Here is a 281,691-nt window from a genome sequence, read left to right as displayed (position 1 = left end):
CATAACCTGATAGTTAATTTGTTAATTTATTTTTTCTTAATTATTTAATTCAAAGAGCATTTTGCATCTTACAGTTAGTTTGTTTCCTACTAAACTTCATTCTGTTGTAATTTGAATTGTCTAAGCAGGTACTTTGACTCATAATCCAGTTGATCTTGCAGATATTAACAGGACATCAAAGTAATGCAGAATATGCTCTTGCCATGTGCAATTATGAAGCCCTTGTACTTTCTGGAGGTTGTAGCTAATTTTTAGTGAAGTTTGATTCCTTTAAATATCGCAACCTTGTTCACTTATCCACTTTCATTAAATGTGTTTGCATTTTTCCAACCTTTTCAGTGGTATGATATACTTATCTTTTGTTGCTAAATAATTTACTTTTCCTTTTAAGAATTAGTTGGCACATTTTATTAGATGGCTTAGTGCATTCATCTAAATGTAGCCTTCTTATATTGAACATCATGACACATCTCTATAATATGTTAGTTAATTAACTGAGGTTCACATTTATGTAATGTTTGGGTAGGGCTAAATAACTTTTATGTTGGCATGTAGTTACTGTTTCTACAGCTAGTACTCTTACATGGTAATCCTATTACTTCGGAAGAAAAAGGTTTCCTCTTTTTTTTTTCTTTGAAACGAGAATTTTGTGATAGGGATTTTGAACACGTTGATCTTTCTAATTATGAGACAAGTGCAAATAATATACATTTATATATATTTTATGGCCCCTCTAGAAAATTAAGGTGTACTATAATAAATATTCATTGAGCTTAAATACTTTCATGCAAGGATTTACATCTCAGCCCAAAGCTGGTTTTGGTGATTGGTTGGACCTGACATGGTACCTATATATCATGCGGTATATCGACCTGTAACATTCAGTATTACAGGATAAAGTAAAAAAAATTGAATATCAACCAGTACTATGCTAAATGAACCGGTGCCAATCCTTGGTTGAATTTTATTCCTTTCATCTAGATATAGATATGAACCAAACACATGATCTGGTTTTGAGCATATGAATATTTAAAATGATTTTTAAATTCTTTTGATAACTATGAACTTTGCACATTGAAAAAATAGACGTGAGCACCTGAAATATGGAGTTCAATGTGACACGACTTGGTGAGTTGTATTTATGTCAGGTTCTCAGTGAGTGAGATGACCAATGAGAGTATCCATGCTATGACATATTCAAATTTCCATGTTGAACTACTCTTGGATAATGTATTGTGGTTATGATTTTATCATCTATCTGTTAACAGTGCTGTCGCCAACATTCTTATAGTCAATTAACACTTGGATTGCAGTAGCTAACATCATTGACCTGAGTACTTAAGAGAAGGTTGAAAACGGGACATAATCACTAAATCATGGTTGTTTCTCATGCCTATTCTATAATGACATTGGAGCCTTGTATCGAGAAGATTGACTGGCTTTGAAGTAATTCAAGGTTCTTTTCTAGAGCTTGTGTCATGACAATGAAGTCTTGAATTGAGTTGTTAATATGCTAAAATGCTATGAAACGGGTTATAGTATATCTTGTGGTTGATGTATCAATGGAGAATGTATAAAATGTCTTTTATACATATGTTCAATAAATAATAGATTATGATATATCTTATGATAAGTGTTGATTATTTTTCTTTGACTGACCTGATTGGAGGTGACTTGGTATAATCCTAATTAACTAGGCTGCCTACATTGTAGTATGTCCATCTCCAATTCTCCATATATATATATATATATATATATCTTTTGAGATGTACATCATCAGTGGATATGTTTTATACAGAAATTCATCTGTCAAGGGCATGTAGTAGTTCTTGTATTTTGTTGGGATCCTGTTAGATTCATGGTTTAATATTATAATTTGATGATTAACTCGTAAATTTATTATACTTCTCTGGAATAATAGAGTTTCTCTTTGCTTATGTTGTCTTTCAAGTTAACAGTTGAATTTCTTTGGTGGATGAATTATTAATGATGAAAATTTTAGCTTGGGTGCCTTCCATATTAACACTGACTTTAAACTAGCATTTTTTTCTTTTGTTTGGAGTATTTCTAATTTGCAATATCTATATCCTCTTTTAACTGGTGAGTATGAATATTGGTACGGATACTCGGATAGTTTAGATTGATACTGAATTTTGGAACGATATTTGTGCAACACAGCAAAAATGAACTATAGATATATGATTGGATATAATACAGATATGGAGATTCAAATACAAACTATGTATTGGATTTATGACATATGGATACAAATCAGATGTTTGACAACCATCAAGACTTGAGAAGAAAATTGGATGTGGAGGACATACAGATACAGATCAGATTCTAGGCAGATAACATATGAATTGAGTTTCTAAGAACTAGTTTATTACTAAATATTTTGTATAGGTAAAAGAGATGCACACAACAGTAGGTTTATCACAGAAAAGATCACTTCGGTAGATGGGATTAATTTGTAAATGTCAAATAAAGCTTTAACCGAGGAATCAAATTTCCGTTGAAGGACCAGTATTGGACCATATGAGTTGGTCCTGATCAGTATTTAATTTTTTGTTACATTTTCTTTTATGATAGAGGGCAGTGTGGTCCTGATACAGCTATATGTGCTGGTGGTGTACTGGTTTGAATGGTTAACAAAACTAGTATTTAACATGGAGTTAAATCCTTGGCTTGAATACAGAAACCATAAATGTCACTGTCAAATATGGATTGATCTAAAGTATTGCCTATTCGGATCCAAATTTTATCTGGCTATATGGATCTGGATCCTTATTCCAAAGGTTATCTGAATCTACATCCAGTAAATAAATGTACATCCATATGGAGTTCTAATTTTTGTAGCATCCGATCTGTTTCGACCAATATTGGCGAAGAATCTGAAGTTTCTAACCAACAAAATACACAAATTGTTTCAGGTTATTTCAGCTCATTAGAGAGTTTCCGCTATAACATCATTGCACCATTTGAGGAAAAGCTGATGTTGCAGCAACTTGACCTATGGGTTAATGTAGCTTCCCCAACAGAAGTAGATCCTTTCATTAAGACAGCAAACAAGGTTTGTTTGGGGGAGCATGATTTTGAAGTGATATGGTTCGCATTTTGATGGTGGTCAACTCATGTTCGCATCTATGCACGCTGCTATTCTCATCCTTGGCTGAGCCAAGACTTCTAGTGAAATTTGTTGGTGATCCTGGCATAAGTTCAGCAACCTAGCCTTTGGGCTAATATGGCTTCCTTTAATCAGCAGAAGCTGCGCATGGCTGAGAAAGACACTAGAGTGATATGGTTGCCATTTTAATGGTGATCAATTATGTTCACATTTATGCATGCTACTGTTTTCAACCTTGGCTCAGATAAGACTTCAGTGAAACTAGCTGGTGTGCCTGGCATAAGCTTGTCTTGTTTAGGATCCAAACCTTGTATGCTGGCTTAGATAATGCATGGGTATCAAATTAAGCATGTCAACTATCAGAAAATTGTGGTTTGCAAATATCTTGCATAATATGCTGTCAAATGTTGTAGTTTGATGGAGAAAGAAACCATATGAAATCTAGCAATATTTTTGTTTGGGCCTTGAATGTGTATGTATTAGGTCAATGTGTGGGTGCAATCATGTTATTGCCTTGGAAAGTATTAGTCATGGTCAAATTTGGGTCTTCTACCTATAGTTGTAAGTCATTGTTTCTTTTTCTCTAATAGCAGATCTTATTCCATATTTGAGATCGAAGTTTTATTTTTTTGCAGGGAGGGACAATTTAGTGGTTTTATGGTGCATACGTGATCATGTATCTTCTTTAGCAAATACTACATCTCTTGGGGTGCCCATGGGAAGCCCGAGGCATATGCAATCTGTGAACGCCAGTGAAGATAAGATTTCAGACAGTCCAACTGTTGCACCACGAAGTATATTCCATGGGCATACAGATACTGTTGAAGATGTGCAGTTCTGCCATTTTAGGTAATTGCATGGTTACTAATTTGCTAAAAATAATGTGATTATAATTCCACAATTGTGGTAACTTTTTGTCATTGTTATTCTTAAGTCCACAGGAATTTTGTAGCGTAGGTGATGACTCTTGCCTTATTCTGTGGGATGCTCGTGCTGGGAGAAGTCCTGCCCTCAAGGTTCAAATGTTTTTTCTTGTGATGCATTTTCAACTACCTTACATAAACTTCGTTATTAATTTGGAATTTTCCTTTTTACTTTTATACAATGTGGAAGCCAACTTCTCTTTTAATTAGTGGGAATCAGTTTTTTCAAGAAAGACCATGTATTCTACTAGCAATAGTATGCACAGCTAATTTCTTGCATTTGTACATTAATTGGCTTAATCATCAATGAAGTTAAACATATATGGCTTAAGTGACACTGTGAACTCTGGCAAGGCTTGATATTTTATGGTATAGGAGCATGGCTGTACCATTTTAGCAATACATGGTATTGTGCGTTATCAGTCAGCATGCCCCTGTACTGATTGCCACATGATAGAATAGCCATGTGTCTACAGCTCCAACATGGATCGGCATGTTGCCTATTGATACCTTCTAGCATGGTAGGTTGATCCATACTAATCAGAATGACAATCCTTGGTCTAGAGCATGTCACTTGAGCATTTATGTTTTTAAAAGAATGGTCTAAAGGTTTAGGCTTCACTTTTTAATTTAGGGTTTCAGCTATTGATATATTGGCCACTTTTGCATCACCTTACTGCAACAATATATAAAAAAATTGCTCCAAGTTGCCTGATGAAGGCAAGAGGAGTGTAACAATGCCCGAGGCGAGGAAAGGTAAGTGCATATTACTAGTTTGCTCCTGTTGATACTATTTCTATTTCCCATTGTCCCTTTTTTCTTTTATTGCAACTTTATTGTGTTGGCATGTACATGTCATGTACTGTGCTAGTGTTCAGCATCCAGACAATGCTAGTGGCACCTCAATTCTTGATATTTAGTGCCAACAAATGCATTATTTAGTATTTTCTTGGTGAAAATCTGTTTTTTGAGCATTGAGTATTGGAGAAACTGTATAAACAAGATTGATTATACCATTTTAGCATGCATATATGCACGTACTCTCACATGTGATTGCTGATTTACACAGAACACCTATTCTTCTTTCAGTTTTTGCTGTTGTATGTATTGACTAAAAACTTCTTTTTTTTCATGTACAAGGTACTGAAATCACTGAGCAACATGTCATTCACAGTTGCTGAATAATTCATTTCTCTGTTCTCTGTTTCCTTTTTATATTGTTGTGTAATGCATATGATATGGCATGTTGTCTTTCTGTTGAATTTTTTTATTTTGATGTAAATGTAGTGATTGTAAAGTGGCATGTCAGAATGTCTACAGTTACATTTGATTGAGCTGCCAGCTGTGTCATAAAGGAATTACCACCTTAAGTAGTATGGTTTTGTAGTCTGTTCATGATATTATTCTTATTTATCATATATTTCATAATTTTAATATATTTAGTCTGTAGTCGTGCTATTTGCTGAGTCCTAATTTCGTTTTGCCATTGAACAGGTTGAGAAAGCTCATGATGGTGACATTAATTGTGTTGATTGGAGTCCTCATGATGAAAATTTTCTCTTAACTGGGTACTTTAACAAGCCAAAGGGTTCAACTGGATTCTACTGATATCTTCACCTTTTCAGCTGTGTCCTAAACACAATGAATTTTCTGTGAATGCACTGTTATTGTTGCTTATAAAAGTTAAAAACATGTCAATTTAACTTATTATTTGATACTTGCAGGTCTGCAGACTCTTCTGTTAAAATATTCGACCGGCGCAACCTGACTTCTGGTGGTGCAGGGTCATCTTTACACACTTTTCAACATCATAAAGCCGCTGTTCTTTGTGTGCAGGCATTAATATTTTCCTTTTTTGTGCATCTTTGAACTTAGGAGTTGAAATGTCCACCTCAATGCTATTTAATTTCTTCTCTAGTGGTCTCCAGATAAATCATCAGTTTTTGGAAGTGCTGGAGAGGATAATCTCGTAAACATTTGGGACTATGCAAAGGTATTTAACTGCACTAAGATAGCAAATTTCTTGATATTGACCTTTTTAAGGATTATGATCTTGCTACCTTAGTGGATAATCTTTCATATTTAGAAATATTTTGCCAAATGGATATTTAGCATCACTGTTTTGTACTAGCATGACCGTTAGGCATGGGGCCATCGCTTCTATCTTTTGTCGAGGAGAGTATCTGTACCTGGTTGTCCTGAAGCTCATCGTAAACTTAACAGTTTGTTTAACTGATAACATCATGTCATATCGACCTTCATGAAAAGCCGCCTAAAAACTTATAACCACCAAAGTCAATTAATAGTTTTACATGTTGAGGTCTCGTGAGAAATTGTCCGCTTTGGGTAAGCTCGCACAATTTTGCCCTTTTGAGGTGAGCCCCAAAAGGCACCGCTTAAGGATAGATGGTGACACTAGGGGCTTATAGACCACTGGTTCCCCTACTCATCAACTGATGTGGGACTAAACGTACTAAACTTCCTCTGAATGAAATCTTCCAAGTATAATCAGCCAAATTTAGGAGTCAAGATCGGGGTTCTTATATCCTACGGTAAAACGTGAGAGATCTTGTTGCCCATATGCATATGAAAAGATTAAATCTGGAGTCTTTTTTTTCATTGTGCATTTGGAGGAAAGAAAGATATAAATTAATTGTCTTTTATCTTCTTTTGTTATTTTACTAATATCAGAGTGAACTGCACTAACCTTTTCTTTGGCAAACACTAATACTTTGTGGTTTGAATTTTCAGCCAGTCAGAAACTGCACATGAAAATTTATTGTAGTTGAGATGAAGATACTGAGATGAAAGTCAAATTATTTGTTTCAACCATTGTTCAAATGTCTAGATCTTGCGATCTGGACCCAAGACACCCTAAAATATCTTAATCTTTTCTTAAATCGGAATGAATAATAATTTTATTTAAGTATTACTCGGGCATTTCCGTGGTGCAAAAATTTAAGCCTTTAGTTGCTTGGAATTTCTATGTTACTGCCTCTTCTCAATTCATTATGCTGTTACATCCCAGATCTTTATGGTAATTTGGGGTAACCTTATTAATATCATTTAGCATATATGAACCAGTTAAAAACAATAAAATTGAGATTTTTACTCTATAATTCATCAACAGGAGGTAAACTACCACTGTTATTGATCCATCATGATGTATAGTTAAGTACTTAGTAAAAACAATGTATTGCTATACAATATACGAAGCAACTTAAATAATTGATCCTACATGTACCACAATCCAACTAATAAATTAATTAGTCATAACCCCCGCATATGATCAATCAAGTTAGGTGGCATAGCTTATCCTACAACCCATACCCATGACCTGACATATTTTAGGTTCCAGGTATCTAAAGATGAGCATATACTATATCTCCTAAAATATTATCAACAGTACAGACACTTCAAAAGTGTCAAATTTTGGTGTGCATATTATCCAAATTGAGATTAATGTTTTTTATTCTTATTTGAAATGCACAACATTCCAGGTAACTGTGGATAGACCTATAATACATGGGCACCAAAAATTAACAATTTCAGAAACATCAAATATGTCAAATTTTGATATGCATGTACTCAAAACACATTCATATTGATATTAATGCTTTATATTCTATTTTGAAATGCTTTGGGAATCCATTTTTTGTTGGCTTGATGATCATGTAAAAGGTTAGCGAATTGTATGATTTGGTTTCTAGGCTTTGCTAGTAGTGTAGGTCATGCCCCAGAGTAGATTATCAATTTGGCCTGAAAACTTTGGTTTTTATAATGTTCGTTAGACATGAGATGATGCTTCCTTAGCTTTCATTATCTAGTTTTCAGCTCACTCGTATTCCATAATAATTTCACAGTTTCTGAAATGTTTAAACAGACAATCAATATTATTGTACACTTCACGAGAATTTCAGAGAAATCACTATTTAGCTGATGACATTTGCATGATTGAAGTTTTACATCTTGGTGAAGTTATTCCACTTCTTTTCAGGTTGGCGCAAGTTATGAACATTTTCTGAGGACGCCTACTGCCCCGCCTGGTCTATTCTTTCAACATGCAGGGCACAGGTATGAGTCTGTTGTTTGTCCTGCTGTTGAGCAAATTCTGGTTGTAGCTACTCCCAATTACACAAGGCTTTTGAAATGCCTATGGTTACCATCTAGTCTGTTTTTGGCTGCTGTTGTTTGCTTTGGTCCATTAAACTTTAGGCAATAGTATATAAGGAATCATGTTTCCTTTTTGTTTATGATTGGCTGTTTATTTTTCACGTAAATGGGTCAGATATGGTTACGACCAGGTAAAGCTCCTGCCCCAGTTTGAGTTGGAGTCTGAACTCGTCCTTGACATGCCTGCAAGCTAAACTCCACCCAACCAGAGCTCTGGCCTGGGCTTTTATTTTTCAAAACAAAAATGAAAGAGATCATCCCACACGAAGGCTTGAGAAGGTTTTTAGATTCAGGGTGAGATCACCAGCCATGGTGTCATTGTGTTCCTCTAAGGTTCATGAGTCCTATGGTCAGTATGGGTTGAGAAATTTATTTAGCTAATAGGATCACAATTTTAAATACCCCATCCAATACTGGTTTCAGCAAGCTGTCAGGATAGAGATACCAAGCAGTAGACCAATTTATTCTGTTCACTGTCACTGCAACATACCAAGCAGTAAACCAAAATGGAAGGCATATCAAGTGATATCAAGTAACATGCTTTGGTGCCAATGCTTGGTCAGACTGATAAATAGCAGTCGGTCTGTGCTGGTCTAATAGAACTTTTATTTGGAGAATTATGGTGCCTCGTTTTGTGAAGTTGACTGGGGATAAAGTTTTGGACTTCCATTATAGTTCCTCGTTTCAGGTTTTGTAATAATCTGCAATCAGACTTATAAATATTCAATTTTGACACAACAGGGATAAAGTTGTGGACTTCCATTGGAATGCAACTGAACCATGGACCATAGCCAGCGTTTCCGATGATTGTGCAAGAGTCAATGGAGGTGGGACTTTACAGGTACTTTGAACATTCAACTGACACTACAGATCAGATGAATTAACAAATTGAGTTTGCCTTGACCATGTAGTTGTACCATTTGGGTGACTCTTTTGTCCAGTAGCTCTTGAGTATTGTGACAAATTTGGGTCGTTGGTGGTTAATGCAGGTGTGGCGCATGAGTGATCTGATCCACAGGCATGAGGATGAGGTACTGGCGGAGCTGGAGATGAGGTACAGGCATGAGGATTAAGAACTGAATGAGCAATTGGTGAGCTCATTCCGCAGCTAAATGAGTCATGTGGTTTCGACATTGCACTGGTGATGATCTTTGTCACGTCGTCGCTTGATGCAAAAGAGGTGAAGGCAGTTGCTTTGCGGGTGGCACGAGTAGCCTGATTTAGATCATACCGTCCATCATTTGTATTAGGATTTTGCCACTGGGATTCACTACACGGTAATGACCGACATCCATGGTTTTGACGAGACAGGATATCTAAGAATCGGACCAGTCCGTGAGATCAGAAAAATTGTAATCTAGTCAACATTATGCTGAAAATGTTGAACTAGATCTTTTGATAACTGTAATGGACCAGATCAGATTGCCAATGAACCGTTAGTAACTGACCAACTTCATCCTAATTGGTCCATATTTACCAATATACATGTCTTTTGTTTTTCAATTACTCCTCTCATACTTACTGCCTAAGATTGTTATAGTCTTTCTTTTTGAAAAAGGGGGGAAATAAATAAGAATAAAAGTAGTTGACATGTCATGGGGTTGTCCACGTGACAGCCGTGTCAAAAGTGCTTGCAATGCGAAGTCTAAGCGTATCCCTTCAAATTGTTGATTCAGAAATCATTCGAGTAAGATGTTATGTGGTTTAGTTGTTAACGATTTTGATAGTATATTATAGGATCCTAGTCTTTATCATTTATCTTTTGTAAAAATAATAATAATAATAATTTATTTCAATTATCATGTGATTTGATCTCATAATTTTTGGTTAGAAATAAAGTTATAATTAATAAGAAAAATGGGATAAACTGGCCCCGACATGTTGTATAGTCCCATGGACCTCTCTTCATCAAGCAAGCTCTATGACACGCAGTTGTATAGTCCTTTGACTCCTTTTCAATCACAACCTTATTTCCAGCTGTCATAACACGTGCCGCCTACAACTACTATCTTCCCCGCTTCACAGGACATGTAAAGGGTCGATCTCATCACGGAAGCTTCGCTTTCCCATCATGTCCGCATGCACCATTGCACAAATCTCCAGCTCAATCCATCACATTTTAGTCCGCATCTTACAGCAGTACACGGTTAAAGAAAACGACCAAAGTACAATAACAATAATAATTATCCCAAACATCTTAATCAAGTATCGTCTTGATCTGTTGCCCGTTTCGTGGTAATTATAGTGACACCGGTCGGTGTAATGATGCAGAGTGAGAGAAAGGGCTCGGTCTAAGGGATGGTCCACTTCCAGATCTTGACTCGGAGCTTGACTTTGCAGGCGGCGGTGGGGGAGGACACCGCCGGCGCCGCCTTCCCCTTGGGGACGCCCACGTCGATCCCCTCGCACCGAACCTGGATCCTCATTTTCTTCGTCTTCCAACCTCCCATCTTTACCCCCACCTTGGTGTCCACATCGATCTCCAGCGGCAGCCTCGTCTTCTTTTTCAGATCCGACACGGCCGTCGAGTCCAGCGTCTGGCCGCCGGGGGCCGACAGCGCCGCGGCGAGTAGGGTGGCGTTCTTCGCTTCCTGGATGAAGGCGGGGAAGGACCCGTCGCCGACGTCGACCCCGCCGGAGAAGACGGAGATGGAGGCCGCGTCGTAGAGGTAGACGATCTTGCGGTTGGGGTTGAAGGCGGTGAGGTTGAGTTCGAGGCGGGAGGTGAGCTGGCCGGCGCCGGAGACGTCGAAGGCGGAGAATCGGAGGCCGTCTACCTCGAAGGTTGGGCGGCGGGGGCGGTAGATGACGTAAAAGATGCCGGCGGCAATGGCGGCGAGGAAGACGAAGGCGACGATGATGAGGGAGAGCCAGAGGCAGCAGGAGCAGCAGCAGCCCCGGCGGCGGCGGGGCGGCGGCGGCAGCTTTCGGGGCTGCGGGCGGTAGGCCTGGCGGGTGGCACCGTACGTCTGGCCCTTGGATGGCGGGAAGGAGGGCGGCCTCCCTCCGCCGCCACTGTTGTTGGCGCTGGGAGGTTGCGGGTTAGGCTTCGCGGAAGGGTAGACTCGGTCCGCCATTGCCACCCTCCTCCTCGCTCCGCTCCTAAGGATGTCGAGATATGGTTAAGGTTATAGCGAGGCCAAAGCGAGAACTAATGAAGGAGAAAAGAAGAAACGTGACGGAGGAGGAGAAGAAGAAGAAGAAGAAGAGCAGCAGCAGCAGAAAGCTAGCGCACCGGCCCACCGCATTTGGCATCACACGAGCTCTTTCCTCAAACCATAACAGTCGTCCGATCACGATCACACGGTTTATAACTACCTACCTGTGCTTTACGATCCGTGCTACGTGGTTTGCGTTTAGCTAAGACACTCGTCCGATTACGATCCTACGGCCAGTAGTTGACGAAGCAGAGCCCCAAGATTCGCGCTCCCCATCGACATTATGAACATGGGGTATAGTCGAAGTTATTATTATTCTCATGACGAGAATGAAGCCATAAAAGAAGGAAATGAAGAGGATGGACAATTATTTAGACGAGGAATTGACGGGAATCACAAAGCGAATGATGAGGACATGGACGGTGGTGATCATAGGGTGTTAGAGTTGTGGCTTAACTTGCACAGGTTGCAACCACTAACCATATCTGTCAACCCTAACTCAACATTTTGGTGACGACAAGTATGATCTCTTCTAAAAGCTTAAAATCTGGGATTAAATATTTATTTTTGTTGTTTGGAGAATTAACCATCTCGTCTTAATTATGATTAATTGCATTTTTATGAAATAATTATTAGGTTAAGTAGTATGTAAATAAAATTTCTGAAATTGGTAAAGATTTATAAATAAAAAATATAATTGTGTTTATTCTATGAATTATTGAAGTCCATCAATCCGTCCGAATAAATTTTCTAGCACCCGTCCATTGGAGCAAGAGAGTTCTCATTGTTGTTTTTGATAGTCCTCGGACCATTTTTCATTTTGATTTCTTTAAAATATATAGATAGTTATTTAAGATAAAAGATGTTCCAGTAATTTGATCTGTGTTATTTTCTACTATGTCTCTTTGCATCAGGCTAATTATAGATTAGCTCTCATATCTTTAGCATCTCGATCTCTACATTTAAAAATTTTATATTGAATACCTTATAATTATGAAAGAGACATAGCAATATCATCAGTTTTATCGATAAAAGATATAGCGCATATATAACAATGACAAGAAAATGATAGATAAAAATATATTTTTAATGTCCCAATTATATTTTCTTTTATTATGTCATAATTAAAATTTCATAGTCCACCATTATGGTAGCACTGTCACGTCGCAAGTGCCCACTCTCGACGACAGTAAGGTTGAGCCCTAAGTTCCTCGAGATGTTTCTTATACTGACATACTCTAAGGTTAAGGGGCTGAAGGTAGGGAAGGGGGCGTTCGAGTGTACAGTATGCCTCAACGAGTTTGATGACGCTGAGGAGCTTCGCCTCCTCCCTTGTTGCAACCACATCTTCCACTTGGATTGTATTGATGTCTGGCTTGTCTCTCACGTAACTTGTCTCGTTTACTGTACAAACCTCACTGAGCAAGCCATCAACAACAACCTCAACATGCTTCCTGTAGCCACCGTTACTACAAATGCGATAGGTCTTCAACTCGAAACCGCAGTCCCGCCATAGGATTATGTTACCATCATTGTGGACCCACAACGATGGTGATAAACAAGGAGCGGAAGAAGACAGCCACAAAATTGCTAGGATTAGAAGCCAAAGGCAAGTGGCCTAATCACGATCCTAGCAGCAATCGACGAAGCTCCCACACTCTCATTCAACTAGACATTCCGAGGTTCGATCGACGGAGGACATCAATCGGTATACTCTTCGCTTGTTGCTCTCCCTCATCTTTCTTCTCTAGCACTGTTCTGCATTTGCATCGAAGGGAGGTGAGGCATCTGCATTGACATCGTGTCACTCTGTATCTATGTCAATCGGACATAAGGCCTTTGCCAAATCTCACACCAATGCAAATGTAGAGTAACGCTAATGTGGTTATAGAACTACATAGAGTGACCATCGTTCTCGTCCTCTTCTTCCTCTCCTTTTGCCTCACCTCCTGTAGTCGCTCTCCCTCCTCTTCCTCCTTCCCATATAAGAAGTCACAAAGTCTCTTAATCTCCACTGTTGTCGCAGTCGTCGCCCTCACCTCGATCGTCAATACTCAAATCGACATCGACAAGGTCGATCATCGAATCGTTCTCGTCGATCACCACTACAACAACCACCTATAGCCCCTAATAACATCATCATCCGTCATCATCATAATAGTTGACTAAAAATTTTTAATTAATACATAACAAATGAAAACATAATTAGGACATTAAAATTATATTTTTATCCATTACGTTAGGATAGATAAAGTTAAATATTTTTTATAACTATAGAGATTCAAATATATTTTTTTTAAATCTATGGATTAAGATACTAAAGAGATTAATTATAAAGATAAGATACTAAAAAAATCTAATTATAGAAATAATATATATTTAGTCCCTCTACATCTTTTTAGAAAAATATCCTTTTCTTTCTGCAACGTTTTTTCCATGTCATACATGCAAACATACGGTCCATATCGAGAATGGCCTTCATGTTGGATGATGAAGGAAAAAACGAAAAGGTAGAAGTGCCATTGGGTCATCATCTCCATCTGCTCTTCTTAGGCTTATTATTGTCATTAGAAAAATGTCATATCAACACTTCTACAACCATTTTCTTTTGATTACTTTCTTTCATGCATTATGGTAATTAACGTCATATTTGATCGTTGATTTGACTTAGTAAAACTAATTCCAGACTTGTGTGATGATACTATCACCACCGTAAGAGAGTAGGAATTTTATTTTTTTTGTATCTTATCCCTTGTGCTACTTAATTCGAGCGTGTAAGATATCTATATCTCGTACGTAAAATATTATATTAGAGGATTTATTCGAATAAATTCCTGACGATCAATTTAGTACATATTTATTTGTAAGAATCATAAGTATTCATTTAATATATTGAATAAAATCATTTTATACTGTATATAGACAACAGACTCTTCGATGATTTACATGACATGTCCGATAGGCACTAATAGAATCCTATGTGTTGAATCCCAATTAATAAAAATAGTAATCGTATTAATCAAGAAAATCTCAACAAATGCATGAAAATAAAATAGTAAACATAAAACAAATGAAGCATTGATACTCCCAATATTTCTCATTTAATCTCACAAACTCTCTGAATCTCTTCGTCATTTGATCATTTTCGAGATAAGATGGTACGTCTTTTGTATAAAGATTCATCATAATAAAATTTGATATGACGTATAATTTTATTAGTGATAAAAAATATTTAATCTTATATTAACTAAGGAGTAAGCGAATCAAGAGTTCATAACTTCGTCAAATTATTTTTATTCTCATACGTCCATTTTGAGGCTCTTAAGCTTCGAAAGGATAAAACTATATATATTTAATCTCATATTGATCAAGGAGTAAAGGAATCAAGAGTTCATAAGTTCGTCAAATTATTTTTACTCTCGAAGGTTCATTTTGAGACTCTTAAGTTTTGAAAGGATAAAATCAGTCATACTTAAAACAGATAATCTTTTGTGAGCTTATAAGGTCGTATCGATTGTTGGGTCCAGTCCATATGTAGGCTTGGACAATTGGGCCTATTGAGCCCAAATCAGTAATTAAGAGAGAAAGGGCAAAATTGGGCAGATTGCAGTGTGTGGGTGCGCACAGTGAGATTGCGCCGCAAAATAGAAAGAGAAAGATTAGGTTTCTGAGTTTTCTGCTTGACGATCGGTGGCCAAACGATGTTGATCTACAGAAAGATTATGTTTCTGAGTTTTCGACCCAAATTTTATGTGGAGAATCATTGCAGCAAACTCTACAATCCTAACGGTGTTGATCTACAGTTTACCCTCTCTAAGGTACTTTCCTGTGATATCCACTCTGTGAGACCTAGAATTCTCTTTTGAGGAGATCCATCCTACGTGATGAAGAAAGATTTGGTCTCACTATGTGATTGATTTATTGCTCTATTGTTTATACTGTGCTGATTGATATTAGCATTTTGATATCAAGTTGGTATTTTGATGAGGAACCTATTTTGATACACAAAGAGGGAAAAGAATTATTCCGCATTAACAGGTTTCTTCCCAACACCGATGACAACTAAATATTGACTTATCAATTAGATATCTTAAAAATTAATTTTTTTTTATTTTAATTAAGATAATATATGATACAATATTCCAACAGATCAAACCATACGCTGAAACCACATTGTAGCACAACTGCTACGTTTCCTGGCAAAAGGCATATCAGAAAGACTTCACCACAAAGAAATGGAATAATTGTTTTCGGTTCTCACCTAATTAATATTTTGGGCACAACTTGTCCTGAAGTAATAGAAATATTATGTTAATGGTAGTAAGTTGAGCATGCGTTGGTCCCACACCACCACAAAAATGAGTTTTTTTTTTTTTTTGTGTGGCTCCTGCCAGTATGAGATTCCAAGAGGATCAATATAGATAATATTATTTTTAAATATTTAAAAAATTATTTTTGTGATTTGAATCTTGATCTATTAAGTCGTAAAAGAATAATTTTATCGAAAATCCGCCCATAAGTGAATCTATTATAAATACCATCTCAAAAAGTCATAGCATCTCAGAATTTACAATTCTGGATGCTATTTTCTCCTTAAAACCTAATCAACCTTGTTAATTTTAACAAAGTTTACCGGTTAATTATCAGTTACCTTCTTTAAATTTACATGAGAGATTTTATTTTTCATAAAGTTTCAAAAAGATTCAAAGTTAGGATCTTTCTTTGAAAAAGATTAACTAAATTTACTGTTAATTCGAGCAAAGTTTACTGGTCAATTAGCATAACAATTATCTTCTCTAAATCCATAAGATATTTTACAGTTTTTTAAAAGATCAAAAGAATACAAATTAGGATTTTTCTTTTTTTTTCTTGTGAAGAAGATGAAATAAAAGATGCGACATGTGATTCAACATGAATTCACTACACTCCATCTCTAATCGTAGCTGTCACACCTTCCTCGATCACAACAGCTTCACTGTGCTCTTTATCTCAGTAGCGAGACCAGAGAGATGAAACAGTGGATGGTCTCCTAATGTTTCACTTTAATGGTTATTTTTTCTCTCTCTTCTGGAGCTGCAGTGGTGGAATGAGTGCCTTGATGTGAAGTACAGGCACCAGATAAGACCTCGGCTGCAGCATCAAGAAGAAAGAACAGTAATGTGGTGAGGCAGGCATCCCATGCTGCAAAAGATGTGGGTAGCAGCCATGATTACAGACACGTATGTAGGCTCATGGATAAACAATATATGAACAGTGTATCTATGATCTGGCTGTTCTTCACACATGATTTTTGTTAGTATACTTGCAAAGCAATGTGGTGGAATTCTTTTTCTTTAAAGTAATGTGTAGGTGTAACACATTGGACATAAAGAGATACCCCAAAAATGTAGCAAACTATCACAGTGGATGGCAGAGCAAAATGTTGCCCACACACAAACAATAAACATACAACATTCAGTAAATACAGTGCCATTAATTACAGATGCTAAAAAAGGATGTGCTTCGGAGCTTCATGGTGATAATGTTCCTGACATGCTGCCCAAATAACAAGGGTTTTTGAAATCTGACAGCTCTAAATACATGTTATAGATGCATATTCTGGAGAACTTGTGCCACAAACTGCTTGAGGTGATCTGATGGACCCATTCTTTAGGTTCTTCCAAAGTGATGCAAGTAGCCGAAGCATGCTGTACCATTCTTCATAAGATTCATTTCGCCCCGTCAAAGGCGATGCAAGTAGCCGAGGCATATTGTACCATTCTTCATTCTTCAGAATGTCTTCTTGCTCCTCCTTGGATTCTTGGTTCTTTTTGTTCACAAGTGATTGATGCAAGTAGCCGAAGCAAGTTGCATCAACATTCAAAAGATTCTGGCCACCTCGTCAAAGTGATGCAAGTAGCTGATGTTGATTACTATTCGTCTTCTTTAGATAAATCAACCCAACTCTCTTTTGGCATGATTCCCTACCATGTGCCTGGTAAAACAGGAGAAACCACAAGATGAACTTCATGAAAAGTATAGCTTGAATAGGAAGGATATTAAAACCTGACCTCACAATACGGGAGAAAGATGCTCTACTATCCCAAAGACCATCATCGACACCACCTGTTATGCTCTGCAAGGAATTTAAAGGTTATGGGAAGCAGAATAATAATTCCAAGTGTTGTTAGTGAAATAAGAATAATAATAATGATGACAATAGCGATAGAAATCAAGTTACCAGTTCTCTCTCTTTATCTATCTTTAAAATAGTTGTTGAGGATGGACCTCATAAAGTTGTTCCTTTGTAACATGAGAAACTATGATTCAAATCATACCCTATATAATAAAAGTGACAATCAACTAAGAATTCTGATAATTCCTTACTCTAATTTAAACCCATCTCCCACTATAAAAAAAAGCACCCACTGCAGCATAGTTGCTCCAACCAACTCAAGAAAAATGCTGCTTCATCCACAGTCTTTCTAATTCTCCTCCCTCTTAGTCTTCCCCTTCAACCTTCATCTCCACCTGTTTCCAAACACTCCATCCATCGGCTACCACTCGCTAGTTCAACCGGATAATACTACCATTTGACTATGGTCTCGCTTTTGTACGTCTCTTGTATCATCTCACTCCTGCTGCAGGCTGGCTTGGCTTCAAAGACCAGGCATTTCAAGTGGGAGGTGGGTTACATGTATGCGTCGCCGGACTGCGAGGAGAAGATTCTACTTGGGATCAACGGCCAGTTCCCTGGACCGACCATCCGCGCCAAGGCCGGCGACACCATCCATGTCGAGCTGAAGAACGCCCTTCACACCGAGGGAGTTGTCATCCACTGGCATGGCATCAGACAGGTTAGTAAAACAGTGAAACCCTAGCTAGCTGCATGAAGGAGAAAGAAACATACCTTCATTTCATGCGTTCATGTCCTTGCTATTATGCTTACAAATGTGCATGTCACTGGCTGCAACCAGTATGGAACACCATGGGCTGATGGAACAGCTTCCATCTCACAGTGCGCCATCAATCCTGAAGAGACTTATGTTTACAGATTTCAGGTCGATAAGGTAACTCATCTCCTTATCATTCCTCAGATTAGTCTCTCACGTATCATGCAGCTGCATCTGTATTTACTCTATTTATTTGCCTTCACCAAAAAAAAAAAAGTTTTTTTTTTCTTTCAGAAACAAAAGTTACTTCATTTATTACCAAAAGCGACCATTATTTTTTTTGACTTGATGACCGTGCAAATAGGCAGGAACATATTTCTATCACGGGCATTACGGGATGCAGAGGGCGGCAGGGCTGTACGGGTCTTTGATAGTGGAAGTGGCCGACGGGGAGGAGGAGCCCTTCCACTACGACGGAGAGTTCAACCTATTGTTGAGCGACTGGTATCACCAGAGCATATATGACCAAATGGTGGGACTCTCTTCCAAACCCTTTCGATGGATTGGAGAACCCCAGGTAAGTGATGCATCATTTAGCCTTGAAAATGACTCATCTATTCATCTCCACTATGCTACTGTGATCTCCGATAAGAAACGTAAAGCTAAACCTCAATTGTCGTTCTTCAATTGGCTAGATTAATGATACCATCCTGCCTTAGTGTTTCGTGCGTGGTTCTGGTCTGTCGACCTTTCGACAGGCACCTATTGCTCCACCCAAAACCCATCATCACAGGTACTGTCAGCTTTTTCGGTACTCGTTAGTCCAAGTTATCCTTTGACTACAACAACATTTAAAACTAGAACAATTGAGAACCACATAGCACGAGGAAAAAGCAGTTGCTCTAAAAAAATTGCATAAATTGACACTTAGCAAATATAATCGTCGATTTCAAGAACTGCCTCACCTTTTTAATTAGCACGCGGAGATGGGCATCTGAAGCTGTCCGGAGAAGTAGGCCACCATCTGTCGCAAACGATCATTCAGATTATAAGATCATCAGTGAAAGAACGAACAGAAATTTTGAGTGCCCACCTAATAATGTTCAGCAGTTTAAACACACCTGCCATTGAGTAGTTGGACTCCACTGGGGAGGACGAATGAGTGATGGTTGACTTGGCCTGAGAACCGAGATAGATGGCTTAGCTGCAACGAGGCAATGTACACAGACAGACCAATGGTAAAAGCAACATGTGAGGAAGAGAATGGACCACATGTCATCCAAATTGCACCACCTTTTGAATTATTAAAGCAGCTAAGACAGTGACTCACTGATGGAGAAACACTTAACATTCTTACCTTATAAGTGGTGTCCTGCCACGGATCAAAAAGAACTCTTTAGAACAAAACTGTGAAAGCTTCCAGCACGATAAGTTATGGAATCTTCTGTTGTGTTCCCGCTCATTTGGCTTGTTGTTGGATGCAGTCACTGTTGATCAATGGGAGGGGGCAGTACAACTGCTCGCTGGCCGCACATCTGATGGAGGGATCAAGCACATGCAAGTTAACAAGCAAAGATTGTGCACCAGTTGTGCTCCGTGTGCTTCCAGGCAAGACATATAGGCTGAGAGTTACAAGCACCACCTCGCTGTCATCTCTCAATCTGGCCATTGGCGTAAGTAAACCATCAATACTTTACAAGCTTAAATTTCATTTCTCGATTTGTTATGCTTTCCATCTAGGATACTAATCTCTAAGTAAGAACACCAAGGAACTCTGGTGACAACCTCCCTCTACACCAAGATATGAACTAGGTAGGTTCAACTCTAAGAGCCCACAATAGGCATCTAGAAATGCATTGGTAGAATACATAAGAGCCCTTTATTGAATTCTAAACTATGATAAATGCAAGCACCGACGTGAGAGAAAACCAAACATAAAAGACGACATACCAGACATCATGTAGTTCCAACTGGTTTAAGTTTAATTTGATAGTGATCAGCATGAAAACAGACATATGAACACAATGTTAGAACTTTAATGAAGTGTTCACAAGCCATTTATTCAGTCAATTGTTGCAACTAAACAGCCCAAACATGGAAATTCTTATATTATTTGGATAGTTGACCATCATTTCTTTTAAGCAAGTCATGTCACCCCTGAAAGGAACAAAAGAGAATAATGGATGGCTCCTAAAGTTGCAGAAGAGGATACGAAGATTAGATGCTTGGTAATGGTTCTTCATATGACCATGTGATACAGCCTAAAAACAAAAGAATAGTTTGATGGAAGAAAACTGAAATTCCCTATATATGATCAGCAGACTAAGCTATATATTTAGTAATAAGGTTAAAAGGAATAGTTAATGAAATGCTAACTATACCTTTGGGAAAAACTGATGCTGCACAGGATGCCCTGAATAGCTTACGGTATATAGGTATAGCAACAGCTTAGCAGGAATAAAATCATTGCATGAAAAATGACAGTTTCCAGAACAAGAGCCTTATCCACAAACACTGTTCAGGTAAAAACCAAAGACTATTGCTGAAATATTAAGCAAAAAAATAGTCCATACTGTGGATCTCACATTATTTAGTACCCATACAGACATCAGGACACTGTATTTGCCTGTACTGCAATATGCTCCAGATAATTTTTTCCTCGGTATCCTAAAATTCTACTTCTTCTAACAGTATTTCTATTTATCTATTATCATAAGGAGATAATATATTGTGCGGCAAATAAAAACAATCATGTCCTATGTCATGGTTGCAATTGTCTTGTATGCAGAATCACAAGATGATGGTGGTGGAAGCAGATGGCAACTATGTTGAACCATTCATTGTCGATGATATGGACGTATATTCAGGTGAAAGCTACTCAGTACTCGTCAACACAGACCAGAATCCATCATCAAACTATTGGCTTTCTGTTGGTGTCAGGGGAAGGAAACCCAATACCCAACCTGCTTTAGCTATCATAAATTACCAACCTAATTCCCCATCTAAGTTACCTGAATCTAGTCCTCCAGTTACGCCCGAATGGAATGACTATAACCACAGCAAGTCATTCTCTAGAAAAATCCTAGCCCGACAAGGCACACCAAAGCCCCCATTATATGCTGAACAGAAGATTGCCCTGCTCAACACACAAAACAAAATCAATGGTTATATCAAATGGTCTATCAACAACGTCTCATTAGCTCTTCCTCCCACTCCTTATTTAGGGTCCATGAGATATCATTTGAAGAATGCATTTGATCCTAGCAAGCCACCTGATAACTTCCCCTCAGATTATGATGTGATGAAACCTCCTAAAAATCCTAATTCGACACAAAGTAGTAATGCATATGTGATCCAGTTTAACAGCACAGTTGATGTAATTCTTCAAAATGCAAATGCCCTCGCTGACAATGTCAGCGAAATACATCCATGGCACTTGCATGGGCATGATTTCTGGGTGCTAGGATATGGGGATGAAAGGTTTGAAGAGAAGGATGCGTCGCAGTTTAATCTAAAGAATCCTCCACTCAGAAACACAGTAGTGATCTTTCCTTATGGTTGGACAGCAATAAGGTTTGTAGCAGACAATCCTGGAGTTTGGGCATTTCATTGCCATATAGAACCACATTTACACATGGGCATGGGTGTAATCTTTGCTGAAGGTGTTGACCATGTAAGAAGGATACCAAAAGATGCTATAACTTGTGGGATGACGGCAAAGAAGTTAATGAACAACGGCCTCCCATAGTAGGTCTCCCTGACGATTCATATGTTCCCATTATTTTGAGGTTGAGCAATCAGACTGTGCAATTTAAGAATGTAACTTTCAAGAACAGCAAACAATGTGGGCATCGTTGGGAATCAGATTAGTGGTTTATCTGATACAACTAATGTGCATGTGGAATATGAAGTACTTAAGTTAATCCAAAGGAAATGAACAGGTCCATAAGGTAATGCACAATAAAGGAGTAGCTTCAAAGATATTGATTAACTAGAGATGATAAGATTCCATGAAATGAGATTCAACAGACATAAGAAACAACACAGCGGTGCATAATATTCAGTCAACCTGGATTTGCAAATTTATGTCCTTAGCTAACGCATTAAAATAATGTGTAGCCGTTGATATCTAAATCTGACCATAAGCAGTAGTGCTAAATGTATTATAGTGCATAACATGGAGAGGGCTGAGTAGACATCTACCTGTAAATGGAACACACGCAAGCAATGCAATTGCTTGTCAAACAGAAGTCAATTAGAAAAATCAGAAGCTCGCATTATCTACAGATCAGAAATTCTGATAGATAAAAATTTTAAGTTCAATTTGGAATTGAAGTGCTTCCAACTCTTCATGTATTTTCTGAGAAATCCACCACACATATCTGATCATTGCCTCACCAGTATACTGAATATCTGATTATTGACATAAGCAGCCTCTTCAAGAAAGGTTTTAGGAACCTCATCAAACGAACCATCAAATGCCCGGTGTGTTTCAATTATACCTCCTTGTTGCTTCCACTTCAGCAGCCTATATTTTAAGATTCAACATCATGTCTCTTCTACTATGTCTATGAAACCCCTCTAGATGATGCGCACTCCGAATCAAAGACAGACCAGCCTTAACAAACTCAAATCAGATAATCTTAACTGTTGAACAACATTACTGAGATGTTCTCAACAATGTCTAACAAATAGAACACTAAACAGACTCCAACCAGAGCCTCTTTGCTTGGTATGCATTTGGAACAAGACTCCTAGGTCCTCATAACCATAACTATATTCTTTTGGTTTTCGTCTCTTCTAATGCATTATTTCACGAGTGGCAGCATTGGTGTCTTACACCAACTTCATTTAGGTAACTCGAAGACACAAAGAAAGCATAGCGGAACTCTTGCAAATAATAAATTAGGCTTCCAACCATCATCTTCATTTGGTGTTACTACAGCTTAAAAATTATTGGTTGTGCTTCTAGTGCATATTTTAACATGATCTCATTGGACTTCTCAACCCATGCAATATCCAAAATGTTGACATCTTTGGCAGCCACTTGAAGCTTCACAGCATTATTAACCTTGGTATCTTCGGTAGCTTACTGCAAGTAAGCCCATTGTTGAATTGCATGTCTGAGAGTGATATTTCTTCATTATTACTTTGCTTTATGTATCTTGATAAAAGAATTTAATAATTCTTCTACATTCCAAGCCTGCAACTTAAAACTACTTCTCAGTCCCCGATGTAGTACATAGCAGTTTTATGCAGTTTCATAGCATTCGCTATCTCGTCTCAATATACTAAACACAGCTTTGACAAGTAATTTTAAGAACTATTTGTGATGAAGGTTAATGCATTTGCACTAGAATCAAGTTGAAAAATACATCAAAATCGCTCTGCAATAAAGCAGTTTGATTAAACAGCTTCATATCACACATCTCAAAGATTTGAGAGTGTGTTTCAGAATACAACATCAAGAAATGTTATAAAGAAAGAGTTATCTACAGAATAAACAAGATAATTAGAACTATATACTATCTTTGACAAGGTTATGAAAAACCCATTATGATTAAGATGGCCACTTCGTGAATATCATTATACTGACTTGGAACATTGTCTATAGGCTCACTTCAAACTACAGAAATATCAGTTATTAATTTAATTAAGGTTCTGTTTCGTTTATGTACAACATCTGCTGCTAGGTATGTATGCCTCCTTCATTGTGACCAAAACAAGTTGCGAAAGGGGTGTAACAACAACAAAAACAAGGCCATAATATCTCAATTATTTAGGATCGACTACATGGATTATTTGCCATCATTGAGCTAATCAGTTAAGACCCATATTCATAATATCTGACATAGTTTTACGTTGATTGTCAGTGGCCTAATGCAATCCTTCACCTTTTTCATTTGGGCTTGGGACCGATAACACCAATATCATCAACAATAGTATTTAAGGTTGAACTAGCCAAAAACTGATACAGGTAACCAGTCTAAATTTTGAAGTTTAATCCCCGAACAAATATGAACTTTAGGTATTATATCCATTCCAGGTTGTTGGATGATTAAGAGAGAGATTGAAGAAATACTCCTCGGCCTACATAAGGAATGGAGCACACTGAAACATGCCTTGACAAGGTGAGGAGGCCCAATTGAGAGTCTATTGTCGCTTCAGCTGACAACAGAAAAGATATACAGTTTCCCTTTCTTTCCATTCTTCTTCCAATTTTTGGCCAAGATCATAACATTCTCGAGAAGAAGAGAAGCTTAGCCATAACAAGGCAGAATATGATCAACAATTTATTCCACATTCACAATGTCTGAATAGTGAATACAACAAAAAACATCTAAGATATCTTAAATTTCTTCAGTTAACGTGTATTGGTTGGTTCGAGTGTTCCACACGTTCTATACCAAAGAGGGACCGTTTCACCCTTCAAGGAAATAATTTTTCAAAAAGCAAGCAGATCATGCTTCATGGCATTTCATAAGTTTGCAATCAGGTCTTAAGCCACATCAAATCCGAAAGGGCCGATATTAAACTGTAACACAAGAGGAAGCGTAAATCTACAGACAGATGGAAAGGAAGACAAGAAAGGAAAAGGAGATGGGAGAGAATGGGACACCTCCGAGGATCTGAAACATGCGAGGAAAACAACCGCGTTCCGAGCCCTACTCCTAGGTGCATCGTCGGAACTGAGGAAAGCCGAGGAAGAGGAGATGGCCGCAGCCGCTTCCCGTACTCCGCCGAAACCGTCACCGTCGTTGTCGGAGATCCAGATATGGGAGCCAAATTCCTCTAGTAGGCGGGAGATTTCGACCGGCGATGCAGCCATATCTAGGAATGGGATGGGCGGGAGAAGTGGAGAGAACGACGGACCGTGGTCTTTACGAGCTGTCCGCAGGAAGAGGATAAGGGGGTGATAGTTCCGAGGCTCAACAGACCGCTAGGAAAAGGATCTCGACGTTATCCCGGACGTCAAGCAGAAATCAGGGAAACCAAGTGTCGTTTCACTTGATAACCAACAGTGATGTTATAAGGTCTGACAATACCTCAAAACCATGATGTTTCACCTTTCCATGTTTGAACAAGTTCTTGGATTGTTGATGTTTTGCGATGAACAACATTACCAATAAACAAATAAGGGAAAACAATCAACAGTCTAATAGAAGTCCCAAGCAGACTTGGACAGGGAAGTGTTGCAGCTACCATGACTTCATGGACGATATATTGAGATGCAATCTGAAGCTAATATGCAGAGATTAGTCATTAAAGATGACAAACGAACAAAAAAATGTCCTTATCGAGGCTGCACCATAGTAAATGACGATTAAATTCTAACCATTTCGATCCTGCTTAAAGGAGTACTCTGCATAATAACGTTTCCCAAAAAAGGAACGCAGAAGGAAATCAACATTACTTATGGCTCACTTCTTCGTGTGATGACTCTACAAGCTTAAGAAATACCAAGCACAATTTCCAAACAAAACCACAGCTAACGTAGCCAATTAAAAAGGTAAACCAACCTGAGCTGAGATCATAATAGGATGAGGATAATCATCCTGACTTCTCAAAAGAATATCCTTATTTAAAAGGCAAATTAACTTCAAAAGTGTTTCGACCTGTTTAATAGAGTTACATTCTGAAGGAGAATAAAGATACAAAGAAGAGTGTTCAGAAACATACAGGAATTGGAATACAAACGCCAAGTCCTACCTAGCTACAATTGCCTTAAAAGGCTACTAAGCTCCAAGTATTGTAACCCAAGTGTTGAAAGGAAGCTCTTTATCTTAAACCCAACTAATACCTCGAACAACATTCAGAACTTATCAATTGCAAAATGCTGCCTGATTAAAGCTCTTGTTTGCCACGTCCTGATCAGTCTATTTTCACAGAGGAATATATCTTGTGGACAAACCAGAAACAGGCATAAAAGCCAATTGTGCCCGTCAACACGAAGAATGCATAAGATACAATCAACATGTACCCAAAGTAAAGGATTCCTGAGATCACTTTTGTTATCTCCAACTTCGTGAAGAAGTAAAATGCAGAATATGCAAAGAGGTACAGTGCAGAAGAACCTGCGGTCAAATATGCTCTCCACCACCAGTGATAGTCTTCACTGCATAGCTGGAAGTAGCAAAGCACAATTGTTATTTCAGCACAAGTTATGATGAGAATGATGAAGACTATGAAGAGGAAGCCGAAGATGTAATAGAATTGATTGAGCCATATTGAGGTCAGGATAAAGAAGAGCTCGATGAAAACAGCACCAAATGGTAGTATTCCACCAATAAGTATGGAAAATGCAGGCTGCATGTACCAAGCCTGCTCAGGTATCTGCCTGGGGATCTTGTTTGTCTTTACTGGATCCTCAAGAGCTGGCCTTTTGTAGCCTATGTAACTGCCAACAAAAACCAGGGGCACGGATATGCCAAACCATAGTAACACCAAGGCAAACATGGTCCCAAAGGGAACTGCACCAGATGATTTCTCCCCCCAGATAAGAGCATTCAGAACAAAGAAAATGGCAAAGACAATACCGGGAAACATAAAAGCAGTTTTCAAGGTGATCCTCTTCCATTCAGAACCCTTGAACATTTTGTAGAGGCGAGCCGAAGAATATCCAGCAAATAGACCCATGAAGACCCACAGGAGAACCATAGCAGTCATCAGACCCCCACGGTTGGAAGGGGAGAGGAAACCTAGTAATGCAAATATCATAGTGACCAAGATCATCCCAAAGAACTGGACTCCAGTCCCCACATAAACACAAAGAAGCCCAGAGTTAACTGGCGGTCTAAATGCATCACCATGGACTAACTTCCATCCTGTTTCTTCCTGGGCTTCTTCCTGAGTCTCTAATTGGTTGTAGTTAGCTATATCTCTGTAGAGGGTCCTCAACATAATCATGGCCACCATGCCAGACAGAAATAGAACTATCATTAAGGAGTTGATGATAGAAAACCAATGAATTTGATCATCATTCATGAGAAGGTATGTGTCCCAACGAGATGCCCATTTGATTTCGCTGGGCTGCAATAGACAAATTCAGGTGTAAGAAACACACTTGAAAAGGAAGGTAATTTCAAGAAAGAGGATCCGCACCTGGAACGTGACATCGTATGAGAAGACAACATATGTATCAGCAACTACTTCTTGGGGTGTAGTGCTACCGGGGGCTATTTTAATGTCTGCACTGCATGTAGTAACTTTAGGGTTCTTATCATCCCAGTTACTGTACTCATGCTTCACACTATTTGCAAAAGTGAGAAAGATGTAAATAGGTTATAATTCAAAATGCAGCATAAAATAAAGTCTGAGAAAACAAAAGTTCAGATAATCAGTTCTCAAAAACCAATGACAGTAAAATTCAATAAATTAAGAATGCTGAGATCATCATTCTATTTCAGGTTAAACATTCTAAAATTATTCACACAAGAGTTTGACAAACAGGTAGCTTTTAGAACACTATTTTCAATTGCTTGGGATTAGTCAGAACACGTATGGGTATGATAAAAGTGTGAGTAACATTTAGGTAGAACAGAAAATGTGCATGTAACACAGAAAGATCCTTCAATGGGCATTCTTGATAGAAGACAACCGATTCTGAAATAGGAATTAGCCAAGTATAAATGAATTATCCTTTCGACACTACAACTAAGCATGTTATTATTCTGTTATTCAAATATCCTTCCTCATCCCAGGCCATACAGAAAAATATCACTAGTAATGTCTAATGAATCATTAACATTGGACTACCATTAACCGGAAACAAGAAAAAACCTAGGACTACAAAGTATGAAAATGTGCATCTGTTGTTTTGTATGTTACTCAATTAAAGGATGTCAAACATGGATATCAGCTGCACTAAACCAATAAAAGATAAACAGCAACTTCAGCATGTGATATGCAACTTTTACAATTGCCTACAAAGTTTAGTCCCAGTCTGAGATATCATATTTTCCTGTTACATTGTGAACAGGGACCATCACCACATACCAAGCTAGTGAAACAGAATAATCTATTTGGCATACTGCAAGGAAAAAACTAAGACGATCTCATGGAGTAAATAATTAAATTTCTACACGCATAACTCTTCAGAAATTCATTAATAAAATCACTGTTTTTTTATAATGAGATCTTCCCATTGTCCTTTATTGATGACCATATACATAATAAAGAAGCCTCTGCCTGTTATATTGTACTCAAACTCCTAATTTCTATTGCCTAGCATGAAGTTGAAGGAAATGAAGAAAATAACTCTTTAATTAAAAGAGGCTTTTAGAAAGTAAAGCATAATAAGATAATAAACGTACGCGCATAGACAAGCATTTAAATGGTTCACTTATGCAACTCTGGAAAGGGAAAGCATTAGAAGTACTATAAATTTATTAACAGTTTGCTCATTGTAATACTCCAGCAAGCAGAAATCCTTGGCATCAATGAATGGAGGACCCCAAACATTTGTTATCATTCTAACTGGACCTTCCAGTATAAATCTCATAGAACACCTGCTTGTTAATTACTAGATTAGCTAAAAGGAAGTGGGAAGCAGTAGAAGCTGAATTAATTTGAGAGGCAGATACCACAAGGACTGCATCAACTATACAGTCCTAATAAGTGGTTAGTAGTCTGGGTTTGGTGGTCAAATTATAAACAATTATCATTCATACCACCATAGATGAAAATCAAGAATCTAAACATTCAAAATAGGGAATCTGTATTCACTTTTCTAATATGCATTTTAGGTAGCTGCATTTGTAGCATTCGACAGATAATTCTAGCTTTGAAATAAAATGCCAAAGAGAAGTTATTTTGAAATTATTATTATAATTATGAAAATCCTATTGAGTTAAAGCCAAATAATTATAATAGTCATTAGAAGATAAACAGATTCATTTTTAAAGTTATTTAAACTGTCATATCAATATGAATAGAACCCTTTAATAGTCAGATCTAATTGACATGTCATATATAATTCAATTTCTACATGGTTCAACTTCATAACTTGCCTTCTGTGAAAAGCCATTAGTTATCCTCTATAGCATAACATTAAACTGCAGGTCAAACAAGCTCCAGATAACAACACTCTAAACCATGCAAGTGGGGTTGTTGGGATAAGCTCCAACAAAAGAATATGCTAAAACTAAACAAGACAGCAGTGTAAATTCCACTGCTCACAAGCTCAGGAATAACTTTCTAATTTCCTCTTTATCATACACTGCCAGAATATCGCATGTTTGGGTGGTTCATTGATTTTCTTTATATCTAACTTTATCACATTACAATTCTGCACAGCTTCTGCGGTAGTTGATACCCATTAGAAGTTAACAGAAGACAAATAGTTAAACCATAATAAGCATTAATTGCCAGAGTACACTTAAACTACAAAGTAAGGTCATGTTCCACAAATACCAACTACCAAAGCCAGCTTGAGACTAGATATTCTTAAGAGAATAAAACTGATTCAAATATGAATCTGCATGAAACATCAGTACCTGCTTGGGATCACCTCGAAACCAACAATACGAGCATCCTCAGATTCTGGATCTTTATGATACATGACTTTGAAACTGAGGTGGTTGCTAATGTAATATTTATCATCTTTGCTCTGATCACAAAGACTGCATATTAACTATGCAACAAACAAACTATGGATTTTTGCAGCTTAATGTAACAAGGAACTTACTTTGTACCCAACACGGAAACCATGTTCATAGCTTGGAGCTTGACTTCCACCTCTCCTTTGTCTAGGAACTGCAACGGGAAGATTATCCAGGATCCTGTAGTGTTCACAAGCATCAGGATAAATAAGTCATCAGAGCAGCAAATTTATGTATATTAAAAGCTATGAGAAAGAAGCCTATCAATTGCAACAAGACTATAGTTGCTACATGCAAAGTGACTAAAAGCCTGGAAGTAATGACAACAAGATTGGCACCTCGTATCTAGAGAAATCACGAACTAACAACTTACATGTTCACACGATATTCGTCATCAATCTTCTCCTTGAAGTTCTTGGCAGCTTCTGAGGTAAGTTTTGTTCGACAAACCACTTTGCAACTTTCATCCCTTCTCATTTTAAACTGAGGATTGAATAATGCATACCATATTTTAAAAAAAAAAGGAGCTTCACCGGATCAAAATTTTAGTTTCTTTCCAATTATAATTTTGCCATTGTCAGGCATCAATTTATGAGAATACATGACATTCCAACTATGACTAGTTAAAAAGCATAATTGTTCATCCAAGCAGAAAAGAGCGAGTACTCACTGAATATATAGAATTTTCAATGCGATCACCGCGAAGGACCTCCCCCAAATTTTCAGCACTGTTCATTATATTGGAAGGCTTACAGTAATCCAAGAAATAGTAATCATATGGAAGTTGTGTTTTTGTGGAGGAAAGTTTGTTCACTTTGACTTGAAGTTCATCACCCTGTGCAATAAAAGAAAAGGAGAATCATCAATAGTAACATTTTATCAAGCCTGGTAGCCAGTAAACAGTAAGTTCTTAGCTCACTGTAATACCAAAGTTGAACACAAGAAAGTGACAAGATATTTACTGAATCATATATTTTGTGTACCTGTACTAACTAATATATGATCATTTTGATTAGTAAACCATCACATGTCCAACACTAATTGTTAAGAATCAACATATGACATGGAAACATGCAAATAAATAATTTAGATCAATTAGCATCCAAGTCATCTTCTTACAAAGGGCTTTTCTCATTAAGAGTTTACCACTGTGCAATTTTCCCCTTTCTCTCTTCTCTTCATTAAATAATAAAGGCAGCAAGTCCTTTGTATTTCCAACAATTGTTATATGGTTGTCTCCCCCCTACTGAGAAGGTTTTTTATAGATTAGATTGAAACATACCGGAGTACTACATCAAACTGGAGTCTCAATATAGAAACCAGATTGAAAAACTGCACACTTCCACTGATGAGATGAAGAGGAGTAACCAGCCTCTTACTTAAGTCCAGTTAAAATGCAGTAAAAAAAATCACTTGCATATTCTCATCTAGATATCAATCATACGTTTGCCTAAAGTTTCCTCTTTGGTTCTTACTAGGCAATATAAGTCAACAATCCACTAACCCAAATAAGGAGATACTTGATTACTAATGATGCCTAAATTGACACCTAATTTGACTTCAGATGTGACTTAGCCTAATCTGTCTCGTTCTAAACTAAAATCAAGTATAAAAAAAAAAGAGACTTACAATGTTGAATGCATGAAGTAGAAAATACAACGTACCTAAACAGTAATAAAAGCCCTTATGAAGGCCCAAGTTGACCCAAACTGCCCTAATTCCTCTAAGTCAGAAATGCTTCAATATGAAAAATTTTAGGGCATTTGATGAGACATGCTTCGATATGAAAAATTTTAGCAAGACCTAGTTATAGTTATGAGGCTAACACCTTTTATTTTAATTAGAAAAAGAAATAAATTATCTTAAACCAATGCAATATAAGATCTCCACATTCTGACAACCTTTTGACATAGTCAAACCATCAAATCACAAGCACTAAAGTTTCATGTTACACTCCAAAAATGCAAACTCACAAGAATATATGTCGAGCCCATCGTGTCTCAGGTACTAACAAGCATGAACAAGTTACCCTTCGAAGGCCACGTTTAGAAGGAGAACAGGAACAGAAGGAATATAACACGTTATTCCTAATCGTCTTTGTTGGATGAAACCTCGGGGAAGACGGAGAATATCAAACACAAGCATACAACGAGATCCCGTAATAACCATTATCAAACTTTTAAGTTGAGAAAATTCTAAGGACCAGATGACTCATCCGCAACGCCAACGGGCGATAAAGTTCCACTCCCTGGGTCAATTTCAAGCAGATCGAAGGAGCGAAGCCCAGATCCGAGAAATTTAATACAAGAAACACAATAAAGACACAGATCTCGTGAACACCCACCTAAGGATCTTAAACCCTAACCAGATCGGCAACTGGATCAAAGGTCAAAAGGGAATCACCTTCTGGAAATCGCGGGGAGCGACGCCGGGGAGGTAGAAGGCGCTGGCGGAGGGCAAGATGAGAAGGCATGAGAGGATAAGAGCCACGGCGACCTCGCCGCCGTTCGCCTTCGCCATCGCCAGATAACGAAGAAAGGAATGAGAGAGATCGAGCTGCCCTTCACACGCGATGGAAGAAGAAGAAGAAGATGAAGCCGACGCTGCCCGAAATACCGACGAGATCGAAACGGGTAACGTTGTTTTATTTGCTTAAGTTAATGAACTTTGACTTCGGACGACGCGAACGCTGCTAAAAGACTCAACGTTGCACCCTAGTACGTGATAGGCGGGATGGGGTAAGGACGCTAGCGGGACCCACTAGTTTCTCTCCTGTGTACTGTGCCACTCTCTCCGGTCTATTGGTTACGTGGCAGAGGTGAAGGCGGTGCTCATTGGCTGGGATTACGTTGCATCTCCAGCAAACATTAGGTAGCTGGGCCACACGTTATTGGACAATTAGCTGGGCCCCACGAGTCACGCTTTGCAATTGCAAAGCCGCTTCAATATTATGGCTAATTACATATTAGCTCCGTACGTTTAGCATACTTATAATTTAAAAGATTATATTAATATTTTTTATAATTATGAAAATAAAATATTTAGATCTATTTATTCTAATTATATCGATTTTATCAATAAAAATATAAAAATAAAAAGATAAAAAAATAATTTAAATATTATAATTAGTGATAACGAACATTATTCATAATGACGGATGACGACATCGTTGGAGGTCAATTATTGTGAATGAGGAGAACGATAGCGAGAGGTAATAACCACTCTGCATTTGTGTTGGTGTTTATGTAAATATCGAGTAACCTTTTCATTGCTTTGTATTTGTAAATATCGATATAATTATTGAGCATCAAAAGTATTATTAATGCATATGCCAAGTGTCTCTCTTATCGTTTGACAACTATATTGACACCGAGACAAATGTAGAGTAGTCCTCACTTTTTATCGTTATTCTCCTTATACACAACAGTTATCCGTGGCTCCCAATAATATCATTGTTCGTTACCATCAATTAAAATATTAAAATTATATTTTTTATATTTTATTTTTATATTTGTATTAGTAAAATTAATAACGTTAAGATAAATAAATTTAGATGTTTAACTTTTGTAACTATATGAATGCTAATATAATTTTTAAAAATATAAAAATCAGGAAGATAACTAAAATAATTGTAATTGATCGTTGAAGGTGTCACGATTCATGACTAACGCATCACCAGCATCTCTTTCCTTTTCCTTAATGTTCTCCTTCGTGTTCTTAAGGAGAATAGATTCCAGGGCTTACCATAAATCAAACATGAGAAGCCATACAAACTCTATTTCATTGGTTATCACTTTCTATCAACAAATAATAGAAGCGCAATATCATGAACTTTTGCGTTTATTATCTTACGGTATAAATCGAACTTCCACTTCCATAAAATTTCAGTATTTAACTCCCTAAAAGTGATTTAATTACTTCTATAAATTAATAAAAATGTTCAAATCAAAATTAAATATTTTGTAATTAATTAATTAATCAATCACACAACTCAAGAATATATTTACTATAAAATGTATTTTAATTTAACGATAATTTTTATTGAGAGAATTCTTTTTAGGATTTTGTCAAGAGGTATTTTTTTAAAAAGGATAAGTAGTAAATAAGAGATTGGATTCCAAAAATTTATAATAAACTATCAAAATTTTTATTGGCTAAGCGAGCCAATACATTTGAAAATATATTATATGATGTTTTGAATTCATAATCTTGACAAATGAATTTAGTATGTTATAAAAATATATCGGATGAAATTTTAAATTCTTAATCTTTGGTAAGTAAATATAATACACCAAACTAATGTTTTAGAAGTATATGTTATAAAATATGAGGTTTGGAACTTTCAATCCTTAAATAATGAGATATATATATATATATTTAAATATTTATTTTTTATATGAGTTATTTTTTACTGGGTGTTCAATCTATTATCTCAGTTATATTTTTTTTAATAGACATATATTATTATTTAATAAAAGATACCATAATCGATCCTTGATTTATCTTATAAACCGATCCATAGGATGTAAATTATCTGCTCCAATTGTCTGATAAAAGTATAGTGTTTCTTTGAGAAATATAAAAATAGATAATAATTAAAAAAAAACTTAAAAATATGAATTTATCCAAATATATATATATATTTTTAATAACAACATGAATACATTTTTCACATTACATTTGTTTCTTAGGATTCCTTTTTTAGCTTTGCATAAAATGACCTTTCAGGAGCCAAAGAGCCAATACATTATTGGAGATCACAACGTGATGGATCTGAGGACACGTGAACGGCGGACACTTTGGCACGTATCAATTAACCAGTAAAAGGACAACCTACACTCATACATGTTTGTATATGATTCTTACATGATTTGGAAGCAACTATACTTGTATTTATATTCAAACAAACATTTCTTCTCTCAAAGACCTCATTGTTCCTAAACATTCTAATCATATATCACTTATCTATATTGTTGCACAATTCATATATAAGTATTATGTATGTTATTAATATAATATTTTTTAAAAAAAAGAAAATATGTTTTTAAAAGAATAATTCACAGATATAAATTATATATTGACTCTATAGACACCATGTTGAGATGTAAAACTTTTATTCACCATGGTCTCCATACATCAATAGATTCCTTAAGGTAATCCATTTCTCAGCTCTAAAACATCAGTTACTACAGCATTCAAGATTCTCTGAGTTATATGATCTATCATATGATCATAATTGAAATAAAAAATATATGTATTCCTCCATTTGCATATAGCTTCATCCCCTAAATTTTAATGTGCCAAAATGTACATGTTATCAAGGCAAGTTCAGTCTTATCTTATTGAAAATTGAATAATAGGAATAAAATAATTACTTTTATATGTCAAAACTTAATTTTTGGAATGCACATCTATGAAAAAAATAATGATTATAAAATATTCGTGGAATATCATGTAAAAAATAGTAGAGTTGAATTGATCCTTTCCAAAATTGATAAATTAGTAATAATTTTTATCTCCACAAGCATGCTTTCCATAAATTCCTAAATAAACACTAACATATGTTAACATAGATTAGATGCCCGAGTGACAGCGTTCGCCAAATGGACGGTTTTGATCATCCGATCGCTGGTAAGTGTCTGATCCGACGGCTTACGGGAAGCGATCGGACGGGGCCCTAACTCGCCTCGTAGAAACTATAAATTGCTCGTTTTCTTATCATCATTCTTCAATTATTTGCCTGCCCGCTGGCTCCCGTCGCTTCCTCGCTTCACCCCTCTCGGCGATCCGATCTGAGGTAGGCTTCTCTCCTGGTCGGTCCTCCTGCCGGGATTCCCAGCTACCTCCGATTGGGCGGTAATATTGGGTTTTGGTCGATCGGGTTTGTTGATGGGTCTCTATCGATTCTTTGTTTGGGATCTGAGAACGGCTAATCTTATTTACCTGATTTTTGGGGACGTTGTATTTGGATCGAAGTTTCTCGTTTAAGATATTGTGAGAGGTGAAAGGAGCAAAGATTTGGGTTGATAAGTACGAGATCTGGGTGGTTTTGGCCGGAACATGTAATCTCGATTGGTGGGCCATAGCATTTGAGTTCTGTTGGAAACTTTTTGATTGACTTCGAATTAGATCGCCGCTTTTTTTTGTTTTCTGCTACGGGCTTTTACGCAATACATGCTACTTGATATCCTTGAAATTGGTGAACTTTTGCCGACAATTAAGCCCAGAGTTTGGTTTGATCTGCTTAAAATGTTGTCTTTTTTTTTTTGTTTCGTTTCTGTCAACAATATATCAGCGACTGCTTTAGCCAAAGGTTCCTTTGTAATCGTCTCATTTCTTCACATAAAAGTAGAAACATACTGTGTGAAAATTTCATCCATGGTTGGATTCTGAATAGATGGATATGTTTTCTAAAAGAAGAGCTGTTGCTTCTTACAGTCTGTAGGTTTTGAGCATGGGTGAGGCAAAGAAGAACGTCGACATGGAGGAGGGATCACTGGAGATTGGCATGGGTACATAAAATCTATTCACCTGGCTGTTCTTGATCCGATGAAATATATATGTGATTTCTGTGTGCTTGTGGCACGTCTCTTACAATTTGTCTCAATGAACTTGACTCTTTTTGTTTTTGTTGATTAGCAAGTTATGCTGTCGATGGAATGTGTTTTGAATGTCTGAGTAGAATATCCTGACGTCTTTGTCTAAGCTTGATTTTTCCTAGGAATTTTAAAGAACCTGAAACTGGGAAGAATGTTCATGATCATGCTTGGTCTAGGACATATGATTTAAGTGGTAAAATGCAGTAAGCAGGTTGGGGATCCAAACTTGGTGTGCTTCCAATTTTCATAAATATGTAGAATATGTATTAAAATAAGTACTGAATTGCATTGTGAAAAAAGAAGACAAAGCATTATACAAGTAAAACATCGAAGCACATGCTGCAGGTTTTGGATTAGATGGTTGAAGGTATAGTTGTGCCTTTCTGTCAAGTATGGTTCCCATAGCCACCAACATGATGTGGCTTTCGATGCTAAGGGGTTAAGCCCAGCATGCTTTTGAAGATATAACAACAACAACAAAACCGTAAATCTCAACTATGTTTTTGGAGATAGTGTCAATCATTTTATTCCCTATGTTTAACAATTCTCATCATTTAGTAATTAGTACTGGAATTTGCAATGCATGCAGGTCTGGTACATCCGTACATGGAGATTGCCCATGCTATGCTAGTTAAACTTTGAAGTTGTAACCATTGTTTTTTAAAATGATTTTTCAACATCAAGGAATTGGGGGTTTTTCTTTTTAATTTTTAAGTCAGCAAAGTTGGACTTGTTTCTTTCATGTTGATGAACCCTTGAAGAATCTAAAAGTGAGGGTTCTTACACATGGAAACATCATTCTGGAATGAAAACCTTAAGAATGATGAAGTGTGTGTTCAGTTATCTTCTATTTGCCTCACAAATGTTAAAATTAGGAGTCTTGTGGCATATGAATATCCTTTTTAGTAGTTCATAACTACTTATATGCAGAAGCAGCAAGATGATTATTGTTTTTTTCTTTAAAGAGATCTTTAATTTTACCAGTCAAGCATGGGGAAGAGAAGCAGAAAGTATGATCACTCTGTGGTTTTATGAGCATAAACATAATTTTGTTCCCGCTGTTCCATTAAAATGCCATGTCACTGCAAGTGGAATCATACGATTGGACAATCATTATGGCTGATATAGATGATATGATGGTCCAACTAAGCAAGTTCAGAAACCCAAACGTTATTTTTTGTTAAACCAGGGAAAAGCAAATAGGCAATTACCATAAACGGTTTTTTTTCATTTCTGTCTGAGAAATTATCTTATGTAAATGATGATGATTCTTCGAGCTTATATGCTTTTTTTTTATAATAATCTTTCTATATGGTAGAAGGGCCTATAATGATCTCTTTTTGGTCACAGAGTACCGGACTGTTTCTGGAGTCGCAGGACCGCTTGTTATCTTGGAGAAAGTGAAAGTATCACTCTATCTTTTCTCCTGCTTGAAATTTGAATCTATCCCAATGTCTTATATTGTTGAAAAGTGTGCATCACTTTTTAGTTGTTTGAGTTTCAACTTTTTTTATCATTGTTACCTCCTTTCAGGGTCCCAAGTACCAAGAGATTGTTAATATACGATTAGGAGATGGCACCATCCGACGTGGTCAGGTGCTGGAAGTTGATGGTGAAAAAGCTGTTGTACAGGTGCTGATGCGTTACATTGACTTTTCTGGTTCTAGATGCTTTTTTCTTTTAGAGTTTCTGTGCAGGTCACTTTGGATCATGGTGTGGCTTGTAGCCTGTAATCCCTTTTTGTAGCATTCAGCACTTTTGTTGCTTTTAAAATTTAAAGCTCTTGTATGCTAATATCTTCTGATTCTAGAAAATCAGGAATCAGTTTCTTATACGCAAGATATTACAACAACAACAACAAAGCCGTAATTCATAACTATTTAGGGCTGTCTACATCGATCTTTTGCCACCATTGGTTAAGATCCATATTCATGAGATCTTATATGCAAGACATTCTAGGCTTAATTTGTAGTTTGTTTGGTTTTGGGTTGCAAACATTTGAAGGCATTTCTCTGTCTCTCCAGTTCAGCCTACCTGTCTTTTCTTCTATTTTTTTTCATGTCTTTAGATACATCAATTAGCTGGATCATGTCATAAGCAGTCAAGAGGATGGACCACTTAGACAACTAGTGATGTAAACAGATAAAGCAAGGCAAAAAAGTGTCAGATCTTCAAAGATCAGCCATGAAGAAATTTGCTAAGAATCAGTCAAGAACAACATAATGTATTTGAATATAGATAAATTAGAAATACAGACTAAAACTATTTTCATTGTAGAACTTAAAGCAAATATGTAGCTGAGTTTACTAAAATCCGAGAAGTTGAACTCTTGACCTAGGGAACTTTGTACACATGCTAAAAGAATGACATTATTTTGGTACAAACCTACGACAGAAAAAGTTGAAGGAAACCTGAACCTTGTACATCATGCCAAAGGCCACGGTGAAGTCAAACAAATGAAGAACATCAGGTTTCTTGCTGCAATTCATGAAACGATAGTGAAGAAGCTGATATGAAAAGTAATATTTTCTTCCTATTAGCAACTTTAATTTTAGTAAATTATGTAGAGGAAATTGTATGAATGGGTCCATGAGTTTCATTCCTAGCTCTTTTTAGTCAGTTTATACATGTTAGATTTTGCACTTGCATCCATGCAAGTGAAACTTTATTTAGGCAGGACAGGTTTAAGAAAAGAGAAATTATTTGCTACCAAACATCTTATTTGGTGATGAAATAGGACTGGACAACTTCATGACCACAAGAAGGCTCGAATAGATTTTCTGTGGTAACTCTTTTGCACTCATGTTGACCTGGAAACTTGGAAGAATATCGTAAAATATGAGGAAGCATAAAGATTATGCAACAGTTGCAAGCGAAATATATAAATAATTAGTTAGCATTGGAGGCAGTCTTTTGTAAGGTGTTTGCTATGATGTGGGTGGATGGTAAGGAAGCAGAGGATAAAAATGCAATAAACTTTGATTGCAGATGTTAAGAAACTTAATGCATTTGCTTTATCAAATGTAGATCTTTTTAAGGAATTATAGTGGGGAATGGCCCTCCATCTTGTAAGGCTATTTGTCATGGTATTTAATAAGTGATAAATTTCATGCTTTGTTTTAACTTAAAGCTATTGTTTTACCCATATGACAAGATATTGTCACTTTTAATGTGTCCAAGTGACTCATTCTATTTCGTTTGGTTCAGGATAATGTTACTCTACCAAAGATACCAGAGGATGTTTTGTTTCTGAAAGCTTTCTTATGCCTATCTCTACTTGACCTCCTTTCATGTTGATTAGGTTTTTGAAGGAACTTCAGGAATTGACAACAAATATACCACTGTGCAATTCACTGGCGAGGTGATATATCTTTTGATTTTTCTGTATAATTTACATATATGTGTATTTGTGTATACACACAAACCTTGATATGCTTTATGTCCGTTATGTCATTTTTGACATGTTGTATAAGACTTAGTTCTGAACTAGGTATAATATGGTAGATCGCAAATGATATATTTAGTTAATTATTGTTATTTAACAATGTATCTTATTGTATGATCGAATATTTAAGCCAACATACAACTGTTTTCTACAAGCAAGCAAGGTTACTGTTGTGCAACCAGAGCATGATATTTCCATATCCCTTAATGAGGTGTCACATGGATCCCAAATATTCAGGCACTGACATTTTGTTTCTAATGCATCACACCTTATTTAGCTTTGATAATAAAACACAAGGCATTCTATGCAAGCCTTTTAATACAGTGATGAAGACTACATTTGAGCTAGACTAGTAGTTCATTCAGCTATGTGGTCTTTTAGATGTGAAATGCTATGACTGGTTCTGTCTACTTAACGAATGAGATTTCCAGGAGGATGGGTATGAAATGGTCGACACAATGTAGGATAAATATCATACAATCATTTATAATATATAGGCATCACGGAGTGGCAACACTGAGCAAGCTCCCTGGGGGTTTGTGGGAATACTAAACCTACATGCTTGTGTAGGTGAAACTCTCCTCCACATGATGTGCACTACAAATGACTTGTCCTGCTTGAATTGGTGCTGTCTTTACTTTGGTAGGGCCCACTGTTATGCTTATAACAGGTTACCAAAAAGTGATACGTGGCATGTGCATTGAATTTGCCCATTTATGTTCAGCATTATTCAACATACAATCATGTTTCGTAACTGACAGTTTGAAGAGATGGCATCTTTATTCTACCTGTTAGGAATTATATTCTGTCTTTTCTTGATTCAGGTTCTGAAAACCCCTGTATCTCTTGATATGCTTGGGCGCATTTTCAATGGTTCTGGAAAGCCAATAGATAATGGCCCTCCTATATTGCCTGAGGCCTATTTGGATATATCCGGTGAGTTGGTAATGGGAAGTGGATTATCAATATAAATCTTGGTGGTGTCCTGACTACTTTCCTACAAATAGGAATTAACTCTTTAACTTCTGGCAAATATGTTGCAGGAAGCTCTATCAACCCCAGTGAAAGAACCTATCCAGAAGAAATGATCCAAACTGGAATATCTACCATTGATGTTATGAATTCCATTGCTCGAGGTCAGAAGATTCCCCTCTTTTCTGCTGCTGGTCTCCCTCACAATGAAATAGCGGCTCAGATTTGTCGTCAGGCTGGTCTTGTAAAGCGTCTGGAAAAATCTGACAATCTTCTGGAGGTATTTCCAATCCATTAAACTCATATAGCTAATAATCAAGTAGCAAGTCGTGGTGAGTCAGTTAGCTGTGCAAGTCTTGAGATAACTTTCCTCGGAGCAAGGACAATTGTTTTTGTGGCATGGCCACACACCAGTGCCTCTTTGACACCTTATGTGCTAATTGGTATGTCCCTTGTACCATCTAGTACCAACAAAAATTGGCCCAGCAATAATTCAATATGGTTCAGCATGTCCTGACGTGCTTGATGGTCCTTGATTCAGAGTATGATTATTACATTTCTGATAAGGTTAACAGAATCCAATATTTTTTTCGGTATGGGATATTGAGCTCAAGTAACATTTGTCCACTTAAATTAGCAGAACCTGTACATTTAGTTACTTTGCTGCAATTGACAAAACTGCAAATGCAGAATCAAGCTCTGTTCATGGGCTTGAACTAGTTGGGCAATGGCAATGAAACCACAGTAAGAGGCAATATGTGGATGGGGCTTTGCTTGTATCTTGCATTTAGGGTTCAAGATGCGGAGATTGGTTATTGTGGCACCTGATTTGCGCTTAAGTCCTGCCTATCAGTCTTTAAATGTATCACAAAAATGGATAGATATATCCAATTAGTTGTATTTATTGAATGTTATTGAATGCAAATGTCTTATGCTAGTTGCTTCAACTATATCCTTGGTGCTGGTGTTGGATCAGTAAAACCACGTATATGTTTAATCCTGAACTACCAGTTGTCTATCAATACTACCAGCTGTCTAATTGTATTTCAATTATACTGCTACCCAACTGAAGTGTCACCTTACTCTTATATTGTGGAATTTTCCTTTTAGATGCAAATATAGGTCACCCTCAAGTAATCTGATCAGCTGCAATGACCACGACAACCAACTCAATTGTAGCAATTGTAGAACTCTAATTTTTTTCCATTTCAGAAAATTGACTTGTTTATTTTTAATTATCAGAAGGATGAAGAGGACAACTTTGCTATTGTATTTGCTGCTATGGGAGTAAACATGGAAACTGCACAATTTTTCAAGCGTGATTTTGAAGAAAATGGTTCGATGGAGAGGGTGACTCTTTTCCTAAACTTGGTAAGCTTTTGTCTATTTCTGTAATTGGGAAACTTGTGCTATTCTTATATTTTCCTTTCCTGCAATGTTTAATTGGCGATAAAATGGTCAATAACATTCATTGCATACTAATTGTCTAGGCAAATGACCCTACAATTGAGCGTATTATTACTCCACGAATTGCGCTCACAACAGCAGAATATTTAGCTTATGAATGTGGGAAGCATGTCCTTGTCATCCTAACTGACATGAGCTCCTACGCAGATGCACTTCGTGAGGTACTGATCCTACTTATTTTTGTTAAAATCAACAGCATCCTGTCTTATTAAATGTATTTCTTTATGCCTATATGTCTAATATACACATGAATGACGATGTATATCTGATATTAAATTCAACAGCATCCTTATCCTACTTTTCTTTTTTTGTTAAAACCAACAGCATCCTGTCTTATTAAACCTATTTCTATATGCATATATGTCTAATAGACACATGGATGAGGATGTACATGTAATATTAGCAATATTTTAAATTGTCTGGTGATTTCTTCATGTTACCGAAGCAATTCTGTTAAGTTTTGGTTTTACTTAATATTCATTTCTTGAAAATGTGCTATGGCCTTTAAACTATTAAAATACCTTATATTATTAAATTCTTCTTCTCCAACTATACATTAGCCTTTCAATTTTCATTCAACAAATTGCTGTGGATGTGTATTTTTATTTTGTGTCTTCATGGATTTTTTCTGCTTTTTCCACAAGCTATTTTATTCTATCTTCTATTACTAAATTGATGGACTTAAAGGGTTTCTTTCTATTTCCAATTGTTACCTTTATGCTTTTAGGTTTCAGCAGCTCGGGAGGAGGTGCCAGGTCGACGTGGTTATCCAGGGTATATGTACACTGATTTGGCTACAATATATGAGCGTGCTGGACGTATAGAAGGAAGAAAAGGCTCCATCACACAGATACCAATTTTAACCATGCCAAATGATGGTATTCATTAGATATCATGCTTTGGTGCTGTACTGATCTTTCTTTTCTTTCAATCACAGACTACAATAAGTTTTTCTAGGAACTTTCATGCAAATATTCTAGTACAATAGTTGAGAAATAGTTATATTACCTCTTGCACTTCCATGGTGTTTTTTCATGTCTACCTGATGCATGAGCGATGTGCAGCATATTTAGTGAGAGAAGTTGTACTCTCCTTTTGGTTAACAGGTTCTGTTTCTGTACAGATATTACCCATCCCACTCCTGATCTTACTGGTTATATCACTGAAGGCCAAATTTATATCGATAGGCAACTCCATAATCGTCAGGTATTGTACATTATACGTATATTGCTAGTGCAGAGGACCCAGTTTATTCTGTCAGTGTATTTCCCTGGGATATTCACTGTTGTTCTGCATTTGCGTTTAGGTAATGAAACTAATATTACTTATTTTATGGGTTTGCTGACTAACGTCTTTGCAATGTTGGCAGATATATCCTCCTATCAATGTTCTCCCATCTTTGTCTCGGCTGATGAAAGTTAGCTTCTGTACTTGATGCTTCCTATGTATTGGATATTCTTTTTTTTGGTGTCGATCGTCAAGGTCATCAGATAGCCTCCTCTTATATGTAAATTGATTTCCCTGCAGAGTGCTATTGGTGAAGGCATGACCCGCCGTGATCATGCTGATGTCTCTAACCAGGTATGTGATTAGTGTTGTAGGTATTTCTATTGATCTTTGTGTTTGTACTGGAATGTCCATTCATTTGATTGCTGTCATACTCTAGCTTTATGCCAATTATGCCATTGGAAAGGATGTTCAAGCAATGAAAGCAGTTGTGGGAGAAGAGGCACTCTCATCTGAGGATTTGGTCTCTCTCTACTTTCTCTCTCTTCCACTCTCTTTGTCTGACATGCATCAACTTGTTGCTTATCATGTTGCAATCTTGTGCAGCTCTACCTCGAGTTCCTAGACAAGTTTGAAAGGAAATTTGTTGCCCAAGGGGCCTATGATACTCGTAACATCTTCCAATCGCTTGACCTTGCATGGACTCTCCTCCGCATCTTCCCTCGCGAGCTTCTCCACCGCATACCTGCAAAGACCTTAGATCAGTATTACAGCAGAGATACAACACACTGATTTTATCTGTTCAACTTCAGGATTTCATCTTCTGAGGCACAAATAAGTTGCTGGGTGTACTAAAAGCTCAGAAACTCGGGCTGTTTTTGTCCGAGCGTTTAGACTCTTATTTTTTTTCTTGGCTCCCAATCCTAGAGCATTCTTAATGCCTGCCTGAACAGCTTTTGTAAGTTCTTAAACACCGCCTTAATTATGGTTGTATATCTGTATTTGTCTTAAAACTAAAATTCATACTTTATTGTAACTCTATTCTTGCTGTTTCTCGTCCGGAATAAAGACTGTTATATAGCGATTTTGTCCTACATCCCTGATATGAGCCAGTAGCATTATCTGCCATTTTGTGTTGACTGTTTCCTGCTTTCTCCTTGACATGAACACCAAGCTGGAAGTTGTGTGTGTGTGTAGCGAAAATTCAAGCTGCCAGTTCACCTTTTTTGTCGTTTGGTTTAGGCATTTAGCAGACTTCTTATTGATCTCTTGTGCTCCGCAAATACATTCCGAGTTCTATAACCTGTAGACAAGTACTTGTAAGATTTTATTGGTGGTCATTTCACTGTCCTCTTATCTTTATTTAAGCCTCTTTGAATATCCTGTGCCTGGAACTGAGTTCTCTTCCAATGCAGGACAAAACATTCCCGGGCGCAACCTTCGTGTCATCGTAAGTATCGACAGTCGGAGATTAGACATGCAGAAGTCTGTCATTGGGAACTCCGTAGCTCGTGACGATGAATACAAGAAAATTTCAGTGAGAAGTGCACTGCATTGCCAAAGAGTGGGAGACCATAAAACGCCAACGAGCCGAGTTAACACTGAACTCTTTCTTCAGGGAGACGATGGCTTTCGCAGTTTGCTTCGGCACCAGCGAAGCACGCGACACGTTCGTCAAGATCATCTACCCCGGTGGCCATGTCGAGTACCACAAGAGGTCGGTCTTGGCGTCGGAGATCATGTCGCATAACCCCGGATGTTGGGTTACCCATCCCGACGTCTTCCACCAGCCCTGGGCCGTCGTCGCGCCTGATACCCAACTCTTGCCAGGCCAGAAGTTCTACGTCGTCCCCATAAGCACTGTTCGCAAGCTTCGGCGGCATTTCTTGAGGAGCTCAACTCTCCCCCCTCCTCCTCCTCTTCCTTCCACCATGGCATCATCGGTAGACCCGTCTCTGATGGAAAGATCATGTCTGCACAGGCTCAGAAGTCCGTTTCATTGCCTTACGCATCGAGCCAAGAGTTCGAAGCAAGAACAGGCAGCGACTGAGCTCATGGTTTGCGGCGAAGGCGTTTCAGGTAGATCGAGGGAGCTCGCCAAGGAAGCCGTCAAGGAAAATCCAAGAAGACAGATGTCGCCTAAGAGGAGCCAGGGTAATGCTTCTCCAGGAACACCAACTGGTTACTGGCAACCCAGCCTTGGGAGCATAACCGAGGAGTGATCCTCTTTAGTGCATGGCTTGCAGTAATTGAATGTAGTATTATGCTCAGTGTAGGCTTACGACGACAAGGTTTCGATAACACCGAACAATACTTGAAAGTTCCATTTACATGATTGTTCTCACAGAGATGTAATCAACACAATAAGCACAACAGCCAGGGTAATCGTCCACTCTAACCCAGCATAACTTGGTACATCAGTTCCTTCAGAGAGAGAGAGAGAGAGAGAGGTATACATAATAATGTCATGGTGTATCTTGCATCTCTAATCATCTGATTCACATTAAAGCGAGATGACTGTGGCCTTGCAGCATTCGTTTATGCATGTATGCAGATAGGGTAGAGTTTGTGGGCAGTAAGCTTGCGAGTTTTTGTTAACGAACGGATATACCGTGACTGATGAGTCAGCACGACTAGATTCACGGGTCGATATACAATCAAACTCTTGTGCAAGTTGGAGTTTGCATTGCTACGAGCAGTACTTCCACGTAATATTTACAAGGACTACTTTCTGAATCTATACTATCATGAGATTCCATGACATTTTTGTATACACTACATGGACAATACTAAATCAGTTTGAACTCAACCAGGTTACAACACTATATAAACTAGGCTTAATTTGGATTTACTAGTGTAAGACATGCAGGATAACAAAGATTCTTTTTATACCTTAAACACTGATCTGATATACCAACCAAATTAACTTACTAAAAATTGAGGGAGGGTTTGAAACTTTATTTCATATATTTTTACAATACGGTGTATCAAACTAATTTACAAGTATTTAGAGTTTGAAACCTCATTCGATATATATTTTTGAATATATCAATTAGTTTAGTTGATAATGATCTTAAAAATTTATCTAATATCTTAAGCTCATACCTCATCTTCCATACCTCACCGTCCTCGAACAAGTCATCAGCTGTTCTTCATTTATGCTGCTCAACTTGCAGTGGTCCTTCATTGGACCTTTTCTTTGGGAAAAAAGAGTCATTTAAATATGTCATCGTCATCATGACAGATATCGTGGATTTTCTCTCAAGCTTAGATGTTGATCGTCCTTGACAAGTCTTGGCAGAGTTGTTCGAGGACCTCAGACAAGTACACGATTGGAAAGATTCAAGCCAATGATCTAATTAAAGTGACCCATGATGCAGAATCAACGAAAGAATGGTCCACATTGTTGTAGGGCAAACATCAGATTGTCTAGAATCGACCTTTCAGAGATTGGCCTCAGCATTAATTGCCTGTGTTTCATTGTTTACTTAGTCCTACGTCAACGATGTAGTTTTGGAGTCTACTCTCTACTTATCGTCGTCACTGGAGACGCCAACATAGAAGGTTGCTGTCTCTGAGCTCATGGGTTCACACATGCATCGGGAAGAACAATACAATTCAGAGTATGGGGGGCCACAGAATCCATGTACCAACAAAGACTTCATCACGACTTCGTTTCACAGTCTCATCTCAACTAATGTTTGAGTGAGAGGCATCCCATGGGGACCTTCATATTGTGTGGATCATGTTCTTTAGTGTTCTATCACCAAATAAAAAAAAAGCTGCTTCTGACAGAATAATGGCAAGGCTGCGTGCTGGTATAATTTCTTCCACCGAGTCTCTGAGCCACAATTCCAAGAGGAGAAGATGAACTAGGAAGAAAGAAACATGATCATCTGCAAAAGAATCATGCAGGGTGGCATATCAGGAAGAAGGTCCATAAAATAAAATGTTCTTTTTGACGATTTTATGATGTGTGAAAAGAGGGGATGCTTATTATGTTTATTTTTTTCGGCATCTAAATAATTATTAATATATAAAATATTTTTAAAAAAATAATTTTATGATGCATACAAAAAAGATGCTCATTGAATTCTTTTTTTCTTTACACTCAAATAATTTTTAATATATAAAATAATTTTTTGATGTGTAGAAAGGGGGATGCTCATTGTGTTTATTTCTTTCAACACTCAAATAATTATCAATACATAAAATAATTTTATTTTTATTTTTATGATTTTATGATGTGTAGAAGGAGGGGATGCTCATTGTATTCATTTCTTTTGACACCCAAATAATTATCAATATATAAAATAATTAATTTTTTTCATATGTTTATTGATGTGTGAAAATAATTCTTTTCTTTTTATGATTTTATGATGTGTGGAAAGAGTGATGCTCATTGCATACGTTTCTTCCGACAACCAAATAATTATCAATATATAAAATAATTATTTTTTATGTTTTTATGATGTGTGAAAAAAAAGGAAATGCTCGTTAGGACACCCAAATAATTCTTTCCTTTTCATGATTTTATGATGTGTAGAAAGAGGGGATGGTCATTGTGCTTATTTCTTCCGACACGCAAGTGGTCACTGTCATCTCATATCATTTCATTGCATACATTTTTTCCAACACCCAAATAATTATCAATACATAAAATAATTATATTTTTATGCTTTTACGATGTGTAGAAAAAGAGGATACATTTATTTCTTCCGACACCTAAATAATTATTAATATATAAAATAATTCTTTCCTTTTTATGATTTTATAATGTGTAGAAAGGAAGGATACTTATTGCGCTCATTTCTTTCCACACACAAGTGGGTTATCTCTAGATGGGAAAGCAAAAAAAAATTAAGATGGTCACTGTCATCTCAGAAGTTATTTCATTACATCTTTATTATTTCTTGTCATATATTCTTAGCATCATATATTCAATTTATAAGTTTCTTTTAAGTTGTTAGTATCATTATTTAAGTTTCAGCAAATGAATTTTTTCTGGACATATATAATTTTTTGGATTTTTCATGATATAAGTAAGATAAATTTAAATTTAAAGGACTAAATATATTTCAGAAGGTTAGAAATATTTAGAGGAGTAAATAACAGTATTAGAAATTCAAATATGAGAAAAAATCTTAATGAATTAGAGTTTTATACTCATAAAAAAATAATTCCTTTTCATTTATTGATCATTGATATCTCCTTTTCATTTTGAGGCCTTAGGGTGTTAGAGGAGTAAATAATAGTATCGGAAAGTCTAATATAAAAGGATTTTTAATAAAATAGAGTTTTGTATTCGTAAAAGAAAATTCTTCGAAACTTATGTGATAGAATGTAATCAAAACTTTGTGTTTGGATTAGTTCTGAAAAGAACTATTCCTTATATTTGTAATTTTCATATCATAAAGAACTTTGTGTTGCGGAACCAAATAAATTATACATCACTGTTTTATTTATTTATTGACTATTAATATCTAAGATTTATCTTCTTGATTTTGGATTTCGAGGTCTTGGGTGTTAAGATGATGACTCGGGTAAATTTGGAAAAGGGAATTGCATCCACACGTGCAAGAAGATGCACCACATTTGTTCATCGCATCCTTCCAAGTAAATGGAAGATTGAGTCGTGGATGTTTCGAAGCATTAACTTTTGGCTTTTGCTTTGACGAGGACAAGAATGGATCTCATGGCCACCAATCCGAATGGAAATGGTTACAATATTATAAAAGCAAAAAATAAAATTTTAAATGTGAACATGATATATGACTCTATTTATAGTTTTACTTACTGATAAAGTCACACATGATTATTGAAAATGAATTAAGAATAGTTTTATCTCATTAAGGATTTAAATAGACTGTCCAATCTGTCAATTTTGACTAATTTAGCTTTACCTGTCCAATTAGAAATTTTAACAAAATCAAACTATATATTAAATATAGAATGATTTTCTAGAAAAAAAACTTTTTTTAGTTTTTTCGGAAGACATCTCCACTTTTCTTATTTTCCTAACAGCATCTTCTCTTTTTAAATAATTTTAAAAATATTTTTTTTTTATCATTGCCTCTGTAATTTATACGTTTTCGCTTGTCGCCTCCAATGTCTTTAGCTCATACTCTGCTTGTAAGACTTCGTTACTATCATTGAAGAGGAAGAGAAGAAAGAGTGCGAAAGATTGGGTATGGGAGAAGAGAGTAGAGAGGGACAATAGGGAAGAGCAAGCAACAACAGAAGAGAAAGAGGAGGGGAGAGGACAGGAAAAGATGGGCAATAGAGCCTATGACGATGAAAGCGATAAACTATAAGAAAGATATATTTAAAATTATACGAAGGAGGGGATGCTATTAGAAAAATATAAAAGAAGGGAATACGAAATCCAAAAGAGAATTTTTTTTTTGAAAAATCATCCTTAAATGTATTCATAATGTAATAATTAAATCTTAGATTGGATGATAATTTTGATCACTTTAATTTGGATTCATCTTTGAGATTTAGACTTTAGTTCGTGGAGTTGTTAAATTTTCAAAAACAAGTAATTTTTATGGATAAAAATTAGACAAGTAATTTAATTTCATCCAACCACGCAACTCTTATTAAACTCCCAAACATCCCAAACATTGCACGACTGCAGGACGCCATGAGCACATCATCTCTCTCTCTCTCTCTCTCTCTGCGCTGTCTCCATCTTCACAACCAAAGACTTTGAACGACAAATGACGAATTTTCTTCTCGAGGGATGGCAAAGCCGCGCGAGTTTTTCGACTATTCCTCTCTCTCTCTCTCTCTCTCAACTTATGTATATATACTCGCTCATATCAATACTATGATATTAGATAACAAGGGGAAAGCATTGGACTTGCGCAGTAGGATATGGAAGATGGCAGCCAAATCCCCTAGCTTGAAGCTGCAGGTATCCACGACTCTGCCCCACTCATGGACTCCATCTTCCTCCTCAGCCCGGACGCCCGCAGTCGCTTCCTCCGAACCGCCGGTCGCGTGCTGGGATGCTCGTACATCTGCTTCTGGTCTCATCTTTACCATCCGCCATCCAAGTACATATACCTCTTCATCACCCTTAAATCTCTTCGCTCTGCATCCCTGATTCTTGCTCTCTTCCTTGGGATCTAATTTCCCGGCCTTCATCCAGCTACTTGACCTCCATGGTCGGATGGCACCGTGACGACGACAGCACCCACCCGAGCTCCTCCTCGGGCAGCCCCTCCAGGGGTCTCTTCGACGCCTACCGGAGATCTATCTGTGACATCCAGCACAGGTGTGTGTGCCCCCGCCACCACATCCTTGCTCAGTAATCAACTTCATCTGATCCGGCTGCCTTCTCTGTGCTTCTGAAGTTGTGTTCCTGGGTTAGCCTACAAGAACGGCCTTCCCTACTTCGAGCTGGGAGTTGCAGACCTGATGGACTTGGCCTCGATGCGAGTTCAACGGCAATTCTATCAGGTATAACCAAGCAAGATGGATCTCCTCAACTCGCTCGATCATGCCCATAGCGCTTAATCATGTACATGGTTTCTTTGTGCAGGAGGCTGGCATCAAGGTTGACATTGTTGGGTGTCGTTCTTGCTGGTTTCTTTGATCTTACTGAATCATGTTCTTCACCATAACAACGCACTGCTCTCCCTGTGACAGACTGCGTTTTTCCTGGGATGCCCAAGCGGAGAGATAGAATTGGGGATGACATCGCCCAGCAATGTAATAAGAATCTATATATTATATATACATCATAGTAGCATATACACATTTATCTGTGATCGTAAAATTCGCAATTATATTTTTTGGCGATGACACCTATTATCACGGTTTCTAACCACAAGAAAAGATAACTTGTTGAAGTGTATATCACACCCTCATCTTGACGTCTTTGCTATATATATGACGTGGTTTTCTGCAGACAAACATGCAGATCAATGTCCAAAGAGTGTTCAGCGAGGACTTCATACGGCAGTCACAATTGGGATCAGAAGAGTTCATTCAACAGGCTCAGTTGGGACAGGTGCTCCCGATTCCCGACCAGAGCCGGCCCTCCTCCTCCTCCTCCTCCTCCTCGCTTCGGTCTCGATCGGTGGGGAGTGCCGAGCACTCATCAAGTGGTCGTTCGATCATGCCTGATTCGGCTCTGCCGCGCCACGTCACCATGCAAGCCTACGGTCGATACCGAAACGTCCTGCTTCCTTCAGCTGCCCGGGACGACGCTGAGATTACGAGAGCCATGATTGTTGTCATCTCCTCCACCTCTTCTTCTACCACTCTGATGCCGTTTCAGACATCGGAACCGGCGGCGGGCCGCTCAGTAGGGGCGTTCAAGCCTTACTGTCCAGCTTTGGCGCCTAAATCCAACGCCAATCCAAGCTTGCACGGCCAGAAGATGATTAAGAAGGTCATCATGCTGCTGACGACAATGAACCTGACGAGGTTCGAGGCTCCGATGCAGGACGCACGAACTTCAAGCAACCAGATGCATCATATGATATCAGAGCGCAAGCGCCGTGAGAAGCTCAATGAAAGCTTCGACGCTCTCAGGATGCTGCTTCCCCGAGGCTCTAAGGTACGCTTCTGAGAAGGAAACGAAACGATACCGATCGATCGTACATTGCTCATTTGTTTCCATGCTTTGGATTCAACAGAAGGACAAGGCATCAGTGCTGGACAACACAAGGAACTACCTCAACAGCTTGAGAACGCAGATCTCGGAGCTGGATGAGAGGAACAGGCTACTGGAGGTGCAGCTTCGACATCAGCGCGAGAACGAGGAAGATGGAGATCCGAATGAAGCAGTGCAAATTCGCATAACCGGGTCATCAGAGCTGGAGGAGAGGAACAGGCTACCGGAAGTGCAGCTTCGGCATCAGGGCGAGGAGGAGGAAGACGGAGATCCGAATGAAATAGTGCAAGTTCGCGTAACCTGGTCATCAGAATCGACATCAGAAACCCAACGGATCAACATCGGTGTTACGGTGAGGGTAGAATGTAATGCGATAGATATGATTCTTAATGTGCTCGAACGCCTGAAAAGGATGAGAGGTGCCACTTTGGTGTCAGTGGAGACGAGCACAAGATCGTCACAGACGAATGTTTGCATGAAAGCAAGCCTCACGCTACAGGTTAAGGTACGTACTGTTAGATTATTGTAGGCCAACGTTGACTGCCGGTCAAACATCCTGCAACACATAGATCAATAATAGAGTTAGATTACCAGCGTAGGCTGATGGCCACCAGCTTTTTCTTTACTGCAATATATCCGGCATCATAGGAAGTTTCATGTTTGATCCGGAGACAAGATTTCAGTGGGGTGATGGTGATGTTGATGTCACAGAGTGGTGATTGCGACGAGGAGGCATTCAAGGAAGCTGTGGTCGAAGCGGCGTATTCTGCGTTGGCAGCGTCATCGACCACCGCTCCATGATGCTGTGCTTCGCCGAAGGCTAGCTGGGCCATCAAAGTTGACCAATCTTCTTCCGGAGGGGAGTCTGCGAGAGGAGATGGCGTCGCTTTCGTAAAGTTGGCAATGAATTCTATGCTGAGAGGCTTGGAGAACGATTCTTTGTGTCTGTATGCGTGCCACAAAGATGGAGAGAGAGAGAGAGAGAGAGAGAGAGAGAGAGAGAGAGAGAGAGAGAGAGATGTCGACCACATACGTTGTGGTGGTTGTCTTTTTGATTGACTAAAGAGAACTTTTTGATTACTTTGGCTAGTTTTTTCTTACAGGCCAATCTGAGCATGACAAGCTTCTAAATATAATAGATCAGGATTGACCTTTTATACTAGACAGGGAGGGCCTCTGAGTGATTGATATGAAATTACATATTCGAAGGAAGGAAGCATTTACTTATTTTGACCACTCAATGGTCTTCTTTCCCTCTAATATTTTAAATTCTCTCTCTGGATTAATAAGCTACGACGGATTATAATAAATTTACTCAATCATATAATATAGGAAGTGATTTTGAAGTATGTCATGAAAGCCTCAATGGATTGCAAAAACATGAAAATCTAAACACATTTATAGAGAGAGAGAGAGAGAGATAATCACTTCAATGGATGACTAGTGTTTTCAAATCCAACAAAGACGATAGTTTATTTTGTTAATTGGATCACGGGTGAGGTCAGATGTTCGTCGACGGTGGCGTGAACCATGACATCATAAATAAATAAATTGGAAGTATAAATATATAAAAGGAAGTTTTGTGACATATTTCACAATGATTCAAGAATTTTCTATGATCACAAGAAGGATAACGAGCATTACTCAACAAACGAAGCAGTCGCTACTGTAAGATCACTAACGACCAATAATTGACTAATTTAAGACAACAAATTAAACAGTGAATCAATTGATTATAATTATAAAAAAATAGGACTAATTATAAATTATCTTATTCAGTTATGAAAGTGAAAACGAAACATCTAATTTAATTTATCCTAATATCATAGGTTTTACCGATGAAAGTACAAAAATGATAGATAAAAATATAATTTTAACATTACAGTTATGTTTTTTGTGATGACAAATGACGACATCATCGGGAGTCGTAGGTGACTATTGTGAATGATGAAAAAAACAACGATGAAAGGTGAGATAATGGGAGAGAGAAAAAGATGACGTAGATACTGATGCACTGCATTTGCATCGACATTGCTCGGCAACTACATTGATGCCGACAACGATGCGGGGAAAGGCGTGACACTTTATATTTACATTGGCACTAACAACGATGTGAGAATGAACGTCACTGCTTGATATCTACATCAACGTCAACACATGTAGAGCATCGATATCTACCCCAACGATGTCATTGTTCACTACTACTGAAAATATAATTGGGACGTTAAAACTATCTTCTTTTTTTTTATTTTCATACTTTCGTTGGTAAAACTGATGATGACGTTATGATAAATAAAGCTATATGTTTAACTTTTATAACTATAAGAATTTCAATATAAATTTTTTAAGTCTATGCTAATAGATAATATGTAATTAACCGTGTATAAGAACATATAGGGTTGGGTTGGGATAAAACAAGACTAGATGACTATATGTTCTTACATGTTTCCTTGATTCTCACCAGCCTGGGGATGACTAGATGTTCTTGGGATTCGGATGTTTCCTTGATTCTTTCCAAATGAAAACTTCTACGGTGCTTCACACTAATGGTCACTATCATCCTTCTCTGTGGCTGCCATCGTCACTGTTATTAGTCACAATTCATTTGATGATTCAAAGGAATTGGAACTAAATGAGAACATTGCCAGTACTTGGTTTCAGACTTAACAGTGCAGATTTTTGAAAAATAGATCATGTCTCCTTTTCTGGGGCACAGCAGATTCTGAATCAAGATGTGTCCACTGCCAACTTTTCAGACACCAGCTAATATGTATGGATTGAAAAGAAGAAAGACTTTTAGATTATGTAGCAAGCCTGCAAATTGAGATAGGAGGACAATGAACCAATGGTGACAAGCAGATTAAGACTTGCAGGAGTTCTGATATTCTCATATTCACTTTAGATGATGACTCTTTTGGAGTAGAGAGATGGAATGGTGCTCTACTGAGCATGGTCAGTCAATGGCAAGTCAAAAACATTACATACCCGATTGCTGTGGCAGCATCATAGACATGCATCTTCTGTGACAAATAGTCAATGGCAAATCAGTCTCTTTTGTCAGAAACTTCCAATCATATGAAAATCCTATATGGTTGATGGTGATTCTGGAAAACCTGAAGTTGACAATGGACATAGCAGAAATGATTCAAGGGAACCACTATGTGAAGCCAAAGACAAAGAACTGAGTGCCAACCACCCATACTTTGGCAGCCATCTGTAGAGCTTTCCAAAGCAGATTGTCCATATATAGTCAACAGTTAGCCATGGATAGCATCAGCTAAAATTCAAGGTTCTGCCACTACAACTCTTCCAGGCAAGCCTGACCAGTGTGATCCTTCACCCACTGTGGAGTAAAAGAGTTTCTGAACCCATGCCCAAAGGGAATTTTAGTGACTGCAGCACACTTGCCGTTATTCTTTACCATGGGATCTGGAATTCATCTATGAGTGTCCTCAACTTGGTGGCTACAAGATGATAAGTAGACCAGTCATTGTTTAAATTCTAGTAGCTAAAACCATGCATTTGGACTATCTCCTCATTGTAGCCTGTCCATGGGCCTTCTTATAACACTAAAGATCTATAAGATCTCAAGCTATGTCAATCAGATAGTCTTCTATTACCAGAAACAAGTTTCTTGTACTATTATCATCATCATAGGACAACTGACCCTACTTCAACAAAATGTGATTACTTACAGGCTATCTAGCCAGTATTTTCCCCTACAAAGTGTCCTGAGAAGGATTGTAAATGAGCATCTCCACACTTGCCTGATATCAGCCGATATATTACACAATCCGTAGAAGACTAAATATAAACAGCCCTATAACATGCGCTTTCCTGTGTTCTCAACAGTGGCATAAAATGTTCAGTATGTGAATCATCCAACATGGATTATAAGCTTCTTCACATGTAATCTAAAATAGGTTTAAAAAATCAATTCTACATGTAATGAAAAAATGAGCTATTTCGGTCGTAACCGATAATACCATAAACCCCACTTACTTTTCGTCAATTTCTAACGATGCCAGCAATCACAAGCACCAAAACCTAAATCAGTCTGACTGGCATCATTTGTAAGATATCTCTAGTCTTCTTGCAGTGGGAGAAGCAAGGAGGATTCAATTTCGATATCAAGAAGAAAGTCAGATGATATCTCTAAACATATATAATTTGGGAAAGAGTGCACATCGATGGTCGATAAACCCTTTTCTTAAACAGAAATAGTGTTCCATTATCATAGGCCAATAGTCTATGCTCCCACATCAACATTAAGTGTCTATTTGGGTCTCTATGTCATCAATTCAGTGAAACTCATAGTTAGTATTACAGCATTTTTCACATGTTATCTTTTCTATGACAAAAAGATTAAGAATAGAAATGGACTAATTTAAGAAACATAATCTATCAATCTATCCAGATAATGGAAATAACTAGGGGTGCATATAAGTACATTCAAAACAAACAGAATCCATGGACCAACTCGGTCCAGTTTTGCCTGATCCTTTCCACAATCCTACAAATAATATGAGTTTTACAACTCAGATCCCACCTAATCTTTGAACATTCTCATAGCCAATACTAGAAGTTTTAGAGGACCTTTTATTTTTACAATCTAGTGTAAACATGATTAAACAAATAAGCTAAAATATTGCCCCATTTATTTTTTTAAGGAAATGACTAAATGGAACTTAATTTCTACACTTGTACTCCTATTTCTTCATATACATGTGGCTGTTGGTCATCAGAGATGAAATGATAAGCTCCATAACCCTCTTCTACAATATGGTTTAAGTTCCAATCATTCTAACTGATCAAAGATCTGTAATACAATATATTCATCCATAAAAATTTCATGTCGATCATTGACTGATGACAATTCACCTTTTCTCATCAAACTTTCACAGAATTAATGGCAGCACAAGATAAACTTTAACATATTATACATGCTTGGGGAACTTGTCACTGCAAAATCTATCACCTGAGATAGCAAAGCAGGTTATTCATGATCTGAAGCTTTCTCCTTTGATGACTTTATTAGGACCACGGTTAGGTACACGTAGTAGTTGTCTGCCACTTTCACATCATGACATAAAAGCATGATGGGCCATCGACCCTTATCTTCAATCTAGCATCATACAGTCCTTAAGATTGCCTTTTCCATTGACAGATTGCCTAAGATAAATCTATCAATCACCTCAAATCATTTCTAGGAACTCCCTGGTTCTAGTTTGGAGGACAGCACGAGCTCAAGCACATAAAACAAGAATATGCAAAAACACTTCTCTCTACAACTTGTTTCTGATGTAATTAAGAAGAAATCAGTGGTTCAATTGTAAGTGAGACAGTGAAACAAACAATGAACTATATGCAAAAGTGGCAGGAGAGCATGAACCAATTACTATCGGTAAAGCAGATATTTAATTTTCCAGCCACCTCATTTGATAAAATCAGCAGCGGAGGAATAAAAATGAAAGATTTTGGATTGCGGAATAAGTTTGTCACACACAGGCAAAACAACAAACAAATGGTGTGCAAAACAATTACATCAAACTACTGCAAATCGATGTAGTCACACAACAATAGATAGGTAGAAGTAGGAGGTCAAGATATTAAGCACCCATGCCCAAACCGGTTCTGTCCGGTGTTACTACGAGACGGCCGCGTACCACTTCCCAGGCCCGGCCGCCTCCTCTTCCATCACCAGATCCTCGGTCTTGCGCAGCACGGCATGAATCAGCACCAGCAGCAGGCCGACTAGAAGGGAGATGAGCACGTTGGACGTGACCTTGGTTAACAGGAGCAGCACCAGGGTGACCACGGAGAGCACGATCAGGACCACCCGGTCTCCAATGGTGCGGCCAAAGAAGACGAGCGGCTCGTCGCGGAGGAAGTAGAGGAAGAGCCAGGCGGCGAGGCAGGCGAGAAAGACGATGAGGGAGATGGGGTGCCAGAGGAGACTGCAGAAGACGACGAGCAAGACGATGATCGCGTAGTTCATGGCAAAGTAGGCGGCGTTGGTGCGGATCCGGACGTAGGCCTCGCCGAGGCTGGGCGGGAGGCCCATGGCGTGCACGTTAGCCAGCTGCCGCCAAGGCCGCCGCATGGCGAGCGCGGACCGGCCCCGCTCCTTGGCGCGGGAGATGTAATCGAGGGGAGTGGCGGAGGAGGAGGAGGAGGGGCCGGTGGAGGTGGGGATCGTCCCGTAGGTCGTCATCTCCGGCGATCTCCGGCGGAGGCAACCGAGATCGAAGTCCAAGGTAATACTAATCAAGAGATGTGGCCAATGGAAGGGTGTAGACCTGGCCCGTCGGTGAAGTAATTGATTAATAGCCCGTGTGGGGGAGGGGAACCATAAACAAACAAAAGGGCCGGCAACAGATTTGCTGCCACGAATCAGCCAGGATCCAGACATTCACGGCGAAGGCACGTTCTCCGTTCTTTTGGAAGCCGGATCCTGGAGGGGATCCGACAGCTAATCGATTAGAAAAGAGTGGTAGACCATGAATGGTTTGTTTTATTTATTTAAATTTATTTCGTTTCATTTCTACGCTACTTGTCACCACGACTGATCTATCATCGCCCACGTGATTCACGTGGACCATTCGTTTGCGTGGCCGCTCCTTATCCACCGTCTAAACCATGCAAAGAGGATTCTTATTGAACTATTTGTGCACGTATTTTAAATCTAGGAAGCAATTGCTCCCTGTAGAGATTGTGTGTTACCCTATTTTCCCCATACAGTACCTTATTCTCACGAATTACTTAAATTATTCTCTAAGTATTTTTTACGTGTGTCCTCAAACTATTGATTTAAAATACTATAAAACCCTGATGACATTATTATTTCAAAAAAAAAAAAACTGATATTGGAATACTCTCCACATGATATAAAAGACGCTTCCACATTAAGCTAACACAAATCAAGATGTGGTGACAATGATGTGATGGAGAAACATGGAGGCCATTGCTATCTATCTTCTACCGACTAATTTTCTAAAGGAAAGAGTATGGAGTTCAAGCACAGCACAAGGTTGTACAGAGCTCACTCGAAGGATGACACATCACATGCTAATCCGTTGGTCAAGCCTGCCAGTTGTATATAACCAGAAGGTTATAAATTATGGGACTGAGAGATCAAAGTACTTGCCTGCATATGATAAAGATGTGCTTGCGTGGAGCTAATCATACTGATCCAAAGTCAACCCCATCTGATTGGATTATACATCAAATCGGACAAGCAATACGCACACAAAACCGAATAGATTTTTATTTACTCCAAGTTATCTACCATCAGTAAGAGTCAATCAGAACAGAACCAACATTAAGATGCCACTTTGTGGTGCAGCTCAGGTAAAAAATATTAACCTGATGATGATGTTAGCTGAAAATAAACATACTGCATAATCATATTTTATGACTAGTGAAAACTGATGAGCATTGATGTGGAAAGAATCCAGAGACCAAACCTGATCAGAGTTCACGTAAGATTGCATGAGACAATTGCTAAGCTGATTTCACAACTAAATTGATTAATAGGCCATCAATTAGATCAATTTGAATGGAATTAACAGAGAATATAACCGACGGATAGCAGAAAAATGGAGCGGCAGATGTAGATGTATAATGTTGAATCAAGATTTCCCGAAATTAATTACCAGTCTGACTTAATTTTGTGAACCGGATGATTGTCTCCTACAGCAGCGCAGGTGCTCATGGAGGCCTATTTGCTGAAAAGAAACAGGAATGGGGCAAAAAGCTTCATTTGTTGCTTTCATGTCATTTAAACATCAAAACTAGACCTGGAAAACGCTACCATTATTATCTGAACAAAGAAGTCGTCTTCAGAATCATATTAATAAAAGCAAGATAACAGTACATATACAATAATGAATCTTTGGTCATTGTAATAGTATACATCTTTTTAAGCATCAATAGTTACTTTCAACAAAGAGGAAGAGGCCTGTCCAAATCTGTCAAGTTTCTATTGAAAAGATTTATAATTGAATCTGCTGTTGCTTTAGCGCTCGACTTCATAAAGCCACCTGAAACAACATTGAATTAGCAATAAGCAAGTCGCTGAACAGCCCAAAGTACAAGAAACCGTATCAGATGCACCTGATGTAAGCATAACAAGTGGTATATTTCTTTCCCTGGCAAATCTGAAGACTCTCATCTCTAGTTGACACTCCATCAGGACAAACCTGCATTAGCACAAAACAAACTCTACTTCAGTAACTTCCTTTAAATGTTTTTGACTCCTTTCCTTCCCCCACCCTTTTCATTGTATATATTAATGCTTTCTGGTCCTCTTTTCTCATTCCTTGAGTATTTCTATAATTCCTTCTTCTCCTCTATACTCGTGAACTTTAATCTCCCACAGAAATGGTGCAACTCATCAGCAGTTCTAAAGCATATCTTTCTACAATCTGGATCATTTTTTACATGCTTGGAGTAAAAAGGGAAACGAAAGGGAAACTGTAAATTCCTGATCAACAAGCAAAAATACAATCCATAAAGTACCTTCAGTCTGCCCAAAGGATCTCCTAGGACATCGGTGCCAGCATTATACACCACCAACTCAGGATCGAAATCATTTCTTGCAACCTAAGATGAATTTTATGTTTAATAAAACTAAAACGAAACATGAGGCTCCAGAATATGTTTCATTTTACAAAAAGGCTTCAAGGGGAAAAATGGTATCTTTAACAATAATAACACTTGGATCATATGCAACCAGAGCAGTTTAGATAAGTAATTCTAGCAGTTTGAGATGGATAATATCCATATGGTTGCTTGAAAGGGAAGACTGCTTGAGTAGCATTTGTGGCATGCCACAAAAATAAGAAGTATTCTCCCATCAGTTGGAATCTCAATAAAGTAGCTTGAATGTTCCTTAAATTATGAGATCAATCGGTAAACTTCAATTCATGTCATTACACTGTCATGACCAGACCTCATAGCACTACTAACTCAATAACCTAATGTGTGGAACCACGTAGCCAGCAATGTTTATAATTATGTGGTAGTAGGCTCATCTAACCCTACTTACGATCATGACTATGCTCCCACTTCTAAAACTAATCGAGACATCACAGTCTCCTCTACTCAAGATTTGACATCCTTTCTCTAGACCAAAATCTCCACACCAACTTAATCATCCTTAGTCGCCAACATGATACGTCCAACCCTACGGTAGCTTCACATCATGATGTACCTCCAAGCACGTGCAGTTCTTTCCTACTTGGACATTTCATAGTACCTTGTACTAAATCGACTCTAATAACAATTGTCACAAATCAGCCCAATAGAACTACTAAATAATTTGACAAAGTAGCCAACTTGTGCACCCAAAGATACTTAAAACTCAAATTAATATAATAATGACTTTCCCACTTTCAATATAAGACTATATCAGTGTGACAAACTGACATTTCCAACCTATTCAAATAATTGCACCTAGCCATTCTTCAATTGCAATAGAAAAATATTTACATGTAGGATAAGTTAGCTTTGTGTTCATGATTATTTGACCTAAATGTGCATTATGTCAAATATTCTTGACCTAAATGTGGATAATCATGACCTAAATGTTCATGATTACTTGACCTAAACGTAGGATAAGTTAGCTGATTGCACTTATATGTCAACATTATGTCAAATATTCTTGATGACAGCTAGTGATAAGCCTAAAATAGGCTGAGTACATCGATGACACAAATTGAAGTTCTGGGATCAAAATGAAACTAGCTCAGTCATTACTCACAAGAATCTCTGTATCTCACAAGATATTATTGCACCCCCTGATAGCCATCTCGATAGCTACGTGCCAAGCATATGCTTGTGGACCAAGCATATATCAATATATAATTCATTTTGATCAGCAAAAGTAGGTAAACAGAGGATAGCTATACATTTTGAACCATGTCAAATCAAATGAAAACAGATAGAAGAGGTAGATGAAATAACAACCAAAATGTATTATTTCCTAGGAATGAAGTTCTCAAGGATCATATCTTATGCTGCTATCTACACCAGGCAAGAAGCACCAATTTGAATTAAAGAGGAGTAACTTGCTCAATGTTTTTCTTTAGTCTGACTTCGTATCAACCATCATCAAAGCAGAAGATAATGTTCTTCGACATCACTACTGCTAAAATATTTGACATTGTAGAACCCCTTCAAAATTCAAATCCAGTTAACATAGACCCATCATCAGTCAAATGACAGTATCAACCTCTTCCATATTGTATGACATTGTATTGAACATTTAGAGAAGAAAATATTCATAAACAAGAGTCTGTATCATGAAAGTACAGTAATATTTATAACAAGTGTTTTCACTAAATGATTCTCTAAAATCCTTGCTAGTTGCATACACTCTCACTTTATGTTTGAATATTGTTCCCCTTAATTTCAGTCCACAGAGCACACTATCTTCACTTCTTTGAGTTTACTGAACCAAGAAAAAGGCACTCCAAGAGTGTTATTTTGTGGCAATCAAGTATTCATTTATTATAAAGTTTGTTTGATGATTTCACCATTTTGTTCCTCTAAATCATACTTCCTAAAAATTCAAAGGATGTTTAGTACTTGCTCCAAAATTCAAATCCTCAACTTTATACTATCCAACTAACTTCCTGCTACCCTTTCCAACTTGAATATTCAGCTATATAAAGTATTAGACTTTATGCAAGCGTTTGCATTTGGCTGAAAGTTAGATTCATCTTATTCCTCTGTATAATTACTCTTTATCTTTATTCTTTGGTCATTTCATTAAACTATGAACCTGTAAGCAGTGTATTTTTATGTCCAAGGCTGAAATCCAAATGGAAGATTATTGGTAAAAGAAGGATGTTAGAGAATAGAAACTATCATGAGAAAAATAGTATGAAAACCAAAATGTTTTTCCTCATGGAATGCAAGTGAAGATATGAGTCTCTCAAGTAGCATGACTAACTAAATAGGTAAGACCAATATGTATTATGCTACAAGATAATCGGGATCAATATTAGATATGAAATATCTGAGGGGCCAATATACAAATACCACAATACTAGCAACAAATATATAAAAAAAGTTATGAAACAGAAGACAAAAATGGTTTATCTACACTGGTTTATAATCTTTACCTGATCCGTTATTGGGAAGAGTAATTTCATATCCATAACATATAAAGGATATCAACTCATTCTAATGAGAATCCACAAGGTCTCTACTAGTACACATCCATTTGAAATGACCAATTAAACAGAAGCACCCTGTTTAGAATGAGTACATTGAAAATGGGAAGATTACAGTGACATGAATTTATGCAATTGTCATTACATGCACTGCATGGTCGTGATTGACCATTAATCAATCATTAGTTGGTGAAGGACACTATGATCAACAATAGCAGAGAAAAAAAATGTGTGAAGGTTTTACCTCAAGCGCTTCATCTAGCTTATCTAGATATTCCTTTGTTTTGGTCCCACTCTATAAACAATCAAAAGCACAAAAGAATTTCATGAATACTGAGAAGCAAGTTAACAGCTTTGTAATGACTAGGAAAAGCAGCCAAGAAACGACTCATGACTTACTACCAACTCAACTTTCAGATCAATGTATCTTTTAGCCTCAGAGTCTTGTCAATCAAATAAGACAGCTATAAAGAGAAGATACTGACAGAAGCATTAACATGTTTCTAGCTAAGCCATCACAATAGTCATAGCCATAACTGCTCGATCTCATGAGCCATACTGCAGGCCGTATTAATCAAAAGGCTGTCTCATTACTTATGTTTCTGTGTGGTGAGGTCTGGAGGGGGCTTGTGCCACGATATGGCACTAACTGGTGATATTGAAGCAGAGAAAAGGATTACAGTGGAAGAAACGATAAGGAATTCCAAGGCAATATTCATTTCAGAAACTCCCGAGTCTTAGATTGTTGTGTATAATCCAAGACCAGCTTGGGCTAAGTTTGTGGTTCATGTTGTTCATACCTTGGCAAATGTTCAAACAGAAGAGCTGAAAATCCAAGCATATGAATCCAAACAAATCTATTAAATGATTAATCATAGACCTAAGAAAGTCCTAGGTCTCAATCATGCAACTACAGGATAAATGCTGGTGATCACACCGAGTAATACTTGATCAAGCAATTAAATTATGATAAAGAATGCCACTGTCGCATGTTAAAAACGAATTGAATTTCATGAATAGTAATACTCACAAAAGGATAAACTCCAGCATTGTACATGTCCAGAATACAAGAGGTAATATGTAAACTTTTTGAGAAACAAGCTTTTTACCTTGTAATATTCAAACGAACAAAATCAAACTGAATGCATAGTGAAATATAGCATATGCACAAAATCCACCTCCTTTTTCTGCTGAACAATGATGAAAGCCACCACCAACATTGATGGCCCATCCTCGCTCTATTGCAATTTTGGCTGCTAGTATGGAACCTCTCACCTGAAAATTTGAAATTTAAAACCTCTTTCCTTATATATGTCGATGCAGTGAGAAAAGACAAGTAAATCCTAACCTGCTTGCGATATCGGTAAAGCACTCTATTCTGAACAAGGTCGTTGGAAAGCAGTGCAACTTGGGGAACCTAGGATAAAGCAAAGTAATTATTTGAAATTTTGATTACAGACATTAACTCAATTCACACCTCTACTAAACCTTCATTATAAGCATGAGTTCAAGGAAAATTCTATGCTGCAAAGGATACTGTTAAAGAAGGAAGAAGATATCTAATGTATCAAAATATGGATTTTGGATGGTATTTGCTCATGTATCTGATGGGAAGCGTGAACAAGATAGGCTGTTACATGATCGAAAATGAAGGCTGAACAACAAGATGAAGAAGAATTTCTTAAATGAGAGTAACAAAATAATGGTACAAAACCAAGCTACTAAAAACAGCATGCTTGATTATATTTTCATTGGAAATATGTACAAAATAGAAAGGCCACTGATGTATTCACAACAGTAATGCATAACTGAGAAACATATAAGATCTTATCACTTCTTGACCAAAAACTCGAGCTTAAGATATCCTTTTAATTTACTTTATCAATATCTGATTCCCTCTTATATAAGGCTTGTTATGGGAGTTAATTGTAATTTGTGTGAAGCCTGTGTCTGAATGTGATGCGTGTACATAATTGGAACAAGAAATAGAGATCTATAAACTAAATTTAAAATTCATCCTAAATGATGAAACTTCTTAGACTTACTACTCAGAATTATATTATTATAGTTTTATGACTGACATTATGTTACATCACCAGATATCAGACTCCTGTGAGAAAGTAGCATAATTTCTGCTCATACATCATCCGTAGTCAATACTATCTTGAAAAAAAATTCAAATTATTTATGCCTCAGAAAAGATATATGTATCCAAGACAGAGGAAAAGCATCACCTCAATAATAATGGAAACATTTAAACTACTTTTAATTCAAGAATGATTCTGAATGCACCTGATTGAAAAACATGTTAACCCCATGTATTAAAAAGAGGCACTAGTAGATGTAGATCTATATATTAAGTAAGCACAGAAGCACTTCGTACCACTAGTAAGTCATCTTTTGAAGCTTTTAATGGTTCTACTGATTGTATCTTCTCCAAAAAAACCTTCTTTACTTAACCACTGGCAAACACAATCCCATTTAGAACGATCAAATGGATGCCTGGATGAAATAGGTTAAATGTATGACGATCAAAAAATGCTAAATAATATTTTCTTTTCAGTGGGTTGGGGGTGGGGAAGAGGGGAAGGAATAACCTCGTAGCAGAGTAAGTAGTTCTTTACATATGTGAGATGCTCATTCTTCATGTGAGATGGAATTGACATATATAGTTTGAGACTTTGAGTAAGCCTTTATAATCTTATTTTGTCTCTCTTCTATTTTTGTTATTATCCAAGTCACCTCTTCCTTTAATTTCCTTTTCCTCAATCAAATTCCTTATTTTATTCCACATTATTATCATAGCACTCCCTTGTCACAACTCACAACTACAACTTGGAAATTTTGAATATTTTTAAATAAAATAAAATCAAATCAAATCAGTATAAGAACTAATTTACAGCCAATTTGCAGAAAAAGAAAAGATTGCAAACAGGTCCAACGGGATTACGTTTGACTAAGTTCTAACATCAATTGAGTTGTATCACAATCACTTGTTATTATCTGTTAGTGATGACTTGGGTACAACTAGAGTTCTATTTAGCAGGGTTCCAAACCCATCTCAGAAATTTGTCAATACGGGAAGTATCAGTCTGTATCAATGTGCCAACACATGTTACACCGAGGCATGCTGACAAAGACTTAGGCGAGCCGCATCTTGGTAGCGAGTTAGGCCGGTATGTAACGCGCATACCATACTGACTCGGGCGGTACAGAAAACCATGCTATTTAGACCTATTAACAACTTATGTCTTGATTGCTATTATCTGCACCCGTTTAGATATTACAATGGAAATATAGTTGGATAACTTCAGTGATGTGTTTATCCAGCTGGTTTCTTGTTCTCTATAGAAGCATGATCATAAAGAGGAAAATTAGTGATCAGTTATAACTTTAAGCAGCACAGGCTTGTCACTTCACCAGTTTTGCTACAAATTTTGCTGTTTTAGCATAGTACTGATCATAGTCATGAACATATATAATATTTGTCATTCTTCATTCCAAACGTACATATTAAATGCACTTACAGATTTAAGAAAAATTACAGATATTTACTCTCCTCAACTCACAATAATCAAAGTTGAGTATACATCCCTCATAAACCACCCACTTACAGCACTAATTGCAATCCTAGAAGCTATTTCCCATGAACGACCAGTGTGAATAATCATGAATGACATTACCACCTAAACCTTCGAGTCCACTGACCAAAAAGAGAACTGAAAACAAGCCGTTCAAGGAGTTACCGTATTCTGAACCCGACTGACATAAATTGGAATCTGACGTTGATAGAGTTTTTCAAACTTCCATTCTATCCGGACTAGACAAACACGATCTTCGTGATCTATAGATAAATTTGATGTTCCACCCAGTCAAAATAGTAATTCAACATCGTTGAACCCATAATTTGGTGACACCCCTTGCTCCCCAAAAAAGTCGGAACCCTAATTACGAGGACGCAAAAGAAGCGATCGAAAGAAAATATGAATCGACAAGAAAGCATAAAATAACTAGTATAAACTAAATGATAATCTGCTTACATCTTCTCGATTCCAAGAAACGCGATGTCGTAGGAAGACGAGTAGATCACCAGCACCTGAGATCCGTTGAAGAATCGAATCACAGGAACCAACAGTTGTAGAAAGAATTGCAGCGAAGAGGAGATCGAGCGAAAAGACGGCGACCTTGGACGGGGGAACGTCGAAGTAGAGCTTGCCGGGTAGGATCCGAGCCCTGCGGAGGGACTCGGCGGCGGAGGAGGAGGACGCTGCCATCGCTGGTCCGGAGAAGATAGAAGGGACGGATCGACGCGGCGAGAACACGAGGGAGACTTCACGAAGGAAAGGGAACAAAAAGCGAGGGTTTGAAGTGGCGAAGTAGGGAAGTGAGCAACTAACTGCCGAGAAAGATTGGATTTTCTATTGAAGGATGTTTTACATATTTATCCTTTCACAGTTTAGAAATAGCATTTTACTCCTCCAAATTTTAAGTTCCATAACCCTCTAAAAGTTTATATTTTACATTTGTATATATAGATATTTATATCTTTCATATGCATATACTCATGTTAATATACGTCCAATCCACATATTTAACAACCACTAATCATTGGTGTGAATTAATAAAATATATATCAAATTTTTAAAAAAATTGATATTATCTATCAAGGTTCGTAATACCATACCGTACCAATGTTTCGATCTAGGCTTGGTATTGATATGGTACGATGCACCGAGCACTATAGTAGTACTATAGCGTATTACTATAGTGTATTGGTGCATTTTACTGCTATTATAACAGTGCAGTGCAATAGTAACTATATTGTTACAGTGTTACAGTGCACTGCATAGTGCACTGTACTGCTACAGTGCTACAGTGCACTGCTACAGTCAGACCGGTACATACCGCCCGTACCGGGCGGTACAATTCGGTATGACAAACCTTGTTATCTATCAACAATCCCTTATTTCATACAATCAATTAAAAAATAATAAGATATAATTTTACTAAATATAATCATTTAATTATCAATTATATCCTTATTTCTCATAACCTTTCTATTAGTGTAGAATATGTCATCTTGGAGATTGAATATTAAATCAATCTAACAAACATAAAAAAATATTAAATCAATATAACAAACATTAAAATAAAAAAATTTACTTCATCTTCGATCTTTAGATCATCTCATTTTATTATTATTATTTATTATTTTACATCACCAATAATGAAAGAAAAAATAATTGTATGGAGTGAGAAGAGTTTCTTAAAATTAAATAATAAATTGATAGCATTTATGTAATGAGTATCTTGGGAATATTAAAAGTTATTAGAATAAATAAAAATTACTATTTATAGTCTTGTGAATGGTAAGAGGAGAGCTCTAAATGAAGTTATAAATAACAAAGAGAGGTTATCAATAGAAATCTTCATTGTAACTATTTAATTGTATGGAGTTGGAATAGGTTATTGAAAATAATTTTAATAAGCTGGAAGAGTATCTTAGAAACATTAAAAGTTGCTAAAATGAATGGAGACTATTATTTCTAACCCTGTTTTTGTTATTTAAAATCCTATGTTAAGAACTTTTAATATTTTAAAATTATCCTTTTATAAATAGATATATGTCCTTAATTTATAATTTAATTCCATCTTTTCACTCCATATTTATGATCCTTTTTCTTTTCTTCTTATCATTCTCCTACTCGTTCTCTTAATCATCAAAGACGATGTAAAATGATTAAAGAAAAATATGATGAAATGAGATAAATTGAACATAAAAAAAGAGAAGATAAATTTTTTTGATATTTATTATAATAATTTAATATTTTTAAGATTATTTACGTTCTATAATAGTCCAAAAGATATTATCTTCTAGGTCAATTATATTAACCGAGAAGATGTTATATTTTATATATTTATAAACTATCCAAATGAGGAAAAAAAAAGAAAGATTATGAAAAATAAATTTTATTTTATTTATTTTTTCAAGGATTATGAATAAAAAAGGATCATAATTAATAAGAAGAAAGTTTTAAATACTAAACTCCAAATGAAGTTGTAAATAACAAAAAGGGGTTATCAATAAAAATATAGATTTTAACTATTTAAAATATTATTTATTTATTTATATAAATTACATAAAACAGTCATTCATGATACATTTTTGCCAGTGGTGCTTCTCTTTTTAAAATTTACTTGAGGCACCCTTAAGATTAAAAAAATAAAAAATATGTTAATTATCCATTAAAAATGGTTACATACTTTTTATCTATTCGAATTCAAATTAAAATTATATAAAATAGAAAAACTTATATAACTATTATTTTTATATTAAAAAACAACGACTCATATAATGAACCATTTTATACTTGATTACATAATCAACTTAAAAATATATCAAATTTGACTTTAAAAATTATAAAATCATATAGATTTAAATGAAATCACTACGTATATTATATTTGTATGCTATATTGAAAGATCGAGGCGATCGGAAGAAATTTTATGATGTCACGATTATAATAATTTTTTTTTATATTTTATTTTACATAAAATATGTAATTGTAATATAATTAATATAAACTAAATCTACTTACATCATCTCGATTCGAAGAAACATCATAAATTTATATGAATTTACGAGAAAAAAATCCACCTATGCGCCGATTCATATGGTGAATTAATTATTATCGTGCAAAGGATTGATTTATCCTCTAGGAATAAAATTTATTATATCAATTACAATATTTTATATATACACTAAAATACATTAAAAAACAATATAATCAAGACAATAAATTGGCTATAAGCTGAATGGTCAAAATTAAAGCCGTCAACCTTCAAGTGAAGTGGTATTCTCCACCATCCGTTGATTTAGTCGTGATGATGATCGAGGAACAACTCCCCATTTCATCGCGATCGTCCAATCCTCACATGCACATCACTCTCCTCTATTCCGACCAGACAACTACACCGAGTCTGACGCTCGTGAACAGGTCGAACTCGAGTTCATGTTTGACTCGGGCTCGGTTGATTTGAGATCACATCGAGCCAACTTCAAACGAGAATTCTTCTCTTAACAATTCAAACGCAAATAAGATATTAATCGACTCGATACAAAGTTTAGCGTTAATTTCGATGAGTTAGTTATCATTTATATAATGACAGAATTCCATACATCAGATTTCCCCAGATTTTATATTGGTTGGGAAGCCTGGGAACACTTGATTGATTTGTTTGGGCCCGTTTCTGCATCCAATCACAGGGCAAGTACGCGTTCCAAGTGAGGCGTAATTTGAGAGATGCCCCGAAGTCCAAGTCTTTGTCATTATCCCCTCGAGAGTTGCATCCGATGGATGCATTCTCCCCTGTGTGAACAACTCCTTCCTTTAAGTGGGGGCCGTCAACTCATCTCCAGCGAATCTGCCCTGCCCGCGTCTGCTACTCTTTCACGACATACAAACTTATACCTTTCTTGTCATTCGGGGAGGAAAGTGGGTCCCATTTGGTCCAGTCATGACTCCTCCAATACCGGGCTGGAATGCGCTGTGGGTAACAAAAGAAGCGGAAGGAATGATTTCTTTTGTTCCACTAGCGACCATGTGTCGTGCAGCGTAATCGCGTGCTTTCTTTTTTCGTACGTTCTCCCGACCCACTCGTCGTGTGGTTTGAGAAAGCTGTGGCCAGAGGTCAGTCTCGCATGGGCTCCACTTCTTTTTCCATTTAAAATCAGGTATATTCGAGGGGTATGATGACCGAGTTTGACGAGGGTTAATCGTAGATAAATCGGTATGGTGCGATTAGATCCAGATAAGAGTTCGCTATATAATTAATTATTGATTAATTAATATAATCCAAAGGAATAAATATATAGAGAGAGAGTGGAAGAGAGTGGAAGAGAGAGAGAGAGAGAAGAGGGGTTCGAGTCTCATGGTCAATGTCGAGGATGAAGCATCTCCTACGGAAGCTCCACATCGGAGGCGGCGGCGGAGGTGGTGGAGGAGGCAACGACCACCCCCACCATCATCATCAGCGGCTTGGTGGTGACCCGACGAGGAACCCCTCTCGGCCGCCCGCCTCCTCCGCCCAGTCCTCGTTGGTCGCATCTTCGTCGTCGAGTTCGAGAGGGAGGGCTCAAGACACGGTGGCGGCGGCGGCGGCGGCGGAGGAGGAGCCCAGGGACGGGGGATCGCGGTGCGATGGGGCGGCTGTGGCGGGATCGGACTTCAGTTTGTTCGAGGAGGAATATCATGTGCAGCTGGCGCTGGCGATCAGTGCTTCGGATCCCGACGGGCTAGAGGATCCTGATTCCGTGCAAATCAAGGCAGCCAAGCGGATGAGCTTGGGGTGCTCGCCAGGGGTTGGAGCTGCCACATCTGCCACTATTGGTGTCAGTGATGCGGATGAGCGTTCAATGGAATTCCTCTCGCTCCGGTATTGGGTGAGTCGATTCTTCATAGGGTTCTCCTTTTTAGGGTTCTTGATCTGGCATTGATCTTTTGTTTTTAATGGTTTAAATCGTCCTTTTCCACTAGTTAACTAGTCAGATGTTACAGAGAGAACCACGAATTGATGATTGAAGACATTTTTTATAAGGTTTAAAATGTAAATTCTTACTCCCGATATTAAAAGATGTTGTGAAGCCATTATAAAGGCAGTACAATCTAGGAATATGACTAATGCATAGTTCAAAAGTTATCTCTGAGATTTTTTTTGAGCAAGTTTGTTGACCGTAGTAAGTATTTTGAAGGAGGTCTCCACACAGGCCTAACCTTCAATTCAGAACATGTGCTTCTAAAGCTTTATCTATATGACTTCGAGGTGCTTAAAATTGATATTGGTTCTCTTAATATGACATGGATTTATTCCTCAAATTTTTTTGAAAAATTAGGAAGCTGGTAAACCAAGTTTTGGAGCACCTATCTGAAAGCATATGTTTCGCTATTTTAGGATATGAAGCTTAATATTGTTTTTATCGTTTGATGCATGTCATGTTCCCTTTTTTTTTTCTATTTGATGCCCTTTGTTGGTGATGCCCTGCTATATGTTCAAGAAGTTTTTTGGCTGTTCATTTTAACTTTAAGAGTTCTGGATCTTTTTCTCCTTTTTCTCATGTTATGTTTCATAACTTATTTAATGGATAATTCTTGATCATGTATGTTCTGTTGCAGAGTTACAATGTTGTGAACTATGATGAGAAATTGATGGATGGTTTTTATGATGTATATGGTATTATCTCAAATGCCGGTGTAGGAGAAAAAATACCCTCGCTGGTAGATCTCCAAGCAATATTGGTGTCTGATGAAATTGATTATGAAGTGATTCTAGTGAATCAGACAGTTGACCATGCACTTCAACAGCTCGAGAGGAGGGCCATCGCTATTGCTTTGGAAAGCAAAGTAGAAGAGCATGGCTTGCTTGCCAGCGGGTTGATCCAGAAGATTGCAGATCTTGTTGTTTGTAATATGGGTGGTCCTGTTGATGATGCTATTGATATGCTAAGAAGGTGGACTCTTAAGAGCTGTGAATTGCGGAATTCTTTGAACACTATTGTTCTTCCTCTTGGCTCACTAGGGATTGGATTATCTCGCCACAGGGCCTTACTTTTTAAGGTTGTTTTACACTTTTACTACACTTTTGGTTTAGACAGATCAACTAAATTTATTTTTAGAACATCAAGCACATGAAGTACTTTGTGTTGTTTCATACTTCCATCTCACCTATATCAGCACAATATGGTAACTTTTAACTGTATCACTCATATTGCATTGTTCTTCACTTTGAATGACTGATTTACATGGATGTACAACTATTTCTTTTCATTGCAAGGTCTTTTAATGATCCATAAGCAGAGACTCCATTAGTTCATCATCATTCACACAGCCCAGACACCCACTCTGTGAGTTCATCCTCCCACCCCACACACCCCCTGGCCCCCCCATGACACCCCCCAACAACACTCACAAACAGCATGTTCTTGTGTTAGGTTGGTGGACATCTAGAAGCTTTCTTTGTGACGCTAGGGGTTTGATAATTCATATGAGATTTAGGTTATTTTGTCATATTTTTATGATAGTTTTCATTATTCGTTCTATTATTGTCATGTAAAAGATGGAATAGTATTTTATCTTTGATGGGTATTAAATCAACAATTATCTTTTGAGTTTTGTCCCCAGGAATGCATGTAACTGTCATGGGGTTGACCCAGAATGGAAGGAGACATTTGTTACAATTATGGTGTATTGGTTAAATATCATGAAAACAAATCACAAAATTGACTAATTCTCCAATTTGTGAGATTACTTTTGAATTTGTTCATTGAGCTTTTGTTACTTACATTTTAACTTTTGGAATAGGATCATCGGTATAATCTTCAACAATAGAAATAACTTAGGTAGACTACTTCCTTGTTTCCTTGTTTGATTTCAATTACAGTTGAACAAATGGAGTTGAATATTTTATTTTTTTAATCTTTTTCAGGTTCTAGCTGATCGGATAAACCTGCCATGTAAACTTGTAAAAGGCAGTTACTATACTGGTACAGATGAAGGAGCTGTGAACTTTATTAAAGTTGATTATGATAGGTGGATTTCTTTATCTTGTTTTTCCTCATTCTGCATTTATGCTTGCTATTTATCTCCGTTAAATGCATTTAATGAATCTTATCTTATGTTGGTGTTTTCGCTTGCTCATCAACTTATATTTTAATACGTATTCCTGAAACAAACTCTGATATTGAGATATATCACCTCAATGCTAGTATTTAAGCACAAAATTTTTATTAATATAAAACCTTTTTTATCATGAAATGTTAATTTTTGATATTATTTCTATGAATATAACAATTGATGCTTATATAATTGTAAATATGGATATTATTGTTGTTTGCTTCCTACCAATAGCTAGACTCACTGAACTTGATATTTTTTGTTTTTGTTTTTGGATATTATTGTTGTTTGCTTCCTACCATAGTCTAGTTTAGTCAGAAATTATGGCTTATATTGTACTCGTTGTTGCTGCTGCTTAGTGTTGTTTAACTTCACCATTTTGGTGTTCTAATGGAGCTAGGGTAGCCTAGTTTTCAATTAAATATTTTAACTAAATAATCTAGAAATTGCGTGGTTTTTTTACTTGGAATCTATATTTCCATGTAAGAAAAAGATAACCAAGGTGAAACAACCATTGCTTCCATCTAGTAACAGTATTTAATTATTTTCTTCATCTTGTCTCTGGCACTGAACCTCCAAGCAACCATGACACAATAGCATTTTTTTAGTATTTAGCATCTATGGTTTTGTTGAGTTAGATCCCTCATAAAAGTGATTCAGACTGTTAACCAGAAGATATATCAACTAAAAGCTATGGAGATTATGTCACATTATCATTGGAATGTTAACATGAGAAGGACATAGCTATGTTTTTGTAAGGCATTTGTATTTGGTTTTGGCATTGTGTGTTGGAGAGAGAAAATTTTACATAAAATAAAAACCTTGTTTGGTGCTTGGTTTGGTAGCTAGAATAGCTATGTGAATGAATCTTTCGAATGTAATTTGGAGGGAACCTGCTTGTACTGTCCTTAAATGAAGAATATTAGAAAAATAGACTCATTAGACAATTACAAGCTACTTTTTTCAGAGAGCATAGTGAATAGTCATGGATTTTTCATTATGAGTAGCTAGATAGAAAAAGGGATCCACCTTCATGTCAAATCTAGCAAAATTCTCTATTGACTATAAGCTACCTAACAGAATCATTCTTTCTTCTGGTTTCGGAACTTGGTTGTGAGTTGCAATATGCATCGACAAATATGCAAAAAGCAAAAGTTGTTATTATCTTGTATATATTATTGAATAAGGAAGACTGAAGAAGATATTGCTCACGTAAGACAATGCATGATGACTAAAGTGGATAGAAACTGAGAGTACAATACAAGCATCGTGTTCCCCTTTATATAGAAGAATGTTTTATAAGATGGTTGCAGAGCCCATGCTTTACAATCCAGAACACTGGACAGTTTGAAATTAGCACATCTAAAATGTATTTTTTGAGATGAGGATGTTGTGATGGATGTTCGGTAGCGTTGAGATGGATACGGGTGGCTACCCGAGAAAGAAAGTAAGGAGAAAAGTTTTTGTTGAATAAATACTAGTACTTTAATTCAAGGTTTTATACCTGGTTTATCACTCAGTATGACTAAGTATTTACCAGTATGACAAGGGATCTACATTTGCAGTGGTTGACTTTGTTCTGATCTGAATTGAAATAGATAATTTTTTTAATTTTTAAATATTAGTGGCTGAAAACAACTGTTGATTGTTGAAAGCTTGCAACTTTCAGTAGTTCCCTCGCCTCTCTTTCTTTTGCTTTTTAGCTTCTGCACCTGCTGCCACCAAGATGTAGAACAGAAAGAGAGAAATAGATAGAAAGAAAGCAAGAAAGGAGTGAGATTAGAGAGGAGAGTAAGAGATTAGAAGAGTAGAGAGAATGCAAGTTTTTTTCATTCAGATTTGAAGTGTTTGATCTATTGACAAGCCTCAATATTTATAGGGATTTAGAAGCCTTAGTACAATCAATATATGTAATGATTCCTAAGAGTAACCTTGTAGGGAACTTGTATGCCTTCCAGATTCCCAAAATGTGACTTCTAGGAGATCTTAACAACTTTAAGACAATTTATTACAGCTAAAAAGAAAAAAAGTGCACTTAATACAGGAGTAGAGTCCCAAGGTTAGCACCTAGACAGAGCAAATGACTCTTCAATTTTTCACACAACTCCTAAAGTTACTAGGCCAACTAATCCATCACACCGCCTTGGCATTCATCTATTTTTGGCCTCCTTGTCGCGACTGCTGTTGTTCCTTCTTTTGTTGTGTTGCTGTCTCCTATTTCTCTTTCTTCTTTTGGTTCCTCCTCCTCCTCCTCCTTTGGTTCCTCTTTCTCTGCCTCTTTGTTGTCTCTTTCTCCTCCTACCCTTCCTCTTCCACCTCCTTCTATGTCTCCTCTCATTGGACCTGTACTCATGTCATGTGTCGACACATAGTATAGCCCATTGTACTTGTACTGAACTGATTGCCCAAGGATAAATTTTATTCCCTGGCCAAGATTTAGACTCTTGGTCTAAGTTAAGGGTGGTCAAGGAAAGACCCATTAATGGTTGCTTTGACATGTCTACATAGGACTTTATAAGCATATTGGTTAGGCAAGATAGTAAGTCGGATCTGCAACTTATTGTTGATAATGTAGATAAGAAAATAAGAATGTTTGCGTATTGCAGTTGTATTAAAAAAGAATATTAAGTCTTCACTATATCCAAAATAAAAATCAGCAGGTTCTTTAAAAACTTCAAAGTCGACAGATATGCCGGAGGTAAGGAAGAATCTACATCTTCTTGCTGTCAAAATAAAGTTGTGCTACATGAAAAAAATTAAACTAAAATTTAATTTGAGTTTTTTTTTTGTTTGATTTTTCAAATAATATATGATGTTATTAAAATAATTTCTGTTCTCCATCAAATCAAGTTATTAAGAGAACTTGTGTTCTCGATGGGGCATGAAATCAGTTTTCTGTTTCCATTTTTTTCTCCTTTACAACATCACCTTCCATAGTAGTATTTCTGTCTAAGATTCAAGTGACTATCACTTTTCATGGTTTTAACATGCAATTGCGATGAATTGGTTTAGAAGCCTTCATTGCTATGATGATTTTTTTGATCACTAATCCTATGACTGTTAGACTAAAACTATGATAATCACTTTTTGAGGAAAGCAAAACTTGGCAAAAATTCTAGTCTAATGACATTGGAGGATGAGTTAAAGATTTTTTATTGTTGGATTTAAAATCATTATATCTCTGTAGTAGTTTGGATTTGGTTGTCCGACCAAGTGCTTTACCTGTTAATGTGGATCTTGGTTGTTTGAAACAAAATACTGTGGAGTTTAATTCCATAGACGAATTCCATTGGTTTTGTCTATGTGACAAAATACTGTGGTGCTTAATCTTTATGAGACTTTGTTTTCTGGATGTTACGCAAAAATTTAAGCTTGTGGAATGCTTTCTTTCATTAGTGTGGCTTCACTGTATGTACTTCTTACACATGATTTGGCTTTTCCACTGATACTTGTTAGCACCTTCAATGGTACCTCGGATCTTATCACAGCAGACCCCATTTTGATGGGTGCAGTCTTGGATACTTCGATGATGATGATTTATTTTACCTTCATTAATCATGTTGTAACTCTTCCTGTAATAATTAGTCTGAAGATGTGAATTTCTAACATCTCCCTTTCCGTTTTGAGCTTGTGTTATTTCTTGTATGACAAAATTGATTTTGTTCTCAGCAAGCTGCAAAGTTTTTGTAGTTGTTATTTTTGTAATCAACAATAATTGTTGAATCCATACAACCAGATTGTGGACATTTAAAAAAAGAGTTACGTAAGTATATAATTTGAAATAAAATTAATACATCTTTTCATCTGTAACAGTGAGTACATCGTGGATCTTATGGGAGCACCGGGCACATTAATTCCTACTGAGAATCCCAGCATTCATCTTGAAAGTTCTGGAAACTTTTTGCTGGGCTCGGAGACGATTGAACAGACTGTTAAGGATTTATGCATAGCTCTTGATAAAGCTAGTTGCCAGATTGAGAGGAAAACTGATTTATTAGAAGGAAGTTCTGATAACAGCTTATTGTCAGGACAACTTGGACTGCAGCTAGAAGAAAGTTCAAGCTTGGTTGCTGAAACAGAAGATATTGATGTAAATAATGCTGAGAACAATGAAATTGTAAGATGTGAAGATGAACATGGAAAGCTCTGCCCTCTGCCTATTAGGCCACAAGCGGACACAATAAAACCTAAAGAAGTTATTTCCTCTTCTCAACAGATGAAAGTTAATGATGTTTCCAAATATGTTGTCACTGCAGCAAAGAACCCTGAGTTTGCTCAGAAATTGCGTGCAGTTTTGTTAGAAAGTGGTGCATCACCTCCGCTAGATTTGTTTTTTGATTTAAGTCCACCAGATTCAATAGAACAGGGCCATAGCCAAAGCGATTGCAAGGAGGCAAAAGAAGGAAGAATTGAGCCAGAGTTACCTGTGATCTGTTTGACTTCAAAATTTGATCCTTCTGTTTCACCCTCAATGGAAGCAGAATGTCCAGTGAATGCTGATAATGGAAAAAAGAATCAACATCTTGGTGAAGATTCAATACAAAATATTGATGAAAGCATGTGTTCACCTATAGAAAAAACAAATGAGTGGTTAGTCTTACCTGATGCTCAGGTGGATGGAAGTATTGATGATTCCTTTGGTAAATTCACTGGTCCAGTTCTTGATAGTGCAGTCATGTCAAGATCTTCATGCATGAAACAATTGAATGCATATTCTATGCCATGTGAAGCTGAGTCCAGCCATAAAGGTTGTGCAAGTATTCTTGGATCATCAGTTGCACATATTTCTCAGGAAAATTCAGGAAGAACCTTTAATTTTGATGGACATGGGGATATTCCTTCTGAAGATTTTCAAGAGAGTGCAATAGATTCTACTGGAAAACTCTATCAAACTAATCTGCATGGCTTATGTACTTCTGACAATGAACAAACAAGTAAAATACTAGATGCAGTTGCCGAATGGGAGATACCGTGGGAAGATCTTCGGATTGGAGAGAGAATTGGTCTAGGTAGGTATTTTAAATGAAGCAGGTTCTTCAATTTGTTAATCTAATGAACTTTATCTGTTTTTGGATGATAAATCCACTGAAACTTCAAATTTTAAAGTTTCACATACTTTTTATGATGCTTTTTCTTTAAATCTTTCTTATATTGTTCTTTCTGAAAGAAAATTTTGCATATTCAGCCTGCAAGCTTGTAGCTCAGAGTATCCACTTTGCCACTTCTTTAAGATGTCAGTTACAAAATTAATCAGTTTGGTTTTCCAACTTGCCAAATGGTTGTCTAGTTCTTGTATGAGCTTAATTGACATTTTCAAAATTAACTTGAGAAGATGAATTTTTATTGCACAGTCACCTTTATGATTGACTTGCATGAACCATTATCAGTGATCATAGGAAGCTTTCCAAGATTTGCACAGTTCTGCTATTGTTTCAAAGAGTTTCGGTCTGCATTTTCCACAATAATGTTTTCAGGGGCTTAACTAGCATTTGGTTCATGCTTTTGGCTCTTGTCAGCATTTCCTTTCTCCTCCTTTCTGCTTTTTAATCTATTGTTTTTCTCCTTTTGTTTTTCATTTGTGACTGTTACCTTTTTTTCTGCTTTCTAGTTTTCTGATGAGTTTTTAAAATATGAAACTCATGCCTTCATTTCTTTGAGGGACTATTCCACGGGAAGTCTAATCTGGAAACAATATTTAAGCTCGGTTTCTCAATGCATAGTCCTAGAAGTCAAACATAAACTACATCCATCGGCCAGTAGTTATTTATTGACACTTCTTATTAGAAATTCTTATCATAGTAGAACTTCTTATGTTGCAGGTTCGTATGGGGAAGTCTATCGTGCAGACTGGAACGGCACTGTAAGCTATAATCTTGTAATTTATTTTCGTAATTCTATTGTTTTCTGGACAAAATCTGCTATATCCTTATCTTGTTAAAGCAGATAGATAAATGCATTGAAGTGATGATGCTTACATTTTATCATAACAAATAAATAATTTTTTTTCCTTGACTGGTAGGAATGTTCATCATGAGTTATTAAGTTTTTAGTGTGGTTATAGATGCATAAAGTACTTATATCGCAGTCTAAATATTTATTCTAGGGATTTTCAAGTTTCTAATTAGATTTTGCAATAATTAAGGATTTAACAAGAAATAAAAATGGTTAATGGTGAATTTACTCTGGTAGTGAGGAAGGATTTGCAAGTCCACCTGAGAGGGATTGGAGATGCAATTCCATTTTTGGACACCATAATTTATGGGAGGTCAAATACCCTTGTCTCCTTCCATTTAAACTGTAAACTTATTTTATGTGGAAGCTGTCTTTCATTAAATTAAAAGAACTTAATAATCAATTCTAGTTAATTTTAAAAAGGAATTCTATTGAATTCTTTTAGGGAATTGACTGCAAATTATTTTGTTTTAGCATTTTGACGAACCTTTTTAAACCATTTTTATGATAATGCTAGTTAAATGTAATACTAGATTGTCAATTTTTTGTTCTTATTTTATCAATGAACCTGTAAACTTCTAGACTTCAATAAAATACAACTTGGAGCTTTTGAAGATCTTGGAGATTTAAGGATGGTGGTGGAATTAATTGATGGTTGCTCGATTTATTTGTCTAGTTGGATGATTGCTTGAGAATTGTCTATTTCCATTCTTGATCTTTTTGATGCAACATGGTCATCTTTCCAGGAAGTTGCCGTGAAGAAATTTTTGGATCAGGATCTCTCTGGTGATGCTCTGGAGCAATTTAGATATGAAGTAAGCTTTAGATGAATTCAACATGTTGCATTCTTACATTTTTAATAATGAAACCTGGAGTTTGCTATTGTTTTTTAACTTCAAATTAATTTGTAATGAGTTTATGGGTGTAGGTCAAAATCATGTCAAGGCTACGACATCCCAATGTTGTTCTTTTCATGGGAGCAGTGACCCGTCCTCCAAATTTGTCAATACTAACAGAGTTTCTTCCAAGGTTTGTTCAACATACTTTTTCTACTTGTCCTATGTAATATATATATGTATGTATATATGTATGTATATATATATATATATGTATGTATACATATATATATATATATGTATGTATATATATATATATATATGTATGTATACATATATATATATATATATATATGTATGTATATACGTATATATGTATGTATATACATACATACATGTATACACACATGTATGTATACATAGTTGGTCATATCATGTGACTGAAAATGTTCAATTCTAACCTTTTTATAGTAGTTTGATCTAGTACTATGTACCGGTCCAACATTTCTCATGTTAGTTGGGGGCTTAGCCCAGAATCCTCTTCAGAATTTTCACATTGGCCAACTAGAAGTATTCTATCTTGGTGTACCTGAGGTATATCACTTAGGCATGCTTTTGCTTACTAGAAAGATCCAATATGACCGTTTTGGTATTATATCAAATATCAACCAATTAATCCGATAGACAAAGAATGCAAGTTGGATTGATATGAATTTGTGGTCTACAACAATTAACTCGGGTCAAGCTTATTATTATTATTTTTTGACAAATTGTAAAGGCCATTTTTGCAAGGTACTGGACAAATAGTCATCATGTTATTGGTCCAGTACTCCAGCATGCCATTCAGGTATTTTTGCCAAAACTCCCTGTTTTAGTCAATGGCTGACATGTTATGTCTCACGGCACGACATGAAACTTCAGAATGCTCGGAAACTAAAGGAAACAGAACAGAGAACTTATGTAAAATAGAAACCTGACATCCAACGGTTTTGATTGATGTTAGGATGTCTTCCCTGACCACTTCTTTAGTGACCCCTGCCAGTACGGTACTACTAGCCCAATATAACCAAGAATGAATTGAGAGAATAAAAGAAATGTGACTTACCAGAATAGACTGCCATTTCGCTCAGACCGGTATGAAACTAGTGGTACCTGTCGGTCCATGAATCGGAATGTGGACTGCACCCTTTTTGGGTGGTCTATTCTGACATTAAAATAAAACCTATTTAACACTGCTGGTTTAGGGCTCATGATCAGTCACCATACTTGCAAAGCCTACTGTTGCCACCCACCGCCGGTTGTGCGCTTCCAATTTAGGGTAAGCTTTCTCTTCTTCCTTCCTCTTCCTCCTCCTTCCTCTTCTCTCTCCTCTTCCACCATCACCTCCTCTTCTTTCATCCTCTTCATTTTTCCTTCTTCTTCCTCCTCTTCGTCCATTGCCTCCTTTTCTTCCTTTCTCTTCTTCATTTCTTTTCCTCCTTCCTCTTTCTCCATCACCATTTCTTCCTTCTACTCCTTTATATTCTTCATATTCGAGTCTTCAGTACGTATTGTTGCAGATAAGAATCAATATGCCTGGTCAGTTTAAGATGACAAACCTTGCTTACCAGCATGGAATTTCTTTTCACTTGGACCGATGCATATCAGTCGTAAGTATCAGTCCAGGTGTGAATCAATGTGCACCTGACCCATTTATGGCGGTCTGATCCGGCCATGTAGAAAATAATTGCATGCCTTCCATCCCTAATCACGAGAGCCTCGATGCGCATAGTTAGCCGCCGCCTACCTCCCCATTGCCCACTGTCATCACTATTCACTACTGTCATTAGTCTTGCTCCTTTTCTTCTCTTCCTCCACCACCTCCTCTCCTTCCTATTCTTCCTTCATTACCTCATCTTCTTCCTTCTTCCTATTTTTCCTTCCTCCTCCTCCACTGCCACCTCTTGTCCTTCTCAGCACACACCAGTGTCCCATGTTGTGTAATGGTCGTTACGTACCAGTCTGGCTAGGGACTAGTGTAGGACACTGGTATGAGATTGCAATCCTTGCTTACCAGTATGGTCCAACTGGTTTTCATATATTGGTCTTGGGATCATGACATATGTTGACTTCATAGCAATAAGGGTTGATCTTGCATTTATTTAGTGACCTACTACCAACAATTTATGCCAAGTTTTCAATCACTTGTAAGGCGCATCATAGTGTAATTTAAATGAGAAGCTAGTAGCATGTTGACATTTTTACTAAAGTAGCAACAATTCTGGCAGAAGTCCACATGATAAACACTTGATTGCTCAGTTTACTTTGTCCGTTTCACAAAGCAGAAGAAAGAAAAAAAGGTTTTTTTGATACTATGTCCATTAGTCATATAACCACATTGAATCTAACATCGTACTTTAAATTATTGCAAAATACTTTCTTCTTTTCACAGGGGAAGTTTATATAGATTGTTGCATCGCCCTAATGTTCAACTTGATGAAAAACGACGACTAAAGATGGCATTGGATGTGGTACTAGTTTATTTACTTGTGATCTTTATCTGGTTATGCATGCTTTATCCACCTTCAGTTCAACCTGGATCGTATTGACAGGCCAAAGGGATGAACTACTTGCACGCTAGTCATCCAACTATTGTGCATCGGGATCTGAAGTCTCCAAATCTTCTTGTTGATAAGAGTTGGGTGGTCAAGGTACTCTCTCAGATTTAATTATTACAATACTTTTTGTGAAGTTTGACAGATTGCTAATATGGACATCTTGTGTTATTCCTGTACTGAATAGCCGAATGCTAATGAACATTGTTGCTTGTGGAATGTGTGATGATTGTTTTGTTGAGCTACACAATATGTTCCTAGTTGCTTTTAAGGAGAAGCACAAATTATTTTTTATAGTACAAAAGTTCATTTTCCAGATGGAGAGCTGACAGCAAATGTTTCTATTTCACTTTTCATCACATGATGCGGACTCTTGTTACATACATGTCTCCAAGAATTATCATTACCTGTTTTTCTAACTCTGAATTTTCAGATCTTTTGGTGGGGTTTGGTGAGAATCATGTGTCCAAGTTGCAATGGAGAATGGTGTCTGGGATCTCTTTTATTCTGAATGACCTAAGTATAATACTTTACTGTAAGCTCATCAATGATCTTCTTGGCTGATCATGCCGTCTGACTTATCTAATGTATAATATGCTACATATTCAATTTCTATAGGAAATTCTGCTTTGACTAGGTCAGTAGGTTTGATCCAGTTGTTATGCATCAAAATCATAGTTGCTTATGGTGGTAGGTTCATCATGATGACTAAGATGTCAAACTCTGACCATTTTGTTTAAGTGGTTACCTGTCTAACTCCAATCGCTATGGTGAGTTTTATAGAATTCTTGTTTAATTTGGCAGACTGTTATATTGCTTAAGGACCAGTTGCATAAGTTTGAATATCAAGTGGAATTTCTAAGATGTTCATGTGTAGATATATAATCCAAGAATCAGTAGAACTATTAATCAGTGCTTGAAACAGGAATTTAGCATGTTAATCACTTAGTTGCTGTTATTAAAGAATGATTCGAGAAAATCTATTTTGGATGGTGTAATTCTGGTACTTCTATCGAGAAAGCAAACTAATATTTGTAACAAAATGATGCAGTTAATTCTCCACTTTGAAACGGTAGTTGTTTTCCAAACAAGTTAATAGTATAAACCTCTGTTGACCTTTTTGGTTCTTACATTGTGATTCATACTATATATGCTAATTGTTGGTGTCGCTTTTTGCTATCAGAATATCTAAACAAGTATGCTCTTAGACTCCTAGCTACATACAGTTAAAAGCAAACAATGATGGATGTACTAGATGGTTGTGATTTCAATAATGCTGTTTTGTGTTTTATAAATGATGCAAATGATATGGTGTCCATTGATTTTGTTCTACACTTGTATCTGAAAAATATACTTTGCATTTGATTGTCTCAGGTCTGTGATTTTGGCTTGTCAAGGCTGAAGCATCACACCTTCTTGTCATCGAAGTCAACATCTGGAACAGTACATTTCTTATTCCATTGCATTAAGCATTTTTTTGGTCATATATTTTACCAATTTGTTAACTTCACCAAAAATAATTTACTTTCGCCAATTTCCCCTTAGATCATTAATACTGAATTTAAGGCTTTTGTACAAGTTATGTACTTTTGATTTCAAGTAGGAATGTTAACGTGGACCGATAACCTAAAACCTGACCTAAATTGTTGCTTAGGTATCTTCAGATTCATTTACCTTATTGGATCAGATCTGGATTTAGGATTACATCTGTTGATGTTTATAAATCACTCTCAAGTTATTGGGTATGGATTCATTGTCTAAATCCATAAGATCATTGGATTGGTATTCTAGGTAGATATGATCTGAATCTGACCCACTTGTTCTAATAAAGGACTACCGAAGGTAAAAGTCCAGAAGATATTTAGTTTACATAGTAAAAACTAAACATGTTCTATGGCATGATTCAAAAGTGATTCATCCAACATTTACTGGTTTTCAGCCCTTCCTCATGTTCATTTTTCTGTCTGTGACTGTAGAGGATGCTCATAAATTGCCAATGGTTTAGTGATATTATTGAGCAACTTGTCTTTGTTCTCACATCATTGTCCAGGCTTCGTACTTGTAATCAAATTCTCAAATGTTATTTTCATGATCCTTTTACATCATTTCAGCCTCTGACATCAAGTACTCTCTGGTATTTGTATTTTGCAATAATTTCATAAAAGTGTTGGTTCTTATTATCATTGTATATTAAAAAATTGCCATGCTTTTATCAGCTCGTATTCAAGTACTTTTGATTTTAATCACTCCAATGATTTATATTCTTAGGTCTTTGATTTTTTTTTTTTTCAACTTCATTTTTAAGCTTGTGCAGTTTCACATGGCCTATCATTATCTTTTTGTTGTTTAAATTTTAATTTTAATAAAAGATTCTGTGTGGAAAAACATCATGTTTTTCTTAGAATCAGTATGTTGTCAATTTTTTGTTATGATGTACCATCTGATTATTCACTCCTGCAGCCAGAGTGGATGGCACCGGAGGTCTTACGAAATGAACCATCAAACGAGAAGTAAGTTTGACATTTGGATAAATTTTTTTGACTCTGGAGAAGTTTCTATGTTTAAATTTTTTTGACTCTTGGTAATAAGAAGCTTCTATGTGTCTCAGATGTGATGTTTACAGCTTTGGTGTCATATTGTGGGAATTAGCTACTTTGCGCAAACCATGGGGTGGGATGAACTCAATGCAAGTAGTTGGAGCTGTGGGGTTCCAGAACAGACGTCTTGACATACCTAAAGAGGTTGATCCAGTGGTTGCACAAATAATAACTGATTGTTGGGAAAGGTAAGCACTCTGGCTCACATTGATAGCAGCATGGCAGCTTCTACTAACCTCTTGTGCCACAGCCGTTTGCATTTGTGAATTAGCAAATTTACTTTTTCCGAATTGCAAAGTTGTTAGATCAGAGGAAAAAGGAATGTTAATTAGTAAAAATGATCTATTTTTGAAGAACTTTGGCCCTAGAATGTTACTCAGGCTGGTTAATGGTTAACACACAACCAGAGGCCAGGTTTAGGGTTTTCGACCACAATCAGCTTCCTTAGGTTGGGTCAGTCATGGGTTGAGTTGAGTTGTTTGGGGCCTATGTAGCTAGAAAAAATGATGTTCAAGTATACAATAGATCGGGTTGGACTTGGTTAAGTGATGAAGAAAAGGTTGGGGTTGCATTTTGGATCAGCCCTGACTCAACCCAACTTGAGTTAATGATCGGGTTGTGAATGAGGAGGTTAGAGTTGCATCTGATCCATTTGGCAGCCCTAAGTGGGTCTAGTGATACCAAATTATAATTTCCTGGTGTCTGCAACTTTGGATTATGTCTATATTTGAACTGACTTTTTAAGGTGATGCCACTTTAACTAGAGTGGCAATTGTATAGAAATTAACATTTTTAGATCATTCTTTGTGCCTATACTATTGGAAACAATAAATGTTGGTTTCAAAATTAATTCGCTGGTTGAAATACATAGTTAATAAATATTGCTCTAACACTGTTGGTTGATCATGCAGTGAGCCGAATAAACGTCCGTCTTTTGCACAGCTTTTGTTACCTCTTAGGCAGCTGCAAAAGTTGGTGGTTGCAAATTGATGGCTTTACATGTTGCCCAATAACATGTGTAGCTACCGGCTGAAGACATCGCGAGCCATGTAAATTAAGAATGTGTTCGGGCTGGAACAGCGAAAGGCACAACTCCTTGTTGCAAAATATACCCTTATCGTAACAGATAAATGTGTTCTCTAGATCAGTTCAAATTAGAGTTTCCCAAGAGATCTGTCAACAAAAAGGTTTTGGCTAGAGGCATGTGATCCAGTCCTGAAGCTGTGCGAAGTGCAGCTTAAAGAGTTAAGATTGGTATTAGTTCAAACTCGTATATTGATGTGGTGCTTATATCACTGTAGCACATAATTCCGTCATTTTGTTTTGGATTCACAAGTCGAATCTGAAACTGATTGAAACTGTACACATCAGCTCAAAGTTGTAACTATTGTTGTTGTGGGAAAAAAAAAAGGTACAGGAAAGAGAGGAAAAACAAAAAAAATTGAAGGGATGCACAAGTCGCAGACCCCCTGTTTACAGTCTCAATAAAATGTTAGTTTCTCGTGTTCATCCTTACCTTTGTGTATCGTTGTATCCGTTTTTTCCAATTCTTTAACTGTATAATGTTTCACGTCAGTTAATGTTTGAAAAAATATTAGCTTATGTGGGGATCCCAATTGGATTATATGGCCCTTTTCTCTTCCCTTTCCACGATACTGTCACCGTAATATTTGAAAAATAGATTAGGTCGGATTAATTTGATACTAACGTATTATTATTAGAAAGTTGAGAGGAAAAAGAATAACGAATCTTAACCATGCCATGCAATCCTATCTAGCATCGAAATGATTCTCCAATGTGATTTTGAATATGAACGATCCACCCACAATAATTGGTGAGGACGTCCGTACGTGTGCGCACGTAAGAAAGAGAGTGAGAGATCTGAACCCTACTCGATCTGATTGAGAAGGGGGGGAGGTATGTACCAAAACAAGTTGTCATCATTGTGATAGAACAGGTTGTCTCTTTGTACTCTCTCTTCACGCTGTTGCCGACATTCTGGTTCCTAGGTATGGTATCCACCATGTATGTGTATACATCAACCAACAAAATTCCCTTGTCCTCTCTCTCTCTCTCTCTCTCTCTATCTCTCTCTCTCTCTCTCCATTTTCTGGGATACGAAAAACTAAATGAAGGATAATCCTCATCACCAAGAGCCATTAGAGAAGTCCAAGAATGATCATTCGCGCACTCAGAGGCCCTTCGGATGCCAATCAACTGAATCCTTTGGAGAGTCTCATAAAAGGAGAGGCCAAATCGTCTGGGGATTCTTTAGAGAGAGAACAGGTCCATGTAGCATGCTGTCTACAGTGTCTTGTAGCTTCAAGCCATGACCACTGTAGATGCCCTCTCGAAAGCTACACTTTCTTGGTTGTCTTCTACGCCTTCCACGTCCTGTCAGTGAATTCTCTCTCTCTCTCTCTCTCTCTCTCTCTCTCTCTCTAAAGCAGGCAGGATATATACTTATCCGAACTCAGTCAAAAAAAATTACAATGATACCGTCTGTCCAACCAAAGCTGGATTATGATGAGGATAAGATGCTTAACGAACTTGAAGCATAGACATACTCATCAGTCGATTTGGGTATGAGCTTCGCATAAGCTTTTTACATCTCAACTTGATTCAGGAGATGCCTCCAGGTTGACAACTCAGAAGGAACAGTGTACCTCTTGTCTGATTGTTAGGAAATATGGTGACTTCGAGGCCACAAGATGAGTCAAAAAAAAATGCCCATTCCAACAGTGAAGTTTCTAGTACCATAGCTTCATTTAGATCTTTCTTTTGGTTTATGCCAATTGGAAGCATATGATGTCAATGAAGAGATGTGTCCTTCAATGATTACCACTTCTCACAGGACCAAGAACAACAGTGGGAGTAAATGGACAAGATGAGATGTGGTCACTCTTTCTGCTCTGTGAACGTGAGAGGTGAATCCCAAAGTACTAACCCTTAGCCAACTCTCGCATTAATTACGTGCCCATCACCTCCTCTGTGTCCTCGATCAGTTGCTGGTGAGTGTTCATCTCATATTATTGGTTCCACAAGTTGTGTTCATGGTGTCTTGGAGTACTCTAGTATTTGGTTGCAATGTATCCTTCATTTCTCTATCATATGTGTCTATATCGGGCATCATTCTCTCTCTATGTGGCATGGTCACGTGAATGCCAGTAAGCTACTCCCTCGGGAAAATTTACTGTTCCATCATTTGATTGATCAACCTCTTCTTCATCGATAAAAGGCCTTCTGGCCCAGTGTCTTCTCCTTGGTACCCTACTCCTCCTCTCCTCTCCTCTCTTCTCTCTGTCTTCCCATGTCTCCATTCGACTTGAACCACGCTGCTGATATCCCTCTGTCGGAGGGAGATCAAGATCGAACCAGTCACCCTCTCTTCACAGTAGTAGCTGCAAACGAGACCTCTTCATTCTCATGTCCCATTTTCTTCAACGACCCTCATGATCATGGAGCGGATGGTGGACACGACTCCCTCCCAAAACAGTTACCGCAACAAGAGGTAACGCACTACTTGTGCATCGAATCGAGTTCATGTCATGGTGTAGCTTTCTTTGAGACACTGGTTACGGTGCAATAGCTTATGATCTTCGCATCTTCCGTCTGTGGTAGCCCAAGGATCACTCGTTGATGATCGGTGAGTCAAACTATCACTGGGTATGTACTACAGAAGAAGAGGATGAGATGGGGATCATGAAGAAGATGATGATGAGTTCTGAAGGTGGAAAACCAAGAGGAGACCAAATACAAGCCGAGCAAGTCAGAGTCTGCTCTAACTGTAGCACAACGAAGACTCCTCTGTGGAGAAGCGGCCCTCACGGCCCCAAGGTATACGACTGTTGATGATGTCTGATCCATGCATCGACAGTAGCCTTGCTTCATCCTCTACTTTGCTCTGCAGTCCCTCTGTAATGCTTGTGGAATACGACAGCGGAAGGCGAGACGGGCAATGGAAGCTGCTGCCATGAACAGTGGGGTGATCCCCTCCGATGCCCCAAGCGGGACACACACAGAGAAGAAGCAAGACATGCATGACAGTCGCGTCCCGTTTAAGAAGAGGAAGCTGCTCTTTCGTGGCACCAACTCAGCTGCACTCCACGAGGTGTTCCCACAGGATGAAAGAGACGCGGCTACATTGTTGATGGCTCTCTCTTGTGGCCTAATCCGGAGTTGAGCACTGCATTCTCTTGTGTTGTTCGAGTTCTCTTAGTTGGCCTAATCCGGAGTTGATTACTACTTGACACTGTCCATTAAGCATTTGCGCATTGTAAGATGTCTTTAATCCTTATGTTAGTGGTGAGTGGTGTTCTACATATAATCTAATGCTCGTTACGATGAGGGTATGGCCACTAAACTAAGCTAACCATGGAGCATGTATTATATTGCCTGTCGCAGGGAAACCCTAGAAGACAAACTATAATGTCCAAACCAAGTTGCAGTCCGTACTAAACAACATACTAACTTCACGGCCGATGTGCCTCACGCTTTGTTCCCGAGCGAGACGAAGAGCTGAGGATCCAAAACATTCCACTCACATGTCCGGAGCTGCAGCCGGTGCAAATGGATTTATCCATCAGAGATGAACATGTCGAAACACATGGGGAAGTGTTTTGGGTGTTGGCAAACGAAAAAGATGATGCTTGATGGTGTTTGATGCAATGCATTGCCCACTCAGAAACGACGATCACAAAGAACAACACAAGCATGGAAGAGGAGAAATGGTTTTGGGTGGCCGATCTGGACATTGACAAGTTACTGAGTGGTGGGGTTTTCTTGGCTTTGGCTTCATCCATGTCTTCTCTGTGCTCTTAGCTGTTCATTTGATCATGTTTTTGTGGCAGATAGTGTCTGCAGGTAAAACTCTCATTTTTCTTGAGGAGAAGGCAGCCTAACTCTGATATCTGATCAAGTGGTAGCATATGATTCCTTCAGGAGTCTGTTTAGATTTGTCCTACTGCTGAGACCAAAAATAGGGTAAGAAACAATAACAACAATAAAATCGTAAGTCACAACTATTACATACACTAAATTATATTTATATACAATATACTCATATAGCTGAGCATAAACCGATGGGGTCGATACCCGAAATCAAAATCACTAATTGAAACTCAATTTTGAATATTATTAGGCCAATTTCAATCATCAAATAGTTTATTATTAGGCCTGTTTAGATTTGTCCTACTGCTGAGACCAAAAATAGGGTCAGAAACAATAACAATAATAAAATCGTAAGTCGCAACTATTACATACACTAAATTATATTTATATACAATATACTCATATAACTGAGCATAAACCGATGGGGTCCGATACCCGAAATCAAAACCACTAATTGAAACCCAATTTTGAATATTATTAGGCCAATTTCAATCATCAAATAGTTTATTATTAGGCCTGTTTAGATTTGTCCATACGATCAGAAATAATAACAATAACAAAATCGTAAGTCGCAACTATTACATACACTAAATTATATTTATATACAATATACTCATATAACTGAGCATAAACCGATGGGTTCCGATACCCGAAATCAAAACCACTAATTGAAACTCAATTTTGAATATTATTAGGCCGATTTCAATCATCAAATAGTTTATTATTAGGCAAAATATTAGTGCATTGTAGAGAAAAAAAACCTCCAAACATAATTACCAGATGCTGAGATCTCGGCAGGGGTACAAATTCGACAAGCAAACTTTGAAACAATATTACCAACATGGAAATAATTTTGACTATAATTCTCAGATACTCTGATAAATACCTTGATCTGGAACTCTGATACTCCACATGTGACAGCAACAATAAGTCATTCCACATGATGCCAGCGTGGTGTCAAATTGAGATTATTAAAGACGGTTAAAAACTGCCCTAAAAAAATATTTAATAGAATATATTATTTTTAACTACTAGGTATAAAAATTATGGAGTCATTTTTTTTAGTATTTATGATTGTACTCATTTACTTCGAGTTATTAATTTGGATATTAGAGAGATCGATTCAGAAAATCTTCTTCGACCTCGATCTTCATATATGTGACATCTCAAATAATATTCTCGAGAGTTTAATAATCTGAACCACGTCGAGTTAACTTGAATATCAAAAATATTTTTTCATAATATTAATATTAGAAAGAGTTAAATAAAAGAAAATATAATTGGAGAACAAAACTCTTTATGAAGACCATAAGGTAAAGAAAAGGAACTCCAAAGCAGCTTCATTTCCCAAGTGGAAACTGCATCATCACCGGTTACTGCTACTACTATTATTATTATTATTATTATTGTGTTCCCACAAGGCATAACTCAAGTTACAAGGTTGCATCTGCAATGTAACTTAAATACATTACACAACCTCCACTAGTTGCAGCGAGCATAGAATAATGTATCCCACTTTGGCATGTCTATCCCACCATGCGAAGGGGTTGAATAGGCAGGGGTGCGTATCGGCTTATGTATTATCCCTTTCCACCACTTCTTGTAGCTTTCTTGGAAATGAGAGAAGCGCAATTCTATATTTTACGCCATGTCAGGCACATTCAACTCACTTAACAACATCAGTTACATTTAGAGGGACGGGGGATGCTGGTATTGGTGTTGGCTACGATGGAGGAGGGTGGAGCGCATCATTTGTTGGTGTCTTCACATCGTGTCCTTAGAGTCGATGCAGTTTGGTCCGATCCCGATCCTGCGATGGGGTCCATGTGGATATTCAAGATGCGGATGAAAGATAAGGTCGGGTCAGGGTTGACGTTTCCACGGTTGACTTGAGGTGGGACTTGGATTTTCACTTCGGCATTGCCTTCCTGCATAGAAGGTCAACGTCGGGAGGGGAACTTTCGATTCGATCCCTCCGAAACTTAAGTCAGTATCAGGTGAGTCTAAGAGTATTATGGTCGCTACATATCCTTGAATATCCTTAGTTTCTTTTTTATATACTATTTATACCCTTTTTTTTTTGTTGTTAATTTTGGCTTCTCTCTGATATGTTAACAGAGAATTTGATTATTTCACTAGCATGACACTCCAAAATCTCCTATTTGGAATTCATATATTTGAAGGGGATAAAACCTAGAAAATATTGAACATGACATATGGTCGAGGCACTACCACTAATCGTCTCGTGGCACATACATACATGATACAGTGCATTTGGAGTATTAGGAGAAAGTTCCAACTCCAACAGTAATTCAGAGAACCAGTTATGAATCTATTGTTTACTATCTCTCTATGAAAATTCATGTCATGTCATGATACGATTAAATTATCAAAACATTTTAGAGTGAAATCACCCACAACACAGCTCACAATGCAAATAATTACAGACGTCAGTTGGGCAAAGGAATACCTTAAGGATCTACCGTTGAAGGAGGAAGATAAAAAAATGGAGGACGATTCGTGCTCGTCATAGATGGCACGAAGGCGAGAGAGAGAGAGAGAGAGAGAGAGAGAGAGAGAGAGATGAGAGGTTGCTCAAAGGAGGAGGAGGCGAGAGTGAAAAGGTCCTGGTAATAGGACCACATGAAGGAGGACATGGCGACAACGACCACGCAAAGGGCAGACTTTTTGACTCGGAGAACATCGATCTCTCGTTGTCTGAGAGGAGCACATGCCTAAGGCCGCGAAGGTGTCCCAAGTAAGGCACTCACCATGTTTTCCTTCTTCGTCATCCTAAACAGTAACACTCATGATGAGGAAATAGTTTAATCGATCTCTCTCCAATGGTCCTCCTCCCAGACTTCAAAGCCATGTTTGCCTAAGCAACGCGACCCCATACAAATCACCTCGCAGTGCCTCCATTCTACTACGTCTCTCTCTCTCTCTCTGCGAGCAGTCGCTACCTCGCCTCTTCTCCCTCCAACGTCGGAAAATACGATTCAAGAAAATGCACGAATCATAAAGTTGGGATGTCAAAAAGACAATTAACCAGATTATCAAGTTGGAATGTCAAATACGATTAATCAGATGTCAAAAAGACTTGCCATGATTGAACTTATATACTAAACAATCCTTGAATTGCGAAAGACAATCAACTTTTTTCATAAAAAATAAGTGATTTTGAATGAAAATTAATGATGTTTCTATATATTTCAAAACAAACTATGATAAATCTTCAATTTTTACCTTGAATCGTATATAATTTTTGTTTCTTCACCAAAATTCAATTTCATGCACCAAATTAATCTACTCCATTAAACTCATAATCTAATATAATTTTTGCGTGACAATAATCTTATATATGGCTTATATATTATTTCACATAATATATAAGCCATATAGGCGTGTCCCAAAAACGTCATATTTATTCTCATGAGCTACGATGGATACAAGGTAGAAAGAAAAAAAGAAACATGAGGCGCACAGAGACAAAAGGATGCCTACTACTTCCATCAGTGCCGCTCTACCAAAGCATAATTTTCCTCAGCATAATTAACGACATAAATACATATCTGTCCAGTAGACAACTAAATAGAAGAAATAATCTAGACATAATGCAACAAAAGATAAACCTTGTAAAGCACAAAACTTGATTCCCCCATAAAGAATCCCAAAGGGTTTTTCCAGATAAACTGACAGCAAGGTATAAGAACAGATCATTCCGAAAAACTCAATGCAAGACCAGGCCCCCCATGACTACACTCTGGAACATACCAAGGGTTTCCAAGATAAAAACTGACAGCAGCATATGAAAACCAGATCATTCCAAAACCTCCATGCAGAAATGCCACAACTACATCCAACAAAAATAATTCGTCCAATATTGAATGTGTTACTGTTGTTTGCACTCGGCTGGCCGGTCAGCTTGCTCCCCTCCGCTCTTCTGCATTTTCACAAATAATCATTTAGCTTTAGCGAAGAAATGACCAGAGAAACTCAAATGAAGGCTACGATTGATATAAAAGAGGGGACAAATACCGCACCTTGTGCCCTGTAGCCGACTGTTTGCAGCAAAACAGAAAAAACAAAAAACAGAAATCAGCATCGGGTACTCCCACGGTACAAGCTTTCAAACAGTAAACAAATTCTAAAACATATTGGACAGTCACCTTTTTCTTTGTCTTCGTTTGTTCTTCTTCATCCTCATCCTCGTCCTCATCATCGTCATCATCCTCGTCCTCTTCCTCTTCTTCATCATCATCCTCTTCTTCATCATCCTCCTCCTCTATTTCCAGTTCATCATCATCTTGAACAGCCTCCCCCGTGAACCACGAAACTGCATGAGGAATTATCTTGTCTTTGATTGTGGACCTGCAGATCAACAATTTTACTGGCTCAATATGCCACCAACCAGGAACTTGACAAGAGAATGTAGAATGACAATTTATAATAACTGGTCCAGGCCAAGCAACACAACAACTGCCTACTGCTCAAGATGTTCTTGAATAACACTGGTAACTTCTGCCTTCAAGAATTATGGACACACTCATCAAAGAGATTTATCTATTTTATTCACAGCGCGAAGAACCACTAAACAGCTAAACTAAACAGATAAGCCTTACCCAATATCGTAATCGACTTCCATCTGACTCTGTAATTGCTCAGCCTGTCAAAAGAATGACAATGAGGTTAGATGTGCTTTTACTTAATTAAAATTTTCTCCAACAATTTTTTTAAGGGATAAATTCTTACAGTCTCTTCATCGATATCTGCATCATCATCAGGTACTTCTGGTGGATTAAAAAAGTTAAAAAAACTCTCACAATCTTCAGTTTTTGTTATAGGCTTAGCATTTTTTGAACCCTTCTTTGGCTTCTTTTTAAGTATCTTTTGAGTCAAGCACTTCCCTGGAAACCACTCGATCTCCGTCCTACAAAGAAAAGCCAACAATTTGAGAAAATCCAGTAGTAAGTCAATGCTAATTAAAAGAAATTTTACCCGATAGCTTTCTCTAAGATTGGTTCATCTTCATCGATCATGTGATATGTTTTTGTCAGAACAGTGTTCTTAAAATAAGGGTTAGGATCGAAGAAAAATTCAAGTTTAAAACCCTTGGGATCATCAATTCTGCACCACTTTATATCCTTTAGATACTTCAGAGCTTCCTCATCACGCTCTTGAATCTGTACAAAACAAAAACTAATGTACCTGACAATGCTAAAAATAAGAGAAAAGAAAAAAGGGAACTATTTTAGACTCTGTTACCTCCTCAGCTAACACTTCATTTGTTTTCATAGCAGTGAGCCAAAATCCAGGCACACCTTTTTCTGAGGCGAGAAGAAACATAATAAGCATTCAAAAATAATACACACTTACTGGAGGAAAAAAAAAACATTAAAGCATCGAAGGTGTCTAAAAATACCTTCACTAGCTTTATCCTCAGAAGGGGTTTCTTCTGTGGGTTCGTCTTTAACACCTTCAACTTCGACTACACCATTTACAATCTCATACCTCTGTTCACTCCAAGTGGAAAGGATGTTATAAGAATAGTCATAATTTGTAACCTCAGTAAAAGAAGTAAAAGGCCAAACAAGAGTGAAAAAAACATAAGCATTAAGCTTCCCCATGGAAGCTTATATCCAGAGTTCACTGAAAAATCATCAGTTACTAATCATATACCTTCACATACAATGGCTCATAAAGTTTCTGGTATTTAGCTTCAAGTGCAGCCCTCTCCTCAAAAAATTTTGCCTCAAGTTCATCATGTTGGCTCTAGAAAATAAAAAACATAGATGTTAATACAATTTCATATTTGTGAAAGTCTAAAAACAATCTATAAATGACAAGAAAAATCAGCATTCATGAATGTATGTATATCCATAATTTTGATGTTTGAAGGGAGCAACACTATCTTAAGATAATTTTATATTGACACAAGAAGTACCATGATATGGGCCAAATACTCCTAATTGGCAAGAAATCTGGAGAAGGTAGAATATATAGTCTGATCAGACATGTACAGAGGTGATGATCTTTACACCTATGGAAAATGAGGAATGGAGTCAACATGACTGCGGTGGAAATAAGAAGCATACACGCGAAAAGCATTTCTGATATGATACATCATGCCCATTTCGATGTCACCTAAGACAGATAAGATTATGATTTGTAGGACTTATGGTCAGAAATATAATAGGTTTGTAGTCAGAAATCGATGAAATTAGCAAAAATAGACCAGATTTATCTGAAATTGCTGATTTTGATCAATCCTAGCTGATTTAACAAACCAAAAAAGAAGAATGAAAAGATGGGATGAGCCAGAGGGGAAGAAGAAGAGGGACACTGAGATGGAGTGAAGACAAAAAAAAGAATGACATAGTGTATGTGATTGTACAATTATTGTACTCAATATCTGTTACAACCACGGAATTGCTTGTCCCTCCTTATTCATGTAATGTATGCAAAGCAAAAAAAGAACAGAAATATTCCCTTAACCTCTTGAAGGGAAAAAAGATGATTTCTCAAAGAAGAAATGTGTCTCAATATACAACTCCGTGAAGAAATCTTTTTGTTTGTGCATTATCTCACACTTCATAACAAATAGATATAGAAGGCTTCAGTACATTGCCGATCAAGATAAATTACTAAATAACACAGTTATATTTTTATGAAAATCGTTCCTCTATGGAGAGATAAATGCTGACTAACTTCTCACAACTGACAACAAATTGTAGAACAGGTTAGCAGATTGAACAACTTGAAATAACAAATAGAAAAGTCATCCACAAGTAAACATGGTGGTTAAAAACTTAAAATCCATTAAAAATTTATATACTACAAAATTAGACTATAGGGCCTTAAATAGAATGAGAATCTTCCCTCTCAATGACTAGCATTGGCGTACTAAAATGATCCGAACCAGCAAAGACAGAGCAGAGCAGATCAGATTCGCTCGATCGATCATGTCCGCCTTCTTAAACACGTTATAGTTTAATTTAGTGAATTCAAATCTTCAACATACAACTGACAGTCAAATATCTACTCGAAATTAGAATACAGAAGATACAAGGAATCGTAATACTCAACAAGCGCCAACCAAGTGCCCAAATAAGATTCCGCCAACAGAATAACGTAAAACACAAGAAAGTATCATAGCACAACAAGATCCACAAAGCGACTATGAGAACTTGAGTGTCGAATAACAAGACAAACCTGGATCTCCCTCAACACGTCGACGCGCTTCCTGACCGCCGGTCTGAGCGTTTCCAAGACATCTGTATGCTTCCCCGCAAGACTCTGGAGCTTGTTCTGCGGCCCAAGAGAGCACCCATGAGAACACGTCAAACAAAAATCTTATCTACTATAAGGAAGGCCCATGATCGCACCTTCAGAGCATTGACGAGACCGGCTCTATCCTCCTCGCTAAGAGCTACACATCGATCAGGCTCCGGCGTAAGAATCATACAGAAATACGAGACAACGCAGAGAGAGAGAGAGAGAGAGAGATCGAACAGAAGAAAGAGGGTTTCAGGGGAGGGGACGACCGGCACCGAGATCGGCAAGATTGACGCTGTCCTGTTGCTTGTCCTTGCTCATCCTCGCTCTCCTCTGCCGCCGCCGCTTCTCCTTCTTCCTCTTCTTTCCCAAGATGAGAAGGCAAGGGAAAACCCTAGTTCGGGGGTTATGGGGGTAAATAGAATTAGAGGGATGAGTCGAAGCGATGCGGCAGATATTTATAGGCTTAATGATAAAATTTAATCAATTGAGCGAATACTTCACCAAAGAATCAAATTTACCCGACCCACCTTCAAGTTCCATTTGATTAGATCTCGTCGGGGTCCAAGAGAATTGCAATCACAAACGGGTGCATTTGTAGGTGACAATTGATAAGTACCCACAAAATTCATCGATTAAAATAAATGAGCCAGCGATTCGTCGACGCGATACCTTCAATACCCACTGTGTCGTTAACGTGTTATTATTGGATTGCAAACGGGAAGGGACCCACTTGTTCGCCCTGAGATCCAATCACTAAATAGGTAGGTTGATGAGTAACGTAATTTTTGGGTTGGACGGTCTCGCGCCTGATGAAGGGAAGCTTGTCTGAAATAAGCGGCGCGGTCGGTCGGAATCCGCCCTCTTATTTTCCTCGAATTATTATTTTTGAGAGTTTTAATTGGTGGATGCAGCCTGGCTTTAAGCAAGGCTGGCAGGCTCCTTTTCCAGCCCACCTTTAATCCTTTTCTTTTTTTTTGTCATTAATTAATGAATATTTAAAAATAAATAATTTTAATTCAGACATTTCTTATCGAAACTCAAAATTAAAATTTTAATTTTAATTCAGTCGTTTCCTATCCAAACAAATAATTTTTTTGATTATTTTATAAAAATAAAAAGGTTTATTTGGTTTCAAGGTTTTATTTTTAGATATAGTAATTGAATTAGTATAGGGTATGTTAGACAAAAAAAAAATTAAAATAAGAGACACTGAAATCAAATTTTACTATAAATTCTCTTAATGTGTGATTCTCATAAAACAATTGGATAACAAAGTTATTAGAAGTTAATCTAGGTAAAAGAGAGCCAAGTAATTTATAAAGAAAAATAAATTTTATAAAATTAATGAGAAATAAAAATTCTTTTGGTTGATGAATCAAAATATTTAAAAACACTTTAATTAGTAGAATATCTAAGAAAAATATATAGTTTTGATCGGGCTTCTAGTTTGTTATGAATATAAAGTTTTAACTATAAATATAAATAACTCAGACACTCAAAAATATATAATTTACTATTGTTAGAAATAAATCTAAATAATTTTTCAAATGGTGAAACCATGTCAAGAATTGAAGTCGGTATATGATTAATAAGATAAATTTATATGATATATATATATGAGATCATAATCAAAGAAGTAATAACGCTTGAGTAAAGAGTATAAGATCAATTTGGACGATGTGCTGATAACAACATTCCAAAGTCCTATTATGTTTAACGGTTCTATTAAGTTTATGAATATATGAAGAGTAAGAAAATGAGAGATTTGACAAAGGCTTTGAAATTCATCGTCACTATCTAAATAAAATGAAATAATAGATCATTGAAAAAAACTTTTCAATAATAAGCTTGAACTTAAAAAAAATCATAAGTATTTTATATATTTTCTTCATGAGAAATAACAATATATACTTTGTGAAATGATAAAAAATAAGATGATAGTTAAATCCATTATAAAATTATATTAGTGAAGGACCTCAAATATCAGAATATATAAATTTAAGAGGTGAATTACTTGTGAGTGAGGATGTAGAAAATTAAAACTTGTGCATTTTATTATATTTACATAAATTATATCCACAAGGATGACAAGATAATAATGATGAAGGTAAATTATAAAAATAAATAATATAATTTAGAACCTTAAAAGAAAGATGTCATAAATCATTATGTCAAAATGGAGCTGGGAGGCTAAAACAAACATGAATTTGGTTTGAGATGCAATAGTTGACAACTTATAAATTCAATCTCTATTTAGATGTATCATTGTGATGAATTTTTTTATAATAAACAAAGAGTGTAAGAATTTAATAAAATATTTTAAAATAATATAATTTAAAAATAAAGCTTAGGTTTTTCTAGCACTAAGAACATCATAAAATAAAGATTTAGAGAAAGAGAGAATATTTATAGAACCAATATGAGTTACTTTAACACATTTATAATTTCTAATTATGATATCATCTAAACCATCATAATCTAAATAAATGGATAAATTATTTAAGTCATACATGACATGATAAGAAGCATCAAAATCAATAAGCCAATTTGATAAATATTGAAAGGATTAAGCAACAAAATGAGCACGTGATGATAGTAATGAAAATCATATGGTATAGCAAGATATATAGAATAAGGTGTGTACCGAAGTTGAAACATTATGGAATAACAATTTATAAGTGATGATATTTCTTAACAACATGATCTTGCATGTCACATATTTGATAAATGACTTTGTTGTTAAATTATTATCTAGATTTATTGACACTTTTATCATGGTATTGTTGCATGTTGCCTTCGGAATGATTGTTTGCACGATTATCTTACTAATTGTGTATCTTTCGTTTATTGCTAAAATTAGTATTATTAGCAAAATTGGTGGTTAATAGAAGCAACTTCAAAATATAGTAACTCTCGAATAAGATATGTTACATGGTCTGAAAATTTATCATAAAATTATAAGACAATCGCAAGCATGAATAGTAGTCGAGATCTACTTGTAATCCGAACAATGATCATTTAATACATGAAAAATAATATTTTTATAATCAAAAAAGTGCATTAGCCACAATGAATGCATCTACTTAAGTTTTGTTGGCCTACGTATAGTTAGAAATAGAGTGTGTACCATTAGAAAGCTTGAAGAGAGTTTGTCAAAGTTATATAAAATAACCAAGAGATTGGTTGGCATATATTATTACCGGACCGGATCTACCTAATGAGAGTATTTTATGGAGGCTATGTAGAGAATGATATAAGGAGAGAGAGGGAGAGAGAGAGAGAGAATGATAGTATTCTAAGTGGATGATCTTGACGAACCTAAAAGGCATGCTTAGGATTCACAACTTCAACATTATAATCTCTAATCATTTGTGAAGGGCAAGTGATGGTGTCATCTATATAATCCATAAGATTATAACAAATTAAAATGTAATAAAAATTAACTATTCCACCATTCATCAGTCATACCTACTGGATGTTGAGGATCAATATCATCAACATCATCTCCTCTAATATATCTCACATATCTCTCAGAAGGATGTGATACTTTGCCAGACCAATATAAAGTCAAAACTTGTGTGCTATGTACTTGAACAGACTCTAGTTGTAGAGTGGTGCTTTAGCTAGGTTCTCCAATCATGCTCCTACCGTCTTCGCCAAGAATGTGTTCATTCTCAATGAACACTGCTCTCTTGGCTACAAAGATCTTTTGATCATCGGGATGATAGAAATAATACTCACAAGTTTCCTTGGGGTATCTCACGAACTTGTACCGCTCCGTCCTCGATTCCAACTTATCAGGGTTGTGTTTTTTAATGTGGGCAAGACAGCCTCAAATATTAATAATATTAAAATTGAACTTCTTCCCTTTTCATATCTCATATGGTGTAGACATTACCAACTTAGTTTGTGGACATGTAAGAGAATGAATATAACATCTATGACTAGCAAGCTCAACCGCTCCTTTCGCTTGCTCTCCGACTTTGTGATGTCATGCTTTGCGAGAGAGGTGTCTTACAAGGAATAGTGATACTCATCGGGATCAGAGTGAGTGTCATTCGCGGTAGAAGGCAGTGTTGTGGTGGGCGACATTATGGCATGCACCATAAAGCTAGTGAGCTAGATCTACTGGATGTCACTCGCTAGCTCTAGGGCACATGCCACTATATCACCCACCACGATGTTGCTCAACACCGTGAAGGGCACCCACTTCAATCATGATGAGTACAACCATACCTCGTAAGCTACTTCTCTCACGAAGAGGTAGAGGTAGGAGAGGCCGAAGGTTGAGGTAAGGGAGAGCTAAGCCACCACGTCATAGATGCGACGTGTGAGTGCGCAAGAGAGGACGAAGTGGAAAGCGATAGGGACAAAAATGTCTAAGAGGAGGAAGAGGGACCAGGAGACCACTACATGCCTAGCATCGGACTAGTTGATGCATATCCACTTGAGGCAAGATCGAAAGCTCCTAAGCTCATTGTCGGAATGGGAGAGGTTGTGTGCGTGCAACGTCGTGCTAGGCAGCAACGACTTGGTGTTGCTATTGGGGTTGCCCCTTATTACTGTCCACACACCCCAAATAGGGTTGTAGTACGAGGAGGAGAGGGAGAGAGGAGGATAGAATGAGATAGTGAAAAAGAACCTCTAGTCTATGGGTCTTTATTTCCATCCTATTCATAAAGACTCCCTATTAACTTAACCCTAATAGATCCTGTCATATTAGGTAATGGATCTTCATCCAACTATCCAAGCCTCTTAAATTAGTGAGTCTCTACCCAACAATATCTTATTAGCTTTTATTAAATCTCATATATAAGATCCAATAATTCATGGGCTTATTATATATCCAATAAGATAAGGGCTCCGACGGATATATTATATCCGAACATTTACTCATAGCAATACCTACCATATGTGTATAACCCTCTAGGCTCAATATCGAGCTAGTCGTGAGTCATACATATCAAAACTCCTTATGGTTCAGTGAATTATTATCTCCATAATAATTCACTCGACTCATCGATTGCGGATGTACTAGGTCACTACACAATAGTCCCTAGATAATACAAGGGAATCCAATCCTTTGGACCTATATGTCCTCAGGTACCGTGTATTTCTAGTCCTTCATCTATATAATACCCCAAATGTTGTATATCGGGCATGGTACTATCACCCATATACATTTTGTTCTCAAGTCTCGTTCTAATCGGATTCTCTTAGAGAACTCTTTCTCTCTCAAACCAAATGACCCTAGCTAGGGATTTTCCTGAGCAAGAACACCTGAGATATTCTTCTCATGACACTGAGAGTGAATTATCTTCTATCAACACTCAATAGCCCTCGTAAGGTTGGCTACCACTCTCGATGATCGGCTGTGCTAGATCTGAAACATCTAGACCTATAAGTCCAGTATCAAATAGTGGAGTACTCATACAGGACATTCTTGGTGTCTCAAGTCCAAGAACCATATATACCATTGAGACGACAAAATCATTATCTAACAATAAGGCATCATCAACCATCCAATATTCCGTAAGCGGATCAATCGGTGAACTTATTCTCCAATGAGCACCTGCACTGTACCCCTAGTGTCCCCACATGAGCAGCTATGAGACCAATTGCATCCGTCATATAGATGGATATATGGCACACTAATCTGTCCGGTTATCTCGATGTCCCTTTTGAGTAATCTATACCCGAGATTATTTAGGATATATGTTTAAAGGCGAATCTGTCTCATTATTGTGATCTCATCATGATTCGATTCATATTGCACAGATTCATGAACATCACAATATATTCATGCAACATGTAATATAAAGTGATAAAATACCAAATAATAATAATAAGCAAAAAGACTGCGTGTTAAGTCACATGTGTCATCACTCGTGTGATTGACTTGTATAGAATCTATGACTAGTAATACACCTAAGAGGATGAAGAGAGACTAGGATATCACTATGTGCCTAGCATCGGACTGGTCCATGCACATCCACCTGAGGTATGACCAGAAGCTTCTGAGCTCATCGTCAACGCGAGAGAGGTTACATTCATATGATGACTTGTTAAGCAGTAGCAGCTTGGTGCTGCTACTAGTGGTCGCTTCCACATTGATGCCTCCTCCCACCATTAATGGAGGTCTCAGTTTTTTAAAAAACTTAAATTACATGTCTCATTATATTAATGGTTTATTATGGGTCAACTTGTTATGTAAGCAAACTCTAATATCCGTTAACTCATACTTGACTAGAGAGGTTTATTTATTATATTTTTAAAAATATATATGTTATTTTAGATACAAGTTAAACTATAGAGACTTAAGAGGTTAATTGTCAAAACCACAAGAGTTAAAATAAACCTTAACTATTTTTTTAACTTAAATTATATATATTATTATATTAATAATTTATTATGAGTCAGCATACCACGTAAGCAGACTCTTATATATGTTAACTCAGACATGAGGGCCTATATTTTTAAAAATATACAAGTTATTTTAAATATAAGTAAACTATAAGGACTTAAGATGTCCGTAACCAAAACCGTTAAAAAAACCTTAACTATATCACAAGTTTCGAAAATAGAAAATTATTATAAGGGATAAAGAATACGAACACACTTCTTAGAAATACTAACATATATATAAAGTCCTATGTCATATGTTATATATCATACAAAGTATCATACAAAGAATACGAATGTCAACTATATAAGGAAACTCGATACAGTATCACTAACCGGTGGTGCATGTACAAGAAAGTTTTAGTTAACATGGAAGTATCCGATACTTAAGCCAACTTATGGAACATGTCAAGGAAGCCAAAAATAATACTTGAAGAATTAAGGTCTTTAATATTGATTATTATTATTATTGTCCTCATCATCATCTTAATTAGTATTTATTATTGTTATAGAAGAATTTAGCTGGTTTAATCTTAATTATGTAGGAACCATAAAACCTCGATCCTTTCTCTGCAATCTCTATCACTTAATTGGATGGAAGTTATTTCCGGTTTATGTCCACAGTTAATACATGTCGACTAAAAGTATCAAAGCTAAATAGTATGTGAAACCATGCATAGTAAAAATTGACCATGGTTTGCATATTAAGAAGGAGAACAATATGAGATAATAGACAATAGCACCTATTACTGTCGCGACAGAAGGAGAAAATCCACTGATGTATCAGCAAATCTTGTCGCTGTTTCTCCAAGATCTTCATGAATCTTTTGTTGAAAAGAAACCGTGATGTACTCAATTTTACGTGTGATATCATTAATCCATGCATAAAAAAAACCACCAATTATTGAAGTAGATCTCGTGTTGGATTCACTATGTTGACCATTGTTTCAGTCCATCGACGCCAACCAATACTTCGTTTTACTCGACCAACTGCAATATTATAAGCTGTGTTTCATTGTTCACTGACACGATGATTCTTCTTATATATAGCTAGTTTTCTTATCATACATACGAGATAGCTGTTTACATGATGAAACCTGTGCTACGTAGCTTGCCACCGCATGCATGCATGCGAGCAGTGAGTTACTGCACGACACAATCTACAACGGGGTGGTAAATATACGTTGACCTGGCGACAGCAGTGCTTTTGGGTCATATTGCCTCTTCAATTGAACGAACACATGCCACTTACGGCCGAAGTGCTTCCTCCAATCCGTCTCTGTGACGTACCGAGGCAAATACTGCTTGAACTCGATCCCTTCCTGATGGCAGAAGCTTAGTATTTCATGGTGTTGCTTGTCAAGGTACTCCCAGTTTTCCCTCGTCGCAGATGGCAACAGGCCTATCGTGTAGAAAACCTCTTCTTCGTCCGGGATCGCCGCCGATATCTTATCGTCCCACCTGCAACACAGTCATGCATGTATGAAAGATGTCATCCTTCGTCTTTTTGGCCAAGGTAGAAGAGAGTTCCACGTACTTGTTCTTGTTAAAAGGATAGATCAACACTAGTCCCACGGGATTGTTATTCTTAAGGATTCCCTTGAAGACCGCACTTTCGAAGTCTCGTATTCTGGATTTGGGAAGGAACAAGTTGAACCATGGATGGAGAACGTCCTCATGCTCCGTGGAGCTTTGTTTTGTGTCCTCTTCGTGAACTCTGTCGAGGAAGCCGATGTAGGAAACGTCCTTCGTGAAGGCGAAGCCAGGCACAAAGCTCAGCTGTTTGAGCAGCGATTCAACCTCCTGACAGCAAATCGACACTGTGTTGATACTAGAAACAAGACAAGCACAAGCATGAGACTGCTTGCGTGCGTGCATGCATCAAGGAATCATTCAGTCTTTACCACTCTGTATGAGAGAAGAATTATGGCGATCTTAGTATCTGAACAGTGACTCCTGGAAGGACATACGACGGCAACAAAGCCAACAAGATATCCTTCCAAAAGTTATGTACTAAAATTTCGTGTAATAATCAGTTTATAACATCTGACAGAGATTAGATTCCATGATATATGTATATGTTTCTAGGTGTTTACCTGATAAACCATGGATGCAGTGGCTTGCTCATAGTAAACAGCTCCTTCCAAGAGGTAAATGGCACCGAACTCATCCGCGAGCAATTTAACCTTCTCCGAGTCTTCTTCTGAGATGAAAGAAGAACTGCTAACATCCTTCCCCTTCAGTAGTCGTCCCTCGACATAGTCGAATCCCTTCTCCAACTTTGAGATCAACATCTCTTGGTCCCTCGTGAACATGTCGAAGTTGGTGTAGACGAGGTGCAGCCATCGGACCCGCTGTGGTGCGGGCTCTAAGGAGATCCGAGCTCTGGTGATGATGCCGAACTGGCCGAGTCCTCCTAAGACCCCATAGAATAGGTCCGAGTTCTCTTCACGAGAGCACGTTATCATGTCACCTTTCCCTGTTAGAGAACCATACGCTCAGCAGAACTGTTACAGTAATTAAGCTTGTATATGCTTAGGATGTTCCGGAAAGATGGACGTGGTACCGGTGATGACATCCAATTCGTAGACGTTGGAGATCTGCGGGCCGTGGCGGAAGGCCTGGCCACTTATGCCGGCGTTCGAGAGCGTGCCGCCGACCGTGAGGTGAAGGTAATCAGTCCACGAGCGGGGAGTAAGACCGTGCTTGAGGGTTTCATGCAGGACGTCGATCCAGAGTTGCTCGCCCCCGGCGTCGACGTACCAGCGCGCGGGCGCGTCATCCGATGACACATTGATCCGGTCGGCGCGGCCACGGCCTAAGGATGCCATGTCGACCACCACGCCGCCGGGGGCGAAGGCCTGGCCTCGTACGGAGTGGCCGCGGCCTCGGGCGGCGATGGTGAAGTACCGGGGGGAGGTGTAGGCGAACCGGACGAGGGCCGCGATGTCATCGGGGGACGAAGGACAGTACACGGCTGCCGGGGCCGCTTGACTGAGCTGGCCATAGTCGATGGAGAATTGTGTGGTGGTGTTGGGATCTAAATGGATCTTATCGACGATATCAAGGTCGAGGAGGCCAAGTGGAAGGGTGTCCGGCAAATCCACAGAAACAAGGCTTATGGCACGATAGATAGTTAAGAGGAAGACTGCACTAATGTGACTAAATCTTCGCAAAGCCATTTGCTCAGCGACTTGAGTGGTGGAGGTGAAGTGATTAGGCCTGCGATACCCCAGGCTTATTTATAACAAGAGAAGAAGGGAAGGAAGGGGGAGAGCGGTGTATGTGGACAAGTAATATCTCAGATCCTGCACAAAAATTCTTGATTTCACGTGCCGATTTGGTCAACAAAATCTAAGATAAAGATCGTCATCCCAGTGAAATGGCCCAGCCGAAAGATTTGCTTGTCTTCATGCATGGGGAATGCGTACGTATGGGATGTCCACATGAGCGGATAGTTTGCATACATCAGTCTCAAATCGAATAGCTGGGTAGATTCATCGGAATGAACTCTTTACAGTTTGTCTGGGCTTGTCCTGCAATCTCCAACGAGACCATGAAAAGCATGCCACCTTTCCTCCCTGCTCTTGTTCTATCTCATAACAATGAACATGGCGTGTCCGTGTTGACTACGTGCCCCTGGACCATCACAAACAACCAAAAACTAGACTGAGCTGTTAGTACAGCATCTGTCCAGGTAAAAATAAACGTATACGTATAGAGACATGGCAAGTGGACGTACCGATAGCATAGTTTTGATTTGCATGCATGATGGTGAGGGCGAAACGTACGTGGAATCGCTGACACCAATCTGGGATGGGAAATGACGCAAGCTGTCTTCTTGTGGAACATCATAGGAGCAATATGAATGAGACAACTGGGGGACAACTTAGATATACCAAAGATCCTTTGAGAAGGGGATTGGAGCCCACACCAACCCTCCCATACCACCATGCACATCACGACGCAGCCGGAAACATAACAGGACTCTTCGCCTATGATGTAATTTGATCTCGTTCGTGCATGTATTCCAATCTCGATCCATTCTGCCGTTAAAGCTGGCCAAATCTGACTTCACATTATCAGATCGAGCAGATGCACGGTGGGCCCGGTTTGAAATTATCGTCCGCCTCGTGTTACGCACGGTATCACGTCATATACCAAGGACACGAAACAGTTTACAATCTATGCGACGTGTCGACCGATGTTTGGAGGAGTAATATGTGGGGCCGGCCGCCCAGCTGGATTAATCTCAACCATCAGATTGACTAATTTTTGTAGACAGATGGCAAGCTGCGTCCCGTCCGAGACGTGCTTCACGTGACGTGGAACCCGAGATGGTGGGGGCGGCTAGCTGACTAGTGATCCTCGTGTCTCTAAGTCGTGCTTTGCGTCACAGCGGAGCGCCGTAACTTTCACGCAGGACGTGGAGGGCCCCAACGCCACCGGCTTCGCCAACGGGGAACACACCGGTGGACCCCTGGTGGGTCGCTTATCACGTCAGCGGAGTCCTGTCTGGACTTCATAATACCAAGTCCAATATAGATAATGAGATTCTTTAATCCTTTAAATTAATTTCTAATCCATCTCTATCTCATCATATATGAATCTTTTTCCAACATATACTCTCGACTTCGATGATAATTTTTATCACTAAAAGTTAAAATTTGTGTCAGAAGTGACTTTGTCAATGAAAGCTATGTTGTCGTGCACGCTTCCACAAACCCATAATTCCATTCACATTATACATATGTATATCATCTGACAATTTTTCATATATATTAATTAGACATAAGGGTTTATGCGATTATTTCTAACGTTTAAAGTATTGATCAGTCGTTAAAATCATCTAATTATTATTATTATTTATATGTTTAGCTAATAAAAACTTGATTATGTTGGCTACATTGAACTCCTAACACCACTTAATCACTCACGTCGTTGGAACCCCGTAGAAAGCATCTGATGCAGTCAACCCTCCCCCTCCCCGAAACAGTAGTTTCTTCAAGTCTCCGGGAACAACAAGGAGAATCTCCACATATCACGTCATGTCCTCCATGGCTCCCTAATCTTTTGTGGGTCAGCACGAAGATACGAGTCCTTTCATGACGTATATCATGCACCATTCCTCGAGTTTCGGTAGCACATTGCAGCCGTGGAATCTTATCAGCTGCTCCAAATTTCGTTGACATGATTTGGAATTTAGATGGATATCTGTAGATTGACTTGTACCCATATATATGATCCCATCTCGCCAATAGCTGGTCGGCAAATCCATATCCCAGATCATCGTGATAAAGAGAGGCGAAATGCCGCAAAGATTTCGAAAGAGAAATGTGATCGGCTTATGCAATTTTGAGTGCAAATTTATATCAGTGTTTATCCATTGTACCGGTGCGCGTAGAGATTGGCATGGTAATCGTCTAAATCTACGACAATATGTTGGGTCGACAGTTACATCTTGGTTAGATTCCCTGAGATTTTGGATGGATTTGGTGCTGACCAAATCTTGATGGGATTGTGGCTGCTGAGGCCAAGTCTCAAGAGAACAGGAGGGAGGCAACGTTGTCGAGCTGGAGTCGGGCTTTGACGATGACGTGGAGCGATGGATTGATGTGAAAGCTTGGATACTCGATCTTGAACTTGGAGGAATTTGGATTCTGGCATTATCTTTGAGTGTTTGCAACAAGCACATTTGGCACGTTAATTGGGACTCACCGGACCCAATCTTTGTACCTTGATTTGGTTGGCCACCTAATCGATCTAACCTAACAGTTGCGTGTTCCTTCCTCATATATTTCTGGTCTTATCGAAAGATCACATCTGGGCGTACTAACTAAGTAAATTACTCCCTTCCTCCCCCTTCAATTGCTCATCAAAATGTTATATAAATCCACATAAATTAAAAAAATTAAAAATGATTAATTGTTCAATGCCTTTATAAATATAATCATCAATTTAGATATCAAATAAAAACAATCAACAAGGATTCATTTCGGAATACATACATCGATTTCCATGTAGACGACTATAATTATTGTGTTCTCGAGTCAGCATGAATACAAAATCGATGAATGTATTGTGATTTAAGTCATGACAAATAATTCAAGAATTGACATGTCAAAATGAGACACGTTAGTCTCGCATCCATGCTGTATGAAAAAGGTCGTTGTTACACCGACCACTAATAAGTGATGAGAATCTCTCATAGATCTTGTGGTTGTTAGGCCCTCCTGACATGCAGGGGTAGCTTATAATTTGGAACAAAGCTTCTGTTATCAGATCAGCTTTGGTTAGATCATGTTTGACTGCTTTTGATTAATTAAATTGTTATTAACTCGGAATTAGCTTATAATGTTGTGTACAAAGTCTTGTTGGCTTTTACCACATCATGAGGACGAGAGTCACTTTACGCTCAAGTCGATGAAAAGATATATTTTTATCAAGGTGAATAATACGTATATTAATTGTGGATGAAACTCAATATATATTATTTTTATTCTTTTAATATTTTTAATTTTAATCTCTCTCATGCGTAAATATTTTCTAATTATATAGAATAATAATATGTATCTCTCATCATTGGACTCTCGAACCAAAGTTATATTATAAGTAGTGCAGTCTTAGGATTCCAAAACTATACAAAATTTCCATTAGATCACTTTAAATCAATAACTTTCGATATGGATAGGTATTCCGTCCTCACACCATGTGAGAAGCACAAGTAAAGGACAGTGCTCATGGGTTAAGGCTCAATGTGTTTTGATGAGTCAAGTAATGTTTCTCGATGATAAGAAAATGAAAATGATTTGAGGAGGAGAATGTGTTTTGTTGAGTCAAGCACGCAAGTGGCAATCGGCCACAGCTCAATTAGCAAAAAGGAGAATTAATGGAAACCCTGTTTTGACTGTCACTATAATTCATTCTTCTCTTCGAAGCATAGTTTAAAGACCAATTTGGCATTAATAAAAGGGTGGGAGAAATACTTTATGTTGTCCCCATTCGAACTGAGAACCGTACGTTCATCAGTTTTGGCATGTCTGAACCCGGGAGAATCCATTGATGCGTTCGCAAATCTCTGGTCTCTTCGCCCAAGATCTGCTTGGATCTTTGGCACAATCTATGGTGATGCCAACAGTAGTGGTCCAACCCGCACAGGAAGGACATCATAACAGTCTGTGTGAAACGAGGTCCTTCCATTTCTTCAGAGCAGACCCAATGCTGTTTGCAACCCACCAATCCTATCACTTTCCTGCTTTATGATCAAGACCAAGGCATGCTAACAACGAAGGGCGGCCATGGCAGTCAAGTACTGTCATGAAGCTTTGATTACAATGTAAACACAAGACATGGTTACTCCTAGACGTGATCTGTGAGGGAGGACGTAAATATACGTTGTCCTGGTGATAACAGCGCCTTGGGGTCGTATCTCCTCTTCATCTCTACAAACGTATCCCATTTGCGGCCAAAGTGGTTCTTCCAATCTCGCTGTGATGCGTAATGAGGCAAGTATTGCTTGAACTGGATTCCTTCTCGATGGCAGAACCCCAATATATCATCGTTCTGGTTGTCCAAATCTTGCCAATCATCGGTAATGGCCGATCGCAGCAGGCCGATGGAGTAGAAGACTTCTTCATCGGGGGTCACAGCCGACATCTCATCGTGCCACCTGCACAACATACATGCATCTTCCCCGTTAGTACACACAATAAATAACCACCCTTTGAGTAAGGGAAGAAGAAGACATGAACTCCGCATACTTGTTCTTGATCATGGGGTATATCAGCACTGGTCCCGTGGAATTATTGGGCATGAGGATGCCCTTAAAGACCCCAACCTCGAAGTCTTGTATTCTGGACTTGGGCACGAATATGTTGAGCCATGGGTGAGGAACCTCCCAAAGCCCCATGGAGCGTAGCTTCACCTCCCCATCGTGAACTCGGTCCAGGAAGCCGACGTAGGAGACGTCGTTGGTGAAGGCGAAACCGGGGACAAAGCTCAGCCGTTGGAGCAGCAGATGGAGCTTCTGTCAAGGAGCGAGCAGTGTCAGTGATAGAGATGACAAACTACCCCTGTGCCAAGGTCAAAAGCTATGCCCACAGGCGTGGAAACATGTCACGACCTTGTGGCAGTTTGGTTAACTACCGCAATAATAATGGGTCAGTGAGGGCTGCAAATGTGCAACACAAGAGAGAGAGAGAGAGAGAGAGAGAGAGAGAGAGAGAGAGCTGAGCGAGGGGTGCATGCAGCAACATCCAACAGGGACACCCATGTTTGAGAACACAAGCATGAGGGCTGAGATGGGTTACAGCTCTGAATGGGTCATAGTCCTTGGTACTGTGGGAGAGAGGAACAAGGTTGGGGGATCTCAGTAGGGAGAGCCACGTGGGTCCTAGGAAGATATCACGATGGGTACAAGCCAACAGGTTGCATGGGATAGATAGGAAAGCAGCATCGGTACTTTTACCTGATCCACCCGAGACGCCATGGCTAACTCGTGGTAGTATACAGCTCCTTCCAAGCAGTAGATGGCGCCGAACTCGGCCGCCAGCCCTCTTATCTTCTCCGAGTTCGTCTTGGAGAAGAAGGAAGACCTCCAGTTGGTGATTAGGGTGTGGTCCATCAGCAGCGATCCCTCGACGTAGTCGAAGCCTTGGTCCATCATGGAGATCAGAAGCTCCTGGTCCCTGGAGAAGGAGACGAAGTGAGTGTAGATGAGCCGCACCCACCGGACCCGCTGCGGCGCTGGCTCTAAGGCGATTCGAGCTCGGGTAATGATGCCGAATTGGCCGAGTCCTCCTAAGACCCCATAGAATAGGTCCGACTTGTTCTCATGTGAGCAGGTTATCATCTCACCTTTCCCTGTTCAAGAAGCAAACATCGAGTACGATTAATTGTAACAGTGATCCAAGACCGCTGGTTGCTGGTATTCTCCTCCTAATAAAGATGAGAATCGTCTTACTTACCGGTGATGACATCCAACTCGTAGACGTTGGAAATCTGCGGACCGTGACGGAAGGCCTGGCCGCTCACGCCGGCGTTCGACAGAGTGCCACCTACCGTCAGATAGAGGTAATCAGTCCACGAGCGGGGGGCGAGGCCATGCTTGAGCGTCTCATGCAAGACGTCGATCCAGAGCTGCTCGCCTCCGGCGTCGACGTACCAGACCAGCGGCGCATTATCGAACGACACGCTGATCCGGTCAGCGCGGCCGTGGCCCAAGGACGCCATGTCGACGACCACGCCGCCGGGTGCAAGGGCCTGGCCCCTGATGGAGTGGCCGTGGCCCCGGGCGGCGATGGCGAAAGGCTGAGGGGAGGAGTAGGAGAACCGGACGAGGGCGGCGATGTCGTCGGGGGCCGAGGGGCGGAGAACGGCGGCAGGGGCGGCCCGAGCGAGGCAGCCGAAGTCGGTGGAGAATCCGGCGGTGGCGTCGGGGTCGAGAAGGACCTCACCAGCGATGTCGAGGGTGAGGAGGCCCTGAGGAAGGGTGGGCGGCCATGGCCTGAGCTGGCCGACTATGGAGATGAGGCTGGTCACGAGGGAGACAGCCACGATGAAGGATGGTGGCAGGTGGCTGATGTTTGGCAGAGCCATTGATTAGAGTGTCGAGAGGAGAAGAGAGGGAGGTGGGGAGTATTTATAACGAGGGAGGGGAGGAGAAAGGAGAGGGATGGGTGTGCGAAAGCAGCAGCCTGAGAAGGGTGCAGAGGAGATCTTGGCGATAGGTTTGGGGACGCATGTTGGTCATTGTCAAAGATACGGAGGACGAAACCCAGAGATCGGATGATGCCGCCTCCTTTGTGGTGTGAGCACAAGAACAGAGAGAGGGGGCTGTAAAAAGAAGTAACCAAAAAGAGAAGAGGTAGGAAGCACATGGGCAAATGGGAAGTTGACTTGGTTTTTGTTGACTTCCCCCACCGTCTCTGTTCCTTAAATCATTGGTCAACAAGTCAATGTTCGGTTCAAAAGAATAATTAAGATGATCAATAATAAATAAATATATAATCAAGAATAATGGACTACTAACATAAATCCTCTATCGAATTACTCCAAATCGGAACATGAGATTTTTTTTTATTTCGTTGGATTTATTGGAAAATTAAAATTCTAAGCGTTCCTAGAGTTTTTTTTAGTTTAATATATGCATCAAACCTTAAAAAAAGTATTTATAGAATATTATAATTATTAATTTTTAAGAAATTTCTTTTTCATCAAGTTTCTCTACAAGGTGGTGTTTATATCCAATAAATTAACAATCGATACTGAAATAATACAGATTCTATATGTTGTGCATTGGATCTAAGGTAAAAAAAAGAAAAAAAAATTTCAATTAAGATTTGTTAGGATAAAAAGGATATTATTATGTACAACCCTCTCTTTACTATTTATAATTTTATTTTATTTTTAAATTTTTTTTATAAAAAAATAAAATAATTTTTTTTCCTCCTCGTACTCGTCATCTTCTTCCTCCTTTGAGGACTATGTTGAAGGGGCAATGAGTGGGGTCGAGTGATATCGAAGCACGAGTTGAGAGGTAATGATCGATGACAAGAAACAAGAGTTAAGTGGCAGTGATTATCGATAAGGAGTATGAGCTGGGAGACCAACAATGACAACAGGTGCACAAGCAACGATTGTGGGGAAAGAAAAAAAAATATAAAATTAAAATTAGTGAGGCTATAAATAATAAAATATTATTTATTTATTTTTTAAAAAAGTTATTAATAATAAGGTAATTGTCAATAGTAAAAAGGTTCTAAATAGTAAGCTTTAAAAAAAAATACTCACATAATAATAATAATAAATAATAATAAAATAATAAATAATAATAATAAATTCAATGGGCAATCAAACTACTATAAAAAATATCATCATGCACGTAGCATATTCTGCTGGATATCCATAGTCTTTTATATGAATTTACATGATAGTATATTTTTTACCTAATCTAAGTTTAGAAATATATTACAGTTATATTCAAGTCAGCATTATGAATTAAATCCAAACTCGCATTGAATTTTCGGAGTGATTGGAATCTAACACCATTTCGAATCCATATATCATATGATTCGAGTTAGGGTTGGATTGCGTCGGGCAATTGCATTTAATTTTCTTAAATTCAAACTCATAACTTTGCATCTTTCTAATTTATTCTTTTAATGTGTGACCTCATTCCCTTTTTCTCAATTTGCTAAAGCAAACTTCTCTCTTTTCTTTATCAAATCAAGTGTTCTAGTCTAGTTTTGGTCATCATAATAAAATTTATTAATTTTATTAGAAATAATAAGTTGTGTACATTTAATTTTATCTTCGATCTTATTATCAATAATTAAGATCTTTATCAACTAAGTTATTTGATATCGTATTAATCATGATTAATCTTGCCCGTCAAATCACTTTTTACACATAGGATGTCTTTCCATATTGGAACCAATTCAGCTTGATGCATTCAACATATTTATTAGTGTTCTACTGCCAAAAACAAAAAGAAAAAGAAACTCATTTGTGGGTTGACATATATGGTGTCTCATCAACTGGATTGGCAGAGCCAGAAGTCAACTTCTAATGTCTTCAAACAAGATTTTTTGCTAGATTCTCTGCGGGAGAGCCACTCTAAAGCTTTGCCTGTTCTCTCAAAGGATACTCACATGCTGAGAATCCAGTACAGCATCCATGTCACTCCTGAGGCTTGTGTGAGCTATCAGATCTGCGATGAGTAGGCATCGAATGCTGAGGTGACTGGTGACCAAATCTCTCATCATATTTTCCTGTTTTCCTGATGAGAGAATCATCACCACACATCATGTGACCTAGCTGTGGGTCCAGTATCCCAGCTAGCTAGGGTTTTCCTCATGTGGTACATCTTGTTGAAGACATGTATTTAGATCGAATGAATCGACCTACAAAAGTTGTCGATATTTGCGAGTCATATCGGATCAGACTGTGAGAGATCACATCACCTCAGGAATTCCTCAATCAACAATTTCCTTTTAATAACAACAAAAAAGGACTACTTGAGAGTTATTTTTCTTCAATTATCTTAAAAAAAGAAAGCATTTTGTTTGCTTTTGGTTTCATATTTCTAAAAGGAAAAAAAATACTGTATTTACGCTAATGTTTATGAAGATACCATCTTAACATAAGTCATTACTACATCGATAGTTAGGATACCATCTTCTTACAACTTAAACATGTAGGAACAAGTCATTACAAACTTAACATAAGTTTAAGGTTAATTTTGAGTTCGACCTTCTTAGCTGACAATTGTCACTTTGGCAACATGCTGCACTCAGATTAGGTTTTAGAAGAAGATTAGTAATAGATAATAGAATGGTCCCTCTTTGTCTCCCAATAGTCCCTCAAGTGCAAATCTTCACCGGCTATATTCCTGAGAAGCTTCCTTCAGCATAGGAAGATTTGGCCTAGATATGCTACATGCCAAGGAAAGCTACACCGGTTTGTGGTATAGAGATTTAGGCAAGTTCTTTTCTCCAAGGAGCACCAAACCTAAGGCTGAACCGATAAGAGCAATGGCCATACTTGCGGTGTGACATTAACATATCCGATGGTGAAAGATGCCAAGTATCAAGTACTCTTGGATTGCTGAGCAAAAAGATCGATGAGAACCCAGTGAGGTAATCAGTGACAATGCAGTCTCCTCATGGCTTCTGTCTGATGCAGTTGGCTTGCTTGCTTGCTTGAAACATGGACAGGATCAACATGCAAAAGAGGAGGGAGCAGAGATGTCCATCATGGTTTGAATCAATCCTCATTGCTCATACTTTCTTGTTCTTTCAGAATCCATGTCGAGCAGTTTTATGGCCCTCAGGCCACCACTTCATCTACAGGAGCAATTGTCCTTATTGTTTGTAAGATCAATGCCCTACACAAACTTATGTGGAGCCATAATGATAATATTGAGTTGGAGGAGCAACTGGCTACGGTTTAGGTTAGGACAATTAAAGCGAGAAGAAATAACATTAAAACTTCTAATGATCAGAGTTGATATAACCTATAAAGAACTATTTCATTTGCACATAACATGCAAAGTGACTGATGTTCCATTCAAACTACCATTATTCGTAGGGTTTTCTACATATTAGTCCCTCATATCCTTTTATTCTTTTAGAGTTTTAAGTATATTCGCCCTCACACCTCTAATGATGTTAATTCCATGATTTACTAATCAAGTGACCATAATGTGATGGCTGGGTTTTATAATGTTCTATGATCACTCCCACTTCCACTGTGCTACTATTATGAATACCATACATGCAACATCACAAAGTAGAATCAGAATTCAAGATCATATAATTGACTTTCTAGATGCACTTTTCATGCAAGTGGGGGAGAGCAATGACCAAGCACAATCACAATCTACTGGTTACAAGGAACAATCTACTTTCTTTTGCCTTTGATTAGGATGTGGCATTGCTTAGCATCTCATCATGGCAGTGCTAGTTAAAGGGCAACTAAGTTGCGACATTGATGGCCTTGAATAGAGCATAGAGGACACCTTGGAGTGAGCAAAGTGTTGTTGGCCACAGGAGAAGTTGCAGCAATAGCCCTAGGCATCAACTCCTTAAACATATGAGCACTGAGAGACCAACTCTTAAGATACAGGCATGCTTGTAACCTTGTCGGATGCCGACTTGTGACCTGTGATTTGATAGATTGATAGGTAAAAGCTTGTTTGATTTGTTTCTCCCTCTTCAAGTCTATGCGTAGCTTGCGAGGTGACATCTAATCAGTACCTAATGCCTGGAAACGTAGTCACAAGTTGGTCATTCGGGAATAATCGATCAAGTTGCCAAAGATTAGAAAAAATATTTGCAACAAGTGAATATTTGTTAGATTCTCCAATACAAAATTAACCATGCACAGAATAATAAACTTGATGTCTATGATAGTTTGAACTAGTTATACAGTTCTAGTGATCCAATTCAATATATATATCAAAGTTCATAATTTAATATGGATCAAGACTTGAACCAATATCAATATCGGCATATATCGATCTACAAAACATCGTCGTATTAGTACGTATCGAGTTTTAGAAAAATCATAAAAACAGATTGAAAAAATATATAGTACCATCTTATACCAGAATGATACAGGACATTTACCAAGCCACCGAGAACTGTAGTATCGATAAATATCACATGTATAATATATATGTTGTATGATCTAAGTGTGCATGAATATAAGAATTGAGAAGCAAGAGTGGGAATCCTATTCATTTCTTTCTTTAGTTAGGGATGTCTCTTGGGAAGGAGACATGGAGGAAATCATCAATGAAGTGTGTCCTTGCCAATTTCCTTCCTATGTGCAAACCATGCACAATGCATGCTTTGAAGCTACTGTTGCACCACTTTGTCATGCTTCACTGGTGATCCACAAAGAGGCAAACCTTGGACAGATACCACTGTTCATCAACTTCCTACCATAAGATTGCACCGAATGGATAAAAGCACATTTAACACATCCTTTGTGTACTTGGAGACGCAATTATTGGTGCTACTTAGCTATCGATGTCTATAAAGTGCGCTACATAACTTAAATATCAGCCAGTACCACTGATCCTATGGATTTGCCTTGTTCATTTTCAACCTCCTCCTAGGCAAATGAGCTCATGGTGGTGGTGTTGATACATACATGGATATGACCATTTTGTATGATTTTTGCATGATCTAGAGTCATGATATATACCTCTAAGAAGATGAAAACTCAACAAAGCCTTAGCATGTTGTTTTGTAAGATCCACTTTATCTATAATGTGTTTGGATACATATTAGGGAACGCAACACTTATATTTAAGAGAAAGCGCCTAGTAGATTCATCCAAACCGAAACTCAAACTCGAACTCGAACTCAAACCTGATTGAATAACTATTTAGATTAGGAAAGAAACCCAGCTCAATCGAAAGATATTGTAATATGATTAAAGTGGTCAGATATTAAACCCAAATATACAAAAAAATATTCTTATTCACTACCATTATCATTTAACAACATATAAGATATCTATTAACTTTGTCATATATGAATCTGATACTTGAAACCTATTTTTCTATCAAATCCATCTTAAACTACATTAGAGATAATAGAACCTATTTAACACAACAGATAGAATAGAACCCATCCGTGGATGTAGGATGTAACATTTTCTAAATATTGACATTTGTGTACTAATGCACCACAATCTTCCATGCAAAATCGAGTTATTTGATCCATTGTAAAAAGAACCTTTTTGCATGAACCGAGAAAGAAACTAATAGCATTATTTATATCATCACTCTTGATTTGCATGGTTGATGTGAGGGCTTGACGTGCGTCGGGCTGAAAGTGACGTCAAGATCTCTCTCTCTCTCTCTCTCTCTCTCTCTCTCTCTCTCTCTCTCTCTCTATATATATATATATATATATATATATATATATAGTGTTATGTGTAGGATGAAAAATTTTAGATAAAAAGTCAGATAAAAAAAGAGAATGACAGAGATGCATGAGAGTCTCTTTTTTAAATTTTGAAATGTGAGATATGATCTGCACCTCCTCACTCATGCATATTTCATTTTTAGGGAGTGATGATAAGCTATATTTTTTAGCTCTATCTTAATGAAATGTGACAAAAGAAGTTGTTGCACATTGATTGCTACTTGTTTGAAGGACAATATGATTTCAGTAAGGGCCACCAACAAAATAATATAATAAATAGTGCTATGTCCAACAGCATTTGAACTCTAATTATCCAAACACACTAAGGCTTTTACATCATTGTTTGGAGAGAATGCATTGCATCTTCACTTTCTCTGCACACCTTGTGAGTTTCAGTAACTAAAGCAACTCCCAACTCCCAACCAAACAGCATGGCCACTAAAACACCACCATCTTCTTCTTGTGTCTGTAAAGTCAGCAACACTCCATGTGGGGTTGTGTGTAAGAATATATAAGCTTATCATGCAAGTAACCATGGTTTTGTGGATTAGGATTCAGCAATCTTGTTCCTGTGTGCTAGCGACGGCCACATGCCTGCCCCATTCTTGTCCTCATAGGTCTGCTTGTCCTCAGCAGTCAGCATTGTGTGCTAGGTTACCTGTTCAGAAGAAATCTTCCTTGGGGACCGAACAAGAAATCCTTTACATTCTACTTTGCAGCAGTTTGGGGGAGAAGCATCTGTTTTATCCCAGCTGCATGTTTCCTGCTCAAAACATGGGGTCTCCTTTGCCGGTTTACATCCAATGTAGTGCTCTCATGGTGTGACATGTTTCTTTATGTGTGTCAAGTCTTTGTCTACCTTGGTAGAGGTGGAATCTTCTCAAGATATGATGATGTCCTTGAGCTTTCTTCTTCTTCTTCTTCTTATATGGGTAGAAGAATCCACTCATGACGTAGAGCTCTAGTAGAACACCACTTTGGCTTGTACCAAAAAGAAACACTTTTTCTTTGGGTGCACAAAGATAATGACATATCCTGTTGCATCTATTAGCTTAAGCCTTAATTTGGCTGATCTGCATGCTAACAAAGACGAGAAACTTGGCTGTAACAAACATTCTTATGATCGAGTTATTGCATGAAATTTCACAAAGATATGAAGAGAATTATGATAGGTTCAAGCTGTCATTAATTGACAGTAAGGGTGGGACACATGCCACCTGTGGAAATCTACAAGGTTGGATGACATTTATCAGTGGGAGTAGTAGTAGTGGGTTCAATTGTCTAAACTGGCCAGTCAATACTTCAAATCCTTTTTAGATTCTGTGAGATTTTGATGGATTTGTTTGTGACCAAGTCATTGTTGAATTGCTTGGGAGACTATGGCTGCTAAGACTATATGTATGAAAAGAACCAGATGCAATCGACATTGTTGAGCTAGATTCATAGCTAGGGTGCTCAAGACACCATCTCAGGTTGACAGTGGAATGAAGAATACTGGTAGCTTGATGGAAAAGGGTTGAACACTGAGATCCTCAGCATGATAAACGAGGGCTACATCTGCTAGTTTCTGTAGGTGATTTAGTGCTCAGATGAATACATATATAACAAGAATGTTTGGTGCATTGCTGATCATTACCCATCTTTTTGACTGATGGTTGAAGTTGATGATGAATCAGCAGATGGATTTGCACTAGTTTGCTTGCATCCTAATTAATCTTGGATTTCTTTTATTACTCAGTTCGATTCGATCGATCGAGTGCAACGTCCACAAGATAAGTGCAGTAATGGATCGTTGAGGTTACACAAGTACTCCAAGACTCTTTTTTCAAGGGTTACGTGCGAGCGTTAGTCACCATGGATAAGTTGCTCGGGTGATGTGGACTCTGGTGGGACCCGCGCTTTGCGGTGGTAGATTTGTAGATCTGGAATGCTCTCGTCATCGGTGCATTAATTGACATCGTTTGATCGACCATGTTACGTAGCATGGTTTCGGTAGCCAATTGTAGGATCGTCTCGAATCAGGCCTTTATTTGGGGTTCTTAAAATTCCAAGGAAGCGGGCCTTCATTTGGTCCGGTCCAGATGTTACTGGACCGGGCTCGCTTCGATTAGTATAGCCTCCGTCGTATGACTGCAGCGGATCCTTGACTCTCCCGGAGTCGGAGTGAGATCGTTAAAAGAGGCCTCTTGGGATCGGAGGAAATTAGGGTTTCGATCTGTCCGACCGTGGTTGAGATCGGGGAGACGGGTGTATGGAGAACGGCGAAAGGCGGCCGACTGCGGAGGAGGTGATCGCGAGGCTGAAGGATGACGGTGACTTCGACTCCCTCCGTCTCAAGATCATCCGCAAAGTTAAAGAAAATGTGAGTTTGCCGAAAGATTCTTCCTTTTGTGCGCCTTTTCTTCATTATTGGATGAGAATTGTATGAGTTTGGCATTGTTTGGTTTTTCATCAAATTGCCACCTCTGATCCCTTCGTTGATGTGAAGCGGAACTTTCTCCAATTCGCATCTGCTTTATTCATTGCCAAACATGGAACTGTTCCGGAAAATTGTTTCATGAGGTTTTGTGATGCTTAGGAAGCTCTTGAATGTGACATGGAGTTGATCTTGGAAGAAGCTTTGGTGGCGCCAACTGCCAACAAGGGCGTGTAGTAAGCTTTTTCATTGCTAGGACACTTAGTCCTAGCACCGCGGTTGTGCTTGGCGGGATCCTCCTCCATGCTTAAGTTAGTATGACTCACAGATTGGGGAAGAAAATGCTCTAAGAAGAGCTTTGGAAGAAAGATAAAACAAATGGAGAGTAGGAGAACAAATGATGGCAGTGAAGATATTTTTAGGGCATAGAAACATCAGACCTTGGAAATGAGGAGGTCCCTTATGCATAATGCCCTAGCTGTTTCAAGCAATTACCCATATTAAAATAGCTATTCAATTAGGTAGGTTTTGATTTAACTGTATTGTATCAGAAAATAGTTGGGACTGATATAATTGCCCTGGGGTAGTTTGTTTATGAGTGCCAGAAGTCGATGGTAACTCTTATAATCATGTGGAAGATATTCATGTATTATATTTATATTGTTGATGTCCTAACATCATCTGGACATTGGAACGACAGGCAACTAGCAGTCTTGAAAGGATTTTAGATCAAATTTGGCATGCAACTCTAAGTTGTTGTTATTGGTTTCATTCTTTTGTTGTTTTAAACTAGTTAAATTCATAGAGTAAGCTGTTAGAATCGGATATGTTTAATAAAGCATTTTTCTGTTGCTGATTAATTTATTTTTTTCTTGAAAAAGTTGTTGCAAGTTCTTTGCTTCCAGATCCTAACGTTCGTTGTTTATTGTATTATATAATATTAAAATGCTAATAAACTCTAGTAATAAAAAATTATGTTTTTAAAATGTTGTGGATGCCCTTTGATATGTGCTGAATGATAATTTTTGGGCTTGGACAATGGTGAGATGTTAAAGAATAGATGAGAACATGAAACTGAAGAGAATACTAGAAGCAGCCATGTTAACATTGTCGACTAAGGTGTTTAGCTAACCTGAGTTCTTTTAGAATTAAGTTAATTTGTTTGTTCATTTAGCTTAACAGTACCTTTTATCAAGTTATATATTATTCTTGACTTGTCATGACTAACGAGAGGTTACTGATTTTGCATCATATGAAACTGCATTGAGATCCAAGTGGGACACACATGATCTACTAGGAACATTGTCACCATAGCCACTTGATTGCTCCCTTAAATGTACTTCTAGTTTGTTTTTACACCCACTTCATTGCTCTCTCTAAGATCAGAACTTCTGAGTCCTAGGATGGTAGAGCAACAACTAATTATTTGTTTTTCATCTTATATCAAGGCAATCTTAATTGTGTCTCTTTTTTCTTGTGTCTGCAGAATTTAACCTCTTTATATGAGGCTAAAGCTTCATACCGCTAATTTTTCCTAGATTCCATAGTGGTAGAAGCCATGACTATAATAATGCCCTTTACTGGTGTCAAAATTTATCATTTGCATACAACTAATACTCTTGCATGACAATCCAATTATGGAGGTTGGGCCTGATCCATGTATCTATTACCATTGTTGGAATTATTAGATGTTTGCAACTGACATTGTGAACTCGTAGTACTAGTTTCTATGATTTCTTGTTTGTTATATAATTTTTATTAATTAATATATTTATGTAGCTGTAGCTGAATGTGGTATTTTTTACAGGAGGAACTGCGTAGCAGCATTGTATCCGAGGTGAGACAATCAATGGTACTTAATGAAGATGGTTCTGAGAAATTGAAGCTAAGACAACTTTCTGATGCTATTTATCAAGAGCTTGGGTAAGGATCAAACAACTATAAGTTGATCATCACTAGTTTATATTGTATTATGACACTATGTAATTCTTGAAGTGAGAGTTCTGAGCTCTGAGGCTGCCATCTGCAACTGATATGACAAAGTACTATTTCTGCAGAAGCAAAATCATGGGACAAATTTCAGATGAGGTGTGGAAGGTTATCAAATCATGTGAAAATGATATTAGAGGTACTGTGGAGTCTGTATATGATAGAATTGTTAAACCAGAAGTGAATAAACAAGACAGCGTTTCTCCTCAAAAAAGACTACTTGTTGGTGACGAAAAGGATCAAGCTTCTCTTGTAGCACCTTCTACATGTGAGACGAATGTGTCTGATGGAAATGAACAAATGGAAGTACCGCCAGGATTTTGTTCAACTGATCAGCCAAGCAGCAAAGTTGAACACGCTATGATGCTTCATGATGAGCAACCACACTCATCAAATGAAGCGCTTAATGACCCAGAACAGATTGATGCTGTGCCACCCGGTTTTGGTCCACCGGTTAATTCTTCCATCATTCCAGTTGGTGTCAGCGATGAGGACCCTGATGTGCCTCCAGGTTTTGGGTAAAGTTACCTTAGTTTAATGTTGATTTTGATGGTTTCTTAGGAGAAAATAGGTGGCTTACCTTGTTTTGCTCAGTGTTCATTTTTTTAACAAACTCTGTTTTTGAATGCCAGTCTCACACAACAACTTATTTTATGTACATAAATTTCCAGTGCTTGGATGAATTAGTGTCCAGGTGAGAATCTGCAGTGTTCCTCTTTGATTTGTTATAATGTATTGAAAAATTGAGTGCTCATCTAGTAATTCCAAATTGAACATTTATGACCAACTCCTGGCTTTTCTTATTTGTTAATGCCCTTTCCATCAAGTTCTTCTGCGGGCTGTTAAATTAAGTCAAGCTTAACTCTCTATTCTTCAGAAAATTAGAACGAAAGATCTTTTGCAGCATACTATAAACTTCAAACTTATATTTCATCTCAGAAAGAATATGCAGATGAGTCACTAATGTAGATCCCAAGATCATCTGCCATAGCAATCATCTTGTTTTCTCCTTTCCTTTCTGCAGGCAAATTCCATTGTTCTCAAGTATGTTTGTTCATTGTGTTCATTATTTGCCTTCAGTTATTATATATATGAGCTAGGATATAAATTAGAGTCTCTTCGCTGGGAATGTGTTTGTGATGCAATAAGCCATTCCATTTTTGAACAATTATTGGAACTTTTTGCTGATGGAGATGACTTTTGCAGGTATTAGCACATAAAAATTGTTTCTAAATCAAACCATTTGTTCTGGTGTTACATCCACAGAATACATTAGCTGAATCTGATTCTCCTTAGGCATGCTTTATAAATATATAATTAATATTATTTTGTATGAGAACTTTCACAGCCGGTCCCATGGTCTAGTGGTTAGGACATTGGACTCTGAATCCAGTAACCCGAGTTCAAATCTCGGTGGGACCTCAATATTTTGTGAAATATTTTTTTTCTTCTCTCTCTGTTCTTTAATCCCTCATTTCTTCCTTTTATTTTACAAAATAAATTTGTTGATTTTTGAGAAAAATGATTTTATTTTCTGTTCTAAAGTCAATCCTAAAGTCAATTCCTCATTAAATTTGATGTTGTTTGAAGTATTTTAATCTTCTCTGTGGTCATTGGGAGAGAAACATGATTTTCTAGCATTTATGTTAATACTTTTTATAATTTTTATATATTTTTTCCTAATATGACTTTGGGATGCTTTTTGAACACATAATAACAAAACACTTTTTCTTTCTCTTCCACCTTTTCCAATGTTGAAAAGTTAAAATCTAAATCAAGTTGAAGACCTTATGCTAAATGACTATATATTTATATTCATAATTTCAACAATCAAATTCAAGATCTTGATGATCAGGATTTGTTTCATGAAAACAATCTCTCCCCTCACCAGTGATGAGATCATCCTTGGATTAGTTAGATTAAAGGAAAGAGTGGATAAGACTTTGTCACCATCAAAGTCTGTAGAGATCAATGACTTGGTCGAAGATGGTACTGTGGCCAAGAAGTACATGAAAGTCTTGCAAGATTTATCAGCTAAAAGCATCAGCATCATCTTCAAGAATGATTTGAGATTGACAAATAATTGAGTACCTGCATTTCTTAACCCAAATTACTCCTGTTTACTTCATGTCAAGCAATCTCGTCAAAATCTTGTAGATTTTGAGAAAGATTTCTTTGTATGCCGTTCTCCAGGAAAGAATTCGAGTCTTTTGAGGTAGAAAAAGCTGTTGCAGGATGACCAATTTCGGGTGTGGATAGATCAAGCAGTCGATACTGACCTCAAAATAAGTCATAGTCTTTTGTGGTGTCGTAGCAGACCTGCATCCTCGATGTTGACTCCAAGCTTTATCCACTGGCAAACCAGCCAGTTGTGTTCTTCATCCTCATATATTGTTGTTTCTCTCAACACACACCTCAAACATCTCAATGGTCTTCTGTATCTGAATATGCTGTTTAAGCTTAATGTTTCAGCTGAATGATCACTGAGATATAACTTGATATCAGCTCAAATCAACCTACTAAAGATGTCATGCAGAATTAATGGGATGAGGTTGACAGCTCCATGACCCGTCGTCAACAAGCCATCTGCAAGTGTGGCGGACTCCTGTACCCAAGGGATAAGGAGAGAGAGGTGGCCAACTCTTGCATGTCTCTGGTTTCAATTGCTTCTTCCGATAGAACTCTTGCATTTATCTCTTTCTCTTATTCTTATTTTTTTTCCTTTTCTCCTTAAAGAATATGCGCAGGAATTGTTTCCCTTCAAACAAGCCTTATCCCTTCGGAGAGGTTGCAGAATGAATGTAATGCAGCAGTAGGCTAATGAAAGCTCCAACCATGTGTGGCATGGGACCATCATTGTATACTTCCTTGAGTTATGACTTGGTTGATTCTGTTTAAAGACATGGAGATGAAGTCAGTTTGCTAACTTGTTTGGATTGTGTTGATCAGATTCCGAGCAAGTGAACCTAAAGTTTGTCAACAGTTTGCTAATTTGAGACTTGGAGATGAGATCAGATCCAAACACTCACCCGAAAAAGGAACCGAAAGTGGCTAAGAACAAAAGCAGTTGCGGGAGTTGAGTGTCTAGATTCTAAACAGTGAGATTCCCTGCATCCAAATCTTGTGAGTTGAGTTGTTTCTTGCAAGAAATAGATAAGTATGAGTGTGGTGATGACTAGGAGTGGAAGATAAGCAGAGATGTGCATGGATAGGTTTGCTTCTGGAACATTTTGTGAGATGAGCATATCATGATTTGACAAAATGCAGTGGTGGCCACTCATGTTTCTTTTCCTTCCTTTCCCTTTCTGTCTTTATTTTCTTTTGGACACATAACAAGAAGAACAGAGACGTAAGCTTCTCGAGAAAGAAGGATAGGATGGCCTTGTGGGCCAAGATTTGTGGAAGTGAGAGTAGCTTCATACATGAATACATGAGTGATACAAAGGTTCGTGTTAGGAATGACAAGAACAATGGCCAACAAGCAATTGTTTATCTTTAGATCTACGTTGCAATTGCTGCTCACTTTTGACAACACCAGGTTGCTCTCATCCAAAATGGATAGAGGAGAAGCTCGCTTGAAGTGGTGAGAGAGTCCACTTTCTTGGACTCTGTTTATGCTGATAAGAAGAGATTGCACAACTCGTTGAATAATTTATTGAGATTCTTAATCAAGTGGAAGAATTAATGAAGCAAAAGAACAAAAAGAAATCCATTGTTCTCTTCTGCTAAAAAAACAGCTAATGGCTTATTTTGTTGTTTTAGACCTCAAAATCTCTTTTTGAAAATTCAGTTCAAACCATTTCCTTTGATTACCTTTCAATGAGATAATGTGGTTTGATTTGGACTAATTGGCCCATCAAACACAGGCCAGCCATGAAGTGCTCAGTTATGAGCTGGTCGTCTTCAAGCTGAAAGTTGAGTATAAGGAGTCAAATCTTCTATGGAAATACCCCAACAATTAAAGGATAATGACACCAATGAAATCCATCCCTACCTTCTCGACGGCCTTCTTCTCCTTCTCTTCTTCTCTTACCCTACGCAATGGGTTTCCATCAATCAGTTTCTCTTGTTTCTTTGATGGGGTCTTCATCACTCCATGCAGTAGCGTGAAGAAGTTCTTCATCTATCTGTGCAACCTCGGCTGCCAAATATCATGGTCACATCAGAAGATGATTCCCCTTTAATTGAAACCAAGACGAACCTAAACAAAGACAGTTAATTATGTGCCAAATCGCTTCAGCTCAGTTCCACAATGATGTTCTCTTCTTCAGATTGGAGTCAGAGAAAGAAGATGAACTGTAATGGTAGTTGAGACTGCTGCCTCTCGACTAAGGTGACTACATGATGACAGATAAGATGGCACTAGGATCCTAAAAATCAGGTAGGGAGACCAAATTGCTTGTGTGTGTTTGGTAGATAAATAGTATGTGGATAGAGTTGTTAATGCACCCCCAAGTTGAGGGAGGTGATTTAGGGGCATGTCTCTTGCAAGGTCAGTATTTATAATGAGATTCCCTCACCCAAACCAAATGGAACCAACAAGAACATGGAATGTGAGGAAAATAATAGGTTATTAACAATATGAAAGATTAATCTAATGAAGGTCTGATCCCTCCATCCTTCATTACATTTATCTTCCAGATCAATCTAATTGGCTAAGAAACAACAAAACACATGTTATCTAACCCATTCAAAAAGTCTGATGACACAATGAATTCATCCAGCAATCTCTTTCCAGAGTTTGATGCGGGTGCCACATACTCTGAAACAATGAGTCACGCAAGAGAACTGGTAGGAGGAATACTACTACTACTACTACAGCTTTTGTGGTGGCTGTTGTTAGTCCATATGGGTAGGCTCAGTTGGTGCAATGTCTTCTTCAAGACTTTGATGCAGGTGCCCATGCATGCAAGGTCTAAAGCTGTACCTAAAAGAGCTGTAATCCTATGGAAGAAACTGATGACCAAAGCTTGAAACAATGAGCATGATAAAGAAGAACAAGATGCCTCCTTAACTGACCAAACTAAACCTCTCACAAAGAGATTAAACTAAACTCTCGCATGTTACTTTCACTGACAAAGCTAACCTTTTCTACCCTTCTTTTTCATGCAGGAGGAAGCAGAGCACGGGTTGGAGTACACTCCTGCTGCGGCTCGATGGTGTGTTGCTTCCTCATTCAATGGGAGTTGCTGAAGCATTTGAGGTGTGTGTGGTTGGTCAGTACATGCGTGCAGTTCCCTTCTTTTCTGGGTGGGATTTAACAGCCTACGTATGGGTTGCAGGGGTGGCAGCTCCTTTGGGGTTCAAATGTGTTTGAATTCGCGGGAGGACTGCTGCTGCTGCTGCTCACGGCCACAAGAAACAGAGGAAAAGAACAAGCTCTCGTACCTTTGCATGCTCGACGGTTCCTTGTGGCGTCTGGTTCGAAGTCTCAATGTTGCAGTGGAACGGAAGAGCCATGAGAGTTGTTGAAAGGATAATTAAATTATTAGTTTTGTTTAGCTTAAACCACTATTTAGCCTCAGGATTAGAGTAGTGTGCTCATCAGAGAGAGTCCAAACTTGATGGCACGCAGATCCCTAACTCCCAATGTGTATTGACCTCATCTGAGGTAATCACATGTAAAATTCTACCCATCTTTTTCCATGTGATTTTTCTTTTTTAGGTGCAAGAAAATTCCTGATAAGCTGTTCACGGGGAACGGAGGAAAACGTGAGTCAAGCATCCACGTTAGTGGGTGGGGCTGTGGGGTCCTCATGTTCCGGCGCCAATCGTGTTCTCGCCTTCGGCCCTCGGGTATTAAACCGCAAAGGCACCACCCCCTGCTCCCGCTCCACAGCCCCCCCATCACTCCCTCTTCCCTCCCTCCACTTTGATCTCCCTCTTTCTTCCTCGGTGTGTGCTTGTTACAGTGCCGCTACTGTTCAATAGTTCCACCAAATCTTCTCTAGCAGAGGAGAAGACGGACGAACAGAGCGCACCGATCTATCATACATAGATTATACGGCCAGGACACTAAAGGAGACTCCTTTGAAACTAAGACCGACCGGCCACCAAGGGCCTCGAGCCTATGACGCTTGGGTGCGGCCGCAGACTGTCGACGCTGCTGCTACTGGCGGTGACGTTGGTGGTGGTGTCGCCGCCGTGGCTTTCCTCTCCGGTCGATGCCTCCGTTTCATACGACCACAAGGCTATCATCATCAATGGGCAGAGGAGGATTCTAATCTCCGGTTCCATTCACTACCCCAGGAGCACCCCGGAGGTAAGATTTCCAACTCTGTGGAAAATGTGGCCTTTCTGGTGAGCTGTTCGTACACTGTGATTCTACTGTGCCAAAATCTGAACTTTGTCGATTGGATCGTCTCCAGATGTGGCCGGATCTTATCCAGAAGGCTAAAGATGGCGGCTTGGATGTTATCCAGACCTATGTGTTCTGGAACGGCCACGAGCCGTCCCCTGGTCAGGTTCGGAGATCACCCAAACTTTCCCAGCCCTCTCGTCCAAGGCTACTGCCCCTTCCCACAGTGTGCCTCAATTTGTTGCTTTTCTTGATCTTTGGCAGTATTATTTTGGTGGTAATTACGACCTGGTTCGCTTCATCAAGCTGGTGAAGCAGGCCGGCCTCTATGTTCATCTCCGGATTGGTCCTTATGTTTGTGCCGAATGGAACTTTGGGTACGAGGTCTTCGATTAATTCTTCTATGTGGAATCAAAAGCCTAATCATGCAATCTGATGATGTTGTTCTGTTGTTCATCTTGTCTTTGTAAAACAGGGGATTTCCTGTCTGGCTAAAATATGTTCCTGGCATCAATTTCAGGACCGACAATGGACCTTTCAAGGTAAGAATCCACAGGAACTTCACTTTATATGTTTATACTCGATCTCCTCTAACCGAGCAATTGCTAATTGGTCTGTTCATGTAAAAGGCGGCCATGGCGAAGTTCACAGAGAAGATTGTCGCCATGATGAAGTCTGAAGGATTATTTGAATCACAGGGTGGTCCCATTATCCTCTCTCAGGTATCATTGAATCCTTTCCTTCTTTGTTTTCATCAATTCGTTAGCTTTTATGTGTCATTGATCAGCTCCCAAAGATCTCATCTAAATCGCTTTCTGCTCTTCCATGCTCTGTCTAACTTGAGCAGATTGAAAACGAATATGGTCCAGTGGAGTACTATGGCGGAACTGCAGCCAAGAACTACCTAAGCTGGGCTGCTCAAATGGCAGTGGGTCTCAACACCGGTGTGCCGTGGGTCATGTGCAAGCAAGATGATGCACCTGATCCAGTGGTAAGTTCAAGATTTCGGTTTTATTGTTCTGTCATATCAGGAACAACACCAAATTCATGTTCCTCCTTTACCCTGTCCTGTTCAACAACACTTTCTTCTACTTACGTTACAGCTGCACCAATTAGAGTAATTGTAATTCCCTGTTACACCAGCTAAGTTGACTTATTGTGATATTATTTTTGGATCTTGGCTTTACAGATCAATGCCTGCAATGGGTTCTACTGTGATTATTTCTCACCAAACAAGCCTTATAAACCTACTATGTGGACTGAAGCATGGACTGGCTGGTAACCTCTACTTCACATTTGAATTCATATAAATTTTCACAAGAAATCAATCGATCTAGTGAATTTATTTTATATATTCTATCTCAATAGGTTCACTGCTTTCGGGGGTCCAGTTCCTCACAGACCTGTTGAGGACTTGGCTTTTGCCGTTGCAAGGTTTATACAGAAGGGTGGATCCTTCGTTAACTACTATATGGTAAGAATTTGTATGTTCTACTTGAGTTGTTTCAGTAATTACTGAACGCTGTACATCATGTTGAAGTAAAAGAATTTTCACGTTTCCGTCAACTGCAGTACCATGGAGGAACAAACTTCGGTAGGACGGCTGGTGGTCCTTTTATTTCGACAAGCTATGACTATGATGCCCCAATTGATGAATACGGTATGCAGTTTTTCTTCAATGATTGTGTCATATGTAACAATTTTCATTTTGTAATGATTTGGTTTTAAATTAACTCATGACTTCTCATTGATCTGCCCCTTTTGGAGCTTTTGATGTGAGGAAAAAGGCATGGTTGACTTCATCATCTGCACACATAGCATGCTTGTGATAATTCCAGAAAGATGTGATTTTGGATCATCTCATCCAGCTTTTAGAAAGAAATGCATGATCTTTTTACTTGCGTGGGTATAAAGTTGTGATTGCTCACCTAGAGAATTATTTAGGTCAAATACTTGGGTTCTTTTCAAGATTAAGAGAAGATTAGTAGTAATACAATTCCCACTCAGGTTGCTTCTCCTTTTCCTATTTCTTCTTTTTGGTGCCAAAATCTTGTTCCTCTTCTACAAGGAAGACATTGTGCAATCTCATTGGTCAAGCATCTGATGATGCAATACAAATATATTTGATGCCAAGTATTACCATTCCCTCTATTTGGTGTTAAACGTATCATAATCTTTCTCAGGTCTGTTGAGGCAGCCGAAATGGGGACATCTGAGAGACCTGCATAAAGCAATCAAAATGTGTGAACCAGCTCTTGTGTCTGGGGATCCCACAGTGACAAAACTCGGAAATTATCAGGAGGTTCAATTCTTATATCTTGCTGTAAAATTTGCAGGAATCTTTTCAATGATTTGCATTTTGGAACTTTTCTACATTCGACTTCTTGCAGGCACATGTATACAGATCAAAGTCAGGCTCATGTGCTGCATTCCTTTCTAATTTCAACCCACATTCTTATGCAAGTGTTACTTTCAATGGAATGAAGTATAATATTCCATCTTGGTCCATCAGCATTCTTCCTGACTGCAAAACCTCAGTGTTCAACACTGCAAAGGTGAGAAATATTTTATGATTAACGGTCATGGTTGCTTCTACTACTGTATTAAAAAAACTCACCTCTCTATTGAGTTATTTGTTTCTTGGCTAAAGAAAATGTATAACTCACTATGTATTCCAAATTTTCTCGGATGAAAAAGGATTTCCATGGTTGAATTTTCATGACAGTGTCTTTAACACAAAGTTACTAATGATATACACAGGTAGGAGCTCCAACATCACAGATTAAAATGACTTGGGTTGGTGGATTTTCTTGGGAGTCCTTCAGTGAGGATACCAACTCACTGGGGGATAACTCATTCACAAAAGATGGATTGGTGGAGCAGATAAGCATGACAAGGGATCGGACAGACTACCTGTGGTACACTTCATAGTGAGTAGACGTTCCTTTGCAGCTTGTCTATTTGAGACAGAATCAATGACATCTATCACTCAATGACTCACAATCTCCACTCTTCAGTGTTAACATAGACTCAAATGAACAATTCTTGAAGAATGGCCGATACCCTTTCCTGACTGTGATGTCGGCAGGCCATTCTATGCATGTTTTCATCAATGGAGAACGGGCTGGTGAGTGGCTTTGCCTTGTGGAGAATTGATTCTTGATGATATGCTCAACATTTGGTGAGGTTCCGATTTGGCTTTTGCTTTCTTTTCTTCTGGCAGGGACTGTCTCTGGTAGTTTGGACAATCCAAAGCTGACTTTCAGAGAAAATGTGAAGTTGTGGGCAGGAAGCAACAAAATCTCGATTCTAAGTGTCGCTGTTGGTCTTCCTGTGAGTACATAATTTGTTGTGAAATATTTCCTGGCCATTGATCGAAAAGTTGAAATATCATACAAATAACCCTGTACAATTATACACACAAGATGGCTGTTGAGACATCAGATTTCTGTTCTCTGATCTGTTTCAGAATGTTGGCAACCACTTTGAGACATGGAATGCTGGTGTTCTTGGTCCAGTGACTCTGGAAGGTCTCAATGAAGGAAAGAGAGACCTTTCATCACAGAAATGGATTTACCAGGTTCCAATCAACTCTTCCTACCTACATTAGTCTCTGACTAAAACTTGCTTACTGGTTACTGAGTTCCATGTTTGTGTGTGTAGATCGGCCTGAGAGGTGAATCCCTGAGCATCCATACACTTAGTGGCAGTTCTTCAGTTGAGTGGGGAGGTGCATCAACAAAGCAGCCGTTGACTTGGTACAAGGTCAGTACTGCTTGCAACACAGAAACATGTTATCCTAAAGTTCATCTTCCTTCCTCTCATGTTTGAGACTATTGTGTCACTTAATCTTTATCATCTTCCAGGCTTTCTTTAATGCTCCAGCTGGGAATGAGCCATTGGCATTAGACATGAGTAGCATGGGCAAAGGTCAGATATGGATCAATGGACAAAGCATTGGCAGATACTGGCCTGCCTATAAGGCATATGGTTCTTGTGATTGGTGCGATTACAGAGGGACATACAACGAGAAGAAATGCCAGACTAATTGTGGGGAGCCTTCTCAAAAATGGTAATGAAACACCTGCCTTTTTTTCCACCCCATTAAGCTTGCGAAAAAATCGAATAAATGACTGATTACTGACCTCAAATCTCAGGTATCATGTTCCTCGCGCTTGGCTGAACCCAACTGGAAACTTGTTGGTTGTGTTTGAAGAGTGGGGTGGTGATCCAACTGGGATTTCTATGGTGAAAAGAGTAGCACTATGAAGAAGCTTGCTGTCAAAACCATCTGCAGATGATAATCACAGATGGTAGACCAAGTAAAGAAAATGAACTAAAGTCAATTTATACAAACCAAAGTCGTGGAGTAGTGATTGGTGGAGATGCAGGAACTGCACACCCACTTACTTTAAGGTATTTCCTGCTTACGTGAGTAAATGTGCATAGAAAATATTGGATGCACTCAACATATTACTACTTACTGCACGTGGGACTCTGCATATATTGAGTCCATGTGTGGAGATAATATTAGCAATTGGGATAGCATGTTTACACAGAATGGTTGGTCGGTCTTGTACTTGCAAGAGCTAAGCTTTTGCTTCTGTACTACATTAAGCTTATAAGCATTTTGATCCATATTAAGTTATCATCCTTTGCCTTTTCCATTGCTTCTGCAAAGCTTATAAGCATTTTGATTCCTGATGCAATTGTGTGGCTGTGCTTCTGAGCTCTGAACTATGTGGCAACCACTTGAGATGTCTAACAAGATGCATGATGATCATGTGCAACAGTGCAAGAAACAAGAAATTAGTGGTAAAGAGACAATCTGGTGCCAGGAAAAAGGCATTGTTATAGATATTTTTAATTATTCAGGAATAGTTGAAACTTCTATGAGTTTTTCTCTGATCTATGATATCTCTGGTAAGGCTCTGACACATTTAAAGATCAGAGAGCTTTTTTTTCCCAGCTTCTTTTATTTTTATTTTTAGAAAGAGATGACAATGATTTATCAACTATAAAGAAGAAACTGTTAATGTCACTTAGAATTTCATCATGAGTTACAAATACAGAGGTCAACATTTCAGTAGCTTGGCTTGACCACTTATCAAGGATCAGACTGAGTCAGGCACTGTCTAGGCAAGTTTAATCTAAAATAGAAATCTATTTAGACCAGTTTAGGATGATTACAAACTATTTCTGTAAGGATTAAATTTTAGTTCAATTGAGGATTGGTTATGATATGGCTCATCATGTTCCATATTCAGCTAAACTTATCCTTTCATTCATACTATAAATATCTTTCTGGTATTGAAAAAAAATATTATATGTGGCATGTTTTAATCAGTAACTATAAATATTGGCATCGACATTAAAAATATAATGTAGCAATTATATTTGCTTAAAATGGATATCATTACAACTCATGAAACTTTATTTGCTTTTCAAAAATATAGTATTCATATTATTTTAATTTTGATAATATTCTATTGCTTAAAAAGCTTTATTTATTTAAAAACATACCTTTCTCTCCTATCTGGCTTAGCCTTATCTGCCACATATATAATCTTCGTCTGAGAGAGATACTTCTCATGTGATTTGAGTTACTTTGACTGTAATTTGAGTTAATTCCCTTTAAACTCACGATAAGAATGGTACAATTATCATACTCTTATCTAAATCTTTATCCATTTCTTATGTGAAACTAAATTAACGTATAAAAAAATTGTTATTCACATAATAAAATAATAATATGATATATCTCATCAAACCCTTTAGGTATATCATGTATATGTAATTTTATAAAAAAAAATTATATCATGCTTATAAATATGTTATCTAACTCGTTTACTATCATAATGTATATCGATATATTAGACAACTAAAAAATATCATCAACATAAAATTTTCTTACAAAACTAAACTAATATTATTCCACATAATCTATCTGTCCTAATTTTCTCAAATAATAATTTTAACAAAATATTTTGACTCTGTCGATCCTTGCCAACTATCAAAGCTTTATCTTAATTGGTCCACTTTCTTACAAGCAGATGGCCCCACGCTTCGGTCCATTTGATTTTTTCCTGTTCAGGGGGAATGGAAGAAAACGTCGACGTGGCTGGCGCTTTGGGACCCGCGTATTCCAGCGCCAATCCTGTGCTCGCTTGCGCCCGTCGGGTATTTATACCGCAAGAGGCACATCGCCCTCCCCCGTCCTCCCCGCCCCCGCGCTCCCACTCCACGTCCGCCCTCTTCCCTCCCTCCTCTTTGATCTCCCTCTCTCTTCCTCGGTGTGTGCTTGTTGCAGTAACGCTACTGCTCAATAGTTCCGTCGGAACTTCTCTAGCGGAGGAGAAGACGGAAGAACAGCGCGCACGAATCTCCATCATTCACATATTATACATCCAGAACACTAAAGGAGACTCCTCTGAAGGTAAGACCGACCGGCCACCATGAGCCTCGAGCTTATAACGCTTGGGTGCGGCCGCGGACTGTCGACGCTGCTGCTACTGGCGGTGGCGTTGGTGGTGGTGTCGTCTCCGTGGCATTCCTCTCCGGTCGATGCCTCCGTTTCCTACGACCACAAGGCTATCATCGTCAATGGGCAGAGGAGGATTCTAATCTCCGGTTCCATTCACTATCCCAGGAGCACCCCGGAGGTAAGGTCTCCAACTCTGTGGGAAATGTGGCCTTTTTGGTGAGCTGTTCGTGCACCGTTATTCTACCGCGCCAAAACCTGAACTTTGTCGATTGGATCGTCTCCAGATGTGGCCGAATCTTATCCAGAAGGCTAAAGATGGCGGCTTGGATGTTATCCAGACCTATGTGTTCTGGAACGGCCACGAGCCGTCCCCTGGCCAGGTTCGGAGATCACCCAACCTTTCCCAGCCCTCTCGTCTAAGGCTACTGCTCCTTCCCATAGTGTGCCTCAATTTGTTGCTTTTCTTGATCTTTGGCAGTATTATTTTGGTGGTAATTACGACCTGGTTCGCTTCATCAAGCTGGTGAAGCAGGCCGGCCTCTATGTTCATCTCCGGATTGGTCCTTATGTTTGTGCCGAATGGAACTTTGGGTACGAGGTCGAGGTCTTCAATTAATTCTTCTATGTGGAATCAAAAGCCTAATCATGCAATCTGATGATGCTGTTCTGTTGTTCATCTTGTCTTTGTAAAACAGGGGATTTCCTGTCTGGTTAAAATATGTTCCTGGCATCACTTTCAGGAGCGACAATGGACCTTTCAAGGTAAGAATCCACAGGAACTTCTCTTTACATGTTTATACTCGATCTCCTCTAACCGAGCAATTGCTAATTGGTCTATTCATGTAAAAGGCGGCCATGGCGAAGTTCACAGAGAAGATTGTCGCCATGATGAAGTCTGAAGGATTATTTGAATCACAGGGTGGTCCCATTATCCTCTCTCAGGTATCATCGAATCCATTCCTTCTTTGCTTTCATCAATTCGTTAGCTTTTATGTGTCATCGAGTTGATCAGCTCCCAAAGATCTCATCTAATTCGCTTTCTGTTCTTCCATGCTCTTTGTCTAACTTGAGCAGATTGAAAACGAATATAGTATACAGGAGTACTATGACGGCGCTGCAGCCAAGAACTACCTAAGCTGGGCTGCTCAAATGGCAGTGGGTCTCAACACCGGTGTGCCGTGGGTCATGTGCAAGCAAGATGATGCACCTGATCCAGTGGTAAGTCCAAGCTTTCGGTTTTCTTGTTCTATCACATCAGGAAGAACCCCAAGTTCATGTTCCTTCTCTACCTTGTCAAGTCCAACATGACTTTCATCTACTTAAATTCCAGCTGCCCTAATTAGAGGGTTTGTAGTTGCATGTTAGACCAGCTTGGGTGACTTATTGTGATCTCTTTTTTTGGGCTTTTGTCTTTAAAGATCAATGCCTGCAATGGGTTCTACTGCGATTACTTCTCACCAAACAAGCCTTATAAACCGACCATGTGGACTGAAGCTTGGACTGGCTGGTAACCTCTACTTCTTCACATTTGAATTCATATAAATTTTCACAAGAAATTAATCTATCCAGTGAATTTATTCCATGTATTCTATGTTAATAGGTTCACTGGTTTCGGGGGTCCAGTTCCTCACCGGCCTGTTCAGGACATGGCTTTTGCTGTCGCAAGGTTTATAGCGAAAGGTGGTTCCTTCGTTAACTACTATATGGTAAGAAATTGTATGTTCTACCTCAGTTGTTTCAGTAATTACTGATTGCTGTCCATCATGTTGAAGTAAACGAATTTGCATGTTTACGTCAACTGCAGTACCATGGAGGAACAAACTTCGGTAGGACGGCTGGTGGTCCTTTTATTGCGACGAGCTATGACTATGATGCCCCAATCGATGAATACGGTATGCCATATTTCTTCCACGATTCTAACATTTGTAATAATTTTCATGTTGTAATGATATGGTTTTGGTCTAACTTGTGACTTCTCATGAATTCGCCCCGTTGGAGCTCATGCTTTTGATGACGGATTTTAGTTACGGATTTAGTTGGTTTTGTTTAAGTCGTGCGGTACTCTTCCATATCCGTTCGTAAAAGTCAGTCTCCCCAAAACCTCCCATGATCCCTTAGGACCTACAAAAGAGAAAACAGGTTAGAGAAAGCGTCTCACTCGGAATCCATAAGAAAACATTCCAAAAAACACCTCATAGCCAATGCAAATTATCAACAGACTTTATAAGTTCTGAACGGTTACACAACAAAAGATCAAAATGGTCCAATACAAACCGAATATCTCTCGCAAGTGTCCACATAATATAATTTTTATTTATAAGCCTAAAACGGCCATCAAACCTAACTAAAATGGGGTTAGCTGGCTTTGCCAAAGTCGTGCGATACCCTTGTGTGTCCGTCCGTAAATGTCAGCCTTTCCGAAACCTCCTATAGTCTTTTAGGACTTACAAAAGAGAAAACGGGTTAGAGAAAATGTCTCACTCGGAATCCATAAGCAAACATTCCAGAAAACACCTCATAGCCAATGCAAATTATCAACATGACTTTACAAGTTCTGAACGGTTGCACAACAAAAGGTCAAAATGGTTCAATACAGACCGAATATCTCTTGTAAGTGTCAACATAATATAATTTTTATTTATAAGCCAAAAATGACCACCAAACCTAATTAAAATGGGGTTATTAAGCATTCGATCGTCCTTCTATATGTTGTGCAATGTATGAACATGTCAAAGGACACAAACATACATAAACATTATATCAAATATTTTGTATAAAAGTTTATCGGTGGGTGGGGGAAAGGGCATGAATGGTTGGCTTGATCATCTACCACACACAGCATGCTTGTGATAATTCCAAAAAGATGTGATTTTGGATCGTCTGGATGACAAAGGTTTGATTGCCCACCTAGAGAATTATTTAGGTCAAATACTTGGGTTCTTTCAAGATTAAGAGAAGATTAGTGGTAATACAGTTCCCACTCAGTTTGCTTATGCTTTTCCTATGTCTTCTTTTTGGTGCTAAAATCTTGTTCCTCTTCTACGAAGAAGACACTGTGCAGTCTCATTGGTCAAGCATCTGATGATGCAATACAAATCTATTTGATGCCGACTATTACCATTCCCTCTATCTGGTGATAAACATATTGTAATCTTTCTCAGGTCTGTTAAGGCAACCGAAATGGGGACATCTGACAGACCTGCATAAAGCAATCAAATCGTGTGAACCAGCTCTCGTCTCTGGGGATCCCACAGTGACAAATCTCGGAAAATATCAGGAGGTTCAATTCTTATATCTTGCTGTAAAATTTGCAAGAATATTTTCGATGATTTGGCATTTTGGAACTTTTCTACGTTCGACTTCTTGCAGGCGCATGTATACAGATCGAAGTCAGGCGCTTGTGCTGCATTCCTTTCTAATTTCAACCCCCGTTCTTATGCACCTGTTACTTTCAACGGAATGAAGTATCATATTCCAGCTTGGTCCGTCAGCATTCTTCCAGACTGCAAAACCGCAGTGTTCAACACTGCAAAGGTGAGAAATCTTTTATGATTAATGGTCACGGTTGCATTCTATTACTATACTCATAAAACTCACCTCTCCGTTGAGTTATTTGTTTCTTGGCTCAGGAAAATGTATCTCTCGCTATGTATTCCAAATTTTCTTGGATGGAATTGGACTTCCATGGTTGAATTTTCATGACTGTCTTAAACACAAAGATGCTAATGATAAACACAGGTAGGAGCTCCGACGTCGCAGATTAATATGACTTGGGTTGGCGGATTTTCTTGGGAGTCCTTCAGTGAGGATACCCACTCACTGGGGGATAAATCATTCTCAAAAGATGGATTGGTGGAGCAGATAAGCATGACATGGGATCGGACAGACTACCTGTGGTACACTACATAGTGAGTAGTCGTTCCTTTGCAGCTTCTCTATTTGAGACAGAATCAATGACCTCTATCACTCAATGACTCACAATCTCCACACTTCAGTGTTAACATAGACTCAAATGAGCAATTCTTGAAGAATGGTCGATACCCTTTCCTAACTGTGATGTCGGCAGGTCATTCTATGCATGTTTTCATCAATGGAGAACTGGCCGGTGAGTGGCTTTGCCTTGTGAAGAATTGTTTCTTGATGATATGCTCGACGTTTGGTGAGGTTCCGATTTGTTTTTTGCTTATCTTTTCTTCTGGCAGGGACTGTCTATGGTAGTTTGGACAATCCAAAGATAAGATTCACAGGAAATGTGAAGTTGTGGGCAGGAAGCAACAAAATCTCGATTCTAAGTGTCGCTGTTGGTCTTCCTGTGAGTACATTCTTTGTTGCGAAATATTTCCTGGCCATTGATCCAAAAGTTGAAATATCATACCAATAACCCTATACAATTATACACACACAAGATGGATGTTTAGACTCCGTATTCCTGTTCTTTATCTGTTTCAGAATATTGGCAACCACTTTGAGACATGGAATGCTGGTGTTCTTGGTCCAGTGACCCTGGACGGTCTCAATGAAGGAAAGAGAGACCTTTCATCACAGAAATGGATTTACCAGGTTCCAATCAACTCTTCGTACCTGCATGCTCTCTGACTAAAACTTGCTTACTGGTTACTGGGTTTCATGTTTGTGTGTGTAGATCGGCCTGAGTGGTGAATCCCTGAGCATCTATACACTTAGTGGCAGTTCTTCAGTTAAGTGGGGGGGTGCATCTACAAGGCAGCCCTTGACTTGGTACAAGGTCAGTGGTACTGCTTGCAACACAGAAACATGTTATCCTAAAGTTCCATCTTCTTTCCTCTCATGCTTGAGACTATTTTCTCACTCAATCTTTGTCATCTTCCAGGCTTTCTTTAATGCTCCAGCTGGGAACGAGCCATTGGCATTAGACATGAGTAGCATGGGCAAAGGTCAGATATGGATCAATGGACAAAGCATTGGCAGATATTGGCCTGCCTATAAGGCATATGGTTCTTGTGATTGGTGCGATTACAGAGGGACATACAACGAGAAGAAATGCCAGACTAATTGTGGGGAGCCTTCTCAAAAATGGTAATGAAACACCTGCCTTTTTGTCCACTTCAGTCAAAGCATGCAAAAGAATCGAATAAATGACTGATTACTGACCACAAATCTCAGGTATCATGTTCCTCGCGCTTGGCTGAACCCAACTGGAAACTTGTTGGTTGTGTTTGAAGAGTGGGGTGGTGATCCAACTGGGATTTCAATGGTGAAAAGAGTAGCACTATGAAGAAGCTTGCTGTCAAAACCATCTGCAGATGATAACCACAGATGGTAGACCAAGTAAAGAAAATGAACTAAAGTCAATTTATACAAACCAAAGTCGTGGAGTAGTGATTGGTGGAGATGCAGGAACTGCACACCCACTTACTTTAAGGTATTGCCTGGTTACGTGAGTAAATGTGCATTAAAAATATTGGATGAACTCAACATATTACTTACAGCACGTGGGACTTTGCATATATCGAGTCCATGTGTGGACATAATATTAGCAATTGGGATAGCATGTTTACACAGAATGGTTGGTCTCGTAATTGCAAGAGCTAAGCTTTTGCTTTTGCACTGTTTAAGCTTATAAGCATTTTGATGGATCTTAAGTGACCACCCTTTGAGACTTTTATTTTATACAGGATCAATTAATTTAAGCCCAAAATTTCAATAATATAATATTATTAAGAATATAATTCCTATGTCTACGGGGAAAAAAGTTTCCAATGAAACTTTCCAAGATAAGAAAAGATTCGATAATACACTTATAATACTCTCGATTTAAATCTTTATTCAAACTAAAAATAAGATACTGAGACCGAGCTCGTAACCCATATAAAAAGATTATATCCAGAGTAATTCTTAATTATATTATAGATATATTAATAAACCCGCTTACTACCCTAATATCAACCTGGAAAAGAAATTGATCCTGAGCTAAGTTAAGTCTGTATATTGATATACTAGACAATACAAAAAAATATCATTACAATAAGCTTTCTTACAAAATTAGCATTGTTAGTTTCTAATAATGTTCAACATAACCTGCCTATCCTAATTTTCTTTAAATAGTAATTTTTAACAATAGATTTTACTCTTCCAACCATTGCCAACCATCGAAGTTTCTCTTAACTGCCCAAAGGAATTGGAATCATAATTGATCACAAAGGAATGATCAAACGAACAACGTTTTCTTTTTCTATTTTTTTGGCTGCTGCTGTTCACGGGGAACGGAAGAAAACGTTGACTGGCTGGCGCTGTGGGACCCGCGTACTCCGGCGCCAATCTTGTGCTCGTCTTCGCCCCTGCGGTATTTAAACCGCAGAGGCACCCACGGCTCCCGCGCCGCATCCGTCCTCTTCCATCCCGCCTCTTTGATCTCCCTCTCTCTTCCTCGGTGTGTGCTTGTTACGGCAACGCTACTGCTCAATAGTTCCTTCAGAACTTCTCTAGCGGAGGAAAAGACGGAAGAACAGCGCGCACGAATCTCCATCATTCACATATTATACAGCCAGAACACGAAAGGAGACTCCTCTGAAGCGAAGACCGACCGGCCACCATGAGCCTCGAGCTTATGACGCTTGGGTGCAGCCTCGGACTGTCGACGCTGCTGCTACTGGCGGTGGCGTTGGTGGTGGTGTCGTCTCTGTGGCTTTCCACTCCGGTCGATGCATCCGTTTCCTACGACCACAAGGCTATCATCGTCAATGGGCAGAGGAGGATTCTAATCTCCGGTTCCATTCACTATCCCAGGAGCACCCCGGAGGTAAGATTTCCAACTCTGGAAAATGTGGCCTTTCTGGTGAGCTATTCGTGCACTGTTCCTCTACCGCGCCAAAATCTGAACTTTGTCGATTGGATCGTCTTCAGATGTGGCCGGATCTTATCCAGAAGGCTAAAGATGGCGGCTTGGATGTTATCCAGACCTACGTGTTCTGGAACGGCCACGAGCCGTCCCCTGGCAAGGTTCGGAGATCACCCAAACATTCCCAGCCCTCTCGTCTAACGCTACTGCTCCATCCCACAGTGTGCCTCAATTTGTTGCTTTTCTTGATCTTTGGCAGTATTATTTTGGTGGTAATTACGACCTGGTTCGCTTCATCAAGCTGGTGAAGCATGCCGGCCTCTATGTTCATCTCCGGATTGGTCCTTATGTTTGTGCCGAATGGAACTTTGGGTACGAGGTCTTCGATTAATTCTTCTATGTGGAATCAAAAGCCTAATCATGCAATCTGATGACGTTGTTCTGTTGTTCATCTTGTCTTTGTAAAACAGGGGATTTCCTGTCTGGCTAAAATATGTTCCTGGCATCAATTTCAGGACCGACAATGAACCTTTCAAGGTAAGAATCCACAAGAAATTCTCTTTACATTTGTATACTCGAACTCCTCTATCCGAGCAATTGCTAACTGGTCTGTTCATGTAAAAGGCGGCCATGGCGAAGTTCACAGAGAAGATTGTCGCCATGATGAAGTCTGAAGGATTATTCGAATCACAGGGTGGTCCCATTATCCTCTCTCAGGTATCATCGAATCCTTTCCTTCTTTGCTTTCATCAATTCGTTAGCTTTTATGTGTCATCGAGTTGATCAGCTCCCAAAGATCTCATCTAATTCGCTTTCTGCTCTTCCATGCTCTTTGTCTAACTTGAGCAGATTGAAAATGAATATGGTCCAATGGAGAAATTTGGCGGAGCTGCAGCCAAGAACTACGTAACCTGGGCTGCTCAAATGGCAGTGGGCCTCAACACCGGTGTGCCGTGGGTCATGTGCAAGCAAGATGATGCACCTGATCCAGTGGTAAGTCCAAGCTTTCGGTTTTCTTGTTCTGGAACATCAGGAAGAACCCCAAGTTCATGTTCCTTCTCCACCTTGTCCCGTTCAACATCACTTTCTTCTACTTAGATTACAGCTGCACTAATTAGAGGATTTGTAATTGCATGTTGCACCAGCTAGGTTGACTTATTGTGACCTCATTTTTGGATTTTGTCTTTACAGATCAATGCCTGCAATGGGTTCTACTGTGATTACTTCTCACCAAACAAGCCTTATAAACCGACTATGTGGACTGAAGCTTGGACTGGCTGGTAACCTCTACTTCTTCACATTTGAATTCATATAAATTTTCACAAGAAATCAATCTATCTAGTGAATTTATTCCATGTATTCTATGTAAATAGGTTCACTGGTTTCGGGGGTCCAGTTCCTCACAGGCCTGTTCAGGACTTGGCTTTTGCTGTCGCAAGGTTTATACAGAAGGGTGGATCCTTCGTTAACTACTATATGGTAAGAAATTGTATGTTCTACCTCAGTTGTTTCGTTAATTACTGATTGCTGTACATCATGTTGAAGTAAACCAATTTGCATGTTTACGTCAACTGCAGTACCATGGAGGAACAAACTTCGGTAGGACGGCTGGTGGTCCTTTTATTTCGACGAGCTATGACTACGATGCCCCAATTGATGAATACGGTATGATTGTGCCATACGTAACAATTTTCATGTTGTAATGATATGGTTTTAGTCTAACTTATGACTTCTCATGGATCTTCCGCACATAGCATGTTTGTGATAATTCCAAAAAGACGTGATTTTTTATCGTCTCGTCCAGCTTTTCGAAAGAAATTGTTCTTTTCTCCTACGTGGGGGTGGGAGGATGACAAAGGTGTGATTGCCCACCAAGAGAATTACTTAGGTCAAATACTTGGGATCTTTTCAAGATTAAGAAAAGATTTGTAGTAATACAATTCCGACTCATGTTGCTACTCCTTTTCCTATGTCTTCTTTTTGGTGCCAAAATCTTGTTCCTCTTCGACAAGGAAGACATTGTGCAATCTCATTGGTCAAGCATCTGATGACGCAATACAAATCTATTTGATATCAAGTATTACCATTCCCTCAATCTGGCGTTAAACATGTTGTAATCTTTCTCAGGTCTGTTAAGGCAGCCGAAATGGGGACATCTGAGAGACCTGCATAAAGCAATCAAATGGTGTGAACCAGCTCTTGTCTCTGCGGATCCCACAGTGACAAAACTCGGAAACTATCAGGAGGTTCAATTCTCATATCTTGCTGTAAAATTTGCAAGAATCTTTTCAATGATTTGCGTTTTGGAACTTTTCTACGTTCGACTTCTTGCAGGCGCATGTATTCAGATCGAAGTCAGGTGCTTGTGCCGCATTCCTTTCTAATTTCAACCCACATTCTTATGCGCCTGTTACTTTCAATGGAATGAAATATTACATTCCAGCTTGGTCAGTCAGCATTCTTCCAGACTGCAAAACTGCAGTGTTCAACACTGCAAAGGTGAGAAATCTTTTATGATTAATGTTAATGGTTGCATTCTACTACTGTATTCATGAAACTGATCTTTGTGGATGTTGAAAGGAAGAGGGGATAGAGATATCAGGAGTTGGACAAGCTTCAATCTTCTATATTTCTCTCAAGAAAACTCTTTACAAATTCAGAAACTTTATTTTTTTTCATGACCCAACATATGGGGTTTATATACTCCTCAAAGATGCATTACATTAATTGTATTCAAGATGAATCATTCTCTTTCAAGAAACCCTTTCAAAAACTAATAATTAATTTGACTTATCTTTCTATAAATTTTTAATCCTTTTTTTTTTCTTGATATAATGAATCTCCCTCTATGCAATGAATCTATCTTTGATAAAATAAATAATACTTGAACAAGTTTAATTCCAACAACCTCTCCGTTGAGTTATTTGTTTCTCGGCTCAAGAAAATGTATCTTTCATGGTTGAATTTTCATGACTGTCTTAAACAGAAAGTTGCTAATGATAAACACAGGTAGGAGCTCCGACGTCGCAGATTATTATGACTTGGGTTGGGGGATTTTCTTGGGAGTCCTTCAGTGAGGTTACCCACTCACTGAGGGATAAATCATTCTCAAAAGATGGATTGGTGGAGCAGATAAGCTTGACGCGGGATCGGACAGACTACCTGTGGTACACTACATAGTGAGTAGACGTTCCTTTGCAGCTTGTGTATTTGAGACAGAATCAATGACCTCTATCACTCGATGACTCACGATCTCCGCTCTTCAGTGTTAACATAGACTCAAACGAACAATTCTTGAAGAATGGCCGAGACCCTCTCCTGACCGTGATGTCGGCAGGTCATTCTATGCATGTTTTCGTCAATGGAGAACGGGCCGGTGAGTGGCTTTGCCTTGTGAAGAATTGTGTCTTGACGATATGCTCAACATTTGGTGAGGTTCCGATTTGTTTTTTGCTTTTCTTTTCTTCTGGCAGGGACTGTCTACGGTAGTTTTGGCAGTCCAAAGGTAAGATTCACAGGAAATGTGAAGTTGTGGGCAGGAAGCAACAAAATCTCGATTCTGAGTGTCGCTGTTGGTCTTCCTGTGAGTACATTCTTTGTTGTGAAATATTATTTCCTGGCCATTGATCCAAAAGTTGAAATATCATACCGATAACCCTATACAATTATACACACACAAGATGGATGTTTAGACTCCATATTCCTGTTCTTTATCTGTTTCAGAATATTGGCCCCCACTTTGATACACGGAATGCTGGTGTTCTTGGTCCAGTGACCCTGGAAGGTCTCAATGAAGGAAAGAGAAACCTTTCATCACAGAAATGGATTTACCAGGTTCCAATCAACTCTTCCTACCTGCTTACTCTCTGACTAAAACTTGCTTACTGGTTACTGAGTTCCATGTTTGTGTGTGTAGATCGGCCTGAGAGGTGAATCCCTGAGCATCTATACACTTAGTGGCAGTTCTTCAGTTAAGTGGTGGGGTGCATCTACAAGGCAGCCCTTGACTTGGTACAAGGTCAGTGGTACTGCTTGCAACACAGAAACATGTTATCCTAAAGTTCATCTTCTTTCCTCTCATGCTTGAGACTATTTTCTCACTCAATCTTTGTCATCTTCCAGGCTTTCTTTAATGCTCCAGCTGGGAACGAGCCATTGGCATTAGACATGAGTAGCATGGGCAAAGGTCAGATATGGATCAATGGACAAAGCATTGGCAGATACTGGCCTGCCTATAAGGCATATGGTTCTTGTGATTGGTGTGATTACAGAGGGACATACAACCAGAAGAAATGCCAGACTAATTGTGGGGAGCCTTCTCAAAAATGGTAATGAAACACCTGCCTTTTTGTCCACTCCAGTCAAAGCATGCAAAAGAATCGAATAAATGACTGATTAATGACCACAAATCTCAGGTATCATGTTCCTCGCGCTTGGCTGAACCCAACTGGAAACTTGTTGGTTGCGTTTGAAGAGTGGGGTGGTGATCCAACTGGGATTTCTATGACGAAAAGAGTAGCGCTATGAAGAAGCTTGTTGTCAAAACCATCTGCGGATGATAACCAAAGATGGTAGACCAAGTAAAGATAATGTACTAATATCAATTAATACAAACCAAAGTTGAGTGATTGGTGGAGATGCAGGAACGGCACACCCACTTACTTTTAAGGTATTGCCCGGTTAAGTGAGTAAATGTGTATAAGAAATATTGGACGCACTAAGCTTTTGCTTCTGTACTATTTAAGCTTATAAGCATTTTCATCCATATGAAGTTATGATCCTTTGCCTTTTCAATTGTTTCTGCAAAGCATGGAGGACTTGATTCCTGATGCAATTGTGGCTGTGTTTGTGAGCTCTGAACTATGTGGCAACAACCACTTGTCAAGGATCAGACTGGGTCAGGCACTGTCTAGGCCAGTTTAACCTAAAATAGAATATATTAAATCTATTTAGACCAGTTTAAGATGATCACAAACTATTTCTGTAAGGATTAAGTTTTAGTTCAATTGAAGATTGGTTATGATATAGCTCATCATGTTACATATTCAGTTAAATTTATCCTTTCATTCATACTATAAATATCTTTCTGATATTGAAAAAATATATTATATGTGGCATGTTTTAATCAGTGAATATAAATATTGGTATTGAAATTAAAAATATAATGTAGCAATTATATTTGCTTAAAATGGATTATCATTACAACTCAAGAAACTTTATTTGCTTTTCAAAAATATAGTATTCATATTATTTTAATTTTGATAATATTCTATTGCTTAAAAAGCTTTATTTATTTAAAAACATACCTTTCTCTCCTATGTGGCTTAGCCTCATGTGCCACATATATAATCTTCATCTGAGAGAAAAAAAATTATAATTTTCTTTTAACTTAGGAATCCGTCAAACTTTTGTTATTGTTCTTATAATCCAATCATGCATTCTAATTTTAATTGATCTTATTTCGATGATCTTGTAGATCGAGTTGTTCCCCTTCAGTACATCTCCTACATTCAAGAACAAACCCTGATATAGTGTCATATGAAATGAACGTTGGAAGCTTAAAAAACACTCATCCTATGACCTGGTATATAGGAGACCATAAATATCTCTAATTTAACTTTTTTTAATATATGTATAAGACTTCAATAATTTTTTTATAACCTATTCTAACTAATTTTTTTTTAGAACTCTGCTTTAATATATAGTAATTATTGAATATCATATTTTGATGATGAAATCAATTGATAATGCTATGATCTAATCTATGTTTTGAGTGACGCAAGACTAGTTTCGATCAAGAGAGACAAATTGATCGAATGTTGGGCTGGAGTTGAACATGTTAGAAGATTGAATATCGAGCCGGAGGATTGATCAACGTGTTAGCAGAAGACTTTGTGTCGTGAGTTCAGGTATCGAGCCAAGAAAATCGGACATTACACCAAGGAGATCGGATATTACGAGAAGGTAACATGTTGATTGGGCAATACGTCGAAGGAAAGGACGATGCGCCAAAGGGTCAGATGAAGCACTGGATGAACCAATGACATGCTAGACAACTTTGTATTATTGCTTGTAATAATTTATCTAGATCGAAGTAGCTTTAATTGTAATTGGGTTGGTTTAGAACGTAATTAGGCCAACTCAATTAGGAGCCACCTGGGCCCGAATTGAGACTGTTTTGGGCCAAGAGAAAAGCCTATTTAGTGACCCAAAAGTTGGGTCAAGCAGTGACACCACCAGTGGATCAATCTTGGAGATTGTCTCTAAAATTGTGTCAGGCGGTAATACCATCAGACTGGCGATGGTATCGCCCAGACACAATCTCCCAAATTATATCAAGCGATGGTACCGCCTAGTGTCAGTAGGCGATAATACTGCCTAGCACAGGTGGTGGTACCACTAGTACTCCGAAAACCTAGGATGGAACACTTTTAGGCTTTAAGTTTGAATCTATTTGGAGCCTATAAATACCCCTCTCATCCCTACTCAGATAACACAAGAACTAAAAACAAAAACAAGTGAAAATTCTATTGTAATCTTATGAGAGTTCTCCTCCTCTAGTCTACGTATTAATTTCTGTTTAACAGAGGAGTAAGTGAGGGAGTTAGTGATAAGAATAGAGTTGTAAGGGTAGTTGGTCTTCGCCCATTGAAGGAAGACCATTAGTAGATGTCAGTGGCCTCGATGGAAGATGAATCGAGAATGAATATAGGTCACAATGATCGAACCACTATAAAACAGTTTGTATTTACTTTAAGCTCTTTACTTTCATTACAAACTACTTTATTTACTTATTCACTATGTTTCGTACACATTGAAGTTAACAACTTTCGGATATCGGTTTTAATCATATAAAGTTTCAAAACCGATGTTTTTAACGAAAGTGCTAATTCATCCGCCTTATTGCCGTCGACTCAATCATAATAGTAATAGCATTAAATATTCTTTGATCTTAATTTATTTCTATCTCCTTTTAAAGACTTATTTCCCCCTTTCAGGTTCAGGTTCAAAGTATCATCAACTTCTGAAGGTTTAGGTTGTTAGTCACTTCTTTCCAGTTAAACTAATAATGTTTAGAGAAATAATACTATTTTCATATAAGATTATTCTGTAAAAAAATTTATATAAAATAGGAAGATAACATAATAATAATAATAAAGTTTTTTTCAATAGTGATGCTCATATTCTTCGAATCCATGATTATGATTCGGTAAACATGAATGTGCTAGTTCATTGAGATTCATTTTGTTATTTATAATAGGTACAACCTCTACTTAAGGGTAATCTTACCTACAAGACTTTTGTCTTGATGTACCACTATCAATGGTCTAAACTTTTGCTATTATTTGTTCTATAATAACCTCCCAAAGTACATTATTGAATATACTCATGAATATGGTTATTGTGACACTCTGATCAGTTTGTGCTTTCTCACGTCTGTTATTTTTTCTTACTCATGAGTATGGTTCTTGAGGCTCCTAAAGAACTTTATCAATTAAAATTTAAATATAAAGTATCAGTTTTTAGTTAATATGATCGAACCCCAGACCTGATACTATTTGCAGGAAGCCTAAGATGAGACCTATGCTGCATGATGCATTATTTCTGCATTTGATCATGTTTCCATGATCATCCTATCTAAGTCGATCCCCAAAGAGATGCTGCTAAGCAGCAACTAGTTGATGATGATGTCCAATTCATAAATAATTATTTTTTATCGTGTACCTCGTTCTATTGATTAGTATTTATAGAATTAAAAGATATAGATAAAATCGATGAAAAAATCGAACGACAATGACACAAAACAATAATAAATAATTTAACAGAATTACTATATATATATATATATATATATATATATATATCATTCCTACTTCCTCGAGAGAAAAAAAAAATCTCAATAAAACTTGAATCATACAGAGATATTGTGGAGTCATAACAAAAATAGGAATTATCAATTATGATAAAATTTTAAAATTAGCCATTTTGACTAAAAGTTGATGATCAGTGTTGACCGTAGTCAACTGCAGTCAACTTACTCTTCTTCCTCTATTCTCTGCGGCTGCTGCAACGAGCACAATGGCCGGTCAGCGGTGGAGAATGGCGACCGGAAGGCACGTCGGAGAAGAAACTTTGATGTCGAAGACGAGGATGGAAGTTTTGGTCGGATTTGGGCCGGAGAAGTGAGTGATCTCTCATGTATTCATCACTGCCTTCCTCTACTCTTCCTCGAAGCTCCAATTACAGGAGCGAGGGAAGGCAACGAGTCACGCCCGCGAGCGAAGAGGAAGATGGTTGTGTGGCTCCTCACCTCCCTCGACTGTTCCTCATCGCCGTGCGTTACGCCCGCGACAAGGGAAGTGCTGCGACACCCAATCAACCGCGGTGAGAAACGGTCGAGGGAGGCGACGAGGATGCTGGCAGTTGGGCACGGGTGATCAACGCAGGCGGCGGTGAGGATCGCGGGTGACATAGGCGAGGGTGCGGGTGACAGCGCGCGCCGCGATGAGGAGCACGGTGAGGATCGCGGGCGGCGACGCTGACCCGGACGCGGGCATTGGCGGGGGCAATGGCTTGATTCCGTTCAGTGAGGATTCAAGTCAGCTCTGGTTGACTTGACTCGAGCCCAAGTTTGACTGTAATTTGAGTTAGTTCCCACACCCATTAACTTGGGTCGAACTATTGTTTAAACTCATGATAAGAATAGTACAATTATCATAATAAAATAATAATATGATATATCTCATCAAACCCTTTAGATATATCATGTATCCATAACTTTGTAAAAATAAATTTATATCATGGATAAGTTATCAAACCCGCTTACTATCACGATGTATATCGATATATTAGACAACTAAAAAATATCATCAACATAAAACTTTCTTACAAAACTAAACTAGTATTGCTAGTTTCTAATATTATTTCACATAACCTATTTATCCTAATTTTCTTAAATAATAATTTTTAACAAACGATCTTGACTCTTTCAACCCTTACCAATTATCAAAGATTCTCTTAATTGACCCAAGGAATTGAAATTATATTAGAATTTAAATACCATAAAAGGGTCACAAATTTGATGATAAACTCTAAAAGTATATATGATTCTATTAGCTATCCTATGCACCATTAACAATCGAACATAATACTTTCGAAAGGAATAATAATAAAAAAAAGGTTCTCAACCTAAGAGCATAAAAAATTAGTTATCCAATAAAATAAAAATATTATCACCACTTCAATATAGAGATATCAATAAACAAGATAATATGAATAGTATTTTTCTATTTTATCCCCAACTCATTCTCTATTGACACGGGGTGGGGGGGCGGGGAGATGAATCACCATCGGAGATAAGGAACCCTCAAGTTTACTATATTATTCTAATTAATTAATTATATTTAGAAAATAAAATTATTATTGAAACTAATAAAGAAAATTAAAATTTATAAATAATATTAAATACAAATATATCCAAATATAAACATAATCAAATATATCCAAATATATCTAAAAATTAATAATTTTTTATTAATCTTATTTTCTATATATATATATCACTTAGTTGAATCAAATTATTGGTAATCCGCCATCTCTTTGGTATATTTTGACCACGTTTGAAGTCTGAGGTAAGCAGATGCAATCCTGTGCTCGCTTGCGCCCGCAGGGTATTTAAACCGCACAGGCACGCCCCGCTCCCTCTCCACGTCCGCCCTCTTCCCTCCCTCCTCCTCCCTCTCTCTTCCTCGGTGTGTGCTTGTGGCAGTAACGCTACTGCTCAATAGTTCCATCAGAACTTCTCTATCGGAGGAGAAGAAGGAAGAACAGCGCGCACGAATCTCCATCATTCACATATTATACAGCCAGAACACTAAAGGAGACTACTCTGAAGCTAAGACCGACCGGCCACCATGAGCCTCGAGCTTATGACGATTGGGTGCGGCCGCGGACTGTCGACGCTGCTGCTACTGGCGGTGGCGTTCATGGTGGTGTCGTCACCGTGGCTTTCCTCTCCGGTCGATGCCTCCGTTTCCTACGATCACAAGGCTATCATCGTCAATGGGCAGAGGAGAATTCTAATATCCGGTTCCATTCACTATCCCAGGAGCACCCCGGAGGTAAGGTCTCCAACTCTGTGGGAAACGTGGCCTTTCAGGCGAGCTGTTAGTGCACTGTTACTCTACCGCGCCAAAATCTGAACTTTGTCGATTGGATCGTCTCCAGATGTGGCCGGATCTTATCCAGAAGGCTAAAGATGGCGGCTTGGATGTTATCCAGACCTACGTGTTCTGGAACGGCCACGAGCCGTCCCCTGGCCAGGTTCGGAGATCACCCAACCTTTCCCAGCCCTCTCGTCTGTGGCAACTGCTCCATCCCACAGTGTGCATCAATTTGTTGCTTTTCTTGATCTTTGGCAGTATTATTTTGGTGGTAATTACGACCTGGTTCGCTTCATCAAGCTGGTGAAGCAGGCCGGCCTCTATGTTCATCTCCGGATTGGTCCTTATGTTTGTGCCGAATGGAACTTTGGGTACGAGGTCGAGGTCTTCAATTAATTCTTCTATGTGGAATCAAAAGCCTAATCATGCAATCTGACGATGCTGTTCTGTTGTTCATCTTGTCTTTGTAAAACAGGGGATTTCCTGTCTGGCTAAAATATGTTCCTGGCATCAATTTCAGGACCGACAATGAACCTTTCAAGGTAAGAATCCACAAGAAATTCTCTTTACATGTGTATACTCGAACTCCTCTAACCGAGCAATTGCTAATTGGTCTGTTCATGTAAAAGGCGGCCATGGCGAAGTTCACAGAGAAGATTGTCGCCATGATGAAATCTGAAGGATTATTTGAATCACAGGGTGGTCCCATTATCCTCTCTCAGGTATCATCGAATCCATTCCTTCTTTGCTTTCATCAATTCGTTAGCTTTTATGTGTCATCGAGTTGATCAGCTCCCAAAGATCTCATCTAATTCGCTTTCTGCTCTTCCATGCTCTTTGTCTAACTTGAGCAGATTGAAAATGAATATGGTCCAATGGAGAACTTTGGCGGAGCTGGAGCCAAGAACTACGTAAACTGGGCTGCTCAAATGGCAGTGGGCCTCAACACCAGTGTGCCGTGGGTCATGTGCAAGCAAGATGATGCACCTGATCCAGTGGTAAGTCCAAGCTTCGGTTTTCATGTTCTGTAACATCAGGAAGAACCCCAAGTTCATGTTCCTTCTCGACCTTGTCCCGTTCAACATCACTTTCTTCTACTTAGATTACAGCTGCACTAATTAGAGGATTTGTAATTGCATGTTACACCAGCTAGGTTGACGTATTGTGACCTCATTTTTGGATTTTGTCTTTACAGATCAATGCCTGCAACGGGTTCTACTGTGATTACTTCTCACCAAACAAGCCGTATAAACCGACTATGTGGACTGAAGCTTGGAGTGGCTGGTAACCTCTACTTCTTCGCATTTGAATTCATATAAATTTTCACAAGAAATCAATCGATCTAGTGAATTTATTTTATATATTCTATCTCAATAGGTTCAGTGCTTTCGGGGCTCCAGTTCCTCACAGACCTGTTGAGGACTTGGCTTTTGCCGTTGCAAGGTTTATACAGAAGGGTGGATCCTTCGTTAACTACTATATGGTAAGAATTTGTATGTTCTACTTGAGTTGTTTCAGTAATTACTGAACGCTGTACTACATCATATTGAAGTAAAAGAATCTGCATGTTTACGTCAACTGCAGTACCATGGAGGAACAAACTTCGGTAGGACGGCTGGTGGTCCCTTTATTGCGACGACCTATGACTATGATGCCCCAATCGATGAATACGGTACGCCATTGTTCTTCCAAGATTCTAACATATGTAACAATTTTCATGTTGCAATGGTATGGTTTTAGTTTAACTTATGACTTCTCATGGATTCGCCCCTGTTGGAGCTCATGCTTTTGACGGGGGAAGAAAAGTGCAAGAATGGTTGGCTTGATCATCTACCACACACAGCATTGCTTGTGATAATTCCAAAAAGATGTGATTTTGGATCGTCTCATCCAGCTTTTAGAAAGAAATGCTTGATCTTTTCTCCTGCGTGGGGGTAAACGTGTGATTTCCCACCTAGAGAATTATTTAGGTCAAATACTTGGGTTCTTTCAAGATTAAGAGAAGATTAGTGGTAATACAGTTCCCACTCAGTTTGCTTCTCCTTTTCCTATGTCTTCTTTTTGGTGCTAAAATCTTGTTCGTCTTCTACGAGGAAGACATTGTGCAATCTCATTGGTCAAGCATCTGATGATGCAATACAAATCTATTTGATGTCAAGTGTTACCATTCCCTCTATTTGGTGTTAAACATATCGTAATCTTTCTCAGGTCTGTTGAGGCAGCCAAAATGGGGACATCTGAGAGACCTGCATAAAGCAATCAAATCGTGTGAACCAGCTCTCGTCTCTGGGGATCCTACAGTGACAGACGTCGGAAAATATCAGAAGGTTCAATTCTTATATCTTGCTGTAAAATTTGCAAGAATCTTTTCGATGATTTGCATTTTGGAACTTTTCTACATTCGACTTCTTGCAGGCGTATGTATACAGATCGAAGTCAGGCGCTTGTGCTGCATTCCTTTCTAATTTCAACCCTCGTTCTTCTGCAATTGTTACTTTCAACGGAATGGAGTATCAAATTCCAGCTTGGTCCGTCAGCATTCTTCCAGACTGCAAAACCGCAGTGTTCAACACTGCAAAGGTGAGAAATCTTTTATGATTAATGTTCATGATTGTATTCTATTACTGTACTCATAAAACTCACCTCTCCGTTGAGTTATTTGTTTCTCGGCTCAAGAAAATGTATCTCTCACTATGTATTCCAAATTTTCTTGGATGGAATTGGACTTCCATGGTTGAATTTTCATGAATGTCTTAAACAGAAAGATGCTAATGATAAACACAGGTAGGAGCTCCGACGTCGCAGATTAATATGATTCGGGTTGGCGGATTTTCTTGGGAATCCTTCGGTGAGGATACCCACTCACTACTGAGGGATAAATCATTCTCAAAAGATGGATTGGTGGAGCAGATAAGCATGACGCGGGATCGGACAGACTACCTGTGGTACACTACAGAGTGAGTAGACGTTCCTTTGCAGCTTCTCTACTTGAGACAGAATCAATGACCTCTATCACTCGATGACTCACGATCTCCACTCTTCAGTGTTAACATAGACTCAAACGAACAATTCTTGAAGAATGGCCGAGACCCTCTCCTGACCGTGACGTCGGCAGGTCATTCTATGCATGTTTTCGTCAATGGAGAACGGGCCGGTGAGTGGCTTTGCCTTGTGAAGAATTGTGTCTTGATGATATGCTCAACTTTTGGTGAGGTTCCGATTTGTTTTTTGCTTTTCTTTTCTTCCGGCAGGGAATTTCTACGGTAGATTTGGCAGTCCAAAGGTAAGATTCACAGGAAATGTGAAGTTGCGGGCAGGAAGCAACAAAATCTCGATTCTGAGTGTCGCTGTTGGTCTTCCTGTGAGTACATTCTTTATTGTGAAATAATTCCTGGCTATTGATCCAAATGTTGAAATATCATACCAATAACCCTATACACTTGTACACACACAAGATGGATGTTTAGACTCCGTATTCCTGTTCTTTATCTGTTTCAGAATATTGGCCCCCACTTTGACACATGGAATGCTGGTGTTCTTGGTCCAGTGACCCTGGAAGGTCTCAATGAAGGAAAGAGAAACCTTTCATCACAGAAATGGATTTACCAGGTTCCAATCAACTCTTCCTACCTGCTTACTCTCTGACTAAAACTTGCTTACTGGTTACTGAGTTCCATGTTTGTGTGTGTAGATCGGCCTTAGAGGTGAATCCCTGAGCATCTATACACTTAGTGGCAGTTCTTCAGTTAAGTGGGGGGGTGCATCTACAAGACAGCCCTTGACTTGGTACAAGGTCAGGAGTACTGGTTGCAACACAGAAACATGTTATCCTAAAGTTCATCTTCTTTCCTCTCATGCATGAGACTATTTTCTCACTGATTCTTTGTTATCTTCCAGGCTTTCTTTAATGCTCCAGCTGGGAACGAGCCATTGGCATTAGACATGAGTAGCATGGGCAAAGGTCAGATATGGATCAATGGACAAAGCATTGGCAGACACTGGCCTGCTTATAAGGCAAATGGGGTTTGTGATTTGTGTGATTACAAAGGGACATACAGAAAGATGAAATGTCAGACTGACTGTGGGGAGCCTTCTCAAAAATGGTAATGAAACACCTACCTACCTTTTTGTCCACTTCAGTCAAAGCTTGCAAAAGAATCGAATAAATGACTGATTACTGAACACAAATCTCAGGTATCATGTTCCTCGCGACTGGCTGAACCCTACAGGAAACTTGTTGGTTGTGTTTGAAGAGTGGGGTGGTGATCCAACTGGGATTTCTTTGGTGAAAAGAGTAGCGCTATGAAGAAGCTTGTTGTCAAAACCATCTGCAGTTGATAACCATAGATGGTAGACAAAGTAAAGAAAATGTACTAATATCAATTTATACAAACCAAAGTTGAGTGATTGGTGGAGATGCAGGAACGGCACACCCACTTACTTTAAGGTATTGCCTTGTTACGTGAGTAAATGTACGTAGAAAATATTGGATGCACTCTGCATATTACTTACTGCACGTGAGACTCTCATAACATATTGTAATTGCAAGAGCTAAGCTTTTGCTTTTGTATTATTTAAGCTTATAAGCATTTTGATCCATATTTAAGTGATCATTCTTTACCTTTTTGCATTGCTTATGCAAAGCATGGAGGACTTGAATTGCTTATGAGGAGGGCTCACCTCCTTCTATCAGAGGGGAGGGATTCCTCTCATTCGTTTCTCATTAAGTCAAGTCTAGTACCTCATTCTATTAGAAGGGAGGAATTCTTTTCTTTCGTTTCTCACCGAGTCAAGTACCTCATTCTATTAGAAGGGAGGAATTCTTTTCTTTCTTCTCACTGAGTCAAGTACGGGAAAAAAACAAGATAGGTTTCCTTATCTTTTCTAAAAATAAATATTTTCTTCTATTCCTTTATATGTTTTAAAATATATATATATGGATTAAAACATATTATAATTTTTCATGCTATGTATAATATTATAAAAAATTTTATCTTACAGTCATGATGCTATGTTGGTAGTTGTAATACTTGATTTCTATTAACAATAGTTGATTATAAATTATTTCCTCTCTTATACAGTTTTATCTTTTTAATCTACTATTATTTATTTTATTATGTTATAATGACTTAATATTAATGATTAGATATCTTGATTATAATAATTTCATTATGTTATAATTTATTGTTAATGGGTTTGGTTAGTACTTGGGCTGAAATCAGCCAATAGATGGACCTAAAGATCATGATGGATGGTTAGATTTCAACATATACAGAAAAATCCACATTTTTTATCCAAATTATTCAACTTAAGATTCCTATTTCAAGTTACTAAGATGAATCTCCAGATCAAAATACATCAGCTATAGTTGATACCAACCATTTGGTACCCAAACATCAGTAGGAGTAGGAACAAAAAGAAGAATCTTATCTGCTTGACTAAAATCTAGCTTTCAGTATTCTCAACTCTCTTACAAACAAAATTATCATTACTCAATTAAACTCATCTTCCATTATCCTCTAACAGAACAGCTTTAGCTGGAAACAACAGAATCCGATCGGGTTTCAGAAACTCATCTGCAATCCTTCTTGCTTTTTGCATGCTTGCTCTTCCAGAAACAGTAGATATCATTGCATCCAAGTCACTGCAAGCAGTTCATCTACACAAAGTGCACATGTGAGAAACAGAGCACTATATTAATTCTCTTCTCATAACAATCACAAGCTTATTCAAGCTCACCATTGACCTTTTAATGAACATCTCACAACTCCACCAGTCATAGATTTGTTTCTCAGCAGAACATCTTATTTTTCCTCGACACAAGCTACTGAAACAGAACACACACACACACACACATGGACTGCTGCATCTCTCACCCTCCCTTCCCTCACAGAATAAGGTTGATGCCCTGAGCAATGAGGGAATCGGCAAGCACTTGGTTTGCCGATTCCGATGGATGGACGCTGTCCCAAAACACATAGCCAGTGGCATTGGCGCATGTCCCGACCGAATGCGGATTGCACAGAAACGATGTCGTCTCCACTGTTCCTGTCCCGCAGCAGCCTCTCCTGGCCTCGAAGAATCCTGAGAGTACATGAAGCAGGAATGAGACCTTCGGAATCGATGTGGAAATGTAAACGCTGACCTACCGAAGTCGGAAGGCTTGGTGGCAAGATCATGTAGAGGCTTATAGATGTCGAAGATGGCAATCTTAAGGTTAGGCAGCTGCTTCGCCAACGAGTCTGCTGCGGTATTGAGCTTCCTGTTGAAGTTCTGTGCGTCGGAGTTGAGTCGCCTCACGCATTCGTTGCTGCCATGTCCGAAGAGCGTGATGGACGCAGGAAGGCAACCCAGTGGTGGCAAGGAAGTCACTCCAATCTTTCGAGCACCTAGGCCATAGAGATCCTGCGTCGGGAAAGGACAACAGTAACTGAGACAGTCAGAACGAAGCACATCTCGAGTTGGCATGTCACTAACCTTAACGAAGTTGCAGAAGATGTGCACAAGGAACGAGGAGAACTGATCCGGTGATCGGGTCTCGTAAAGATGAGGGTTGATGTAGTAGTTCTGCACGAAGTCGCTGGCTCCACTGCTCACTATGTAGAGAGCACCGGAGATGATGGACGATGCCTTACTGGTTCCAGCCACTCGAGAAAGCTTGTGTTGGTACTCCTTGTAGAACTCCAACTGCTGAGACAAGGGAATGGCATGCTGCATGCAAAAGTAGCAAAAAGATGGACATCATAGCATTGTTGCAGAGAATGATCCGAAACCATTTCAGTGAGCCAATTCCCACTAACTTACGTATAAGTAAGCAGTGTCATCGTAATAACCAGACGCAGCAGAAGCAAAATTGGTTCCGATAAGAAGGTTCTTTCCTGATGCTTCTGGGCTAAGATAAGCAGATGGGTAGCTGGAAAATCCCAGGGTGTCAGCTGCAACAAAAAGCTTGTGAGGGTCGCAAGAGCACATCAGAAAGAAGATCAAAGATGGAATGCATGAGTACCGGTGATGTCTGTAGCCAACTTCCCATTGCAGAACCTCCCGGTGGGCTTATGGTTCTTAAAGTCCCTCCCATAGGGAGGGAAGTCCGCCTTGAAGATGGTCTTGAGGTAGTCATTGTTGCCCACATCGACAGTGGAGTCGCCGAAGGTTATAATGGCCGGCACGAGCGCGGAGGACGCCTGTGCATTCCCGCCGATGGGTCGCAAGAGGAAGAGGGCCAAAGCCAGCACAGCCCCCACAGCACTGTTGCCACTCTTTGCCATATTTGCTCTTTCCACGGGACCAAATTGGCAGACTTAATTACGAGAAGTACAAGTTCTCTGTCACGATAAATACACGAGTGCTTGAAGGCTGAGGAGACATTAAAGTTTGAGGAGATCTTTAAGAAGCATTCAATGCATGTTTGTGGGCGAGCTGGTGATAGCGCTGAGGACGAGACTTACCAGTCTCGCACTTGCCCTCCATTAATCTCTGCAACTACTATGGCGACGCTTAATTTTGATGAACTGTGACGCACTGCGGTTGTTGGAGAGTCGGGCGGTCATAATGAGGAATACGGGGGGCTGCCTCGATGGTCTCTGATGAGAAGAACAGCTTCTTTAACTGTGCCTACTGCATAGCTAGTGCTATAATGGGCTTTGGTTTAAATGCACTTTCCAGTAATGAATTCTATGGAACTTCATTGACAAAAGTTGGATCTTCGAAGCAGTACGTGTGAGGGGTTGCCTCCATATTCTCTGATACGAAGATAAGCTTTCAGTCGCTGAGTACTAGCGAGGGTATTAAAAGCGAGCTGCTTTCGGGTAATAGAGGCCTTGTAATAGTGCGACTTGTTGGCAAGAGCCGTGCAAGAATCTACCTGCTCGTGAACAGATCAACATAGCTAGATTAGTAACGGGGGCCTTGTAATAGAAACCAGAAAAGTGAAAACACTATATATTGAGCGGCAGAAACCAGCTTAGTTGGGGAAAACGAGGAAAATAATTCAGAAAGTCACAGGTTCAGCCTTCATTCGATCGAGGAAAACGAGGAGATATCTTGAATAATACAGAAAATAATGATCAGCGATTTACTTGATTCTGCTCCGTTTTGAGATGGAATGGATGTGCTGTGCACATTTAGTTATGAGAAAAATGGAAAGAAACGCATACTTGACGTGCAACCATAGCTCCATAACAATGATTCTACAGCTCTCTTAGCTGCAATAGCCTGAACCTGCCCAGGTGATAGTGTTGGTGAAACAATTTAGCTGGCCAATTAGGCTAACCACGAGACCGAACGCAAATTGCAAACCTGTAGTTGTGCCCACAGGTCCTCACTGATGCCGGCACAGGGAGAAGTGAGCTGAGAGGCACATCAGAGCCCCATCGAATGTCCCAACTCCCAGCCCACTTACTTGGTCGCTGACAGCTTCTGAAAACACATCAACCGAAACATCATAGGCCAACTCCTACACAAAAACAGGAGGAAAGAAATTGCTGCACAATTAGGACTTTAAAATAGAGAGAGGAGTTTCATCATAAAGATTTCCCAGACACAGAGTATAAGATGGAAACGAGCTTGCAATCTACATATCATTAAGTAATTTATCACTGTACTGGCTGCTATATAACTGATGACAGTCCACATAACAGGGCCTAATGACATCGAGATAATGATGCTCTGGTGCTCTGAAAGACGAACAGCAAGGAAGCATGTTTTACATCTATAGAAGTGCTCTGCCTGCCAGAGCTCATCCCAAGCTCTAGGGTGGAATATCACCTTCAGCTGCTAATGATCACATTGGCGCACGAGTGCAATGCATGATATTTGCCATGCTTGGACCAGATGACATAACAATGACCATTACAGATATCAAACTTCCTACTCGTTAGAAGAGGGTCAATTTATAGGTCAATACAAGTTGATTGTCTACAAAGAATGGCGTACATAATTATATTTACAAAGTGAAAACTGTGGCTGCACAATATCTGTGAGGGATGCTTAGCCTGCATCAAGAATGCTAAATAGGGCTTGATGCAGAGGAAAAAAAGAAAAAAAAGAAAAAAACTTGTTTTCTTCCTCTTACCCTCACATTGTAACTCCAAAAAATCGAGTTCTTTGATTTTGGTAATGCTAACCACTCAAAATGTCATGATTGCCAGAAAAGGGTTGGGTCATTGCTATACAATGAACGGTCTTGAATCTCTAAATTTGCAACATGCCAATCAACAAGTCTTGCTTGGATACATTTACACAGAACCAGGCCAACTGGAAACAACCACCATCCACTCTCATCCCTGCTTAAAAAATAGGAAACAACCACAAATAAGTTGAAATATAGTACATAAAGATATTTTATGTAAATGCAATGAAAACTAATCTTTTAGGCAATGCCGGAAAAACTACTCACGTGCCCAAATTCCATGGTTGTAGGTTTTGATGTTTTTGACTTGAAGACTTGTAATGTACAAAGCCACAAATGAAGGCCACAATCTACAAGGTAAAGATATAAGCATCTTTTTCCCAAAATTTAAAAAAAAACACCAAAGGATAAAAGATATTTGAAGCGCCATGAATCAAGTGAAGCTAAAGATTTTAGATAACACATTCTTCTAAGATGCATGCAATAATTATTGCTAATAACTTGTTGACCTATTATTTATTAATTGAATAATCTGTAATGGCATAAGGAAATCTCACGTCAGAAAACCATACAATCTATAAGTCAATGATCAGTCCTGTAAAGCTCATTAATAAGTTTCAGATTGAAATATATCAAACTGCCTTAAGCTGTATAACTCAACCCTAATAAAAGGCTTAACAATTGACCTATGTTTCTCTTATTCTCAGAGAATACAGCACATAAGCTGAGAACAAAAGTGCTATATATAATATAGGAGCCACATTTTGTATTCCACATGTAAATAAATAAGAGTAGATCTCCACATGAACTAGGTCTTATCAAGGCAAAATTTAGAACAAAGACCATTCACATGTCAAGTAAAAGCATGTCATGGATAGAACAAAATTTAACTAACACATGAGTTCAGATATGATGTGGATACATAGATCTGGAACTGGAAGATTATTGGTTTCCTCTTTGTTCTCTAGGCCTCTAGGGGAAGCTTGAAATTATTTAATTCAAAAATGAAGTGATGATTGTTTCTGGAAAAATAAAGTGCTGATTGTTGACACTGATTAACTTGTTTACAAAGATGAACAATCAATACATCATTTGTTAAATAGATCCAATTTCCTCTTTTATGCAATGTCAGTATTATTGATATTCTAATCCAGCTCAGCCCTACCAGATCTGTCGAGCAGGCATTAATTTTAATAACCAGAGATTACAGATGAGATGCAGTTGCTTAGGCAAACAAGGATCAGTAATGATAGTTTCTTCAAAGAAGAGAGGATAATGGGGACTGTAAGAATTGCACATGTTCTGTCAATTGATGGAGTCTATGGCACCCGGGTAAAGTAAATGCTGATTATTTACTAATAGCCAGAAAAATAAAACCCTCCAAAAGATGCTTCTCTTGTCAGCATTAAAGCATTCAAGAGTTGGACCAAGCTACAGTTTGACCAAATTATTTGGTTCTAGATCATGTAGCTCATTGCAATGTACAGAAATTGCATGGTGGTAGAGATGAAATTAATATACCTGGTTAGGCATAAGAAAACTTCTGGATACTTGCTGTCCGGTATCAGCTATATGTTAAATACAAATTATTATTGGGTACCTTCTTTGACACATCAGATGCTTCCTTGACCTCCAGCTATTCAAAATCAATATAAAAAGAATAATGCCTTCCAGATACTTGGAGATCATTAGAGAAACTAAAACCCTCCAAAAGATGCTTCTCTTGTCAGCATTAAAGCATTCAAGAGTTGGACCAAGCTACAGTTTGACCAAATTATTTGGTTCTAGATCATGTAGCTCATTGCAATGTACAGAAATTGCATGGTGGTAGAGATGAAATTAATATACCTGGTTAGGCATAAGAAAACTTCTGGATACTTGCTGTCCAGTATCAGCTATATGTTAAATACAAATTATTATTGGGTACCTTCTTTGACACATCAGATGCTTCCTTGACCTCCAGCTATTCAAAATCAATATAAAAAGAATAATGCCTTCCAGATACTTGGAGATCATTAGAGAAACTAAAACCCTCCAAAAGATGCTTCTCTTGTCAGCATCAAAGCATTCAAGAGTTGTACCAAGCTACAGTTTGACCAAATTATTTGGTTCTAGATCTCGTAGCTCATTGCAATGTACAGAAATTGCATGGTGGTAGAGATGAAATTAATATACCTGGTTAGGCATAAGAAAACTTCTGGATACTTGCTGTCCAGTATCAGCTATATGTTAAATACAAATTATTATTGGGTACCTTCTTTGACACATCAGATGCTTCCTTGACCTCCAGCTATTCAAAACCAATATAAAAAGAATAAATGCCTTCCAGATACTTGGAGATCATTAGAGAAACTATTCGGGATGTCTTTGTTTCTATTTATGTTTTAAAGATAAGTAAGATGATACATGATGTCACATATGCCATTTAATTATTCAAAAATATTTGTATCACGAGTTCTTATTGTCTCATCACTTATTAGAGCATTATTTACTGGAAGTAGTTTATGTTGTAATCAATAGATTAGGGATACTTTAAAGTTATAGTTAGTCATCATACATCATTAATATACAATTTAAACAAACTAAAGAAATGACAAAGTTTGTTGTATCTAAATTGTCTTCAAACATTTCTCTGTTACTGCAATATACAATATCCTATTCTATATTTCCAACTTTTGACATCTCACTACATCTCCTTGTACCAGTATCATGTAACTATACCCATGCATCGCACGACAGAACCAGAAGAGACAACCTTCCAAACTACAGTAAATGCTACCTTCCAATACCTACATGCAATGATGATCAAAGTAGAACTTACAAATGTTTTAGGATAGGAATGCATTTGTTTATATTCATCATGATACCAGCAATTTCATATCTAGAATTCATCTAGGAGTTGCCATAATTTATTACTACAAAAACACATTTGATGCTATCCCAAAACCCACAGATGTTTCACTATTCTTGATCTATCTATGTGGACTTCCATTTTCCAATGCCCATAGCTGCTTGAACCTCTGGTAAACTACCAGCACTTTGCAGTGTAACCTCTCTTGAAAGAATAATTTGTATAGTTTAAAATGCACGTTAACTATGAAACATGGAATTTGCAGGAGTTAATAAAGATAAAAGTAAAAGAAACTTTCCTTTATACTTCAACTAAACTTCAGAACAAGAAAAACAAAACAAAGAAACAATGTGACGAATTATAGCGTGAGAAGAACCAAGAGAAGAAAACTTACGACATTAATCAAAGATGTAATGTTCCATAAAGCATATACACGTGCAAGGCCTGCTGAACGTCGAGGTCCGTGACTAAAAAGAGCATTGATTCCAGCAGGGAATGGTGAAAGTATACCAAGAGGAAGAACGAACAAAACTAAGAAGACATCTGCCATGGAAAACGAATATAACTGGAGCAGTGTAAGCAGCACTAAGCTGAAATCTGCCAAGAGCAATATTGATATGACCAGACCAACAAGATCCTGCAAAAAAATAAAAATGAACAAGATATTAAGAACATTGTCAACAAGTTATTCATTCACCTATTGGCATAAGAGACCTGAAAACTAAAATTAGTAAGCACCTGATGCCCAACAGGTCTAGTATTATGCACAATGAGAGAGAAAGGGTAAAATAAGTCCTTTTTCTCCGCAAGCATTCTCAGGCTGTAACTGTCTAAAACCCCTCCGCTTATCCTTTTATGTGTAACAGCTTCTTTATTCCTCAGACTACCAGCTTTTGTGTTCCTGTGAGGGCTATGAACTCTGCAGAGAACATTTATAACGACATTTAAACAAATAAGAAGGAAATTCAATTTCAACTATGACTTGTTGGACAACAATGTAAATAACAATAGCAAAAGGAAACACTTTCATTAAATAATAAATAGAAATACAGAACAACTTACCGCAAAATCTGATTGACCTTCAAAGTTCTACAACCACCATCAATTGCATTAGTCTCCGTCTCTCCTTGCACAGCATAAACAACAAGACCAAGTTGACAGTAGCCCAATGTAGTAGCTTGAAACCAGGCCAGATCAATGCAAATACCACGCTGTCTCAGAGAAGGATTTGCATGAGTTTCAAGCCAGCTGAGGACAGGCATGAATGTCACTTTAAGGTGCCCATGACGAACTAGGCGCAACTGTGCATTCAATCCAGCTACCAGCCTGTACCATATTGTTGGTGGCACAGCCTGCAATATAAAAAAAAAATACATTAACATGTATTCATCAATGATGTGTTTTATATTTACAGAAATAGGTTTGAGGTTTTAAACAATAAGAACTAGACCTGGCTCATAAGACTAGTCAGGACATTGTCACTGTGGAGGGAAAAAGGAGCCATGTAACTTCCATCACCTCCAAAGACTAGACACATGGGAAATCTTTGATGGAGACGAGGCGGAAGGTCTGGCCTCTTTTCATCACCACCAAGAAAAAAGTCCAAATACCCAAGCATCAGATCTGGAGTTGCAGCCACCTACAATGAGAAATATTGATACATAAAAAACTTGAAATTTTCTGAGGTTGAATGAGAAACAAGTGGAATCCTGCAAACCGCCACAAAACCTGGAGCTCATTGCAGTATATTTCTATATATGCATTACCTACCTTAAAATTTATCGATGGCCTCCTATCAACATGTGGCCCATTATAGAGTAGAAGGCCTTTTCCACAGGATAACTAAGCAACATTTTTATGGCAAGATCCACCTGACTCAATATTTCAATAGGACTGGCTCCTGCCTCTCAGGGCACCTTAAATTTGCAATAACACCCCTCAAAACGTCCTAAAAATCTTCTTCAGACAACTCTAAACTACCTAAATGGTTTTCATTGTACTGACGTCATATGATGATAACCCAAATTACAACACCTTTTTAGTCCTTGCCAGTGACATCACCTACTGGCCTTAACATTGCTACCACAAAAAGCACCAATGCCATATGAGGAGAAATCTTCTCTAGTTTCAAAAATCTACCAGACCAATATGATAGCAGTGTCCTAGGCAATACACTGAATTGTACCGCCCACAACCAGCCAGAAAAACAATAAAAAGTAGTTCCATATTGACTTATGAAAAAAGTTGATTTATAGATTCATCAAGAAGCTGCACTTAGGAAAGCTGGGACTAAAAGAGTCCCCCAGTCAAGTCTTCCAAAATTGCATGAAACAAATAAGAACTAGAATATTAGTTGGTTAGAGCATGAATGTCTTTGCCAGTAAAAAAACAGCATTATTGGTGGTGCCTTTTCTATGGCTAATACATCATAATGAAATCATGTTGAATTCTTTGACCATAATCCATCACAAGGAGGGAAGGCATAGGTTGTAATGTTTTATCAGTCAGAAGTCTTCTCTAACATTAAGAAGGCAACAAGTTAGGAATTTTGATGACATCGTTCTAACTTACTATCCACAAACAATATCACGTAGATGAAAAGCTTGCTAACTGCTTTGCACTACAATTATCAATTCCATGAAAGATGGAAGTAAAAAAGCTTGCCAACTGCATTATAGGATGTAATCTCCATTTATAATTGAGCAAAAGGTGGAGGGCAATCAAAGATTTAACCATGGAAGAACAACTTACAAATAAGACAATATCCAAAAGACTGTTCAAACCAGGATGCAACTGACTTACAGAAGGCATTGAGTGACAACCAGCCAAAAATTCTTGAGGCCAATTATGAAAGAAATATATATTATTGGAGAATGACTTCATTTCAACCTTTTGTTCACTGTATTTCCTATTTCTTTTTTTAAATTATGTATCATTGTGGCTATGAATATAAGCATGTACTTTTCTTATCTATTACATCAGGTTTCCCAATAAGAGAATGTACAAGCTACACTGGGGACTATGGAGTGAAACAAGGTATGGACATAGAGGCCATGCCCTTGCAGCGAATCAGTATGAATGTTCTATTTAACTTTCAGCCAGTAAAATGGGACTGGATAACCATCCAGGACACAAAGATCTGGCATGTCATTATACATGCCGAGGATCAATGTGGCATGCGGTTCTCCAAATACTATTATGTAATAGCACAATTTCTATTGGCAGAAGCCAAAAGAATTGGCCAAACTATATGACGGCACCTTCAGCACATGCTGACACATTCCATAGGAAGGACAGCTCTTGCCATGTGCTAATGTGCTGCACACCATTAAGCGCCATGCAAAGCTATAATAGTAGTGTGCCTAGGCATGTTCCAGCATTTACACATGTGAACATCCATGTACATGCTAGTATGTTTTCCATGTGTTCCATCCTTCAGCTTCATATGACTGTTCTTCACATAAGCCAATGAAACAACAAATAATTCAAAGGTATAAACTATACTATACAAACCTTAAGCCCTTCATAAAGTGCACGTGAGCGGCAAGAACGAAGGCATGCATGATCATACTCTGATCGAACAAATTCACGCAGTCTTTGTAACTTTTTTCTACGCCGCCACTGCTGCCATGACCAGGCAAGTGGATAGGCAAGTATACATAGAATGCTGTAGATTGCACCTTCCCACCACTGATAAGCAGCAAGGGCATTTATCTCATCAACAAATCTATTGTATGCATCCTCATATCTGTGAAAGAATACGAAAAAAAATATTCAAAATCAGTTTAGCTCAAGTATACTGTTTTATTTTAAATAACTGACAGGGTGAAAAAACAAACATTCATCACCAAAAGAGAATCACAAAAAAGAAAGAGTAATATTTAACCAAGGTAAGAGATTCATAAAACATCCTACTCACACTATGTCTGTAATTTGTTCAGGGGGAGAGTGTGGAAGATGCCAAGGTTCACTAAAGGTGTTCGGGCCCATGAAGTACATTCTATGAACATGGCTTTGTGACTCCTCAACCCTGTTTGTTTCCAAAACCTATATACAAGAAAAGATGTCATAACCACAAATGACATAATACTTGTCTTAAAAATGTAGAATAGAGAAATAACTAAGAACCTCGTTTAATGACTCCAGAAAGGGAAATGAATGATCAATTTGAGACCCATGTTGAGTTGGAGCAGGGCCAGGTAACTCATCCGTACCAACAAATTTCATCCGTGCAACACTTAGAACTAGGGCTAACAAGACAAGAAGGCTAGAAAGAAGAAGACCAAACAACCATGGTCCACCAAAAGTGTTTATCAACTCCTCAAGAGCTGTGTAACAGTGTGGCATATGATATCTTTCAGAAATACATTTGTATGGACAAGGGGTTTCAGCGACACCTCCTGTTAGAATTATTAGCAACTTCAAAAATAATATCACAGAAAATCCAATAAAAATTCATCAATTAAGCTAGTATACATCAAATGTAATACTAATATTACACCAATACCTCCAAACAAATGGATCAAAAGACTAACACATAATTTACCAAATACTCAAGAATGCAAATTGAGCTATTATAAAAATCTGAAAAATAAATGTTAGGCATACCTCGAACACTTGTGTATACAGCACGATGAGGAAGTTCATTAGAAGGGCATTGGAAACATAGAGTTTCATCTGATCCAGTAACATTCTTGAATGTACCCAGAGGGCATTCCTGTAGTATATAAAAAAATTTTACAGTTCATTACAAAGTGAAATATCAAGGTTATTAACAATATTGTAATATGAAAACCAAAACAAAGATACCAAAGAACAAGTATATATAGCAAAAAATAAGGACACTAATCACACAATATTGTTGACTTTCAAATGCCACCATTTGTCAATGATATTCACAACCATCTATAGTTTAAGTAACAAAAGCTACACTGGTCATTTATCAGCTTGCAGATTGCACTTGCTAGCAAACAAGGATAAAAGTGCTATAGTAGCAACGTGTCAATATACACATTATTGCCACATACTGTACCAATGAGAATACAGCAGCACACATTAGCATGCATCAAATCTACCTTTTATGGACCTCTGCACATAGTAGGACAAGCACAGCACTGTGCAGCACTGCCTCTACATTTTGTACCAACATGTGATAACCACAGGTCTGTCACACAATATCATAGCGCTCCACCACTTCTCTCATATTCACCAATTAATACTGAATCTAAAGAAGAGACTAAAATGATACTAATTAAGTAATTCGGATTCTCAGAAATCTCAAATTGGGCTCCATAGCTTTAGAATTATGAACCTTTACATTAAAATTTTAGGAGTGCAAACAATAGTTTGATACATGGGCAATTAAAACAAACTTAAACACAGCACCATATATTGGTATTTAAAAGTTAAAACCATGGATACACCCACCAAGCAATTTAACTTTGCAACATTTCCTTTGCTGTTATTTGCCGAAACATTTTGTCAGTTGTTTCTTTTTGTTATTTATCTTCTTTTCTCCATTTGACGTATTTTCTTCTTACATTTTCCTTATTGTCATCCCTATTTATTTGTCCACCTCTTCTCCTATGTTATTCGTTTCCTTTTTCCCCTGTTCTATTGTTTCCAGCAATCCTATCTCATGGTAGTTGTTTCCACTAGTAAATAATAAGATCAATTAGTTCAGATCAATTGATCTAAACATGTAAGTTATCAACATGTAAAAACAAGATGAGCCCCTTTACACACACGCACAAGCAAGATCCTTTACTATATCTATTCAAACTGGTAAACAAGAAAACTATATCAGGAATGTGCATGGTTAGCTTTCTTAAATTCATTCTAAAACTAAATGGAAAAAGGATAATTCCTGTTCTCATTCTTGGAACAGTTTGTTACAATACATCAAGGCTTTACGAACTAGGATATAGTCATTCATCAATTCCCTTTCTGTTTTACTAGTGCTGCCACTCTCACTGAGTGAACTCTTGTGTAATACTGATATGACTGACCTAAGGTCATCATTTCATAGACTGACTAATGTCACATAAAAGGCTACCTTAGAAGAACAAATAGAACTAAAATATGTGAAGCACTATAATATTGTACAGTAACTAAACTAAATAAAAAAAGAGAAGAATCATATAAAATGCCTTGATGGATAGAGCACAAACTAATGAGTTACCTCGCAAAAAATTCCATACAGGCCTTTGGGGCATGCTTTTCCAGTAAGTGTTCCATTTTCCCCTGCCAAACCATGGCCTTTGCTGATGCCACCCCTGTCAGAAGAAGCGGATGATTAAGATGCAAAGCAATAAAAGTTAACTGTATTTATGTAAGATTTTATTCATCGATTATTTTATATAACAAAAATATTGCAATTGTATTTGTAAAACTTCATTAGATAGAATTCTCTTTGTTAGCTTTACTAAACAAAAAAAGAACATGTATCAATGCATTAGGCAAATTCACAAGGACAAAAGCTTCTCATCAGTGACAGGTTTAAAACACAAGTATTAATCGACTATAATGAACTAACACAAAGATGTTTCTAAAACTGAATATTAAGCATAAATAAACTATTCCAAAAGTTTAAGAAAGACAACCTCAAATAAAAGAACATCACACACAATAACAAAAGGTACATGACCAACCAGGGCCAGGATTTTGGATTTTGTTCCCAAAGGAACGGATTTGGTGGCAGGGATTAGACATAATATGTTCCAATGATCTATTGACAAATTTCAACCATTATGAACAAAAATAATATGCAACTGACTAGTTGCAGAAACAACAAAAGCAACATGTGAATACTATATCATTTAACTAATGTATCCTCTTGCAAACTTACAATTCATGAAGTAGATCTTTATAGTTTTATTGTTCAATCAACATTAGGTCTTAGTGAACAAAATTCATGTGGTTGACCTGAAAAAGAATGTACAATATCAGGTTGAGATTTAATAACCCAATTATACATGGGTCAAGTTAGGACTGAGTAGATTGTTGTCAATCCAAAAAAACCCTGACCCAAACCCAATCTAGCTGACCTTAACTAATTCAACAAGACTAAAGGTTATTCTTCTTTTTTGTTTTAACTAACAAGATACTCAAGCTTTACATACTTCATCTCCATCCACATCAATCAAAATCATGCTCAACTCGGCTCCTCCACTGTTTCACTCAGGTATTGTCTTGAGAAGACATCAAAAGAATCACAAATGATATATATTCCCAACTACGCAGGAAAACCATAATTTGCATAAAGCAAGATCACATTAATTATTAATTACTACAAAAATATTTTAAGAGAAAGAGATCGGACTTTATCTATTCCAATAGAAGACGAGAACACATTCGTGAATACTTATCCAACCTAAGGACTAGAAAATATACTTGAAATGTGACACTGTAACAGTCTTTGCCAGAGTTCTAACAGTACAACTCCATATACCATAGACCAGTGTTTAGGTGCCACACTGCCAGCCAAATCTCAAAAGGTACCCTGTAATTAAAACATTGGCATGCCTAGTCATGCAAAGATATATGAATACCAAGACTTCAAATTGCAGGTTTAAAATATAAATCCAGTGTCAATACCGGTTGGTGGTCAAACTGGTGTGGTTCCATTACGGATCAACGTACCAATACATTGTACAGATTGGTACTGCCTGTAGCTTGTGGGAGCTCCTTTCAACAAAATGCTTATCAAAGTGTATACAAAGATGTCTCTCACAATCATTCTGATATGACACAAGATATTATCTAACTAATACTATAATGAAGTCCTACAGCCTATAAATTCTTAAGGAGAGCTCACCAATAACAACATTGTAAGGGCACAACATTCACTAATATAAACTTTCAAACTTACATAGTTTGTATGGCAACCTTATTCCATTAAGTTTAATTATTATCAGACATATAAGAATAAGAGAATGCAGACACAAGAACCAATCAAACCTTGTGTTTATGGTTCCCTTCACAGTTGCAACTGGAAGATATTCATCCCCTGTAGAAATGTCAGACCAATGGAAGTGAATCCTTCCACCACCACCTCCTCCACCACCACTTTGACTGCCATGCCCACCAACACTTGAAAGGATAGAAGAATCACTGAGGGTCAAAGAATGCAAAAATAGAAGAATAGTACCACCAGAACCACCACCAGGCCCTCCATCAGGTGAGCCAATAGTGACACCAGCTTCCATGAAGTCTTCACCATCTGCTTCAACTGAGCCATAAACAGACAAACTAACCAATGGATGCTCCATCGACCCTATCACTGTAAAGGTAATCATGATAGCATGATAATTCCAAGCCGAAAGCATCAACATGATGTAAAAAAGTATATAACATATTTCCAGATATCAGAATTCATATTGTACGTAAACTTTTACAACTACATACTAGAAAAATATGTCAAAAAACGTAATTGATGGTAGATAAGATATACCTATGATACCACCACCACCAGTCGAGGATGGTACAGTGTCATTACCACTACCACTACCAAGCTCACATGGCAATTCAGCATTTCCATAAGCAATGCCACCCTTGACAATGCTTCCACCATAACGGCCATCTCCACCCCTCCCACCGTGTCCACCACCACCACCTAGACCATTGCCTAATATATTTCCCTGCCCAACACCACCTTTGCAGCCTGCATATGAGTAAAACAAGAAAAATTCAAGTTAAATTTATCGATTAGTCACTTCAACATCATAGTTGATAAAGAATAAAATAGGAAAAAACTGAACAAGAGACAAGAAAAAAATCTTAAACCTTATCAAATTTCATAGGAAAAAACCTATGTCCAAAAAACCTCTTAACCTACTTAAAATGAAAAATTAAAGAGACAAGTCAGCCAGCTGGCAAGCATAAACTGACCAGACATGTTGGCCAATTGAAGTATTGAACAACCTACAATGATGATGAAAAGAAACAAATAGTGTATATGAGTTTTGTTAAAAGATTTTTCCATTTAAAAAATAGCATAAAATAAATAAAGGACACTTTTCATTTGACCACTTTCATGATACACATGACAGTAAAGCCTATAGTTGCTAAATGGGTAACTATCAAAAAGTGACAATACACACATTTATGGAATATGGATAGACAAACACACCCGAAACATATATTAGGAAGTGATTAACTCCAACAAATCATAGTTTCATCCCTCAATCAAACCAAACATGACAGGAGAATCGGGGAACCACCAAAGGAATCTTAGTAATTCTAAAATCGATAGAGAACAAGACTTGTAATTGATTTTGATGTTACTAGTGTATTGTGATGGATTGAACCATAAAAACACAAACAAACACTTAAAATTTTGTCAAAAGAAATATGCTAACTAGAACCAGCCTGCATAAGTTGACCAAATTTGGTCCAAATACTCAAAAGCAACTAAATACTTTAATGAATCAATGGAATCAAAACATCTATGTTGCCAGGTAGCCAGTGCTTTTAGCCTGGCAGAATATAACCCACTACACTGTTTATTTCATTAATAACTGAGAAAGACTACGCACTTAAAATCAGTGAGGGAACAGAACATAAATGGTGTATGTAATATATGTAAGACATCATCATTATCTTTAAACCAGTTTGAAGTAAATAGATCATACCCAAACCAGTTGCACTAATTCTTCCAGTAGGAGACACAACTACACTTCATGCCCTATGGAAATGAACAACAGTTCCTTGAACAAGTCCAGCAACATCAATATCTTCAACACGACAAATCTGAAAAGAAACAGACACCCACAAGTAAAATTCTAAGGCAAATTGAAATCCTAGAAGAAACAGAGTTGAAATAAATAAATAAATAAACAAATGCAAAATGAACTACCTGAAGGGTGAAAGATAATGAAGAATTAACATTGCAATCTTCTGGTGGATGAATCAATTCCAAAGGACAATCTTTTTCCTCACAATTCAGCCTAGGGGCCCTAAGACCACATATGATCAATGAATTCAAATATATAACCAGACATCATAACACAATAATACACAGGCAATGCACACAGATACTTCTCAAAAGAAACAAAGACAAAAAGTAACAAAACCTACATGTCATCACCGGACACATTTATTAGTGGACCCCTCAAAACAGAACCACGTCCAACCTACAGAAAAGCCAAATAGTAACTATACATTAGAAATAAAAATATAAGAAACAAAAGTTCTTGAGATGGTGGATCTAAAGGGTGGAAATATGGGATGATGAGTTTGTTCATGAACAGAAGTTTTAAAAGCAATTATTAGCAACCATATGATGCAAGTTAATGCAATGAATCCAGTCTGTACAAAGTAAAAGACAAGCATCTGTAGGAATAATATTCATCCGTTATTAACATCATTTTTCATCTTGACTAAAAACAGAAAAACATTCTTGGGTACACAGCCAGATATAAATTTCCAAAAGCTTGAACATAATGTACATTGAGTGATTCCAAAAGGTTGGCGGCGGTGATCAAACTCATGTTAAGCTATGCATGCATGTTTGCGAAAAAAGGTGGCTCCACGCACGAGGCTCTTTCCAAGGTATAATAAACAGCCTTACCCTTCAAGCAGAGACTATCTCCAAGATTCAAACCCATAATAGTCTCATTGGTTGAAAATTTAACCTATAAGAATCCCTTTGAACTACATACCAAAATACTCTTCTTTAACAATCACCTGGAATCTGCATGTGCCAATGGGGAAGGCTAAATCACTAGAATTACTTCCTAGAGAAGATATGCATGTGAATCATCAAATATGATCCTCAAAAGAAAAACAAAAGGTGCGCCTCATATCTACACCTTGCAAAAATACTATTTTGATTTAATAGCCTTTTAGCCCCAGTCCCAGGAGTCCACAAACTTCTAGATAAAAAAAGGTTTCAGGATGCCAGATGTTCATTCAGCAACTGATCTTCTAAGTATTCTACAATGTATAAAAAAAGGAAGAAATTTCCATTATATCAAACGGCATACATGACACACACATAAACACGTAGACTCGAACCTCAGACCTATAACTTATGTAACAATACATTAACTCGGATGTCTCAGCAGAGACAAGTATTTTACAATATCAACCAATAAAAAAGACTCTGTATTAGTTAACCCTAATTCAACCATTAAAGCATCAAAAAGAAAGTTCCCTTGAGCAGTACACAACCATGTAACTATTTAACTCTGAAGCTACTGTCTAGGACCTTTATTAAGATTCCAAGAACAAGATGAACAAAGGAAAGACTATAAATCATTCCTCAGCCAGTATAAAATCTTATAATATACAGTATAATATAATTAACAAACAGACAAAAAAACATTGTCTGCTAAGTTCTACCAGTGTTCATGGCTATATTATGAGGTAAACAAAAATATATAGATGACCAAGGATGTATCTGTAGCAATGAAAAATATATTCAACTATGTACACTTCAAAATAAGTGAAATTCATGTGTGGCCCTCTAAATTACCTAAAATTGCGAGCTTATAGAAATTATATAAACATTCACACTCACAAAATTGCTCGCAAGGAACACATTTTTGCATAAGTTACAAAAAAAGTAGCAATCCACCAGTCAATCTCAAGTACAAAGGATTAGAAGTGTCATACATCATGGTTTTGCATTAAAAATAACTTGTACACATAAATGCATGACCAGTGTTACATGTAGATATACAAGATAAGCAATTTAGCATTAAGTTATAAATACATGATAACAAAAGGTGGAAAGAGAAAAAAAAAGACAATATTTTGATCAGAAACAAGAACAGGCACATCATTGAGATGATATTGAGATAATATTGAGATAATATTGTGCAGATTGCCAAAAATAACTATAAAACAATTTAATGTTCAAATTAACAAATATGACAATTGCCAAGATTAAAGGATGTACATCATTACTCAAGGATAAAAGAATCTTCATAAGATATTCGACTGCAACAGATCTTGTGACCAAAATTATTATGCAATTACATATACTAAAGCATATACACATTGCATAAACACTATATCTTACATGGATGCTGTAAAAGAGTGACAATATCAGACGTTGTGCCTCAATTAGATCTCCAGGTCCAGATAAATTAAGCAGGCCTTGACCATGAACTCCAAGATTGGCATTAGAATGTATCATGGAAGATTCCTGACATAGAAACAAAGCTAGAAAATAGAACTTCTGCCATCTTTTGCACACTACTTAGCTTTTTTTGGGAAAAAAAAGGACTAATCACCAAACAAAATTCATGACAAACTTAGAATCATTAGACTACCTTCAGAACAATCAAATTACTCGCCTCAAGTAATGAGGTTGCAACTAATGCATCCCCACCACCATTAATGAACATTTTCGAATTCCACATCAAAAGCATCTTCACAGACATTCGTAAAGCCCCAAACACCTAAATTCCAAAAACAAAATGAATGCTGATATCAGATTAATGACATGCAAGAGAGCAAGATATCTATTGAAAGAAAGAAGTGATCAGTATACTATGAAAAAAAAGAGTGAAAGACAGTGGTGAAAAAGATATTTAACTCATTAAATTCATTAAACAACCAAAACGCATCTATGAAGATAACAGCAGGCAAAGATGATGGATTCTACCTGATAATGTGTTGGTACATAACTACATACAAGAATTGACAATTTATATGAGAAAATTTTCAGGATATTTTATCATGAAATATGATCAACCAACAGTTAGTTTACTAAAATTGTCATCGGGATGAAGTCAAATTTATATTTGCACTTTCTTAAGCAATTGCAAATAGTACAACTAATTCAGAACAATTTCACCAATTAACAGGACTTCAAAGTTCCATAATGACTATTCATTACAGTCAAAAGGAACAAAGTCCAAGCATATAAATGCTAGGTACAAACAAATCTCAACCTCATGGAATGCCAAAGCATAGTTTTATGCTATAGTTCATTTTCCAAGTTTGCTTCAGTTTTTGTAAACAGCCAGTTATGGTGCTAAACAGGTCAGTTAGCAAGCTGTTGATGCAACTATATCAAATTAAACGCAAAAAAACACAAAGAAAAGAACATATAAAGAAGCAAAAGTGCAGATTACCATTCACTATATGTGATAACAGAAGCAAATGCCTAGTGACAATTTGCTTGAGTAGACATAGAAAAGACAAGAAACAAATACTTAGAGAGTGGGTGTGTGGTGCACCTTAATTATTGAGTCACTCATCAAAAGTTCTTCAGCCATAAGCTCAAACTCGGAGTAAGGGTAACGAGTCAGACCAAATGCCAACATACCACCAGAAAGAAGGCTAAGTTGTCCTTGAACCTGAAAAGAATATAGTAAAAGGCAAATTCAGAAGCATGTGAATGACTTATCACGATATGAATTTAATTATTGGACATTAGAAACAAAAGAACTTTGTTTTGTTACCATAAACGACAAAAGAAGTACACAGTTACCCACATCAAAGACATTCAAACATATACCCACATCTAAGTCATCTATATCAACCGTTTTGTGCAACATTTAAAACAAGCAATACCATGCATAGAAATATTTAGAGCAAATACATAATCATGTTCTAATGTGACCCAGAAGAACAATTCACCAAAAAGCAGGTTTCAATGGGCCATTAAATACAAAACTAGATGCCTTTCAAATCACAATGATTATGGCACACAACCACGATCAACTATTATATGACCCACATTCAAATTTTTAGAATATCTTAATTATCCATGACAGATAGAGCAAAACTGAAGCATTTTTTCATAATAAAACATGAATCTTACTAGTCAAAGGAGTGCTTGAACCCAGATAAATGATAAATAACAGTGTCCAAAGTAAGCAAAGTTAGGTTAACTATTTTGTCAGCGTTTTCTAAATTTACCTAATTTTAAAGTTACAGCCGTTAGAATCCATTGAGAAAGGTAAAATAAACAATTACATACAACAATATAAGACAATTTATGTACAAAATACCATTTACATACCTATATCACTTGTTTTCAAGACCAATAGAGAAATATAATCATATAGCAATTCAAAAAGACAAAGGAATACATGACACCAATTGCAAAATATATGGATCAAGATGGCTTTACATGCATAAGTTAAATTTTACTTGTCTTTTGTAACTTCCCAAAAAATAACTTTTTAATGAGCATAAATGTAAAGCTATAAACTTATGATTTGGTCTTAGCATACACTTGACCATTAACAATACAGAATTGATTGTATATTCTTTAATCACACAGATATAATGTTATTTTGGATATTTAAATTAAACTACATAAGCAATTGCATATGCCTTAGCATTCCACATATGCACCATGTGATAACTTGACCACCCACATACTGGAAATCCCTTTTCTAATATATTGATTTCATATTATGATTAAAAGAATTTTTGACTGGTCTCCGCCAGCATAAGGGATTTGCACAAACTAGTGTGCCAAATTATATCATGCAGACAACATATCAAAAACCCATAAACCCAATATAAAAACCTTGTAAATGAGAACAATTATCTCTTTAAAACATGTCCTAACCAAGCAAAAGCACCACATGCACCACTAATATTCAAAAACATATTATAGACATTTTGAGTAACACAACAGATTAGGCATGTTGTGCCATGTAGTCATAGCAGATGTTTTGGGATATAACTATTGATCAATGACCAAAATAATAAAAAAGAACAAGAAACTGACCTGTACGCGACTCCAAAGTAAAGGAACAGCAACTTTGGCACAATTTGTAATGAAAACATTAGTCCAAAGTGGCTGATAAGGGAACTCTAGTAAAAGTGTATCAGTCTGTGTTGACAAGTTATGGTTGCTAACTATAAGGCTCTTGGGAACAGCATCATAAAGAGTCCCTGCAGCTCCAGCATTTTCAGGGCAACCAAAACTCCTTCCACCTGCACAGACAATATCACTATACAGCATCCAAGAAATTCAAAATCCAGCGACATTAACAAGAAAAGTGCTAACAGTTATCATTAAGTCCAAGAATGGAGAATCTGAAAAACAAAGAATGCACTTAACATATGAAAACCATGGTTTTGAAGTGCTTAAGCATAAGATTTTTGGCTTATCCTGGTAAGATAAATTGGGTACATTACAACTCAGTTCCAAATAAAAGATTATAAGAACATTAAAAGGTATCTAAAGGAAAGCAATCAAACAGTGACTAAGGAACTATCCAAAGTATCGGTGTTCCTTAAAAGTTCTCTCATTCAGCTGGGGGAACATAAAAGGAGGTGTTGGTTCTAGAAAGTCAAGATACAAAGCAAACTGTAAATGGTTCAAGCAAGATGGAGATGAAGTGTGCTTCCCTAAGTAACAACCATTAGCTAAGTCTAGCAGGAATTTGAATCCAAGCAAGTTTAAATTAGCTAAGAAAAGAATAACCACGCAAGAATAAAACAAAAAATAGCAAAAATAGATCAGCATGCAAAATAAGAATCCTGCAGTGTGCATGCATATGGTTAAATGGACAAATAACAGGCACATGAAAATTAACGTATGCAAAAGTAAAATAACCAAATAAGTACAAATATCGATCAATACTCGAAGATGGACAACCATAACTTACCGTGAACAAAAGCATGTGGATCATCATGCCAGCTAAAAACTGCAATAGAAACACGTCCTCCTCCGCCACCAGCCAAACCACTACCACCAGAAGCACTTATTTTGCCAGTGCCCTTCCTGCTCTTCAAGGAGGAATTAAATAAACCCCACACACAGTTCATGATAATTTAATATGAGCATCAAACATCATTTCGTCATTAAACGAATTATACAAGTTTCCATGGAAAAATAAGGGCAATAATTGACATGCACTTATACTATGTCAATAAGAAGCTAAAAGATGTATGATATCTTTCCTGCTTAGTCTTGAATATTGACAATGGCCTAGGAAACTGGACTATTTCATCAACCTTCATATAGGCTTATAAGACTAAAGAAGCTGTCGAGTCGCTAGGACTGCACAAGCTTGATATGTTTTCCCATAGATATATGTGAAATGTCTAACACAAGTGTATGTAAAGTGATTGTTCAAAGTGATTGCCAAGAAGCTTGGAATTATCATACATACATATGTATAATCATGTAGGTTCATTGTGCTAAAACTAAGTAGGTTGCCCACATAATAAATAGTTGTATGTTATTACAGCTTATATGGTAAGAATCATCCTAGCATCATAAGGGCATCATAAGGCATCTACAAAATTACATTTATTCTATAAACTATAAGATATCCTAAAGTTGCTCTAGAACAATTTTTCTCCCCATATGAATGCAAGTTTTCTATTTTTCAAAAATAATATAATATTTTCCAGACAGAAACAAAGCCAAAAAGTGAGCTGACTTATAATCACGTTCATCAATATGGTAAACCTAGGCAACTAGGCTACCATCAGGGAGTCAGGCTAGGTCTAATTCCCAGGATGACTCACGTTATTTGAAAATCTGTAGTCCTAGAATAAAAACAGTAACACCAGCCATATGCAAAATAGTGGAAAATTTAAAACCAAAATAATTGGGAGAAGGATAATCTGGATCTCAGAAAGTAATCTCACTCGATCAGTTGCTAGCGAGCATCATAACAGAAAAGAAACTAAAAAAACAACAGCAATTCTTATATCATCAACAGGGCACAGCCGAATGGGCAACACTTTACACATGCCACCTAGGATTAGATCACAGAGCTAGAGGATCCACACATATCGTTTATGGTTGGAAAGATAGAGGAAAGGGAAGGGCAATCAAAGACTTTTGAGTAGATACAGCCGAGCCTCTACCATGTCAACACTAGTATGAGCTCATTGTATTCGATCTTATGCTCTAAATGTACAATGATAATTGTGGTCTTGATGTATGATGATAATTGTTCTTTTTTTTCCCAAGTCTTATTTCTTTTATGATATAGAGTAATAGATCAATGACAATAGCCAAAGTTCTAGTACACTGTAACCTCCGCAACCTTGCATGTCTCAACCATACTTGCCTTAGGAGGCTTCTCCGTCATGACCCAAGCCTGATGGACAAACTGGTTTATCAACTTTGTTTGGCCCATATCACTGGTCAAAATGCTTAAACTGAAGTTGACAGTAATACACTCATCGGGCCTCTATAAGTCAATCTTAATCTTGCTCACTTTCGATATGGGACTAATCAGGGTTTTACAATCTCCCGACCCAGCATAACCCAGATAAAACCGGTGCATCTGAGGAGTAGCACAATGGTGGCTCCACGCTATGATAAGTCCTCTGACTTCATCCACGAGTAGTCCTTTCCTATTCGAACTCTCTCACCAAATCCAAATACTAAATCGGCTCTAATACCAAATGTCACGACCCAAGCCTGATGGGCTAACTGACTTATCAACTTCATTTGGCCCAGACCACCGGTCAAAATGCTTAGACAGAATTTGATAATAGTATACTCATCAGACTCTTATAAGTCAATCTTAATCTTGCCCACTTTTGATGTGAGACTACTCATGGGTGTTCCAATTATAGCACCCTGATTAGTCCCACATCGGAAGTGGGTACGACTAAGATTGGCTTATAAGGGTCTGATGAGTGTACTATTATAAATTTTAGCTTAAGTATTTTGGCAAGTGGTTTAGGCCAAACGAAATAGATAGACCAATTATCCTATCAGTCCTGGGTCATGACATTCGATACCAAAGTCGACCTAGTATTTGAGCATGATGAGGGAGCTCGAGTAGAAAAAGGTTACCCGTAGATAGAGTCAGAAGACTCGTCACGGCATAGAGCCACCACTATGCTACACCTCACATGCACCATGCTAGGGTTTGATCTGGACTATGTTGGACCTTGATGAGAGCATCAAGCCCATGAGTCGGAAAAATTATAGCATCTCGATTGATCGCACATCGAAAATGAGCAAGATTAAAATTGGCTTATAAAGGTATGATGAGTGTATTACTATCAATTTCAGCTTAAACATTTTGGTCAATGGTTTGGGACAAACAAAGTTGATATGCTAATTAGCCCATCAGGCCCGGGTCGTGATATGCTCAGATTGCTCATTAAAAAAAAGGTCTAGATGATAATGTTTTTAAATAGGTTTGGTTTCTTATACTCTTAAGGCCAAACCAAAACCATGCACTGGCAAACATGTATGCCACTAGTTAACAATTTATTTGTTACGAAGCCACCCTTTTTCTTTGTTGTTTATTCTCTTCCTACTTTTCACAACACAATCTCACCTTGAGAGTGAATAAAGTATAAGCAGTGAAAGAACCTTATTAAGTCATTCTGCAATGAATTTATTTGGTGTCAATTGGATGCTCACAATTTATGGTTTCTAATGCTTTATAAACGGGCCAAATCATACCATGCAGCCCAATAAATTATATTGCAAACAAATGATTGCAAAAATCTAGAGGGTTTATCTCCAAGAGACAGGAACCATGTCATCAGACCCAGTCACCCAGCAACTTAGGTTTAGGACCAATTCAACCATGAAATTTCTATAAAAGAAGATACAAATTTTAAAAGCATATACAAGACTCTCTAAGCAATTCAATTCTACGAAATTGGTAATTCAAAGGTAACACTGATCGATGATGGGAATAATAAAATAGAAAATCATTTTAGAATCCCCATTCATCAATTACTCGGCACTTCTTCTCTTACTAAGTTGGATTTCTATCAGTAACATGGCCCTCTCACAGCAGCTTGTTCATCAGGAACTGGCTCATCCTACTACAGTTACCACAGCCTCTCGGACTAGGTGAAATACAGCATTGTGCTCCCACTTTTTGAGCATCTTTCACATAGGCTTCCAACAAGGGTCAGATGAACTCAATCTCTCATAAACGATCAATATTGCAGTATGCTGGCCCATGTTTTCATTTCTTTCAACAAGATTTGCAAGATATGCATGAAGATCAACCAAATCTAAACCAAAAGCCTCCAAACTTTTGTGAAATTCACAAATTGCCTCATGTCTAATTGAAATCAGTGTGTCCAATCTCAGAATCATACAATTCAAAGAAACCAATTCTAACTCAATTGATTGGTATTCCAACCAATTACCAGTTGATTGTTTCCAGTTTTAGACAACCCTCCAATTACTGATCAATCTTAACAAATTAGACATCCAACCAGCCAACTTTCCAACTAATCTCAGTCCAAAAAATTTACATAATCCATTATGCTTAATACAGGCCAGATCACAACCAAAATCGTATAACTAATAACAAACCTAAACCTAGGAATCTTAATATTTCTACTATGCACCAACAAAACTAGTTAAATCAATCCCAAACGTCATTTCAAGCAACCAGTATTTCTTATTTCCCTTTACCCTCAAACACACATATGTCTCCTATAATATTCTCCTCTACGGGTTCCAAGAGTGGTTTCATTCGTTAACTCATGCTTGGACATGCAACCTAAACGTAGACCAATAAAGCAGATGCTGATCTGCTTTAAATGTCAAATACTGGATTTAAATGGGGCACCATGTGACTTGGATTTAAATGTCAAATAGAAAAACATATTTCTTTTACTCTAAGTTTAAGTTACTAAAAAAATACTGGTCTGTAACTACCACAATAATTTAAACTGGCAAAATCATATGTGAAAGTATATATTGTAATGGTCAACACTGTAGTTTCTACTGCCCCAAGTTGAATCTGAGGAAGTAGTGCTTATTCATGGAGAACAGTTTTAGCATTAGCTACTTCAGGAAATCATTTTTTTTTATCCTTTTTGTTTTAGATCAAAATTTTATATTTCTGTGCTGAAATAGCATCCTGATTTTCTTGTGTTACCTAAAGTTGAACAAAGCATCCAGGTTTATTATGTTTATGATAAGTACTACCAGCAATCAGCTAGTATAATTTCCACCAAACAATACTGTGTGTGCAATATAATTACCAACTATAGGCCAAGTATGCTAATTTGCGATCACAGTACACTTACATTTTAGCCGCACTGATGAAGATGCTCCCACCTGAACCTCCACCACCTAGAGAGCCACCCTCACCACCATCCGCTGTAATACTACCGTTAACCTCAATCACATCATTGACCACCAAGTAAACCCGTCCACCCCCTCCCCCTCCATAATCCCTCTCCGAGCTCGTCGAGCTGCCCTTGCTGCCGTAGTTGTCAGGTTTCATCAGCGTGGACCAGGAATATGCATCCCCTCCCCAGGAGTCCTCCTGTGTCTGCCCCTCTTTCACCACGCAGCTAGCGCCTCTCCCACCATGCCCACCGCCATCCCCATTAGTCCCCGTGGGAACCCCACTGGTCTGGGGAGGCGGATCCCCCGCCAGCGCTACCGTATCAATCGCCGCACCCTCGGCGAGGCTCATGTTGCCCGCCTGCATGCGGACAGTCCCAGCCGCAATCTTGGCATTCCGCCCGATCCGGATCTCCCCCGTAAGATTGACGACGATGGAGCACCCGGCGACGGAACAACTGAGCACCACGTCGGGGTAGAGAACGAAGCTGCCGTGCGCCTTGGCAAAGAAGTCGCTGGACAGCTGCACACTGGTGTGGAGCTCGCAGAGGGTATTGAAGTCGCCGGTGCCGCCAAGGTCGCCCTCGCAGGAAGACGAAGGCGGGTCAGGGGGCGATGGCGGCGGGGCGGGCGGGGAGTAGTCGTGCCACAAGGATTCATAGCTCAGGATCGAGAACTGCTCACTGCGATACGGCCCGTCGTCGTCCGCCACCGTCGCATCAAGAGCGGACGCCAGCCGAGGGTTGTCGATATCAGGGAAGATGAGGAGGAGGAAGACAAGGACGACGACGAAACACGCGGCGGCCATGGGCGGGGGAAGGGGAAACTCATGAGAACTGGGGAAACCCTAGGGCGTCGATCGGGCAGGAATTTGGGGAAGAAACGATCCCCAAACCCAGGGTTGGGTTGGATTGGATTGGGGGCTTCTCCACTCTTCTTGCTTTGCTTTGCCAAATTTGACGAGAGGACCGAAGAGAAGGCGATACGGGGATCGCTCGCATCAAGCAGATGCTGCTATTTACGGTCGCCCGAAAGGGATGCCGAACGGAGAAGAGGGAAAAACATGGGCGAGACACGAGTCGGCAGGCGAGAAAAGGAGAAGAGAAGGGCGGTGAGCGCACCGGTCAGTTGTGCGGACAGACCGAACCCGCCTCGTGATTCGCAACCCGTTGATGAGATAATGTTGTTACGTGGCGAAACGTTGATGATGGAGCTCGCGTTCCCTGTTCGAAGACGGACAGCGTAAACCGAGTTTTGCGGGGTTTTTTTATAGAATTTCGAGTTGTTAATATCACTTAATTTGCTAAAAAAAAAAAAGGATGAACTTTTGAAGGAAAAAAAAAAACCCTTAATTATATTTTTTTCTATATGGCATCCTACTTTGTAGTTATTATAGCATAATTACTTTTAATGATCAAAATATATCTAAAAAAGTGCATTTTTTTAGTCCTAGATTATGAATTAATTTATCATGTTGATTCTAAATAATTAAGATTTATTATTTTATTATTATTATTATTATTATTATTATTATTATTATTATTGTTATTATAAATTATGAGTTAATCTAATTCGATTGACAAGTTAATTGACTAAGTAATAATTATATTATTATCAAAAACAATTTACCTCATCAAGACTTGCTAAATAATATTCAATTTTGATAATCTCATTGATCGACTCTATGTATCTTTTACCATCATAATTTTATAATAATTTATGTATCATATTTATATATTTCTTAAGTAGTATTTAGATTTTTATAATAAACATAAAATTTGAGAAATTTATTTATATTTTTTAAATGATAAATGATGAATTTGTCAAGAGTTTATTCATGGATTTGTACAAACTAAATTATAAATCACAAGTAATTCTGCTTTGAAAACTGTGTATTAACCATTTCTTACTATTATTTTTTGACATTTCCTTCACCGCTGCACAGTGCGGAAAAGGATCGGTTTGGGTTGGGTGTTCGGTGTTTGCACTTCCTTTGTCGCCAAGGAAGGATTCAACGTTGGGCGTGCATTTGCACAGATTTGCTGCGATTAAGCATTGATTGGATCTTTCAGCAAAGTAGCTTTTGGGAGAAACAGACCATTTTGGATCTCATCCTCCGTCGTCACGAGGACTTCAACGTCGTCTGCATGCCTTTAACGTACTGTCGAGAGAGAGAGAGAGAGAGAGAGAGAGAGGAAAGGAGAGATGGGGATTAAAAGAAGGCATAGAGGACAAACGAAGAGCGAGTCAGAAGTGTGGAACACAAGTTGATGAGATAAAATTAGCGTGTGGTGAATTGACATCTTCGGCTTTACGAAGCTATTGGATTGGCTTTTCTTGAGAGAACAAAAAAGGTGACATGGTAAGTGCATTGCTTGTGTTGTTGCGAACTAACATGTTCTCGGCGTTTCAAAACACTTGCACATAAAAGGGTGTTTGTCTGTCTGTGGTTTCTTTGTAAGACAAGTATTGATTAGACTATTGATTAGCATTGGTTTTGTTGTTATTATTATACTTTTGGGACGTTGTTCTAAACCATGTCGTCACAATCCTTCGGTGACTAATTCTTGCGCATCAGAGTTCTCTTCCGTATTGTTCATCGCATCACATCAACTACGGCACTCGACATGCGATACACAGCACTGTTCCAAGGAGGATAACATATAAAGGACACGTAACCGGTGATCATCTTATTGAGTAGAGAAATCTAATTTGCACGAAGAAAATATACGAATGAGGATGGATCCCTTTGCTTTAATCATGTAATTGGTTAATGATTAAGCTTTACCACTGTTGTGAAATTGTACCATTAATCATTGGTCAAGCCGATTCGATCAGGACCTGAAAGTACAGGGACGTTGAAGAGAAACCATGGTGGCTTTGTACGACATAATTCATCGGTCTCGAAGATGAGTGAAGTGACACCTAATTGGTCTTTCGGATGGAGTCCAAGCATCCGAGATAGGCTCGATATTAGGCTAAGATGGATTCCGTCATATTGGTGAATTCCTGTATAAAGGCTAGTGCGAATTAGTTTCGGAGAGATTTGGGAGCAAAAATGTTAGTTTCCGAAAGACCATTGAACTAATACCGAGGTCAACTTTAATACTCGTGTGGAGAGAGAATCATCTAAAATAACTGTAAAACCTCTCCTTTTGCATTGTCACACAGGTTGATTGGTTAATAATGATTATAACGTCTCACCTCTAACAATTCGTCTTAGGAGACGAACAGCCCAACGACCATAACATTTTTCCTTTGACGTTTTGATTACGAGGGTTGATCAAAGGAGGTAGACCCAATCGATTACCCGTAGATCGCTATCTACATAGGTTGATCGAATCGACCCAAATAGCCTCTTATCGATGGTTGCCCATGGGCCAATAGGCCTCGGCAACCTTCATGTTATTACCCTATGGAATGTGCCTGACCCTTCATCTTCCACATCGGTGCACAAGTGAGATAAGAACGTAAAAGTCATGGGATCGTGCAAAATAATGTTCATAATTTTTTCGATGGTGGTCAATGCAATAAAAGTATTATTATTTTACATTAAATTGATGCAACCTTAATTTTATTGGATTTTTTCTTGATATTTTCTTAAATCATATTTGTGAAATCTCCACCGCGGTTTTCCTCCCTAATTAATGCTTCTAAAAAAACACAAGAATATGTTAACACTAAAAAAGAACATATAAAATAATTTATTTGTTGTTGAATGTATATTACTTGTATCACAGTAATGCAACAAGTTGAGCATATCAATAATGAATAGTCTCATTGCTAGCATAAAGAAAACCTAGCACATTCACTGATCAAAGATACAACTATAAAGCTTATATATTAAGCTTTTGACATGAACAAGAACAAATCATCGACAAGACATTAAAACATGAAGACTTCAAGCATCGCTAAACTATTATCCTTGTAGTTCCATGTGGAAAAGAGCAGCACAAAAGTATAAGAACAGGTCTACATGGATTGGATCATCTTTAGAGAATACCAGGCAGGCACTTGGTGGAGAGAGCGAAGGCGAATCTTAATCACTTGATATTTATAGGATTAGATACAAAACATTGTTAGATTATATAGTCTTAATAAGATATATTATGAATATAATTAAATTTTAATTATGAATATCGATCAATAAAAATAAAAATTAATTAAGATTATTTATGAGATGATATTGATGGAAGGGACTCTCTTAATTATTTATCCTAAATCATTTACTCTCATCTATAAATAAACAAAACTTGGATTATATACACAATATGCAGGAGATGATTGAGAGATTATAATATTATAAATATTTCTTTATCTTTTCTTTATTTCTAAATTTATGGATTATCGTAGTCCAAGAAAAAAAAAGGAGACAAGTCTAATTCTCGCATTAATATAGATATTAAATATGATGATGGTATACTTACGGATCAAATAAAAGGTTTTTGAGCAACATCAAAATATAAACATCATAAATTCAGATATATTATTATTTGATTTTAGATTTAAATATTAAAATCTTTCGTATAATAATAACATATTATAGTTTTTATGCTAACAAATATAATTTAAAAGCTTCATGTGATCATTCAATTCTTTGCGTGCTTTGTTATTATGGAATATTCTTAATACTCTCTCAATATTTCATCTCACCAACAAATGTTTTCTTAACATGTTCCCTCCAAAATATAATATTTGGCTCACTTGCTTCGTTTTCAAAAAAATTATTCGTAGTTCATCTTAATAATTTATCAACCTTAGTTTTAATACCATGTTGATAATTAAATTACATGAGTACGTGTTTTTTTTTATCTTCGCGGAAGTTATTAAAATGTATTATTAATATTTTGTTATTCTTGATTTTAGTAATTGAATTAGACGAGTCCAAATCGAAATGATCAAGATTAACATGTCTAGAAAACATGAGCTTTTTTTATCCAAATTAATATATATAATTCAACCCTATCAATCATTAGTACTAATATGGACTGTTATTGTTTATCTAATATCTTTTATTTAATTTTCTAGCATCATTTTATATTCATAGAAAAAAATTAACAATATCCCTCTTATCCATAAGTTTATTTGTCTTCACTCAGGTCAAATTATAATTAACTTGGGTCATAGATCAAGACTAATATAAATGATATTATATATTAATGTATTTGAAAAACTTATATCACCTATCTTTAGAAACATAAAATTATTCTTAATCCTCTCTAGAATTTTTATCTTACATATAATTATTATTATTATAAGATTTGTGTTAATGAAGAAGATGGTAGAGTCGGAATGGTTTAGATCCAGGGGGATGATTGTTATGGTAGAGGCATTGATCCAATGCTAAAGGTTAGTGATGACAACGTTGATACTGATGATAACCAATGCGATAAAGTTTGTAATTAATAATGCTGACGATAATAATAGTGATGATCATACTATTTATTGTCATATTGTTAATCACCGATGATATACTAATAATAGTTTTCGATTAAGAGAAAACATATATAGTAATAACGATAACAATGAAGTTAGCGATGAGACGATAGCAATTGTTAACGATGAATGTTAGCGATGACAATGATGGTATATATTGATGATATCGATGCTAAATAATCATGATGATAACAACAATAATCTCATTATAAAATGATGAGAACGATAGTATCGATTTATGAAGATTAATTATGTAGGTTTTTCTTTTTATAAGAACAACATGGTAAACTTCGAAAGGTATGGATATGAATATTAAGATTAAATCTTTAAAAATTTATTATTTATTTATAATAATTCAGAATCAAATTGAATATTTTTAATAGTACTGCATCACCAACTTGACATGTGGTTTGTTTGTATCATGTGAAACATGGGGATGTGGGCACACACGATCCATTCATTTTTGTACCCAACAAAGTTGTACTCTGACGACACGTACACCTCGCCCTACCTATCATTTGGAAGCATCAGTGGCCACACGCCATGGGCCCGCATCACTTGTACCATCATCAAGTGTAGTAGACAAGTGGGATAGGTCGTATGCGGGTAGAAAGCATATGACTCGTTTCCTGACAACTTCTACAAAAAAAAATAAAAAAAATCAAATTTATTAATAAATATAATAGACGGTACTCTTAAATCAATTGTATCTTTAAATAATTAGCACATCATAAATCACACAAGTTATTTCGTCAAAATTATTATTATTATTATTATTATTATTATTATTCAAATAAAATGAAGAAAATGAATAAATAATTATAGTATCAATATATGACGACATAATAACGTATAAATTATAGAATAAGTCATCATGAATTTTGTTGAAAATATTTTTAATCTTTTTTATTACATCATCGTGATATAATTTGGTAAGATGAGCGGCAACTGTACAGTTAGGATAATAATGGCTTGTGTACGCAGCGTTGCGGCAGTCTTGCGTCAAGGTCTCGGCGTTGGTAGGTGACGGATAAGGTGGTGAGCCCAGCGCGCGAGAGTGGGAACATGGAGGCGATCATTAGGGTGCCATACGAGGCGGCGGTCCGGGCGGCGCTGGCGGCCCTGGAGCGGAACCTCCTGCCGGACGCGGTGGTCCGGAGGCTGACGCGACTGCTCCTCGCCGGCCGCCTCCGTCTCTGCTATCTCCCCTCGGCCGACCTCCAGCTCGCCCAACTCCTCCGGTTCAAGCAATGTAAGGCTTGGCCGGCCCCCATAAACTCTATCTTTTACTACAAAAGAAAAAACCTCGACTGTCCTCTCACGAGCGGTCATGTTTTGCTTTCAAAAATCTTCCATTTTGTTATAAATTCGCAATAAAGGGCCGTCCGCCGTGGCCAAAAATCCCATATGACATTTCTGTGGAATAAGACAGTGAATCCGTGTTAGAGCTTTATCGCGTAATCGTTGAGAGCTTGCGAATTCTATGTTTGTAATTTATATTGTGAAATGTCAGCTTATAGAATTCCGAGTTAAACGTTTTCTCTAACTTATCTTCTCTTTTGTAGATCCACATAACTTAAATAAATCCAACTAAGTCCAGTATAAATCCATTAATAACGATTGAGTCAAACTAGTTAGGATTTACAAACAGCAATTCAATCCAAAAACTTAAGCTGATAGATTATGGGTTGGGAATTCGTTAGAGGAATGTTTCCAATAAAAATGGTTTGTTCTTGCATATCTCTATCGATTTTCCAAATTAATCCCATGGGTTGATATAATTCAGAAGAATATGTGAGTGATTCATGCACAACATCTCTTTAGGTACATATAGTTCAGAAGAATATGTGAGTGATTCATACACAACATCTCTTTAGGTACTTATAATTCAGAAGAATATGTGAGTGATTCATACACAACATCTCTATCGCTTATCAAGGGTTCTACCAATTGATATCTTTCAACAAATAATTTAAATTTAATTTCTTGATATGTATCTTCAATCTTTGGAAACTTGTGAAATTCTTTCATCAAGACCTCGTTAATAAACCTATTCTCTTAGTCATCTTTTTCCAATCTATCTTCAGAGTCTAATATCTTCTAACATTCTCTCCCTATTCTGTGAATGATAAATTTGTGTCCTTAATTGGATGGTTGAATGGAGAATTCTGAAGAATTACCTGTTTCAACATCAAATATGATGTTTTTGAAGTACTTCATTGCCATTTAACTAGCATGAATTAGATGCTTCTTTTTGAATGCCAAATCCAAATTTCAGGGAGTTCAAACAGAGACTCACTCTGCTTATTACATTCATGAATTTACAGAAGGTTGCATGACAAACTGGAGTATTCATTGATTAGGTCAAAGTGATGGTTTTGGTCCTTTCTGTTAGCATACCATGTTATTAGGTTTACTTATGCCAAAGTGTCCTGCAACTAAAGAAGGATTTATACTGGATAGTGTAGACTCATAAAACAGGACTGTCTTCGGCTCAATTAGGTAAAATCTTTTAATAGCATGTACAAGTCAAATGTGAAGAGCAAGAACTTCAATAAAAAGTAGAAGAAAATCACATTTTTAGGTACTGTTGCAGTATTGGTGTTCCATCTGAGTCCCAGTGTTTCTCTACGTAGGCTGTAAGCACAGTGTTTTAATCCAGTTTCCTTATATGTTCATCTAGCTATAGTTTTACTGAATCAACTGTTCTCAATAACCTCTGTGATATATATGCTACCTCTCTTTTGCTATAATTGTTTCACTGCCTTATAACCTTTAAGCACCACATAAAATGGAGTCGCACAATTTTCTTGCTGGTAAATCCATCTTTCTATTCAGTTTTCTCCTAGTCTATCCCCCATAGATCGTCTGATGTTCCTGCAATTTTAAATGGTCTTTCAACTTGAAGTAAACCTTTATATTTCTTCTACATCCTGAATTTTAGGCTGTCTTTTCTTTTAAGTACATTCAAATTAGTCCTTGGTTATAGTTCCTAATTAGCTTCTCCAAGCCATTACCTTACACCTGAAGCAAGTCCTATACTGATACTTATTCTCCTAGCATAGTTGGAGTGTATTTATCATATATCCAGATCTCTTTGTGCAATATTTCTGTTTCCTTCAAGACATTGTATTCCTTTGAAGTTGTATCTTTTACTATATTAATTTTACATTCGTGAATTTTCATTATATTTGACCAAAATTTTGATGGCCCATTGCACAAGGCTCTTGCAAGTGAAGGCTTTAGGAAGGGACAACTTATATGACATTACACCTGCAAGACAAGACATTATTTTTGCAACTCAAATCCAGGTCTACCAAGTTGCGAAAAAACAATCTTACCATTGTGGCAAAGATTGCTCTACAATTTTTTAATATTATTTGTTTTCTATAATTGATTTGTTGCTTCTAAATTTTACCTGAACTACCCATGTTTTCGTTGATCACCTTTTTTTTTTTTAGCTTGAGAGATTTATAACCCGGTTGTGATGCTCTGATTTGCTATTGCTTTAACAGCACTTGAAGATATGCCTATAGCTGTGGAAACTGATAAAGCAAAATCTCAGCATTATGAGTTACCTACCTCATTTTTCAAGTTGGTGCTTGGAGAGAACCTAAAGTACAGGTTAATGGTTTCTCCAATTTATAGCTTTTGTATTTACATTTGGTTGTTCATTTTCTTTATGGCACTGTCTGGTCTTTTTATTTTGGTGAATTTTCCAATCCCTTCAGCTGTTGTTACTTCAAGAACATAACAAGCACGCTGGAAGATGCTGAGAATGCAATGTTAGAGTTGTATAGTGAAAGAGCTCAGCTGAAAGATGGCCAAAAAATTCTGGATGTAGGATGTGGCTGGGGGTCCTTTGTTATATACATCGCAAAAAAATACAAAAATTGTAGCATTACAGGAATATGCAACTCATCAACCCAAAAAACTCACATAGAGGAGCAGTGCAGGTACATTGTTTTTTTGTCCTTTTGGTTTGTGCTCATGCAACCTGAAAGAATTGTGCTTTCAGTTTGCTACCTTCTTAATGCTTTAATCAAACATGAAAAACATCATGTTGATTGATTTTATATGTGCACATCAAAATTTAAGTAGGATTTTTTTTATTGTGATTAAGCTTTTAACTAATCATCATTGATATAAGTATTTGCATTTTTATTGTTGTTCAAAAGATGCAATTTCATAGGGAGTCATAATTCTTATTCTGGATTTATCATTTGAGAATGTGATAAACTTATTAGTAATTCTTGCATGAATTTCTTTTATACTCAATATAGTCTAATAGCATATATCTTAGTAATTTGATGTAGGCTCTATTGATATTTTACTGCAACCCTTTTTTTCGTTTCTTTGGTGTACTAATTCCATTCCATGTTATACATGGTCACGCTCAGGCCACTTTCGTGGGTTTCCCATCCTGCCTTTTGGTGCTTGTTTACCGGTAACTTCGATTGGCTAGATATTGTCATGGCGTTCTAATCTCTGTATGACCATCATTATATCTGGATATCTATTTCCTTGCATTTGTACATATTGTGTCACTGTCCTTAGTGTTGTCTTCTTGAAAATTTTTTGGTGCGGTGCAGAACACAGAATTCGTTAGGACACACCAAACTCTACTTGATCTTCTCTCTTCAACCGATTCTGAAATGGTAAATAGGACAAAGGATGTAAGGATGAAAAATATCAAGCTATTGATTGTTCCTCGTATGATTGCTGTTAAGATTATTAATATTCTAACTTAAGACAAATTTCAAACAAGTTATTATAACTCATTGAATCTTGGTTCTTCATGACAAAACTTTGCACTTCAGACAAGCTAATGGCATCTTGACTGTATACAATAATGAAACTGCATTGTCTTGATTACCCTGTTTAATTGGTAATTGTGACTCGAGAATGTCCAACTACTTATAGGCACCTTCAGTTATCCAATGTAGAGATAATTGTTGCAGATATCACCAAATTCGAGATGGAGGCTTCTTTTGATCGAGTTGTATCTATAGAGATGTTTGAGGTAATTTAAGATATTATATCCCACTTTTCGAAGCTGATAAACTTTGGATTAAAAATTACTCTCTTTCCACAGCACATGAAGAACTACAAGATGCTCCTTAAGAAGATATCAATGTGGATGAAGCAAGATAGTTTGCTATTCATTCATCACTTCTGTCATAAAACATTTGCTTACCACTTTGAGGTATTCTTTGCTCTTGCTTGTACAGTGTTGGATGTGCTACTTGGTGACTTATTGGTGTTTTGAACATATTAATCACACACTGTGTTCATCTGTGAGGATTTACCAAATAGTGTACTCTACTTACATATCAATTTCATGGACATATTTAATCCGTGTATTCTAATGTTTGTAACTTCCTTTCTTTTTATCGGACCAAATAATTACCTACTTTTTTTGTTTATAGTAAATACTATTCCGCATCTTAGTGGTTGCTAACATTAATGATTTAAGAGTTCTATAACAGCCTTGTGTCGATCGAACTTTATGACGTTGTTCTTCTTTGTGGAAACACATACTGACTGTTCCTCTCATTCAGGACAAAAATGAAGATGATTGGATTACAAGATACTTCTTCACTGGAGGGACTATGCCTTCTGCTAACCTGCTTCTCTATTTTCAGGTTAATTACTTTTCTTGCTAGAGGTTAATCCGGATATTCTTATCCAATATGCTCTGTTCTTAAAGATTAAGAAAAGTGTATCTGATATAACTTCTTTTATTGTATAATTAAGCAAAATAATATTATACTATAATTTAATTAATCACTTCCTACTAGGAGACGAGTACGTATTACTACCCCCACAAGTCCACTTTAAATATAATGTGCAGTTTTTTGGTCGATGTACCAGGTCAATAAAACATCCAACAGGTACTCTATGGTTATTAACTATATGGACGGAATTGATGATTGGCTGGTTGGTATTAGCTATGTCAGAGTTAAAGGACATTACTAAATTCCAATTTCTAATCTTATTTTGTAGGATGATGTTGCTGTCCTAAATCATTGGCTCCTCAGCGGAACACATTACTCAAGAACAAGGTATATTAAATCTTAAATCTTTGACAAACTTTTGAAACCAAGTCTTTTCATGATTTATGCATTGGCATACATCAAAACATGTGATTTGGAAGAAGATCCTTATCAAGTAAAAGTATTGTGAGATCATAATCCTATGAGCAAAGGTATTAGATTATAATTGACTGCAATTATGATGGTGTAACTTGGATTTATGGTCCAGTTTGACTTGCCTTTCTTACTGAATTTTGGTACATGATTATTATTGTCATGTGTGCTTAGTGAGAGTCTGAGTTACTCTTCTTTTAATTTTCTATGGTCAGGTTCATGCCCTTCAACATTTCTATATTTGCTATATCTGATTCATGCATCTAGTTTCCTAATACTCGCCAACAGTGTCTCTTAGAAAATTCATAATTTGATTAATGTTATATCATATAAAGGTAATTTGTAGTATCAATATATATAGAATACAAGTTGCATTAGTTTTCTTACTTGGTTGATGAAAATTGTGATGAGTGCAATGCTCTCCTTGTATTCATCGCCTTGTCATGTGTTTTGATAAGACCTGTTCCATAGCCTTAGAGACTTGTAGGATCCTATAAGGCATTAGATGGCAAGTGAAGCTTTTCCAGTTAATATTTTAATGATTTCCAAAGGTTTTAAGATAATTAAGGCATTAAGTTGTAACATGTTTGCAGTGAAGAGTGGCTCAAAAGAATGGATAGCAACTTGACTTCCATAAGACCAACTTTTGAGGCTACTTACGGCAAGGATTCAGCTACCAAGTGGATTGCATATTGGAGAACATTCTTCATCTCAGTTGCTGAGCTCTTCGGATACAACAATGGAGATGAGTGGATGGTTGCACTTTTCCTATTTAAGAAGAAATGAGTGGTATGTGCATTTTGGATATGATCATCTGTGAGAATGCATAGATGAAACATTCAATAAGCTAGTGTTACTCGTAATAGTTTGTACTTTATAGTAAGGTTTTATATCTCGGTTCGATCTTGATTCCGATACCCGGATCATACGTATCGATCTTTTACTGAATTGACAAGTAAGGGTCAACCGGTATTGGAAATCATGTTGTACAAGTATTTAAACCCTATTCATTTAGTATATCTGTTTGTTTCGAAATCTCATATTAGTAAATAACTCAAATGGATACAATTTCATCTAAATAGTTCATGAAGTTGAATCATTCAAATCTCCTCCTGCTTGTGTTTGTATTTTAGGCATAAATATACTTCCTAACGCAGCGATGGGGCCCTTCATGATGGATTTTCTCAAGCATGGACTCAAATATAACCACATACTTGTATTGCGTTTTTATGCTGATATTTACGTTATACTGACACGTTACAATCTTTTGATCCTATTGGCTGTTACCAATCAATCTGTATCGGGATTGCTATCGACATCACCCTCGGCGAGTCGCGAGGCGGCTTTTGTGAAACACGTGGAACGAGACACAAAAGAGAGCGTCGTTTAAGTCGCGACTTGAGCTCCGTCAACCGCCATCGACTTCAACTCTTCTAAGGAGGCGCTGCTCTGTTACGCGACATAATTCGCGCCGGGTAACGTGGCGCGCGCACACCGGGGTTTTCTCCCCGTGTTCGGGCGACTCGCGCAGGAGGCCGTGCTCTCTGAGTCATGATACCGAGTCCAGTACTTGGGTTGGCTGGTCGAGGGAGCCAATCTATCTTGGGATTGGATGACGACGGTAGCCCCACCTCGGACCCACCAGTGGGACCGGGGTTGCCTTCTCTGATCAGAGATGTGGAAGCCGAGAATGGGTTGTCTTACGAATGGGAGTCCTACATCGCTGGCCCACACGTAGGACGATTCCTATTGGTGGGGAAAGTATGGCCTGGTCCTCGAGCAGGGCTCCACCCTTATTCCCACATGATCAATCCTAGCCCGTTAATCTCGTGATTAACGATCAGGATCAGACCAGCCAAACTTTTCGCCCGTCTTTTCCTTCCCTAAAATATCCGGAAAGGAAGAAAAATACCCCATGTTGGGTCCCACGTTGCCTGTCCAACCAGCACATGGGTAGGGCGAATGCTTAGACTCAAGCGGCAGCGGTAAAAGAAAGGTACTGTGGGCCCTACAATCAATTTGGGATTTCTTTTATCCTGGCTTATTTGTTTGTTTTTGAGCCCATTGTTTTTTTCTTGATTTGTTCTATATAAAAAATTATAAATAAATATATGTATATGCACATACATTGTAAATATATGCCTACAAAATAATATATATATATATATATATATGACAATTTGTGACAAATTTATTGTAAAGTGTAATTCAATAATAATTTGCCATCACTCACCAATGACATTTAGATAGTTGATTACGGCATACACTCTTCTCCTTATAGGATTGGACCTGTTGTCCGCTTCATCACAGATCAAGAGGCGATCAAGAAGAGCATAAACATCATTAAGGCAGAATATAAATCATAAAACGATAAAAGAATATTAGGTGCAAAATAATTTATTTCGTTATAAATACTATATTTAAGTTGCTGCAATAAGAAAACTCTGCTAAATAGGCACTTCAGTAATCTCAAATAACGAAGTCGTAAAGACATCCAACTCATACTACCGACGAGATTGTTATTACTAATAATAATTATTATTCGAAGTCGCTAATTAAAAACAGCTGGATTCGATGCCCACCTTCTTCCTTTCCACCCAATAATAATCAATATACAACTATATCAAACCCCTAATTATGCGAAAAGAAAAGCATCGGACTAACACAGCAAACAGCCACTCGGCAACTAATCATTCGCCGACGTTGCTGATTCCGAGGCGAATCGGTAAACGCTGTGTGGTTCCAGGGCAGCACATCGGGAGTGGTCCAGGCAAGGCGGTCCGGGAGCCGTCGGATCCCAATCGTCGGGTTGGTGCCTCCTGATCGCCCCATGGACGTGAGCTGGAGACACGATGCTCCGCCCACCTAAACCAGGGTGGGGGAATCGTGGCCGTCGGATCGTAGATCCACGGCGAGGAGGCGGCGCCGAAGCGGGTCCGCGCTGGTGTGATCTGACCTCGTCGTGGACACATCTAATGTGAAGGATTCCCCATATTAAAAGAGAAGACGAGGCGACAACTTTGTAGGTTCGTCCGCACTCTCGTCATAGTGAGACACAGTTTTGATCGTTTGATGCTTGGTCGGGGTTTTTTGTTGCTTCTAGATTTGGGGTGATCGGAATCTGACGGTGGATAGCTCGTCCGCATCGTGCTGCGGGAAGATCGAAAGCGGTGCTGGTTTTTTTTTTCCCCGAAGAATTATATATTTATACAATAAATAAGAAGGAGAAGGCAGAGAGAGAGAGAGAGAGAGAGCTCAGAAGAGGGGGAGAGAGAGAGAGGGTCGGAAGGGAGAGAGAGATGGAGATGGAGAAAGAGGGGAGGGAGAACGTAGGGGAGGCGGCGACGGCGGCGGGGGGGCTGGCGGCGGTGGCGGAGGAGGTGGAGGAGGAAGAAGAGGCGGTGGGGTCGAGCTTGACGATGGAGCGGGTGGCCGCCGCGAAGAAGTTCATCGAGAACCACTATAGAAACCAGATGAAGAACATCCAGGAGCGGAAAGAACGGTTAGTCCTCGCCCTCCTTTCGCCCGATTGTCTTCTAGGAAATTTCCCCCTCGATCTCGAACAGCTTGATCTTAGCTTTCTCGGGTCTGTGTCTCGCTGGATTTCTTACTACTCATTCTGTTACTGCTTTGCGGGATCGTTTATTCATTAATTCGTGAAGAGACGGGCAAATTTAGTTCCTGGCCTGTATTTTCCGAGATGTGTTTAGTTATTGTCCAGTTCGTGAAACACAGCATAATGTGCTAAGCACGGATTGGAGAATTCGTTGCTTGGGCCACCCCCTAATTTGAGTGCCGCAGTTGGAAACGTTCAGCCGGTGCCATATTCAATGCCAGAGCTAGTATTCGGCTAAGTCGACGTCTTTAGAGTTTTAATTAATAGATTTGCCGGATTTTGGTATGCCATTACAGTAATTTGAGTGGTAAACCGTGGTAATTGTTTGATTAGAAGTAACGTGATATAGTTACTAGTGCCGTGACTTCAGCCTGCATAGCATTGTTGTGTACTGCTGATGCAGTTCACAGTTTCCAATTTGGTGCACCCATGAATTCTTCAACATTAATGTAGCACTTGTGGTGTTCCAGATAGTTTACAATTAAACAATTGCCACAAAGGTTTGGTTCCCACTTTTCAGCCATGTTGCAAATAGTCTGTAAATTTCTTATTATATTCCCTTATCCTTGTCAACATAAAAATATCATAAAAGAAGTGAGTTTGCTTTAGGAATACTTACTTGCATGTGTTTGTTTTAGTAGTTCTGTAAATCGGCTACTTTTTACCAAATATATGTAAGTTTTGCATCATCAAATTCTATGACAATCCAGATTTCCAACAGATCATGAGTCCGGGTTGTGCAAGCAGATCCACTTAATTTGTAAAGTTGAAACTTCCCATGGTGTTTAAAAGGGGAAACCAACCTTTTCTTTTGTTTTTTTTTCCAAAAAATGGGATGAGTACATAACCTAAATGAGTTTAAGAGGCAGCGAGCTGATCAATATTGCTCTTTTTATGTTTGCTAATGAGAAGTGTCATTCATGTTACTTACTTGTTTGTATAGGTTAATAAAACTGTTAATACGTTCAGTCTAGCCTTTTCATAACCTGCATTGCAGGATACATTCGATATGGTTGCATTCTAAAAGTTCAGTGAATATAGGTATTGGCAAGAGGACACTTTCTATTTTTTTTACCGATGGACAAAGTTCTAATCCCCAAGGACTAGCCTTTCTCTTCTTTTTGATTGCTTCTTCATCGGAGTTCTTTTTGTTTTTGAATGTAGATCATATAAAATTGACCCACCAGCTTTTTAAAATTTCCCTTCTCAAACAAATAAACTTTGGTCTGTCGCTTTATTTTATCTCCTTTGATAGAAAGTTCAAGTGGTCTATCATTAGCTTCCACGAGAAAGTTTGTGCCTTAACTGTTTAGGTAGGATTTGTAATTCAGGGGTAGAGACTTTTTCTTTTCTTTTTTCTTTTCTATTGAGTGTTAATTGACACATGAATTTGTTTTGCATCCAATTCTTTTACTGTTTGTCTACACTCATAATTTGGCAAAATGGTAGAAGTTCATATATTTTGATGGCTGATGATATTTAAGTTGAAATGCAGACGTTGGTTCTTGGAGAGACAATTGGCTTCTTCACAAGTTTCCAAGGAGGAGCAACTCTGTTTATTAAAGGATCTTGAGAGGAAGGAGACAGAGTATATGAGACTTAAAAGGCACAAGATCTGTGTTGATGATTTTGAGCTGCTGACCATAATCGGGAGAGGAGCTTTTGGGGAGGTCTGAGCTTGCATGTTTTTTCATTAGAAGAATAAAACTCTTTCTTTTACTTTTATTTTTGGCCAAAACAAGCAAATTTGCAGCCTTTTGATGTGGACATTAGATCTCTCCAAATGCATATAATTAAAGTAACTGTAGAGACACTAATAACTAACTGCTAGTCTTGGCTTTCTTTTGGTTTTCTTTTAGATATTTGTTAAAGTGTCATTCTGAAAATATAAAGGAAGCTTCTGGTAAACGGATGTAAAATACTGATAAAACTTTGTGAATGCTTTTAGATATTTGTGCTAATTTCATGGACATACTGTACAATCTCCCAGTCTTATCAGTTAGATTATTGTAATGCAACAGATATAATGTGCCTGAACTTATTGTTTCATATCGGTAATTATGAAAGACCTTACTTACAAAGACATAACACCATACCCACATATTGACTTAATTCTGTAGCCACGGATCCATTGACTGGTTTAACCTTCTTTTTGCTGCTCAAGGTCTCGTGCTTCGTATTCTTAGTTTCAATTCTTGATTAGGTTTACCAGGTATATCTCATATGGCTGACTACAATATGTCTCAGTCTTTAGGATGAATTCATGAGTTCTGTACATAATTTTATGGTTTTTTTTGTGTTTATATGATCTTTCATTAATCTGACAACTGGCTGTGACAAACATTTCATAAATTTCCCATCACATTACTTAGTTAGATCAAATTTGGAATTTAATAGATGGATCCCATAGTGTTTGGCCATAGTATGTCAAGTTCTGGTATCTGAGTTTTCTCGGGTCATCACTATGGAGGACCTTTTGTCCTTTGAGGCATTTATCATTTAGCCTTCAAATATTACTCAATCATTTGGGCTAGCTTGTTGCTATTTTATTTCTTTGTGTTCCATGATTAATTATAGATGTCAACTGACATGCTTCAAGTTTGACATTCCCTCTGTCATCTATTTTTATAATCATTGCTTTAGCACCATGAAAGACAGCACCTATTTGAGGAAATGCATTAGAAATTATGATGTTTGATTTATGCAAATTAGGTCAAAGAGCTTAGCACAAATTGCAGAATCACATACAACCTGCCAAATGAACATGCTACTTTATATTGCTTACATTTGGATTCTTATCAATTTACTAACTACAGGTCAGACTTTGTCGGGAGAAGTCCTCTGGGAATATTTATGCCATGAAAAAACTGAAGAAATCTGAAATGGTTAGCAGGGGTCAGGTAATTAATGCATGTCAGTTATTTGTAGTATGTGTAACAAATTTTTTGATGTGTTTCCTCTTTAAATGTCATAGGATCCTTGAGTTTATGGAAGTTTAATGATTTCAACCTTTTCATCTATGTTGTACTTAGGTCTTAGTGTTCTACTTTACGTCCATGGGAATTTGTCTTAGCCTTCCAAATGCCTGTAATAAATTTGACAACCTTTTATTATTGCTTGTTCTAACCTTCTGAATGCCTTGAATAATTTTTGATTCATCACAGTTTATTAAGTTTCATAGTATATATCTCTTTTTTTGTACTTGTAACCTTCTGAATGTCTTTGTAACTAGTTTCGATATCCTTACAGAGTGAAACTTGTAATATTTTCCATCTAAGATATGCGTGGCCAAGGTTACCTGAAGTTTTGGCAAAACATATTCAGATGAAACATTGTGTCTATAGATTTGTAAGTGCTTGGAGTCAAGGGACATTTTGAGTATAGAAATAGTTTTTCATGTAAAGAATCTGTTATGAGTTTGTATTTGTAAACTTTTGATCATGAAGTAAAAGTAAATGTCTAAAGGTTGTTTGGGTGCTGTCCATAATCGCTGTCAAACTTTTTCTACTATGTGTTCTATATTTATCTTCGTAGTTGTCTCTTTTTTGTTAAACTCTACCATTCATATCTTTATGCGCATTGCTCCACTGTTTAAGATTATTATAGCATCAGATTACTTTTCTTGTGATGTAACTTTTTCATTGTATACAAACAGTAACTAGAGGTTTATGTAATAGTAACTGGCACTGTTTGTTGTCATGCTATAACATTTTGCCTCCCATTTGGATAGATTCATTTATTGTACTTATGATTCATCATATTTTCTTTTAGGTGGAGCATGTAAGAGCTGAAAGAAACTTGCTTGCTGAAGTTGCTAGCCACTGCATTGTGAAACTCTACTACTCATTTCAAGATGCTGAATACCTTTACCTAATTATGGAATATCTTCCTGGAGGGGACATGATGACCCTGCTTATCAGAGAGGATACCTTAACTGAAAGCGTGGCTAGATTTTACATTGCTCAGAGTGTGTTGGCCATAGAATCCATTCATAAACACAATTATATTCACAGGTCACACATCATAGATTTCATCTGATCAGATGATTGTTGTGGTCATCATCTTGCTGTATATTATCGATATGATGTATGCATATATATTGTTTGCAGGGACATAAAACCTGACAATCTTCTTTTGGACAAAAACGGTCACATGAAGTTGTCAGACTTTGGCTTGTGTAAGCCAATTGATTGTTCAAAGCTTTCAACATTGAACGAAGATGAACCCATGAGTGATGAAAATCTTAGGGAGTCGATGGATATTGATGGAATTCCGGATACAAAAAATGCTAGAAGGTGGAAAAGCCCCCATGAACAACTGCAGCACTGGCAGATGAATCGTAGGACGCTGGTACATCTTCTAAAATGCTTGATCTCTATCCTGAAAGAATGTTTGTGCCGTGACTGTTCTGTCCATTTTAGTTTACTGCTTGTAGTATTTATATCCAAGGCATATAACTATGATAAGATCGACCTCTCTTTTTAGGCATTTTCCACAGTTGGAACACCAGATTATATTGCTCCAGAAGTGTTACTGAAGAAAGGATATGGCATGGAGTGTGATTGGTATGATAATGCTAAAATTAAAACCCACCTAAACCATGTTCTGATGGTTCTGTTTAGGAATGTTGATTTATATCTTTCAACTGTAAATGAAATTAGAATCTTTTGTTGCAAACGTTTATCAACTAATCTAAACTATTAAGATCTGTGTCAACTTTCTATTTCTGCATTCTTATGTTGATGAAATACATTACATGGTGGTGAAAAAGGTTCATTGGCATTTACTTGTGGAAATATTGCAGGTGGTCTTTGGGTGCAATAATGTATGAGATGCTTGTTGGTTATCCACCATTCTATTCCGATGATCCAATAACTACATGTCGTAAGGTTAATCTGCTAAATCTCAGAGCTTTATAGACCAGTCATTTATAAAGACTTTCCTTTTTTATGAAACTTCTCGGTGTGCTTGCAGTTTCTTAGGATGTTATAAGTTTGCAAAGGCTACCACAAAGACTTGAATAGCATGTCACTATTGATCCTTTTTGATACTCAGACTATGTCTAGGTGTCATTCATAACTTGTGAAATATCGTTCTATCAAATTTTCAACAATTGCATTCTTACATATTCCATCTGCTGGCTGATGTTGGTCATTCTCTATTCTATGTTCATGCTTTTACACAGAACAACCCCTTTCTACATTCTCATAACTTTTTTTTTTCTCCTTTTTATCTCAAGCTCCACTTTTATATCATTTAGTGGTGCAGATTCTTCTTTGAGCACTTTCATGAGCTAAAAGAAAAAAACACATACTTGTTATATAACATCTGATACATACTGACTTTATTTATTTCACTCACTGTGCATTTTACACTTATTTTGCTTTGTCATAGTGCATAATAAATCACATTGTTCATATCTAAGAGTGTCATTTTACTGAAGATATTTCCTAGGTTGTTTCTGTTAACTCCATATTCTCATATCTTCAAGTTTTCAGATATTAAAATATGCACCTATTTTCATTTGATTAACTGTACTACCAACAAATCATATTACAGTTACAGTATCCTTTATCTTGAAAAGACATGGACAAGTATCCATTCACGACAAATTATAAAGAAAATCATATTCAGTCTCTCTAAGCTGACTTGGAGACCTACTACAACAAAGTATTTACTATTCAAACAACAAGTTAAATAACCATATTCTTTTGTTATGAGAGATAATGGGAGAAGGCAGGAGGTTGCAAGATAGGGTACCATAAGAGAGGTTTAAGGTTAAATCTGATCAAATTTGTGGCTGATCTAATATAAGACACTAAAGCTTGATGGCCAGCTAAGAGAATAATACCAGTTTATTTCTTTTCTGGAAGATGACCTCGGACAATTTAGCTGCAAATGGGAAGGAAGTTAAAAAGAATGGGGAATGTTCTTTGAGAAGAAAGATCAACGAGAAAAGAGTGAAATACCTGGCCATCATCAACCAAAACAAGTTACTCATCCATAAATCAGATCCGTGACAATCAGTTGTATGACCCTTATAGGAATTAAACCCTATTCTTGATTAAACTAGGCTTCTAATGTCAATTATCTCTTGGACAACCTTTCTAAGAAGTTGAATCCAACAAAATTTCAGATAGACAGACCTCCAGAAATCTGTGACCTCAAATTCCTGAAGTAGGAATCGTTAGCGCCACAACTTCTCAAAAAAAGTCTAAAAATTGAAGAGCAACATTGAATAATGAGTGAAAAATAATGATAGCCCACCTGGAAATTATAGAGAATTAGAAAAAACAGCCTATGTTTGATATTATTCGAGTCTCAAATTAGCTTGAAGTCCTGAGCTAGACCTAATCTGAACCGCTCTTGCACCAGTTAGACTTACTGCACAGAAATTATTTAGTTGTAAGTATATTGTGTTGCAATTCGACTATCAAGAAAATAGAACATTTAAAAATTGTATTCAGGTACTTACTTTGACTTAATGTGGACCATTATATCTCATTTAGGAGGAAAAAGCATTTTTTTAAAGAATAAATTTGGCAAGAGGAAACATTACATGGTTATGGTGGGATGAAGAATGGAGAATGTGGATAACTAAGAACTGAGTCCATACTTGGTAGGTTCAGGAAACATTTTGAATTGTTAACATTTTCAAATTACTCTCCGAGAACTGGGGAGGAATGCTTATGAATCAACACATTAACACGTGTCGAACATGGTGGAAGCCTTCCATGCTTATTATAAAGATTTAGCCCCATGAGGGTGAAGGCTGTGGAAGGCATAGAACCTGGTAAGTAATTAATTATATAAATGTGGTTTAGTATGCTAAACCATAATATATTAAGTTTTAACTGTAACATCCCTGATTAGTCCCACATCGAAAGTGGGCAAGATTAAGATTGGTTTAAAAGGATCTGATGAGTGTACTATTATCAACTTCAGCTTAAACATTTTGGTCAGTGGTTTAGACCAAACGAAGTTGATAGGCTAGTTAGCCCATCAGGCTCGGGTCGTGACATTTGGTATCATAGCCGACCTAGCATTTGGGCATGGTGAGGGGGCTCGAGTAGGGACTCGTCACGGCATGGAGCCACCACTGGGCTACGTCTCACATGCATTATGCTAGGGCTTGATTTGGGTTATGTTGAGCCTTGACGAGGACGTCAAGCCTTTGAGTGGGGGTGATTGTAACACCCCTGATTAGTCTCACATCGAAAGTGGGCAAGATTAAGATTGGCTTATAAGGGTCTGATGAGTGTACTATTATCAATTTCAGCTTAAACATTTTGGTCAGTGGTTTAGACCAAACGAAGTTGATAGGTTAGTTAGCCCATCAGGCTCGGGTGGTGACATTAACACAACAGAAACCCAACTTACTAAACAGTGTGGTATCTAGTCCTTGGTATCCTTGCCAATTTCGAAAAATAAACTCTAATAAGATTGGGTTTTGTTTCTGGTATTTAAAGTCTTCATGAGTAGAAAGTGATCCTATGTAGTGAACTGGCATCAGCAAATTTGGGTTAGATGGGATAGGTCCGAAATTGTTATTGGATGACATATACACATTGACATAGATTTGCATTTCGAAATAAAAACTGTTATTACCAACAAATATTGTCAACGTGTATGAGATGAGAGGCGGTAGAAACAGGGGTGATCAAGCATCTGTAAAATAAAATTATCTTTAAACTGCCTACTAGCTGAGCTGAATTCTCTTGTTCATGTTTAAATAATGCACATTGCTGCTTCTACTTGTTTAACCAGAGCTCAAACGTTTACCTATTTAGAACATCTCAAACTAGTGAATTAATGCTTAAATCAAGCTTGAGCATAGCTTGACCTTATACTTCTGACATAAGCATGTTGCATTGGTGTTTTGTGATTAAAATTGCTCAAATTAATAAATAAATAAATTGACTGGAATAGACTGTGCAGGTACCATAGGAATGTTTTCAAGTCATGCTGCATCTAAGCAACTAAATGGTTACTAGTTGATTCTAAATATATGTTTCCACATTGTGTCTCTATTCTAGCATGTTTTACAAGATTATGGTTGTTCTCTTATAAGTTCTTTTTGCAAATATGTTATATATGCTGCTGCTATAATGATGTGTTATCTTGTAAGTTCTGTTTGCTGGGATGTCATATGTGATGCAAAAACCAGCTTTATATCATATGATGGCAACATCTCCTAAGTTGTGAATTAGAGCAACTTCTAGATATTGCATTTTCATGGTTGCTTTAAGCCTTTAACTACAAAAGACATCCTCTGTCCTGTTTCTCAAAGTTGTTTACCATTATTTTAGATTGTGCATTGGCGAAACCATTTGAGATTTCCAGAAGATACAAGGTTGTCTCCTGAGGCAAAGGATCTTATTTGTAGATTATTATGTGACGTTGAGCACAGACTTGGCAGTGGAGGGGTAGATCAAATAAAGGTAATTTTAAAGTAGATAAATTCATGAAATTATAATCTTTATTTGATTTCTATAAATTGTTGACAATTGTACTTTTTCAGGCTCATCCTTGGTTCAAAGGTGTTGTGTGGGATAAACTTTATGAAATGGATGCAGCATTTAAACCTGAAGTTAATGGCGAATTAGATACTCAGAACTTCTTGAAGTTTGATGACGTATGTCTTAACCTGAAGTTATTATTTTTTTATTGCTTGTGAATCATAGTTTAGTTCTTTTCACTTACTTTCTCAATGCTTATAGTCATTACAAAACTGAAGCTGATTAATTAGCATCTAGCAAACAATGCCACTTTGATTTCACATTTCTTCTCCCAGCTCCTGTGTTCCGTTCCAAAACCTTAAAATTATATGATATGCTCACTATTTAATGTACTCAGATTTTCTGTTATACATCCTGCAAGCATTTTCAAGTTCAGACTCCATTTTGGACTTGATCTTATATGTCCCAATTCTTTGCTCACAGCCGTTGCTTTCTATTATTAGTTAATTTTTTCTATTTATTTTCCAAAATTATATGTTTTAAATGGTTTATTAGCAATGAAATATTGAATTCTTGAATTTTCTTATTCTGAACTTCACCTTTTGTTATATTTTTGGTATGTGATCCAGTTGGATCCTCCTCCAGCAAGAAGCGGATCTGGGCCTACACGGAAGGTGTGCAACTTACAAGAGTATTTTCTTAGTATTCATTGGTCATAAAAATAACGTATATGCTGATACATTTAGTTTCTGATTTACTGTGGTATAGTTTCGTTTGGAAAACTTAATTAAATTGGCATTCATTAATTGGGAATTTGGTGGTAAGTATCAAAGAATTGAGCAAATGAACAGATGGATAGTTGACTGTAAATTGTAATTATGCCTTTCTTCTATAGTTCTACAAAAATGCAGTCTTAAACCAGTAAATTTTAGTGGATAAAAGTAGCTTACTACATCCATTTGTCAATCTTGATTATAGATAAGATTAAATCCTATTTTTTCTGATGAAGTGGTCATAAGAGGAGGCCATTTTTTGTGTGCATTCACCACCACAACGTATTTGTACCTCTTCAAATTTGAAAACATTTTCATCATAGAAATTGTCACTAAATCTACCTATCATAATTGTTTAGCTTTATCAGTGTCAATAAGATGGATTGCCTAAAGTTTTCTTATCAGAATTATTTAGTTTTGTCAGTCTCAATAAGACGGATCACCTAAAGTTTTCTTGTCAGAATTATTTAGTTTTATCAGTGTCTATAAAATGGATCACCTAGAGATTCTTTGCTGCTGGAGGATTAATTTGGCCATCATCCAGTGTATCAACTATTCATATAATAATTGCATTAAGTGTGACATTAGAGTTATTCAACATAATTGTTGTCTGTGCTTCTGATACAGTATGTTGAACCACTAGCTACCTTGCTTGGTTACCAGAATTACCTGACATTTTGTGATATATGATATGCTTCTTTTACCTGACAAAATTACAAGTTCTTTTACTAGAATGTCACAATGTGATCTATCTATTCACCTATAGGACAGTTAGTAAGGACAAGAATAGTAATCACCCTCTCAGCAATTTGTTAAGAGTGGGCATGATTTTTCTCTCCATCCGTCAGCACTGGTCAAGAAACAATGATATCAACTGAGATTTCCTAGTCATTGGAGTGCAGTTACATGGATCCTTTTCTGCTATTGAGTTGTTTTTTTGGGCAATATCACCAGTTAGAGCTTATCATCTCTTTTCTTGTACAAATCCTATTTGGTTGTTAGCTAGCTCCTTTAGCACTACAAATCTGTATTAGCTTATCTCATTTTACTAGTGTATTTATATAACTTCTTTGAATATGTCATATCACCTTAAGTTAGTTTCCTTCATCTTCTCCTTTAATCGGTGTCATCCCTAAATTTCTGCACTTGCAAACAGCTGGTCTCCTATCTTTTGTGGTGACATCACATGTTTATTTGACATCTTCCTTTTTATGACTGTATCTTCTTGGATCACTTTTGTTATATCTCTTGTCAAATTGTCTTTTAATCTAAGGTTAGTTGATGATTTGTCAACACTCCACTTGCACTTATTCTACCATTTGTATCATTTGCAATATCTGAAAATTGTCTTTAATATAAAGGGCACTTGATGTGAGAGTTCTGTTGATCCTTATGTTTATAATTTGCACTTATTTATCATTTTTTCATTTTTTTTCATCATATTAATTTTTAATGTGCTTCTTGTGAAACTTGCTGACTCATTGTTGGAACATATTTTAACAGAAATTGCTAAATCCACAAGATTTGAGCTTTGTTGGATATACTTACAAGAACTTTGATGCTGTGAAAGGGTTAAAATCTCTTGGTATGAAAACTATCCTTTCCACAGGATATTGGAGGTTTAATTCATTTTATTGCAGTTATGATCTTGTTGTCAGCAAATATTTGATCAGTTCTTTTATTTGATATATATCTGCATATGTTCATTCTGTTTTCATAATTAGGTATGCTGTATTTTGAAAGGTGGAAAACAAAGAAAAAAAAAAACAATAATGGGTTCTAAAACTACAAAATATAGAAGCTAATTTAAAGAGGCAAAAATGGAGATGAAAGATGGAACAAAATTCATTGCCCGTGATAGATGGAATAGTTTTTCTTGAACTGCAATTTCTGATGCCAGAAGATGGTGGCCATTGTTCAACACATGAAAAGATTAGTTAAAAAGCATCTCTAGTTTTGCTTTGTGCGGTTTTCATCTTTCCCTCCCTTTGAAGGAGAGAACACGAGGGAGAAGCTTAAGGAGAGACAGTAAGATTGCATGCTTTTATCAAAATAGTACCTTAATGATAGTCATTAGTCGTTTGGTAATCCAGTTCACAACATAGTTAACAAAATTGGATGGTGAACATTTTCTTCTTCAATTAGACTGGGCAACCTGGCTTGTCAGAAGAATCTTGATTCACATTTCCAGCAGAAATTTTGGGTAGACATTATCTTGTGGAGGCTTTGGCATACATCAAGCGGATAGAAGATGATATATAAACTTCTTAAAAGAAAAGATTAAGAGAATTGTTGCTGTTTTGCAGAGACTAATTCAGCCATGATATTATTTACCAGCTCATAGGTTATGTGCATCTTTTGAACAAGAGATGAATATATCTCACTTAAGTAGTGGATGAGCTGTCTAGATCAGCTGATCCACTCAGTAGAGTTTAAATGAAATGATGATGAAGTTATTATCATGTAATCTAATTCTTGATGCACTCACATCTGATCTAATCCATAAACCGTTCTAGCTAGAAGTTTAAGTCTTGTATTATCCGACACCTTGACTCTGAAAGTCTTCACTGATTCATCTTCTGGTCCATGCAGCCTCTACCTTCACTTCTGATGCAATCCATAAATTGTTCTAGCTAGAAGTTGAGGTCTTGTATTATCCAATTACTTAAAGACTCTGAAAGTGTTTGCTGATTCATCTTTTGGTCCTTGCAACCTCTACGATGGATGTAATGGATTTGAATATTCATCCATAGATAGTTTTGTCTAGCCAAGTGATCAATATGTCACATTGGTGTGGGTCCATATGCCACAATGTGATGGTAGGAAAGATATTAAAAAGAACATAAAAAGGAAAAAAAGGATTACACATTATATCTCTCATCAAATAGGCAAATATTACAGACAACAGTTTGAAGATGGAATATGAGTCTCTTCTTTTGTTTTTCTTTCTCTTGCCTTCTCATTCTCTTTTTTCCTCTTATTTGTTTCTTGGGTTGAAGATGAAAGAAAAGAGGTTGCCCAAGCAAGCAAGCTCTGCGCGAATTAAAAGATATAACTTCTTTTTTGTCTTTCCCAGAAAACAGTGAATAAGGTTGTTGAATTTTTTTTTCAGTAAAATCTGCAAATTATTTGTTTGGCATGGTAGTGTTTTTTGTTAAGGTCAATGACAAGATATGGTATTTTTTAATTAAACATTTGCTTGATTCTATTAATTTTGCACAAATAGCTATGTGTCCAAGTTATAGTCTGTTTGCACAGATGCATTTGACATATAATTGTTGTCTTAACCAGTCATCCTAATGTTTCTTAGCATGACTCATGCCTGACTGACTAATTGGTACACTTTCACTTTGTTAATCATATTAAATAGCTACTGAGCAAGCATCTACAACTCAGAAGGGGTAGCATAAGATACTACAACATGAGGGTACATTATTATTTTTGAACCCTTTAAAAGCTTTTGACCTAGTTTCATTTGATTCTTATCTCTTAACATTTTGGCATTATCTACATGTGAATGTTGGTTGTCTATTTTGTTTAGATTGAATAGCCTATAGAGATTACTTCACGTTTTATTTATGCTCAATCTCTAAAAGGACCCTTGCATCTTCACTTTTATTGTTTTGGTATTTCTTGGTCTTCTTTTCCTTTCCCCTCATGTTTTTATCATACGTGAAGGAAATCCTACATTATTAAGTTATTTAGATTGTTGACTTCATGCAAAAGTCATTGATTAGTCGAACTGCATATTCATCAACCAAAATATTTGGATTATCCGTTTCATAATAGTCTACATTTCATTTGCTCCAAACTTCACTCTTGCTTTTCCAGATTAATCTTTCCATTTGAACATAAAAATAGCATCTGCAGACATTTAAACAATGTGAAATATGGTAGCTTACCTGCACTGTATGTTGGTTTCTGTCCAGTATCCAGCACTGATGATGGTTATATATATTGTTGTTGCATTATGGCATGTGGTTGATTGCTGAGGTTATGGATGTACCATTGGTTGTAACAGTAAGATGAGATTAGAACAATATTTTTTCAGTTATCGAGGTTATGTTGTTTTGGTTTCTTTATGTCTTTGCAGTTTTAGCTTTTGTTTGTCTAAAACAGCACATCACTAAACCATGCATTTACCAATTATAATATGCAGATTCAAAAAGAAGTTTGTCACCGAAGCGACCATCAATTGATTCTATATTTGGTAATTTGTGGGGGACATTTTCTACTTATTCTACTCTTTTATGTCATGCATGATTCAACTTCACGTTGCTCTCTTTATTTTTAATACTGGATTTTTTTCTTTGCTTTGCCAGGTGACTCAGTCACGGACAATGCAAGGAAATCAACAGGAGGGAATACTGATGTGGACATGGTTTCATCAGGGGATGCAATGTCCCCATAATTCACATATCCATTGAGGGGTTTATCCGGACACATGCCCAACCAAATGTGGCTATTGGACTTACCTGCTTATTTTTAGTCAGGTCTGCCCAATTCCGAGGTCCTGATAGGCTATCTACTTGACATTTTGTAGAACCAAACCAAATTTTAATTTGTACAGTAGTGTATTAATGATGTCTAGAAGAAAAGCCAAAATGCTGCAGTATTTATGGTGGCTGAGACAAGAGATGGCTGTGCTCACGTATTTGTCCCGGCTGCCCAGGTTGGCAGACAAAACATGCCTTCTCTTGTGGCAGTTTCTATCTGGATTTACTTCGATGACAACATGATAATACTTTGTGCACGCTGCGGATATGTTGGTGTTGTTCGATGTGTATTCTAGGAATTTTAGTTTCGTTAGTGTCTTGTTGAACCGCGCATTATTTGTGATATCATTTTTGCCTTAGTACAAGTATATGTTCACTGTGATTGCCATGAGCTTGCTCCAGCAATTTAATTTATTTCTTAGAAGGTATGTGATAAGTCTTTCCTGCATGATGTTTCATATTCTGACAGACTAGAGAGCAAGTATTAATGTCAAAAGAAATTTTGACTTTTCTTAAGATTGTGATGATACTGGCAACTCATGTTTCTGTTATTTGAATGTTGCTTCCTAACCAAAACAACCATCATTGACTCTACTTTTCAACTGAAGATGTTAATATGAAGTTGGTGGATTTTTGTGGAAATTATTGCCTAAACACTTATTTGTCACTTTTATATCAAACAGGATCCAATCCAAGTGTTTGGGTTACGCAGGCTTCTCATTGTCCAACTTTGAAGAATTAAGGTAGGCTAAGCATTATTAATATTTAGCTTCACATTGGGGTGGCCTCTAAATTTTTGCAAGCAGCTTTAATTGTTCTTAGCTTTTTCTTTTCTTGAAGCTATATGACAGAGTCTGGAAAGCTCAATGCAAAAAATACAACTGTCATCAGGTCAACGTGTGTGTGTATATATATATATATATATATATATATATATATATATATATATATATATATATATATATATATATATATATATATATATATATATATATATATATATATATATATATATATATATAAAGTTAAAACAAAGGTGCCAAAATTATTGTTGTATGTTGACATTAAAAATAAGTATTATTCTTTAATGTACTTTCCAGTAATCTGAGCCATTCTTCATTTTAACCTCGGAAGATGAATCGATCGTATCAACCATGTTCCGAAACCGGTACTGCATTGTTGATGTGCCATGCAAAGATAGCATGGTTGGGCGTGGTAGACATCTAGCCGTTTACCGGGTCTTGAATCGCTGATCGTACTGGACGAAATCTGACCGTCCGTAGGTCCAGGTCATGATCTCAAAGCGGCGATCCGGTCTCCGCACGACTATTAAGTAAGGTATCCCCTGGATCCAAGTGTGGATCTTAAAGCAGATCAACGGGATTCTCCGAGCCAATCATAAAGCGTGATGGACACGAATGCACGGACTCCGCATCCTCTTTTTCTTCCCTGCCTCCGGTCTCCTGTAGTTGCAGCCCCGCCGTCCCCTGTGATTTTTTCTTGCGGCGATCGCCGATCCTTACTGGAGGCACCCTTCGATGGAAAGAGGTGACCCTTCTCCCTCTCTCTCTCTCTCTCTCTCTCAACCGTGCCTTCTGTGTGTGTGTATGTGTAGCTAAGTGCGACGAGGAGCGCCATTTTAGGGTAATGCTGAAGAAGGGGATAAGAATTGATTTTTTTATTTTAAATACTTTGTTTTTTTTTAGATTTTTGGCTGTTCGATCAGCCGAGAGCTTGATTTCTTGGCGTTCCTTTATTTGGTTTGAGTGGTGGAAGAGCAATGGATTGACCCTAGAGCATTATATTGTTCTGATGGGATGCGGTAACTCTGAAATGAAAGGTAACAACTTGGAGTTAGATCAGGTCTTCTATTGCCAGAGTATTTTATTTCTCTTAGCGCGTCATGTGATGTACTCTTTCTTCTGAGCGGGAGGGAAAGAGTGAAAAAATTTAGGGTTGTAACCAATTTGAACACTGGAAGAGACTGTTTTAACTTTTTGATTATTTTTATATCGCTTTTACACTTATTAGAAGTTACACAACTTTTCTCAAAAAGTAAAAAAATAATAAATAAACGTTTTAAGATGGAACGTTTTTAGATAGTAGAAGTATGGAGGTTCTGATGGATGGTGGAATTGACATGCTTGAGGTGCCCATGGAGGTTCTTCTGAGGCAGTGTTTAGGTTACATAGCCTACCTGATCGAGATCAGATTGTCAATCTTCTATGTTTTTGTCTCCTTTTACCTGTTTTTATTCTGTTACCAACTCGAACTTTACATTGTTGTTGTCCTCGTGCTTTAGGCGAGAGGAAATATGTTTGTCAAGTTTTGACTACTCTGTTCAAGAATGATTTCTTGCACTTCTTGCATCTTCAAGTTATTTTAACAAAGGTTGAAGCAACAAATATGTAATTGATGTAATCCTATAAAATCACTGTGGGACACTCAGTTTGGTATTTGCATGAACTTAACCTCATAATGATGAAGATGGAATTACGATACTTTCTCTTCACCCTCCTGCCTTTCCAGTGATGAGTTCATTTTGCATTAGAAGGTTGACATCCTTGTGAATATAGGACATGCTCGCCTGAGAATGTAGCCACTCATATAAAAGACAGATAGTAGTTGTAGGATATGCTTCTCTCATTTGGACAAGATGTGTTTAAGAGAATCAAATAAATTTGGATAAAGGAGAGGACTCGTTTGAGGCTTAAAATATGTGTCTTTGAAAAGGAATAAAAGAAATCAACATAGAATAAAAAAGCTGGTGCGTTTTGTATCATGCAACGTAGGTATTGGAAAGTGGTTAGGGTCAATCATAATTTAAGCTACTTGAGAAACAAGACACCTATTGCAGCTGCAATTGGCTCCTCTATCTTTCAAGTGCATATTTTTGTTCACTTTAGTGTGCTAAATGCAGCTATTGTTGTGTTTGATAAACTTATAGTTTTCGCTTCTGTCCATTGATTATCTGCTCTTGTTATGATAGATCCACGAGCTGCTGTGCCTGGCTATATTCCATCTGATGTTCCTTCCACAGCATCCCATCAGACGTGGGACATGAGTGGCTCACAGGGAACACCAGATTTGCCACGGATCAATGTAGGAATTCACAGAGCACTGACAAATGCACACTTGGTGATATTTTTGGCAACTGATCCCTATCATGTTTGGACCTTCTTCAGATGTTACCACTGCGTTCTGGTAGTTATGGGTTGGATGATCATGCTGGAGTGAGCAGTCATGCTATGACCAGGCTTGGTGGGTTGGCTGCTGGAGATAGCATTAGAGCATTGGAAGGCCCAGTTTTAGCAAGAAGAGATGTTCCATTAAATATCAACCATAGCATCGTGGCCAATGGTCTATCGCCTGAGGAGTCCAACATTCTTTTTGTTGATGGTCTCCCTACTGATTGCACAAGGAGAGAAGTAGGTCGTATCCTTGCTGCTTTAACTTGTTTTCATGGCCTTGGTTCATGATTCTGGTTTTGTTTCTTCTTTGTTAATCCTTAAGTATGTCTTATAAGACTTGTTTCGCCCATTTATTGGGTTCAAGGAAATTCGAGTTGTGCACAAGGAGCCTCGTCGGGTATGTTTCCTGATCTTTACCTCTACTTTTATTAAAAGCTTCAGAAAGGTGCACAAGAAATTAAAAGTTTGAGGATGTCATTGGTTACCGTTGATTGATTGTCCTGTAGAAGAACTTTTCCTACTTGCTGATGTAGTCAATTTGCAACAATCGATGGAAAATTCCTTTAAAATCAATTTATGGTACTATCAGATAATATTTTTGTCTGCAAACAGGTTGCAGTTTCAGTTAAAAGTTTTCTTTCACTTTTTCCTCCTTCCTGATTCATTCAGTAATCTAAAAACCCTTTCTTGCTGGAGCTATTTATATATGTGGAACTTTGTGTTATATATCCATAAGTGGTCTTATGGAACAAGCAAACCTAACAGTGATTAGTTTCAAAACCTCAGGCAAGTGGCATTAGATTGTGCAAATCTTATATTCTGATAGTTTCCAGTGGATTGATGCTTCAAATAATAAAGTGTATCAATGTATTATTTTATGTGTAACATCCTGGTTATGATTTTGAGAGATTTATGTACTGTAAAAACCAAAACTTTGACATAAAATTCTACTTCTGTATCTATCTGCATCTTCCTTTCTAAATGAAAGACACAATAACACCTTTCACAATCTGAAGTTTGGTATTTTTAATTCAACTTGAGATTTTTGGAGAAAGACACGATAACACCTTTCACAATATGAAGTTCGGAATTTTAAGCCATGCTAGATTCTTCATTGTCTCTATCTTGATCCACTGTTAAGACAACCTTTTACCAACTTTTGTTTAACAACATAATGACATATCCTTTTTTTTAGGTCATTTGGTATAAAGATCTTCATCTATTAAGTATAGTATGTTTTCTTGTTAAGAATGATAAGGCAGGATAGCTAGTTGAGGATTTTTTCATTCTCAATTTTCCCTTCTCTCTTCAGTATTTGCTTTCCTCCATTCTTCCCAGATGTGCCGACATATTGTTTCTTTCCTATTTTCACATTTGTGTATCAATTGGGTTTCTCATTCCAACAGAAGAATCAAAAGCTAACAGTATTTTTGTAATTGAATATTAAAGGCCACAGGGAATAGTAGACTCCTTTCTGTTGGTGTCCCAGCAGCCACAAAAAAAACCAAAAAAAAAAGAAAAGAAAGGCAAAATCCAAATTTGTTGAGAAGAGGGCTGATGTTGTAAGGCAAACAATGCCACCTACCACTCCTTGATGCCATCCACTTTTACTATTTTATTTTGTTTTCTTTCCTTTACCATTTTGGGTTGGGGTGATCCTTCAACCGGTAGAGTGTTTTGGAAGAACTTGCCATGTGCCAATCTTCAAGTGATGGTACTTGCACATATGAGAAGTGAATGTAGCTGAACACTGTGAGGGGAAGAAGCAAATGGTACACTAATTACTAGAAGGGATTCTGTGGAGGGCGAGGGGATGGCAAGAAATTGACACAAGGCACTATTGCAGAATGCATATGCCAATCCTGCCGTTATTCTGTTAATAGAAGATTGGGTTTCCTCAAACTCCAGCCAACCAGGGAAAACCCACCCCAATCAGGCTGATCAGGTTACCATGGGTCTGGATATGTTTGTTGGCCCATTTTCATGCGATGAAGAACATAAAATTTTAGTTCCTCTAATTTCATATCAAACTAGATTATGTCCTTGTTCTGATTGATGATCTGGTGGTTTTACTCTCGGATTCAAAGTAATGAAGTTGATTAGAGGGTGTGCACTCATGAAAACTTGCATACCATACTCGAGTGTTTCTTTCTGCAGCCAATCAACATTTGCTAAGTTTTCTTTCCATCCTTTGCTTGGTTTTGAACTTAATGCTGACAGGATCTACAATATGTACCACTCTTAAATGTTTATTCTTGACTTCTTGTATATAAGCCCAACGTGAAATGCATTAGATAACTTTTCGAAAACATATTGCTAATGCTCCTTTACCCCCCTCTTTTCTTCTTTTGAAAGTTTTGGTTGACCACCACTCTTTTTTTTTTTTTTGAAGTTGATCCCATTCACAAAAAAAAAAAGAGAAAAAAGAAAAATCATCCTTATTGTGGGTTATTAACAGAGATGTAACATTTATCCTGTATTTGAAGTTAATGTTATCACGTTCTTCTCTGGTGCCTTGATTTTTGTAGGATTATGGAACATTATCACTATAAACTATCAAACAGATACCTTACTCTAGCCACTTGTGACCATTCATGCTAAGCAGATGAAGTACTTGCTTTTGATGACACAATTTAGAAGTAATTACATTGGATTCACAAATGGAAATTCATAATGTAGAACGTTTTTACCAAAATATTTATAGTTGTTCAAGTGCCTTATTAGTCAAATCTACTAGGCCACGTGAATTTTTCTTTCTTATTATGTTTATCAACAATAACAACAATAACAACAAAACCGTAAGTCCCAACTATTTCTTATTGTATTTATCAATAACCAATTTTAAAATTGAAAAGTCCTGTTACTTTTGGCATGTCGTTGGTATATAAATATTGTTTTTCGCTTCATGTGATTGATGATAGTTTTTTTCCAATGACTGATGATAATTTATCTAACAGAAATGTGTCATTTTAAATGACTATCTAAAATTTCATACCTTGTATCTGTTTCAATTTCTCACATGTGAATCTATGAAAGATATGATTACAAGTTTAATATAAGCTTACAATAACCTTTTTTCTTTCAAAATGTAGTTGCAAGTTTTCAAAAGAAAGATATGATTAAGTATTCTGATTTATATTTTCAACAATTTAACTTGATTTCTGAAAACTGCTAGCAGACCGGGGACAAGGCTAGAGTTCTGTGTTTTGTGGAGTTTGACAATGCCAAATGTGCTTTAACTGCACTAGAAGCTCTCCAAGGTAAACTTTTCATGGTACTTTCATACTCTGTTTGTGATTGTCTAGAAGTTCCTGATATTTTATGCACTTGGTACACTCGAAACTAGTCCGGATACAGGTGTCAGTTTGCATTATTAATAGTTTATACGATTGGCATGTTTCTATTGAATTGAGATAAAATTGAACTCTTAAGTATTTTTCTGCTACATGTAGCTAGTTGATCTTATGCAAGATTACCTTGTTGTGTATAAAATGAATGGAAAATAGATGGTACGAATTTGGTCCTAATTGCACAGTTCCTAATTTATCTTGCAGGATACAAGTTCGATGATAAGAAACCAGATGCACCGGTCTTGAGAATCCAACTAGTAAAGTTCCCCTTCCGCCCAGCTTCCGTTCATGATGCCCAGAGATAGGGGGAGTCATATTGGATCCACTCTTACAGTTCAAAGATGTACATCTTTCAAGATGGTTATCTATTTCTGATTGGAATGACCTCTGTGTCGTGTCATGTCATGATATCCAGGTAGCTTCTGCACCAAAATAGTCATGCAGCCAAATGATCCTACTGGTGATATGGATGAATGTACCAACAACACTTGATTACAAAATGATTCGCTAATCTCTATCTCACATATACATCAGGAGCTGGTTGACACACTGCTCTCACCCAGTTTCCTTTTCTTGCTTGCCAGTTGTTGTTCTGGTTGCTTTGTTTCCTCTTGTTGCCCTTTTCAGTTATGGACACCAATTATATATATATATATATATATATATATATATATATATATATATATATATATATATATATATATATATATATATATATATATATATAGTTATGCTCTTAATAATATTAATAAATTAGGGATTAATGCTTCATGTTTGACTAATGTATTGACGTCTCATCGGTGCATAGAATTCTTCCCTCGTCGATGCCTTGTACAAAACCAAGGATCACGCTATTGTCATAGAAACCCATGGTTTTGTATAAGGCATCGACGAGGGAAGAATTCTATGCACCGATGAGACGTCAATACATTAGTCATATTCCATGGAGGTGTTCGATGTGCCAGCATCATCTACATCGGCATTCATGTGACAGCATATCCTACGCCAGCATTATGACATCAACACTATTGACCTTAGCTCAGCATCACTCATGCGATCGGATAGACGCTTCCTATGACATGGCTGGGATGCGCCATGGCACATCGATAAGGCCGAGTCACCATCTTTTTTTTTCTCTTAACATACATAGTTCAAGAAGCTCGACTTTCCATAATAAGAGTGCTCCCAAACTTAACAGAGGAAAGTCAAGTTTTGCGAGTTCCCTCGAAAGGAGGCTAATAAGTTGCTTGTCAGACACACAAACCATATTACATCTTAAGTTTATCTATTAATATATAGATATAATTTTTACATAATAATTTTCTTCATAAGAATCATATCTCGCTCGATAAATGAATTGCTGTAGTTGGTGAAAGAGAATCATGCTGAAATCCGGAAGAGGTTGATCAATATATAGACATAGTTCTCGGATATAACTTACTCAAGAAGAATCATTTGTCGATAAATGAAGTATTGCAATTAGTGAGAGACGATCGTGGTGAATTTTGGGAGAGCTATATCAATATATAGACACAGTTCTTAAATATAACATGCTCCATAAGAATCATTTCTCGACAAATGTAAGTATTGCAATTGGTGAGAGACAATCTTAGCGAATTCGGGTTGAGCTCTATCAATACATAGATATAGTTTTGGTTGAGCTCTATCAATACATAGATATAGTTTTTGAATATAACTTACTCTATAAAAATTATTTATCAATAAATGAAGTGTTGTAACTGATGAGAGACGAATATGGTGAATTTTGAGAGTGCTATATCAATAATATATAGATATGATTTTTTGGATATAATTTGCTCCATAAAAATCATTTGAAACTTTGCATGCAAGTTATTCATGTTCACATGATCGATCTCAGATCTCAGATAATATATTTGTAAAGTCCCATCAGTTTATATTACTTCAGATAAAGATAAAATCATCGTTTCTCAACTCCATATGTGAGCATAAATGATATAATTAATTATGCTAAATCAATCATGTCAATCACCACCTTAATAGAAAATTCAATTCATATTCGAAAAATATTTTCGAGTTTTAGTTATCAATAATATATATACATATATTTGCTCTCTCCTATATTTCCTCTCTTAACTGTATCTCATGTACGGAAGGATCCATGGCATATGTAACTATATTTCCTCTCCTATTAAATATTTTATTTAATAATAATATAATCGTTCTCATATTCATAATTCATTATTATGAATTTCTTCATTTATTATGGTTTAAGTGATTTCAGTTTTTTTATTCATTATAAATAAAATCGTTATTGTTAAATTAAATATTTAATATCATTAAAATTCTTTATTATTGTCAAAACATTACAAATTTGAATTAATTCTTGAACGTTCTGAGTTGGTGATAATAAATATTCTTGACGGAAGAACATCTATATAAACAAGGATTTTGGTCCCCATGCTTAACATCTCTATGAAGTCAAAAGGATTTCCTACACCATTTAAAACGAGAGTTCTGAGTCGAGAAGTACCAAAGTTCAAGAAGAAATCGCTGTAGAAATTATTGACAACAATGACCAGAGATACGCTATTTCGTTTCTATATTATAATGATTTAGAAACATAAATTGGTATCAAAGAATTCTTACACATCACCGAAGGCACTCTCTATCTTAATGTAACGAGAAAGAGTTGTATCTCTCAATTTAATTTCAGTTTGAATTCTTAGTAACTTTAACTCGGATTCGTTTAACTTATTTTTATACTTCAAACTTAAATTAGATTAATTTATTATATTTCAAAAAATAAAGATATCAACAATCAAAATCATATCTATTAATCCACATACGATTTAACTATTTCACTACAAGATCAGTGACAATGACTTTGAGTTATCCTAAAGGTCATCCTCGACACTTAACAAACCAAAAAATATCCTTCACTGATAAGATGGTGGAGCAAAGGCGGCGGAGCTCGAGCTTAGGTCGGTGAGGAAGAAGAGGAGAAAATAGGAAGGAGGAGAAGAAGAGCGTCATCGTCCCCTCTCATCGTCCTGCTCCTTGTACAGGAAGAGTCCATAGAATCCCCCCACCAAGACAGAACCCGCCATGAGCCAAACTAAAGCCGCCAAAGCCCGTGGCATCACCGAGGACGTTCTGCAGCTGAAAGCCAGTACGAGCGCGGCCGACAGCAGCCAAACAGCCATCTTCAACCTTGCCTTCTCGGCCGGGGGGCTTCCGGGAGCGAGCCGCTCGAACCTCCTGAGACAAAGGAAGAGGAACAGCAGGTCCGAACAGGAGAACAGTACGAAGACGAGCATTGATGGATCGCCACGAAACCTGTAGACGGATATGATGACGCTGATGACAAGGTAAAGAATAACGGCCATTGGATCGAAGAGCCAGTTGCAGCGAGCGTTCCGGTCTTGAGCTACCGGTGGTGGAGGTGGCGATGGTCGCCTGTCGTCCATGGCAAGGGGGGGATTGGTTCCGGAGGAGGATGGTGATAATATATAGTGTCTGTTGTGGCGTACGGGGCTATCGTTATGACGAGGATGATGACCTTTCTATTACATTCTCGAACGCCATGGATTCAACACGACAATTCCAGCGGCATCTTCTTCTAGTTTGCTTTCGACATCGGATTAATATAGAATTGGATCGGTCTCGAAGTCCGTTCACACTCTTTGTCCCATCAAATTGATCGTCAGCTTAATATATAGAAGCCACAAAAAAAACCTGTTTGTACGAGCTGCAGGTTTTTGATCGTACTGATGGCTGAGCCCCATCCATTGAATGCAAGTTCATGAATCTTCCAGAGTTATGAAGACGTCAGATCGGTCACTCTCATACGACGCCGTCCGACCTCCTCCGCTCATCTTAAGTTTCTCGATCTCGTGCCTTAGGAGCATGAATGAATGCTAGGAAATCTTGGAAGTATGAAACGATCATAATTAAGATGGTGCTTTGTTGACTTTGAATTGGTTCCTTGATAGCTAAGGAAGAATGGAGGGATGAGGATGGATAATGTTGGGGAGTGCTATATCAATAATATATATATATATATATATATATATATATATATATATATATATATATATATATATATATATATATATATATATATATATATATATATATATATATATATATATATATATATATATATATATATATATATATTAGAAACTTAATGTAAGATATAAGATGGTTCGAGAAATTTCTACGTAAGTCCACGATAAAATAAAATTATATATTATATAAGAAATAACTCCTTTAGTTACCTTAAATCTGAGCCCAAAACCTATTGTTCACATAAAATTATTTATAGGAACAAATTGAGGATTTTTTTCTACTTGAATACCTAATCTAAATCCTAATTCTAATCCATCAAGAAGTTTAGTGGATGAAAAGACTTACACGTATAGTGTAGCCAAAGATGATAGATACATGGATGTCATAGCTTAGACCAAGGGAAAAAAGCAAGCAATTCACCAACATCCAGAAACATGGTGGAACGAACCTCCACAACTCTCTTCATCCACAGCTGATGGTAGTCATCTTCACCGTTTCTTGGGAATAAATTCCAAAGCTTTGATGTCTTCCTTGCACCTGCTACAGCGTATCAGCATCATCAAAGAATCGGACATGGAGGATAAGGCAATCCAAAGCAACCAATTCACGCACGAAGATGACAGAATTCACAGCACGTAGTTTGGAAGATGTGGCCCAAAACCTAGCTCGAGCTTTTGACCCTGTCTAGGTTTTGGGCCACGTTTCCGAGCTTATGTTCGTCTACCTCTAGACTTCGATTCCAATCAATGTGGTTGAGGTAGCCTCGAGTCAAGACCCAGTCAAATCCAAATAGCTGGTGATGCAGAATGCGAAAACATGTAAGCTTTAGGATAAACAAGAATCTTGAGGTTGGCTTTCGGACTGGAAAGTTGCAGGCACCGGTGATCCTCATTTACATCTTACTGGTATTATCTTGTGGAATACAATTTTCGGCAAATGGATCCATTCATTCGTGTTATGAATGAGTTGGACCACTTCATGGTGGAGATTACCACCACCATCGCTCCTCCATCGATGCCATTCCATGCACGCTAACGCTTCCACTAGCTTTTATGGCCATTTGATCTGTACCTGTACCTCGTAGCCCAGAACAAGAAGTGAAGAAAGTTCAAGGCACTGAGGACACACATGAGCCAGTAGAACTGCTCGAGGTGGTAGTGATTCAAGTTGCTGCCGGACAGCCATGCCTGGTGGCGGCCTCGGTCCGTCACTTTGTTCACGATGGAGACCAGCACCGAGCTGAGGTAGTATCCCATCGCCAGCGACGCCCACGACAGCGATGTCGCCAGCGACCTCATCCCCGCCGGCGCCTCGCTGAAGAAGAACTCGAGCAGGCCGGCCAGCGTGAACAGATCCGCGGAGCCGAGGAACAGGTACTGGAAGGCCACCCAGAAGAACGTGATCGGCAGGTGCTCGGCGGAGTCGAGCAGGCCGGCATCCCTCGCCACCCGCTTCCGCTTCACTTCGACCAGCGCCGCCACGGCCATCGCGACGACCGACAGCACCAGGCCGAAGCCTATTCTTTGCAGGTGAGATATGCCCATTTCGGTGTTGGTGACCTTGCGTGCGAAGGGAACGATGACGTGGTCGTATATCGGTGCCAGGAGCATGATGAAGACGACGGGGAAGACTGGGAGCGACGCCGGCGGTACGGTGAGCCCGTTGACCCGGGTGTCCATCGTGGCTGCTTGCTGGATCGAGAACGTCGAGAGCTGGGCCAAACAGCAGCTTAGCATTATGGTAGACAAGAATATGGGCAGGACTTTGAGGACTATCTTCACATCTTCGACTTCTACTACGGTGCACGCGAGTGCTCTGTGTATGGGCTTCCCCTCCGCTGCTCTGTTAAGGCACTTCAGTTCTTTATCGAGGCCTTCGGTACGTATCATGTCTTCCTTGCTGCTCTCTCCTTCCTTCCCCTCCATCTCGAGTGTCTTCACAGGGCTTGGCACCATGTCGATCACGGCATTCCTCGGGTTCTGATGACAGCTACGGTTCAAGACTGCAGCAAGCAGAACCTGTTAAAACGGAAACGAGTTAGGAGAAGGCCCAACCCGGTTGTGGTTTGTCCAAGCCTGAGAACTCGCAGCACCTTGGTTATGGTTGTCAGAGGACTCCCCGTCGGTATCTTGTTTCTGTAAGTTCTGGAGCCTGCAAGGAACACCGGGATGGAGAGCAGTATCGTGACGGTGGAGATCCCAAACCCCCACTGCCATCCCTTGTTGTCTTCCACCCATACGACGAAGGTCACCGCGATCAGGCCGCCGCAGGAGAGGCAGAACACGAAGTAGTTGAAGAAGGTGGATCGTGCCTTGCGTCCCTGGATGGTGCTCTCGTCGAACTGCTCTGCGCCATGGGCAGGGAGGGATCCTTTGATCCCGCCGACGCCCAAGGCCGTGAGGTACAGGCCGGCGAAGAGCATTGCAGCCTTCCCGCCGGTGACCTCTTGGCATGGAGTCTGCGAAGCGTCCGAGATGTCGCAGCCAGGCGGCTTGAGGGCCGCGGACTTGGCTTGCACGGTCAGGATGACGAGTCCCTGTAGACGTCAAATCAAGAAAGCATTGGCAATTAAACTTTGCCCATTACAGAGACCCAGGACGAGCAGCATATGGTTTAGGTTAATTGGGCCTCGGAGGAGTTCAGCCAAGAAGTCTGCAACTCTGGATCCAATCAAAGCTTCCGACGGTATTAGAACAATCATGAGCTCAAATGGATGTTTGTCTAGTCGCTATCGTGCAACAAGTTATCCCGACTCTCAAGTACATGAGCTGGTGTTGATACACTGTGCAAGTGTAACCTACCAACAAGACAAGGAAGAAGACTATGAGAGATCATCAAGCAGACTCTTTGTACTAACCAACAACCATCTACAACGATGAAATCTATGATTAGGTTGTAGGAGAGTGAGAGTCAGTGGCAGAGACTTTTCTTGGAACCCACACTTGCTAGCAGCAGCAGCAGCAACAGCAGCAGAGTTATGATCACAGTGCCAAAGCAATGCGAGCCCTCCGCAGGCTGGGATTGCGGCTGAGGTGCTTTATGTAACTTCCAAGGGATCCTTTTCATAGGAAAGGCACGTGAATCAAGCTTCTCGGGTAAGTAAATGCTCAGACCTTACCTCAGCTGAATGCCATCCTTGAAGTCAGCTAGCTCCAGATTTTTTTTCTCCTCTCTGCACTTTTTCTGATGTAAAGGGAAAAGTGTAAAGATCCAGAGAGAGAGAGAGAGAGAGAGAGAGAGCGCGTTCTTACGGCATCCTTCCTCCAGGAACCAATCAACCAAACCACTCATTACCCCCGTGATCCAGCTTCCTATCAGAATGTGTTCTGATAGCAGCAGCATAATTCATAAATAAATAAATAAATATTTCTCACTCACAATTGTCCTAACAAAAGAGTTATTGGCCAGAATCCATTACGTGCATGAGCTTTTTGTGTGATCCTACTTTTTCTAGGCATATTGGCGAACAGCGTGCAGTCCAGGGTTCTAAGAGACTTGCAGCATCACCACCATGGCTTGTCCCAATCTTGACGGTCACAAACCCTGTTTTGTTTCAGGTGGCTGATGTTGAGATCCAAAGAGGACAAGCTTGAACGCTTGCAGCATCTCTCTTTGAGCCTAAAAAAGGAAGAAAAAGGGAAATTGCTTGCTATCACGGACGAGCTACTCAATTTCCCATCCACTAGCTCATATTTCTCAGTCACCAGAACATGTAGGCTTCTCTCATTCGTTCCTTTTTGACTCGGTAAAAGAGCAGCATTTAGAAAGCCATTGCAATATTCCAAGTAATCTCACATCGGATGCTGGTCATGAGAGGATAACATATATATATATTTCCAGATTAATGCAAATATTCTTGTGTGCATGATGCACACATGCACCAAAAAGACTTGTAGAACGCATGGAACATGAAATTGTGTGTATTCCTTCCCAAGAGGTTAACTATGCATGCTACACAGAAGAATAAGAAACAAGTTAAGCATGTCTTTGTGTGGCCACAGTAATGCTACTTGTCTTTATTTCTCTAGAGCGAACAAAAGGACCACCATATCTTAATTACAAGGCCTCTATGATTCCCTTTGACCCATTCCATGGCTGTGGAACCAGATCAGTGCAACATCTCATGATCCCTTGGTATCACACTTGGTTTCTAGCTTACGCTTCGGGGAAGCAAATCATGAAGAGGCTATGTGAAGCACATGGGACTAAAGAGATGGATCAGTCAATGAGGCCCTCTGATATGTCACACAAAAACTGCCATGGTCAGAAGAGAATTCCTAAACGCACACACTCCATGTACCACAGAAGCATGATCTACTTGTAGGTCAGGGCTCAAATCTGATCCATGCAAAAAGTTTAGGTTTTGTTTGATTGTGATCCAACTCCTACTTGTGAACCAAAACATCACATGTTCTGCTGATTGCTAAATCAGTAGTTTGTGCATACAAAGTTTTTGTCTGCTTATCGCGAATTATAGAGTAAGCATGCTGAAAAACCAAAAGAGGAAGAGAACTCATGGATGGAGGATGCACTCACCAGGAACTCCAGAAGAGCACTTATCAGGTAGATATGATATGTAGTGAAGAAGGCATCAGACAAGAAGCCCCCAAGTAGGGCCAGGAGGAAGGCTGTCCCCATAAAGTTGGTAACAGTGGTGGCTGAGCGAGAGGGCGAGAAGTGCATGAACTCTGCCAAGTAGGTGACCAAGTTGCTTGCGTTGGCTAGAAATGCCATATTCTCCATTATCTCCACAACTGCACCCAAGCAGTAATTTCTGATCACTGCCTTGTCCATGCGCATATAGAAACATGAGCATGTTGATGATGCTAATATGCTCATATGTTATGTCGTGTTCCATCAGAACTACTACTAACAAAGGAAACAAAGACAGAGGGGAGTGGCCTCTTGTTGTTCTCAGAGCTTCTTCTGCACTTGAGCAGTCACACAATAACAGGTGGGAGATTGGAGTTCTTTGACACCACCCCATCACACCATAGATTGAATTCTATGATGCCATATCTTAGATTGCAGAATTAATTCTAGGGAAAATTTCTCTATGGGAGAGTTTTCAGGGGCTCTCAGAAAAAGAAAATTTTGCTTCTGCAATGAATGTAGTTCCATAAAATGAATCATGGCATTCATTTAGGATAAGCAACTATCCATGATATGCATGCAGGAAATCAACTAATGAACTGACTGTAGATATCCTTTTGTTGCTACTTTTTCTTCTGATAAAGTGATGATTGATGATTTCAAAAACCATCAAACTATCAACTTTGTTGCCTCAAACAAGAAGGAAGAGAGAGAGAGAGAGAGAGAGAGAGAGAGAGAGAGAAAGTATGAAGTTTCTAGGAATTATCGACTAGCAAGAGACACAGAAAACTGAGGAAATTTTCATGTGCTTGGAAGTTTACCCAGGACAAAGGAAGCTGCAAGCATGCCTCCATGTTTGCTCCTCAAAGCAGGCCTGCTCCTCCAATCCACATAGCCAACCCATCTTTCTGCTTCACGCCCTTCTTCCTGCCATGGAAAATAAAGTTTGTGATCCACTGGGAAGAACAAAAGCATCCCGAGAATAAAGAGAAAGGTATTGAAGCCAGAGTGAAAGGCAACCCACCATATTGCTTCTGCTTTCCCAGCAAACTTACTTGGGTCTGTGACTTGGAGAAGAGGATGAAGCAATTCTGGTGTCTGAGTAGAGAGAGTTGTGGATGGACCCATATTTAAAGGCAGAAGGAGGCCCTACATAAGAGAAAGGTCTAGGCCTTCCAGTTCTACCAGTGACAGTGACTGCAACAAAGGATGAGTCCATGTCAACTGTGCATCCCTTAGATTTGCTACCTTTCAATCTTTTATCACCTTTTTCCTTTTTCTGGGTTAGGTTAATTTATCTTCTCCAGTATTTGTCCCTTCTCTTGCCATGTCTTGCATGTTGACTCCAGCCAAAAATTTCACCTAGAAGCAGGAAACTCCCCTCCAAAGCACCTAAAGCAGGGGGGAAGGTTAAGATAGATGACATAGACAAAGGTTCTTATCTTCTCTTGCTTGGCATTAGAGATATATCCAGACAAAGGTGTAGGAATCATACAAAAATGTGAAGGAATCTTATCCCATTCTTCCAGTTTGAATTTCTAGGCTCATTTAATGCACTGCCATGGCCATCCTATAAACAACTTGCTATAAGACATGAAAAAGAGGAGCTTTTCTACTCTTCTTTTTTCTTCTGATTACTTCAGCACAAGGCCACAGGATCTGCCTTGTCAGGACAGTGAACTTGATCGGAAGAAAGGTCAATGAAAATTATTTTCAAGGTTGTTTTTTGCATCCTGCCACATGATTCCCCTATCCATGAACTCATTTATCATTTTGTAATCCAGAACCAGAGGAAGTTTTGCTCCTCCATGAATGCACATCAACCGACTAAGTATTTGCTATATGAAAAGTCAACTTGATCCAACTCCTATGCAAATGTTAACTCAAAAGATATTGCATCGCACAACTTCTCTAGGTAATAAAATAAACAGGGCCTTGAATTATTTTTGTGGAAGTTAAGAATATATCATGAGTGTCGAAGTCATCAAATCTTATAAGAGACTCTTCTATACCATATCCAGTGTGAGATGCATAGTGTAATGTTAATTGCAGAATGAAACCAGCTCAACAATATTATGTAGAACTACCAAGACACAGTAAAACAATGAGTAGACTGGTTGATGAACATGATTTCTTCCCAATTTTATGTTTTCTCTCACTATAGGAAGCATAGGAATCTTGAAGAAAAAAAAAGAAAGAAGCCCTTTGACATTTGAACAGTGCTGCTGTCTCATAAATGTAGAATTTGGTCAAAGTTGGCAAGAAATCACTATCTGCTAGAAATTTTGCTTTCAAATCTCTAGCTTAAAGTCTTTTGTTTTAATTTTTTTCCCTTCAAATCCATGGAGGCAGATAAGTTAGTCTTTTGAATTATAGCAAGTGTGAGAAGCGTGTACAGCTTTCTATTAAAATAAAGGCATACATGTGTACAGGGACAGACATCAAATGTGACTCTTGAGGAACCAAAATTTAATGTTCTTGGTCAAACAATCAATAGATAAGTTCCAGCCAAGATGGGAAGACAATTACCTCATCAAACTTCCTATGCTTTTGGAGAAGCAATATAAATATTGTATCGGTATGTGTGCAATCAGTGCTGACCTGCATATCATGAAGCAGGACATCATAAAGACACAAATTATGCTGATAAAAAGATGATTAATTTGACTTTTTCTTTCACTCACGAACAGACAAATCAAGAATTCATATCGTTAGACAAATCAAACTCAAGGTAAAATGAGACTGTAAAGCATTAACAAAAATATCATGTGCAAATAAAGCATTCATCATTTCATCAAGAACTCATTTCAGGAGCATATGACTGATTGAGTAGCTGAGAATGAAAAGGGGGGGGTGGGGGTGTTGGGGTTAACATCAAAACATCTGTGTCCTTCTAAACGAGCAGCTTATGTTAGGACAATATCTTGATGAAACGAATGCGATCGATAATATTCTCATGCATGCATTCTGCACAGGCACGTTGCTATTGTACAGTGCTCGACTTGGCCCGTCGAGTGATTTGGTGGGAACTTGTCCACAAGTTTGATTTGGACCACCTATCAATCAGATTTAAAGCTCTAATCTATTGGCAGTTCAGCCAAACAATGAACTACAGTGGTCTCACTGAATCCTCTAGAATTCTTTCTCACCTTGCCAAATTCTAAACTCTCATGTCAGATGCATCGGACAACACTGCATAGTTCTCATTGATGTAGTTTGGAACTCTATCGATGCCCGTATTACTTGTTCATTAACACTAAACATATCTTTCAAAGCAAACTCACCTCTCACACCTCACAGCAAACAAAAAGCAGAGCACAGAAATGTCAAGGATTTGGTGGGTGGGGGTGTAGGGGGGAGAGGTCACTGCTCACCCACTCGAGAAGTTATGAGCTGATATATTAGTTGCCAGTTGATTTTGCTTTGTATCTTCAATTCTGTTCCTGCGTATCTGCAACACAGGGATTCAAGAGATATTTAGCACGATATAAAAGCATCATGATATGACATGTAATTCATGTCACTGTCTGAGTACAGTAAACTCCATGTTAGGATGCATACTATTCATGATTTCAAAGTGGCTTAATGCTTGCTGGAAGTAAACTCAACGTGAGCAACAAATCCTACAACTTTGTCCTTGTATAGTCCAATCTAGCTTGCTGTGGCATGGTTTAATGCGCTTGACATGTTGAAATGTGTGCTTGGCAATTACTGCATCCTAATTCTACACCCATTGCTTCTTGTGGATGTTCTCCATTCTCTCTGAAGTTTCAAGCTTATATGATTCTGCAAATGTCTGCAAGTAATTTACTCACTGAAGGCTGTTATCTGATGATGCAGTTCTTAATTAATCATGTCTCTAATGGTTGACTTTGTGTTATCCCCATGTAAACTTCAGTAGGTTTCATGTAGATGTGTGGCCAACCAAGTACAGAGATCAAACACCTCGACATGGCCATCAGGAAGGTAGGACATCCCTGTGCCCTTCGACATTGCTCATCGAGCAAAAGAAGAGAGCAGGCTGTGAGGCTAAAGATGAATTGCCTGCACACATGCTTGGAAGCTCAGGCAACGAAAAGTAGTATATTAGTACCGAACAAGAAGCAGCTGGCTTTCTTCCAATAAATAAAGTTGTACAGGCAAAATCTTATCATAGCAGTGGATGTCTTCTTCCATGCTTTGCAATCTACGAGTGTCGCTTGGAGTTTTACCTGATGAACTAGGAGACAAGCTCAGGTGACGACAACTGATGAAGCATGCATGTGTCACATATAAATGCGGGTGTTGCGGTTGAGAAGTTTGGGTTGTCTTGGACTACAAACTTGAAGCTGTAATGTCTGCATCCAAGCTTTGCAATCTATGGGCGTTGCTTCAAATTCTGTAGTACCATTCATTGCCTTCCTTTCGTGGGCTCTTTCGTCAACAGCCTTTCCGAAGAGGCATGAGCCACCGATTTCTCACAAGGTAAATTGCAAGTGGAGGACAAGCTTCACTAATTAGGACCGAAAACACAGGTGTGGGAGTTGCAGACGAGATGCTTGCTGAAAGTTCTCTAAGGTTGTTTTGGACCATAAAGTCGAAGCTGAGAAGTCTTATCCAACCTTCGCAGCGTAGATTAACTGCTTGCTTAGAGGAGGTGAACGCGCAATCTACCAGAAGGAAAATGCCACGTGAACTAGAGGACAAACTTCTCCATTAATTTGTACCGAGAACACAGGTGACAGCAACTGCGACGGCATATAGGAGGATCACAGATGAACATGGGGGTTGAAGTCGAGATGTTTACCCAAGATGCTGCAAGGTTGTCTCGGGCTGCGAAGAACAGGAGAGAAAACAGGAGGTCCACCACTACAAAACTAGGGGCGCCTATTAATTGATGTTTATTTTAAGTCGGGCAAAGAGATCTGAGCAAGATACGGCTCTTGCTATCTCACATAGATCCAGGAATACCGGAAAGGGACATGTTACCCCCTCGGCAAGGTCTCCTGGAATTAATTCCTCTGCTTAGCCTTCCACTTCCTGCATCTAAGCAGTAGACCAGGATTACGATCCGACTCTGCCGAAAGCCTGGTATGCAAGTATCAGCTCTGATGTCAACCTTCCATGGTGCACATCAACTCTGCAAAGAAGCTTACAAGATTGGATTGTAATCTAACAAATATGTCAGCGTCGATGACAGGATTGACAAGGGGAATCCTGAGTTGACTTCGGAGTGGCAGCAAAACATACATCAGGGAACGAACATTTCACAAGCAAAGCACTGACTGCAGAATTATTCTGGGCCTGCTGCTGAACATTGAAGATGCCAAGTCTCTCTGCATTCGCAGAAAATTCACAGCTGACAAGATGTAGATCCTTATTCTTGTTTAATCGATGCACGTTCTTCACGGCTAGTGATCAAATCATATCTGCGAAATGGTCTTATTTCCTGCGATATGTTCTCTTTCGCAGACAATAATATCTCCAAAAGCTATACGGATCTGGAAGAACTTGACAAGTAAAGATCGAGTTCAAGCAGAGAGGGGAAAGGCAAAAGCGGATGTATATCAATCATCATTACTTCAAACGATAGTAGTTCGGATTTCACTTCACTTTTCCCTGAATCTGAGTTTATTGCTTCCATTGGATGACATATGGATGAATGAAAATATACATCAAAATAACAAAAAAAAATTTCTAATGCACCAAACTCCTACTAAAAAGAACAAAAATCTTGAAAGTGCTCCAATTTTGTGAGTGGGAAAGAGTGGTTGAATAAAAATGTGGCATATTACTGCCCCTTTTTTTTTTCCTTGAGAAAAAGGAGATTCTCAGTTAGAAAGAGTAGAATCTACTTTGTACCACCACTTACAAAGTTGCTTTTAGAGTCAAAGAATACTCATGGAAAATGCACGAGAATGATGTGTCGAGAGGACATGGGAAGCAGGATTCCACACTGGCGTATAAAAAACCATCTTCCTTCTCATTGAAATAGTAGTAATTGGATGTTTACAACGGCGAAGGCCATAAATGAATGCAAAGTTTGCAGGATCAAATTTCACCTCCATTGTTTACCATTAAAATAATAGTATAATATTGTATAATATCAATCCAAAATCTTCTTAACTATAGATCCTATCTTATCCAGTAGATTTGTTTATAGGACCCTCAGAAAGGACTTTTATTCTCCTCAACTAGTAAGTTATTTTTATTTTTATCCCTATAAATCTATGTCTTTTAAATATAAATAAATATATATATATATATTAAAATAAGATATCTTCATGTGTATTCCTAGTTTGGGATATATATTCTTGTAAAATCCAAAAGCCAGATATATTTAATTTCCATAACCTAAATATATTCTAAAGCTGTAAATAATATTTGTACGCTTTTAAAACTCATTATATTATTATATTAGGTTATTTTATATTTTATATTTTTTAAAATTAAATTGTTTAATGTTAACTACAATTAGCCATGGTTGATCTTATGTATTTGGCTGGTTTCTTTACATGAGGAATACATGTATAATCTTAATATTTGGATGGATATTTGCTGTGTATCAATTTTTATAAGAGTAAATACACTATTTCCAATCTTTGAAATTTTACCTGTTCATGTGAAAAGAAGCCCAAATTGGAGCATGAACCGGCCCATGTATAAAATAATAAATAAAAAATGAATTAAAGATTTTTTTTATTTTTTCTACCTAAAATTAAGATAGACATAGAAGAAGTAGATGACATGGTTTGCCTTATCGATTCATATCCATCAGCTATCAAGACGATACGTATTATTGAATATATTTAACATATAGTACATAGTGGCATTCTAATGTATCACGCATATCGATCGCTTGTTGGATCGATATATCTCGCTTGTCTTAAACGGTATATAGCAAAATAACAAACCTTACTTCTAAACACTAAATTAGACACCATGGAAATGGAAAGGAAGAAATCCCAATTCTTTACCTTCACATGACTTACAATAGGTTATATGCATGTGTATATTAATTTTTTTAGTGTGTTTTAGTATATTCTTAATCCAATCTAATCTAAGACTTATCAAATTTTTTATTAATTTCATGGAGTATGATTTTTTATCATACGATAAAAAACTCTCGAAAACATAATTTCTTGATGGGTTGTATGTGACATAATTTCTTGATGCCTACTTAATAATAGGCAGGACTTTTGATATGAGAATCTTCTATTAATCCAATAATTAGATTGAATCTTTAACAGAGAGATAATTTGTGTTTTTTTTCTTGATCAATAAATGAATGAATGGACGATTCGGTCCAACCTAATGGGACTGATTGATGCAAGAAAGCCAGAAATCTTTATTATAGATTTTGCTCTAATAAATCTATTATAGTGTTTAAATTTGAATCACATTCATAAGTTTACACTTTTGTGCATAATATGACATACAATTCACTTTAATCTTTTAGTTCCCCACTTATTTGTACTTATCTTAAGGCAAAATTGTAGTGATTCTGTCCATTTAAATTCAAATATTAGAATATATACCTATATATGCCTACAAAATTCATAGATTACAAATGCCATTGTAGTTAGTCCTAGATATTGGAATTCTAATTGACTATAATAATTCTCTAATCCAAATTATTTTCTAAACTAATTGATTACTATGATTAGAAGTGGTTATATATATATATATAATTTTAAAAAATAAATAATGTAAACGCCGCTATCCTAATAATCCATGTCCGAGCGACGAATTGAAGCATGACTCAAGAAGCGAACTGACAAGACTTACTTGACGTGGCAGGAAGGTGCACGTGTCAAGTTGGTCGTCGTTCGTCAAATCGTGTTAACTCGTGTTAACTGACCGCTTTGTTTGTGGTTTATCTCACTCTCAAGTGGAAAATCCTCAAACGGGTCAAAGGCGGAAAGGAAACCGTCGAGATCCAGTGCTCGTCCCAGATGGCGTGCTCCAACTGCGACCAGTCAACTCTTTCGTGAAGACGATATTTGGTGCGAAAGGCGGCGTGATTTCGGGTTCTTTGACGCCGGATGGCGATAGACGTTGCCGTCCGACGACTCCCCACTCTCATCTTGAATGTGATGTTTCGAAGGTAGGATTGTAGTTCACGTTGCGGCTATTGTGGTTTCTCGTGGACGGGACGACTCCTCTGCTTGCGGTGACGTGTACTGTTCTCCTCCACGTTCTAATTTCTCGGGTTCCCCTCTTTCTTTCCTTCTGCCGGCATTAGAGAATCCCTAAAAGTGGAATTTTCGCGACATTTCTCTGGAAGAGGGCATGGCGGCATCTGCGAACATGGTAGCCTACAAAGTTGTGTTCTTTGCACTAGGTTGTTTCATGCTGGCAACCCTCATCTACACCACTGTGACTGATGGGTCACCTTTCCGAATCGAGCTCTTGACACCGTAAGTTCTCTTTTTGACGATTATACTAATTTTGTTTTCCTGTTCAATTGTGATTGGCACCATGTGTGGTATAAGATTATGATAGATAAGGATATGCATGGTAACAGATCTTGTCATTGTCTCATTTGTAAGGCATGGTGTGTATAATGAACAACAATCTACAATGATGTCTTTGGAATTAGGAATGACTGCTGTTGTACTTGACGTGTGTATAACTGATCCAAAGACAACCTTTTGTTTATGGAACCCTCCATATCTGACAAACTAAAGCTACATGACTTAGTTAATAGGAGTGACAGGAAACTGTCGATTAGGATGTGAGGTCTGGTGATACAGATGTTTCTTGCAAACGATGTTGTGAGTTTTTAAACTCTTCAAAAGGATTTGATGACACTTGAATGGCATTGATATAATACGTGGGTATTGCTTGAGAGTGGGAACCTAAGGCAAAGAAAACAAATTTGAAACATATTGGATAAAATGGGTTAGTGGGGTATGTGGTAAATTTAGATATGGAGGTTCTGTTTCTAAGGTTGTGAATTTAGAGATCAAGAGCAGGCAAGAATGAACTTCTGGACCGAAATATTTAGGAATAATCTATGTTCAACTATTATTATTGCATATGCAATTTCGTGATTAACAATTAGTGTAGAATACATAACCTAATTGCTTTTCATGACCATTTAGTTGGACTAGAAGCACTCGGTTAACTTAAAGCATAATGATTCTCAGAGTAACTTTTAAAGCTAATAACTTACTAATTATTTAAAGCTAATAACTTACTAATTATTAGTTTCTTTCTTCTATATTCTTTTATCTTTTACACCAATGTTCAATGTAATCAACAATATCCGTTTTCTGTAATATGTAAGTAGTGGCAAAAGCAATTTGACTGACTCAAAAAATGAAAAAGAAGAGAAAGGTTGAAGGAATGAAAAGAAGAAGATGAAGGTCAAAGTGAAAGAAAGGCAAAAAAGAAACCTGGAACAATGATTGTGGGATTAGAGGAGATACTTTTGTTATTTTCTACAATTATTCAATTTATTGTCTGTCACCAATGTTGATGTTCATTGTCCATCACTGGGAAAATTAAGAGGAAAGGATATTTAAGATTAATCCCCAATCTATTAGGAAGTAACTATATGATGGTAGAAAAGAGAGATGTTTTGAGATTTATGATTTCATGATTAATATCAGATTTTGTTAATGAAGTTTTTCTTATTTGTCCTTGCATTACCTAACACTTAATCTGATGGTGCTTAAAGAAAAATTGTGATTACAGTTGGTTCCATCACTGTATGCATAGCTGCAGTTGAATAAGTTTTTGAAGTCTCCTCTATTACGTATGTATAATAATTGCCTATTATAAAAAAAAAATCATTGTGTGATTTATAAGAATTATAGAATAGATATGTTGTTTTATTTGTCATTTATTGTTATATTACAGGGTTTTGTGTTCTGCATACCAATTTATGTCTCTTTTCAACTTAAGATATTTTGAGAAATTTGAAGGTAATTTTTTACATGTATAATTGTTATTGTTTCTCAAATATGATTTATAAAATTTTCTAATATTTTTTTATATGATTATTCCGAAATTATCTCTTTAAATATAGAGGTAAGGTTGCATACATTTATCCTATCCAAATCGTATATTAGTGGGAACCATGTGGATTGGTTTGTCCCTATTATTATTATTTTTTTAGTCATTTATTGATTTTAATTTAATTTTCTCGGCTGACTCTGAGCTGACCAACATGGACCAACCGACCTTGTTGATTCCAATTGATCCATTTCCGGTTGATCCTGACATCAATTCTATTCAGTTCTCTTTCTCCATTAAAAAATAGTATGATGAGTAGCATTTTCTGCAGACAAAGACTAACTAGTGACTGCAAAATGCAAAAAACAAAAAAGAAATTGTATTATCATATTTCTATTGCAACAGCCTTACGGATTATAAGTTCAACCCTTGTATTTTATGACATGCATAGACATTTTTCTCAAGTTTCCTTCTAATTAGATGATCCTGTCTTTTAGGGTCAAGAATTATGCTTCCCTTGTTTTAACTAATACCATATCATTTTACATAGGGAACACAATAATATAGATATAGCTAATATCTAAGTACAAATGCTTGGTCATTTAGAAGTGTCTAATATTTTTAGACTGAAAACTCTATTCCAACTTGGAAAATATATTGTGGACTTGGTGTACCATGGTTTACATGTTCACAATGTTTGTTTACATGATTAAGCAGTGCTGTATATATCTATTATTACATAAGTGCATGAAGTATTTGTCAACACAAATATGACTCATTAACTGCATGTTCTTGTCCATATCTGTATATTTATAATTGTGCTTCATTATCTTGTTTAGGTGGATGGTTGCGACGTTGATTGATTTTTATGTTAATGTTGTGGCTATAGTGGTAAGCCCCACAGCTTGATGTTATCTAAAGAACATTATTCTACTTTGCCTTTTTCTATATTATGTTTCCCTGTCATTGAAGCAAAAGACAATAAAAAATTATTTGATCCTATCTTACCGATTAGTCACTTGTTGGTTATTATTAAGTTGGAAATCTACTCAAGATTAACTGCAGAATTTACACTACTATTTTTCTTTGTATACAGAAGGGACTAATATGTAAGGTTTTGGCCCTTTCTCATAAATTTGTGGGATCTGGAAATTTATGGATTTGAGATCTTGTGATTTTTTGTTTTTCAAAATCTTTTGTGTGTTACTTTTTAATCTATCTTATTTTTATTAAGGTTTAGTTTATAGGGAAGACATTTTTACATGTTGCATTGATTCATACCAATCAATGATAACTAATAGATAATTTCAGCCTTTGGATTCTTCACGAGTTTGCAATATGCTTTCTCTAATTTTGAAGTTTAAAATTGTGATTGTGAAAATAACTTGTGCTCTAATTTATCACCAACTCAATCCATGTTGATGACAGTAATTTTGGTGTGCTCTATGATTGAGATATGTGGAAAATGGAACATTATCTCTTTCCATGTTTTAGAAACAAAGGATTTTGTAGATAATCCAAAACTTTAGGGGTCTGCTAAAAAACTAGAAAAAATGGATACTACCAGATTATAGTCCACATGAAGTGCAAAAAGGAAACAAGTTGTAAGAACAAAAACTGAAGTAAAAGAGGATCAACATGGATAGGCTTCTGTATGTCCAATGCTCAATGAGATGAAAAGGAAAGAGAATATTAAATTACAAGACATTTTCAGTCTTTTGTTTATTTTCTGTTTTCAAACATGGTAGACTGCAAAAGTTGAATTGAAAGGTCTCTTTTTCTGCTACACAATTGATTTCTAAAAAGAAAAAAACTTTTACTTTCTACTTTCTTTGATGCTTTCTTTCTTTGACATCAAAAGAAATGCAAAGAAAAAAATTCTCTTATTTTGGTTCTTCTTGGTCTCGTAGGCTTTAAGTAGCGAGTCAATTGCAATGATTTAAAAACCAGATGAACCTGTTTGCACTGATGAGTATTTATTGGACCATTAGAAACAAGACGCAAAAATTGACCATTACCTCTTGCTAACCCTACCAAACCAGGCTTAGTATCTGGTTTTAATGACTAAAACCAGGGGTATCGGATAGAAAGCCTACCACTCAATACCCACATCTTTTCTGTACTTTTTAAAACTTTGGCAACTCTTTATTTTTTTAATTTTTCCTTCTTTTCCTCATGTTCCTCACATTCTCCCTTTCTTTCTCTTGTTGGTCAGTCTCCCCATTTTCATCCTTGCACCCTCGCCACCATCATTTCACCACCTTGTCATCGTCATCCTGTCGCATCACTGTTTTCTCTCCTTCGATCCAATATACCTCCTCCTTTTCCTTTGCTTCTTCTCCTCTTCCACCATCGCCTTGTCCATCTTCTCTTCATCTGCTTCCTTTTTCCTTTTCTTTCTTCTCCTTCTTATTCTCTGTCAATGTCCTCCTCCCCTCTTCTCTCCCTCTTTTCACCAGTATGCCAGCACACCGTTTGTTGATGCATAGGTATATGATGGACCCATATTGGTCTGACTAGCGACCGGTATGGGTCTTGAACAGAAACTTGAAACCTTGGTCAGTTTCTATTAATGACCGGACCTATACTAACAAATTGCCTAATGATAAATGTTTTTAGTTTTCTTCTTCTTTGTAGTTTAAGTTGCTTTGTTTATTAGTGTCATAATGGGGATAGCCTACTGCAAAAAGCAAATATGTTTTGTTACAATTATTAGTTATAATAGTTTGCAGTTCACTAAATAGTCTTGACTCTTGAGCTCATACATTGTGACAAGACTCATGAATCAATATGGTTTCAACTACAGGTGAACACATGAAAAATGGAGTAGCTCATACCATGCAAACTAATATAAGTTTTACATTTCTGACACCTGTAATGCTTATAATTTTAGTGTTAATTATTCAATAAACTAAAATCCAGTAAAAATGTTTAAAATATAAATGGTATGTTTATCTACAAAGTAACTTAGTTACACTTAATGTTAACTAATTGATAATTTAGAATGATGCCTCAATGCATGAACATCTTGGCTTTGCTCGTGCCCGTTGTCTTGTTGATACAAGGATTCATAACATGCTGTCACCACAAGGAAGGTGACATGACTGCGTATGAAATAGTGCCAGCATAGATGTTTGGGCTCACAATTGTTGTACATGGTACATCTTGTATTGTATCACTTCCGCATTGTATAAGTGGTCCCCTAAAGGGAAAGCTTGACATTTTGTTTTTTACATGAAAGTGGAGGGAATGAGAGTTTACATATTGGTTTGCTTCTTGTTGTAAAACCATTTTTGATATGAAGCACTTTGGAGCTTCTGCCTCCATTTTACTTTAGCATGTGACATCATTTGTTCACCTAAATCTGCATCCATATTTTGTTCTAACAACTCAAATAACATTCTAAAATAAACTTAAAAAAGTAATTTTGGGACAATGATAACAAATTATTTTAATTGATATTATTAGGTGAGGTCAAGATCTTGAGCAACAAAGAGTTTTAGTAATTTCCTATGTGCTCGGAGATGGGTATGGGATGTGGAGTATGATACCAATCCTTGTGCCCAAGATGATCATTGCTCTAACATAGGATATGTGTGTACGGTATAAAAGGGTTAAAAAAAAATATAGGTATGGTATATGGGTCCAAATTAAAATATTTCAAAATATAATTTTGAAATATTTAAAACTTAAACTCTATGATTATGTATTTGTCTATTTTGGTTTCTAGTACTACTTAAGTAATTTGAAATAATTTGACAATTCTAAAACTATATCAGATCTAAATATGGGTTTATTCTGAATCTATTTTATTTTCTTCTCTTCTCTTTTCCTTTTTTTCTTTCCTTTTCACTTCTCTTTTTCCTTATTCACATTGGTTAACTACTGCTGCGATTGTTCTTCTTCATTTCTTCCTTGCTGGTTGCAGACTGGCTGGTGGATCAAATCAATGGATTCTGGTTAAATCCATCTGGTTTTGAGCATGACTGACCCATACCCAGTACCCAATATCCGCTCCGATGCTGTGTAGTTTTGATTTAAGTATGGTGGGTTGGACAGAATAGTTAGAACATCATAAACAATATTCATTATAATTTAGAGCATTTGCAACTGGAAGTATATATTTTTTTGTTGTCTTAGAATAAAAATAATATAGAAGTATCTAGACAAACATTTAGATCACTGAAACTACACAAGATACTAGTTAATGGCTGTCATGATCCTAATGCTAGATCTATTGGCTCTTGTGACATGTCATGAAATAAAAAAGACTTAAATGGCATTTTAAAACAGATGTTTTAGCAAGAATGTTTTTCTAATTAAAGAGAATTAGGGACAAGAAGGATTGTGTGCATAGGACATGAACATTTTTGCTTGCCCAACACTCATCTAGTGAGCCAAAGCTGGAAAACCATCTTGTCTGATAGTAATACCTGCTGATGTAGGTTTCAAATATGATTCTGTTTTTAATCTGTAAAATGTTGTGAAGAGAACAGATAATATATCTGCTGCACAGCAAGGCTACAACAAGACACAAATAGTCGATCATTAGACTGTAATGAATTGACTTGAAGGACTCAATTACAGGAAATCAGTAAAAGTTCTTGAATCAAGTATATGTCTAACAGTTCTACTGTTAGTCGATAGTGTTATTTTGTATGTCTTATCGTCATGTTTAATCACTCTATAATGGTGAACAACTGAACACATTCTAGTATCCTTTAGCTTTTGATAATTGGTCTAACAACCAAAATAGTTTTGTAACTTTGTTAACTATTAAGTGCTTTAATGTTGCATATCCTTGCTGCATGAAAGAGCGTACCTATTTCAATATGAGACTTCTTAAGATGAAATTTGGCTATTTCTTTAATGCAGACATGTCTTGTATTCAGAGTGTTGAGACTTCAAATAGAGGCAGTTGTTTCCAGAATGATCATTGTAGGCTTTTGTGAGAAGCACTAACTTTTAGAATAAGTGTGTTTACAGGAAGAGAACTTTTTACTCATCAGTTTATCCAGAAATCTGTGTTGTGTCTACATGGGAAATGCAATGCAGCCCAATATTTTAAGCTCTTATGATATGTCTAATTATATACATGGTATTTTTTCTTAGCAAATATATTGCATCCAGTCCAAGAATTTGTTGTTCTTACGCTATCGTGTTTTTTGTATCATGGTAGGCTTGGGTTGCATACAAAGAACCAACCTGGATGAAAGCTTTTTTATGGGTGATTCTGTTAGTATGTTTTGGCAGGTATCTTTGTTTCATATTTGGTGCAAAATCATATCACATTCTCTATGTCTGATTTCATGAAACATTGGGATTATATATTTTACTTAAATTTGCTGTAATAATGATTATTGTACCAATTTGTTGATAAGTAAATGTTATCTTTTCTACAGAGCGAGGGTTGAAATACCAGTTCTGAGAACATAACAAACTTGTACGGTATTGGTATAGCAGGGTACCATTTGAAATAAAACAATTAAAATCAAAATTAAACAACATTGTATTGGTATCGAGCTATATATTTCATTACTGGTACTTAGTTGGACTGGTGCATAGCATTTGGTAGGTACCAGTCTAACTGAAATTTAAATTCTTACTTAAGAATTAAGCGTATATATGTTTTTTTTGAGTGATCTCACCATATAGTCATGTTTTCCCATGATTAAATGGACACTTTGGAATTTTTCTTTGTTATCTTTGGTTTTCAAACAGCATGGATGTTTGATTCTTATTTGTTGCCAATATAATACTTTTTTTTAGTATCTTTTTCTCTTTAATGGTAATTATCTATATTCTGGAATACTTGTTTTTTTGGAATTACCTATCAGAGAGTGGATTATGAATGGATATATTTCTACTGCAACAGTCCACTTCCCCTTTCCATTAAAAGCATGTTTTAATATTATTCTATGAAGATCTTTCTGTGCACCTCTCTTAGTGTTCTAGTTTGGAAAGTCATTGTTCTACCTATATTATGTTGAAGTAATCAAATTTCAAACAACATATTTGGTCTTCCATAGACTTGGTGCATCATGAGCTGATACTTTCTTTTCTTTGTTTTCCTTTTCAGCTTAGCAACATGTGCTTATATCACTCTGAAACTGTTCAATATTACATCTCAACATCTACAAGATCCTGTAAGCCAACTCTTGTTGAGGTATAACATCAACGTATTTAGAAGTTTCTCCTATTTAATTCTAATGAATCATACAGAAGTTTCCATGCATGGAACCTCAAGTGTTGGTATTTTGACTTCACTTCTACTCTGTTTTTTTTTTCTTTTCATTTTTGGGAAGTGGTGGTGGTGGTAGTCGTGTAGAGCGGTCCTGCTATATACGGAGGGTTGAATGTGTGCAGTCTCACAAATTAAGCACATTGAAAAGGGCTTTATAAGAAATGCAAAGGATATAAGTGAATTTAGATGCAATTGTTTGAGATAATATTATAAAATACTTTTTGAGTGCAAAAATGTAGCATCAGTTTTTGCTAATTCTGTATGAGTCTTGAACCTCCAAAATGCAAATATGAATAATCTTGGCTCCTCTCAATAATTTGTGAAGGAAAAATATAATAATGTGACAGTACTCGTTAAAATTACCATTAGAAAAATTCCAAGAAGAACCAAATCGAGGCTTAAGACTTTTTAGTACAATTATTCCGTAATTTGCAATTCATAATGTGGTTGTGGCACGAGGAACTTTTTACTGCACATTTTCCTTGGTGATATCTTTTTTTTCTTTGTTTTGTTATATCTATTATCGTGTATATTTCTTTTGCATTCAGGAAGGATCATGAACATAATGTCAAGTGCTCTTCTATTATGATTGGGAGAGTTCTCTTCAGCACTTTGGGTATAGTTGTTTTAGTAGTAGTTGTTTATACCGTAATTACGGATGGACTTCCTTTCAGGACAGAGTTGTTGACACCGTAAGCATTTATCTGCACCTTCTTTTTGTATTCCTCTTCCTAATTAGCTTTTAATGGTTTTTCTACATGTTTTGACAAATATTTAATTATTTCTTGACGTATATATGCTTGACCTGCAACGTAATGTTCAGCACTGCAGATAAATTTTTTTTATCAGTATTAGTAAAAATGTTAAGATGATGATATTTATCTTGATAAGCTATCTCTGGAAGCAAAAATAAATCTCTTGATATGTTTAAATGTTAAAAATTATATATTGTTGACAATATGATTGGTCATCATAAAGAACCTAACATGTTACACTTTACTGATTAAACTATTAAACTGTGTTGGTTTAACCAGATGCGAATTTACAAGCATAAGTTCAAGTGTTTGAGTCTTGGTCTGGTACTGGTTTTGGTAATCTACCGAACCGCTATGTTGTCAGTGTACTGGTGGTACATTGACCTATATTACCTGATATCAGTAGAAGAAATTATTAAAAGTTCAAATATTAATTGGTGTTAGACGATATGTTTAGATATTGGTCCTTGTGCGGACCGATAAAATATCAGTCCATATGCACCGCATTGATTAGTATTTGAAATCATGTGCAAGATATCAAATATGGTACCAGACCCATATGGTCCTTGGATGAATTGGTATGGTTCGATACAAACTGGTATACTGTTACATGGTATACCAACCTACCAGTTGCCACAGGTTTGGCTAGTCCGGATCAACCAGATCCAAATAAGAAACCGTAGTTTAGGATGAACTCTACCTAATTAGAGCAAAAATAATTAAATATAAGTGGATTTTGGTTATAAAATAATGAATAATTAATCAAAAGCAATTTCAGAAATAAATTACAAACTTTATTGTTTTGATCAAAACAAGTTTCATCACCAAGAAGTTAACCTATTACGCTATACAGATCAAAGTATGTTTTCTTCATCTTTATTAACCTATGTTGGTTTCTTCAGATGAAAATTTACAAGAAGTTCAATGTTTTTAATCTTGGTACGGTACTGGTTTTGGTGTACCTCAAAGGCCCGCCTCTAAAGTGTATTTTTTGTCTAAATCAACCGATTTTGGCCTAAACTAGCTGACTAAGTCACCAGTTTAACAAACTAAATTGGTTATGATAATTTTTAATGTAAAACTTGATTGAAATCTTTCATGGGCTAAGGTATCAGTTTGACTTTCCCACTGTGCAAGCAATGATGATAAGGAAAAAGACCTCTACAGGGTAAGGTAGAGAAAAAGGAAGAAGAAAGGTCAGTTATTTCATCTCTACCCTCCTTGTTTTATGTTAACTAATGCAGGACATGATCCTGAAGGGGCTCTTATAGCAAGATACATATTCATATTTTCAAGGATTTTATAATGGTGGAAGAGAAAAGAGGGAGGGAGAAGATAATTCCTAGAGTTATCCTTATTCCTAAGTGTCAAACAAAGAAGTCCTGGCCTTACATTTGATGTGCCTCACATACAGATGATAACTCATATCAGTTGCACATGATGAGAGAGAGTTAAATTTTGACTGATTCAACCATGTCCTTGAATATAATCCTTTCTTCCTTTATATAGTTCTGCGAAGGACAAGAAAAGTAAAATTCAATGAAGAAATAATAGCTTCTAAAATCAAGCACTAACCAGATCAAGCATCCCATCTGTTATTCTTATGAGATTTTCTTTCAGTGGCATAAAATTCAAAATAAGAAAAATATAAAAATATTTTATAAAGTAAACAAGATATATGCATTTTTTCCTGATCGATACCAATCAATGTTCCACCAGTATGGTGATACCGCACTGGTTTGGTCGGAAATAGATGGGTTCAATACTTGAATCTAATTCATTGCTTATAATGACAACTCAATCAATTATTTCTCATAATTGTTGCACCTCATGTGTCACATGAAATTTATAGCCAATGGTAGCTCAACCCCTAAATATATAAGTATTACACAATTTTCTAGGAGCAAAACATCCAACAGTGGACATAATTTGAATTAAAAGAGGGTTCCTGTTTTCTTGTCTTGCATCTGCGTTTAAAGTTAGATTCTCTTTTACATCTTAAAAAATTTCATAAATCCAGCTTGATTCATTTTAGATTTGTTATATTTGCTCGTGTTTTATATTGAATTATGCTTTCTAAAATGAATTATGATTGCTGCTTTATAATATATGCATATATCTGTCTTTGACTTGATTGGCTCCTATAATTTGCACATCAAGGTTCTTTAATCATAAATCTTTAAGAATTTTAATAAACAAGGTTCTAGTGATGTTAGCATTGTTATGTCTTCTCTTGTTAGATATCAAGATATGCCTACTAAAACTAATGGTAGAGTTGTTATAAAACCTTTATAGGTGGATGGCTGCAACCTTAATTGACTTCTATATCAATGTCTTTGCTATATCGGTAAGTCAATGTCTTACATGACTTTTGCTGAACATTTGTGACATTCTAAGTGTTTTTTAATTGTAGATATGTGTTTAAAATTCGTTACTATCCATCTTGAAAGAGAACTTTTTGAGAAATTTGGAAGTTAGGATCATTAATTTTCTAGCTGCTTGGGTTGATACAGAACTTGACATGTATATAAGTAAATGTGTGCATGAGCAATACACATTTTATGACTTTCCAGATGCTGTATTGTAGATCTTGTGTTTGGATTCATGCACTTAAAGATTGAATTAGGTATTAAATGTTTTTACATATTATTTTTGTATTTTAATATATTTTTATTGGAGTATATTACTTTAATTTTTATTTAATGAGACCACTTGCATTTAAGAACCTAATTATCTTGTTCTTTTACCTAATTATCTTGTTACATGATAGTTTTCATTGCATAAGAAAATGTCAAATTATAATGCAGAAACATATCCATGCATCTAATTCAAAGACAAGATACCAAACAAACCTGCATCTAGGGGTGGTAAAAGTATCTGGTCCAACCCAAATAAAGATTTGGTCAAACTGAAAACTGTCAGACCAAAATGTATCCTAGACCTGCTTTCCAGATATATTGTTCAAACCCTGAACTTGATTCTTTTCCCCAAGCTACCCAAACTGACATGGTTGTTCTAGTATTTTTGAAGACTACTCAATTTGACATAGTGGATTTCACTATTGCTATGGTCTTAGAGGACGATGATGGTACTATGGTGATATAATTTAACACCCTCAGTTTTTTTGCACATCAGAAAGGGAGGAGATTTCAATTGGTTTCTAAGGGTCGGATAGATGTACTATTATTAGCCTGAGCTTAGTTATGGTCTGATGTTTCAGGTATTGGAACTGTGCCTATCCCGACCAGGCTGATACTAACTGACACGTGCTAAGTGTATTGACAAATGGTATGCCTGCATGGGTCAGGTGCCCTTTCAAAGCCCTTAGAAAACCCTATTTTGTGGATGTTTCCTACCTAATATTGTCAACATTTATATGATTTAAGTGGTTCAAGTCTACAATACAATATATATTGCATTTAAACATGTCTTGGTTCCTTTCTTTGTTGTATCTCAGGTAGGTCATCTGATTTCTCTTAAAGTTTTGCTTAAAAGATTTTGCTGGAAACCAACATGAACAAATAAACTCTTTTCTTGTTATGGCATGAAATAAGTGTTGCATAATCACTTTACAGTCCCAGAAGGTCCCTGCCAAGACAACATTTAAATTTTAAAGTTTAAACTGTACTGAGGTTATTGATCTTGGTGATGTGATTACAATCTTGACGACATATTATGGCTTTGTTTTAAATAGCTGATGCTGATTTTGTGCATTGTTGATTAACAAAGAACCTAATTTTCATGAGATAATTGTGTCAAATATCATGTCTCAGTATTAAAGTTGCAAAGCATGTATGCATCAATTTGAAAATCTGATCATGTGAATTTGCACTTTAAGGCTGCATGAAGTTAAGGTGTATTAGTCTGGTTAACAGTGGCTTCACAATAATTTATAGGTTACCTGAAACTTTTGTGTAGTTATCTGTTAATTGGTTTTGTTTGGGTAAATGAAATTGTTGGTTCTGAAGTTGTTGAGCATGTATTTATTGTACAGTCTGTGCAAATGTATACTTCTCTAGTAATCCCATTTTTACAGAGAAAAAATGATCTCTGTTATTGTTTACCAGGTATGGGTTGTTCACAAGGAGTCAACTTGGATCAGTGCATTCTTCTGGATCTGTTTGTTGATATGCTTTGGCAGGTATGTATCTGAATATAAAGGTTTTTATTGCCATTACTCCTAAATCCTAATCATATATTAGCAAAAAAGTGATGATATCTGTATGTATAAATTTCTTTGCATTAGGTAAGTGTCTAATAATCTGAAAATAAATTACCCAAATAGTCAAGGATTGCAACAACTTTCCTATTGTTTATTGGACGTACTAGTCTCCTTTTGAAACGATATGGTTCACATATCATACCATACCTGAGTCTGAGTTTAACGCCCTGATTAGTCCTATATTGGAAGTGGGCAAGACTAAGATTGGCTTATAAGGGTTTGATGAGTGTACTACTATACTTCAACTTAAGCATTTTGACCAGTGATTTAGGTTCAACGAAGTTGACAGGCTAGTTAGCCCATCATGCCTGAGTCTTAACAAATGATATCAGAGTCGACTTAGTATTGGGGCATCGTGAGTGACTCGAGTAGGAAAGGGCTACCCGTGAATGAATTCAGAGACTCGTTATGGTGTGGAGCCACCATTGGACTATGACTCACATGCACTATGCTAGAGTTTGATTTGGGCTTTGTTGGGCCCTGATGAGGATATCAAGCTCTTGAGTGGGTGAGATTATAACATCCCGTAAGACTAAGATTGACTTATAAAGGTCTGATGAGTGTACTGCTATCAACTTTACCTTAAGTATTTTGGCCATGATTTGAGTTCAACAAAGTTGATTGGCTAGTTAGCTCATTAGGCTCGACATGCTTAATATGGTTGGGTTTGACTAAGAGTGCTAGATCAAATGACAATTTCTCTTCCACTTATATTGTCTATCATTTCTCTTCCACTTATATTGACTATTTTGGAGGATTACACATCACAGTCATCACCTATAATGGATGTCTAATAAGATGTATATGATTGTTTGGGATAATAATAACATATCATGAGTACAATATCTCTATAAAAAATAACGTTGCAATAACTTAATAAGTCAAATAAAAATTCACAATACATCTTAACATGTTTCAAAGACAATAGATCAAGTATTCAGAGCAATAAAATCCAACCTTACCATTATAGAACCACCTCAAGATCGTGTTCGGGGTTTGAGGGCTTATTGGCAACTCCATCGGATTCTAATTATATCTAACATATTCTTGGTACTGGTTTTATATTATATTATTCAGATAGATTTAATGACTACTGGTTAGTGTACGTGGATAAACTTTAAAATTCTGCTAAGTAATAGACTCGATCTAAGATTAGTTGAGTTTGAGTTGTGAACATGTATGAACCTATGCCGAATAGTATTGACTTGTTTTATCATATCCATACTGAATGGTCAGGGATTGTTGTACCACCCGAAATGGTATGGTTTCGGTGGTACGTACCAATCTGGGTGTGGACCGATAAGCGGACCACCCCCTTTCGGGCGATCTACATTAAAATAATAAAAATAAATAAAAAATGATGGGCCCCAATCCATTTCAGCGTTAAAAAAAAGCATATTAGGGCTCTTCTAGCATCCAAAGCCGTGACACTGCCTTTTTGCCGCTGTAGCAACACTACCTCTTTGTTGATTCGCCACTATGATGCTACATTGGTGTTGCCTCTTCATCACTTCACCACTATGATGCTGTAGCAATGCTTGCCTCTTCGACGCTTCGCCGTTGCGATGCTGCAGCGATACCGCCTCTTCGCCGTTGTGATGCTATTGCTTCCCTTTGACGCTATCGTTGCTTCCATGGTATTTCTGCACTTCTCCTTTTCTTTCTTCTTTCTTCTTCCTTTCTCCTTCCTCCTATGTTCCTCCAATGGACCTTCCTCTTCAACCTCTTTTTCTTCCTCGTCAAAACATCGGTACGCACCAACATACCATGTGTCGGTACACCGGTACAGAGTGACACGTGCCATGCCGTCGGTCAGCCGACACACCGGCTCGAACCGGCTAGTCAAACCTTGATTGGTACAAATCCATATTGGTTGTTATTATATTTTGGAACAGGATAATATCATGGGTAAGTTGGTCGACATCTTGATATTTCATCAGAGTGGTGCATATTTCCTATATCAATTTTCACTACAATCTATAACTGATTGATTATTAAAATATTATTTGATTTTAGTGTAAGGGTTACCCATACTTTACTCTCCCCTAAAACATCACTACCCAAAGGACTATGGAAACAAAACTGAGAATAGCCACTAGAAGATTGTTGTTGTCTTATCGATACTTAGTTCTAAGGTTTTTAAACCTTATCGTATCGTTCGGTACGGGCAGTACGTACCAGTCCGCCAGTAGACCGGCACGCGGACCGCTCGCTACCAGGCAGTACCAGGGGAGGAGGGCATCCAAGCGGAGAAGGGCGACCAAGCGGAGGAGGGTGACCCAGCGGACCACCTGCTACCGGGCGGTGGTAGTGGACGAGGGCGACCAAGCGGTGGGCGTCGACATGGAAGGTGATAGGAGAAGAGAGAGAGAGAGAGAGAGAGAGAGAGAGAGAGAGAGAGAGAGAGGGTTTTGCGTCTTGAGGCCGGATTGGTGCGTGGGAGGGCGGCGAAGTTCATCGGGAGGGATGCGATGGCAGCGGAGGAGGGCGACCAAGCGGCGGGCATTGACGTGAAAGGTGATGGGAGGAGCAGGAGAGAGAGAGAGAGAGAGAGGAAAGGAGAAAGCGTGGGGGAGGGATAGGGTTGTGCGTCTCGAGGCCGGACGAGTGCGTGGGAGGGTGCCTGAGCTTGTCGGGAGGGATGTGACGGCAGTGGAGGAAAGCGACCAAGCGGTGAGCGTCGACACGGAAGGTGATGGGAGCAAGAGAGAGAGAGAGAGAGAGAGAGAGAGAGAGCGAGCGAGGGGGTGGGATGGGGTTTGTCTCGAGGTCGCTCGACTATCAATGTTTGCAGACGTAAAGTAAATATGATAACCATACAAATATTACTTGTTAGGGTGCTGCCTTTGTAAGAGTTCAGATTATGTCCAAGAAAAATATGCTAATATGAGATGTAGAATAGCTTTGCTACCTTCTTTATTGTTGATTCCTCCCACTTGCATGACAGTTCTGGTGAAGGCATTATCATTAGAATCTTGGCGTACCACTCGGCATGCCGATACCGTACTGTACTGAGCAAGACTCGATACGTCGGTACGGTACGAAATTAAAAACCTTGCTTGATACATTCAAAAAGAGCTTCTAGCTTTGAAAATCTCTCACCTTCTGATTAATCTCCCTTCATTTTTTTAATACTCTTTGTAAGTTGAGAAACTCCGCCTATAAACCTATGAAGTGAATTCCATTTAACCTTTGTAACTGACCCATCGGATTTATGTGTCTGGTTTACATACAAATATGTTGATTTGTTGCTGGTTGGGCTAGGTTCTCATAAGGACACCTTGACTCTAGTCATGGACCTTCAAATTAACACATGGTAAATGTACTCAAGATCATAGTAGCCTAAACAAAGTTACTAAAGCCAAAGGACTGAGCCCACCACCGAAATGTCTACATCTTAGGTGTTAACCCGACTGATAAAACCTACTTCTTAAGTCTGGTCGTCACCCATCCTCTGCAAAATCTAACCTCCCATCTAGATGACCTCACCCTCTCATCCACACCTAAATCTTTTGACAACAATGAGACTACAAAAATGAAAGACAGTTGTGGGAGATGGTGAGTAGAAGAGCGAAGGGAGAAGATGGAAGGGAGAAGAACAAATGCAAGGTAAGATGCCAGCAATATCTCCTGAGCTGTAATAAGCCTCTCTAACAGCACAGCATCAACATATACCAGCGAACTGGGAAGCCAAGCCACTGCTACCTTCATGGCTGGATGCTATAGTGGAGTGTTGATAAATACTATTCCAATGGGTCTATGAATGTTTATAAACTTTAAAGGAGTATCTATGACATTATAAGTTTGTGGAAATGGAACTATGAAATTTGACGTTATACTTTCAATATCTTCTTCATGTGCATCAAAGGATTGGTAACCTGTTGTTTGTGTTATTTCCTTATATTCATTACTGATATTGATGTCTTCATTGTTTTCCTGCTTCAGTATCACAACGTGTGCTTACATTGTCATTCAACTTCTCCGGCTCTCATTGGAAGATCCAATGTACCATGTTTTGTTGGACTCCCGCAGCAAGCATGGAAGTACATCCGCCAAGTAATTTTCAAATGCTTCTGGGCAGGTCATTCACTTTTTCTGTTGGCCTTAATATTGTGACTTGCTGGAATTGCTTAATGTCATCATTGATCTTATCTGCCAAAACATCGACAGAAACAAAATTAGCATAAACTTATAAGATTTAACCAACTTCTGCATTCATATTCATGGGGTGCTGTTGTAAAAATTTAACCGACCTAAAACTTCTGTTGTGCAGTGTCCTTTGTGATATTTAAACTAGTTATCATTGTTTGGGATGATAAATGAGCTGCCGCATATGGAAGTGTTTGAAAATTTGTTCAATGGTCCTGTTAAATGAGTATCTTATAATTTGTGACTAAAGAAGAGAATGATGTTAGTCAGCTTTTGTGCTACCTCTCTGAAGTGTATTTATCAATTTTACCAAACTTTTGTGTTACTAAATTTTCTTTAAGTTGTTAAAGAAGTGAATTGTTTTGAAACCTTATTGGATCAGGCAACTCAGCATTTATTATATATTGAGGAATATAAGACTTGCGACTGTTTGTATAAATGAATGTCTTTAAGAAACAATTAATGAATCTCTATTTGGTTATGTCAGTTGTAAGACCTATTTACTAATAAACTCTTCTCCTGCACTCTTGTTATCCTTCTACAGGAAGGATTAGTTGGCTAACGTGTATGGAGTGACCGACTGCGGTTTGCCTCGTGTGTGTGTGTATATGGAGTGACCGATTAAAGTATTTAACTACAAAATCTGAGTCTTCGGAATTTTCTGTTGCCAATCAACTGATTTGTGACTGTTGAAAAAATGTTCATTATTACGGCATCTGGATTTGTGACTGTTAAAAAAATGTTCATTCTTTTCTTTTATAAACCTGCATCTGGACATGTTTGATCATTATTTCATTCGTCGAACATGTAGTCTGTTTAGATGAAGAAGAGCTATCTCAACTTGCTCTTTATACTCAATTACCTTCTCTGGATGCTGCAAAACTGTTGCAGCCAATGGATCTATCTTGATACCCTCCTGCACAGCCTTTGATGAAGCATCAAAGTGGATTCCAAGTGAAGACATACTTAGCTTTTATGTTTCATTTTATCAACAGTGGACTGTGACTGATTGGAATTAAAATCTTTAAAGTGAAACCAAATGAAGAGATGTCATTTGCTTCCTCTTTTTCGATGCTCATCAGTTTGGTTGCAGTGTGCGAAGGTGATAGTATCATCAACTATAGCCTTCTTTCTCACCTGCAAATTATCATCAATCCAAGAGGACTATCGATTGGGTGTTGAACTGCTTCCCAACTTGATTGTTTCGTCAGATTCTCATGTTATGAGTTTGATGCAACTGTTTGAAGATTTGGCTTTGGTCCGATGTGATTTGACACTATAAACTTAAGAGGAGTATGCCTTGCCATGAAATCTTGTCCAACTTTGACCAGCAATGAAGCACTTGAAACAAAATAGAACACTTGAACTGTTACTTCAGTCCTAATCAATCTCTTCATGTGTCTTAACAGTTGTTTTTATGATCTGCACTATAGGTTATGAAACAAAGCAAACTTAATTCCTCCTTCACCTCCCTTCTATTGAGACAAAAGTTTTATGCAGGGTAATTACCTGCAAATCTCCCCTGCATAAAAGTTTTGTACCCTCTGTATGCTTATCTTCTATCAATCATCTTTCATAAACAGAGCCATCAGTCTATGCTTTCACTATTGCGATCAGCAGAGGCAGTCTTGGGGGTGGGAAAGGCCAGTGGCGGCTGGAGGAGAGGCAGGTTGGGCTGGTGGCTGGAACTCGAACTGCTCGACCTGTTCAAGTAGCTGGAGGCGCAACCATTCACGGCGGCTGAGAGCTGTGCAACCGCCGAGGAGTTGAAGTGCCCTCCCAACTTGAGGAGGTCATGGCTTGCACCCTCTCTCCCAGGTTGGCCGCCCACGTACGACGTTATGGCGGCAGCTATCGCCGACTGGAAGCTGGGATCCGACGTGATGGCCTTCGCGATTGTGTCAGTCAATGCATGCTGGTTTGGAGAAGGAGAAGGAACAGCAGTAATAGTAGTAGCAGCAACTGAGTTGATGGCCTTCTGTAGGATGGAGTGATAGAAGGAGTCCTGAGATTGCCTACCGAGGCTCAGAGAACCCGTGTTGGAGCCCTTGTTGTATGCTTGAGATGCGTAGCTCAAGTACCCATTGCTCCAAGATGTTGGTATGGTGGTAGACTCCGAGGAGAAGTTGAAGCCTGTGGAGGAGTACCTCGGGAATCTGGTGAACTGGTTGAGCTGGGATGTGGCCGAGGGTGGTGCGGTGAGATCGAGTGTGATGGTGGGATAGGAAGGAGTGGAAGATATCGAAGGAATTGGGAGATAAGGCTGCCTCGCATTGGAGCTGCCTAACATGCCAAAGTTGAGGCCATGGAGGCTGGTGCTTGCTGCGGCCGCAGTCGAGGAGGAACACAGCGGTCCGATGGCTGGTGGTGCCATGCCTTGTCCCGAGGTCGACGAGCCGGTCATCAGCATGCTTGCGGCGGCCGCGGTGGTGCAGGCCATGGTGGTGGCTGATAAGGGTAGAGGATGGTTATGGGTTCCTTCGTAGGTGGTGATCAGTATCGACATGTCTTCCGCACACCTTTGCACCTGAGAACATGGATTTTGACAGATTGAAGTGCACGATATTTCTCATTCTAATTATGATGACTAAGAAAGATATTAAAAGATGGAGAAGGAAGTCAACATCAAGGATTAGGACGGCTCAGTCGTCAGGATGAAGAGAAAGAAGACTAAGAACATCCACCGTCCGAAAGCTAATAGTGAACAACAATTATACACTTCGAAATAGAATCTAAAACTGAATGGTCTATAGATTGCGTGTACGTCTGCATCCAGTAATGTGTCCTCCTCAACTAGTGAGAACGTATATGGAACACTTCTCTATTAGGATTTGGTCAGAGACCTTCCGATGCAAGTTGTTAAGAGAAAATTCTAATGATAAGATCAACTTGCGTTATTATCAAACCAATATAAACTACAGCAAATGGATCACACTATGCCAAAGCAAAACCCTAACTAAGATCTTAATGTGCCAAAGAAGCAATATAACAGTGAGGAAAGATGGGAGCTTACCTGCTTCCTCACAGGGCATCCTGGTGCCACCGTACAACGGTAGTACGCTCGGGGACATGGATTTCCTTTGGCAACCTTCTGCCCATACTTCCGCCACTGGCATCCATCATTCATCTGCAACAAGAACAAAACATCATCCGTACTTGTAGCGGCTCATAATCCTGGTGAGAATGTGCTCACTGTAGTGAGTACACACGTACCGTTGGGGCATCACATCTTGCTCTCACGGAGACACGAGCTTTCTTCACCTGGGGCTGCTGCGAGCCCTCATCATCACCATTCCTGGGATTCTTCAGTATCTTGCTTGGTGGCCATGGCTCCCCGGGCTCTTCTTCCTTGGGGTCATCAGAGCTGTTGTCTGGGCTAATGGTTGAGTCGTGTTCATTGGGACTCTTTCTGGTTCCTTCAAATTTGCAGTCCAATCCAAGAGTTAGACCTTCTCCGTCTTTTCCACTATCTTTACATGTGTTGATCTCTTCCTTCTTTTGCCCAGTTGAACTGGTGCCAAGGCTCAGAAGAACAAGCTCAGGTTCTTCCACACCATCAGGCTCTGCTGTCTCAAGAGCCTTCTTAGATTGCTCTTGCTGCAGGATATCGAAGTACTGCTTTTGCAGGTACTGGTAGTCTTTGACGATTTGGGCTAAGATCATCTTCAATCTTTGGTTCTCTTCTCTCACTTCACCCATTTCTGATTTAGTGTACTCGAGTTGCTCTTCCTGCAAAATACCATGAGAGAACAAAAATGACCTTTTGAAGATCATATGATAACACTTCAATTAAGGATCCTACAATTTATGTCTTCATCTGCATCATGTTGTTTGTAAATGTATGCAAAAAAAATTCAATTGATTTTGATGCTTCATAGAGCTGAGTTCACTCTATAGAACTGAGTTTTGATTAAGGCTTTTGAATGGTGTATTTCATATTATACATAATCTATCTTCAGATTGGCCCCTATTTTTTTGGTTGGTCAGTGATCATAAAATCCTTTCTACAAAAAGAAAAGGTTTTGCTGTAAATGTATACATTAATCCTCCACAGAAACTTTGAAATATACAAATAACAAAAAAAAAAGATTGCAAAATTAGTACAAAATATAAGGTTTAATTGTGATTCTGCATGATGTATATAACCTTGAGAAAAAGCCATATATATTGGCCATAAGGATATGTTTAGTTTTGCTTATTGATTGCACTCTAAATCTGAGTACTGTTTGCATGGTGGACATTCTAACCTGGCTGGTTGTAATCGATTCCTTGGTGTTGGAAGGAGATGGCCTTGAGATTGCCTCCATGGGTGATCTTTCACTTGAGGTGGCAGCGGAAACCTGTTAGAGAAACACTGGTTAGAAATCTCTGCCAAGAAATAGGGCTCAATTTATTTGAGGGTTTCATCTATGTAAATTGCTGGTTGCACAATTGGAATTTGGTCTTTTCGTCTCAAAGTCCCCCCCTCAAAATAAATAGATAAACAAAGAAAAATCATAGTAAGTTTTACATCATCAAACAAGAATAATAATTTATCATAGCTCTCTCTGGATACATGGAATCTAATGGTGGCCTCTTGGAGGACCAGCTGAAGATTTTATTGTCTTGGAAGCTATGTAATTATATACTATCGCCATTGGGACTCTCAATCATTTATCTTCTCTAACTTAAGCTGTTAAAACTGTTGAAGAACATCAAGGATTCAGAATATATAGGGATGTTTTTCTTGTATTTTGGATGAAAAGGGAGGCAGTAACACCAAAAATTTTGGTGGTTTGCTATCTTCAGATGAATCATAATTGAATTAAAGATGCACAAATCTCTTCGGGCTCAAAGGAAACAATTAGAAATAACATGGAACAGTACAGATGGACTATTTGTGTAATAACAGAGAACTGAGAGATCCATACCTACTTGTTTGGAGAAGGAGACTTGGGAAATGCTCAGTTGATGAATGATCATGGAAGAGTATTTAAGGTTCATAGGAGTCCATGAAATTTCCACAAGATGAAATGAAAATTCTACAAAACGAAACAAACAGCTACGATAATGATATTTCAACGCATGAACAGTTCAATGATTTCATGTTCTAGAGATGCTCCGAGGAAAAGTCCAAGTTGTCTTGTCAGGAATATGGAACAGTCGGCTAAAAGGACTGGACTGGACATGGCTGTTAGCCACAAGCTGATATCAATAAACAGAAAGTAGAAGACAATACTGCATGTTTCTAAGTGAATACATAAAAGAGGAAATGATCTTTTGTACTTTGTTCTTCCCTAATGAATCAAGAACAAAGATACATAAGAGGGAAGAAGAAGCCAAACCTTTCCAACCTCTACAGTACCCTCTTCATGAGCAGGACAGATCTCATCCTCAGCAGCAGGTGCTTTGAGCATCATTACCTCCATCGGAGGCAAACCGGCCGCCCAAGCAGTCTCAAGGTTCTGTCTGACGTGCACACCGTTTCTCAGCTTATAAAGGGAAGCCTCCTCTTCCTGAGTTGCTTCAGACGACTGGATCTGAGAGCTTATCTAAAAGGCCATACATCTCTCGACGTCAACAACAGCTGCAGAGGTCACCGAGGCAGCAGACAAAAGAATTGAAAGGGGTTTTCAACGTTTGCGACGTGCATGTCGTGAGGCGTTAGGTCAGTCACCGGGAACCTCCTACGTCCTCCCCCGAGCCGCAGTCCGTAGGGCCATTTGAAGCTCCTCCGCAGCTCCACCCTCCTCAGTCCATTCGTCACATGGCGTCTCCGTGCCCCTCGTCAAACCCCACCACCACCACCACACAGCCGGTGCCAGATCGCGTGGGCGTGGGCCCCACCTCTCCTCCACGGCCGGTCAACCATCGGCGCCGTGGACCACCACCCACCATTCATCCATGGAAGATGGGAGCGGGAGGGACCATTGCGGAAGGTGTGCGTGACCCACGCATGGCGGTCGTAGGAATCCGTCTTACTTGTGCAGCATTTAACAACAGTTCTTGACGTAGATTAGGTTATGTAGGGAAGTCATAAAAGACTCTCAAGATGTTAATCTTAATCATCAAGTGATATGATGAACAGGCTTTAAGATCCATGCGAGGACGTGCAGTTGACACTCTATTATTATGACCTCCCCACTTTGATCTTTGGGTGAGAAGCTCCTATATGATTTAGCCCACAGACTTCTCTAAGGATATATATATATATATATATATATATATATATATATATATATATATATATATATATATATATATATATATATATATATATATATATATATATATATATATATATATATATGTGCACTTATGAATTGTTATCAGACAATTCATAAGCTGCTGAGGTTACCCATGTTACTCTTTTGAATTGTTATCAGACAAGGTTTTCATTGCTCATATGTGCACTTATGATTCCTGTATCAATGAGAAGCTGCACTGTACATGTATTTCCTTAAGCAGCTCCAAGTTGGTGCAGGTTAATCGAACGCTTTATTTTATGTTGTTTGATGTTGAAGAACCATTATGATCCAAAGTCATACCAACAAATGAAGTAGCAATCGAAGACGACTAAAATAGTAGCAAGAGGAAGACTTTCTTTCTTCTTTTTTGTGAGAAGATAGCTAGCCAAAGACCTGCAAGTAAGAGATCGATCTGCATTAGCTGTACCAGAGGACTTGAGTTGAATCTTGAGACTCCAACTACTGTTTCCTATTAATTAGCTGATTAATGTTCCCATTGGAACAGTTTCAGAAATTAGACTCAAATGTCATTCTAATTGATTGGCCAACTCGCGTGGGGAGTGCAGTCTATAATTTTGTTCTTCTGTACGGCTGTATATCCAAAACGACACTTCTCTCTCCTCCTGCATTGATATATTGTAGGGTGTCAACGTTTAGGATTTGTTAGTCTTCATTGAGTACAAGAAAGGTATCCACGGCTTCCTTCAAACTTCACACTTGCAACGCTCCCTGCGCCGCTCTCTAAGGGCACCTAATCCTTTTCCTGCATATTGTTCACCAGTAGAAGGGAAGACGCAATAGCATTCTTGTTGATCACATGCACACTTGTTTTTTGGACTGCTTTGACTACGGTGCAAGTTGACAGTAAACAAAGCATTGCAAGCTTAACCTTGTGGTTGGATTCTACACCAGCAATGCACTTCTATCTAAAGAATCAATTACAGCACTTGTCTTATAATAAGTTTGTAGACATGGATAATCGTCGGAATTCTGATCACCTTGGGAAATTTGAAGTCGTCCTCTTCAACAACAAGCCCTTTTCTTGTCCATGAAAGCCTTAGGTTACAACCAAGAAATAGTAGATCTGCTTCTCTTTGTAAAAACACGCCGAAATCGATCTGATAGCTCTTCGTCGCTGTTTTCGTTAGAGAATTGATGTGTGTGGAAGCATTTTGGCTGAGCAAGATTGTCTTAGGAACTGGCAATACTCGTAACAAAATGTGAGAGATTCATTGTTGCACTAGCTTCAAAAAACATTTAAGATAAAGCACATGCATGGAAAGGAAAAACAAGTCCGCAACACAGATACGTATTATTTTTCTGACTGGGTTCGATGATCCATCATTTCTAGATCAAAGATTGATTTTGATCTTCTTTTTAAAGAATTATAGAGGTTAATAATCTCCCATCTAAACAATTATCTCGGTCACATGCATGCTAGGGGACCATCTGCACAAAATGCTCATACCAAGAACCTCTTCCATGGAAAGAGGAAGACTAATCACTTGGCCCAGACAGACATAATTGGAGCCCGCTGACTTGATTTGTGTAAAGCAATCATTGTGCAAGGTAGTTCCAACTCAAATTATTTGATGAACTGTTCATTATTAGATCATTAACTTATTCTATCTTTTCGTTAGTTGGGGTGTGTTGCACTGATCATTACCTGCTACAGTTCATGTTATATGTCGTGGTTAATGATATTGATAGAATGATGATGAATGAAAATAGTAGTTTAGTGTCTTCTCCATGTATCTTCTTTATGAGCTACTGAGATCTATCACTTTCTGAATTATTCTCCACCAATATCACGTCCATCTCATTTTGTTCTTGAGACACAAAACATTGCATATCCATGGGGCCATAAGCATTGAAGAAGAAGAAGATGATGGGGAAACTCTTGCGCTTGGCCACCAGCAACCATGTGGACTCGGAGTTCAATTTGGACGATCAAAGTCTCTATGCTTTCGCAGCAACTGCTGACCAAGAAATCAAACTTAACAGCACCAGAGAGGCCCCTTTCTTCTCTTTCTTTGTCTTGCTTCCTTTCCAGATTCAAACTAAGAGCTTGTCAATGGCGATCCAATCGAGCAGTTGAGTAACTGTCACAAGCAGACATTAGAAAAGCTCTTTGATCAATGAGAACTTGACGTGCTGCAAGTGTTGTGCTCATGCATCACATGCATGCTTTAGGGTGTCAACTCTGTTATGATCATGGAAGAACTACATTATATAGTACTTTTGAGATCTACACCTCGTTGATTGGCTGGAGACATGCATGGATGATGCTCACTGTTCTGTGTCTCGTGACACCCGGGCAGATCCATTAGATTACAGGAATCAGTTCCTGTGGGAGCGCCGCCATCCATTGACCTAAAAGCTCCCATGCATCATGTGCTGGTCCTCACAAAGACGACGACGATGATGATGATGATGATATATACACAATTTACAATAAGACTGGTTTTGGCATCATACTTGGCTATAGCAGACTCCCAACAAACCTCTTCAAAATATTAACATACAATCAGATGAGATAGGGTTATCACTGGAAGTTGAGCAGTAGTCATGCTGATAGATACATGCGTACATAAATACTACAGAGATCCAGTACTATAAGAGCCGTCCTTCACACGGATCTAAAACTACCATATGAGGATGATTTTTCGACGCTAATGTCAAACCAGCCGGAAGAAATAATCAAGTTGGAGAAAGATAAGGACCTCAGTTAGATAAAACCCTTCCCAGAAGTCATTGTTTGATGAATTATTTGATGTACTTGATGCATGCTTCTACACTCTCTTTCCGCACACAATATTTCGTTCTATGTCGAAAAAGCGAAAAAAAGAAACATAATAATACTTGAGTCTTTCATTGATTCAAATGGGACGATCAACAAGGAGATGTAAGCTGGTTCTTGGACAGATCTGTGAACATCCATGCGTGGTCTTCTCCAAAGACCTGCTGCCAATTAGTGTGCGGTAGTTGTCAGCATTCAATGGTGACTGTTTGGCTTATCAGTAGTAGTTTTTTTAATGAGGACACAGATCTAATTAATGGAACTGTTTACCTTATCCCATGATCTGTCTTATCCCATGATCTGTCACCCACCTTTCGTCCATTCATTCATTGCATCAATGACGTAAGAAACCATGGTGGCTAAGTAGTAGGCCAAGCTAACCCTAGAACAACAGCAGTGATTTATTGATAGTTATTTAGCCAGTCAACTGTTTCATGTTGTAAGCAAAGTTAATGATGTGTTGGACAAGCTAACCAATTCATTTACTCCAAAATTTGGCTTAGCCTGGTGTTCTATAGGTGATTAAGAACAGGAGACTGACATAAAACTCATGTCTTATAAAATTGGCCAGAAAATAGGAACAGGTAATCCATGTTGAGATACAATATTTTTTGCAATACAAATGTTTTTAGTACAGCAACAATATTAACCAAGTACATCCTGAGTGATCATTTAGATTGCCAACATATATGGCTCTAATAGACTTTTGTTGCCTTTTACAATAGGGCAGATTATTTGATTTTCCATGATCTTAATAGATTTGCTGAAGTCTATGGTCATATTAAGCCTGACTTCTAGATTGTAAATAAAATTATGGATGATGACTTCCTACCCAACAACAATCATGAATTCCTTGTCCTACTGTCTCATTGAACTTTGATTTGGATCTAATTTCTTCAATGTCCCCCCAAAAAACAAAACATGATTATGTCAAGGCTAAGTCACATCTTTTGATGGTGTTCTTTTACTTCTTCAGCATCAAGCCATTTCAATTTCTGGGGTGAGGTAGGCAATCAGCAGCAAAATCTTAATGAGGCCAATGGAATAGTTCATTATGTTACCTTACACGTCTCCCAAACTTAATTAATTTTCTCCGAATTGAATTCTTCTATTTGTTTTATTGGAATGTAAAAGAAAGTCCAAATCCATCATAGGTATTCAAAGTTAATGCAGCCAAGATACAATCAAAGTTCCATGTCCAGCCTCTCCTGTCACTTTATTGCAGATGTGGAAGTCGAGTGGCCTTATTGAAACACAGGGAAGCCTCCAAACTGCAACTATCATATTGAAGTTGGCCGATGCCTTTCATCAAGTGCTGGTCATTCCAACATCAATTGCGAAAAATTAAAAGCAATAGACAGAAGAAATTACTAAGTAAGATTTACACTTCATGTTCTTTATTTGTTTGCTGGATTAATCGGGTCAATGTCGTGTTCATCACTAAGATGGCATTTTCAACTATCTACACCCAAGAAGTCTACTGTCATGAGTTGTTCATCACAAAGAGACAGGTTTAGTGATGCCATCATCTATCCACACAGTCAACGTTTTGGTTTTCCTTCACATCTTAGGTGTACTTTGCAAGCATCCTATCAAGGAAGAATCACATATATATAGTTGACAACCACAGACATGCAAGCAATATCAACTCAACTGACCACCCTCAGACAAAACACAACCACTCTAATATTCGATTATGACACTTCAAAATGCCACATTTATTCAAGTAATATCATGGTCTAATTTATTATGTGATCGCCAACTTGTGACCGAAAACTCATAGTTCTCCACGGAATTGGCACTAACTTAGATGACAATTATATAGATCAAGCGTAAAAAACAAATAGAACTATACATATGTACAAGTTGTCTTTGTAGAAACTTGGGTGAAGAATAAACTAGTGATTTTGTTGTACTTGTAGAATTATCAACTTTGACAACATACTGGATCGATTACTGTATTGTCTACTCAATTAGCAGACTTAGTCGTCTTCTGAGCTCATGCCCTATGAACTTGTCAATGGGAATGGAAGAAAAGAAATCAACACTTGGTCTAATAAAAAGACAAGGGGATTGTGGAACTAAGATTGACAACACCTACCCACCGATTTGAATCAGATGATGAATGAACTTGACAGCTCTTAGCAATTTGTTTAGGACTAAAGGATCAGACATGTCCTACTTACTGGGAATCACTTAGCACTTGTGTATATAAAGCCACTGGCATGAATCTTTATGAAGATAGAGCAGTTGAGGATCAGCTGACCTCAAATCCTGGGTGTTCAAACACCAGTCATTGTATATCATACTTAGTATAATGGAATAGATTTATGTGATTTCCTCGGTCTGTTAAGCAAGAGTAGTGATTGATATAACAATTATGATAATGGTCAGAGACAAAGGCAATCAATAAAACATTTCAATAAGAAATTATCACTTGTATTTTCTACAGCTTATGACATAGTTGCATTTAGGTTGATCATATCCGTCTTGGCAATATTCAAACCGATTAATGTTTTATGTCTGCAAAAAAGGAAAAACGAAAAGAAATTTGTGACTCAAATCATATTTAGATGGTTGAAGTTATGACTCGCCCTTGAAGTAATCACAAATAGGCTATAATTGCAAGTTGGTTCCAACTACACAGTGATGATTTCTATCAGCAAATTTGATTCTTCTTTATTGAGTTGTGCTGAAATTACATAAGAAACTGAATTTTCGTTCTTTGATAAATACAAAATACAAATTTGTGCTTGCAATGAGCCATGTTGGTATCGATGAATCAAAGATTTTCCATATACATCAAGCATCACTGTGATTCATTAACTACATAAATAGACACAAAATATTTAATTTAAAAAGATGATAATATAATCATCAAGCCATCATAAATTTAATTTTTCTTATTTTAAATATGAGATTAAATTGAGATGTTATAATTTTTCTCGTTTAAAGACGTCACGTCCTCACTAAGATTCTTACATAATTTAATATCAAAGTTAAATCCAATAGTGACTTTATACTATGATGTGTCTTTATTATTATTATTATTATTATTATTATTATTATTATTATTATATATATATATATATATATATATATATATATATATATATATATATATAAAATCTTTTTTCACTTTGGATCTTTTACCATACCCAATAATAAATTGAATTCGTCCTATTAACTTGTTAGGTCTATTATATCATGGCCCAAAATATCTAAGCCCAACTTGATGATAGTATACTCTTAGACTCTTGCAAATTAATTTAACTCTTATTATTTTGGGTCTAAAATTAAACTTGATTATCATCTAATGATCTTTACGGGCATTAATTGTCATTTGCTAGTTTTGGAGGCAAAAAAACATGTAAATGGAGTGAAGAACTTGTTAGAAAACCTATACATAAATCAATAATTATTCTTTGGATATGTGAAATCACAAATTTCTCTCCATATGTTTATTTCATACATTCCTTACCTTTCATGTGTGTTCATAGATCAAAGATGCAATCACTAATGTTGTAATTTAACCCATGTGAACCACGCAAATTACCCAACAAGACTTCAGTGTAAAATGTTCAAATTACCTTTCCATTTGTGGAGATTTAACAGTGTCTTATAAAATAAGTACAGAAATTTTTACTTGAATTATATATATATATATATATATATATATATATATATATATATATATATATATATATATATATATATATATATGTGAGATATAGTTGTAGGAGATGCATGTGGAAATATGAACATGTGTTATTGCATAAATATAGAAATAAATATGTCGACAATAACGAGTAACCAAAACTGGTCTTCGTAATCGCAAATGATCGAAACACATGATCAATGGCGAAATCACCTGGCAACTCCACCACTGTCTACATGTGGCTCTCTTCTCTTCTCCCTCTCGACTCCTCCAGCACATACATGATCTTTGTTGCTCACTCACGCTATTCCAATGGAGCTCCCACCTGCAGGTGCTTAACATGGCTGGTTGGGAATACAGGGGCGAGAGCCGGCGAAGCGTGTGAGCCTGGTCACGAAACTTCCCGGCTTGGCCTTGATGAGATCCGCGTAGGGCTTGGTAATTGGAGCTCCTGACTCCACGAAGAATGCTCCGTTCGCCATCAGGTCACCCTCAGATCTCCATGACCACTGCTTCCATACTGGCTCTGGTGAGTACTCCCTCTTGGTCACCTACACACCGTAAGTTGAATGTGAATATATATATTTGGTAGAAGTTGAGAGAAGATTAGGAGGGTGGAAGTATTTGTTTACCTCCTTGGCGAATAGGGTGGGTGGTGCAATGAATCGGTTCCCTTGGCTGAGGATGGTAGGGTGTTGGCTACCGCCGACGGCATACATCATCCAGTGGGTGTAGTCATTGTTCACCACATGGACGAAACCCCATCGGCATCTGCTGCGAAGAAGAGATCGTCATGCATCCAAGTAGAATGTGAAGGAGGAGGAGGAGGAGGAGGTCAGTGTATAACCTTGGCATTCTCTGAACAAGCCCTTTCCCGAAGTGGTTGAAAGCAACCGTGATCTGCATTATTGCATCTCCCGAGAATGCATCGCTAGCACCGAACAACATCACCTGAACAATGTTTCATAGTTGGTCATCGTCCTCTGAGCAATAGAACGCAGAGGGGATTATATCACCGAGTTTTAACCTACGTCGTTGTGTTGGGTGAAGTGGCTATTGGAGATGGTGATGGCGGTGGAGCCTTCGATGGCATCGATGAGCCCGTCCATGCAGTTGGACATGGAGACGTGGTCGATCCAGATGTTGCTAGCGCCGAAGATGGATATGCCGTCGCCGTCGCTCCGGGTCCGCAGGCCGTAGTGCTCCTCGGAATCCCGGATCATGCCGCCGTTGCCGGCCTTGATGTCGTGGATGCGGATGTTGTGGACGATGACATTGTGTACGAACTGGATGGTGAGGCCGGCGCCGTACGCGATCTGGACGTTCGCCCCCCGGCCATCGATGGTCTTGTTGCTGTTGATGATGAGCTCCTCGGTGAGGCGGATGAGCATGTCATGGGCGAAGACGATCCAGAGAGGCCTGTCTTGGATGACAGCATGGCGGAGTGTGCCATTCCGAGGGTTGACGAGGTCGGCATCGGACGAGTCGGTGACGACATAGAAGTCCCCGTTCTTCCCTCCGGTGGCGTGGCGGCCGAAGCCCTTGGCGCAGGTGGCCAGCTTCTTGCGGTGGTGAACCCAGTTCGATTGGCACCTGAAGCACCGATCGATGGGGTTCGTCGCCTGGCATGCACCGTCCTCGTTCCTCATCTTGCCGCGAAGGCCCCTCCTGGTGCTGTTACTCGCCAGGTCCCTGCAGCCATTACCAAGATTACTCAGAACAAGGGAAGGCATCGAACGTTGATCGAATTCACGTAGTTTTCTGTGGTCATCCATGGTCATGTGCAAACAGACTACGCGGCACACCTCATGACCGCCTCATTGAAATGATGGGTCACAGACTCAGGGTTGGGGTTGTAGGCATTGTTGGCGTGGGAACGCGCTAGCGCAGCCTTCTTCTGCCAGTACTCGTCGTAGTCGGCGATGTGAGCACTGGTGAAGGCGGCGGAAGCCAGGAAGAGGAGGGAGAAGAAGAAGAACCGCGGCTTGTACTCCATCGTAAAGCCTATCGTCGTCTTCTTCTTCTTCCCTCCCCCGTATATGATAGCTAAATATTTTTCGTTGGTGGAGTATCAGGCAGACCGAGACAGAACAAATGACCGGAATGATAGTGATTATAAGGATAGGGTCATTTGTCCTCCCGGCCTGTGATGAGGGTTTGGAGTGTTGGAGAGGTAATATAGAAGGAGGAGAGTGGAGAGAAAGGAGGGGAGCCACAGCCTTGATGTGCATGCATGCTCCGAGAGAGGAGGAGAAGGCCGTTCGTGTGAGTTACATCCATCAGTTTTGAGCGAATGTAGGATCAGCATTTGAGGAGTTCAACTATGTTTTGAGGGGCTATCCTTAAAATACTTGCTGATCCTGATAATAAAGTCCTCGTTATGTCACAATAAAGGTTAATTTCACTACCTCTTGGCTAGATGGACTTCCGAGATGATCTCACTGCACCAACCCATCCGATTGCTGTCAAGCCTAAAGCACGTAAACCCCTATGTTGCTCCCTGAGTTTGTCCTCATCAACGTTCATGGTACGACCAGAAATCTGACGCTGCTGCTGAGAATATGTGGAATGATAATTACGACGTGGATTGCCATGCAACTATACAAGGAGGAATGAGAATCACACACCACGCCTCCTCCAATCGCATCATGACAATGGACAATCCACTTCATCGCTTGTACGCCCACATCAATTGTTGACTCGACAGTCACTACGCACAAGACTGCCACCGAAGCACTTCCACGAAGATGGGGCCGGCTTTGTGGTTCCAAGACTGAACGCGAACCCTGTCTTGGTGTGTAGGAGCGATCGTCTTTCCCACGGGACAAGCCGACACGGTGGCCCGCGTGATGGTGAAACGTGTTGCGCTGGGGTTCGATGGCCCACCCCCCACGTGAAGCATGCGATTCGATGGGCTACCAACACGTGTACACGTAACTTTGACCCACCAACACGTACCTTCTTTTTATGGAGAGAAAAGAATTATGGCCACGTCGGAAGGCAGAGTTCACGTTTCTTCGGACTCCAAGTGAACTTGCAGCAGCATTTGGTCTACTCTTCGTTTCGTGGTCGTTCTCATGTTCATGTAGAGCGTGTATTGTGGTTCTTGTCTTCTGGATACATCTTGAACAAGATGATCTAAATCTCTCTCTCTCTCTCTCTCTCTCTCTCTCAGACGGCACCATCACCAAACACTCAATCGCCACCACAATCCGTCACTTCCGGATCAACATCAAAGCGGTGATCAGAATCCTTCTGCTGCGGTGCAGACTGCTGTGGCAGCCAGGGCTATGCCTTTACTGCTTTCCACCACCACCCGTCAAAGAAGAAATAGCAACCACAAACGAATGCAATTTTTACTGCTGCTGTTCAAGGATAGATCACTCTTTACTCTGGTATGGACCAAAAGTAGCGAGCATTACAGTATCTGCAAATGATTCGAGGAAGAGAAATGCGAATACAGATGAAGAGCTATTATATGAGATGTGGCTTGTCGCCTGAAAAGCTTTTTATTTGCCGAGAGTTCACCACTCGAGAGCAAGCAAAACGAAGACAGGATGAAGAAGACACAGGAATTTGGTCATGGATGATGTGGAAGCTCTAATCAGGGCCAGAACCACAAGGCTTGATCCTCCACCTGGAACTCATTGCTGCATGAATGGCGCTCGGGCCTGAGGAAGCCACAACAACCCACGACTTGAGATTGGTTGGAGTATCCACCATCGTCGACATGCTGAGGGCTCTCCGACTCTAACACAGCGCTGTTGGCAGAGCTGAAGTCTTCTTGCTTGCAGAGCATGACCTGAGCATCAATTCCTGGTTGCAGCTTGTCAGGGCAGATCCTTAGTTGGAACGATTCCCAGCTGCTGCTATCCTTCTCCTCTTGGAGAAGCTTGTTAGTGAGAAGCACCACCTGACGCATGGAAACCCAGATCAATAAGAACACACACAGTGTGTGGATTTCATCCGCTGATCATGGCATCCGACTGCAAAGAAAAAGACTTGTTTTGATGGATGTATCACCTCAGCCTGGAGTTTCTCATTCTCCTTGAGCAGGTTATCATGATCAAGCTTGAGGGAGTCGTAGCTGGACTTCAGGGATTCATACCCCTTCTCAAGCTGCTTTGCCTTCCACCGTGCACGGCGGTTCTGGAACCATATGGCGACCTGTCTAGGTTTCAGGCCGAGGTCCTTGGCGAGTTGAAGTTTCCTCTCCGGCTCAAGCTTGTTCTCAACCTCGAAGTTCTTCTCCAGGAACTCGACTTGGTCGGCCGTCAGCCGCCTTTTCTTCCCCGGCCGCTGAGGGTACTCGTCCAAGTCATCATCAGCAGTTTCCTCGAGCCCAAACTTGAGACTGTTCCCATGACTGCCATCGGAATTCACCATGAATTGCGACCCTGAAGCAGAATGTACGGTGATCATGATCTGGGAAAACATTACACGCAACTTGTAGTGCAAGGATAAACTGTGTGCTCCAAAGAGTGCAATCACGACTAAACGATACGACCAATGTTCCTCGATGGATGATACCGACATAAACAAGAAAGCTAAAACTTGAAGATGTGTCATAAATTGACAGTCGAGAAAAAGTCAAAGCTTTTCATGCAAGCAACTGCTCTAAGATGGTTCTACAGATGATCCTAAAATGTTTCTATATAGGATTCAACATAATCAAATTTGGGAATCTCAAGATTATATATATAAAAACATTTTAGAAAATAGCCAAATTAAGAAAAAGGAACAAAGAGAGGAATAGATACTGCTTTCTTGGCAAAGTTGTAATGCCTCTTAAAAGGAGAAGTGATGCCCAGAAACAGAGGAAACAGAATCTAAGAAGAAAAAGAGACAATTACCAGGACATCCACCGGCAAAGGATCCTGGAGCAAGCAACGCCTCGATGGCATTGGTGCAAATCCCGTCGGTGGTGAACAAGACTGCCATACCTGAACTCTCATCAATCCTTCCTTCCATCATCTGTCGTATCTAAAAAGGAGTTCTTTTTCTCTGTTGAGATGCTCACTTCCAAATCACTACATGAATTCTCTGCATTGAGTGACGGAAGAAGCTGGTGATCACCACAGCCGAGACTTGAGGAGGACTCTGGGGAAGATGGTCACTCAAGCGCATCTCTTTCTATCCCTTGGATGAGAAAAGAAGGGGAGGATGAAATGGAAGGAACAAACAAGGAGCGATGAGTCCCAGAATTTTCTACCGGCGCTGACAGATAACTTTACAACATCATAAATCAAACAGAAGAAGAAGAAGAAGAAGATTTTGATGATCGAATTTGATTTAGGTACTTGTATTCCTGTTTCTCTTATCCTCCATGACTGTGAAGGGGTTTGATGGCGTTATATAGGGAAGCATAGGGACCTGCTCGCTCTCCTATCTCTTTGTCCAGAAAAAAGAAAGCTTGTGGATTATAATGACCGTAGCACCCTCCAGCTTTCTCCCTTCTCTTCACACCGAAGGAAAAAAGAAGAGAAGATCCAAAGCGTTCTCCTGTGCAGGAAATTTCTGGTGTCATGCAGCGCAATTAGCACATAAGTTTCTACTTGGATTGGTTGTATTCTCCACATACATCTCACCATATGCGAATGCAGACATGCATCGTATTCTCTTTTAGGACCACAATCATAAAGAGATGACTTCTCAATGATTTAGAATAAATAAGAAAAGAAAGAGCAGAACAAACCATCATGTGATATTTGCAAATTACCTATTCTTTCTAATCTAGAAATGCCTTGAATGAGCAGAACAAACCATCATTTCTTACTACGAGGAAGAAATGTAGATGTTCTGAAGCGTAAGAAGAGGTGTCATGAACTAAAGAGAAGATACTCCAAATGAAGTAAATTGTTGTGCAGAAAAGGCATCATCACCTGTCTTCTAAATTTTTTGTGTTCATCCAACTCAAAAGACAGGGGATCATTTGATCATCAGATAGATACATGAAGCAACTTGACAGTTGAATTCTAAGCTTCAACAAAAGAATCCGATGTTTGCAGGATCAGGTGATCCTTAACTATGGCTCTGATTTCTAACTCTGAATTCAACACAGAATGATTGCAGATGAACTTCGGATGCTCATTGCATGGGAAGCTGAGTGGCTGACCACTGTCAAGAATTGACTGATTCCTACGACTTGTGAAGGCCTTTCATGGTATGAAACAAACTACGAAACCACAACAAGTTTTCGGGGATCACTTGTTGTTTGTCACAATGAGCTGCTTCTTTGATGTTTCTTTGATCGATCTTAAGCTCAATTTATCCACAAGATGTTCATGCTTCGAAGACCTTGTGCTGCAAGAAAACAAGCATCCTAATGGCATGGCTTACCCATCTTTATTGGTATCCAAAGCCATGATGAAGCTGAGAGGATAACCAAGCCCTCTCACATGCAGCTCATCCTTTACCGAAGACACTTCCAGCAGTGTTCTCACATGGAGCTAAATTCTTGGCAATACACGACCTGCTCGCATCATAAGCCGCGAGAGCTGAGCTGCTTCTCGTGGCAGAGAACAGTGACGCATCCTCATGATCTGTTGTTGCACCAAAGGACCATAGTAAGTACACAAAGATGGAGATGGCAGCATTTTGGGGCGTGAGGTGAACGAGAGCTCCACGACCCAGCCACGACATGGCGTCCCTTTCAGGGAATGGATGCAAAGAATCCGAAAGGGTGGGGAGGGGGGAGGGGGGGCAAAGAATCGTGGGCCGGGGGGGCCCACGAGAGAGATAAGTCGTGGCATGGTGTGTCACTTCTGTTACGGTCCCCCCTCCTCGCCGATGTCATGATGACGATGATGCCTTTTGGGTCCACGTAAACCGGTGGGGAGTTCTTTGATTTTTTCTAGCTGCGAAGACTTGAGATGTTGGATCACAGTTAGTCATCCAATCCATTTACATCTAATTATAATACTGGTTAATTGGATCTGGGAAGTGTGTCGACAAATAATTAATATGGGAAATATATGCAAGACGAATAAGGATCATTTACTAGCTAATCAGATAAAAAAAACAAATATGCGATGAAATTTATAGATATTGTGGAAATGATAATTAAATTAATTTATTCCTTAGTCAAGTGGGTGATGATGCTGCCCGTCGAAGACCATCAGCGAGTAAACCACTGATGAATCTATGTATCGATCATACATCGATAGACAGATTTATCGATCCCAACACATTGAGTTTCAACCTTCTCCTCATTCACTGTTGACTTTGTGTTATATCTCGGTTTTCTCCATCCACACCACTGTTTCCACCGTCCACACACAGCAACTGCAGCTTTTCGCACATTTATCACTTCTTCAGGCTTGCGTGTCCTTCATGGATGATGTTTTACTCGACAGTCATATAAATGTACACAAGGACCACCAAATCCTAGTGACACCCATAGAGAACGCCACCAACTCCAGTTGACTACCACTTAAAGCACACAGTATACTGCGTTACCAGCTACATGACCAGAACCGAACGAAAGACGAATGTGAGAAAAGGAAGCAGAGAAACCCAAGCATGCAAACAAAAAGATCCATAAAAGCATTAGTAATACGAAGGAGAAACTCGAATCATCAGTCCTCAAGCAAAAACAGAAAAAGACATTTCAAGACACACTATTAATAACAAGGTTTTGCACTACTAAAAGAAACTGCATAGTGGCTTGCAGAGCTTAACCAGATTTGAGACTTGAAGACAGAAGTTGAAACCCATTAGGAGAAAACACAGTTACTGTTCCTACAAGGCCACGTTTGTACCAAACAGAGAGAATCTGACATTGCAAGGGAGCGACGAAGATGAACATACAAGTCCTGGAATCAGAAGGACGATGCTAGATAACCCATAGAGTCCTTTCATCAGGGCCTGAGGACCAAGGCCAGCCCAACCTTAGCACCCTTCTCAATGGCTTTTGAGTCGATCTCCCCAGAGATGGTGAAGAATGATTTCGGCCTCCACTCATGTTGGATCAGTGCACTAGCTTTGCCATAATTGTTGAGGCGAGCCTTGACAATGGTAAGGGGGTCCAGGGCATGTTGAGTCCCAAAGGTTAGGCTGTTCTCGTTCGTCGAGAAATTGTGAGTTAGCTCTGCCCCAACTGCAGTACTGGATAATGGGCTCACCAGGTGGTAATAGGAGGCGTTTATGCTGTCTCCCTTGTCATTTCTGCATGAAAATTCTGAATCAGCAAGTAAGAAGAACCCAGATAACATCTTTTGTTTGGTTTCACAATAGTAGTAGCTAAGAAGAGTACAGGACAACATTACACATTCCTCTAGCATGTCATAGTAAGATTGGGAAATAGCTTCCATATCCACAAAGACGGATGAACAATTTCGGATATACTTACACAGTTAATGAGACAATAAGATCAGCATTGATGACACTCAACCCTCCATTACACTTGATGAAGTTTCCTGTTGCAGTATCAAATGACACATCAGCTCCGACAGAGTAGACATTAGTTCCAACCACTCCAGAAAGGTTGACAATAGGGTTGGCAGTCAATCCAACAGCAGCAGTTACACCCACATAATCATGCAGGTATTGCAGCTCAACCTACAAAACATCAAAGATAGAAAAGCATGATGCATAACAAGCATACAGCATTAATAAATATGATCTTTTCCTACCAACAAAAAATTAAATGGATATCTACCTTTCCCAACTGCTGATCCGGTATGATAAAATTGAAAATTGATCTCAACCCAGGTGTTGCAAGTTCATCAACTGTGACAGTTGTAAGAAGCTGGCAGGTGAAAGAAAAAGCATGAGTAGTAGTAAGTTCAGTCTCAACTTCAAGGTTCCATATACTAGCAATATACCTTGCAACTTCCACATAGAATAAAATGGCAGGATTAACAAATTTATGTCCACCATGATATCAATCATATACCTAGTTAGGTCATGTTTCCAACACGATGACAGAGTGATTAATATGTGACAGAAAATAGGAAGAAAACTAGATTAACAAAAATGGAAATTTTTGAAGCATAGAATACGAAGCTACAGCTTACCTTAGAGTCTGAAGTGGCTTTAACATCAAAACTGATATTTTTATTCTTCAGCTGAGACTGAAGCTCACCAAAGATCAGTTCATTTTTCTTTGTGCCTGATGCAGAGATAGCCTACAAAGACAAGAGTATAAAAATCACATTTTTTCTGTGTATTTAGGCAGTAAATAAGTTAACTTAGGCACAACAGAGCGGTAAATAAGTGCAGTAACCAAGTTAACATGTGCCATCGGTTCATCTCAACATCTATTAGAAATCCAAAAAAAGCAACTACAAATTGTGCATCTAGACACTCCAATGGAAGGTCAATAAAATCGTATTGTTCTCTGTGTATTTCTTGTTAAATTGTACTATCTAATCATTTTAAAACCAAGAATGAAAAGCTAATGGAATAAGTCAAATAGAACCATAAATCGAACAGAGCATACACCATCTTTGAAACTGCTGCAGACATTATTTTGAAACACCATAGTTCAGAAATAAATGCAAAAGACAATGGAGAATCATGGAAGTTCACAATCCAATTCTATACATTGTCTTTCAAGATAAAGAGTGCAATTCACACATATCAAACACAGGGCACCAAGATTTCTGTTACAAGGAACAGAAAGCTTGTAAATTTTACTGATGGAGTATGAAGCAGTGTAATTTAACATTACCAACAAGAGATATTACAGTCTTTCTCATAATTGAGTTAAGTAGAAGGGAAGCTTTCATGCATATCCAGTGCAAAGCCACTAAATATCAGATACGTACTCAAAATTTCAAGTATAGTTTGGATTTTGGCCATCTAAGATATGCGCCAGTGCAGAGCCCTGGAATCCCATAACAATCATGGCGTAGTTTGCTTTTCTGCCATCTCTGTGTTTTTTCCTTGCAACCCTTAGAATTGAGAAAGTAGCAAATATCTGTGTCCGGGTAAGAATGCTCCGTTTGTGATCTAGGCATAAGAATTTAGGATCGTCGAAATAGTCTTTCTACTTGTAAGAGGAAGGTTGTGTATACTGATGCTTCCCAGATCTTGCATCAATGGAGTCAAGCATCACTCAAGAGTTAGCTAGTTCAAGACGACAATGAGATGGGAAGCAGAGCTCAATTGAGGTGTTCTCATGACTCAAAACAAGGTTTGCATAGTAAATCACTGGATTCTAAAGCGATGCATCCAGTGAATTAAGGTCTAGGAAGGTTTGCAAACACAAGGAAAAGGCAAGAGGATGAGATCAATTCACGAAATTTGAGATCAGGGTCTTGGAAGGATTGGGTTTGAGAGGGATTGAATCTACAAGGGATTGGGTCTGATCAGATTTTGGGGCGCGTCAATGACGAGTTAGATAAAAAATAAAACCAGGTTAGACGGGCTCAAGCTACATCAGGTTGGCCAAGTGGGCTGGGTTGGCTTATCATGGTCATTTGCTAAGTTGGCCACGTCTATGATCCTGATTAAAGTCTAACCCAGCTCATTAGTCTTGGTTACCCAACCAACACTACTAACTAACCTTTGTCATAGATAGTGGATATTTTAAAGTATTTTTCAAATCCAATAATCTAAGAGGATGTTTGGGAATACATTTGAAATGTGCACTGAGGGTTCAATACACATTTCAAATGTAATTTAATGTTTGATAAGTTTTTTTCAAATTACATTTGGCCTGGATGCTATATTAGAAACGTTGAAATGCTAATACTAGCATTTCCACATTTACGAGATGCCAATGTAATTTTTTAAATTTTCAAAAACTTTATAATATTATTTAAAATAACAAAATTACCAATATGAATTAGTGAGAAACTAACATGATTTATGTATTTTAAAAGGTGAAATTTTATTTATTATTTTCAAAAGTTATTTTATATTTATTTATATGATTATAGTTTTTATTTATTATATATCTAGGTTATATGAAATTTTTTGTAAGATTACATGCATTCATTTATTTATTTACTTATTAATTGAAATAAATATATATATATATTCACTTTTGAATAAATATTCAAAATTTTAGAAGGATATATTTGTCACACAATATTTAATGAACTTTTGAAATACAATTTTACCAAATAACACTCGCTTCAATGTGCATTTAAAATGCAGCTTTCATCTATTTTTTACCAAGCACTCAAAGCATTTCATAATTTCACATTCACTCAAGCTCCCTTTTCCGAAAGCAGTCCTACTCTGCAGTATGCAGTTTCCTAAATTAACATCATCATTTAGTGATTTCGAGTCTTACGTGAAAACAGCAAAAGCAGGTGAAAAGAACAAACAAGCAAGCAAAGGGACGAATGTGCACCAAACAATTCACCCAAATATATATACATATACACATATATACATACATATACACACACACACACACACACACACACACACATATATATATATATATATATATATATATATATATATATATATATATATATATATATATATATATTCATCACCCACTTCCTTAGCAAAGCGTATACAAGAGGTTAATTCATGAAAAATAACATCATACAGATGAAGTGCTGGTGTTGCAAGATTTCCGCCGAAAGTTCTCTTGTATTTGTTTTAAGCTCGGAATCTAAACCTAGATAGACAACTCTACAAGCATATTGCTATTCCGCTGCAATTTAAGTCTAGATGCTGGACAAACAATCTCAAAGAATAAGAAAAAAAGACTTCAACCATAAGATAAGATACACGCAAGAACAGGAGCACCAAGGAGAATCAACCAACCCCAAAGTTTGTGCAAGTGTTTCAAGGTATTTATAGAAAGATTATATTCTTTATGATTCAAATGAATTAAAACATCCGGTCAATCCATTCAAAAATTGACGTCTGTCACCCATTACAACGAGAACATCAATCAAAAGCGAACCAAACCCAAACTCACTGAATCTAGAGCGATGAGAACCTAAGGTACTTCAAGAACAACCACAAACGGAACAATAAGAGGCGGAATCAAAAGAGCAACTCACGATTCCATTCAAAGTGTAGGTGGTCAGAGTGACCTTCTGGTCGGTCTGGTAGTCTTTGTAAAGAAGATCTGCATCCAAAACAAATCAAAGAAATCAGCAAAAAAAAATGCAGAAAAAAGAAAGAAATGGGATTGAAAGGAACCACGAATTCCTTAGACGACGAGTACCTCTCGCCTTTTTGCCGATATCGGAGTACAATCCTGGACCCATCGCTTCCTCGCCCCCAAATCGCACCAAAAGGAGGAGAGAAGCTCTCGATCTCTGTCGAGTGTGAGGTGAGAGAGGCAACGGAAATTGTTCTGCGCTTTTCCTCTCCTCGTCTTGGGGAACAAAACATGGCTAATCTTGACCGTCCGATGATAGCGGTTGTTGGATGGATCTCTGATCGCAGCGTTCGATCGTCTTTGAACGGTTGTGATCGAAGTTCTATGATTAGGTAGCAAAAAAGCGGTGTGGTGTCGGGAGTTTGCCACATGGCGTTGCAAGCGATAGAACACGTGGTTATTTATGAGTTCTTTTTTTTAATTTGAAAATATCAGGAAAGTAATTTTCTATTTCTTTAACATTTTCCAAAAATATAAAACCTAAATTTCGTTGTGAAATTATCATATTTGGAATTAATATTAACTTCTACTATTAAAACCATCAACTATTCTAATGAATTATATAGAGAACTCGAAGGATGTTGGTTATATGATCCCGAGAGTGCTAACAATGTAGAAATATAGGAATATTAATTCTTTAGTCGAAGTTAATTTAATTATTCTGATATGACCGAGAGAGTGTTAAGATAATTTCGAGAGTTTGAGTCATATATAATCTAAAAATTTAAGTTTTTTAATTGAATTTACATCTAACCTAATATATGTCGATCTTGATTATCTTGACTCAAATTAATTATTATTTTTATATTTTTGGCACGCTTGAGATGATCTTAAATATTTAAGATCATCTCAAGCGTGCCAGAAATATAAGAATAACATATATTAAGTTAGAGGATCACTCAATATCTTTAGGTTATAGAACAAGTTTGATATCTATAACTCAATTCTTTTTACCTTTTATATTATGGATCAAACTTGGTATATATAATTTGATTCTTTTGATCTTTATGGATGTGGGATTATTAATATTATTTTTTTCAATCTCTTAATGAGCCATGATGATTTGATTTCTAATGTGTTTGCTTGAAAGTACTACAAACGATGAAGGCAAAGAAAGTCATCAGATACAGGATAGATCAATTTCTGCTTGATGGATCATGGAGAACTGTGGTGTGATGCGAAGGAAGTCAACTCCAGGACAGAACCTGATACTGCTCGGGGATGCTGGAGTTGATTGTGATGGAAGCAGAGGTGGTGGAAAGACAACTCGAAATCACTCTGTTCCTGCTGGATTGAAAGAATGATGGTTGACTTAAACCGT

General features: G+C 37.9%; 28 protein-coding genes, 4 long non-coding RNA genes and 2 other non-coding genes across 59 annotated transcripts in view; 17 read left to right on the top strand and 17 right to left on the bottom strand.

Annotated features, from left to right (window-relative positions):
- Positions 1–9,726, top strand: part of LOC135643522 (WD-40 repeat-containing protein MSI4-like) — a 21,323-nt gene extending 11,597 nt beyond the window's left edge. For both annotated transcript variants that reach the window (XM_065160571.1, XM_065160570.1), the window contains 9 exons: positions 162–237; positions 3,763–3,976; positions 4,062–4,143; positions 5,545–5,618; positions 5,775–5,886; positions 5,969–6,043; positions 8,048–8,124; positions 8,965–9,064; positions 9,213–9,726. In XM_065160571.1, coding sequence (XP_065016643.1) covers positions 162–237; positions 3,763–3,976; positions 4,062–4,143; positions 5,545–5,618; positions 5,775–5,886; positions 5,969–6,043; positions 8,048–8,124; positions 8,965–9,064; positions 9,213–9,296 — 894 coding nt within the window. In that variant the 3' untranslated portion in view covers positions 9,297–9,726. The remainder of the gene's footprint in view (positions 1–161; positions 238–3,762; positions 3,977–4,061; positions 4,144–5,544; positions 5,619–5,774; positions 5,887–5,968; positions 6,044–8,047; positions 8,125–8,964; positions 9,065–9,212) is intronic.
- Positions 9,727–10,321: 595 nt separating this feature from the next.
- On the bottom strand, positions 10,322–11,657 carry LOC135643523 (NDR1/HIN1-like protein 6). The gene has a single exon (XM_065160572.1). The coding sequence runs from the start codon at positions 11,298–11,300 to the stop codon at positions 10,515–10,517; it is 786 nt and encodes a 261-aa protein (XP_065016644.1). The 5' UTR covers positions 11,301–11,657; the 3' UTR covers positions 10,322–10,514.
- A 5,144-nt stretch (positions 11,658–16,801) lies between these two features.
- LOC135642081 (uncharacterized) lies at positions 16,802–18,622 on the bottom strand. Its single transcript, XR_010497864.1, has 3 exons — positions 18,271–18,622; positions 17,432–18,198; positions 16,802–17,355 (listed from the first exon to the last, which is right to left on the bottom strand). It is a non-coding gene; the product is annotated as an uncharacterized LOC135642081 (long non-coding RNA).
- LOC135642079 (L-ascorbate oxidase-like) lies at positions 17,960–22,117 on the top strand. The gene is made up of 5 exons (XM_065157902.1): positions 17,960–18,217; positions 18,338–18,430; positions 18,618–18,830; positions 19,738–19,926; positions 21,042–22,117. The coding sequence occupies exons 1-5, from the start codon at positions 17,960–17,962 to the stop codon at positions 21,999–22,001; spliced, it is 1,713 nt and encodes a 570-aa protein (XP_065013974.1). The 3' UTR covers positions 22,002–22,117.
- On the bottom strand, positions 19,141–19,749 carry LOC135642082 (uncharacterized). Its single transcript, XR_010497865.1, has 3 exons — positions 19,611–19,749; positions 19,375–19,432; positions 19,141–19,277 (listed from the first exon to the last, which is right to left on the bottom strand). It is a non-coding gene; the product is annotated as an uncharacterized LOC135642082 (long non-coding RNA).
- Positions 22,118–25,814: 3,697 nt separating the features above from the next.
- On the bottom strand, positions 25,815–38,724 carry LOC135643564 (transmembrane 9 superfamily member 7-like). 2 transcript variants are annotated; one of them, XM_065160656.1, is made up of 8 exons: positions 38,651–38,724; positions 32,257–32,299; positions 30,524–30,688; positions 30,227–30,336; positions 29,940–30,033; positions 29,749–29,861; positions 27,356–27,503; positions 25,815–27,283 (listed from the first exon to the last, which is right to left on the bottom strand). In XM_065160656.1, the coding sequence occupies exons 1-8, from the start codon at positions 38,722–38,724 to the stop codon at positions 26,126–26,128; spliced, it is 1,905 nt and encodes a 634-aa protein (XP_065016728.1). In that variant the 3' UTR covers positions 25,815–26,125. The 2 variants fall into 2 exon arrangements, with proteins under 2 accessions (XP_065016728.1, XP_065016727.1); XM_065160655.1 differs by lacking the exon at positions 38,651–38,724 and having other exon boundaries at positions 32,257–32,484.
- LOC103991217 (V-type proton ATPase subunit B2) lies at positions 35,583–44,657 on the top strand. The gene is made up of 15 exons (XM_009410581.3): positions 35,583–35,650; positions 36,292–36,365; positions 37,803–37,858; positions 37,986–38,084; positions 39,754–39,813; positions 40,722–40,833; positions 40,941–41,149; positions 42,112–42,240; positions 42,360–42,497; positions 43,064–43,214; positions 43,460–43,542; positions 43,706–43,753; positions 43,864–43,917; positions 44,003–44,086; positions 44,170–44,657. Exons 2-15 carry the CDS (start codon positions 36,308–36,310, stop codon positions 44,353–44,355), a joined length of 1,467 nt encoding a protein of 488 aa, XP_009408856.1. The 5' UTR covers positions 35,583–35,650; positions 36,292–36,307; the 3' UTR covers positions 44,356–44,657.
- Positions 44,658–50,250: 5,593 nt separating this feature from the next.
- On the top strand, positions 50,251–53,306 carry LOC135642397 (putative transcription factor bHLH041). Its single transcript, XM_065158524.1, has 8 exons — positions 50,251–50,624; positions 50,720–50,845; positions 50,925–51,030; positions 51,113–51,127; positions 51,220–51,282; positions 51,482–52,135; positions 52,215–52,697; positions 52,904–53,306. The coding sequence occupies exons 1-8, from the start codon at positions 50,506–50,508 to the stop codon at positions 52,991–52,993; spliced, it is 1,656 nt and encodes a 551-aa protein (XP_065014596.1). The 5' UTR covers positions 50,251–50,505; the 3' UTR covers positions 52,994–53,306.
- A 4,348-nt stretch (positions 53,307–57,654) lies between these two features.
- On the bottom strand, positions 57,655–58,505 carry LOC135642455 (PRA1 family protein F3-like). The gene has a single exon (XM_065158618.1). The coding sequence runs from the start codon at positions 58,404–58,406 to the stop codon at positions 57,840–57,842; it is 567 nt and encodes a 188-aa protein (XP_065014690.1). The 5' UTR covers positions 58,407–58,505; the 3' UTR covers positions 57,655–57,839.
- A 1,481-nt stretch (positions 58,506–59,986) lies between these two features.
- Positions 59,987–67,751, bottom strand: LOC135586957 (histone deacetylase 2-like). 15 transcript variants are annotated; one of them, XM_065160829.1, is made up of 9 exons: positions 67,557–67,751; positions 67,413–67,468; positions 65,756–65,834; positions 64,721–64,789; positions 64,551–64,647; positions 63,617–63,667; positions 60,713–60,796; positions 60,308–60,393; positions 59,987–60,234 (listed from the first exon to the last, which is right to left on the bottom strand). In XM_065160829.1, exons 5-9 carry the CDS (start codon positions 64,590–64,592, stop codon positions 60,210–60,212), a joined length of 288 nt encoding a protein of 95 aa, XP_065016901.1. In that variant the 5' UTR covers positions 64,593–64,647; positions 64,721–64,789; positions 65,756–65,834; positions 67,413–67,468; positions 67,557–67,751; the 3' UTR covers positions 59,987–60,209. The 15 variants fall into 15 exon arrangements, 11 of the variants coding, with proteins under 11 accessions (XP_065016901.1, XP_065016908.1, XP_065016909.1 ...); XM_065160836.1 differs by lacking the exon at positions 65,756–65,834 and adding an exon at positions 63,322–63,450 and having other exon boundaries at positions 64,482–64,647; XM_065160837.1 differs by lacking the exon at positions 65,756–65,834 and adding an exon at positions 63,322–63,450.
- A 3,514-nt stretch (positions 67,752–71,265) lies between these two features.
- LOC135582689 (probable serine/threonine-protein kinase SIS8) lies at positions 71,266–87,530 on the top strand. Of its 3 annotated transcripts, XM_065161258.1 has the most exons (13): positions 71,267–71,815; positions 72,546–72,986; positions 73,855–73,958; positions 77,856–79,051; positions 79,862–79,902; positions 80,741–80,809; positions 80,923–81,023; positions 83,262–83,340; positions 83,422–83,520; positions 84,799–84,867; positions 85,885–85,934; positions 86,033–86,209; positions 86,933–87,530. In XM_065161258.1, exons 1-13 carry the CDS (start codon positions 71,312–71,314, stop codon positions 87,009–87,011), a joined length of 3,009 nt encoding a protein of 1,002 aa, XP_065017330.1. In that variant the 5' UTR covers positions 71,267–71,311; the 3' UTR covers positions 87,012–87,530. The 3 variants fall into 3 exon arrangements, 1 of the variants encoding a protein (XP_065017330.1); XR_010498365.1 differs by lacking the exons at positions 86,033–86,209; positions 86,933–87,530 and adding an exon at positions 83,858–83,959 and having other exon boundaries at positions 71,266–71,815; XR_010498366.1 differs by lacking the exons at positions 86,033–86,209; positions 86,933–87,530 and adding an exon at positions 83,858–83,944 and having other exon boundaries at positions 71,266–71,815; positions 85,885–85,930.
- Positions 87,531–89,274: 1,744 nt separating this feature from the next.
- On the top strand, positions 89,275–90,368 carry LOC103991775 (putative GATA transcription factor 22). The gene is made up of 3 exons (XM_009411322.3): positions 89,275–89,532; positions 89,643–89,858; positions 89,932–90,368. Exons 1-3 carry the CDS (start codon positions 89,332–89,334, stop codon positions 90,202–90,204), a joined length of 690 nt encoding a protein of 229 aa, XP_009409597.2. The 5' UTR covers positions 89,275–89,331; the 3' UTR covers positions 90,205–90,368.
- A 4,170-nt stretch (positions 90,369–94,538) lies between these two features.
- LOC135643707 (nucleosome assembly protein 1;2-like) lies at positions 94,539–98,616 on the bottom strand. Of its 2 annotated transcripts, none has more exons than XM_065161024.1 (12): positions 98,456–98,616; positions 98,297–98,340; positions 98,124–98,219; positions 96,591–96,683; positions 96,334–96,424; positions 96,177–96,238; positions 95,910–96,094; positions 95,664–95,841; positions 95,534–95,577; positions 95,081–95,282; positions 94,955–94,972; positions 94,539–94,854 (listed from the first exon to the last, which is right to left on the bottom strand). In XM_065161024.1, the coding sequence occupies exons 1-12, from the start codon at positions 98,505–98,507 to the stop codon at positions 94,804–94,806; spliced, it is 1,116 nt and encodes a 371-aa protein (XP_065017096.1). In that variant the 5' UTR covers positions 98,508–98,616; the 3' UTR covers positions 94,539–94,803. The 2 variants fall into 2 exon arrangements, with proteins under 2 accessions (XP_065017096.1, XP_065017097.1); XM_065161025.1 differs by having other exon boundaries at positions 98,462–98,607.
- Positions 98,617–105,560: 6,944 nt separating this feature from the next.
- LOC135642255 (cytokinin dehydrogenase 7-like) lies at positions 105,561–107,799 on the bottom strand. Of its 2 annotated transcripts, none has more exons than XM_065158243.1 (4): positions 107,158–107,799; positions 106,688–107,070; positions 106,129–106,394; positions 105,561–106,052 (listed from the first exon to the last, which is right to left on the bottom strand). In XM_065158243.1, exons 1-4 carry the CDS (start codon positions 107,771–107,773, stop codon positions 105,752–105,754), a joined length of 1,566 nt encoding a protein of 521 aa, XP_065014315.1. In that variant the 5' UTR covers positions 107,774–107,799; the 3' UTR covers positions 105,561–105,751. The 2 variants fall into 2 exon arrangements, with proteins under 2 accessions (XP_065014315.1, XP_065014316.1); XM_065158244.1 differs by having other exon boundaries at positions 106,129–106,391.
- A 3,971-nt stretch (positions 107,800–111,770) lies between these two features.
- Positions 111,771–114,363, bottom strand: LOC103991212 (cytokinin dehydrogenase 6). The gene is made up of 4 exons (XM_009410573.3): positions 113,558–114,363; positions 113,059–113,453; positions 112,352–112,617; positions 111,771–112,260 (listed from the first exon to the last, which is right to left on the bottom strand). Exons 1-4 carry the CDS (start codon positions 114,186–114,188, stop codon positions 111,951–111,953), a joined length of 1,602 nt encoding a protein of 533 aa, XP_009408848.1. The 5' UTR covers positions 114,189–114,363; the 3' UTR covers positions 111,771–111,950.
- A 7,816-nt stretch (positions 114,364–122,179) lies between these two features.
- LOC135642065 (uncharacterized) lies at positions 122,180–125,137 on the top strand. The gene is made up of 3 exons (XM_065157854.1): positions 122,180–122,393; positions 124,255–124,370; positions 124,505–125,137. The coding sequence occupies exons 1-3, from the start codon at positions 122,283–122,285 to the stop codon at positions 124,956–124,958; spliced, it is 681 nt and encodes a 226-aa protein (XP_065013926.1). The 5' UTR covers positions 122,180–122,282; the 3' UTR covers positions 124,959–125,137.
- A 649-nt stretch (positions 125,138–125,786) lies between these two features.
- On the top strand, positions 125,787–125,858 carry TRNAQ-CUG (transfer RNA glutamine (anticodon CUG)). Its single transcript has one exon. It is a non-coding gene; the product is annotated as a tRNA-Gln (tRNA).
- Positions 125,859–129,288: 3,430 nt separating this feature from the next.
- LOC135643457 (uncharacterized) lies at positions 129,289–129,858 on the top strand. The gene is made up of 3 exons (XR_010498252.1): positions 129,289–129,349; positions 129,549–129,639; positions 129,719–129,858. It is a non-coding gene; the product is annotated as an uncharacterized LOC135643457 (long non-coding RNA).
- A 420-nt stretch (positions 129,859–130,278) lies between these two features.
- LOC135643456 (beta-galactosidase-like) lies at positions 130,279–135,385 on the top strand. Its single transcript, XM_065160436.1, has 18 exons — positions 130,279–130,698; positions 130,805–130,900; positions 130,999–131,111; positions 131,210–131,276; positions 131,364–131,456; positions 131,582–131,725; positions 131,924–132,012; positions 132,103–132,208; positions 132,307–132,394; positions 132,918–133,036; positions 133,125–133,289; positions 133,495–133,664; positions 133,752–133,861; positions 133,958–134,067; positions 134,204–134,314; positions 134,398–134,499; positions 134,601–134,806; positions 134,892–135,385. The coding sequence occupies exons 1-18, from the start codon at positions 130,507–130,509 to the stop codon at positions 135,001–135,003; spliced, it is 2,193 nt and encodes a 730-aa protein (XP_065016508.1). The 5' UTR covers positions 130,279–130,506; the 3' UTR covers positions 135,004–135,385.
- A 1,757-nt stretch (positions 135,386–137,142) lies between these two features.
- On the top strand, positions 137,143–142,643 carry LOC135642577 (beta-galactosidase-like). Its single transcript, XM_065158832.1, has 18 exons — positions 137,143–137,396; positions 137,503–137,598; positions 137,697–137,809; positions 137,914–137,980; positions 138,068–138,160; positions 138,293–138,436; positions 138,637–138,725; positions 138,819–138,924; positions 139,023–139,110; positions 140,380–140,498; positions 140,588–140,752; positions 140,957–141,126; positions 141,214–141,323; positions 141,421–141,530; positions 141,668–141,778; positions 141,861–141,962; positions 142,068–142,273; positions 142,361–142,643. The coding sequence occupies exons 1-18, from the start codon at positions 137,190–137,192 to the stop codon at positions 142,470–142,472; spliced, it is 2,208 nt and encodes a 735-aa protein (XP_065014904.1). The 5' UTR covers positions 137,143–137,189; the 3' UTR covers positions 142,473–142,643.
- A 1,152-nt stretch (positions 142,644–143,795) lies between these two features.
- LOC135642578 (beta-galactosidase-like) lies at positions 143,796–148,709 on the top strand. The gene is made up of 18 exons (XM_065158833.1): positions 143,796–143,996; positions 144,101–144,196; positions 144,295–144,407; positions 144,506–144,572; positions 144,660–144,752; positions 144,885–145,028; positions 145,227–145,315; positions 145,409–145,514; positions 145,613–145,700; positions 146,163–146,281; positions 146,370–146,534; positions 147,045–147,214; positions 147,302–147,411; positions 147,509–147,618; positions 147,759–147,869; positions 147,952–148,053; positions 148,158–148,363; positions 148,451–148,709. Exons 1-18 carry the CDS (start codon positions 143,805–143,807, stop codon positions 148,560–148,562), a joined length of 2,193 nt encoding a protein of 730 aa, XP_065014905.1. The 5' UTR covers positions 143,796–143,804; the 3' UTR covers positions 148,563–148,709.
- Positions 148,710–154,021: 5,312 nt separating this feature from the next.
- On the top strand, positions 154,022–158,504 carry LOC135643752 (beta-galactosidase-like). Its single transcript, XM_065161090.1, has 18 exons — positions 154,022–154,156; positions 154,263–154,358; positions 154,457–154,569; positions 154,674–154,740; positions 154,828–154,920; positions 155,053–155,196; positions 155,394–155,482; positions 155,576–155,681; positions 155,783–155,870; positions 156,407–156,525; positions 156,614–156,778; positions 156,983–157,155; positions 157,243–157,352; positions 157,450–157,559; positions 157,697–157,807; positions 157,890–157,991; positions 158,096–158,301; positions 158,393–158,504. Exons 1-18 carry the CDS (start codon positions 154,022–154,024, stop codon positions 158,502–158,504), a joined length of 2,139 nt encoding a protein of 712 aa, XP_065017162.1.
- A 1,050-nt stretch (positions 158,505–159,554) lies between these two features.
- On the bottom strand, positions 159,555–163,410 carry LOC108953357 (GDSL esterase/lipase APG-like). 2 transcript variants are annotated; one of them, XM_065158306.1, is made up of 9 exons: positions 163,272–163,410; positions 162,497–162,653; positions 162,277–162,418; positions 161,647–162,062; positions 161,205–161,523; positions 161,003–161,133; positions 160,676–160,909; positions 160,348–160,603; positions 159,555–160,282 (listed from the first exon to the last, which is right to left on the bottom strand). In XM_065158306.1, the coding sequence occupies exons 5-9, from the start codon at positions 161,464–161,466 to the stop codon at positions 160,086–160,088; spliced, it is 1,080 nt and encodes a 359-aa protein (XP_065014378.1). In that variant the 5' UTR covers positions 161,467–161,523; positions 161,647–162,062; positions 162,277–162,418; positions 162,497–162,653; positions 163,272–163,410; the 3' UTR covers positions 159,555–160,085. The 2 variants fall into 2 exon arrangements, with proteins under 2 accessions (XP_065014378.1, XP_065014377.1); XM_065158305.1 differs by having other exon boundaries at positions 161,205–162,062.
- Positions 163,049–187,249, bottom strand: LOC103991207 (uncharacterized). Its single transcript, XR_010497923.1, has 22 exons — positions 186,136–187,249; positions 181,764–181,879; positions 180,878–181,086; positions 179,370–179,489; positions 178,458–178,586; positions 178,205–178,330; positions 176,257–176,312; positions 176,036–176,135; positions 175,812–175,929; positions 174,632–174,841; positions 174,139–174,460; positions 172,361–172,454; positions 170,788–170,896; positions 170,308–170,579; positions 170,099–170,226; positions 169,693–169,927; positions 167,630–167,818; positions 167,242–167,531; positions 166,918–167,098; positions 166,574–166,816; positions 163,596–163,678; positions 163,049–163,482 (listed from the first exon to the last, which is right to left on the bottom strand). It is a non-coding gene; the product is annotated as an uncharacterized LOC103991207 (transcript).
- A 5,335-nt stretch (positions 187,250–192,584) lies between these two features.
- On the top strand, positions 192,585–198,803 carry LOC135642497 ((S)-coclaurine N-methyltransferase-like). Its single transcript, XM_065158698.1, has 8 exons — positions 192,585–192,866; positions 195,130–195,238; positions 195,346–195,570; positions 196,538–196,637; positions 196,710–196,820; positions 197,176–197,259; positions 197,621–197,679; positions 198,357–198,803. The coding sequence occupies exons 1-8, from the start codon at positions 192,680–192,682 to the stop codon at positions 198,547–198,549; spliced, it is 1,068 nt and encodes a 355-aa protein (XP_065014770.1). The 5' UTR covers positions 192,585–192,679; the 3' UTR covers positions 198,550–198,803.
- A 2,228-nt stretch (positions 198,804–201,031) lies between these two features.
- Positions 201,032–215,495, top strand: LOC103991205 (uncharacterized). The gene is made up of 13 exons (XM_009410567.3): positions 201,032–201,265; positions 202,875–203,049; positions 204,196–204,279; positions 205,151–205,392; positions 205,489–205,729; positions 205,865–205,944; positions 206,184–206,268; positions 209,689–209,820; positions 209,901–210,014; positions 210,468–210,512; positions 212,115–212,196; positions 214,771–214,821; positions 214,934–215,495. Exons 1-13 carry the CDS (start codon positions 201,063–201,065, stop codon positions 215,020–215,022), a joined length of 1,623 nt encoding a protein of 540 aa, XP_009408842.3. The 5' UTR covers positions 201,032–201,062; the 3' UTR covers positions 215,023–215,495.
- A 996-nt stretch (positions 215,496–216,491) lies between these two features.
- LOC103991204 (RNA-binding protein 1) lies at positions 216,492–222,231 on the top strand. Of its 2 annotated transcripts, XM_065159326.1 has the most exons (7): positions 216,492–216,655; positions 216,814–216,947; positions 218,097–218,209; positions 218,293–218,542; positions 218,634–218,695; positions 221,477–221,558; positions 221,853–222,231. In XM_065159326.1, exons 1-7 carry the CDS (start codon positions 216,516–216,518, stop codon positions 221,951–221,953), a joined length of 882 nt encoding a protein of 293 aa, XP_065015398.1. In that variant the 5' UTR covers positions 216,492–216,515; the 3' UTR covers positions 221,954–222,231. The 2 variants fall into 2 exon arrangements, with proteins under 2 accessions (XP_065015398.1, XP_009408841.1); XM_009410566.3 differs by lacking the exon at positions 216,814–216,947 and having other exon boundaries at positions 216,521–216,655.
- Positions 222,232–226,501: 4,270 nt separating this feature from the next.
- On the bottom strand, positions 226,502–231,476 carry LOC103991203 (protein NRT1/ PTR FAMILY 4.6). The gene is made up of 5 exons (XM_009410565.3): positions 231,319–231,476; positions 231,116–231,221; positions 230,238–230,455; positions 227,794–228,237; positions 226,502–227,719 (listed from the first exon to the last, which is right to left on the bottom strand). The coding sequence occupies exons 1-5, from the start codon at positions 231,319–231,321 to the stop codon at positions 226,745–226,747; spliced, it is 1,746 nt and encodes a 581-aa protein (XP_009408840.2). The 5' UTR covers positions 231,322–231,476; the 3' UTR covers positions 226,502–226,744.
- On the bottom strand, positions 228,363–230,231 carry LOC135643551 (uncharacterized). The gene is made up of 2 exons (XR_010498290.1): positions 228,642–230,231; positions 228,363–228,498 (listed from the first exon to the last, which is right to left on the bottom strand). It is a non-coding gene; the product is annotated as an uncharacterized LOC135643551 (long non-coding RNA).
- A 6,729-nt stretch (positions 231,477–238,205) lies between the features above and the next one.
- Positions 238,206–256,393, top strand: LOC135643575 (uncharacterized). Of its 3 annotated transcripts, XM_065160689.1 has the most exons (10): positions 238,206–238,380; positions 238,519–238,693; positions 241,076–241,127; positions 245,416–245,489; positions 246,316–246,402; positions 247,029–247,172; positions 249,531–249,582; positions 251,303–251,376; positions 255,403–255,513; positions 256,151–256,393. In XM_065160689.1, exons 2-10 carry the CDS (start codon positions 238,566–238,568, stop codon positions 256,158–256,160), a joined length of 732 nt encoding a protein of 243 aa, XP_065016761.1. In that variant the 5' UTR covers positions 238,206–238,380; positions 238,519–238,565; the 3' UTR covers positions 256,161–256,393. The 3 variants fall into 3 exon arrangements, with proteins under 3 accessions (XP_065016761.1, XP_065016762.1, XP_065016763.1); XM_065160690.1 differs by lacking the exon at positions 238,206–238,380 and having other exon boundaries at positions 238,436–238,693; positions 255,403–255,538; positions 256,151–256,323; XM_065160691.1 differs by lacking the exons at positions 238,206–238,380; positions 256,151–256,393 and adding an exon at positions 255,731–255,875 and having other exon boundaries at positions 238,436–238,693; positions 255,403–255,538.
- Positions 256,394–256,948: 555 nt separating this feature from the next.
- Positions 256,949–261,340, bottom strand: LOC135643573 (WRKY transcription factor 72A-like). Of its 2 annotated transcripts, none has more exons than XM_065160687.1 (5): positions 260,931–261,340; positions 259,854–259,946; positions 258,820–259,335; positions 258,620–258,733; positions 256,949–258,133 (listed from the first exon to the last, which is right to left on the bottom strand). In XM_065160687.1, exons 1-5 carry the CDS (start codon positions 261,012–261,014, stop codon positions 257,195–257,197), a joined length of 1,746 nt encoding a protein of 581 aa, XP_065016759.1. In that variant the 5' UTR covers positions 261,015–261,340; the 3' UTR covers positions 256,949–257,194. The 2 variants fall into 2 exon arrangements, with proteins under 2 accessions (XP_065016759.1, XP_065016760.1); XM_065160688.1 differs by lacking the exon at positions 260,931–261,340 and adding an exon at positions 260,517–260,910.
- Positions 261,341–268,383: 7,043 nt separating this feature from the next.
- LOC135642482 (pectate lyase-like) lies at positions 268,384–270,429 on the bottom strand. The gene is made up of 5 exons (XM_065158676.1): positions 270,097–270,429; positions 269,323–269,983; positions 269,139–269,242; positions 268,924–269,062; positions 268,384–268,842 (listed from the first exon to the last, which is right to left on the bottom strand). The coding sequence occupies exons 1-5, from the start codon at positions 270,285–270,287 to the stop codon at positions 268,627–268,629; spliced, it is 1,311 nt and encodes a 436-aa protein (XP_065014748.1). The 5' UTR covers positions 270,288–270,429; the 3' UTR covers positions 268,384–268,626.
- A 1,225-nt stretch (positions 270,430–271,654) lies between these two features.
- LOC135642116 (homeobox-leucine zipper protein HAT5-like) lies at positions 271,655–273,602 on the bottom strand. The gene is made up of 3 exons (XM_065157984.1): positions 273,145–273,602; positions 272,315–272,688; positions 271,655–272,204 (listed from the first exon to the last, which is right to left on the bottom strand). Exons 1-3 carry the CDS (start codon positions 273,263–273,265, stop codon positions 271,896–271,898), a joined length of 804 nt encoding a protein of 267 aa, XP_065014056.1. The 5' UTR covers positions 273,266–273,602; the 3' UTR covers positions 271,655–271,895.
- Positions 273,603–275,913: 2,311 nt separating this feature from the next.
- LOC103991196 (mitochondrial outer membrane protein porin 1) lies at positions 275,914–280,570 on the bottom strand. Its single transcript, XM_009410554.3, has 6 exons — positions 280,434–280,570; positions 280,267–280,334; positions 277,309–277,419; positions 276,951–277,040; positions 276,642–276,850; positions 275,914–276,457 (listed from the first exon to the last, which is right to left on the bottom strand). Exons 1-6 carry the CDS (start codon positions 280,474–280,476, stop codon positions 276,151–276,153), a joined length of 828 nt encoding a protein of 275 aa, XP_009408829.2. The 5' UTR covers positions 280,477–280,570; the 3' UTR covers positions 275,914–276,150.
- Between the last annotated feature and the right edge of the window lie 1,121 nt (positions 280,571–281,691).

This window comes from Musa acuminata, chromosome BXJ3-7, assembly GCF_036884655.1.
Source record: "Musa acuminata AAA Group cultivar baxijiao chromosome BXJ3-7, Cavendish_Baxijiao_AAA, whole genome shotgun sequence".
Taxonomy (NCBI): Eukaryota; Viridiplantae; Streptophyta; class Magnoliopsida; order Zingiberales; family Musaceae; genus Musa; species Musa acuminata.
This window is presented reverse-complemented; position numbering and strand designations above follow the sequence as displayed.

Bases quoted from the DNA above. Each gene is read 5' to 3' on its own strand.
- LOC135643564 (XM_065160656.1), bottom strand. From the start codon at position 38,724: ATGAAAATAGTTTTAGTCTGTATTTCTAATTTATCTATATTCAAATAC. The intron at 32,300-38,650 runs GCAAATTTCTTC...GCCCTCCGCCAG, and splicing joins TTGTTCTTGACTGATTCTTA to CGCCTTCTACCTCCCCGGCG. The intron at 29,862-29,939 runs GTAAGTTCCTTG...CTTTGTGATCAG, and splicing joins GTTTCCGTGTTGGGTACAAA to AGCAAAGATGATAAATATTA.
- LOC103991212 (XM_009410573.3), bottom strand. From the start codon at position 114,188: ATGGCTCTGCCAAACATCAGCCACCTGCCACCATCCTTCATCGTGGCT. The intron at 113,454-113,557 runs GTAAGTAAGACG...CTTCTTGAACAG, and splicing joins CGAGTTGGATGTCATCACCG to GGAAAGGTGAGATGATAACC. The intron at 112,261-112,351 runs GTATGCGGAGTT...TATGTTGTGCAG, and splicing joins TACCCCATGATCAAGAACAA to GTGGCACGATGAGATGTCGG.
- LOC103991775 (XM_009411322.3), top strand. From the start codon at position 89,332: ATGTCTCCATTCGACTTGAACCACGCTGCTGATATCCCTCTGTCGGAG. The intron at 89,533-89,642 runs GTAACGCACTAC...CGTCTGTGGTAG, and splicing joins AACAGTTACCGCAACAAGAG to CCCAAGGATCACTCGTTGAT. The intron at 89,859-89,931 runs GTATACGACTGT...TTTGCTCTGCAG, and splicing joins GCGGCCCTCACGGCCCCAAG to TCCCTCTGTAATGCTTGTGG.
- LOC108953357 (XM_065158305.1), bottom strand. From the start codon at position 161,466: ATGGCAAAGAGTGGCAACAGTGCTGTGGGGGCTGTGCTGGCTTTGGCC. The intron at 160,910-161,002 runs GTAAGTTAGTGG...TTTTGCATGCAG, and splicing joins ATGACACTGCTTACTTATAC to CATGCCATTCCCTTGTCTCA. The intron at 160,604-160,675 runs GTTAGTGACATG...TTCCCGACGCAG, and splicing joins TCTTCTGCAACTTCGTTAAG to GATCTCTATGGCCTAGGTGC.
- LOC135586957 (XM_065160829.1), bottom strand. From the start codon at position 64,592: ATGTTGGTGGTGGCTTTCATCATTGTTCAGCAGAAAAAGGAG. The intron at 60,394-60,712 runs GTACTTTATGGA...GTGCTAATGCAG, and splicing joins ATCCTTTGGGCAGACTGAAG to GTTTGTCCTGATGGAGTGTC. The intron at 60,235-60,307 runs GTGCATCTGATA...ATGTTGTTTCAG, and splicing joins ACTTGTTATGCTTACATCAG to GTGGCTTTATGAAGTCGAGC.
- LOC135643707 (XM_065161024.1), bottom strand. From the start codon at position 98,507: ATGAGCAAGGACAAGCAACAGGACAGCGTCAATCTTGCCGATCTCGGT. The intron at 96,239-96,333 runs GTATTTTTAGAC...TTCTCGCCTCAG, and splicing joins TGAGGATAAAGCTAGTGAAG to AAAAAGGTGTGCCTGGATTT. The intron at 96,095-96,176 runs GTAACAGAGTCT...TGTTTTGTACAG, and splicing joins ATGAAGTGTTAGCTGAGGAG to ATTCAAGAGCGTGATGAGGA.
- LOC135643523 (XM_065160572.1), bottom strand. From the start codon at position 11,300: ATGGCGGACCGAGTCTACCCTTCCGCGAAGCCTAACCCGCAACCTCCC.
- LOC135642397 (XM_065158524.1), top strand. From the start codon at position 50,506: ATGGACTCCATCTTCCTCCTCAGCCCGGACGCCCGCAGTCGCTTCCTC. The intron at 52,136-52,214 runs GTACGCTTCTGA...TGGATTCAACAG, and splicing joins TGCTTCCCCGAGGCTCTAAG to AAGGACAAGGCATCAGTGCT. The intron at 52,698-52,903 runs GTACGTACTGTT...TTGATGTCACAG, and splicing joins GCCTCACGCTACAGGTTAAG to AGTGGTGATTGCGACGAGGA.
- LOC135642497 (XM_065158698.1), top strand. From the start codon at position 192,680: ATGGAGGCGATCATTAGGGTGCCATACGAGGCGGCGGTCCGGGCGGCG. The intron at 192,867-195,129 runs GTAAGGCTTGGC...TTGCTTTAACAG, and splicing joins ACTCCTCCGGTTCAAGCAAT to CACTTGAAGATATGCCTATA. The intron at 197,680-198,356 runs GTATATTAAATC...ACATGTTTGCAG, and splicing joins ACACATTACTCAAGAACAAG to TGAAGAGTGGCTCAAAAGAA.
- LOC103991203 (XM_009410565.3), bottom strand. The intron at 228,238-230,237 runs GTGAGTGCATCC...TGACGTCTACAG, and splicing joins GTGCTCTTCTGGAGTTCCTG to GGACTCGTCATCCTGACCGT. The intron at 227,720-227,793 runs GTGCTGCGAGTT...CCGTTTTAACAG, and splicing joins CTCTGACAACCATAACCAAG to GTTCTGCTTGCTGCAGTCTT.
- LOC103991204 (XM_065159326.1), top strand. From the start codon at position 216,516: ATGGACACGAATGCACGGACTCCGCATCCTCTTTTTCTTCCCTGCCTC. The intron at 216,948-218,096 runs GTAACAACTTGG...TTGTTATGATAG, and splicing joins CGGTAACTCTGAAATGAAAG to ATCCACGAGCTGCTGTGCCT. The intron at 218,543-218,633 runs GTATCCTTGCTG...ATGTCTTATAAG, and splicing joins CACAAGGAGAGAAGTAGGTC to ACTTGTTTCGCCCATTTATT.
- LOC135642577 (XM_065158832.1), top strand. From the start codon at position 137,190: ATGAGCCTCGAGCTTATAACGCTTGGGTGCGGCCGCGGACTGTCGACG. The intron at 140,499-140,587 runs GTTCAATTCTTA...GACTTCTTGCAG, and splicing joins ATCTCGGAAAATATCAGGAG to GCGCATGTATACAGATCGAA. The intron at 141,531-141,667 runs GTGAGTACATTC...TATCTGTTTCAG, and splicing joins GTGTCGCTGTTGGTCTTCCT to AATATTGGCAACCACTTTGA.
- LOC135642482 (XM_065158676.1), bottom strand. From the start codon at position 270,287: ATGGAGTACAAGCCGCGGTTCTTCTTCTTCTCCCTCCTCTTCCTGGCT. The intron at 269,984-270,096 runs GTGTGCCGCGTA...TAATGGCTGCAG, and splicing joins TTCAATGAGGCGGTCATGAG to GGACCTGGCGAGTAACAGCA. The intron at 268,843-268,923 runs GTAAACAAATAC...TACGGTGTGTAG, and splicing joins CCACCCTATTCGCCAAGGAG to GTGACCAAGAGGGAGTACTC.
- LOC135643573 (XM_065160687.1), bottom strand. From the start codon at position 261,014: ATGGAGGTAATGATGCTCAAAGCACCTGCTGCTGAGGATGAGATCTGT. The intron at 259,947-260,930 runs GTTTGGCTTCTT...TTTCTCTAACAG, and splicing joins GTACTGTAGAGGTTGGAAAG to GTTTCCGCTGCCACCTCAAG. The intron at 258,134-258,619 runs GTAAGCTCCCAT...CCATGTTCTCAG, and splicing joins GATGCCCTGTGAGGAAGCAG to GTGCAAAGGTGTGCGGAAGA.
- LOC103991205 (XM_009410567.3), top strand. From the start codon at position 201,063: ATGGAGATGGAGAAAGAGGGGAGGGAGAACGTAGGGGAGGCGGCGACG. The intron at 210,513-212,114 runs GTGTGCAACTTA...ATATTTTAACAG, and splicing joins GATCTGGGCCTACACGGAAG to AAATTGCTAAATCCACAAGA. The intron at 212,197-214,770 runs GTATGAAAACTA...TATAATATGCAG, and splicing joins GAAAGGGTTAAAATCTCTTG to ATTCAAAAAGAAGTTTGTCA.
- LOC135642065 (XM_065157854.1), top strand. From the start codon at position 122,283: ATGGAGAACGGCGAAAGGCGGCCGACTGCGGAGGAGGTGATCGCGAGG. The intron at 122,394-124,254 runs GTGAGTTTGCCG...TATTTTTTACAG, and splicing joins TCCGCAAAGTTAAAGAAAAT to GAGGAACTGCGTAGCAGCAT. The intron at 124,371-124,504 runs GTAAGGATCAAA...CTATTTCTGCAG, and splicing joins GCTATTTATCAAGAGCTTGG to AAGCAAAATCATGGGACAAA.
- LOC135642079 (XM_065157902.1), top strand. From the start codon at position 17,960: ATGGTCTCGCTTTTGTACGTCTCTTGTATCATCTCACTCCTGCTGCAG. The intron at 18,218-18,337 runs GTTAGTAAAACA...GGCTGCAACCAG, and splicing joins ACTGGCATGGCATCAGACAG to TATGGAACACCATGGGCTGA. The intron at 18,431-18,617 runs GTAACTCATCTC...CCGTGCAAATAG, and splicing joins ACAGATTTCAGGTCGATAAG to GCAGGAACATATTTCTATCA.
- LOC135642578 (XM_065158833.1), top strand. From the start codon at position 143,805: ATGACGCTTGGGTGCAGCCTCGGACTGTCGACGCTGCTGCTACTGGCG. The intron at 144,408-144,505 runs GTACGAGGTCTT...TTTGTAAAACAG, and splicing joins TGTGCCGAATGGAACTTTGG to GGGATTTCCTGTCTGGCTAA. The intron at 146,282-146,369 runs GTTCAATTCTCA...GACTTCTTGCAG, and splicing joins AACTCGGAAACTATCAGGAG to GCGCATGTATTCAGATCGAA.
- LOC135643575 (XM_065160689.1), top strand. From the start codon at position 238,566: ATGGCGGCATCTGCGAACATGGTAGCCTACAAAGTTGTGTTCTTTGCA. The intron at 238,694-241,075 runs GTAAGTTCTCTT...TATCTTGTTTAG, and splicing joins CGAATCGAGCTCTTGACACC to GTGGATGGTTGCGACGTTGA. The intron at 241,128-245,415 runs GTAAGCCCCACA...GTATCATGGTAG, and splicing joins TTAATGTTGTGGCTATAGTG to GCTTGGGTTGCATACAAAGA.
- LOC135643752 (XM_065161090.1), top strand. From the start codon at position 154,022: ATGGTGGTGTCGTCACCGTGGCTTTCCTCTCCGGTCGATGCCTCCGTT. The intron at 155,483-155,575 runs GTAACCTCTACT...CTATCTCAATAG, and splicing joins ACTGAAGCTTGGAGTGGCTG to GTTCAGTGCTTTCGGGGCTC. The intron at 157,156-157,242 runs GTGAGTAGACGT...TCCACTCTTCAG, and splicing joins TACCTGTGGTACACTACAGA to TGTTAACATAGACTCAAACG.
- LOC103991196 (XM_009410554.3), bottom strand. From the start codon at position 280,476: ATGGGTCCAGGATTGTACTCCGATATCGGCAAAAAGGCGAGAG. The intron at 277,041-277,308 runs GTAAGCTGTAGC...TTCACCTGCCAG, and splicing joins AAGCCACTTCAGACTCTAAG to CTTCTTACAACTGTCACAGT. The intron at 276,851-276,950 runs GTAGATATCCAT...GATGTTTTGTAG, and splicing joins CGGATCAGCAGTTGGGAAAG to GTTGAGCTGCAATACCTGCA.
- LOC135642455 (XM_065158618.1), bottom strand. From the start codon at position 58,406: ATGACGACCTACGGGACGATCCCCACCTCCACCGGCCCCTCCTCCTCC.
- LOC135642255 (XM_065158243.1), bottom strand. From the start codon at position 107,773: ATGGCTTTGCGAAGATTTAGTCACATTAGTGCAGTCTTCCTCTTAACT. The intron at 107,071-107,157 runs GTACCACGTCCA...GTTCTCTAACAG, and splicing joins CGAATTGGATGTCATCACCG to GGAAAGGTGACATGATAACG. The intron at 106,053-106,128 runs GTACGTGGAACT...ACTGTGTTGCAG, and splicing joins TATCCTTTTAACAAGAACAA to GTGGGACGATAAGATATCGG.
- LOC135643456 (XM_065160436.1), top strand. From the start codon at position 130,507: ATGACGCTTGGGTGCGGCCGCAGACTGTCGACGCTGCTGCTACTGGCG. The intron at 130,699-130,804 runs GTAAGATTTCCA...GATCGTCTCCAG, and splicing joins ACCCCAGGAGCACCCCGGAG to ATGTGGCCGGATCTTATCCA. The intron at 133,665-133,751 runs GTGAGTAGACGT...TCCACTCTTCAG, and splicing joins TACCTGTGGTACACTTCATA to TGTTAACATAGACTCAAATG.
- LOC135642116 (XM_065157984.1), bottom strand. From the start codon at position 273,265: ATGATGGAAGGAAGGATTGATGAGAGTTCAGGTATGGCAGTCTTGTTC. The intron at 272,689-273,144 runs GTAATTGTCTCT...ATTCTGCTTCAG, and splicing joins CTTTGCCGGTGGATGTCCTG to GGTCGCAATTCATGGTGAAT. The intron at 272,205-272,314 runs GTGATACATCCA...TCCATGCGTCAG, and splicing joins ATGAGAAACTCCAGGCTGAG to GTGGTGCTTCTCACTAACAA.
- LOC103991217 (XM_009410581.3), top strand. From the start codon at position 36,308: ATGGGTGAGGCAAAGAAGAACGTCGACATGGAGGAGGGATCACTGGAG. The intron at 36,366-37,802 runs GTACATAAAATC...TTTTGGTCACAG, and splicing joins ATCACTGGAGATTGGCATGG to AGTACCGGACTGTTTCTGGA. The intron at 43,543-43,705 runs GTATTGTACATT...CAATGTTGGCAG, and splicing joins GGCAACTCCATAATCGTCAG to ATATATCCTCCTATCAATGT.
- LOC135582689 (XM_065161258.1), top strand. From the start codon at position 71,312: ATGTCGAGGATGAAGCATCTCCTACGGAAGCTCCACATCGGAGGCGGC. The intron at 73,959-77,855 runs GTGGATTTCTTT...CATCTGTAACAG, and splicing joins ATTAAAGTTGATTATGATAG to TGAGTACATCGTGGATCTTA. The intron at 83,521-84,798 runs GTACTCTCTCAG...TGATTGTCTCAG, and splicing joins ATAAGAGTTGGGTGGTCAAG to GTCTGTGATTTTGGCTTGTC.